Source organism: Phascolarctos cinereus, unplaced genomic scaffold (assembly GCF_003287225.1).
Source record: "Phascolarctos cinereus isolate Bilbo 61053 unplaced genomic scaffold, phaCin_HiC Scaffold_5;HRSCAF=322, whole genome shotgun sequence".
Lineage (NCBI taxonomy): Eukaryota > Metazoa > Chordata > Mammalia > Diprotodontia > Phascolarctidae > Phascolarctos > Phascolarctos cinereus.
The window spans coordinates 76,581,634-76,792,633 of NW_027555958.1; the positions used below are offsets into that span (position 1 = coordinate 76,581,634).

At 39.8% G+C, this 211,000-nt stretch overlaps 3 protein-coding genes and 2 long non-coding RNA genes across 6 annotated transcripts in view; all 5 read left to right on the forward strand.

Annotated features, from left to right (window-relative positions):
- Nucleotides 1-5,877, forward strand: part of LOC144457900 (uncharacterized) — a 24,144-nt gene extending 18,267 nt beyond the window's left edge. Inside the window, exons 2-3 of the long non-coding RNA XR_013487498.1 lie at nucleotides 1,761-1,888; nucleotides 5,686-5,877. This is a non-coding gene — a long non-coding RNA (uncharacterized LOC144457900). The remainder of the gene's footprint in view (nucleotides 1-1,760; nucleotides 1,889-5,685) is intronic.
- Nucleotides 5,878-20,327: 14,450 nt separating this feature from the next.
- On the forward strand, nucleotides 20,328-29,715 carry LOC110203737 (retinal-specific phospholipid-transporting ATPase ABCA4-like). The gene is made up of 4 exons (XM_020980202.2): nucleotides 20,328-20,420; nucleotides 26,575-26,815; nucleotides 28,044-28,183; nucleotides 28,915-29,715. The coding sequence occupies exons 1-4, from the start codon at nucleotides 20,400-20,402 to the stop codon at nucleotides 29,074-29,076; spliced, it is 564 nt and encodes a 187-aa protein (XP_020835861.2). The 5' UTR covers nucleotides 20,328-20,399; the 3' UTR covers nucleotides 29,077-29,715.
- Nucleotides 29,716-58,593: 28,878 nt separating this feature from the next.
- LOC144457528 (uncharacterized) lies at nucleotides 58,594-109,658 on the forward strand. 2 transcript variants are annotated; one of them, XR_013486895.1, is made up of 5 exons: nucleotides 58,626-59,538; nucleotides 64,474-64,803; nucleotides 86,473-86,620; nucleotides 86,806-86,875; nucleotides 109,574-109,658. It is a non-coding gene; the product is annotated as an uncharacterized LOC144457528 (long non-coding RNA). The 2 variants fall into 2 exon arrangements; XR_013486894.1 differs by lacking the exons at nucleotides 86,473-86,620; nucleotides 86,806-86,875; nucleotides 109,574-109,658 and having other exon boundaries at nucleotides 58,594-59,538; nucleotides 64,474-71,414.
- Nucleotides 109,659-118,207: 8,549 nt separating this feature from the next.
- On the forward strand, nucleotides 118,208-165,295 carry LOC110203739 (rho GTPase-activating protein 29-like). Its single transcript, XM_020980204.2, is given in 20 exon segments — nucleotides 118,208-118,276; nucleotides 126,101-126,161; nucleotides 126,573-126,710; nucleotides 130,272-130,336; nucleotides 131,090-131,200; nucleotides 131,310-131,390; nucleotides 131,595-131,783; nucleotides 132,120-132,257; nucleotides 137,378-137,568; nucleotides 138,620-138,783; nucleotides 139,367-139,498; nucleotides 147,120-147,218; nucleotides 149,357-149,520; nucleotides 154,231-154,419; nucleotides 154,689-154,826; nucleotides 156,480-156,691; nucleotides 157,073-157,343; nucleotides 157,480-157,588; nucleotides 161,464-162,107; nucleotides 162,109-165,295. Coding segments are annotated over 20 exon segments (3,351 nt in total). The 5' UTR covers nucleotides 118,208-118,219; the 3' UTR covers nucleotides 162,307-165,295.
- Nucleotides 165,296-198,039: 32,744 nt separating this feature from the next.
- Nucleotides 198,040-211,000, forward strand: part of LOC110197949 (retinal-specific phospholipid-transporting ATPase ABCA4) — a 135,265-nt gene continuing 122,304 nt past the window's right edge. The window contains 4 exon segments of the mRNA XM_078155530.1: nucleotides 198,040-198,153; nucleotides 202,637-202,730; nucleotides 204,157-204,298; nucleotides 206,898-206,913. Of these exon segments, the coding sequence (XP_078011656.1) occupies nucleotides 198,088-198,153; nucleotides 202,637-202,730; nucleotides 204,157-204,298; nucleotides 206,898-206,913 (318 nt within the window). The 5' untranslated portion in view covers nucleotides 198,040-198,087.

A 211,000-nucleotide genomic window follows, 5' to 3' on the forward strand; every position in this document is an offset into this window, starting at 1 on the left:
AGTACTAGTAGTGTTTGAGGTCTAGAGAGTCCTACTAGCAGCAGCGAGATGGGGTGATGATGGATAGAGTGCTTAGATTCAGGAAGCCCTGAGTTTGAATCCTATCCTCAACCCTTACTGTCTGTGTGACCCTGGGCAAGTCACTCATTCTCTTAGACTCAGTTTCCTCTACTGTAAAATGAGGATAATTTAACAGCTATTTCATAGGGGATGTTGTGAGAATTGAAAGACAATGCATGTAAAGTGGTTTTCAAACCTTAAAGAGCTATCTAAATTTTAGCTATTATCATTATTACCAAGTTGTAAAGGCTTCAGGTGGAACATGCCAGTTATCTAAGGACAATTCTAGCTTAACTAAATTCCCAGAGGGTCCTCAACAAATTGGCATCGGGGTGATGTTTCCTTATTGATAATCCACGTAGTTGAGGAGCATCAAGGTCATAGGATAAGTTACTAGTAAATACTTTGCCTGGGACAAATCGAAAAGGGTGGAAGTAGAATGAGGTTCATCTAGAGTTGAGCCACCGAGTTGAGGCTACCACATGAGTGGGGCTGGATAAAGTAAAAGAAACACTGGGTTGGGGAAGCCCATCTCTAGACAGTGCCCTGGATACCCTCTAAATTTTATGCTCAGAGACAAAACTCATATGGCCTTGCCCTAGTTATGTATCTGGGCAAAGCCATGAAAGTCACATATCCTTGAGGTGAGAGTCATTTATACTTCATATTGAATTTCTTTTGGATGCTTTCCTAAGAACAGATTGTGATGGGTCCTAGAAGAAGGTGGGGCCAGTGTGGCCACCAAGGGAAGAAAAAGCAGAGGAGATTGGCAGCTTCTGAAGACAAACTTCTCTGATTTTGCTGTGTTGCCTAGGGCTGACCTTGCTGGGGTCTGTCAGCAGCTTGAAGACATACTGTAGTGCTTTTCCATCTTATTCAAATCTTCTGATAGCTCTTGGTGTAGGTATCCAGAAAGAAATTCCAGAGAAGAGATGCTCAGCCTGTGTAAATGAGCATTTTAGAACCTATTTCTGAAACACAGAGAATGCCTGGACACTAGTCATACCTTTCCTAGGGCCAGAGGATCACAGATTTGGAGCCGGCAGGGTCCTTAGAAGTGACTGAGTCCAACCCCCTGATTTTACAGATGAGGAGTTCACTAAGAAGTGACTTGCCCAGGGACACACAGCAAGTGCCTCAGATGGATTCAAACCCAGATCTTCCTGACTCCAAGTCCAGCACTCTATCCAACACACTACACTGCCTCTCACTACTATTTTCACTCTTGTGGACCCCTTCTAGTTTTCATGCCTACTTCGGGGGGTCAGATAATCAGTAAAAAGTGTAGAGATTCAATTGTAGAACCCCAAGTTTGGAAAATCTTAAATGAATTTTTCTAACTTCTCTTAATTTGCTTAGCCTTGGAATTGATTGATTAATCAAGAAGCACGTGTTTATTCATTTATTGATCACTTGCTGCATTCCAAACTGGCTGATATGTAACAACTGAGTGAGATGAGGAGATGGAGTCAGTTAAGTGTGTCTTCTGCAATGTCTACTTCTTTTTCTTTCCTTAGGGGGTTGCTTTCTCCCATTGCCCTCCCCACAGGGCTTCTGAAAATCTGTTTTCAGGAAAGAATCTCAAACTCATTCACACTCAGGTGTAAATGCTGCTGTGGACACTACAAAAGTGAGATTGACTCAGCCCTCAAGGAGCTGATATTCTATTTGTACCCTTCTTTTCTCTCCTTGATATGCAGGAAGAGGCATCAGAATCAAGGACATTCTGAGAGAAGAGGAGACATTGACACACTTCCTGGTGCACACATTTGGCTTGCCTGACTCCGTGGTCTATCTTCTGATGAACTCCCAAGTCCGTCCTGAGCAGGTAGGGGGACTTGAGTGTAATGAGGACAGTAGAAATGGGCATGTGCCTTTGCCCTTTGCTTACAGGCATATGAGTATTTGCAGCCCCATCACCCATGACATGAATGATGGTGGGAGTGGAGGGGGGGTGTCTTTGGAGGAAGAGGAGAGAGATGAGAACAGAACGGCTATGATTTCACCTACCAGTTTGGACCAAGGTGCCAAGAGAGAAACCCAAGGGGGGGAACATCTGGGAGAGGCAGAAAGGACTTTTCAGGGGTGAGGATTAGTGCTTTACCTTCAGAAAACCACAAAGGGGACAAGAAGAGGATGCAAAGTTTGGCTGTGGATACCAAATGATGCATCCTTTCCTCTATGTGTTTCTGTAGGCTCCTTCTGATAGTTCTTTGTTCTGATGGGTTCTAATTTATTGTTCAGTTGTTTCAGTAGTGGCTAAGTTTTTGTGACACTGTGACTTTTCTTGGTGGAGATGCTGAAGTGGTTTGCCATTTCCTTCTCCAGCTCATTTTACACATGAGGAAACTGAGACAAACGGGGTTGGTGACTTGCCCAGGGTCACACAGCTAGGAAGTGTCTGAGGCTGTATTTGAACTCAGGAAGATGAGTGTTCCTGACTTCAGGCCCTGTTTCCATCGACTGTGGCGCCTGGATCCCAGTTCATACAAAAAGGCACTCCCCTTCTTCAAGCAGACTGTAATTCCTCTATAGCTCCTAAGCCTACACAATTCTTGTTTACATTTCTCTATAACTTATTCATAGGAGATCTGGCCCTCTCTCCATCTTCTGAGATAGCAGTGAATCATTTGTTATTTGGGTCCAAATCGCCTTGACTAAAATCCAACCCCTTTTTGTTGTTTCCTGTTGGGTCATATGCTCACTGAAGGCAGGGCCTGGGCCTGTAGCATAATTGTGCACAGTGCCTAGCCAAGCATTATGTGTGTATATGTTATTTATATAATGAGTTCTAAACTTGTGGTATTTATATTATGAGTGAGAAGAAGGATGGTAGAATGGATAGGGTAGTGGACTTGGAGTGAGAAAGACTTGAATTCCAGTCCCACCTCAGACGCTTACTGGCCACGTATCCCTACTCTCTTACCTCAGTTTCCTTATCTGTGAACTGAGGGGGATGGTCAAGATGTCCAGCTCTAGACCTATAATCTGATGATCACAAGACCTCTGGTATCTTCTGTTTCTTGGTCAATTGTCTGCTATGCTTCTGTGTCTGAAAAACTTGTTCAGTTGCAGGCAACAGCCAACCTAGTATTAAAGCTCACCAAAGTGGGCTTGGTGAACCTCTTGGGACAAGCCTACATCTGTGCCCTGGGCTTGACTGGAAGCCTTTTGAAGTTGGTAGGACTTGCATAAGCTTTTGCTATCCAGGCATAGCTCTCCAGAGCCCGTGGTCACCTCCATGTCACAGTGATACATTGGAGAAAGATTGTAAAGAAAAACAAAATAGAAAATGGCAGGGCAAATGAGGAATGATGAGACTGCATATGAGATCTGTGAGGCCCCCTTAGCTAATGCCTTGGCCAGCTCAGCCTTGTACAGGTCTTCCACTGTACAGCCCTCCTATTCATTTTTCTGTCTCTAAGGACTGTGGCTGGAAAGTTCCTAACCCATTCCTCCCAGCGTCTGCTCAGGGGTGGTAAGAACTTTCAGGCTGGTTTCATGGTAAGAACACTGGCTTGGGCTCAGAGGACCTGGGTTCAAATTCCACCTCTTCTGTTTGCTACTCATATGACCTAGGGTGAGTCACTAGCTGGGTCTCAGATTCCTAGGAGCATAGACTTAAGGGCTGTCTGGAAGAGACCTCAGAGACCATCTAATGCAACTCCCTCATTTTAAGGAAGAAGAAACTGAGGCTGAAGTGACATGACTTGCCCGGAGTCACATAGGTAGTGAGTGTCCAAGGAGGGATTTAAGCCCTTGAAGTCAGGTCTTCCTGACTCCAACTCTGCCTTCTGTCCATTAGTCCATGCTTTCCCTCACATTTCCTGATCTGTAAAGTGAGGGGATGGGATTCTGTGGCCTCTGAGGTTCCTTCTACCTCTAGACTCATGATCTTATGAGCTAAAAAAACTTTGAGAAAAATCCAGGCCTCTGTCTCTCTCTAGCTGTCTCTGAGTCAGGTGTTCTCAGAAACAGAACAAAGGGTGCTACAGGTCAGGCCATTCTTGAGTCAGCCCATCAGTCCAGGGCACCCTGGTGCCAGCTGCCCCCTGAATGTACTGTCCTTCTTGGGCTGCCCCTGCAGCTGGAATGTAGCCCTGTTCCATGGGAGGCTCAGTGTGAGGCCTGAGGCCCCCTGCTGCTTTGGGGTGGGGGTAGGGAGGAAGAATGTGTCAGCACCGATTGCTCATTTTCCTCTTTGCTGTCCTGATGGCTCATAAAGCCGAACTCCTGGAAGTGTACATGCTGGTTTCCAGTTGGTAAGAAAAGGCAGATAGAGACAACAAGAGGAATTTTGGGGAAATTTCTTTCCGGTTCCCCTCCAACAAACCAGTTACATTTGGAGCCCCAGTCCCTGCAGGCTTTAACGCCTGAAAACCTTTCATGAGGAAAGAACAAGCAGTCCAGGTCCCAGTACCCTGGGCTGCAGCTCACCTGACAAATAAACCCCGGAGCTTAAGCAAAGCTTATGGTCAACCAGACACATACAAGGGCTCTTATTCACATGTGTCCCACACGGTTGGGGGGAGGCTGGGGTTGGGTACAATCTAAGAGGCAGCTTAGGGTCATGGAGAGAGGGCCAGCTTTGGTGTCAAGACTACCCCAGTTCAAGTCCAGCCTTGGGCACATCCCAGCTGTGTGGCCCCAGGACAAATCACTTAACCTCTTAGTGTCCTAGGGCAGCTCTCTAAAACCCTCACTTACCTGGGAGTTGTTGATCTGCCTTGGTGGAAGGTATGTCCACACTGGGAGTTCTAAACAGAAATTAAGCCCAAGTGGCTCCAAACTAGGATTTCTTCTTCCCCTACACCCCCACCATACTTACCTTATGTGCATATGTCCCTGGGCCACTTACCTGTGTCTTAATTTCTCTGTCTCAGTCTCTCTTCTTTAATCTCATCTTCAGTCATTTCTTTCTCATCCTTGAGATCTGTAAGGATACGTCTTACTCTAGCTCTAGCTCTGTTACCTCCTTGACCATCTCAGCCTATTTGATTCATCATCAAACACAGGGCTTTGATCCCTTAATACTGTGTATTAGATTCCACTCCCAAGGTCCTTTTTAAAGGGCTCCTATATCCATTCTCTCAGCTGGAAGATCATCTGAGGATTAGAGCACAGAGGAAAAACAAAACAAACCTAGTCACAATCCCTTGGGATAGTAAGCAGCCCAGACTGATACAAAATCCTGTCCATGCCCTTGTGGCCTCACTTAAAAGTGACCTGGTTTCCCAGTTTGGCCAGGATGATTCTGGTTGTTGACTGCTTGCACTGGGTGGGCAGGTTTCCTAGGTAAAGTCCAGGAGAGACTCTGTCCTGGAGCCAGGGGGTCCCTGCAGTATGTGACCATGGGCCAACTGTGAAGTACACGAGTGGCTAAGCAGATGGGAATTACCTGAAATTCACCAAGTCATTCATCTGCTTGGGAGCTTGTTTGCAACTTGCTTCGCTGGAGGCCAGCAGTCCTGGTCTCAAAAGGTGCCATCCCCACTGCTGTGCTAAGGTAACCCCTGGCCCAGATTGGTCCCTATCCCTTGCTTCAAGTGCCTATAGGGTTCTCTCACTTAGGATAAGGAGAGAAGCCTTTGAGTCATTAAGGGGATTTGGTATTATTCCCCACAGTTTGCTTATGGTGTCCCAGACCTGATGCTGAAAGACATTGCCTGCAGTGAAGCCCTACTAAACCGGTTCATCATCTTCAGCCAGCGACGAGGGGCCCAAACTGTCCAGAGAGCCATGTGTCCCCTGTCCCAAGGCAGTCTGCAGTGGGTGGAAGATGCCCTGTATTCCAGTGTGGACTTCTTTAAGCTCTTTCAGCTGGTAAGTGAATGACTTGCTGGTGCCCCCATGGGAGGAGTCATCCCCAGGGCTGGAGGGCATGGAGCCAACTTGTTGAATGAATACTCATGGAATGTCTTCTCCAGGGTAGTGAGTCAACACTGAATCGTGTACAAGAATAAGCCTTGAGACGTCATTATCATATTCATTCTTTAGCTACATTCTACAGAAGGCCAAAGTTACAGGAGTGGTTATATCTATGACATACACACAGGCACAGACACAGACACACACATATACTTTTCAGAGGTCAGGATTAGTGCTTTACTTTCAGAAAAGCACAAAGGGGACAAGATGAAGATGATATAAATTTTGGCTCTGGATACCAAATGATGTATCCTTTCCTCTATGTGTTTCTGTAGGCTCCTGCTGGTAGTTCTTTGCTCTGATGGATTCTTTTTATTGTTGTTCAGTTGTTGCAGCTGTGGCTAACTTTTTCTGACTTTGTGACTTTTCTTGGCAGAGATGCTGGAGTAGTGTGCCATTTCCTTCTCCAGCTCTGGGTTCAAATTCTGGCCCTGCCACTCACTACCTGTATGACTTGAAAGTCTTTTAATTTCTCCAGGCCTCAGTTTTGTCCTATGTAAATTAAGGGGGTTGGCCTAGGTGATCTCTGAGGTCCCTTCCAACTCTAAATCCATGATTATATGAATAATAATACATAGATTTTTGTTTGTTTCTAGACCTTTGATTTTTATCTGTGTAGGGAATTCTTTCTTAGAAGCTCCCTCACCTGATGGAAGTCAGCAACTTGTCTGCAATTTGTAATCTTAGAGGGTTGCCTAGTTCCCTTAGAGGTTAAATGACCCAGTGGTCACAGAGTGTGTGTCACAAGCATAACTTGAACCCAAGTCTTCCTGGTTCTGAGGCCAGCTGCCTATCCACTGTGCCATGTTGCCTTTTGATCATAAAAGTGATTAGGATAATAACCATGTCCTCATTTACATAGTATTTTAGAATTTATAAGAAAGGAATGCTTTGCAATGGAGCTGCCCTCTGAACCAGGAAGACCTGAATTCAGTTCTTTGCTGCTGAGATTAACATTATTCTTGCCTGGTAGGCCCTGGTGAGGTTCCTGAGGCCAAAGGGCCTGAGACCTTCACCAGTCCCTCTTCTTGTCCTGCCCTTCCGCTCTTTCCTAAGTTCAATACTCTGGGGTTGCCTGTCTCCTCAATAGTGGCAACTGTGCTCCTGGTCCATCAATTCTACCTCCACTTGGGATTTCTGAGGAACAATCTTCTTTTTGGCCCTAGTCTATGGGGTCCTGCCAAGCAAGGGTGGGAGAAAAGGCATCCAGAATACAAACATGAATCAAGTATTGAACAGAGTTTTATTCCTACACAGAAAGAGAATGCTATGCAATAAAGAATCTTAGAATGTTTACCATCTATTGCTAGGTTAATATTCAAGGCTCACTGGGATGTTTATAAGTAGCTCTTGTCTTTGCAAGAACTTTTCCTCACCTCCCCTCACCACAGCTTGATTATACCAAGAGGGCCCTGATACTTTCTCTCTGTGGGCTGCAGGGATGAGGATGGGGATGGGGGAAGGTAATGTCCTGCTGCTGTCTCCACTGTGGCTGGTCCAGAACAGCTGCTGCCTTTCAAGATCAAAGCCCTTCATCAGTGGAAAGGAAGCATAGACAGGAGATGGTCCCATCCCAGGCATAGGCCTGTGAGTTCACTGATTGGGCCAGCTGTGGGGATGGTGTCAGGAAATCATCCTTCAACCTCAAGACAAGAGGGAAGAAGAGGCCTGAGAAGTGGCCATTGTCTCTTTAGTAGATCCTCAGAGTTTTAGCTCAGCAGTCAATAAAAAGAGTCCTGTGGGTGGCAGGGAGTAATCAGAGGTTGTCTACACTAGCTCTGGGGTGTGTGTGTGTGTGTGTGTGTGTGTGTGTGTGTGTGTGTGTGTATGTATGTGTGTGGAGGGCCCACCCCATCACATATTTCTAAGTGGTGCCACAATATTAACTAAAGTTTTACTGTGTTTTATGTTGTAAAAATGGAAATTCCTTGAGGGTACAGATTATGTCCCAACCCAGCGCCTAGAACTGAGCAGACACTTTAGAAAATGTTCAGTTGAATTGAATTGGATTGATTATGATGGAATCTTTCCTGGAGGAGCTCAAGTGTCTGCATCTTTTGCCCTCCCCCCCTTTCTTTTTAGTAAGAGATCTCTGCTGTCTGAGTTCCCTGAAATTTTCTCCTGTCCAGCCTTAAAAAGCAAGATTAACATTCTTTTAAAAAGTCCAGTAGAATATGAGGTCCTGAGAGCAGGGGCTGTTTCACTTTTGGTTTGGGGCCCCCACCCCCACCCCAGCCTGACCGAGTGCCTGGCACATAGTATGCCCTTAATAAACACTGATTTGAGTTCCACTACAACCCTGTAGCTCCAGCTCTTCTCTCTCAGTTACAAGCATTTAGCTCATTTCAACAAACGTGTTTGAAGCACCCATTATGAACCACGTACTGTGCAAAGCAGGGACCCAAAGAGGAGAACCAAGCAGAAGTGTCTGCTCTCAGAGAGGTTATATTCAGCAAAGTTTGTATCCAGAAGGATCTGGGAAGGGGGCTGGATCAGGACATAATCACACACACTCCCTGTGGGCAGAAAAGGGGTTTTTCCTTGGCTCCAAATGGTAGATGGCACTGTGGGAGACAGCTTTTCTTTCCCTCCGGTGGCATAGTGGATAGAGTATGAAGTCAGGAAGACTTGAGTTTTCACCCTACCTCAGACAGTCACTAGCTGTGTGACCCTGAGCAGATCATTGGACCTTTCTCAGCCTCAGTTTCCTCATCTGTTAAATGAGGATAACAATAGTACTTGCCTGCCAGGGTTGTTGTGAAGGTCAAGTGAGATAGTGTATGTGGCATGCTTTGGCAAGCTGAGTGTGCTATAGTAATTCCAGGTATAATAACAATAACAACAACAACAATAATCTTCATTATTATTATGACTACTACTCCTCACTTTTCCTGGCTCCTGGATTGTGCAAACCCACTTCCCAAGATACCCAGCTCCTAGAAGAAGGTGCGAACAGCCCCTTTACACTCCTGGTGCCTCCAAAATGAATGTTTCCATTGCATGAATCTGGGGGTGGCAGCTTCGTACATTCTGAGCCACAAACGAGGCTCTTTCTATGCCTTCTCAATTGAGTGTGATGACCAAGTACACAAATACACATACCCCAAACAAACAAACGAAGGCATGGGAGAGGAGAGAAAAGGCTGGCAAGCCCCAGCAGCAGCCAGAGCCTCAGTGGAGGCTGGGCCAGCAGGGGCCCTCGTGGGCCCAGCCGGGTGCTCCCATCAGGGAAAGGAAATCTCTTTCTGGAGCACGGCTGTTATTGCAGCTGGTTGGCAGGCTGCCATGTTTATCTGACCACAGAGTCACTCAAGCTTGGGAAGCCTCCAGTTCAGAGATAGCTGGGTCTTCTGTTTACATATGCTATTTCTCACACAAAACAGAAATAGTTTTATTAAATGCCAAGTTAGTGCTTGTTCTAAAAAAATTATTTTAAAGAAAGAAAATCTGGTTAAACAACTAAGTGCACCTGCCAGATAGAGCTCTGAGCCCAGTGCCAGCATGTGAATTCCAAAGTATTAGGGTTAGATAAGAGGAAAGGGGCAACCTGGAGTTGGGACATAGTGAAACCAGCTTTCCTGTTCTTCAGCTCTCATCTGGAATGGCCCTTCCCTTCAGTATCAATGAGAGTGTCCTTAAAACATTCTCCCCATGACCCGCAAGGAATCATGAGACCTTAAAGGTTATTTTGTCCAACCCCTTCACTCTATAGATGGGGAAATGAGGCACACAATGACATGAGGGAACATGGAATTGTAAGGTCCTGTAGGCAGCCTACAGACAGAAGTATAAAGTGAATGGGACTGGTTTGTGTCTGAGGATTTCTTATGCCATCTGGCTTGGCTTAGGTCAACATAATTTATTATTATTATTACTAATATTATTATTATTATTGCTGTTGTTGTTAGCTAGCATTCATATAGCACTTTAAGACTTGCAAGGCACATTAAATATGTTATCTCATGGGATCACAAAAGCCCTTGGAGGTAGGTACTCTAATTATCTCCATTTTACACATGAGAAAACTGAGAGAAAGGTTAAGTGACTTACTCAGGAACACATAGCTAGTAAGAATGTGAGGCAAGATTTGAATTCAGGTCTTTTCTCATGCCTAGGCCACCTAGGATTCCCCACTTGCTTGCATCTCATCCCCCCAATTACTTTGTGTTTGCTCATTCCTATTTTCATTTTGTCTTTGTTTCTCCAGTGCCTCCAGGGACTTGCCCAGGGTCACATGGCTAGTAAGTGACTGAGGCAAGATGTGAATCCAGGTATTCCTGGCTCCCAGTCCAGTGCTCTGTCTCCTTTCCTACCTAGATTGGGGGAGAAAGTCAGTCATCTGTGTTGGAGGACTTTCACTTCTAGCTGAAAGCAGCAGCTCCAGAGTTGGGCAAGATATATGCTTCTTGCCAAAGCTAACTGAGTTGTTTTCACACCTCATAAAATTGTTTTAAAACGAAGTTTTTCTTCAGTTTTGGGTGAGAGATTTGGGATGATTCCTATCTGATTGGGCCCAGGGTCTATTCCTCCTCCTCCTCTTCCTCACTCCCTGGCTCCTTCCTTCCCTCCTCCTCCTTCCTCCACCTTCTGACTATTCATCCTGTTTTCTCTTGGGCTCTGGCTGAACAGCTTTGAAATCTTGCTGAGAAGCAAATCAGTCCCTTCTGTGTTGAATGTTTATTTGTGGAAGTTCAGCAGGGGAACTGAGCTTGGTGCCAAGACCTGCCACACTGCTGGGAAACCTGAATTTCCCCTCCCCTCCCCCCAGTCACTAGGAGCTGATAGAGGGAATCTGGCCTCCCCAGAGAGTTGGCTCATGGTTTCTCTTCCCTCCCCTCCCCCATACCCCTTTTGAGAAAGCTTCTAGTAGAATATGGTTCAGCTTCCATTCCTTTCCCTAAACCACTCCATGGTTCTAGCTTTGGGCTTTTCTGACTTAATTTTTGCCCTTCTTTGCTGACTCCTGGGAAGGCCACATGTTGTTCTCCAAGGAGTAAAGGCCTGAGGAGTGGGAACCCTAAGGGGTTGCCCCTTTAAATGCTCAGCAGTGTCAGTAAATCCCCACCCTCTCCACTCTCCCGCACCCAATTCTTGGACCTTCTGTTCACCAAAAAGAAGGCTTTGTGGATTATCCACCAAGAGCTAGTCTCTGCCCTCTGGGAGGTCACTGGAGCTGGTTAAATTTCAACTACCCATTTGAAGTCCCTGTTAGGAAATGCATTTGTCAAGGGGAAAAGGAGAGCAGAAGTCCACTGGAAAAGCCCCAAATCATCAGCATTTAGAAACGAGGTTCCATTTGGTTTGGCTTTCTTATCTTTTAGCTTCTCCCATTCCTGAACCTTTTGCCATTTAATATAGTTACAGGTTGAAGGAGGGTACAGAGCTCCAGCTGAGGCTCCTGGCATCTTGGGGATAAGCAGAGGAAAGACCCAATAACCTTTCCTGAGAAACAAAACATTCCCCATCCCCCCACCCTTTTTATCCCTCTATGTCAAGTTTAGACAGTGGCCACCTCTGGTCTAGAAATGAGGCAGTAGGGTGGTCATTCTACAGATTATGATCCTGTTCAGCCAAGAGTTTTCAAAAATCAACAAGGCCCCACCAAGTCTCTCCCTCCTCAAATTAGCTTTCATTTACTTCTTTAAAAAATTGTTGGCTTTCCACGTGGCATCTCCCAGAATAATGTTAGCTCTTTGAGGGTTTATTCCCCATCAGACCAAAGTGGCTTACTTTCTGGTCTCTGTCTGTTCAACATCCCATCTCCTCCTCTGAGACTTTCCAAGGGCTTTCTCCTTTCTGCTTGGAATGCTCTCCCTCCTCTACTTGGCCTCTTGGAATCCCTAGTTTCAGGGCAGCTAGGTGGTGCACCAGCCCTGGAGTCAGGAGAACCTGAGTTCAAATGTGACTTTAGACATTTACTAGCTATGTGACCCTGGGCAAGTCACTTAACCCCAATTGCCTCCCCCCACAAAAAAAAAAAAAGGATTCGATTAGCTCCAGTGCCACTTCAAATATTCAACAGTATCTACCTCCCAGGGTTGTTATGAGGATCAAATGAAGTAGCCCCAGTGTGCCAGGCATGGAGCTGGATGCTGGGGAGACAAGTGTCTCTTGTTTGCTCATAAATTCTTCCCTTCTCTATGGGTCTGACAAGTGAACTATTCCTTGCTCTCATCATTTGCTTATGGGATCACCTTTATGTTTAAATCATGTACCCGTTTTCATCTTATCTTGGTATATGGTATAAGATGATGGTCTGCACCTAGTTTCTGCCATACTGTTTTCCCAGCAGTTCTTGTCCCCAAAGCTGGGATCTTTGGGTTTATCAAACACTCGACCACTCTGGTCATTTGCTACTAAGTCCTGCATGCCTAATCTTTTCCACTGCTCCACCACTCTATTTCTCAGTCAGAACCAGATAGTTTTTGTTATCACTGCCTTACAATATGGTTTGAGATCTGGTACAGCTAGGCCACCTTCATTCACACTTGCTTTCATTAATTCCCTTGATATTCTTGACCTTTTCTTCTGCCAGTTGAATTGTGTTGTGATTGTTTTCTGTCTCTGTAAAATAATGTTTTGGTAGTTTGATGGGTAAGGCACTGAATAAATAAATTGGTTAAGGAAGAATTGTCATTTTTATTATATTGGCTCGGCCTACCCATGAACAATTATGGGAGACAAGTATAAAGAATGAAACAAACTCTGCTTGCAAAGAGTTTAAATTCTAATGGGGGATACAGCAAGTGCACACACACACACACATACACGGACACATGTCCTGATATACACACACACACATGTACATATACCTATATGCATACATATACACAGCATTTATGTAGAGCTTTCAAGTTCTCGAGAACACTTTACCTGTTATCTCACTTGATCCTCATAACAGCCCTGTGAGGTAGGTGCTGTTGTTATTCCCATTTTACAGAAGATGAAACTGAGGCTTGGAAGAGTTAAGTGACTTGCCCACAGTCACAGCTGGTGTGTGAGGCCAGGTCTGAACAAATGTCTTCTTGACTGCAAGTTGTGCATCCTATCTACTACACCGTCTAGTTGCCTTTCATGTATAGCGCACGTGCATGTACACACATGTATGTCTGTGTAGATACACATATATGAAACATGTGTGCATATGTGCATATCTGTGTGTAATATAATAATATAAATATGATATAAATAAATGTGTGCATATATATGCATACACACACATTTTTGAAATGACTCAGGTAGGAGGTGCCATTGGAGCTGAGCTTTGCAGGAAGCCAGAGATGCCCCCTGAGAGCCTCTCAGACTTGGAAGGGACCTCTGAGGCCATCTAGTCCAGCTCCTACCTGGAGAAGAATTTCCTCTGCTGTCCCCAGCGAGTGATGATCCAGCGTTTGCCCAAAGACCTCCTGTGAGTGGGAAGCCCCAACGTCCCAAAGGAGTTCATTCCATGGCTAGAAAGTTTTTGCCCACGCTGCACCTCAATTTTGTAGATGTAGAGGAGATCCCTGCAAGCTCCCAAGACTTAGCTTAGGAGCAATGGTGGCAATCAGTGAAAAGAGCAATAGAAAAGGAGTCCGAGGATCTGGCTTAGAATACTGGCTCTGTTACTGAGCTCTCTGGGTGACTTTGGGTAAAGCTCCCTGGGTCTCAGTTTCCTCAACTGTAAAAGAAAGGGGCTGTATGAGATGATCTCTGAAGCCTTTCTAGCTCTCCTATGATCCTGTGACCTCCTGACAGCACCCAAAATTGGACCCCCAGGCTGGTTCTCACAAGCCACACATACCAGAACTCAAGTCCTCCCAAAGAGTCATAGACCCCTTTGGCCATTTTCACTGGAGGGTGAGGGCATCATATGACCAGTCTGTTCACATGCCCACCCTGGTGAGTCAAAGAGACTCTGTTCCCCCAGGCCTTTGGGAAACAGCTCAGCTCTGTGGCCTCTCCTGGAAGGACAGAGTGGCCTTTTTGTTGTTGTTACCCCTGAGTGAAATGACTTAGTCTAAATTCTCTCCTCGTGACGCATTTCCCAGTCTCACATTGTCCCTGTCTGTTGCCGCCTCACCACTGCAGCCAGTTTCCTCTCTTGTCATCTGACACTTGACTGCTGTCAGGTCCTAATAAACATTCCTCAAATCCACAGTCCCCCTGGTTACCCAGCAACCCACTTCCCTCCCGGATAAAGCTGGCTTCCCTGGAACAACAGGCCCAAGCCAGAATACAGTTGTCCACACACACACAAGTAGTAGAAAATGACTTGATCTCAGTTTCTTTTTAGAGGTGGGAGAGGCAGAGAATGACATCTTATAAAAATTAGCTTATTTCCATCACTTTTGAACTCTTCCATCAGCACAGAAGAGACCACATCCCTCAGAGTAATGGGCTGTTTGACATGGGGTTGCCATGCCCAAGAGCCAACAAATATGTCTCCTTCAGAAATTCAGCTCCAAAAGCTCAGAACCTCCTCATAGGCAAGGAGAGCTTGTGGTGGTGGGTGTTTTTTAACCTAATTGCTTTACCTTTAGGTTTGTTTGCTTGAGTGAGATTTATGGGAGAGCATATTAGAATATACTCTCCAATAGTGAAGAGTATGTTAGAAAGAGTGCTGGACTTGGGGGTCAGGCAGTTTCTGTTGAGATCTGAAGAGGGATCTAGGGCAGCTAGATGAGGTAGTAGTTAGAGCATTGGGCCTACTCAGGAATGCTCATTTTCCTGAATTCAAATCTGGCCTTAAATTCTTGCTAGCTGTGTGACTCTGGACAAGTCACTTAACCCTGTTTGCCTTGGTTTCCTTATCTATAAAATGAGCTAGAGAAGGCAAAGGCAAACCATTCTAATATCTGAAGCCCCAAACGGGGTCACGAAGCGTCAGAATAATGATGAAAACTACTAAATAACAACAAATCCTAAGGAGGAAATTTAAGTAGTATGTGACTGGGCAAAGTGTTTTGGTTCTGTAAGCCTCTGTTTTCTCATCAGTTAAATGGGGTTAATGAAAATGAATAATTGGAATGTCTGATCTTAGCCCCAGAGAAGAATGAGACAATGTACTTCCTTTCTTTCCTTGGAGAGATGGTTTGGGGGGGGGGGGCAGCTAGGTGGCACAGTAGATAGAGGACTGGCCCTGAAGTCAGGAGGACCTGAGTTCAAATCTGGCCTCAGACCAAACACTTGATACTTACTAGCTGTGTGACCCCGGGCAAGTCACTTAATCCCAATTGCTAAAAAAGAGAGAGAAAGAGAGAGAGAGAGAGAGAGAGAGAGAGAGAGAGAGAGAGAGAGAGAGAGAGAGAGAGAGAGAGAGAGAGAGGGAGAGAGAGAATCCCTGCAAAGAGATTGGTGAATAGGGTGAATAAATTTCATATATAGAGAGATTTCTTTTTTGTTTTTTTAAATTTTAGGAGATGCTAAAAAATTTGTGGGACAATATTTTATAGCAGATGCCACTAGGAAAGTGTACAGTGAAGGAGTACAGGGAACGGATCACAAGACTAACGCAGAGGCATCACATAGTAATATTGGCAGCAATGAACAGGAAGATGAATTCAGATTCTCTCTCAGATACTCATTATTCTGTGTAACCCTGGGCAAGTCACTAAATCTCTCTCAGTCTCAGTTTCCTCTATATAAAATAATAATAGCCCCTGTCTCACAGGGTGTTATGTGGGTCAAATGAGATAATAGATGTCAAGCACACTTTGCACACAGTAGTGTATAAAGCTCACGCTTTAAGGAGCTATATAAATGGTAGCTATTAGTGGTAGTCATAATGATCTCCACTTAGAGAGATAGCATTGAGTGTGGGTTAGAGGAAAGTACCCACACTTAGCTATAGGAAGGCTGTCCCCTAATTAGACAGCCACTGGGACTGCCCCTCTCTGGTTTTCAGTCTTTTATTCAGTTGTATATTTTGTTGTTGCAGGCTTCAATGGCAGTGTCAACCATTTGAGTTCACAGGACAGGGTTTGAGTGAAAAGGAAATCTTTCAGAATCTTTTATTCGGGGTATAGGGGGTAAGTTCAGGACCAAGACACCAAGCAGTAGGATACACAGCTGGCAGAGGGGAAGAGATGCAGAGGTTTCCTTGGCAGCAAAATGGGAAGAAAAGCCTTTTTAATCCATGGAGCTTGTGCCTCGTCTCGGACAACTCTTTGTGCTTTGTGAAATGAAAAAAAAAACTTGTTTGGAATAGAAGGAGGCCATGGACATGAGGAACTCTGAAACACACACATGCACACACGCACACACACACACACGCACACACACACACACACACACCTCTCAACCTAGACACTGAACTGATTTCAAACTACTGTGATATTTCCTCTTCTCCATTAATCTGTTCTCTCATTGTCTACTTCATTTTCTTGGCCTTCATGCTGGATGGATAGTGGGTCAGGTACTATATCTGGAGTGAGGAAGTCCTAGATTCAAATCCTGTTATTAGCTGTGTGACCATGGATAACTCCCTTAGCCTTTCTGAAACTCAGTTTCCATATCTATAAAATGGGGATCATAATACCTTTGGACCCAACTTACAGGTTTATTGTAGGATTCAAATAAGATAATGTAAAAGTGTTGTTCATCATTAATTCTGACAAAATTCTTTTAAAAACAGGGCAATTAACCAATCAGTTAACAAGCATTTATATTAAGTAACTAGTCTGTACGAAGAGCTGTGCTGGGTATTGGAAATGGAAGAAAGGAAGGAAAGGAAAGAAGGAAGGGAAGGAAAGAAGGAAGGAGGAAAGAAAGAAAGAAAGAAAGAAAGAAAGAAAGAAAGAAAGAAAGAAAGAAGAAAGAAAGAAAGAAAGAAAGAAAGAAAGAAAGAAAGAAAGAAAGAAGGAGCAAAAAGGGAAGAATGGAAGAAAGGAAGGAGGGAGGAAAAGGGGAGGAAGGAAAGAAAAGAGGAAAGAAATAAAAAGAAAGAAAAGGAGGGAGGAAAGGAAGAAGGAAAGGAAAAAGGGAAGAAAAAAGGGATAAAAGGAAGGAAGGAAGAAAAGAAGGAAGGAAGAGTCCCTGTAGAGAGACTGGTGAATAGGGTAGATAGACTTCATATACAGAGATTTCTTTTTTTTTTAAATTTTTGGAGAAGCTAAAAAGATTTCTGTAACAGTATTTTACACCAGATGCTACTATTTAATCCATGGATTCTTGACCCTTTTTTGTGTCAGGGACCCCTCTAGAAGTCTGGTAAAAACTGTGGATCATCGCTCAGAATGATTTTTTCACGTGCATAAAACAAAATGTAAAGAATTACAAAAGAAACCGATTATATTGAAATATAATTATTTTTAAAAATTTTTTAAGTTCATGGACCCTAGATGAGGAATCCATTATGGTCAATGACCACTGAGGTGGCTGAGCATGAAGACCTGTGAAACTATGTGAGGGTGATAAAATCAGAGAAAAGAGGATCAGGAATTCAGTGCTATCCCTCTCATTTAGAACTCCTTGGGCAAGCAAGTGACTTGATTTAAATGAAATGAATGAGGCAGCAGGGTGTTATGAAAAGAGCACTTGAGTTGGAGTCAGCAAACCTGGGCTTGAGCTCCGTGTTTCTGCCATTTAACTAGTTGTGTGAGTGCTTCTCTTAACCTCTCCAAGCCTCAGTTTCCTCAGCTGTAAAATGGAGAGAATAAGCTTGGCTTTCCATTGTGCTGTAGGCCTCACAATGTGAGGGTCAAATATATGACCAGAGCCTTCTAAAGATAAAAAGCTCTATGGATGGATGGATGGATGAAATAACATTTATTCAGTACTTACTATGTGCCAGGTACCATGCTAAGCACTGTGGGAATGCAGAATGCAAAAGAATAAGATTGTCCCAGCTCTTGAGGAACTTACATTCTAATAGGAAAAGACAAGAGAAACAGGGGAGTGGTAGCCAGGGATATCAAAGGAGGGGTGGCCATCGATTGACCTGTACTTCCCAGGAATGGTGACATAGATTTGAATCCTGCTCCCAAAGGTAGAAGTAGAAATCAGCAGGGGGCTGGGGACAGATGCCTAGAAGGCCCAGAGTTCAGGATGGTCATAGAGGTAGAAGCTAGAGAGCAGAGTAGGAAGGCATGAACATGGCCAGAGAACAGCAACAGGCTGGTGGGCCTTGGCTGGGCTAGTTAGGATGAAGAGTCAGCCACAGAAACCTGGGGCTACAAGCTGTTATAGGGTAGCCAGGTAGCACAGGGGACAGCATGTCAGGCCTGGAGTCAGGAAGACTCATCTTCCTGAGCTCGGATCTGGCCTCAGACACTAACTAGCTGTGTGACCCTGGGCAAGTCACTTAACCTTGTTTGCCTAGGTTTCCTCGTCTGTAAAATGAGGAGGAGAAGGAAATTGCAAACCATTCCAGTATCTTGGCCAAGAAAACCCCAAATAGGGTCAGGAACAGTCAGACAGAACTAAAAAATGACTGAAACATACACAATGAGCATTTTTTGTTATGAAATGGATTGTCATATTTTTCAGAGAAATTGAGCATCCTCAGGACAAATCTGCTTCTCTCTTACCTAAGATTTCCTAACGAGACTTTGAGAGAAGAGATGGAAATCAATTTTATCTTGAAACCAGAATTGTCTCTCTGGGCATCCCTTTGTTAGAGAGTGATGTGTGTATCTTGACCTTTAAGACAGCCTCATAAATGAGTACCAAGAATTTACTAGTGACACTGCTTATTTGTTCCAACCTTTTCAGCCCACATAGTAATAAGGATTCAAGGATATTCTTTTCTTCTCACCTGATGGAAGGGAGATCCTTCAGGGCCAGTGGTCTGAGAGGTAAAAAGAAAATGTGATGTCATCTTAGATGGAAAAAATCCCAGACCTTCTCCCAAACCACCAAAGAAAATGCTGTTCACAACATTACTATGTTATTGAATGGAAGAAAAAAAACGTATTTCATTCTATTGGTATTCACTCATTTCAGTTGTATCTAACTCTTTGTGACCTCATTTGGGATTTTCTTGGCAAAGATACTGGAATGGTTTGCAATTTCCTTCTCTGGCTCACTTTACAGTTGTAGAAACTGAGGTAAACAAGGTTAAGTGACTTGCCCAGAGTCACACAGGTAGTAAGTGTCTGAGGCCAGATTGAACTCAGGTCTTCCTGACTGCAGGCCTGATGCTCTATCCACTGCTCCACCTAGCTGTGCCAAAGGCACCAGCTCCACTTTTTTGCTGAGGTACGGATCTGTGGATGCGGAAGACTGTGTGATACTAGGCTTTTTTGATGTGTTGGTTAGTTTTGCTCAACTATGGGGGGAGTGGTTTCCTTCTTTTTCTTCTTATTATATGGGATGGCTGTACGGGAGGGAGAAGGGGAGGGAAATGTGGGCAGTGGAAAGCAAAGATGTCCATAAATATTTGTTTTAAAAACCCCACAAAGATGAGCAGGCCAAAATGCACTGGCAAAAGGTCCCGTTGTACTTTGTATATCTAGTCCCCTCAAAGATTGGAGTTTAGCTTTCATCAACTGAAAAGTGCACGTGAGGTAGGGAATTTTGTTGGTCATAATCATGACATTAAGGAGACTTGAGTTTGTACAGTCAGGTTTGGCTCTTGGCCTTCCTGGGAATCCTTGGAGGTTCCTGGAGCCAGGACGGCAGCTTATCAACCACTGAAGTGGAGACTGCTTGCCCCGCTGGCCATTGTGGCACCAGGGCTAAGGGAGCGTTGCTGGCATTTGGGGAATCTGTAGGAGTGCTCCTTCTCCTTGAGAATCACCAGCGGCGGCAGCTTGGACAGATCACGTAACTGGAGAACTCCCAGGACAAAACAGAGCCCGTGTCAAACAGAGGAAGAGGGGTCGACCTGAATGCAGAGAGCACAATGAAGAAAAGATGGGAACCATCTGTGGGGAAGTCAGGGAGGATGGAGAGAGCCACTGAGGTGACCACATTGGCAACTCTGCACTCACATTCTTCCTCTCACTCACACAGCTGCTCTCTGTTTGCTTTCCTCCAGGAATCTTGCTTGGTGTCTCTAAACCAGCAGTCAGGATTACTTTGGTATATTTAATGTCACCATCAAACTATTTGTGATTGACTTGCTCGTTGGGGTGGCCTAGAACAACATCCTTTGATTTTCTAAACTAGATTAATAATAATAATAAAAAAAAAGAGCTGTGTTTCTGGAAACGATCTCATAGAAATAGGCTCTGTGATCAGAAAGCAGAGAGGAAATGGTTTTTTTATGGGCTTAGGAGAGTGAAGTGACTATTGGAGTGTGTGTGTGTGTGTGTGTGTGTGTGTGTGTGTGTGGGTGTGGGTGTGGGTGTGGGTGTGTGTATGCACAGATGGACATCTGAACTTCTTATCCCCTCTTTCTTTCTTGTTATCACTCATAGCTTCCCACGCTCTTAGACAGCAGCTCTCAAGGTATCAATCTGAGATCCTGGGGAAGGGCTTTATCTACTATGTCTCCAAGAGTACAAGAGGTAAGTGCTCTGATGACGGTAATTATAGTACAGACCAAGGAAACGTCATTATGGCCTTCCCAGATTTTCCCACACTTAGTCCACTAAGCAGTTGATCTCTGGGAGAACATGACTTCCCTGGCCTTCCAATTTGTAGTGTGGCAATTGATGGCCGCATCTAAGGGTTTCAGGGGCTCTTTACCTCTCTTTAATTTTCTGAGTCCCTCTCATTTTCCACATTGAGCAAGGCCACCAGAACCCTGTGGCTTTTGAGTGTGCTACAAGTGAGCAGTGGCCCCATGACCTGACTTGAGGGATCTCTAGTTGGTGAAGGAGCTATTATTCCAGCCTGCTATAAATTAACCTGCTAATTTATCTATGATCCTTCAGTCCTGTTTTATGTTTTTGTTTTTTGAAGACTGGTTGATTCTCTCACCCAGGCTGGAAGTTCAGGGACTGTTTATAGGCCAGTTGGCTCTGAAATTTTGACCTGCTCTATTTCTGCCCAGGGCTGGTTTATCCTTCTTTGGGCAAACTTGGTGACTCCTTGCTCCCCTATAGAGGCTCACTATATTGATGCCAGACTTAATGTGGACACCCTATTGGGATAGCCCACTACAACCCAGAACTCCTAAGCACAAGAGATCCAGCAGCCTCGGCCTCCCATATATCTGGGAGTATAGGCATGTACCACTAGGCTTAGTTTACTCCTGTTTTGTTGTCAGAGGATTCCCATATAATTTGTTTTTAATGGGAAAAAAAGCTTTATTAACGTACAAACCAACCTTTAATATAACATCAAAATAATTGCAACATAGATGTATACTTATAATTTCTAAAAAAGACCCTATTCATAATACTAATGTGTTGGGTGGACTTGATGTAGTCCTCTTATTTAAAACCTCCTCAACCATTGTAAAGAATTGCTTCCAATCTTCAAAGGGCTGTAGTATCCCCAGGAGTGAGATCGCTTACAAATATGTTCCAGAAGGACATGGCTCTTTGGCCCAGGGCATTCCTGATTCCTAATTCACTGGATTCCATGGGGGAAGTCACATAACTTCCTTGAGCCTCACTTTTCTCCCGTGTAAAATGAAGTCCTATAGTTTTATGATGCTGTCATATCACCATGAAGTCTCTTGATCTCCAGGCTAGACATCCCAAGTTATCCATAGCAATCATCCTTATTTGACCTGGTCTCCAGTCCTCACTAACACTGTTCATCCAGTCCTCTGTATTTAGCATATACTTCATCCTCCCCTTCTCCCCCTCGGCCAACAATTGTTGAAGCCCACTTTATCTAGGGGTTTATTCATGAGCAAAAGAATTCATCTTCTGTTATTTCTTCAAAAGATCCATGAATGGGTGTGAGAACTCCTTCTGCTGATGAAGCTCATGAGCTTTTCACACTTTTTTGGAGGATATGAGAATTGCTTTGGTCAAAAAATGAATTGTTTTGGCCGAAAAAGAAAAAAAAAGCCACCTTTCATTGGCCAACCTTCTAGAGATGAACTTCTTCAAACTTTGCTAGTCTGGTCCTCTTGCCTACAAAATCCATCCCTGAACATATATTTGAAGCCTGACTTTAAATATGGTCCTGCTAGAACTTCTACTGAGACAGCTTTCTAGAGCTCAGGGGTATTTTGAATGTTGTGCTAAAGCATGAGAGTAGGAGTACAGTGTAGAATTTATAAAGGACAAAAATATATAATTTCAGTAATTATATATAAGGTCAAGGTCAATCAGAAATCTACCTATCTAGGTCTGGGTAGCTTCCAAGATTACTAATCTGTCTTCTCTAACTAAAAGCTGACTCTACTGGACCCACGTCTCCTCCATTGTTTTGATGTCTTTTCAGAGGGATAACTAGCATTTTTCCTGTTTAGGGCCAATTTCACAAAGGACCCAGAACAAGCATCAAAAAAAAAATTATACACAACTGTGAGCATACTCACAGTTAGTTGTGTGTAGAGACAGAGACTCATACAGTGAGGCCACTCTAGAGCTGGGGACCTAACGTGGGTCTATGTAGCTGAAAGAAAGGCTGAAGAAAGAAAAGGAGAAGGAAGCATATGCTACTTGGTGGCTTTCTATTTCAGCAAGTTGTTTTTATTAACTAGATATCAAGCTCAGTTGTTTCTAGCACCTAAGTGAATGTGGGTGCTTTTGGAGCTCACTGAATTTGGTGCCTTGAGTCAATACCTTGGTCTTCTAGTCATAACTCTACCTGTTCTGTTATTGTTCAGTTGTTCAGTCATGTCCTACTCTTTGTGACCCCATGAACCAGAGCAGGCCAGGACCCTCTATCCTCCACTCTCTGAAAGTCTGTGCAAGTTCATGTTCATTGTTTCCAAGATACTGTGTCAGACCAAGAATGACCCTTTTTCTGGTCATGTTTGATTTTGTAAAATATGCCAGGCAAGCTGGCTAATCTCTGGTCCTTCCCCTATTCCCTCTCACCTCTCAGCCTTCTCAGCCCTAAATAGATCAGTTGGGCTCCCCAAGGAAGACCAGAAGGACTCCCAGTTGGACTTTGCCTTTGCATAATCAACTTCAAATTTAGCCAAGTCATTCTTCCACAGGCAAAATGAGCAAAGGCCAGACACAACTGCTATGCAGGTGGGATGTGGAGATTGAGCACACATTGCATCTGACCCATTACCAGGTCTGGGGAGTATTTTGGCTTCACAGCCTTGGCTTTATCAGTGTTCAAGAATTCTGAACTGGTGCCTATCAACACAAGAAGGGTGGAGCTGATAGTATGTAAAGGAATTTAAGGCATATCAACCTTTCTGGTTTCTTATGTGGTTATTAGGGGGTTGTTTCTGTTGCTTTAGAATGCAAGACAAATCTTTGTGAAATGAATCCATGCAGAGTACCCAACACATATTAACCAATGCTGATGACTATTTGACCTTATATGAGTCACGGATTTGAATAATCACAGTGGAACTCAGAGGGCATCTAGTCTAAGCTGTGCCTGAACCATGGTCAAGTAGCCTTTTCTTAAAGATTTAATATATTGAATAATTCACGTAGCTGCTCTGGGCCTCAGTTTCCTCATCTATAAAGTGAAGAGGTTTGTGTAGGTGGCTTCATTATGTCCCTTCCATCTCTCTAATTGTGAGCCCGTGACTATGAGCCTCTTCTCCTTTTGGAAAGCACTAACTGTTAGGTAGGGGCAGCTAGATGGCTCAGTGGATAGAGCACTGGGCCTGGAGTCAGGAAGACCTGAGTTCAGATTCACAATCAGATACTTGTTAGCTGTATGACCCTTGGCAAGCCACTTAACTGCTGTTTGCCTTAATCCACTGAGAAGAAAATGGCAAACCACTCCAGTGTTTGCCAAGAAAATGATGGTTCATGTGTCACAAAGGGTTAGACCCTAATGAACAACAATAAGCTATTTAGAAAATCTTCCTTAAGATGAGGCTCAGTTTATTGCTTTGAAGCTTCCAGGCATTTGTCCTCGTTATGCCCCCGGGGCTAGGCAGACCAAGTTTAGTTCATCTTCCCTGGTGACAATGCTTTCAGTATTTAAATCCTGTCCTTCCAACTCTTTTTATCACCTGAAAGGGCACATGATCCTCCACAGGTGGTCTGCTCAGGGTAGAATTCATGGGATGACCACTAACTTATTCCTGGAACCTAAGCCTCTCTGTATGAACCCTTCAATCTTACTTGGTGTCTTGCCTGCCATATTGCTCTGTGGACTGAGACTGGGTTTTCAGTCCCACTAGAACCCCCAGATGTTTTGTAGATCTCTCCATCGCCTCCTCCTCTAGCTTGTACTTTTGATATTGTTTTTCAACCCAAGTGTACACTTGCTATTTACCCCTGTTGGATTTATTCCAATTCAGTTTGGCCCGTGCTGAAACCTAGAAAAGTCCATTTTAGCTCCACATCCCAGCTTTGTGATAGCTGCCAATTTGATAAGCACACCGGCTCTTCCCTTTGCTTTGTTGTAGCCGGGACCCCAGTATTCCGGCAGACCAATGTTCCCCTCCATCACAGGGCTGTCCTTGATTAAGGGAAACTACATTCTTTGCAAGTTGCCCATCCTGTGTGGTTTTGGCCAGATGGGCCAAACGTGATAATGATCATGAGGATAATCCCTCCCAGAGGCACGATGAGATTCACAGTGATAGAAACACCCCGGCATCTTTGCTTTAGTGATGTGCACCCTGTCATCACAGGTGTGACTCACTTGTCAGTTTGCAGAGGCGAGTGTTAGCATGCAGACAAAGAAGGGGCCGACAAGTAAACCTCCCTGAATGTCTCTGGGAGGATTGGCCACAGACTCACCCCACTGAATTCTGTTGGTGGTCTTAAATCTCCAAACGCTTCTTAGGAGAAATTAGGAGGTGTGTTTGCAAGAAGAGTGGCTTTTCCTCCCTCCTTTCCCAAAGGCTAAGCAAATAGGAATCACGGAGCCTCTTAGATAAGCCCTGGACATTCTTCTTACTACTGTAGATTTCTCTTCTTCAGATTGTGGGGCTTGTTTTCCTGAAGGAGAAAGGAGAGGGAGAGAGAGGAGGGAGTGGATGAGAAAAGGTGGGAGGGAAAGAGAGAAGGAGAGAGGGAGAGGGAGGGAAGAGATGATAAGAGAGAGAGGAGGGAGGAAGTAGGAGGAAGAGAGGAGAGGGAAACAGAAGGAGAGGGAGGGAAAGAGAGAAGAGGAGAGAAGGGGAGAGAGAAGGGGGGAGAGAGAGGGAGGAAGAGGGAAAAAGCAGAGAAGGAAAAAAAGAGGGAGAGAGAGAAACAACCAATTTTCTGTGAGTCTTTTGCTAAATTTAATCCTAGATTCTCAGAGAAAGGAATCTCTCAGCAGGCCTGAGAGCTTTCTCCCTTCAGTTAATTTCTTCACTTATTGGAACCTTAAGAAGAGCACAACAAAAGAAAATGGAAACAGCAAAAAGAGCATAATGCAAACTTGTGAGATTGGTTCTCATCGTGCAAGGAGGAAGTTTTCCAGCGATCTGATTGGATTCTGCTCTGTCCAGCCTGAGAGATTTGTGCTTAGGTTGTCTGGGCTGGTCAGTACTAGCCTTTTCTTTCCACAGCTCTCCGCCTTTCCAGAGAAGGTATAAACTTCTGCCTACATTGAGTAGGCTAGGAGTTCACATCAGCCCCCAGTTCTCCCACCCCTCACCAGATGTATTTCCAGGAAGGCAAACAAGGGTAATTGAAAGAGGAGGAGACTATTAAACTCTTTAGGCCACTAGTGGGATACCACCCCTCTCTCCCACAGCCCCCACCCTGATTCCCCTGTGCACACCAGTCTGTCTGTATTTTTGCAGCTGCATGAAGGTTTCCTTGCCACCATGACTATCCTCTGTGTGAGCATGGAGATCCTGCTCACAGTCAAGGCTTTGCTTCCTTGTTAGCTCTGGCTCTGCTTGCTAATAAAGCAACATGCTATAAAGGACCCACTCAGCTGAATGCAGGGGAATGAACCTGGGATCTGGAGTCGGAAGACTTGGGTTCAAATCCATTCCCCGTGGTCCTGAGCAGGTCGCTCACCTTTCCCAGGCTCAGTTTCCTCATCTGTGCAACTAGGCTATTGGACTAGATGGCCTACAAGACTTCCAGCTTCAGATCTGTGGTGCTTTTACACAGGAAGGAATACTGGGTTTAAGAGTCAGGAAAGACCTGTGTTCAGTTCCTACCTCTGGTCTTACTGGCTGTGTGACTCTGTGCAAGTCACTTAACCTCTGCCTGTCTGTTTCCTCAACAGTACCTACCTCCTAGAGTGGTTATAAGGATCAAATGAGAAAATATTTTGAAAGAGCCCAACACATAGTAGGCACTTATTAAATACTTTCTTGATATAATACATAGAGAGAGTAACTGAAAATTGTCTGAATTCATTAAAAATTTTACAGTTACTAAGCAAATTTAGTTGGTGATATTGATATATTCATTTCTAGCTTTTAAATATACCATATTAAATCTCAATGTATATAAACTATATAATTATAATAATTATATGATTATATCATAATATATTTGTATGATATATTTATATCATAATATATTATATAATTATGTATTATATGATAATGGTATAAATGTTATTAAATACATACATACCAAAAGTACATTTCAGAACTTAAAATACTGGGTGAATGTCACCTCTTATTCTTACTAACCCTGAGCCATTGTTTTTCCCCAGCTAGCCCATCGGCCAAGTGTCCAGGACCTGCTGTGGGTAACAGGGCCCCTTCTGCAGAATGGAGGGCCAGAGTCATTTAGCCAATTGATGAGTATCCTTTCTGAGCTCTTGTGTGGTTACCCAGAGGGGGGTGGCTCCAGAGTGTTTTCCTATAACTGGTATGAAGACAACAACTACAAAGCCTTCCTAGGCATCGATCCTTCCAGAAAAGATCCTGTCTATTCTTATGATAAAAGAACAAGTAAGTTTTCTTTTAAGTTCCTGAGTCATTCCTCATCTACCATGTTGGTCAGGTTAGTTAGATGCTCCTAGGCTGTGGTTGGAAATCCTGTGTTGGCTTTAACATATTGACTTCTTTGCGTGACATCAGGCAGTTTAGGGGGGGACAGGTGAGGGCAAGAAGGAGAGCCCTCTGTTTTCCCACTGATGAAAGAATAGAAATTGTAAAGTAATTTGGGCATGAGCCATGGATTGGGCCAAGACTTGGTTGGAAAAAACAAAGGGGGCATTGGTCATTGATTTAATTGAACAGGATTAAATTCTAGAGGAAAAGTTGGAGGAAAGGTGAATTGGGAGGCAGAACAGAATTTCAATCAAAGCTCAGGTTAGAAGGGCCCTGGCAAGTCAACATGACTGTGGTTGTTTTGACAAACACAATGCAAGGGAGAGCTGGGTATGCAGCCCTGTCTAACTTTCTAGATGCCAAGGCCCTGCCAGGGAACTTCCCCCACCCTTCATTCTTTCTTCCTGTCTCTTATAACAACAGGGCAAATGAAATAAGGAAGTGGGGAGGTGCCAGCTGTAAGCCAGCCTTGTGACACTAACAGCAGCATCAAGTTAAACCAAGTAGACAAGCACTTATTAAGCACCTACTGTATGCCAAGCATTATATAAAATCCTGTGTTTGTAAAGAAAGGTGAAAAATACCCTCAAATATCCTTTCCCTCAAGGAGCTTACATTGTAATGGAGGAGACAACCTTGTCTATACAACTAGGTCCGTAGAAGATACATAGGGAATAGGTGGAAGGTAGCTCAGGGCACCTCGGAAGTCAGGCATAGAACTCATGGAAAAATCAATGATGGCTTAAACTGTCAATGTCTTTATGTTGCCCCTGCCTGTTTGGCTCTGCACCTCCTTTTCTTTGGGGGGATAATGTCCTTTATCTCTTGGCCTAATCACCAGCAATCTTTCAAAATTTTCTCTTCCAAATAAACACAGCAGGGTAAGCTCCAGCTTTCATTTCCAGTGACAAGGCCTTGACTGAGCTGTACTGGGGCATTTGGCTACTTGCTGATAATGACCTCGTTATTGTATGAAAGCAGCCTATGAGCTTAGTCTGTTTGTCAGTCCTTCAGTTCTGAATGAATGGGGCCTCAGATTTGGACACCATGACGACAATGCTTAGTGATGAGCTCTTCAGCAGAGTGGATGTGGTTCCATCAACCCTCTCTTCCTCTCTCCTGGCAGCACCTTTTTGTAATTCCTTGATCCAGAACTTGGAAGCAAACCCTTTAACTAAAATAGCCTGGAGGGCAGCAAAGCCCTTGCTGATGGGGAAAATCCTCTTTACTCCAGATTCCCCTGCTGTTCGACGGATATTAAAACATGTAAGCTTCCTCTCTCCTCACCCCTCATGCCTCTTTGCCTTTGGCCCCTCAAGAAAATGTGTACTTTTATTTCTCCTATTTTACTTACCCTGGTGATCCTCATGTTTATTTTGGGCTGGTGGGTTGCTGAGGTTTCTATCCTCCTCTCTATGTCACTCGTGCCTTGGCGTGATCCACTCCAGTGCCCATGCTATGGTCTTCACCTCAGCATATCAGCCTCAGAATCTCAGTGATGAGGTCTCCCAACCAGACACCTGTGCTCTATCTCTGTTGGAAATGTGTGCCATTTCCACTATGAGCGAGTTCAAATAGCCGATGAGTCTGTGTCCAGCCTGCATGAGAAGGTATCAGTATAGATTGGAGAAGAGAGAGGGAGGAACCAGCTCACTAACAGAATGAAACCAGAAGGTTTCATGGAGTTCAGGGAGCCAATAACACTATCGATATCCCATGGACCATTGAGGGTAACAAGAAAGCATTAGTTTCAGCCAATCAAGGATCCTGAGAAATGATAGATTCTTCTGGGAAATCTCAGCAGACTGAGGAATCCTCAGATCGATGTAGAAAAAGAAAAACACTTCCATGAGCAGCCTTTCCCAAACACAGTGACCACTTTGACAGGGTATGTTAGAAAACCATAAAAGCATTTTCATGTGCACTCTTTCTTTTTTCTCCCTGCTCTCTCCTTACTCCTCTGTCTGTCTGTCTGTCTGTCTGTCTTTGTTTCTCAGGCCAACTCGACTTTTGAAGAATTGGAGCGTGTTAAAAACTTTCTCAAGGCTTGGGAAGAAGTGGGGCCTCAGATCTGGCATTTCTTTGACAACAGCACACAGATTACCATGATCCGAGTATGGGAAGCTCTTGTGTGGTGGGTCTGGGAGGGGAGCAGATAAGAGAATGAGATTGAGTCCCCTTCTGGATTTCATCAGGTTTTGAAATGAAGGTAAAAATAGAACAAGCATGGCCCCCATCTCTAAATCTGTGCTCTGTGATGCCATCCACAATCCAAGGATCATGGAGAGGAAGCATGATGTAGAGACTAGATTCAAGTCAAGTCAACAAGCATTTGTGAAGCACCTACTATGTGCCAGGCACTGTACTAGGTGGTGGGGTTACAAAGAAAGGCAAAAGATAGTCACTACCTTTGCTATCAAGGAGCTCACAATCTAATGAGGGAGACAACAAGGAAACAACTATGTAGAAACAAGATAAAGATGGGATAAATTGGAGATAATCTGAGAGAGAAAGCACTAAATTAAGTAAGACCAGGAAAGGCGTCTACTTTAAATGAGCCTTGTAGGAAGTGGGGGAGCCAGGAGGCAGGGATAAGGAGGGAGAGCACTCTGGGCATGAGCCTTAGATTCAGGAAGACCTGTGTTTGAATCTTGTTTCAGATACTTAGTACCTGTGTGACCCTAGGCAAGTCACCTAACTTCTCTGGCTCTCAGTTTCCTCATTTGGAAAATGAGGAGATTGGTCTCTAAGGTCCCTTCCAGGTCTAAATCTGTGGACTTTTGATCTATGAAACTTCAGAGCATACCATACCATTTCCAAAACATAGTTTGGAAAGAAAATATGTGAGTTGAATGCCAAGGGAATATCCAAACATAATGTTCAAACCAAGAGGGAATCCCAGGGTCTTTGCCACTTATGAAGACTCAAGAGGGCCTCAATCATCCTAGAAAGGTTTCCTATTCAAACTGGACACCCTTATGGGGGTCCAAGTGGGCTGCACCTGCACAGTGGCTGATTTTTGTAAGTTTCCAACTCTGCCAAGAAAGGAGTATTAAGTCTCTTATAATTGGACTAGTTGAGAAAGAAAATATCCCAAAGAAAATGTTGTTGCTTTTCTCCTTTCCTTAGAAGACTATTACATTATAGGGAATACCTGGGTTTTGGTGGGTCTGCTTAGGGAAAGCTTGTTCTGTTGTCAGGTTCTCTCTCGGGGGCCCACAGTGACTTAAGTCTACCTGCTAGAGTCTAGAGTAAAACCTGCCTACTTGGTAAAGCATCTTGGGTACCTCTTCCCCAAATACCACGACCTGGGGAGAGCCTTAAGAACTGGGACAAAGGTAGCATGGATACAGAAGAAAGAAAGAAAGAAAGAAAAAAAGGAAGGAAGGAAAGGTGAGAGAGAGTGAAAGAAAGGAAGGAAGAAAGAAGAAAAGAAAGATGGAAAGAAGGAAAGGACAGAAGGAAGGGAGAAAGAAAAAGGGAGTCGAAGGAAGAAAACAAGCCCTAAATCTGGCATCAGAGGATCTTGATTTATATCCTGACTGACAATTTCTACGTGCATGACTTTGGACAAGTCATTCAATTTCTCTGGGCCTCAGTTTCATCATCTATAAAATGAGAGGATCAAATTAGGGGATCTCTAACGTCCCTTCCAGAGCTAAATCTAGGATCTTGGAAAAAATGATTGTTACTGAAATGCCCAATGTAATTTTCTTGTTGCTTGCTAAGGATACTTTGGAGAATCCAACAGTGAAAAACTTTGTGAACAGACGGCTTTATAGGGAAGAAATCACAACTGAAGCCATACTCAACTTTCTCTATAATGGACCTGAGGAGGGCCGGCCTAAAGACATGGTCCAGTTTAGCTGGAGGAATGTCTTCAACTTCACAGACCACACCCTGCATCTGTTTAATCAGTACATGGAGGTAAGAGTGAACAAGTCCTTGCAGCTCTGAATAACATACATAAAGGAACACCCTGGAAAGTAGATGCAAGAGATCCCCTCAGCCAGCCAGAGGGGCTTCCAACTTAGGGATCCATTTTCACCATGGAAGGAAGGCATACGCTGTTCAATAAAAAAAGAACCAAAACAGACAGGGTTCTGTATTTCAAGAACAGAATCCTGGACTTATGATCATGTAGACCTGGGTCATGATCCCGCTTCTGATACTTTCTCTCTTAATGATAATGGGCAAACTACTTCATACTCAGTGCCTCAGTTTTCTTCATCTGTAAAATAGGGGTAATATGTGTAGAACATCCTTCACAGGCTTGTTGCAGGACTTTTAAAACTGCATATATATGTATGTATATGTGTATATGTGTCTATATAATACACATACATACATATGCAGCTAGGTATTGCAGTGGGTAGAGTGCCAAGCCTGAAGTCAGGAAGACTCATCTTTGTGAGTCTTACTAGTTGTGTGACCCTGGGCAAGTCACTTAACTCTGTTTGCCTTAGTTGATCATCTGTCCAATGGAAAAGGAAATGGCAAACCACTTCAGTATCTTTACCAAGAAAACCCCAAATATGGTCACAAAGAGTTGGACACAACTGAAACAACTCAGCGACTACATACACACACACACACACACGTGCACACACACACATTCATACACTCACACATGTGTGAGAGTGTATATGTGCGTACAAGCTAACAAAGCCAGTCCATGGTAGAAAGATAGCATGTGCTTTAAAGATATGTAAGACACCCTTCCAAAAGTGGTGGGGAAAGTGGCTTCTTTACAGATCTCCTCCCCACCTCTCCCCTGCTATCCCCCTCCGATACCCAACACATATTAATCTAATAACAAGAAAAGAGTCCAAAAATAGATTTAGAGAAGGTTGGAGAGAGAACATTTTAAATAACAAACATGTCTACTCAAAACCATATTGGGGGACAAATTACCCTAGCATTGGCTCTGAAGTAACTGGGAACCATCCTACTGCAATACATGGTTCAGGAGATCAATTTAAACTGTAAGTTAGCCTTTTGACAGCCTCACAGGTTGAGGCCAAACAAAAGGTTCTCTTTCTTCTCAGCATAGAGACTAAAGGCCCATTGACATTCTGTGTATTAAACATCCCATTGTGTGACTTGAAGTTAAATGTCTTCCCTCAGCCCTGTTTTGTAGAAATGTAGATTCTTTGGCCTCATAGGACAGAGTGTAGCCCAGCAGATAGAAAGTTGGCCTCAGATCCAGCAAAACCTGGGTTCGAGTCCTAGTATTGACACATGCTGGCTGCATGATTGGGGATGAGTCACTTAACCTTTCAGTGTTCTGGACAACTAAGAAATTAAGCGGCAGAGAAGCTAATGGCTTGCACTCGTGGAAGGAATTTCCTTACTTTGTGCCAATGACATATTTGGTCAAGACCCTGTCTCCTGTCCCTATAGGACTGAGAACTGGAAGGCACTTTCTAAGTCATCTAGTCCAACTCCTTCCTTTTAGGGATGAGAAAACTGAGGTGAAAGTGCTTAATAAAGGTCCCATGGAGCAAAAACAAAAAACCTTTATTGGTACATTTTGTTTCTATATCATCTTCATTTCTGAATATATACATGTAATATATATGTAGGTATGTATTTGTGTGTTTATATGTGTGTGTGTATATACGTATGTGTGTATATATGTATGTGTGTATGTATGTATGTACATCTTCCTATTCCCTCCCAATGAGCCAATCCCTCATTACAAAGAATAAAAAATAAAGAGGGGAAAAAACAGTACTGTAAGACTAATGAACACATTAACTTTGACTAATACATTTTCACTAATCAGGACCTAGCTGTATGTGCAATATTGTAGACCCATAGCTGTCCATCCTTGGTAAAGGAGTGGAGGTGGCATTTCTCACCTTTTCTTTCGACCCAGTACACTTTGTTACATCTGTGTGAGATGCATTGCTCGCCTTGGAAAGGCTATGTTCAGTTTGTCCCCTGCCAGTAGATGATCTGAGAACCTATGCTTCTGGTCTTGAGACCAAGTGGAAAGTGGGCATTTTTCTCTCTGGGATTAACCAGCTTTATAGAAAGAAAGAGAGAGAGAGAGAGAGGGAAAGAGAGGGAGGGAGGGAAGGAGGAAAGAAAAAAAGAAGGAAAGAGAAAGAAAAAACCTATCTTGGTTATTTCATCCACAGAAATGACTTGGTTATCTGGAAAGGGGTTAGGATTTGATAATGGACAGGTGACTGCCTTAGCCCCCAGCCAGGGATTGGACTAGCAGAGACCATCAAGTCTAACCCTGTCATTTTATAAGAGGTCTGGGGAAGTTAATTGAATATCCTAAGGTCACAAATGTCACATCAAAGGTAGGATTTGAACCCAAGTCCTTTGGTCCTAGAACCCAGTGCTCTTTTTATTGTGCCATCTTAATATTTTCATTATGTAATCATTGGACCAATGATATATGTAAAATGCTTTTCAAACCTCAAAGTGCTATACAAATGCTAGCCATATTCTTATTATTTGTATTGTATTTTACCATCTGCCTAAGATAGAAATTATAGAGATACAGGAGGTACATACTCCTCCAGAGGGGTAGAGAGGAAAGGGAACTTAAAGGCTACTGAGTCCAACTGCCCTGATTTTACAGATGAGGAAATTGAGGCAGGCAGAAGTTAAGTGAAATACCCAGGATCACCCAAATACTAAGGGTGAGGCTCCTGGTGCAAGTCTTCAAGCCTGAAGGCTGAGTAACCACTTAGGAAGAATGCTGGAGAAGGGATTCTCCAGCTGCAATATATAGCCTCTGAGTACCCTTTCAAATGAGATTCTGGGACTCTGGGACTGCCTGGAGACACACAAGCACCTTCATCCTTAGATGGCTGTTTTGTGGTTCTCAGATATTTTATTTGCTTTACGTTCTCCCTACCAAAAGTCTTCTGAAACACTGAATCCTCAGGGGCATGCTGGTAAATGTTTAATAATTGGCTCTCCAAAAAAAAAAATGTACACGGGACACACTTTTACGTGTAGTCTACGTTAGTGACATTTTCTCCATGACTCTTAAGCCAATACAATGAATGAAACAATAAATGTGTGCCCTGATGTGTAGTATTTGCTGATTTCTTAGGGGTAAATGCTCACACTGAAAATTGGACAATTTGTTCTCAGGAGGTTAGAGCTGGCTCCAGCATGCTCCTGTGTATGCCTCACACAACCCGTCTGTCTTTGCCCACTTACTTTTTCCCTCCAGGAAATAAAAAATACTCTGAGCCACTGTTGGGCAGAGAAGTTCGGGCTCAAGACTATCCAGAAATAGCTGCAGTCTGGGAGTCCTTCATTAGTTTATCCGTGTGCATATGGATCAGTTTCTAGGATCCTCCCCACCCCCAATAAGTTCTCTCTCCAATTAGAGACACTGATCAAGGAAGAGTTGAATAGTCAGATCTTCAATAAATAGATACCTTAACCAGGTATAAAATAAACTTATACATGTCACCAGTGAATGTGGTGGTGGTAGTGTGTGTGTGTGTGTGTGTGTGTGTGTGTGTATGTGTGTGTGTGGGTGTGTGTGCATGTGTGTGTGTATAAATATATGTTTTCTGGGCAGCTAGGTGGCGAAGTGAGTAGAGCAGCAACCCTGGAGTCAGGAGGTCTTGAGTTCAAATCCGACCTCAGACACCAAACAGTTACTAGCTGTGTGACCCTGGGCAGGTCACTTAACCCCAATTGCCTTACCAAAATAAATAAATAAATATATGTTTACATATTCATCTCTTAATTCAGTTTAATTATTAATTCAGTAAACATATCATGTTCTTCTTCTAGATCATTTGCAAGCTAAACATGTTCAAGCTCCTTCAACACACACACACACACACACACACACACACACACACACACAGATACACAATTTAAGCAAGGAAGGAGAGTTAGAAAATTCATTAGGTGCCCTTCTGATTATCTTTGTTTAGTTTACAGGTTGTTCCTGCAACATTATGAAACCTTGTCTGGAGTTCACAGTATTTTAAAAATTTCACAGAATATTCAGATTACAAAAATCTTGAATTTCATGCCAAGAAGCCAAGATCAAACAAAACTGTCATATGAAAATATCCATGAGCAAGGCATAAAAGTTTACTTTAACCAACTTTCATCCCCTCTGCCCCCCCTTTATGACGGAGGGATAAATAGAACATTTGTTCACTAGTTGTTTTTGCCTGCTGTGGACTCTGTCAATATAGAAACATTGTGAACGTTGGCTTCAACCTTTCATAAACCTGCATACCTGTTCCTTTTATTATCTACCCAGCATGCTCAGCTTAATTATGATTTAGAGCCACAAAGTTGGGCTTTGCAGTGTTGTGTTTTGGGACTAGCCTCTCTCTCCAACCTAACAAAAACTCTGTGCTATATACCCACCACCACCCAATTGGAATGTGCTTAGGGAATGTAAACTATTTTTAATGTGAGCCTAAGCAAACTTTAATCAGGAAGATAAATCTACTGGGGTGGAAAGACCATGCCTTGTACCATGAAACCAAATACGAGGCATTTAGGGGTTATACATTGTTGTCACTTATCTATGTGACTGCTACTTCTGTTAATGTGGATCAAGAGCTGGCTGGAGGGCCAGATGAGGAAGAAGTAGAGGAGCAATACAGAAGTCTGACTCCAATAATAATAATAGCTAACATTTATATAGGTTTTTAAGGTGAGGAAGCACTTTACAAATACTAACCTCACTTTATCCGTGCAACAACCTTTTGAGGTAGGTGCCACTATTATCCCAATTTCATATAATAGAAAACTGAGGCTGAGAGTTTAAGTACTTGCCTAGAGTCACACAGCTAGTAAGTGTCTAAAGCAGTATTTGAACTCAAATATTCTGAGTTAGGCACTCCATCCACTGTGCTACCTACCACTCCTCATTTCCAGCACCTTCTATCCCAAATTGCTTATTACTGTTTTCATTTTTGTTTTTGTCTTTGTCTTTGCATAGCATAGTGCCTGGCACATAAAGGTCTTTAATAAATGCTTGTTGTGTGTGTGTGTGTGTGGGGGGGGCAGCTAGATGGCATAGTGGATAAAGGTCCGGCTTTGGAATCGGGAGGACCTGAGTTTAAATCCAGCCTCAGACGCTTGACATTTACTAGCTGTGTGACTTTGGGCAAGTCACTTAACCCAGATTGCCTCACCAAAAAAAAAAAAAAAGAAAGAAAGAAAGAAAAAGAAAAAGAAAAGAAAAGAAATGCTTCTTGGATTGAATTGAAATAAATATGATGGACTAGTGGGGAACCTCTGGCCTCTAGGCCACATGTGACCTTCTAGGTCTTTAAGTGCAGCCCTTTGACTGAATCTAAACTTCATAGGACAAATCCCCATAATAAAAGGATTTGTTCTATAAAACTTGGACTGAAAAGGCTACACCCAAGGACCTAGAGGGCAACATGTGGCCTTGAGGCCACAGGGTCCTCACTCCTGACCAGACCAGCAATGTTGTAATGAAGATGTCATGACTTCACAATGGAGTTTGAATATAACATCTTGACAGTGGCATTGTATATCTCTTGCGAGTCAGCATGAGATAGTCAATAGGATACTGGATTGAATTCAGGAAGACCTGGGGCTCAAGTCCCATCTCAGAGACTTAATGGCATGTGACTTGAGGCAAATTTCCTAACCCCTCTTAGCTGTAAAATGAGGGGTTTGGGAATGATGGCCTTCCTAAAGCATAGGTCTGACCAAGTCACACACAGCCCTCTATTCAGTAAACTCCAGGGGCATCCTCTCACCCCCAGGATCAAATATAAAACCTTCTGACATGCAAAGCCCTTCATAACTTGTCCTCCCCTCCCCCACATTTCCAGTAACATCTTACACCCACCTCCCACACCCAATGTATTCTGTGATCCAGTGACATCTGCTAACTTTGGGCACTTTCTCTGACTTTCCCCCAGGCCTCAAATTCTCTCCCTCCTCACCTCTGCCTCCTGGCCTCCCCAGCCTCCTTCAAGTGCCAGCTAAAATCACACCTTCTACAGGAAGCCTTTCCCAGTGCCCCTCAATTCTAGTGCCTTCCCTTTGTTGGTCATTTCCAATTTATCCTGTACACAGCTCATTTGAACATGGTTGTTTCCATGTTGTCTCCCTCACTATATAATGTGAGCTCCTCAAGAGCAGAGACTGTCTTTTGCCTTTCTTTATGTCCCCAGAACTTAGCACTGTGCCTGGCACATAGCAGATACTTCATAAATACTTATTGACTAACCTCTCAGGTCCCTTCTAGCTGTCCATCTATGATCTATGGAATGTTTTTACAAAATCACAGTATCTGGGGGAATCTGATACCCAGTCTACATTATCATGTCATTACCTTTGCATTTGTCACTGATGCTAAATTACAAATTGATTTATAGACAGGAACCTTATCGTGTACTTTTCTCGTATTGTTAATAGTGCCCCATGAATGCAGAGCTCGGCTCATCATGGACTTGCAATACCTGCTTGTTGATTGAGCTTTAATGGATACCAGGTTTTCCGGTGACAAATGGCTATTATTCTGTGACAGCAACTTTCAGCATGATGTGCATGAGCCCTTCCTTTGACCAAACAATCTCCTGGGCAGCATTGGATGTCTTCTTTCAGTCAGAATCTTTGCTTTTTCCTTTGACCTTTTTTTTCTTTTCTTTTTCCCTTTCTGAAAATGGACAGAACCTATTTCTTGAGAATTCTGGCATAATTTGTATTTCATGACCAGACACTTCAGATGTCTAGTCACAATGCCTAATGGGGGAAATTTTATTTATTATTCAATTTAATTCAACAAGCATAGCATGTTCCCCTAAGTCTTCTCTTCTCCAGATTAAATATGCCCAGTTCTTTCAGTTAAGACATGTGTGACATGATCTTGAAACTTTTCAGCAACCTATTGGTCTTCCTCTGAAAACTTGAATTTATCGGTGTCCTTCCTCAAATATGGCACTGAAAAATTAATAATGTACTCCAAATTTGCTCTGACCAGGGAAGAGTACAGAGGGTTATCCCCGATTTACTCAGTATACATCATTTTTGTACATAATTGTTTTGTTGTTGTCTTTCCCATTAGACTGTGAGTTCCTGAAGAGCAGGGACTGGTTGTTTTGTTTTGTTTGGCTTTCTCTATGTCCTCAGCTTTTAGTACAGTTCCTGGCATACAGTAGGTGTTTAATAAATTCTTGTTGACTGACTCATTCACTCTCTAGTCCTGAACACTATGTCTCTCTTATTATCGTGTAAAATTCTATTAGCTTCCTTGGCCACCATATTGCTTCACCTTGAGCTTGTAGCCCATTGAAATCTCCACATTAAAAAAAACAAAACAACACACGCTTCTTTCTATCTATACCTTTCAGAGTTCTATTTTTTTTAAACTCAAGTTTAAGACTTCATATTCATTCCTGTTACATGTCATTTAATTCAGATTGGTCCAAAGGCTAGTCTGTCAAGGCTTTTTTGAATTCTGAACCTGAGTAGTATGTTAGCTCTCCCTTCCATCTTTGTGACATCTTGAAATTGGATGATTATGCTACACCTGGGTCCAAATCACTGAAAAAAATGTTAAACAGCAGGCCCAGGCACATATCCCTGGGATATCTGTTGGAGTGCTCCTTCCAAATTGTCATTGACTCATTAATGGCTACTCTTTGGGTCTGACAAATTAATTAGCTCTCAATCACCTAACTCTATTGTGATCCAGCTCATATCTCTCCACCATTTTCCCAAGTAGTATGAGATACTTATTCATATACTTTGCTAAAATCTAGCTGAAATATATATGTATATATTTCATATATGTGTGTATATGTGTATCCATATATACACACATATATATGGATATAGCAACATATACATGTATATACACATTTATATTACCTTGTTGTGTATATACATATAGACATTTAGGTATATGTCTCTCTCTCTCTCTCTCTCTCCATATATATATATATATATATATATATATATATATATATATATATGTATGTATGTATGTATATATATATATGTATGTATGTATGTATGTATGTATGTATGTATGTATGTATATGTATGTATGTATATATATGTATGTATGTATGTATATATATATACACACATATACACACACATATATGTATGTAAGTGTACGTATATGTATATATGTATGTATGTGTATGTATATATGTATGCATGTGTGTGTATATGTATGTGTATGTATATATGTATGTATATGTATGTATGTATATGTATATATGTATGTATGTATATGTATATATATATATGAACACTACACATTAAGAGTAACCTCAACTAACCTCATTTCCTTTTTTCTTTACAGTGTTACTAGACTACTGAATCAGGAAAAAAATACGTGTGTGTTACATGTCCATACATATACTTGCACATACATATATCTACATGCATACTCACACAGAATTTTTTTTACCTAGTAGTCTAGTAATGAGGTTAGTAGCTGAGGTTAGTCTGGCATGACCCATTCTTGATGAAGCTAATGCTGACTCCTTTAACCCAATTGAGTTAAATTCTGCAAGCATTTACTAAATGCCAGTTCTATACAAGGCACTCTGTTAAATACTGGGGATACAAAATCAAAATAAAAAATAGTCCTTGCCCTTGAGGTACTTACATTGTCCTGAGGGTGGGGGTGGGGAGGGGAAGGAGAGCAGCCTGGAAGAGGAAGAGAACATTATGTTCACAGTCAAGTGAGTCCAAGATAGTTTAAGGAGGAGGACATTAAGGACCCCGGGGCACAGGGAGGGGGTACTTGATCTAAGCCTTGAATGAAGCAAAGGACTCTAAGAAGTGGACAAGAGGACAAAATTCATGCCAGGTATGGGGCACACCTGTGCCAATAACTGGAGGCAAAAGATTGAGGGTCAGTTTAGAGACCAGCAAATAGGGAAGTCTGACTACAATATAGAGTGAGTGGTGAGCACTGCTTCATTTTCTAGAAGTTCACCAATCCTTTTCATAATATACTGTAGAATTATAGAAGGAATTCAAGTCAAGGTCTCTAGTTCATCATTTGCAGAATCTTTTCTCTACCCTTTTTTGAAAATCTGGAAAACAGTTATCTTTTTCCAGTCCTCCTTATTGTATCCATTGCTTTCCCTATGATCTTTCAGATATCACTAACAGGTGGCACGTGAGGAATCAGACACAAGTGAACAACATCCACAACAACCACAACCACAACAAAAACAACAATGACTCCTCAGTCACATCTGCCAGTTGTTTCTTTGCCTGAGGAGGTAGTTCATCTGGGTCTGGTGGCTTAACTTACCAAGCACAGCTGTGTGATTTCTTACCATCTCCCTACTTCCTTTGTGTATCAAATCACTATTTGCCTTTTCCCCCAAGATTAGTCTTCTTAGCAGGAAAAAGAGAAACACTTTTAGCCTCGAACAACTCTGCCTTCTCTCTGTCATACATTGTCATCCCATCTCCTTGAGTAGTGGTCCTGTTCCTTCTTTGATCCTCCTCAGCTCATTATGAACTTGGACATTAAAGACTCTATTTTTATGGGATGTTTCTGAAGACCAATACTTAAATAATCAAATAAAGCTATGATCATATGGATGTGAATGTTCCCTCCAGTCGTGAGATTGTAATCTATCCATGCTTGCCCATCCTGTGTGACTTCTGTAACTTGCAGTTGTTTTTCCAGTAGAGGTAATGATTTTATGTTGAGTTTTTCACACTGTTTGGTCTTCCCATGTCTATCTACATTCTTTTCTAGCATCCAAGATTCAGGGGATTTTTCTCTGTGTAAGACTAAGTAACCTATACAGAGAGATCTGTGACCCAGGCATCATCAGCACTATAATCTAACTGAATGAAGAAGGCTAGACTAAATAATTTTTTAACAAGAAATTTAACTGAGGGTTTAACTACTCACATTTGCTTAAAGACACACACACACACACACACACACATCTAGAAGAAACCATTAAGTTATATTTCTGTTGTTTTTTCTTTGTTTTTTTTTTTAGGCAATTGGGGTTAAGTGACTTGCCCAGGGTCACACAGCTAGTAAGGGTCAAGTGTTTTGTCTGAGGCCGGATTTGAACTCAGGTCCTCCTGACTTCAGGGCTGGTGCTCCATCCACTGTGCCACCCAGCTACCCCCATTAGGTTATATTTCTAAGAGACCATAGTGACTTCTGGTAAGAGCTAGCATTTATTTATCACTTTAAGTTTTGCAAAACATTGTACATATGTTATCCAATTTGATCCTTACAACAACCAGGAAGGTAGATAATTATTCCCATTTATGTATGGGGAAACCAAGATTGATAGAATGCAATGCCTTGCCCAGAGTCAGTAAATGTTTGAGATGAGATGATAAATTCAGGTCTTTTTGACTTGAGGTCAGTTGGCCAATAGGTGTGTGACAATGGGCAAGTCAATTAACCCTATTTACCTCAGTTTCCTCATCTATAACATGAGCTGGAGAAGGAAATGGCTGAGCACTCCAGTATCTTTGCCAAGAAATCCCTAATGGGGTCATGAGGAATCAGACACAATTCAACAACAACAACAACAACAACAACAACAACAATAATAATGACTCCAATACTCTATCCACTGTGCCACCTGAGCACCAGTTTCTTTTTTTTTAGTATAAATTTATTTATTTTTAGTTTTCAACTTTTACTTCCACAAGATTTTGAGTTCCAAATTTTTCACCCCATCTTGCCCCTCCCTCACCCCAAGATGGCATGCATTCTGAATACCCCTTCCCCTAGTCTGCCCTCTCTTCTATCTCCCCCCGCTTCTCTCATCTCTTTCCCCTTCTATTTTCCTGTAGGGCAGGATAGACTTCTGTACCCCATTTCCTGTATTGCTTATTTCCCAGTTGCATGTGGAAACATTTTTTTTAAACATGTATTTTTAAAACTTTGGGTTCCAAATTTTATCCCTTCCTCCCTCCCCACCCACCCTCATTGAAAAGGCAAGCAATTCAATATAGGTTATACATGTGCAGTTATGCAAAACACTTGCATAGTAGACATGTTGTGAAAAACTAACTCTATTTCCCTTAATCCTATCCTGCCCCCCCCATTTAATCTATTCTTTCTTTTGACCCTGTTCCTCCTCAGAAGTATTTGCTTCTAATTAACCCCTTTCCCAATCTGCCCTCCTCTATCATTCCCCTGCTCTCTTGTCCCCTTCTCACCTATTTTCCTGTAGGGTAACACAGATTTCCATATCCAATTGGGTGTGTATATTATTCCCTCTGTAAGCCAAATCCTATGAGAATAAGATTCACTCCTTCCCTCTCACCTTGCCCCATTTCCCCTCCACTGTAAGAGCCTTTTCTTTTCTGTTTTTTTATGAGATAATTTGCCCCCATTCTACCTCTCCTTTTATTTTTCTCCTAGAATAATCCTCTTCCATCCCTTAATTTTATTCTCCAGATATGACCCCTTAATCTTCAACTCACCCTGTGCCCTCTATCTGTCCGTCTGTCTGTCTGTCTGTCTATCTATCTATCTATCTATCTATCTATCTATATACATACATACAAATTTTTCCCTCCAACTACCCTGATACTGACAAAGGTCTCATGAGTTATAAATATCATCTTTCCATGCAGGAATGTAAACAGTTCAACCTTAATAAGTCTCTTATGATTTCTCTTTCCTGTTTACTTCTTCATGTTCCACTTGAAAGTCAAATTTTCTATTCAGCTGAGCACTAGTTTCACATAGGACAGTTGCTATTAGGAACCTGAAATAATTTCCTGGTTTTCTTTCTCTGAGGATATCCTGAAAAAACAGTGGACTTGGATCAATTATTTCATCTCCGTAAGTCACAGTTTCCTCATTTGAAAAATGACTAGATGAGCGCTGAGTTCCCTTTCATATTTAGATCTTAGATCCTATCTAGAATCCTATGAAATGCGTGAATTATCTCTTCAGCACAACTACTGTTGACTTTTTGGGAAACACAGCCTGAGTCTGCCATGAAAGTAATGCTTCTAGCTAGAGATCATGGAATGCTCCTTAAACATGTATCAAAGGTAACCTGGCTCAGGGCTGAAGCTAACATGGGGTAAATGAGGCTTTGCCCAAGGAGCCCACATCCAAGGGGAATGCTTTCTCCTTCTTTTAAGTGATTTCTGTCCCCACATCTCATAGTCCTCTCTCAGTCTGTTCTGTTGTATAACTTCAAGGTTTTCTCCTCAACCCTCATGGGGTAAGGGTGAGAGAGACTGCTGTCTCTTCTGTTGCCATTGCTTCCATAGTTGGACTGTCTTCTTGGGCTGCTGTTACCAACCTCAATTCGACAGTTTTTGCTCTAGATAAAAATATTGATGATTAGAGTACCAGCCCATCCCTTAAGGGGTGTGTGTGTGTGTGTGTAGCTCTGCCCTCTACCCACTGAGCTATTCAAAACCCGAGAAAGTAAATGAGGGACAGATAAAGACAGGATACATTCTGAACCATTTGATTTGAATGGAGGAAGAAGAAAAATGGTTATTTTCTATAAATAACATCTATCTGGAATGGTAACATGGTAAATGTGTGGAAATTACCAGCCCCTATTGATAAATCAGAAGTTTTTGTAGCCAATAGGAGGAAATATCAAAATCAATTAGTCCAGTATGGCACTAGGGGAGATGGATAGAATTTTTTAATCTTGCTAGGAAGAAGTTAAATGTCTATGATGTGCTTTCAATGAATATACTTGTAGAAACATGAGATTTAGAGCTTGGAGGGATGACCTAGGCAGAATGGAGGGATGTTAGACATCACTGTGATGACAAATCTTTACTTTACAGATAAATAAACTGAAGTCCAGAGTATTTAAATGACATCCCATGGGGGCCAGAGAAAAGAATATGCCTTTGGCATTAAAAAATGAATTATCCTAATCATCAACCTTTTGCCTAGGGAATAGTTTACTTTCATGGCAGACTCAGGCTGTGTTTCCCAAAAAGTCAACAGTAGTTGTGCTGAAGAGATAATTCACGCATTTCATAGGATTCTAGATAGGATCTAAGATCGAGATATGAAAGGGAACTCAGCGCTCATCTAGTCATTTTTCAAATGAGGAAACTGTGACTTAGGGAGATGAAATAATTGATCCAAGTCCATGTTGTTAGTAAGTGATAAAGTTAGGATTCACACCCAGTGTTCAAAGCACTTACAAAATGATTCTTCTCCCTAATGCCCAATCAGGATTTACATAGATATTTTTTAAAAATCACCAGATGTATGGGTCTTCATACTTTTACTATTCTGAAAATGTAATAAAAATATTATAAGTTAAATATGTATGTACATACATATGTGACATATAACTTGCTGACATTAGATTGTGAGATGCTTGAGGGCAAGGACTATCTTTTGCCTTTCTTTGTATCTCCAGCACTTAGCACAGTGCCTGCACATAGTAAGTGCTTCATAAATACTTGTTGACTGACTAGCTGACAGATGGACATTTGTAAAATGCCAAACTGGTCAGCTCAGCTGACCAGATCCTATTCTGTTCTAGCCTATTGCCGTTTCTAATAGAACTAACTTTCAAAAAATAAAACATCTCTCTAGATTGTATGGTATATAGGGATGATATTCAGATTTTTTAAAAGAGAAACAATTTAGTTTCCCTTGATGACAATTATGTTCTTAGCCCAGTGTCATTTCAGCCTCAGGCCCTTCAATTTTCTCATATACCTGTGTTCTCTTTTCCTTATCATTTGGCCAGTTGACAAAGCTTGCTTTGTTTTCTTTCTTTTTATCTCTCAGACTGAGAAAATGGCATGTGGCTGTCTCCCAGGCTGGTGAACTCAGGAGTGGGACAGGAGCCCCAGGGGTGGAGGGTGGTGGCTGGGGTGGGAGCCCTAGCTGCAGTCAGAGTCTCGTAGTTTGCCACTGGCTGGTTGGGTGGCCCTGACACCTGGGCAGACCAGGCTGAGGGTGTGGTGATTGGTGAGGAGGTAAAGGAGAAGGAAAAGCTGTTTCCAGTGGTGCACCATGGTTTCATTCATGTGGTTATATTGTCCCCTCCCACCCTCCCTGCCATCTCCCCCAAATCCAATTCTTGTCTGTGTCTTCCTGTACATCCCACTTGGCAGATCAACTCAGTGTTGAAAGCCTTCCTTAAGATCTTGTGAGACCTTTGTTCTGGATAATAGTCCCATCGTAATCTTGCTCTGGTCAGATCACATCTGGAAGACTATATACGGTTCAAGACACCACATTTTATGAGGAATGATAAAAAATTAGAGAGTATTGAGGGAAGGATAACCAGGAGGGTGAGGAGCATAAAAACAATGTCACATGAAGAATATTTAAAGGAGCTAAGGAGAAGAAAAGACTTAATGGGCAGATGCCCACCTGTTTCAAATATCTGAGACGCTCTCCTGTAAAAACAAAATTAGATTGACTCTAGAGGCTGAAACTAAAGCTGATGGATTGGAGCTATGAGAGGATGACTTAGGCAGAATGGAAGAACTTTCCACCAACTAGAGCCTTTCAACAATTAAATGGATTCCCATGTAAGACAGTGAGCTTTCCATCATTTGAAATGTTCAAGTACAGAGAGGCTAGATGACTTCCAGTCAGGAGAGTAATAAAGGAGACTCCTAATAGGAGGTTAGACCATATGACCCGTAAGGATCCTTTTTCACTCTAAAATCCATGTGACATAGCGTGAAAGCACACTGGCTCACAAGTCAGAAGACCTAGGTTAAAATCTCACTACTGATGCCACCTGTGTGACCCTGGGGAAGTCCCTTCATGTGCCTGGGACTCTGTTTCTTTATGGATAAAATAAGACGGGCAGATTAGATGGTCTCTGAGGTCCCTTCCAGTTCTAAATCTATGATTCTAATATACCATAGATACCAGTAGAACATCAGACTCTCTGACCATTATCTCATTTCCTTTTGTGATCATCCCTGTTCTTGGTAATTGCCTTTTAGGCTATTTCTCAAACACATGCCATCACTGGTGACATTACATAAGTTTTCTTACTCACATATTTTCTGATAGAATCATAGATCTATAGCAAAAAGGGACATCGAGTTTACCCTCCTCATTTTACAGATAAGGAAACTGAGGCCCAGGGAAATGACTTACCCAACCTCACAGAGGTAGTCAGCATCAGAAGTAGAATCTGAACCCAGATCCTTTTATTCTAGAGTCAGCTCTCTTTCTGCTGTACTAAATTGCCCTTTGGGTCACCACAATTTGGATTCTTCAGAAATTGTCACAATCTCTCTGGTAGTCCTACTTTTCTTAGTATCATCTCCAAGTATGTTTTTTTTTTTTCTCATGGCTGCTAAGAAATACCAGATCTCCCCAGATACTACATCTATTTGCCCTTTCAATTTTTCCAAGTTCATTTTCCTGACCAAGCTCTCATCCTGGCATAGTTTTCCACGTATTCTGGTGTCCCAACCTTTTTCAATGATCAGTAGGTCTCCTTATTTCATAAATTGTGAATTTGAAACTACACTACAGGGCTTTTCTCTATCCCAGGAAAATATTTGTGATCCTTGCAAGTGCAGCTATATCCACAGGTCATGTCATGATGTCACATCAATATTAAGCATATAGCATAACCACAGGTAATTATCCCAACTATCCATACAGATATAATGTACATAACATTCACATTAGAGCTACATGTTGATGTTATATGCAAAGTACATGATAATATAATCCATTAAAGATTATAATTTGGCTACACTTGTAACCTGTTTGAACCCATCCATTATCGTTAGGTCATCATATACCAGCCTGGTCCTGACACTTCTTTTGTGACCTTTTGTCCAATTTATACCTGAGAATGTTTAGACTCAGTGGTGTGCAAAAGATATCACCTAACTTATTTGAAAAAGTTATCCATTTTGCTGTTGAGAAGGATTGTGTGTGTGGGAAGAACTAGACTTACTGGGCAATTCCAGGTTTCTTCCTTTGCCTGCAATACCTGCCTTGAGTTGGAATGGGAATTCATTTCTGGAGCTATTGTTTAGTTCTCCTGTTAGGTTTTTCTTCTTCCTCCCAGTTCATTTCCCAGCTGGGCATCTTCTGTATATTTGTGATAAGATAAGAAGTAGCTACCTCTAGGAATCTTTTTTTTTTAATGGAATAATGACAACATTGCTAAATCAGTCCACAAAGTACAATAAAATTCTAACTAAATTCATGATATAATTAGGTGAGATCTAACTGGGGTCTAAGTCTGAATTTTTTCTAATCTTCAAAGCCCTGTATCCAATGTGACCCCAGTCTCTCTCTTCTCCATGCTGGGTAGGGAGAGGCCTTACAACCCTGTCACTCACAGCAACTACTTATTTGTACAGCTATGAACAGCTGGATAAACATAGCCCTCCCTGAATCTGCTGGGACCAGAGAGCCATTCAGCATTTCCAAACACCTTTCCCACCCATTTCCAGATGACTCTTACAGCTCATACACTGACACTGGACATGGTGCTAAGCAAACCCTAACTTTGTAGCTCTTCTTGTATCCTGGTCGGTCCCTCCAGGGCAGCAGCTCATCCCTCCAGCTGTTTAGGTTGGGGAAGAAGGGAAGGAGATGAGTCCTTGCCACTTGGAGTTCTTCCAACTCTCTTAATCTTTTTCTTATCTGCAGTGCTTGACCCTGGATAAATTTGAAAGCTGTGATGATGAAATCCAAGTCACCCACTGAGCCCTGGAGCAGAATCTAATCTGGGCTGGAGTGATGTTCTCTGATTTCTACCCCTGGAACAGCGTGCCACTGCACCATGTGAAGTACAAGATTTGCATGGACATAGCTGCAGTGGAAAAAAAAAATAAGATGAAAGACAGGTGATTGCATCATCTACCTCCCATATGTGGTGGTGGTGCCTGCCAGAAGAGATCATGACTATTTCCTGCCCAAATTAGCTATGTCTGTGACCTTCATTGCCCTCTCCTCTTACGTCAGCTGCAGTGGATGTATCAAGCACAGAGAGACTCAGGGTTTGCTGTAACCAAAAGGCTCATTTTATTGTGAGTTGATATCCAGAAACAGTAAAGAGGCCCAATACTTTTAGCCTTCCTTCATCCTTAGCACTTGTACCAATTATTTCATTATCTGTTGAATCTTTCTTTAAAATGAGGATGATGATATTCCTGAATGAATGAAAAGACATTAATTAAGATTTGCTATGTGCCAACACTGTGCCAAGCCCCTGAGATAAAAGTTGAAAAAACCAGGTAATCCCTGTCTCAGGGAACCCTCCCTATCACTGAGAGAGACAATACTTATATGAGAAGACCTGGAAGTCCTAAGGATGTAGCAGTTGGATAGATGGCAAGACCTAGGGGTCCTTGGGTCAGATGACTGTGCTTGGGGTCTGGAGGGCATAGCAGCATGGCAGATGGTTAAGGGCCAGGGGACCTTAGCAAACAGTGGCAGAGCAGATGGTAAGTCATAGTGGTCCTCCATCTTACCAGAAGGATTACATTTAGTGACTCCCAGTTGGCTGGACGGAAAGAAGGTGTGGAATAATGACAGCATTGCCAAATCAGTCCACAAAGTACAATAAATTCTTCCTAAATTTATTATATAATTAGGTGAGATCTAAGCTGTTCCCATTTCAGAAAAGAATTTGGAGTCTTAGCACAGTCCATTCCACTGAATCTCGGTCTTTTCCACCTTTGTTTGTCTTTCTCAGATGCTGGGATCCTGGTCCAAGAGCTGATCCAGTGGAAGACTTCCGTTACATTTGGGGTGGGTTTGCGTATCTACAGGACATGATTGAACAAGGGATTATAAGGAGTCAGACCAAGGCAGAAGTCCCCATTGGAGTCTATCTGCAGTAAATGCCATACCCCTGCTTTGTAGATGATGTGTGAGTCAGAGCAGTGCCTTGATCTTCTTCCTTGATAAGCTAGTTGGAGCAGCTGGAAGGTGCCTCTGGTGTCAGGAAGGCTCAAGCCCTTTCAATCTTTGATCTCAACCTGGGACCAGAGAAGGAATTCCTGGGGGGAGAAGGGAAGGACAGGAGAGAGCTGGCCACATGGCCAAGATGGGGGAAATGTTCCATGCAGCCATTGTTTCCCTGCTCTGATGGGAAGAACATCAAAGAAAGTAAGGTGGAAGAAAGAGTAAAAGCATTTTTGTCCATTTGATAAAGGATTGTGGAATCATAGAATTCTAAAACTGGAATAGATCTTAGAAGGGGAGGTAAAAGAAGGAAGAAGGGAAACATTCTGAAAATAGAACAACAGAAGTCAGGTTTGTGAAGTACATATGTGGAAAGTCACAAAGGGTGACCTTGGGGGAGAAGGGCCAAGGCACATCAATTTCATACTGTATAGTGCATTTGGTATTTTTAAGGACACCAGTCAGAGTCCCTTTCTCCACCATATCAAGGCTTTGCATTTGAAATTCAGTCTGGTTTCTAGGAGCTACTGAGTAATGCAGCTCCTTCACTGATTAGCATTCTCATGATGGATGTTTGATGAAAAAATAAAGGAATGTGAGAAAGGCAGCAGGCCACAGTGGAGGAGGAGAGCCTGTCCTACAGTCAAGAAGACTGGGTTCAAATCTAGCCTCTAACGTCTCCTGGAGATGTGGCCCTGGGCAAGACATTTAACCTCTCTATGACCCAGGCAACACTGAGACTCTTTGTGGTCCAGTACATACTGATCAACATGGGTTGAGAGTTTCCTCAGTGGAATTTTCTACACCAGTGAAATCACAATCTGGGCCAAGGACAAAATGAATGTATGCCTTTATCTCCTAAGGCATTCCTTCCCCTGCTAACACATACTCACTATTAAAACCATATCCTTGATGGCCAGCAGCCACCTAAGCAGCTGGTCCTATGGTTTCATTTATGGGGATAAGAGTGCCTTCCTTGTATCCATGGCAAGCTCATTTACCAAAGGTGGATGGAGCTAGCAGAGTCAACTGAGGTTGGCCAGGGTGGTGATAGCTAGAAAGCAAGCATAGATATGTGAACGGTAGAGTGGAAAGAGGACTGGTTCAGGAGTCAGCGGACCTGAATTCAAGTTCATTTCTGCCACTTACTACCTGTGTGACCTTGGGAAAGACATGACCTCTTTGGGCTTTGGTTTCCTTATCTGTAAAACAAAGAATGTTGGACTAGAAGGCCTAGCCCTGCTCTAGCCCTGCAATCCTATTAAAGTTTCCCAAGATATGCCTGTGCACGTGTTATAGCAGGGTTCAGGGCAGGGAGCAGAGGTAGACAGGAGAGAACCAAACCCAGGCTGGCCCATGCGTTCCCCCCTCTTTCATGCCCAGTGATTCTTCCTACAAAGGGAGAGCTTACAACCCCCAACACTAGCTGCCTCTGGTCACATCTTCTGTCCTTCCTGAAGTTTACTTTGGGTTTGGAGATAGGGAGGAGATGGGAAGGAATTCAAGGGAGGGACACACAACTAGACATTTCAGAACCGTATTGGGGGGACAGCAGTGTGGAGGAGTGGCAAGGAGAAACTAACTATTAGGATAATCATTGTAAGAGACCTCTGGTGGCCAAGTCCCAGGATTGCAGGCTTTGAGAGCTTTTTGAAAAACAAGCTCCTTTTCCCTAGGCAGTCAGTCAACAAACATTTATTGTGTGTTTACTATATGCTGGGCACTGTAGTGATGAAATTTTCCCATGTAGGCGTAGGGTCCTTCCTGTTGCAATATACAACTACTTTTAATGATTAATAACATCAGTTGAGTGTTCTATTAGTAAATTGAATGCATGTGTTTTCACACATGGAAAACCCATATTGTCTTTAGACTAGAACGCTAAATACTAAATGTATTCTGGACCAAAAAATGTAACCTTATTCGTTGAAGATGTCTAATAAATAGTTAAAAGTGGAAGCAACCCTGAATTCATAGTCAGTTACTGTCTTAAATAAGTCTGTTCTAATTATGCATTTAACATCCATTCCCCCAAAGAAGTAGGATTTGGCCACCATAGGATCTCACTTGTGGCTCCAAGAAGCTGTGGTATACATAGTGGCCACACTCTGTTAAACAGTTTCAGCAGACAGCTTAAACTCGATTGAGGGTAGCCAAGGGTTCTCAAACTTGTCAGTGAGTTGGGAGGGGTGCCTACCCCAAGCATGTGAAGACTTCTTCTAGTGGAATGTGTAGATGGGAATAATTTGTTCCATTGGCAATGAAGGTGGCTGAAGCAGGTGCTGTGGAGCACTTCGAGCTTGGTTAGACATCAAAGATGCCAAGGTAATCCACAACATCCTGAACCATAACCAGTCATGTTGACTTTTGTTTTCATTTTGGGCTACATGTTCAAATTGTCTTCATCTACTCTAAGTACCCTAACTGGTACATAATATATACTACCTTTTTTTTCTGATCTTGTCCTCTGAGTTTATTTATATAGACATCTTTCAATATGGAAACACCCTCCACTGATATGGATTGTAACTTTCTGTTATTTTACAACCTTAGAGACTTAGAAGTTAAGTGATTCAACAAATCTGTAAATGTTGAAACAAGACTTTAAAACCACCTCTTCCCAGTACTGAGGTCAGCCATTACAGTATATTGGCTGTCAGATAATTAGCTTATCTTGCAATACATTTTGTCTTCAAGGTCCAGTGAAACTGGGTGGATGATATGGTACTTTTAACGCCTCCTTTGCTGTTCTTGCCTATGTTACATTATATACACTGGGCAGATGGTTTCAGTGACTTCCATAGTAAGTATTCCATTCTCATTCTGACTTGAACGATGAATGGTGATGTCAGTATTTTCTATGCTTTAGCAGGGTACCTTGCTCCCAGATTAAATTAAATCATATTCAAACACATTCTGAACTGAATTTGTCATGGAGCCCAATTACTTCAAGAATTTCAAGCCTTCAGCCCCCAGCCAGAATCACAATCAAAGAGTCAGAATTAACAGGGACCTCAGACGCCATCTAGTCCAACCTGTACCTGAACAACAATCCCTTCTATGGATTTATTCATTTTAGAAGCATTTGTTAAACCTTACTATACCTGATAAGCAGTTATCTGACCTCTACTTGAACACCTCAAGGGAAGGAGAGAACCCACTTCTTTCTGAGGCAGCCAATTCCACTTTTTGATGGAACTAATCGTTAGCTTTTCCTGACGTTAACCCTAATTTTTCTTCTTTCTAGCATCTATCCCATTGCTCCTAGTTCTGCCTGTTAAGGCCAAGCAGAAAAAGAGGGGATAGATACCAGGATGGTGAATGGCCTTGAACCATGTCATAGGAGGATCAGTTGTTGGAATTGGACATTTTTAGCCTGAAGAAGAGAAGATTCAGGGGAGACATGGGAGCTGTCTTCAAATATCTAGAGGCTTGCCATACAGAGGGAGGATTTGTCTTTTCCTCTTTGGCCCTAGAGGGCAGAACCAGGAGCATTGTGTGGAAGTGACAAAGAGGCCAGTCTGATTGGGCTTGATATGAGGTCAAATGTCCAAAAGGGGAATGGGCTGCCTTCAGAGGTGGTGAGGTCCCTCTCACTGGAGGGCTTCAAGGAGAGAGGTTGGAGGACAGCTTGTCTGTGGTGGAGATTCCTTTCCTGTATGTGCAGGATTAGATGGCTGCTGGACTTCCTTCCAGCTCTTCAGTGCTGTGATTCTGTGAACTTGAATGACTCTTCCACAATTCAGTTCTTCAAACACTTGATGACAGTTATCAGGTCTCCAGGGGTCTTCTCTCCTGTGAGCTAAACTATTAGTATTAGTAAAGTTCTCTGAAGCCAGAGAAGTGGATCATAAGCCTCAACATCATGGTGCTCTCTCAGTGTACTGCTGCTGTTCTCTTTTGTCCTTTCTTAATTTAGGTTACATACTATTGACCACTGAGAAAAATGTTCATTTAATTACCTCATTTAATTTGACATTCAGACATCTGAGGAACTAAAGATTAGCAGTTCTGTCTGTTCCTTTCTTGAGTGGCTGATAAGGGGATTAAGGAGCATTTATTGTACCAGGTTTAGAAATGGACTTTTTTCTTCAGCTTTGGCAAACAGTTATACATCTGTCCTCACAGGGAGGCAGTGAAGTCTTTCCAGGTACTGTAACATAGGCAGCCATCCTTATATAAGTAGAGTCAGGTAGAAAAACACTCATTAAAGTCCCTAGAAATAGCATTGTTCCCAGAAGGTTCAGCAATATTTGTGCTAGGGAGTGGATGAAGAAAGAGATTAATAATGTTGTCATTAGGCTCCATGTCTTTCCTACAGCTCTGCCAACCTTCCCAGGAAAACTCTAAGAGAGAAGCAGGACACTGTCTACGTGGGAGCTGTGGAATGCCTCAGGATAGTTGTGACTTTATGAGGAAACCAAACTGCTGACTAGTCCCTACCCCATGCTGACCATTTTCCTGAATCAACTTTTTTAACTTTACTTAAGTCACAAGACTATAGATAAAGTAAATGGGAGAAATTTACTGACCTAAACAGACATTTCAAAGTATTAGTTAAGGATCTGATCATTTAAGAGCCTCACTAAAATGATATTGATTCACATTGGTCTACTCATCAAACAATAACTTTTCAGAGAAAGAAAATCTTTAAGGATTGACATAAAAATCCTTGTGCTGTCATTGTGGGGTTATGGAAAGGGAATTTGGAATCTGAATCCCACTTGTGCCACTGACTAGTTGTGTGACCTTGGGCAAATCACTTAACCTTTAATAATAATAGCTAGTATTTATATAGCACTTTAAGGTTTGCCAAGCATCTTACCTATGTAATCTCATTTGATCCTCACAATGACCCTGTGAGATAGTTGCTATGACAGGTGAGGAAATGTTAGGTGGCACAGAGATGTTAGGTGACTTGCCCCCAAGGTCTGAGTCACCTAAAGGTCTGAGTCAGAATTTGAACTCGGGTCTTCCTGACTTCAAGTCCAACACTCTATGTACTGTGCCTCCTTAGCTGAGTTTGAGGAATCTTCATCTATCAAATGAAGGGGGGTGGCTGAGTTCCCATCCAGCTCTAAAAATTCCATGACATTCTCATTTGCTTTCTTGCTTCTTCAGTATTTTATGTAGAAAAGAGGAAAGAAAATCACTGACAGAAAGTGTTTAACCTACCACCTTAAGGAGGGAGGTAAACAGTTTAAGAGATTCCATAAGGATTCCAAGTTCTTGTAAGTGAAGTTTTTTTAAATAGTATCTTATTTTTTCCCCCAATTACATGCCAAAATTAAGTAGTGTTTTGATGAAACAATTGAACTTGGCATGATAATAGCTAGTTGGATATAAGAAGTATTAATGAATGAGAGCCATTTTGTCATACAGCTTAATTTTGATCATGAAGCAGTAGATGATAAACTTTCCTTTTCAAATCTTCCAGAGCTGATTCTGTGGTTCATGTGCAATAGTTTGTTTGGTTTTTGTTTGTTTGTTTGTTTGTTTAGCAGCATTTTAGCTCTAGTGCTTTTCTTAGGACAAATACTGTCAGGTTTATTTCAATATTCAAGTTTCACAGAGCACAATGGAAGACTCCATTACTGAAACTCTTTGATTCTTTCTCCTGTGTACTTAGGTGGCTGAACAGAGATCATCTTTTTTTACAGCCTGATGCTGTTTTTTGCATAAATCTTTTAACAGCATGCCATCAGAATGGCTTTCCCTGCTCTGAGGTGGTATCATAATGAACTGTGGATTTGGAAGTTAGCTTGGCAACCATGTTTCAGGCAAACTTAACCAAAAAAACAAAAACAAAAGCAAAAACAACTCTAACACCTTTGGGTTTAGAAATGGATACCTTGAAGTAAGCCCAGTTTTATTAGTAGTACGAATAACAGATATTTATATAAAATCTTAAAGTTTGCAAACAGCCCTTCAAAGGAGACACTATGGGTATTATAATCTGCTTTTTACACATAAGCAAATGTTATTCTGAACTTTGAAAACACTAACAAATATGCATAGTTACCTTTACAAAGAATAGTGCAAAGTACGGGAGACTATGAATGTCCATTATGAACAGGTTTTTTTTAAAAAATATGACATTCAGTATATTAGTTCCAAAGCTTTTCCACTTAAGTTTCTTTCTGAATTTACTTCTGTTTTGTGCACTTTAAAAAAATGCTTCACTAATGCTCTTATTTTTATGCACTATCATTTACCCTCATCTCTCCTGGCACTCACAATTGTTTGGGGGTTTTTTTTGGCTCCTTTTGGTGAGGCAGTCAGGGTTAAGTGACTTGCCCAGGGTCACACAGCTAGTGTCTGACGCTATATTTGAACTTAGGTCCTCCTGACTCCAAGACCAGAGCTCTATCCACAGTGCCACTTAGCTGCCCCTTAAAATTGGCTACCACTTACAAATTGAAAAAAAAACAAAAAGAAAACAATCCTCCCTTGCAACCAAGCAAAATAACCCCCTGTATTGGCTATGTCTGAAAATGTGTGTCTTACTAGAGGCAAGATTTGAATCCAGTTCTTTCTGACTCCAGATTCAATAAACTATCAACTATTTAAAAATGCCTCCCATTAGAAATATAGTAATGTCACATCTTGGTAATTATTTTAGGGATCTTTTGCTTCTGTTGTATTTTTCCCCCATGTTCTCTCGTCAGGACAACACAGAGTTCCTGGGTACATGAAATGTCTTTCATATTAAGTTCCAGCATTTGGTCTGAATTGACTCCTTGTCTCTCAATTGCATCCATTTTGTCTGCCCTGGAAGCTGGAGTTTTTGTTTTGATTATGCCCTGTCATTCTTTTCATCAGTTTTCTCTAAATGCTCCAGTGGTGAGGTCAGGGGTGGCTGTAATGAGAGGGAGAAATATGGGGGGGGAGATCTGCCTTTGACCTCTTTTTCATTTTCTACCCTTCTTTTTCAGGAATTTCCCTTCTCGAGAAAGGGACTCTTGGTTCTGGGTCAAGTTGAGCAAAGCTGTCACCAGCTGAGAGGTAAGATAAAGTGTCTTATAGCGCAGACACTGACAGGAAAGACACAATTTCCAGTTGTGGTACCTGTCAGTGGCCTGGGGGCACCTTGGAAAGTCAACCCACTTCTGCTGCTGCAGCATTCCCTATAACTGGGCTGTTAGTAAGCTGCTTGACTAGGCGCCCCTAGGGCTCTGTCCCTGTGGTGACTGTGATTCAAGCCAGTAACATAGCAGTCTTCTAAATCTACAGGACTCTCTCACAATCATTTAGTCAGTCAATAAGAAATTATTAAATGTTAACTGTGTCCAAGGCACTGTGGTAAGGTCTGGGGATATAAAGTAAAAAACACAGTCCCTTCTCCCTTGGAAATCAATCTAAGGTGGGAGGGGCACAATATACAACCAGCTAGGGTGTGACTGGTCAAGTCATTTAATTTTTCTTGGCCTCAGTTTCTAATCTGTAAAATGTAGGGGTTGGACTAGCTGGCCTCCCTGGTCTCTTTGAACTCTGAATGGATGATCCTGTGATCTGTGTGTGACCTTAAGCAAATCATCTAGCCTCCCTGGGCCTCAGTCTCCTTATTTTTAAAATGAAGAGGTGAGGTCTCTCCCAGCTCTGTACTGCTGTTGCTATGATCTTTCCTACCCTAGAAGAACTTCTCAGTAGATCAACATGTATTTATTCAATCAATCAATAATAACCAATGACTTTTTATCAAACACCTCCTATGTGCTAGGCATACAAGTACAAAGAATGAAGCAACTTCTACTCATGAGGAGCCTACATTCTAATAAGGGAAACCAGTGCATGTAAAAACAATATACAGAATAAGTGTCAAGTTAATACAAACTTTATCTATGCCAGTGGTTGTATATCTATATCAGTATTAGGGTTCTTACCTTTTTTATGGCATGGACCCCATTGGTGATTGGGTGAAGCCAATAGACTGCTTCCCAGAATATGTTTTTAAATGCAACATACAAGGAATTATAAAAGAAAACCAATTATGTTGAAATTGTTGTTGTTCAGTCATTTTCATTTGTGTCCAGGTCTTCATGACCTCATCTGGGGTTTTCTCGGCCAAGATACTTGAGTGGTTTGCCACTTCTCTAGCTCATTTGAAACTGAAGCAAACATGGTTAAGTGACTTTCCCAAGTCACATAACCAATAAGTATCCAAGGGGAGAACAGGGTATATTTGGGGAAGACTAGTACCTCTTGTGTGAGGGCTGTTAAGCCTTTTTCAGGGCTACATTCCATCTTTGGTGACCACCTGATTCACTCTGGCTCTAAGAAGCTGTAGCATGCACAGTGGTCACACTGTGGTAAACCATTTCAGCAGACAGGCTAAACCAGGTTAAAGGTAACAACACAGGGGTCTCAAATCCTTCAGTGAGATAGAGGAATGTATACCTCAAGCATGTGAGGATTTCCCCCAGCAAAATGGGTGGATGAAAACAGGATTCAGCAGCCCCCAGGGAGTCTGAGCAGCTTTTTTGAAGGACCACACTGTTCATCTCCTGGTGTGAAGAAGGGGCTAGAAAAGGTGCCCTAAAAATTGTCTGTTTCACCCAACACTGGCCTACTTACCACAGCAGGTGGGAATCCCACTGTGCACTCAAGACTAAAAAAATGTGCAAAAAGTTTTTTGAAGATGATTATACTCAGTATTAGTATGTGGGATGTGCACATACTTATAGACAACTAGAAATCTAGTAGACCTGAAAGATGAACAGCTCTTGGTTGCAACAGAACTCAGCAGATATTGCATCCAAATAGTAGCCCTCCATGAAACAAGGCTGGCAAATGAAGGCCAGATTACCAACCTTGGAGCTAGATAGACATTTATCCTAGAGTAGATGAAGTGATGGGGAGAGACGTGAAGCTGGCATAGATTTTACTATCAAAACTAACCTAACCAACAAACTTGCATGCCTACCAAAAGGAGTGAATAGCAGACTCATGACAATGTGATTTCCACTTGTAAAGCGCTATGCCACCATCATCAGTGCCTATGTTTCCACCATGACAAACCCTGATGATGTCAAAGAAAAATGTTATGAAGACCTGGAGACCCTCATCAAAAGAGGACAAGCTTATAATTCTTAGTGACTTTAATGCAAGAGTAGACATGTCAGGGAGTCCTTGGAAAGAATAGGGTTCAAAATAGCAATAGCAATGGTCAATTATATAAGATGTGTGCATCTCATGACCTCATCACCAACACTGTCTTCTGTTATTTAAATGCAATACAACTTTATGGATGCTGACCTCATTGTTGTATATCTATGAAACTTTTGAGAGTATACCAGGCCATGCTAGGAAAGCTTCCATTTGAATTGTCTTAGGAAGATTCTGAAGATCACCTGGCAAGAAAAGATACTGGACACTGAGGTCCCTTCTCAAGCTAAATTGCCACACATTCAAACTCTACTGCAGAGAGTGCAATTCCAATGGGTTGGCCATGATGGCTAAATGCCAAATTTATGTTTGCTTAAAAGACTACTTTATGGAGAATTCATACAAGTCAGGTGCTCACATGATGGTCAGAAGAAGCTATATACAAGGGTACTCTCTAGGTCTCTCTGAAGAACTTTGGAATGGCTTGCATGCCATAGGAGACACTGGCAAACAACTACCTAGCATGGCGTATCTACATCAAAGAAGGTACTGTGATCTATGAGTTAAGCAGAATTTTAGTAGCTCAAAAGAACATTAAATATAAAAATTTGGACATATCTCCGCTCTAGATGTTCATATGAATTATTTGTGCCCTATGGTAGAGCTTTCCCACCTCCTATTGGTCTGATCAGCCATAGCCGGTCACACTGTATCTTGACTCCAACATAGTGATGTCATTTTGTTCTTCTTCCAGAGTGAAGAAAAACCAACCAGAGTGTTTGGGGCTAAATTTAAACTCACGAAGATGAGTCTTCCTGGCATCAGGACCGGCAGTCTATCCACTTTGCCCCCTATATACTGAAATAGTTATCAAAATGTTTAAAAATAAACTTCGGGGACTAGTGGTTAAGAACCCCTGATTGATATCCATTTCTACACAGAGAGTAGTTAAATGCAAGGGAGTTTGAGGAGTCACACTAGAAGATGGGAGTACGGACCAAGGAGGACCAGCAAAGGCTTCCTCCAGTGCAGAGGCACAGTGAAGGCTAACACAGTCCTTCCAATGACCTAGCTGGTTCTCCCCAACATTTTGACTAATCAATAACTGGTGGGAAACATTTTTACCAGGAAGTACTCAGCCCCAGGACCATAACAGCAGAAGGCCACTTAAGGAGTCCAGGCTGAGATCTGGCTGTAGGCTGGTTGGTTCCCCTGTCTGCTACAAACCACAGGCTCTGCTAGGACGCTCCTGCAGACCATACGGAATACTTCACAACCAGATACATTAAGTCCATTTCTAAACCTGTTCAAAGTCTTCAGCATGGGCTTCCTCCCGGGCTCTAAGTGAACTTGCTGAGAAGCTGGAGTTCCCAACACTCAAGCTGCCCCTCCCTCCACCTGTTACTGTGGGAAGTCCAAATCCCGCCCCTTTCTGGGTCCAGCCAATCGGCAGGCCCTACGGGCGGACCACGTGCCAAGCGGGAGGCTCGATGGGGGCGGGGAGCCAGGACAGCCTCCTCAGTCGGTTGTGGAGGCGGCGGTAACGGCTACAGATGCTCAGGGAGAGCGGACTCTCCTCCGTGGGCGGTGGGCTACCGGACACATCCACGACCCCAGAGGATCTCGATGTTCGCCTGGCGAACACGCCGCTCCAGCGGTGAGTGTCGCCGGGTCGACCTTCCCCCGCTGCGGCTGTGGGGGAGGTGGAGGCGCGCCGGGAGCGGGCCCCATCCAGCCCCTTCTTCTCAGCTCCTATCCCCCAGGCTCGGGGTCCCTGGCTGAGCGAGGGTCTCGGCCGGGGGGTTAGCTGTGCGTACCTCCGCGGAATCCTTTGGGAGCTCGTCCCGGGGTGGTCGTCCTCGGCTCGGCCCCGTGCGGAGCTTCCCGGGACGGGACGGGGCAGCCGGTGCGGGACACCGCGGAGGCGACATCGGCCGCCGCTCCGGGCACAGCCGCCCGCCCTCTCCTCCCTCAGCCTCAACCTTCTGGGCCCGAGGCTGGGCGGTCTCCCTACCCCGGGAGTCTCCGGGACCCTAGGCCGGGAGTGTCTCCTGCCCGCCGCTTCTCCGGCCCTCTTTGGTCCGGGACGAGAAGTCGGGGCCCCGGCGCCCGTTGCGGGATTTGGGGTGGGGGGGATGGGGAAAAGGGACTGAGGGGCTTTGGCAGGACTCCGTCGGACAAACCTAACGGATGACTGCGGAGCCTCGTGCGCCCCTGCTTATCTTTCCTCGTGCGTTTTCTGGATGTGGAAGTGACCTGGAACCCCTGCTCCAGCCCCGGGGGCCGTCCTGTTACCTGTCCAGCCTGGGGCGGGAGCGGCTTCTGCAGCACCCCTTTCCTTCCTCCCTTTCTCTCCCTTCTCCCTCCTTTCCTCCCCTTTCTCTCCTTTCCTTACTTTTTCTTTTCTCTCCTTCCCTCCCTTTTCCTTTTTTCCCCTCCTTCCTTTCTTCCTCCTTTCTCTCTTTTACCCTTTCCTTTCTTCCTTCCTCCTCACGTCCCTTTCTTCCCATCCTTTCCTTCCCCTTTCTTTTCTCCTTGCTTCTCCCCCTCCTTTCCTCCTTTCTTCCGCTCCCCCTTCTTCCTTTCTTCTTTCCCTTTTCCGTCTCTTCCTTCCTCCTTCCTTCCTTCCTTCTCCCTTACACACCTTCCTTCCTACTTTCCTCTTTCTTCCGTTTCTCTCTCCCTCCCTTCTCCTTTCTTTCCTTCCTCTGCCCCTTCCTTTCCAACTTCTTCCCTGTCCCCCTCTTTCTGCCCACCCCCCCACCCCCGGGTCCTCCTGTTTGTGTTTCCTGAAGCCCGTTTGCTGCTCTCCCAGCTCCGCTTCCTTTCTGGGCTGCACAATGAGTTCTTTCGCAGCTTGGCGGCGGTTGTGAGTGAGGCGGGAGCCCCTGGCCGCCCACCCACCCACCGGCCCGCTTGTTAGAAATTAGAGAGATTCCGAATTAGGGGGAGTCGTGGGGCGGGGCCCAGAAACTTCCTCCCGGGAAAAACGTGAGCAGCTCCCGGGGCCCTGCCGGGAGTGGTGGGTGGCGGGGCACGGGAGAGCCCTAGTCTGCTTTGAAAATCGTTTTCGAAGAGCCGGTTTGGTCATGGTGAACTGAAAAGTCACTTTGGCGTGCCTCCTACCCTGGACCTCAACGTTCTGGGGCTGTGCATTTTGGATTATTTTATGTTTGGGAGGAAGTGGGGGGGGGAGAAAGACAGCTAGAGATGGGCCTTCCCCAAAAAGACTTTTAAGACTATCTTGCGTATCTCATGTAGTAAGAATCCCCTACCTCGTCGCAAAAATGTGCTGAAAGAGATTTCTGAAATAACAGGCACATTGTTTTCCTTGTTTTTTTTCCTGAGGAAGAAATATTGAGATGGAAGTGTAGAGATGTCGATATAGGGCCATTTTACAACTTCGGTTAAACAGTGCATTTCTTAAATTGGAAATAATTCCATCCTAAAGTGCCTGGGGTTAGGTGGGTTTTTTTTTGGGGGGGGTTGAAGGGTAGAAATACTGTGACCCAAGCCATAGCTAGACAGCTGTAGGAAAGGATCAGAGCTGAAAAGGACTTGAGACTGTCTACTTAGTTTTACTGGGGGGTGAAGGTGGGGCACTGAGGGGTTTAAGTGATTTACATAAACTGTTATACTGTTAGTATCAAAATTGGGATTTGGATCATTGGATCATAGAGCCTAGTGTAGTGTCCAGAGCACTGGATTTGGACTCTGAGGGCCTAGGTTCAAACCTTGGCTTTCTGCAACTACTCTCTGTTTGAGTGACCTTGGTTAAGTCGGTCTCTCCTGGCCCCACCATAGTTTTCTCCTCTGAGAGAGTGAGTAGGCTGGGCTGAAGTCTCTTGTAGCTTAAAATCCTACGATTGCAGTTCTATAATAAGGCATTTTTGCATCTGTACTACATTCAATCAATCAACAAACATTTAGGAAGCACTTAATTCTGTGCCCAGGTACTTTGCTAAACTGGGGCTACCAAGAAAGGCAAAAACAGTCTCAGCTCTCTAGGAGCATGAGTTCTAATGAGGGAGACAGCATGTAAATAGAGAAGTAACAGATGTTTGATTTAGAAGTTAAAATATTACAGAAAAGGCAGTAGTAATATTTTGGTTAGCTATGGGGGATAGGGGTTGAAAAGGGTTCCATTCAAATTTGGGGAGAGTTGCACAAATATTTTTTGTTATCTGCACAGTTCAAGCTGTGAAAGTGCTGGCTACCATTTCTGTATTTTTTTTTAGGCAATTGGGGTTAAGTGACTTGCCCAGGGTCACACAGCTAGTAAGTGTCAAGTGTTTGGTCTGAGGCTGGATTTGAACTCAGGTCCTCCTGACTTCAGGGCCGGTGCTCTATCCACTGCGCCACCTACCTGCCCCCATTTCTGTATTTTTTAATAGAATTTTATGTAATTTATATAATTTACAAATACTTTGAAGTGATAGAAGAGTCAGAATAAAATTATGTACCGGTTTAACGTGGAAATATTTTTATAATTGTAATTTCCTGTGGAAACTCAATTTTCAGTTAAGAAACTGCACCGGTATGAATATTCATATAGAAAAGTATATCAAGTCCCAAGTTTTTCAGTCTTCATCTTAGTTTGCTGTTAAGGCCAGGTGCCAGGAGAAAGCTGGATTGAAGACCATATCTGACATTAGTAACAGTGACCCTAGTGAGTAAGTCCTGCTCTGCGCCAGGTGTTATCCTAAGCCCAAGGGATAGAAAGAGAAAAATGAAATGGTCCCTGCCCTCAAGGAGATTCTATTCTAATGGGGGAGACAACCTATACATATATGAGTATTTATAGGATATGGACAGAATGAATCCAAGGTAGTTTAGGGAAGGAGGGCACTACCATTGAGGGCATCAGAAAAGACCTCATGTCGAAGGTGGCACTTGAGCAGAGCTTTGAAGGAAGGCAGGGCTTTCAAGAGGTGGAGGTAAGGTGGGAGCATATTTCAGGCCTGGGGAACAGGCAGTGCAAAAGCACCAGAAATGGAGGGCTGTTTGAGCAACAATCAGAAGGTCATCTTGGCTTGGAGTAGAGGAGTGACATGGTAGACCTGAGCTTTAGGAAAATCACTTTGGTGGCTGTGTGGAAGATGGATTAGAGTGAGGAGAGAGTTGAGGCAGAAGGACCAAAGAGGAGGTGAGAGGTGATGAGAACTTGACCTAGAGTGGTGAGAAGGGGAGGTTAGGCCATAGAGATGTGATAGGAACAAGATTTGGCAACTGATGGAGTTACATAGGGTGGAGGAAAGAGGATTAGGTCCAATTCCCTTTTCAGTTTGGGGTCTGTGTTGTATTATCTACATCAGAGTGAGAAATAGCTTTCATGAGCATATCTCTCCCAGTTTTATTCCTTGCCCAATGTTTATTATCTGGGAGCCTTTAAATAGCATTATTTTCTTTCAAGGAACTTTCAGTCATTTTGATGAATGAATGGTAAAACTTCCTTACTTAGAACTGTGCTAAATGCTGGAGATAAAAATACAGACAAGGCAGGCAATCCTGTACTCGAGGAGTTTACCTTTTAATGGAGGGAAGCCAACCCATAAAGAGAGCCTAAAAGCTGAGAGTAGGATTTGAGTATTCCTAGTTTAGAAATGGCTAGCAAGTGACTGAACTGGTAAACAGCCCAGCATCATAGCTCTAGAATGAGAATGAGGATGATGGCCAATGCTACAATGGCCTTGGTTCAGGTAGAGATCAATAGAAAGATGTTGTACACAAAAGGAAAGTTTGCGTAGAGATCCATTGTTATTACTGTGCTCTCAGTTGCCTTTTTTGGATATTAATAAAGCGTGAGATTTTTCTCATGTTTTTGGTACCTTCTTTTTCAGCCACTTTGTATATATCAGTCCCTCAACACCCTCAAACTTGTGTTGCCTCTAGCATGAATCTCTTGTCTGTTTACTGGTCCAACTCTGGTTGCTTTTCTCATTTTTGTTCTCTTTAGGGGCATTTCTGTTTCCCAGTAAGCATATCCGAGATTGTTATCCTGTGGTCTAAGTGTGAGAGTTAATAATGATTTTGATGGAGAAAACTATTTTAAGCAAATTAATGCTCCCATAAAATTTAGATAAATTTCATTGGAACAATTTTGCATGATTTTCATTTTATAATATAGATCCAAAATAAAGACTCTTCATTTTGGAAAGATGAAATCTGAAGGGAGGAATGTGATATATTTTTTATTTGGGCAACATGGGGTGAACATGGATACACTCACCAATTTAGGCAATAGCAGATTTAAGGGCATTCCTTGGCTCTAAAGGGGGTAAACTTTGGGATAAACACATTTTACTGTAGATAAACTTAGAAAACTTTCTATCCCCCCGAAGTTGTATAGGCTAAAGATAAAAATGTTTAAGAGCAATTTAAACAAATTGATTACTTACAGATAGATATTATGGAAAAAATAGGGTCACTTTAAAGGTCATCATTGAGGCTTGAGGTGATGCCCTGAAAGGCAACCATTCCTTCTCCCAAAATATTTTCTTGTTTTCAGAAATAAAATGCTGAAACTTAAATAGCATTTATTATGTTTCCATGTACACATTATACCTAGTAATTGTCTTCTTTTCTCTTTAAGGATTTCCGGTTTTCTGTTACCAGACGGACATTAGCTGAAAGGATTTCAGAAGCACTGCAACAATTGGGATTATGCAGCAGAATGATGGAAACAACAAACACTGTTTATCATTTGCCTGATTCTCTCTATGAAATCTTGTTGCTCTTCCTTATCCTGGAAACTGGGGAATGGGGCACTGTACCAAGAGCAACTCTTTGAGCAGCACAAATTCCAACCCAAATTGCTGTAACAGCCCCATTATTGATCTGGAATACATCAAGCAGTTGGTCAGTGATGTCAGGAGGTTAGCAGAGTTGTTGCTCCGTTTGAAAGCAGCTATCCTCTCAGAAGGTGTGTAGCAGCTAGTTTTATTCTGTCTTAGCATCCCAGGAATAGAAAACCAAATCTGTGTGACTAGTTAGGCTTATGTGTATCTAGGGCTGTTAGTAACAGAATTTCACTTCAGTTACTGACTGGTGTATTGCTATTTTTTTTAATATGATTGATGTTTGTTTATATGAAGTGACAGTTGTGACTTTTAGGTGCTGTCCTGCCTGATGCAAGCACAGTGTGATGTCTTTCCCAACTGTACCTAGTCTAACACATCACTGATAGCTGGTGAATCTAAGCAAGGTGAAAGAGAACAGTACTCAGCCTTCAGATTTGCCAGTTTGAGACAAAAAATTTGATGGCTTTGCAGTTTAACCTTTTCAAGTTAATCTTAACTCTATTCCTTGGTATTTAATAGAATACTGTTTTTATAATTCAGAAGTGCATTATTGACATTTTAGCTTAGATTCAGTTTCCTGTAGTGTTAAAAGTTCTCCAAGACCATCAAATTTGAATTACTTTCTTCTTACCAAATTAGGCTTATTTCAGTTAAATTCTTACATCGTCTATTATATTATATCAAGGTTTCAGTCTTTGACACAGAAGAATAGAAATGAGTCTTAAGGTTCAACCCAGGAAATTTGTCTTGGGGGAATATTAATATCTTCCTCTGTTAAGGATTTTGCAAGGAAAATATACTCCTATAAGTAATCAGCAAGCATTTATCAGGTCCCTAGAATGTGCTAGGCATTGCTGTGGAGTAAAATACAAAGATAAAAATGAAACCACTGCAGCTCGCAAAGGGGCTTACTCATTGGCAAAGGCACATAGCATAAGAAGTTTACAAGTATAGATGACATAATTTTGAAGAAACAGCACTGTGAACTGGGGAATCGGGAAAAGCTTCAAGCAGAACATGTTGTTTAGCAGAGCACTGAAAGAAACAAAAGGTTCTAAAAGCCAGAGGTGAGGAGAGTGATCCTTCCAGGCATGGGGAGAGCCAGTTGAATGGCATGTTGTATGTGAGGAACAGTGGGAAGGCCAGTTTGAGTGGATTGTAGAGTGTAGTAATGGGAGGCTAGGAGGGAAAGGCAGGAGCTCGGTTGTACACAGGACTTTCAAAGACAAGTGGGCATTTTCATCTCCTCCTACAGGCAATAGGGAGCCACTGAAGTCAGAGAATAGAGGAGTGACATAGTTAGATGTGTACTTTAAGAAAATCATCTCAGCAGCTATGTAGAGGATGGATTGGAGCAAAAAAAAAGACTTGATGAAGGAGGTCATTTAGAAGGTCCTTTGAGACAGACCAGGTGAGAAATGTTGAGGACCTGAATTAGGGAGATGGGCAGGAGAGAAGAGAGAAGAGGATGACTATGAGAGATCATGGGATGACAATGGACAAGATTTGGCAAATGATTGGATGTATGGGATGAGAAGAGTAAGGAGTCAAGGACAGTGCCCATGGTACCTTTTGAATTTGAGATATCGGTGGATCATCTGGTTTAGAATGTGCAGTGGGCAGTTGGAGATGGGTGACTGGAACTTAGGAAATACTAGGACAGGATATAGAGATTTGGGAGTTGCCTACATTTATTATTGTTGTTTCAGTTGTTTCTGAGACTTCATGACTTAACTCTATTTGGGATTTTCTTGGCCGGGATACTGGAGTGGTTTGCCATTTCCTTCTCTAGCTGATTTAATAGATGAGGCAAACAAGGTTAAATGACTTGCCCAGGGTTACACAACTAGGAAGTGGTTTAGGTTTGTTTTGAACTCGGGTCCTCCTGAGTCTAGGCCTGGCACTCTTTCTGGTGCACCACCTAGCTGCCCAGTTATCTACACAGGGATGATAATTGAACCCTTAAGAATTAATCAGGTCAACCGGTGAAAGATTGTAAAGAGAGAATAGATGGCCCTGAATAGGGCCATGGGGTCACAGCCACACTTAGGGGTCATATGTTGGTGACTGTGAAGGTACATTCAGAGAGGCAGGAGGATAACCAGGGCATGGCAGTGTCACTAAAATGAGGAGGAAAAGGGTGGTCAACAGCCTCAGATGCCACAGAAGAGTCAGTAAGTATGAAGATGGAGGAAAGGTGGTCAGATGTGACAGTTAAGGCTGGATCTCTAGCTGATAAATTACTCTTAGATTCCTGATTGGGTGAGAAATCAGGGGAAGATGAGCCTCAGAGGAGGAAGCCTTGCTGAGTGTTGGGGGCAAAGGGAAAATCTTGAAGGCACAAGAAGTGTTCCTCTGTCCAGAACCAGTGTGCCATGGAATTAAGACAACAGTGGCCATGGATGCTGTGTTTTATGAGGCGAGCCAGGATCTCTGAGAGTGCTGGAAAGAGAGAGGGATAGATGAAGAAAGTGGGACTTATGTCTGTTGTCTTTTTTTATGTGTAGGTAGTAAATTCTCCTGAAATGAGGGACTAAATCTGAACCATGTGATTGGCTAGTGACTATTATCTTGCTGCTTAACTCATCCTTTCACTTTAATTCTTCTTTTGCCCCAAGTTTAATGGTAATGAAAATTAAAACTAAATGACATAAACTTGATAACTGAAAACAAAAGCAGAGGGCTTAGCTTTTAGCTAATTTATTTCTTCAGTTTGTATTGGAAGGGATCTTTAAAGAGCATGTCAGCCAACTCTCTCATTTTATATAGTAGTTGTTGTTTGTCCTTCATTCTGGAAGAGGACCATGACATATATTAGTAACTGAGGCCCAGTTAGAGTGAATTGTCCAGAGTCACACAGTAAACAGCAGAGATGGAATTTGAACCCAGGTCCTCTGACTCCAAATCCAGTGCCTCTTCTGCTCCACCACACTTTTAGAATGTTCACCAAAAATGATAAAAACCAAACTACCTGAGGTAGTAAAATGTTAAAAGGTTCTTTATGGATATGAGTTGTTGATATAGACATTTGTTTTTTTGGAATAAACCAGGGGTGGGGAACCTGTAGCCTTGAGGCCTCATGTGGCCCTCTAGATTTTCAAGTTCAGCCCTTTGACTGAATCCAAACGTCACAGAACAAAATGATTTGTTCTGTGATGTATGGTTTCAAGGGGCTGCACTTGAGGATCTAGAGGTTCCCAACCCATGGAATAAACCATCTGCAGAGAAGTTTATCTTCTGTTGATGCTTTTTGCAAAAGGAGTACAAGATAGATGTTAACTTTCTCATTTTTTTATTTTTAAGCTTTTATTTAGTATATTAGTTTTCCGAAGTTACGTGTAAAAACAGTTTTTAACATTAGTGTTTAAAACTTTGAGTTTCAAATTCTCTTCCTTCCTCTCTCCCTCTCCCTCCCTTACCCCATTGAGAAGGCAAGCAGTTTGATATAGGTTATACATGTGTGTTCATGCAAATATTCATGCAAAAATGTTAGTCATGTTGTGAAAAAAACATAGAGAAGGAAAAATCTCAAGAAAAATAAAGTTTAAAAAAAATATGCTTCAATCTGTATTTAGACACCATCAGTTCTTTCTCTAGGGATGGATAGCATTTTTTATCCTAAGTTCTTCAGAGTTGTCTTGGATCATTGTATTGCTGAGTCATTCATGGCTGATCATCTTACAATATTGCTGTTACTTCGTACACAATACACTTCCCTTTGCATCAGCCCATGCAAGTCTTTCCAGCTTTTTCTGAGAGCATCCTGCTCCATTATTTGGCATAGTACAATAGTATTCCATCATAATCACATACCACAACTTGTTCAGCCATTCCTCAATTGATGGGCATCCCCCTCAACTTCTAATTCTTTACGCCCAGAAAAAGAGATGCTATAAATATTTTTGTACATATATGTCCTTTTTCTTTTTGTTTTTTACCTCTTTTGGAATACAGACCTAGTAGTGGTATTGTTGATTCAAAGGGTATGCATGGTTTTATAGCTCTTTGGGTATAGTTCCAGATTATTCTGCAGAATGGTTGAATCAGTTCACAGCTCCACCAACAGTACATTAAAGTTTTATTTTTCTCATGTTCTTTCCCATTGTTTTTAATAGCTTAACTTGGAAATATCATTGTGATTGGCCAAATGGCAACGTTGTCCATCATTTATTGTGCCTTGGAATATGCTTGACCCAGATGACAGGAAATGTCGATTGGCAGAATCTCTGAAGTTAGAGTTGAAAGAGACTTTGAAAGGCTTTTTGTCTAAGTCTCTTTGAAAATCAAGAGACTTGAGGTGCAGAGGGTACTACTAAGGGACACTCTTTTGATTCCTAAGCTCAAGGCTTTGTCCTGTACCAGTAGGACACTTTGTCAGATTACTTTCCGTCATTCTGTTTTGTTTTTTTTTTAAAGCAATTGGGCTTAAGTGACTTGCCCAGGGTCACACAGCTAGTAAGTGTCAAGTGTTTGGTCTGAGGCTGGATTTGAACTCAGGCCCTTCTGACGTCAGGGCCAGTACTCTATCCACTGAGCCACCTAGCTGCCCCTCTGACCTTCTTTCTGCAGGAGACAGGTTAGCACAAGAATTATTCTTAGATGTATTTGTTGTGTTGGGATTTTAATACTTTATTAACTTTCATATGAAGTAAAACTTACTTGAATCTAAGGTCTTAAATTTTAGTTAATATTCATCAGATGTAAGAGAAGAGGGTATGTGTAAGCTTGTTAATTTTTCATTGAGGACATATTTGTTCTGTTCTTTGTTTCCTGCCTGCATCCTTTACCCTCAGTGGCTCATTTTACAAATAAAAAATGCTGGTAATTTGAAACTAGTTGATGCACTTTTAATCACTAAAAGTTTTTTTTAAAGTGGTTTTAATTCTTTGATAGTCCAGAAAATAGGATGGGAAAAGATAGGTGGTTCTAATGGAAGTGGAGATAAAAATGTAATAAATAGAAGCTAGCAAGAGGAGACCATTCCAGGAGATAAAAGTATTAGAGTTTAGAAATATGTTTAGTGCCTGAAATTTGATTAAAAACTCCTAAGGGTACTGTGCAATATACAAGGAGGCCTTTTCTCTAAATCTTAATGCTTGGTTGCATTTCTGAGAAGTAGGACTCACTGATAGATTCCCTGAAATTTGTGACAGGTAAGTTTAGAAGAAATAAAAACTTGGTAACCCATTATCAGTGAAGCTGTTGGTTGGAGTTTATCAACATAAAAACTATTAGCTATTCCTGTTACTTTTGACTATTAAAAGTTTTGTTTTTGTTTTTTAGTGCCTTTCCAATGAAAATATGAGATGTGTGTACCATTAATGAATAATTTTCTTGGCAAAAACTGAATTATCTTCAAGGCCATGGGGTTCAGGACATCTTGTGATGAGATCCCATGGGGCTTTTACTTGATAGGGCATTTCATTTAATACAGTATGTATTTTATACTCAGAATAGACAGTATCACCTTCTGAATGATGAGAAAAAAATTTTTTTGAATGTGAATTTAGGATTCGCCTTGATGTTTTTCAATTTACAGTGTCCTTCAGAACCCTTCCCTACCTCACAGTATTATTGTGAGCATCAGATGAGATGATGACTGAAGTGCTTTGAAAATTAAAAGTAATATGTAAATATCAGGTGGTATGTTTGATTTCTAGCCCCATCAACCTAGCATATGTACCATTTGAGTTTGGGGATATCATCTAATAATAATCTGTGGTTTCAGATCCGATCTTAATAGTGATGTGGCTATCTCTGAATTAGGGCCAAAAAATAATCATGAAAGGGTACTTTAATGTTTTGTTCTCCTGTCAGGGAGTAGAGAGCAGTAGAGTGTCACCTCCTTATGTTTTATCTTTTTCCTCCACCCTTTATAGAAAAGATGCCCTCATTTTCACAGTGTTAGTTACTTTTCCATTTTGTTTGAAATCTTTTAATCATTTAGTCTGAAGATGATCAGATAATTGTCAATTTATAATGTCATCAAAATAGTCTCTTGAATATATTCTTTAAGGTATTTGCCTTTATTACTCATCATAATTTTAGGTATTTAGGGTTTAGTTTAGAGTTAATGTTGACTCATGTTGATAAGGGTCTCCATATAGATTAATATGCCAGAGACTTGATTTGCATTCAGATTTTCTTTGTACTGAGCCAGGCTCCCAGAGATAACAGGGGTTCTTGTGTTTTGTTTAAAAACATTGCTTAAGGATGACTTCAGAGAAACCTGGAGAGACTCCCATGAACTGATACAGAGTAAAGTTAGTAGAAGCAGGAGAACATTGTACAAAGTAACAGTATTATTGTAAGGCGAACTGTTTAGGTATTCAGAGTGAATGACAACTATTCTTAGGAATATAATAATCTAAGAAAATTCTAAATGTCTCATGACGAAAGATGCTATGCACCTCCAGAGAGAGAACTGATTGTGTCTGAATACAAACCCAAGCATATTTTTCACTTTTTTTTTTGTTCGAGGTTTCTTCCACAAAACAATATGGAAATCTTTTAATGATTGGATGTGTGTGTGTGTGTGTGTGTGTGTGTGTGTGTGTGTCTGTCTGTCTGTCTGTCTGTCTTAGTCTTAGATTGCTTACCATTTCAGGCAGGGGAGAGAGGAGGGAAGGAAAGATAGCATTTCGAACTCAAAACTTAAAAAAAGACAACTAATGTTAAAAAAAATTTTATACGTAATTGGGGGGTGTAAATAAAACATTTTTAAAAATTAAAATATTGCTTATAGACTCTATTTCTCCATAAACTGACTCCACATTTGATGGAAATCATCTTCTGCCATTTGGAAAAATATATTGCTTTCATTGGGGAGCCTGAGAGAAACCCAGGGGACCAGACTTAGCAATTGTACTTCTGTAACATCTAGCATGGAAGCAAATTCAAGAGAATTGAACTTTAGAACTATGGATTTGCAGTTTAGTTAGATAGTCCTTCCGTTATACACACACACACCCCATACCTATATCTGCTTAAAATATATGGATCAAACACCCTTCTTGGGTCTGAGTGAATTAGATTTCACTCATGTAAGAAATCATAATGTAGTGGAAAGAGTGCTTGTAGACTGGAGTCAGACCTGGCTTCTAGTCCCTGTTTTTTATTCACAAACAATATGACTTTGAGGAAATTATCCAACTGCTATTTGGGGCCTCAGTTTTCTCATCTGTGAAACAAGGGTGTTGGACTAGGTGTAACATATTCTGTGATAATTCATATTTTTGTTCAGATTGTGAAATTAGACATTTTAGTGAATATTTCATATTCAGCAGGTAAAATTATTGCTCTTAGTAAAGATTTATTTGCCAAATACACATAATAAATATTGAATATTTGATATAGCTTAGGAAATTTTTCTGTTTTTTAGCTAGCACGTTTTTTGATACATATTTTTATGGTGGTAGCTTTTGTCAACAGTGTTGGTAGAACCCTGACATGGAATATGTTTCTTAGGATTAAAAAGTGTTGGTAAACTTATTTCTAAATATTTAGGTGTTCTTTTGTGCTGATTTCTTTCAAGGATATGTTGCACATGTTAACTGTAGTAGACTATTTTAGTTGACTCCAATTTTTAAAATTTATAAACTAAAGGTAGATGAATTATTGTGGTAGGTTAGAGTATAGACCCTGTTCCTTGTTAGGAAATGGTTATATAGAAATTCTTACTTTCTTATCCTTCTCATTGTTGCCAGGCTTATTTCCCTTTTGAGTGGGTAAAGTGCTTTTGTAAATATCAAAATGGACTGTAAGTATGAGCTATTCCTTGCATTTATCTACTTCTCCCTTCTACTTCTGGGAGCAAAGATGGCAGAGTAAGAAGTAAGTCACTCTCACCTTCCCTCATTGACCTCTGAAAAGCCCAGAAAATATCGACCCAGGAGAAACTCTGAGCCAGCAAAAAGACAGGGCACAGTAGTCTTGTGCCCCAGAAAGCTTGGGGGGTTAACAAGAAAGGCCTTTCTTGCTCTGGAGAAAGGGGAGGTGTACAGGATTGGAGACGTCCCAGCAAGTTCCACCTCAGCATACCAGGGGGAGATCTTGAGACCCACGTTGGTGAAACAGGCAAGTGCCAACATCAGGACCCCCAAGAGCCTCAATACATGAAGAGGAACTGGAACACCAGCTCGGAAAACGACCATGGGTAATGTCATTCTCCAGCAGTGAAATCACCTGGTACCTTAACCAAAACTCTGGGAAGCACAACTCCAGAAGGAAATCTCCAGGCTGATGGAAACTCACCAGCAGCAAAACGTCCCCTGTGCAAGGCCCTGGGGACCACTCGCCAAACATTCAAGTGCAAGGCCTTGGTGAGCAGGAAAAGAAGCTTGGGTGAGTGCCCCCTTTGCTCTAGCAGGAGAACTCAGCAGTTTTGTTTGGTTTTGTTTGTTTGCTTTTTGTAAAAAGTCAGAAAACAGGCAAACACCATAAACAAAAAGCAGAAATGGAAAATGACCATAAATTCTTATTTTTGGGGAAAGGAAGATCAAGGCACAAATTCAGAAGAGGACAACATTGTTAATACACCCACATATGAAACCTCAGAGGGGAATATGAACTGTTCTCAAGTCTAAAAAGCCTTCTTGGAAGAGCTCAAGAAGGATTTTAAAAGTCAAATAAGAGAGGAGAAAAGTTTCAAAAAAAATGAGAAGTATGCAAGAGAGTCAATAGCTTGGAAAAGGAAGGACACAAATTAACTGTAGAAAACAGGTGCTTAAAAAGTAGAATTAGCCAAATGGAAAAGGAGGCACAAAAACTCAATGAAGAGAAGAACTCCTTAAAAAGTAAAATGGGCCAAATGGAAAAGGAATATAGTAACTAAATTCCAAAAGTACCAGATCACAGAGAAAATACTGCAAGCAGCCAGAAAGAAAACCACAATCAGGATTATGCAGGACCTTGCAGCTTCTTCATTAAAAGATGGGAGGGGTGTGGAATACAATATTCCATAAGGCAAAGGAGCTTGGATTACAACCAAGGAACAACTACCCAGCAAAACTGAGCATAATCTTTCAGGGGAGGAGATGGATATTCAATGAAATAGGGGACGTCCAAACCTTCCTGATGAAAAGACCAGAAAGCAACAGAAAATTTGACCTTCAAATACAAGACTCAAGAGAAGTATAAAAAGGTAAACAGGAAAGAAAAAAACAACAACATCATCATATTATCAATAAGGGCAAACTGTTTACATCCTTACAAGGGAAGATGATACTTGTAACTCTTCCTTTTTCCTCTTTCTTTTTTTTTTTGGTGAGGCAATTGGGGTTAAGTGACTTACCCAGGGTCAGACAGCTAGTAAGTGTCAACTGTCTGGTCTCAGACCAGATTTGAACTCAGGTCCTCCTAACTCCAGGGCCGGTGCTCTATCCACCTTGCCACCTAGCTGCCCCCTTTTTTTTCTTTTTAAAAAAAAGATTGGGTTTCCCCATCTTGCCCTGGCTGCCGTTGCTTGAGCAGCCGCAAGGGCTGTGCCCTTTCTCATGAGAAAGAATAAAGACCTTTTCTGATCTCTGATTCAGACTCCAAACTCTTAATTTTGGTGGTCACTGTCCCACACAAAGCCTAAGTTAGTAATTGGATGGGAAAGTACCTAGGAATAGTGGGTGACATAGGTTGGGTTCCCCCCCCCCAGAGGAAGCAAGAAATAGTGGTGGATACAGGGGTGGATTTGTAATCAGGAAGACCTGGGTTCAAATCTCATCTCTGACACTGGCCCAGTCACTTAGGCAAATGACTTAAACTTCTCTGATCACAATCTATTGGCTTTTCACCTATCCCTCTCACATGGGATAGGGTGGGACATAGACTGGTCCTGTGTCTTTGAGATTGAGTTCCCTCCAAGAGCATCTGGAGCAAGGCACCAGGGGCTCCTTTCGAGCATGCTTGGTTGAGTTTGCTAGATTGAAGAGGGTCCAAGACATCTCAGTCAAGAAGTAGGGAGTCTCCTACCATGGGAAAGTAAAAGGGTAGGGCATAGGCTAGTCCTGTTGAGTCTGTGGAGTTGAAGGTTCTAAGTGATCTGAGGCAGGAAACTAGCTGTTCCTGACACTTGTAACTCTTAAGAACTGTAATGTCATTATGACATTTAAAAGGAAGTATACTTAGACAGAGGGTGTGGGTTTAAGTTAACTTTGATGTGATGGTAAAAAAAAAGTGGAGAAAAGGGATTGTACTGGGAGAAGAAGAAAGGGGGAGGCAGACAAGGATAAATTGCATCGCGTGAAAAGGCACAAAAACCAAATACAGTAGAGGGAAGGAAGGAAGAGAGATGAGCATTGTTTGAACCTTACTCTCATCACATTTGGTTCAAAGAGGGAATAACATAATCAAGTATAGAAGTCTATAGGAAGTAGAAAAGGTAAACAGAAAAGAAAAGGGAGGGGGCTAATAGAAGGGAGGGCAGAGTGAAGGAGACTGGTTGAAACCAACTGCTGAGGAGGGAAAGGGGAAAAAGGACAGAAAAATTCATAAACGAGGGGGGAGGGTAATAGGATAGAGAGGAAGATGCAGATAGTAATCACAACTGTGAATGTGAATGGGATAAACACTCCCATAAAACGAGAAACAGCAGAGTGGATTAAGAACCATAAACCTACAATATGTTGTTTACAGGAAACACATTTGATGCAGAGGGTTACACATAGAGTAAAGGTAAAAGGCTGGAACAGAATATGTTATGCTTCACCTGAAGTAAAAAAACAGGGGTAGCAATCCTGATCTCAGACAATGCAAAAGCAAAAATCTAATTAAAAGAGATAAGGAAGGAAACTACATCCTGCTAAAAGGTAGCATAGATAATGAAGTAATATCATTGCTAAACATATATGCACCAAATGGTATAACAGCCAGATTCTTAAAGGAGAAGTTAAGAGCGATACAGGAAGAAATAGACAGCAAAACTATAGTAGTGAGGGACTTCAACCTCCTCCTCTCTGAACTAGGTAAAACTAACCACCAAATAAACCAAGAAGTTAAGGAGATCAGTAGAATCTTAGAAAAGTTAAGTATGGTTGACCTCTGGAGAAAACTGAATGGGGACAGAAAGGAATATACCTTTTTCTATGTGATATGTGGCACCTACACAAAAACTGACCATGTGATAGGGCATAAAAACTTCACAATCTAGTGCAGAAAGGCAGAAGTATTAAATGCATCCTTTTCAGATCATGATGCAATAAAAATTACATGTAATAAAGGGCCGTGGAAAGATAGACTAAAAATTAATTGGAAACTTAATAATCTAATCCTAAAGAATGAGTGGGTCAAACAACAAATCATAGAAACAATAACTTCATCCAAGAGAATGACAATAATGTGACAACATACCAAAACTTATGGGATGCAGCGAAAGCAGTGCTTAGGGGAAGTTTTATATCTCTAAATGCTTATATGATAAAATAGAGAAAGAAGAAATCAATGAATTGGGTAGGCAACTAACAAAGCTAGAAAAAGAACAAATTGAAAATCCCCAATTAAATACCAAATTAGAAATTCTGAAAACCAAAAGAGAGATTAATACATTTGAAATTAAGAAAACTATTGAACTAATAAAACTAAGAGCTGGTTTTATGAAAAAAATAATAAAATAGATAAACCTTTGTTTAATTTGATTTAAAAAAAAGAAGAAAACCAAATTACCAGCATCAAAAATGAAAAGGGTGAATTCACCACCAATGAAGAGGAAATCAGAACAATAATCAGGAGCTATTTTGCCCAACTGTATGCCAATAAATATGACAATCTTAATGAAAATGGATGAATATTTACGAAAATATAAGTTGCCCAGATTATCAGAAGAGGAAATTAAAATACTTAACCCCATTTCAGAAAAAGAGATTGAACCAGCCATCAATGAACTCCCTAAAACAAAATCTCCGGGGTGAGATGGATTTACAAGTGAATTCTATCAAACATTTAAAGAACAACTAATTCCAATACTACATAAACTATTCAGGAAAGTAGATGAAGAAGGAGTCCTACCAAATTTTTTCTGAATAGGACCTGCCTTCCAGGGTTGTTGTAAGGATAATCTGTCATATCTGTAAAGCATTTTAGGGACCATAAAGGGTTCTATACAAACTAGTTAGCTCTTATTAAGGACAGGAGGGAGTGCATTCCAGTCACAGGGGATGAGCAGCGACTTGAGAGTCACAGAAAGAGGAATTAGTGTGCTGGGCATGAGGATTATAGCTCTGAAGGTGGAAGGAAGTTCAGAGGCCATCTAATACAACATCCTCTTTGTTTAGATGAGGAAAGTAAGGCCTTCAGATGTTAAGTGACTTGCACAGCAGAAACCTGAGTCCATTAAGAATATACCTGTTACCTTTCCCCTTTCCTCAGTGTCCAGTTCTTCCAAAGCCAAAGTCATATCTGCCTCAGGAAGCCCATTCCTGTCTCCAAATGATGGCCAGGATGTCACTGGGGTGAGGCCTTCCTTGATGGAACTCACACCCTAAAACAGCAAAGGACACAAAAATGTTGCTCTTTGCAGGCTGGCCAGGTGTTGGTGCTTTCCCACAATGACCCCGGGGGGGAGAAATGCCTATTTCTCTCTTCAGAGGAAGAGTTCTTCACCTAGGTTCCTTGTGCCCCTTCGAAATCTGAAGGGATCTATGAACTTGCATGGGGGGAAAATTCTACTGTATCTTTGTTTTCATAATCCTTAATTTAAATTTAGAATTTCTGTCATTTTTAAAATATATGTATATATTTTTAAATAATAATTATGATTATGATAATAATAGTAACAATAATAATAGCTAACATTTTTGCAAGGGTAAGGAACCTGTGGCCTCGAGGCCACATGTGGCCCACTAAGTCCTCACATGAGGCCGTTTGACTGAATCCAAACTTTGTTGTGTGAAGTTTGAATTCAGTCAAAGGGCTGCATGTGAGGATCTAGTGGGGCACATGTGGCATCGAGGCTGCAGGTTCCCCACCCCTGGTAGAGCTTACTATGTGCCAGGCCCTATGCTATGTGTGTTACGATTATGATCTCATTTGATACTCATAACAAACTGAAGAGGCAGGTACTATAATTATTCCCATTTTACAGATCAGGAAACTGAAGCAGACAGAAGTTACATAACTTGCTCAGGGTCAAACAGCTAGAAAGGAGGGAGGTGTTATTATTTTCCCCATTTTACAGATGAGGAAACTGAGGCAAACAGAGGGGAAGGGTCTTGCCCAGGGTCACAAACCTAATAAGTTTCTGTGGTTGGATTTGAAGTCAGGTCTTTCTGACTCCAGTCCCAGCTCTCTGTTCAGCCTAACTGCAGTGTCATAAGTCAAGTGGAATTCCCTTGTCCTAGGAGAGAAGTAGCAGGCGTGGTATTGGTTACTTCTTTGGGAGAATCCCAGTATTATATCTTCCCTTAGAAGGTAAGAGATTTTTGGATGTTTTCAGTAAAACAGAGATACTTCATTTTCTCTTTCTCCAACAACGGAATTTAGTGTTAGAAGGGATTTTCAAGATGATTACATATGGGCATACATGAAACAGATACCAGGTGATTTGGGAAGGGGAGGGCACAGGCAGTGAGGAGGCTCCTGAGAGCCTTCGTGTAGAAGAAGATGCTCCAGTTGAGCCTGAAAAGGAACAAAGGATTCTAAGAGGGGAAGGAGAGCTTGGTGGCCCAGTGGATAGACCATGGGCATGGAGTCAGGAAGAACTGAGTTCGATTCTCTCTGAGACACTTACTAGGTGTGTGGCTCTTGGCAAGTCTCTACCACGTTTTTTTTTTTCCAGATGGGACCTACCTTGCAGGGTTGTTGTGAGGATAATCTATCATATCTGTAAAGCATTTTAGGAATCATAAAGGGTTCTATACAAGCTAGTTAGCTATTATTAAGGACAGGAGGGAGTGCATTCCAGGCACAGGGGATGAGCAGCAGCTTGAAAGTCACAGAAAGAGGAATTAGTGTGCTGGGCATGAGGATTATAGCTCTGAAGGTGGAAGGAAGTTCAGAGGCCATCTAATGCAACATCCTCTTTGTTTAGATGAGGAAAGTAAGGCCTCTACATGTTAAGTGGCTTACACAAGATTATCCAGGTTAGTGTCAGAGTGGGAATTTAAACCCAGGTCTTCTGACTTTAGAATTAGCCACTTTGGACCCTAGAGGAGTATATGGAAAAGATTGAAGGCAAAAGGAGGAAGGGGTCAGGAGAGGATATAGGAAAATAGTGTCACAGAAGCATGGAACATGAACTTGTACAGACTTTGGGAGGAGAGAAGGGCCTGGCGTGTTGTGGTCCATGGGGTCATGAAGAATCGAATACAATTGAACGATTAAACAACAACAGTAAAGGAGTGTCTGAAAAGATCTGGGCTCTGTTCTGCTCTGTCCCAAAACCACTGTCCAAGAGACCAGAGGTTTCTTTTCTTTGGGCTTCTTCACTCTTGGAACAGTGGGACCCCTGTTTCTCTCTCTAGGGGAATTTGAGTCCATGCTATTCTAGCATCAGCTGAAGGGATTGGGAATGTTTAGCCCAAGGAAGAGAAGACTTGACCCTAATTTTCAAGTATTGGAAAGGCTGTCATGTGAAAGAGGGTCAGATTTGCTTTACTTGGTCCAGAGGCAGAAAAAGGAGTAATAAGTAGAAGTCATAGAAGTGTGAATTTGGGTTCTTAATGCAAGGCAGTATCACATCAAGCCTTCATGTCAGGAAATCTTGAGTTCAAGCCAGAGGTCAACTGGTAAAAATTTAGCATCTGGCTCCTCTCTCTTGTCTTCTTCCCTCAAAAAAAAATTTAAGTTTAATCTGCAGTATTAACATTTTCTCCATCACTTTCTTAAGTCTCTAGACATTCAATAAAACCATATCTCAAGCCCTGATTTATTGCTGATTTCCTAAATGTTAATGCTCTTGGGAGAGTGCTGGCTCTAGCACACTTTGGTTCAAGTCCCTCCTTTAATACATCCTATCTAGGGAATTGTAGGCAAATCCCTTAAACTCCCAAGCAGTTAAGACTATAAATTACAGAATTCCTCATCTGTCAGGTGAGGAACTGGCCTAGGTGACAGTTCTCAAGCTAGAGTTCAGTAAGTTGCCAATCTACATTGTTGGAAGGAATTTCCACACAGAGTATTCCCCATACCAGTGAAATCACAGAACTGGTCTCACCCACAAGGCTTTTCTCAAATCAGATCCTAACAAACAGAATTATTTTCAAGCTAAAAAGACTGCTTTGAGAAGTAGCAATGTCCCCAGCACCTGAGGTCTTCAGTAGAAGCTAGATGTTTTAGAAAGGAGTTTCATTCAAGCATCATGGAGCATATCAGGCTCCACAGCAAACAAGAACACTTAGTCTTTATTTAGTCAAGTTTTTAAAGGCAATTTAATAGAAATAATAAAATACCTTTTAATATGAAATCAGAAGTCGGTGTGGCCTAAAAGAAAAAGGGGCCAAATGTCTTAGGGCAAGGATGATTTGGATTTCAATTCCATTCTGACACACAATAGCAGCATGACCATGGGGTAGGTCATTTAGCTCCTTAGTTTCTAAGTCACAAATAAATTGCTGATCTATATCTCTGTTAGGAACTTCTATCTAGAACTTCCCAGCATAGATAAAAAATCAAATCCTAATCAACAAAAATTTTTATACACATGATCTCCCTCATCCCTTTTCCTTGTTATATTCCAGAAAGGCATAGATCCAAGTACATACTTGGATATATTTACAAAACTTAAGGTAAAACTTAAGCCCCCAAATCCCTAAGTTAAAAGGCTTCAGGTTTTTGAAACGTTAATAAACACCATGAATCCTTTAAATAGGTTAAAAAGTTAATATATTTAATATTACAATACATATGTATATACAAATATATGTATGAGAACATTTATATAATTGATATCATGCTTAACATGGTATACATATTGAACATATCAAATATGTCACTTTATATACTTTCTGTGAAAAACAGGAAAGACAGGAGAAAGGAAAGGAGTAACAATTAAGTACAGGAATTGGAGAAAAATGAGGCTGTCACCCTAGCAGAAGAAATCTCAGCCTAGGTTATCCTGGCTCATTTACCTGTTCCCTCAGGGGCTCTGATGTAGGGAGTATGGCAGGCAAGGGAGGCAAGGGAAGAGATAAAGGGATCAATGAAGGCATTGACAGAAGCCACTGGGGGCAGTCCATTTTGCTAGCAGGCCCTCCAAAGTAGCTTAAAAGAAATGTGAGCTGGGCAAATTTAGAGACATATCCACTCCAAGTGTTCACGTGGACCGTTTGTGCCTGACCTGTAGTATAGAACCTTCTAAGCTCATATTAGTTTGACCACACCAGACACACTGTGCCCCCCTGGACATTGCAGTGTTATTTTCTTCCTCTTTGAGAAGCACAACCACCAACCAACCAGTCTTATAATTATAATTCAACTAAAAGCAATATAATCCTCAACACATAGATATTATCAATACATAATTCTTAATTCTATTACACTTATGCAATAACTGATACCCATTAATCATAATGAACTGAGTAAATACTGGTTAATTTAGTAGGGGTATCAAAATTGTCACGTATGGAAATTCTTCTCCTAGAGGTTTAAACAGCCAAGCACTGAAAGAATTAGGCTGATTCATTGATAAGTGATATAGAGCACCAGCATCTTCACAGCTCTATTTTCTTATCGCTTCTGGAAAAGCCCCATTGTCTTTTCCTCTTTGGCCCTAGAGGGCAGAACCAGGAGCAATGTATGGAAGTGACAAAGAGGCCAGTCTGATTGGGCTTGATATGAGGTCAAATGTCCAAAAGGGGAATGGGCTGCCTTCAGAGGTGGTGAGGTCCCTCTCACTGGAGGGCTTCAAGGAGAGAGGTTGGAGGACAGCTTGTCTGTGGTGGAGATTCCTTTCCTGTATGTGCAGGATTAGATGGCTGCTGGACTTCCTTCCAGCTCTTCAGTGCTGTGATTCTGTGAACTTGAATGACTCTTCCACAATTCAGTTCTTCAAACACTTGATGACAGTTATCAGGTCTCCAGGGGTCTTCTCTCCTGTGAGCTAAACTATTAGTATTAGTAAAGTTCTCTGAAGCCAGAGAAGTGGATCATAAGCCTCAACATCATGGTGCTCTCTCAGTGTACTGCTGCTGTTCTCTTTTGTCCTTTCTTAATTTAGGTTACATACTATTGACCACTGAGAAAAATGTTCATTTAATTACCTCATTTAATTTGACATTCAGACATCTGAGGAACTAAAGATTAGCAGTTCTGTCTGTTCCTTTCTTGAGTGGCTGATAAGGGGATTAAGGAGCATTTATTGTACCAGGTTTAGAAATGGACTTTTTTCTTCAGCTTTGGCAAACAGTTATACATCTGTCCTCACAGGGAGGCAGTGAAGTCTTTCCAGGTACTGTAACATAGGCAGCCATCCTTATATAAGTAGAGTCAGGTAGAAAAACACTCATTAAAGTCCCTAGAAATAGCATTGTTCCCAGAAGGTTCAGCAATATTTGTGCTAGGGAGTGGATGAAGAAAGAGATTAATAATGTTGTCATTAGGCTCCATGTCTTTCCTACAGCTCTGCCAACCTTCCCAGGAAAACTCTAAGAGAGAAGCAGGACACTGTCTACGTGGGAGCTGTGGAATGCCTCAGGATAGTTGTGACTTTATGAGGAAACCAAACTGCTGACTAGTCCCTACCCCATGCTGACCATTTTCCTGAATCAACTTTTTTAACTTTACTTAAGTCACAAGACTATAGATAAAGTAAATGGGAGAAATTTACTGACCTAAACAGACATTTCAAAGTATTAGTTAAGGATCTGATCATTTAAGAGCCTCACTAAAATGATATTGATTCACATTGGTCTACTCATCAAACAATAACTTTTCAGAGAAAGAAAATCTTTAAGGATTGACATAAAAATCCTTGTGCTGTCATTGTGGGGTTATGGAAAGGGAATTTGGAATCTGAATCCCACTTGTGCCACTGACTAGTTGTGTGACCTTGGGCAAATCACTTAACCTTTAATAATAATAGCTAGTATTTATATAGCACTTTAAGGTTTGCCAGGCATCTTACCTATGTAATCTCATTTGATCCTCACAATGACCCTGTGAGATAGTTGCTATGACAGGTGAGGAAATGTTAGGTGGCACAGAGATGTTAGGTGACTTGCCCCCAAGGTCTGAGTCACCTAAAGGTCTGAGTCAGAATTTGAACTCGGGTCTTCCTGACTTCAAGTCCAACACTCTATGTACTGTGCCTCCTTAGCTGAGTTTGAGGAATCTTCATCTATCAAATGAAGGGGAGTGGCTGAGTTCCCATCCAGCTCTGAAAATTCCATGACATTCTCATTTGCTTTCTTGCTTCTTCAGTATTTTATATAGAAGAGAGGAAAGAAAATCACTGACAGAAAGTGTTTAACCTACCACCTTAAGGAGGGAGGTAAACAGTTTAAGAGATTCCATAAGGATTCCAGCTTCTTTTAAGTGAAGTTAGTATTTTATTTTTCCCCCAATTACATATCAACATTAAGGAGTGTTTTTTTAGTCTTTTTTTCATTTTTAAAATTAATTTATTTTGATTTATCAATAATCACTTCCATATGCTTTTGAGTTTAAAATTTTTCTCCCCATTCCTCCCCACCACCCTCCCCAAGACGGCACACAGTCTGATATAGGCTATATATATATACATTCTTATTAAGCATATTTTCAGATTAGTGATGTTGTAAGTAAAAATTAGAACCAATAGGAAGACCCACCAGAAAGAGGAAACAAAACTCAACAGAAGAGAAAAAAAATAATAATAAATAGTATGCTTCAACCTGTATTCAAATTCCATAGTTCTTTCTTTGGATGTGGATAGCATTTTCCATCACGAGGCCTTTGGAGATGTCTTAGATCCTTGTACTGCTGAGAAAGGTTAAGTTTATCAATATTAGCTATAGCACAGTATAGTTGTTACTATGTACAGTGTTCTTTTGGTTCTGCTCACTTCACTCAGCATCAGACCATATAGGTCTTTCCAGGTTTTTCTGAAGTCAACTTGTTCATCATTTCTCATAGCACAATAGTATTCCATTATATTCATATACCACAACTTATTCAGCCATTCCCCAATTGACAAGCATCCTCTCAATTTCTAATTCTTTGCCACCACAAAAAGAATTGCTATGAATATTTTTGTACATGTGGGTCCTTTTCCCATTTCTATGATCTCTTTGGGATACAGCCCTAGAAGTGTTATTTCTGGGTCAAAGGGTGTGCACATTTTTATAGCCCTTTGGGCATAGTTCCAAATTGCTTTCCAAAATGGTTGGATCAGTTCACAACTCCACCAACAATGAATTAGTGTTCCAATTTTCCCACATCTTCTCCAACATTTATCATTTTCCTGTTTTGGCATCTTGGCCAATCTGATAGGTGTGATGTGGTACCTCAGAGTTGTTTGGATTTGCGTTTCGTTAATCAATAGTGATTTAGAGCATTTTTTCATATGACTACAGATGGCTTTAATTTCTTCATCTGAGAACTGCCTGTTCATATCCCTTGACCATTTATCAGTTGGGGAATGGCTTGTATTTTTATAAATTTGACTTAATTTATATATTTTAGAAATGAGGCAGGCCCTTATCAGAGAGACTGGTTGTAAAAATTCTTTCCCAGTTTTCTACCTTCCTTCTAATCTTAGTTGTGTTGGCTTTGTGCAAAAACTTTTCAATATAACATAATCACAGTTATCCATTTTGCTTTTCATAATGTTCTCTCCTGTTTGGTCATGAATTCTGTTCTCCACAGATCTGATAGGTAAATTATTCCTTGCTCTCCCAGTTTGCTTACAGTATCAGCCTTTATATCTAAATCTTGAACCCATTTTGACTTTATTTTGATATATGGTTTGAGATTTTGGTCTATGTCTAGTTTCTGCCATACTATTTTACGGTTTTCCCAGCAGTTTTTGTGAAAGAGTGGGTTCTTATCCCGGAAGCTGGGGTCTTTGGGTTTGTCAAATAGTATATTACTATAGTCATTGACCACTCTTACTCATATTTAACCTATTCCACTGATCCACCACTCTATTTCTTAGCCAGTACCAAGCAGTTTTGATGATTGTTGCTTTATAATACAATTTAAGATCTGAAATGGCTAGGTCACGTTCCCCTGCATTTCTTTTCATTAGTTCCCTTGATATTCTGGGCATTTTGTTCTTCCAAATGAATCTTCTTATTATTTTTTCAAACTCTATAAAATAATTTTTGGTAGTTTGATTGGTATGGCACTGAATAAGTAAATTAGCTTAGGTAGGATTGTAATTTTTATTATATTAGCTGGGCCTACCCATGAGCACCTGATGTTTTTTCGATTATTTAGATCTATTTGTGTGAAAAGTGTTTTGTAATTGTGTTCATATAGTTCCTGGGTTTGTTTTGGTAGGTAGACTCCTAAATATTTTATAATGTCTACAGTAAGTTTAAATGGGATTTCTCTTTCTATCTCTTGCTGTTGGGCTTTGTTGGCAATATATAGAAATGCAGGTGACTTATGTGGGTCAAGATTAAGTAGTGTTTTGGTGAAGCAATTGAACTTGGTGTGATAATAGCTAGTTGGATGTAGGAAGCATTAATGAATGAAAGAGCCATTTTGTCATACAGTCTAATTTTGATCATGAAGCTGTAGATGATAAACTTTCCTTTTCAAATCTTCCAGAGCTGATTCTATGGTTCATATACAATAGATTTTTTTTTAGCAGCATTTTAGCTCTAGTGCTTTTCTTAGGACAAATACTGTCAGGTTTATTTTAATATTCAAGTTTCACAGAGTACAGTGGAAGACTCCATTACTGAAACTCTTTGATTCTTTCTCCTGCGTATTGAGGTGGCTGGACAGAGATAATCTTTATTTATAGCCTGATGCTGTTTTTTGCATAAATATTTTAACAGCATGCCATCAGAATGGCTTTCCCTGCTCTGAGGTGGTGTCACAATGGACTGGATTTGGCAGTTAGGCTGGCAGCTATGTTTCAGGCAAACCAAAGAAAAAAAAAAAAGCAAAAACAACCCCAACACCTTTGGATTTAGAAATGGATACCTTGAAGTAAGCCCAGTTTTGTTAGGAGTCCATTATTATAGTCTCTAGTCTCTATTATAAGAATAATAGACATTTATATAAAATCTTAAAGTTTGTAAACAGTTCTTCAAAGGAGAGACCATGAGTGTCATAATCTCCATTTTACACATAAGGAAACTGAGCCCAAATGAGGTTAAGCAATTTTGCTCAGGGATAACAAGTGACAGAGGTAATTTTTTTTGTTTTATTTTGTTTTTGCTTAGGCAACTGGGGTTAAGTGACTTGCCCAAGGTCACAGAGCTAGTAAGTATTATGTGTCTGAGGCCCTATTCAAACTCAGATCCTCCTGACTCCAGGGCTGGTGCTCTATCCAGTGCGCCACCTAGCTGCCACTATTCTGGGCACTTCAAAAAAAAAAAAGCTTCACCGATGTTTTTATGTATGTATGTATGTATGTATTTGTTTGTACTATCATTATTTAACCTTATCTCTCCTCCCACTCACAAATTTAAAAAACAAAACCAGAAACAAAACAACCCTCCTTTGCAACCAAACAAAATAAACTGCTGCATTGGCTGTGTTTGAAAATGTATGTCTTATCCTTCACTAGAGGCAAGATTTGAATCCAGGTCTTTATGACTCCAGGCTCAACAATCTATCCACTACTTAAAAATGCCTCCCATTAGAAATATAACAATGTCACATCCTGGTAATAATTCAAGAATCTTTTGTTTCTGTTGTATTTTTTTTTCTAGATTATGCTCTCCATGTTCTCTGGTCAGGACAACACAGAATTTCTGGGTACATGAAATGTCTTTCATATTCAGTTCCAGCATTTGGTCTGAATTGACTCCTTGTCTCTCAATTGCATCCATTTTGGAATCAAGATTAATAACCTGCTAGGTGAGTTTTGTCTGCCCTGGAAGCTGGAGTTTTTGTTTTGATTGTGCCCTGTCATTCTTTTCATCAGTTTTCTCTAAATGCTCCAGAGGTGTGGCCAGAGGTGGCTCTAGTGACAGGGAGAAATACGGAAGGGAGATCTGCCTTTGACCTCTTTTTCATTTTCATTTTTTCCCCTTCTTTTTTAGGAATTTCCTTTCTCAAGAAAGGGGCCCTTGGTTGTGGGGCAAGTTGGGCAAAGCTGTCACCAGCTCAGAGGTAAGACAGTGTCTTATGGCAAACACGCTGACAGGAAGGACACAGTTTCTTTTATTTTATTTTATTTTTTTTTCATAAATGACTTACACAGGATCACACAGCTCTAGCAAGTGTCTGCAGCCAGATTTGAACTCAGGTTGTCCTGATTCCAGGGCAGGTTGCTCTACCCACTGGGTCACCTAGCTGCCCCAAGGACACAATTTCAAGTTGTGGTACCTGTCAGTGGCCTGGGGGCACCTTGGCCTTCGGAAAGTCAACCCACTTCTGCTGCTGCAGCATTCCCTATAACTGGGCTGTTAGTAAGCTGCTTGACTAGGTGCCCCTAGGGCTCTGTCCCTGTGGTGACTGTGATTCAAGCAGATAACACAGCAGGCTTCTAAATCTACAGGACTCTCTCACAGTCATTTAGTCAGTCAATAAGAAATTATTAAATGTTAACTGTGTCCAAGGCACTGTGGTAAGGTCTGGGGATATAAAGTAAAAAACACAGTCCCTTCTCCCTTGGAAGTCAATCTAAGGTGGGAGGGGCACAATATACAAACAGCTAGGGTGTGACTGGTCAAGTCATTTAATTTTTCTTGGCCTCAGTTTCTAATCTGTAAAATGTAGGGGTTGGACTAGCTGGCCTCCCTGGTCTCTTTGAACTCTGAATGGATGATCCTGTGATCTGTGTGTGACCTTAAGCAAATCATCTAGCCTCCCTGGGCCTCAGTCTCCTTATTTTTAAAATGAAGAGGTGAGGTCTGTCCCAGCTCTGTACTGCTGTTGCTATGATCTTTCCTACCGTAGGGGAACCTCTCAGTAGATCACCATGTATTTATTCAATCAGTCAATTAACAATCAATTCATAAGTCTTTATCAAATGCCTACTTTGTGCTAGGCACATAAGTACAGAGATCAAAGTAATCTCTGCTCTTGATGAGCTAACATTCTAATAGGGAGACCAGTGCACATAAGTCATATACAGCAGAAATGTAAAGTTCATACAGACTTTATCTGTGCCATTGGTTTTACATCTGTTATCTTCATGAAGGACTTTTAACGTTTTTTGTTTCATGGATCTCACTGGCAATCTGGTGAAACCAACAGACTACTTCTCAGAATCATGTTTTTATATGCAGTACACATAGAATTACAAAAGAAAAGTAATTATATTACAATTGTAGTTGTTAGGTCAATTTCAGTTGTATCCAAATCTTCATGACCTCCATTTGGAGTTTTCTTGCCCAAGACACTGGAGCGGTTTGTCATTTCCTTCTCCAGTTGATTTTACAGATGAGGAAAGTGAGGCAAACAGGGATAAGAGACTTGTCCAGGGTCACACAGCTAGTAAGTGTTTGAAACCTGACTTCAACTCTGACAGATAAGTCTTCCTTACTTCAGGTCCAGCACTCTATCCACTGTACCACCTTGTTGCCCCGTATATTGAAATTGTTATAAAAAAATTTTTAAAAACAATTTCAGGGACTTGTGGTTAAGAACTCCTAATTGATACTATATGTATACAAAAGTAATTAAATGCAAGGGAGTTTGAGGAGTCAGTAGGAGTTGGGGGTGGAGGTAGAGGAGGACCAGCAAAGGTTTCCTGCAGAAGATGAGTCTGAATTGCATTTTATTTTTTTCCCCACTTAATAGTATTTTATTTTTCCCAATTCCATGTAAAGATAGTTTTCAACATTCACTTTTATAAGATTTTGAGTTCCAAATTATTTTCTCCCTTCCTCTCTCTTTCCCCACCTGCCCAAGAAGGAAAGCAATCTGATATAGGCTCTACTTAGGTTCTGCATGTACAATCATATTACACATTTCCACATTATTCATGTTGTTAAAGAAGAGTAAGAAAAAAAGGGGAAACAAGAAAGAAAAAAAAGGGAATACAGTATGCTTTGATCTGGATTCAGACTCCATAGTTCTTTCTCTGGATGTGGATAGCACTTTTCCATCATGAGTCTTTTGGAATTGTCCTAGATAGTTGTGTTGCTGAGAAGAGCTAAGTCTATCAGTGTTGCTCGTCACACAATGTTGCTGTCACTGTGTACAGTGTTCTCTTGGTTCAGCTCACTTCACTCAGCATCAGTATATTTCTATCTAGGTTTTTCTGAAGTTCATCATTTCTTATGGCACAATAGTACTCTATTACATTCATATACCACAACTTGTTCAGCCATTTCCTGATTGATGGCATCCCCTCAATTTCCAATTCTTTGCCACCACAAAAAGAGCTGCTACAAATATTTTTTTGTACATGTGGGTCGTTTTCCTTTTTTTATGATGTCCTTGGGATACAGCTCTAGAAGTGGTATTGCTGGGTCAAAGGGTATTCACAGTTATTTTTTTCCCCTTGTTGGTGAGGCAATCAGGGTTAAGTGACTTGCCCAAGGTAACACAGCTAGTACATGTCATGTGTCTGAGGCTACATTTGAACTCAGTTCCTCCTGACTCTGAGGCTGGAGCTTATCTACAGCGCCCCCTAGCGCCTCCACAGTTTTATAGCCCTTTGGGCATAGCTGAACTGCATTTTACAGTAAGAGACGGACTGGCAGGTAAGCAGAGAGCACATTCCAGGCATGGGGAACTGCCAGTTCAAAGGCACATTGAGGGGTAACGGAGTCTTTCCAGTGACCTAGCTGGTTCTCACCAACATCTTGACTAATCAGCATCTGGTGGAAAACATTTTACCACGAAGTACTCAGCCCCAGGACCACAGCAGCAGAGGGCCACTTAAGGAGTCTAGGCTGCCCTCTGGCTGCAGGTTAGTTGGTTCGCGTGTCCGCTACAAACTGCTTTGCTAGCAAGCTCCCTGGTCAGCCGCCAGGCAGTACGGAGCACCTCACAACCGGCATTAAGGCCAGTTTTAAACCTCCTTAAAGCCTTCAGCCTAGGCCTCACTGCACGCAAAGGTTGCGGGAGAAGCTGGAGGGCTGGGACGACCAAGAGGCCCCTCTCCCGCCGCCCCTCCCTCCACCTGTTACTCAGGGGAGTCCAAATCCCGCCCCTTTTTGGGTCCAACCAATCGGCAGGCCCCGGGGGCGGACCACGTGCCCAGCGGGGGTCTCGATGGGGGCGAGGCGGCCGAGCCGGGGCAGCCTCCTCAGTCGGTTGTGGAGGCGGTGGTAACGGCCACGGCTGCTCTGGGAGAGCGGGCTCTCCTCCGTGGGCGGTGGGCTACCGGACACATCCACGACCCCCGAGGATCTCGATGTTCGCCTTGCGAACACACCGCTCCAGCGGTGAGTGTCGCCAGGTCGACCTTCCCCCGCTGCGGCTGTGGGGGCGGTGGAGGCGAGCCGGGAGCGGGCCCCATTCAGCCCCTTCTTCTCAGCTCCCATCCCCCAGGCTCGGGGTCCCTGGCTGAGTGAGAGTCGCGGCCGCGGGGTGAGCTGTGCGGACCTCCGCGGAGTCCTTTGGGAGCTCGTCCCGGGGTGGTCGTCCTCGGCTCGGCCCCGTGCGGAGCTTCCCGGGACGGGACGGGGCAGCCGGTGCGGGACCGGGTGGCCGCGGAGGCGACATCGGCCGCCGCTCCGGGCACGGCCGCCGCTCCGGGCACAGCCGCCCGCTCTCTCCTCCCTCAGCCTCAACCTTCTGGGCCCGAGGCTGGGCGGTCTCCCTACCCCGGGAGTCTCCGGGACCCTCGGCCGGGAGTGTCTCCTGCCCGCCGCTTCTCCGGCCCTCTTTGGTCCGGGACGAGAAGTCGGGGCCCCGGCGCCCGTTGCGGGATTTGGGGTGGGGGGGATGGGGAAAAGGGACTGAGGGGCTTTGGCAGGACTCCGTCGGGCAAACCTAACGGATGACTGCGGAGCCTCGTGCGCCCCTGCTTATCTTTCCTCGTGCGTTTTCTGGATGTGGAAGTGACCTGGAACCCCTGCTCCAGCCCCGGGGGCCGTCCTGTTACCTGTCCAGCCTGGGGCGGGAGCGGCTTCTGCAGCACCCCTTTCCTTCCTCCCTTTCTCTCCCTTCTCCCTCCTTTCCTCCCCTTTCTCTCCTTTCCTTACTTTTTCTTTTCTCTCCTTCCCTCCCTTTTCCTTTTTTCCCCTCCTTCCTTTCTTCCTCCTTTCTCTCTTTTACCCTTTCCTTTCTTCCTTCCTCCTCACGTCCCTTTCTTCCCATCCTTTCCTTCCCCTTTCTTTTCTCCTTGCTTCTCCCCCTCCTTTCCTCCTTTCTTCCGCTCCCCCTTCTTCCTTTCTTCTTTCCCTTTTCCGTCTCTTCCTTCCCTCCTTCCTTCCTTCCTTCTCCCTTACACACCTTCCTTCCTACTTTCCTCTTTCTTCCGTTTCTCTCTCCCTCCCTTCTCCTTTCTTTCCTTCCTCTGCCCCTTCCTTTCCAACTTCTTCCCTGTCCCCTCTTTCTGCCCACCCCCCCCCCCCCGGGTCCTCCTGTTTGTGTTTCCTGAAGCCCGTTTGCTGCTCTCCCAGCTCCGCTTCCTTTCTGGGCTGCACAATGAGTTCTTTCGCAGCTTGGCGGCGGTTGTGAGTGAGGCGGGAGCCCCTGGCCGCCCACCCACCCACCGGCCCGCTTGTTAGAAATTAGAGAGATTCCGAATTAGGGGGAGTCGTGGGGCGGGGCCCAGAAACTTCCTCCCGGGAAAAACGTGAGCAGCTCCCGGGGCCCTGCCGGGAGTGGTGGGTGGCGGGGCACGGGAGAGCCCTAGTCTGCTTTGAAAATCGTTTTCGAAGAGCCGGTTTGGTCATGGTGAACTGAAAAGTCACTTTGGCGTGCCTCCTACCCTGGACCTCAACGTTCTGGGGCTGTGCATTTTGGATTATTTTATGTTTGGGAGGAAGTGGGGGGGGGGGAGAAAGACAGCTAGAGATGGGCCTTCCCCCAAAAAGACTTTTAAGACTATCTTGCGTATCTCATGTAGTAAGAATCCCCTACCTCGTCGCAAAAATGTGCTGAAAGAGATTTCTGAAATAACAGGCACATTGTTTTCCTTGTTTTTTTTCCTGAGGAAGAAATATTGAGATGGAAGTGTAGAGATGTCGATATAGGGCCATTTTACAACTTCGGTTAAACAGTGCATTTCTTAAATTGGAAATAATTCCATCCTAAAGTGCCTGGGGTTAGGTGGGTTTTTTTTTGGGGGGGGGGGTTGAAGGGTAGAAATACTGTGACCCAAGCCATAGCTAGACAGCTGTAGGAAAGGATCAGAGCTGAAAAGGACTTGAGACTGTCTACTTAGTTTTACTGGGGGGTGAAGGTGGGGCACTGAGGGGTTTAAGTGATTTACATAAACTGTTATACTGTTAGTATCAAAATTGGGATTTGGATCATTGGATCATAGAGCCTAGTGTAGTGTCCAGAGCACTGGATTTGGACTCTGAGGGCCTAGGTTCAAACCTTGGCTTTCTGCAACTACTCTCTGTTTGAGTGACCTTGGTTAAGTCGGTCTCTCCTGGCCCCACCATAGTTTTCTCCTCTGAGAGAGTGAGTAGGCTGGGCTGAAGTCTCTTGTAGCTTAAAATCCTACGATTGCAGTTCTATAATAAGGCATTTTTGCATCTGTACTACATTCAATCAATCAACAAACATTTAGGAAGCACTTAATTCTGTGCCCAGGTACTTTGCTAAACTGGGGCTACCAAGAAAGGCAAAAACAGTCTCAGCTCTCTAGGAGCATGAGTTCTAATGAGGGAGACAGCATGTAAATAGAGAAGTAACAGATGTTTGATTTAGAAGTTAAAATATTACAGAAAAGGCAGTAGTAATATTTTGGTTAGCTATGGGGGATAGGGGTTGAAAAGGGTTCCATTCAAATTTGGGGAGAGTTGCACAAATATTTTTTGTTATCTGCACAGTTCAAGCTGTGAAAGTGCTGGCTACCATTTCTGTATTTTTTTTTAGGCAATTGGGGTTAAGTGACTTGCCCAGGGTCACACAGCTAGTAAGTGTCAAGTGTTTGGTCTGAGGCTGGATTTGAACTCAGGTCCTCCTGACTTCAGGGCCGGTGCTCTATCCACTGCGCCACCTACCTGCCCCCATTTCTGTATTTTTTAATAGAATTTTATGTAATTTATATAATTTACAAATACTTTGAAGTGATAGAAGAGTCAGAATAAAATTATGTACCGGTTTAACGTGGAAATATTTTTATAATTGTAATTTCCTGTGGAAACTCAATTTTCAGTTAAGAAACTGCACCGGTATGAATATTCATATAGAAAAGTATATCAAGTCCCAAGTTTTTCAGTCTTCATCTTAGTTTGCTGTTAAGGCCAGGTGCCAGGAGAAAGCTGGATTGAAGACCATATCTGACATTAGTAACAGTGACCCTAGTGAGTAAGTCCTGCTCTGCGCCAGGTGTTATCCTAAGCCCAAGGGATAGAAAGAGAAAAATGAAATGGTCCCTGCCCTCAAGGAGATTCTATTCTAATGGGGGAGACAACCTATACATATATGAGTATTTATAGGATATGGACAGAATGAATCCAAGGTAGTTTAGGGAAGGAGGGCACTACCATTGAGGGCATCAGAAAAGACCTCATGTCGAAGGTGGCACTTGAGCAGAGCTTTGAAGGAAGGCAGGGCTTTCAAGAGGTGGAGGTAAGGTGGGAGCATATTTCAGGCCTGGGGAAAAAGCACCAGAAATGGAGGGCTGTTTGAGCAACAATCAGAAGGTCATCTTGGCTTGGAGTAGAGGAGTGACATGGTTAGACCTGAGCTTTAGGAAAATCACTTTGGTGGCTGTGTGGAAGATGGATTAGAGTGAGGAGAGAGTTGAGGCAGAAGGACCAAAGAGGAGGTGAGAGGTGATGAGAACTTGACCTAGAGTGGTGAGAAGGGGAGGTTAGGCCATAGAGATGTGATAGGAACAAGATTTGGCAACTGATGGAGTTACATAGGGTGGAGGAAAGAGGATTAGGTCCAATTCCCTTTTCAGTTTGGGGTCTGTGTTGTATTTTCTTCATCAGAGTGAGAAATAGCTTTCATGAGCATATCTCTCCCAGTTTTATTCCTTGCCCACTGTTTATTGTCCGGGAGTCTTTAAATAGGATTATTTTCTTTAAAGGAATGATTTTGATGAAGGAGTGAATGGTAAAATTCCTTACTTGGAACTGTGCTAAATGCTGGATATAAAAATACAGACAAGGGAGACAATCTTGTACTCGAGGAGTTTACCTTCTAATGGAGGGAAGCCAACCCATAAAGAGAGCTGAGAGTGGGGTTTGAGTATTCCTAGTTTAGAAATGGCTGAACCGATGTAGAGCCCAGTATTACAGCTCTAGAATACAAGGCTCTAGAATGAGAATGAGGATGATGGCCAGTGCTACAATGTCCTGGACTCAGGTAGAGATAACTAGAACGATTTTGTACACAGAGTTATTACTGTGCTCTTTTTTGGATATTAATGAGATTTTTCTCATGTTTTTGGTATCTTTTTCAGACACCTTGTATATATCAGTCCCTCAGCAGCCTCAAACTTGAGTCCTTTAGCATGAATCCTTGTCTATTTACTGGTCCAACTCTGGTTGCTCTTCTCATCTTGGGGGTATGTCTGTCTCCCAGTAAGCATATCACAGGTTGTCATCCTTGGGTCTAAGTGTGGGAGTTAACAGTGATCTTGATGGAGAAAACTATTTTAATGATTTTTACCAATGTAGACAAATTGTATTGGAACAAATTTGCATGATTTTTATTTTATAATATAGATCCCAAATAAAGACTCTTCATTTTGGAAAGATGAAATCTAAAGGAAGGAATGTGATATATTTATCATTTGAACAATATAGAATGAACAAGGATACACTCACCAATTTAGGCAGTAGTAGATTTAAGGGCATACCTCAGCTTGAAACGGGGTAAGCTTTAAGACAAAAGAGACACATTTTACTGTGGATAAACTTAGAGAACTTTCTACCCCAGGAAGTTGTGTAGGCTAAAGTTAAAATGTTCAAGAGCAATTTAAATAAATTGATTACTTACAAATAGCTGTTATGGAAAAAAGAGGGTTCTTTAAAGGTCATCATTGAGGCTTGAGGTGATGCTCTGAAAGGCAACCATGCCTTCTCCCAAAATTTTTTCTCATTCTTAGAAATAAAGTAATGGGAACTTAATAGCATGTATTATGATCCCATGTACTTAATAATTGTCTTTTTTTTTTTTTTGGTGAGGGCAATTAGGGTTAAGTGACTTGCACAGAGTCACACAGCTAGGAAGTATTATGTGTCTGAGGGCGGATTTGAACTCAGGTCCTCCTGAGTCCAGGGCCAGTGCTCTATCCACTGAGCAACCTAGCTGCCCCATGTCTTTTTTCTTAAAGGATTTTTGTTTTCTGTTACCATACAGAGCTTTACTAAATAGATTCCAGAAGCACTGCAACAATTGGGATGCTGCAGCAGAATGATGGAAACAACAAGCACTGTTTATCATTTGCCTGATTCTCTCTATGAAATCTTGTTGCTCTTCCTTATCCTGGAAACTGGGGAATGGGGCACTGTACCAAGAGCAACTCTTTGAGCAGCACAAATTCCAACCCAAATTGCTGTAACAGCCCTATTATTGATCTGGAATACATCAAGCAGTTGGTCAATGATGTCAGGAGGCTCTGTTTGAAAGAAGCTGTCCTCTCAGAAGGTGTGTACCATCTATTTTGTCTCAGAAGCATCCAGGAATAGAAAACCAGATCTGTGTAGCTAGTTATGCTTTTGTGTTAGTAACAGAATTTCTTTTCTGTTATTCTGACTCTGGTTTATTACTGTTTTTTTTTTTTAACATAATCAGTGTTTATGTGAAGTGGGCGATGTGACTTTTGATTGCTTTGCTTCCTCACTCAAGCACAGTGCCTGTTTGGGATAGAGAGTATTTGAGGACTTTATAGTTTAACATTTCAACCTTAACTTTAACTCAATTAATTGGTTTTTAATAGACTAGTGGCTTTACAATTCAAAAGCACATTGTTTACATTTTAGCCTAGATTTAGTTTCTTGTAGTCTTAAATATTGTCCAAGATAATCAGATTTGATTTACTTTCTTCTTCCCAAATTAGGTTTATTTCAGTTAAGCTCTTAAGTCGTCCATTATATTGTATCAAAGAATGGTCTTAGGTGTCAGTCTTTTACACAGAAGGAGTCTTAAGATTTAACCCAGGAAGTTTGTCTTGGGGGGAAATTAATATTTTCCTGTTAAGGATTTTGCAGGGAAAATATATTCCTATAAGCAATCAGCCCACATTTATCAGGTCCCTATAATGTGATAGTCACTGCTATGCAGTAGAAATACAAAGATAAAAAGAAAACCATTGCAGCTCTCCAAGGGCTTACTCTTTATTGGCAGAGGCACATAACATAAAAACTTTAAAAATATAGATAACATAATTTTGTTGTTGTTCTTTGTGAGGCAGTTGGAGTTAAGTAACTTGCCTAGGGTCACATAGCTAGTAATTTCAAGTGTCTGAGACTGTATTTGAAGTCATGTCCTCCTGACTCCAGAGCTCGTGCCCTATCCATTGCCCCACTTGCTGACCCATAGATGACAGTTTTCAAGAGACGGCACTGCCAACTGGGGAATCAGGAAAAGCTTCAAGCAGAATCTGTTGTTTAGCAGAGCATTGAAAGAAACAAGAGGTTTTAAAAACCAGAGATGAGGAGGATGTGCTTTCCAGGCACGGGGAGAGCCAGTTAAAGGCATGGGGATGGAATGTTGTGTGTGAGGAACAGCACGAAGGCCAATTTGAATGGATTGTAGAGTGTAGTCGGGAGGCTGGAAGGGAAGGCAGGAGCCGCAGGCATTGCCATCTCCTCCTACAAGCAGTAGGGAGCCACTGAAGTTGGAGAGTAGAGGAATGACATGGTCAGAGGTATGCTTTAAGAAAATCACCTCAGCAGCTATGTAGAGGGTGGATTAGAGTAAAAAATGACTTGAGGAAGGAGGCCATGTAGAAAGCCCTTAGGACAGACCAGGTGAGAGATGTTGAGGATCTGAATTAGGGAGGTGGGCATGAGAGAAGATAGAAGAGGATGGCTATGATTGATTGTGGGATGAGAATGGATGAGATTTGACAAATTATTGGATATGTGGGATGAGAAGGGTAAGGAGTCAAGGACAGTGCTCAGTTGGGGACCACTTTAAGAATCACTCTAAGAATGATGGTAGCCTCAGCAGAAAGAAGGATGGTTTTGTGAGGAAACATAATATGATATAGTGGATAGGATGGTGGACTTGAATTCAGGAGGACTTGAGTTCAGATCCAACCTCATATTCTTACTACCTACGTGACCCTGAGCATGCCACTTACCTTCCATAGAATAGTTTCTTCATCTGTAAAATCAGATTTAAAAAATTAACTTCTAAGCTTTCTTTCAGCTTTAAATGTATGATCCTGTGTTTCTTTGAATTCTGTTTTGTGCCTTTTGAATTTGAGATGTCGATGGGACACCTGGTTTAGAGTGTTCAGTGGGCCGTTGGAGATGGGTGACTAGAACTTAGGAAATACTGGGACAGGATATAGAGATTTGGGAGTTGCCTACATTTATTGTTGTTGTTTCTGAGACTTCATGATGGACTCTGTTTGGGGTTTTCTTGGCCAAGATACTGGAGTGGTTTGCCTTTTCCTTCTCCAGCTGATTTAACAGATGAGGAAACTGAGGCAAACAAGGTTAAGTGACTTGCCCAGGGTCACATAAGTAGGAAGTGGTTTGGGTTTGTTTTGAACCCAGGTCCTCCTGACTCTAGGCCTGACTTTAGACTCTGGTATACCACCTAGCTGCCCAGTTATCTACACAGTGACGATAATTGAACCCTTAAGAACTAATGAAGTCACCAAGTGAGAGATTGTAAAGAGAGAAGAGTAGATGGTCCTGAATAGGGCCATGGGGTCACAGCCACACTTGGGGGTCATAAGATGGGGCATTGAATCATTGTTGGTGACTGTGAGGGTACATTCAGAGAGGTAGGAAGATAACCAGAGCATGGCAGTGTCACTAAAATGAGGAGGAAAAGGGTGGTCAACAGCCTCAGATGCCACAGAAGAGTCAGTAAGGATGAAGATGGAGGAAAGGTGGTCAGATGTGACAGTTAAGGCTGGATCTCTAGCTGATAAATTACTCTTAGATTCCTGATTGGGTGAGAAATCAGGGGAAGATGAGCCTCAGAGGAGGAAGCCTTGTTGAGTGATGGGGGCAAAGGGAAAACCTTGAAGGCACAAGAAGTGTTCCTCTGTCCAGAACCAGTGTGCCATGGAATTAGGACAAGGGTGGCCATGGATTCCGTGTTTTATGAGGCAAGCAGGATCTTTGAGAGTGCTGGAAAGAGGGAGGGGGAGGGATGGAGGAAATGGGACCTTTGTCTGTTGTCTCATTTTATGTGTAGATAGTTTTTGTTGTTGTTTTGTCCTACACTCTCAAGAGGACCACTACATCAGGGAAATTATGCCATGACATGCAAGTAAATTGGATTTAAGTAAGGGAGGGTTGTGCAGAGTCACTAGCTTCACTTTCTTCTCAATGAAGCATTTGGTTGTAGTTTATCAACATAAAAAGTATTAGCTATTCCTGTTACTTTTGGCTATTAAGGGCTGAGTAGTTTTTTTTTTAATGCCTCTCCAAGGGAAAACATGAAATGTGTACCTTTGAGGTATACTAATAATTCTCTTGGTAAAAACTGTGAATTAGTTTCAGGGCCTTGGGGTTCAGGACATCTTGTGATGAGATCCTGTTGGGCTTTTACTTGATAGGGCATTTCTTTTAATACCATATTTATTTTATAGTGAGAGTTGACAACATTACCATCTGAGTGATGAGAAGTTTTTTAAAAATGCGTGTTAAGTTTTAACTTTGATAATTGTTTTCTATTCATGATGTCCTTCTGAATCTTCCCTATCTCACAGTATTATTGTGAGCATCAAATGAGATGATGACTGAAGTGCTTTGAAAATTAAAATTAATAGGTTAATATCAAGTGGTGTATTTAATTTCTAGCCCCATCAACCTAGCATATATACCTTTTGATTTTGGGGACATCATGTAATAATCTGTGGGTTTCAGCTTAGATCTAATAGTGAAGTGGCTATCTCAGAACTGGGGCCAAAAAAGTCGTGAAAGGGCACTTTAATGCTTTGTTCTGTCAGGGAGTCTCTGAGAGCAGTGGAGTGTCCATCTCCTTATATTTTATCCTTTTTCTCCACCCTTTACAGAAAGGATGCCTCATTTTCACAGTGTTAGTTGCTTATCCATTTTGTTTGAAATATTTTAATCATTTAGTGTAGAGATGAGCAAATAGTTATCAATTTGAAAATCCTGAAATACTCATGATGAAAAATGCTATCCACCTTCAGAGAAAGAGCTGATGACATCTGAATACAGACTGAAGCATACTGTTCTTCTCTTTCTATTTTTCTTTTTTTGTTTTATTCAAGTTTTCTTCCACAAAATGACTAATATGGAAATGTTTCACATGATTGCGTATACGTATACATTCATATATACAGTCACACATCTATATACAAAAAATAGACATACGCATATTCTATGTCAGATTGCTTACCATTTCAGGCAGTGTAGAGGGGAGGGAAAGAGGGGTAGAATTTGAAACTGAAAGTCTAAAAAAACCCAAAACAATGAATGTTAATTATTTTTCCTTGTAATTAGGGGGGAAATAAAACAATATTTAAAAAAACACAAAAGTATGCTTGTAGAGTCATATTTCTTCATTAACTGATTTCATATTTGATGGAAATCATCTTCTCTCATTTGGAAGAATACATTGCTTTCACTGGGCAGCCTGAGAGAAACCCAGGAACCAGACTTAGTAATTGTTACTACTGCAACATTAAAGGGAAGAAGTTGGAGGGAGAGCTAGCATGGAAGCAAATTCAGGAGAATTGGCCTTTGGAAATATGAATTTGTTTACAGCTTAGTTAGAAAGTCTTTACATTACACACACACACACACACACACACACGTACACCCCTATATTTATATTTAAAACAAATATATGGATCAGACTGTCATCTTGACTCTGAATGAATTAAATTTCACATGTAATAAAGCATAATGTAGTGGAAAGAGTGCTCGTAATCTGGAATCACACTTGGAAGTCTTCGTTTTTTATTAACCGTGTAACTTTGGGGAAATCACACAACTGCTATTCGGGATGTCGGTTTTCTCATCTCTAAACAAAAGTGGTTGGACTAGATATAATTTATATTCTTTGATTATTCAATTCATATTTTTGTTCAGATTGTGAAATTAGACATTTTAGTGAGTATTTCAGTCAGCAGGTAAAATTATTGCTGTAGAAATAAAGATTTGCCAAATAAACACAATAAATATTGAATCTTTGATACAATTTAGGAAATTATTCTGTTTTCTAGCTAGGATCTTTTTTAATGTGTGTTTTTATGGTGGTGGTTTTTGTCAATAGTGTTGCTAGGACCCTGACATCTGCAATAAGTTTCATAGGATAAAAAGTGTTGGTAAACTTATTTCTAAATACTTAGGTGTTCTTTTGTGCTGACTTCTTTCAAGGATACATTGTACATGTTACTCTAGTAGACTGTATTTTAGTTGAGTCCAGTTTTTAAAATTTATAACTAAATGTGGACAAATTGATATGGGAGATTAAAGTATAGGCTCTCTGTTCCTTGTTAGGAAATGGTTATATAGAAATTCTTCTTGACTTATTTTCAGCGAAAGGTTGCTAATGTAGACTTTTTATACTTGTAGCAGATGTGGAGTCTGCAGTTTTAGATCTCTATCCAGTGTCATTAAAGCACATTATGAATAATTACAGGGTAAATTTTGCATCTTATATTAAAATGCTGAAGCATTCAATTATGTATGTGCTTAAAGTTTAATTACAACACAGTAGATGAATACATTTGCAGTATAACTACTAATTCAAGTTTGTGGTTAGTGACTACCTTTGGTGTATATTATTGCATGTTTCAGTGGTTCTGTCTAGTTAATTTTAATTAATAAAAAGTTTTTTAGGTAGTATCTGGTTTCCCAAATAAATTTTATATAAGCTGATAATGCTTTACATATGTATGACTCTTGTTTTCAAAATATACTTGAACTTATAATTATAAAGCTCATATTTTTCAGTATGTGTTCTCTAACGGATTTGTACTGATTAAGTACTAGTGTGGAAATCCTCACTTTTGGAAATGAATTATATATAACAGGAGTGTTCGTTTCACCAAACACTGAATTTGAAGTGGGATGTTATAAGACAAAATTGGTCTCTTAAAAACATTCCCCAGTATCTTCTCTCCAAATCTATTCATTCTTCTGACTTTTTTTTTATTCAGTAAACTGACTTCATTATTGCAAACAGTGGAATCTTATTCAAAACCTTAATTTATTTTTTACTTCATCTTTTCTTGCCTCTCTGATCTGTTCAGCTATTATCTCCCTCCTAAACCCTTTTCCTCTTCTCAGTACCATCAACCTAAAGAATCTCATTTTTCTCTCCTTTTTATATTCCCAGTTATTACAGTAATTCTCTGACTAGTCTTTTCAGGGTCAGCCACTCCTTTACTTTATCATTGTTGTGAGGCTTATTTCCCTGCTGAGTGGGTAAAGTGCTTCTGTAAATATCACAGTGCATTGTGAATGTAAGCTATTCCATCTTGCCTTCATCTACTTCTCCCCTTTTAATTATATGATTGGCACTTAAACAATTAGGAGACCAAATCAAGTGGGGTTGACTGCCAATGTATATTGTTTGTCCTTGTTGAGGATTAGTCAGTAGAGGGTCCTATAAACAGAAGATTGTCTGAGAGGTTGTAAATTCTTTGGCCATGTCAACTGAAGCAAAAGGGAAAAAAATATTCCTTCTAGGTTACTTCTGCCAGAAATTCTTTAGTGGTTAGCCTGGCATTCAAGGCCTACAAGTGCCATCCAAATTTACCAGCTTTATCTCGTGTTACTTCTGTATACTCTAGTTCTCTCTATCCCCAGAACAAACCCTGCTCTTTCACTGTTTCCCCAACTTTATTTTTGCTCAGATTGTTTCCTGTGTTGGAGTAGACTCCCTTGAATTCCTCTTTTTCCATTAAAACCCAACATACAAGCCTGAAGACTTCCCTGATTCCTCTCTAGTCATTAATGACTTTTCTCCCTTCCCTAGTGTTCATGTTATACTTTATATATCTTTAATGCATATCTTTAACACTTGCATTATTATTTTATGTCATAAGTTTGTATATTTGTATACTCCATAAGTAGAGTGATATTTTTTCTATGCTTAGGATGAGGAAACTGAGGCCCTTAGAAGTTCAGTGACTTGGCTAATGTCAGACATCATAGCAAGGAGCACAACTGAGATGTGAACTCAGGTCCTTAGACCACAGATCCAAGGTTCTTGTCATTGTATCCTGCCCACATTATCCACAGTGACCAAAGGCCCCCTCACATGGTGTTCTGCACATAGAATATAATTAATAACCATTGTTGGAACTGAATTCAGGGCAGTTATGATTTGGAGAAATTGTAGCTCTTTCATATAAAAAGGGATACATATAATGGAAGTAAAGATGCTGGCAATCTTAAACTTGGAATACTTTACCTACCAATAGTCTAGAGATACCAGTAACTACTGCTTTCCTGTCTGGAGAGCTTTCAATTACTGTGGATACCTTTGTGGGCCAGAATTAGCCTATTGTTCTTTCCTCCTCCTCCTCCTTCTTCTTTTTTTTGTAATTGGGGTTAAGTGACTTGCCTAGGGTCACACAGCTAGTAAGTGTCAGCTGTTTGGTCTGAGGGCAGATTTGAACTCAGGTCCTCCTGACTTCAGGGCCAGTACTCTATCCACTGTGCCACCCTGTTCTTTCCTTCTTAACTGCCTTCCCTCCTCTGCCATTGCTCTGTGTGTTGGAATCCCCTCAGGCAGGCCCCTTCCTACTGTGCTGCTGTGGCAGCTGCTAGAGCTTCCATGCAGACTCATCAGTGTACTCTTCTCCTCTCTCAACCCCATCAAAGGCCCAAGGCTCTAAGAAGCTCAGAGGTGAGCAGTCCTAACAGGGTTTCCCCAGGGCAGCTATTAGTGCTGTTTTAGCTTTGTTTGGGCTTTTGGGTGCTATTGTGAGAACACCCCCACTATTTATAACATTGTTTTAATGGGAAAAGCATTCTGAGTTTCAAGTAAACGATTTGTACAAATGGACTTTTGGAGCAGAAGCCATTCATAAGTTAGGAACTGCTTGCTCTGTACTAGTAGGTAGAACTTATTTGATATTTTTGAGGAAAGGAGTACAACTTATCTCTGGCTTTAAGTTCACCTAAGAACAAAACCCATTCCAGAAAGATTTGCTTTTTACTCTTAAGGGAGTTTTAATGAGCTAGTTCTTAAAGGAATACTTTAAATTCTTTAAATGGGAATTGAACAGCATATGTTGCTTCACAGTGGCTAAAAGAAAGGTACCATTACAAAGTTAATCAAATTTCTGCACTGAAATTGAGTAAACTTTTTGTACATAAAATTTTGTTATTTGATGTTTAGAGGTATCCACTGACTTCATGGAGATAGTTTTAATGAAAAGTAGGAGATAATCTATATCTTATTGTTGCAGCCTTTCAGTAACTTAACAAGGATGAACAATGAATTTTAAAACGATTTTTGACCACAGTTTTGCTTTATCTCTTTTTTCTTATCCAGTTGTCTAATGCCCTCTAAACTGAGAGTTTGGTTTTGTCTACTCCAAATAAACCTAAATGCTAAATAGTTTGATAACACTGAAGACTTGTGAATAAAATAGCATTTAAAAGAACATCCTTTTTTTTGGTAAGATAATAATTTTTGTCATACATAAACATTGTCTGCTGATTTACTCCCAAGTCCCATTTTTATTGTATCCTGGGGAAAAGACAGAACATTTGTAGTCAAGAATTGTATGTTGACTTTATAGTAAATCATGTAGCAAGCATGGAACCAGGAATTAACTTGTTTGATATCATTAAATCATATTAAATCCTTTTCCAAATGGAACAACCTGCTTGAATTTTGCATTATCTCTTGACTGGAATTTGGCATCGTCATCTAGCCCTGGTGTTTTTTAACATCTCTTTGTGCAGGAAATAGGTCTGATTCCACAAATTCATTTTATTTTTATTTTAAGAACAGAAAAAGAGCGTCATAGATGAAACTGCAAGTCTACCAAGTATAGTTGGTTTTTAAAAAGCACATGATCAATTCAGCCTTATGCTTTCAAAGCTGCCCTGTTTGTGTTTCCTTTTGATCTTCCTTCTCTTTTCCCCCCTGTGCATTTCAAAAAAATGTTTCCAATTATTCTTTTCCAGTAACACTATTACTACCTTCATTCTTTTCTTCACTCCCCACTCATAAAATAAAGAAAAAAATAGTCCCCGTAAAAATAAGCCTAGTCAAGGAAAACAAATTCATGCAGTTGCCATGTCCAAAAGCAAAATGATTGATTTTGTACATTGAGTCTATCATCTTTCTTTCAGGAAGTGAGTACCATGCTTTATCATTAGTCCTATGGGGCCATGGTTGATCAATGCATTTATAAGAATTCTTAAATCTTTAAATAGTGTTTCTTTACAGTACTTTAACTGTATAATTGTTTGCCTGGGTCTGCTCACTTCCCCCTCTCTCAGTTCATACAAGTCATTCCAGGTTTTTATGCAACCATCACTTTGATCATTTTTTTTTGCTTTTTTAATTTTTTAAATTATTTTTTATAGCACTATGATACTCCTCTTATTCATATGCCATAATTTGTTCAACCATCCCTCCAATAGTGGGCATCTCCTTTGCTTCCTGCTTCCAGTTTTTTGTTAGAAGAAAAAGCTGTTATAAATAATTTTGCATAAGTGAGTTTGTTTTCTCTTTCTTTTATCTCTTGGGAGTGGGGTAGGGGAGGGGGCCATAGGCTTGGTGGTAGTATTTCTAGGTATCTACAAGTGATGGACAGTTTAACCATATCTAATGTTAATACAGCTTTTGGTGAGTCTTACTTAATTTTTAGCCTCTTCCTATGTCTTTAAAGAGCCATTGAAGGACCCCCAGCATGCAAAAGAGTTAGAAGACAATTTATAACGTACATTTTTGGTAGCTGAAGAGATGGACTAACCTGGGAGCTTGCTGCTCCATTTTTTTCCTTCAAAGCTGAATATAAAATTGGCTGAGATACAAAGGGATGCTTTGTAACTAATATAATGAAGGCATGTAGGCTTAAAGAGTTTTAAAATCTTCTAAGTAATTTATACTTATTTCTTCTGCTGAGCCATACAGTTTACCTTTTGGATAAAGAAAGTTCTGGACAATAGATAAAAGCTGAGAAGTCAGAAGATGTTAAGAAAACGTTAGAGGGATCCCTAAAGAATATCCTAATAGCATTAACTGTCTTTTTAAATGGGTGGGGTTAGGTGTGAGTGCAAAGTGCTGGGCTTGGCACTCAGGAGGACTTGAGTTCAAATCCAGCCTCAGATACTCCCTAGCTGTGTGACTCTGGGTAAGTCACTTCACTTCTGCCAGCCTCAGTTTCCTTATCTGTAAAATATGGAAAATAATAGCACCTATCCTCTAGAGTTATAGTGAGAATTAAATGAGGTAATAATATTTGTGAAGCCTTTAGCACAGTATCTGACACATAGTAGCTACTACATAAGTGGTAGTTATTAAGGTGGTAGTAGTAGGGGTGGTACCCATAGAAGTAAAGTGACTTGATCTAGGCCATTAATTGAGTGCCTAACCTGGTCTAGAACTTCTAGGCTACTCAGCTCATTGGGTATCCAGCCTGGTCTAGTACCCCTAGACTCCGTAGCTAATTTAGTGTCAAGCCTGATCTATAACCAGGTTTGTTCCTACCTGGTCTAGTTCAGTTCTTCTGCCACCTGTGTAATTAATATAGTTAAGTTACTCCCTTATATATCTTCTCTAGTTTTAAAGTTCTTTCTTCATTCTGTCACATTTTTGTGAAGATTGATAGCATCTTCCCATTTCAGAGTGTCTAAGCTGAATTAAAAGTCAGTGTAAGTATTGTCATTTTGAAAAGTCAAGGAAAATGCCATGGCTTTCTTATTTATTTAAACATATCCATGAAGTGTTTATAGTCTAAACACTGGGGCATTGTGTATTAGCTCCTGAGAACCAGAAAATAGAACTGACTAATGTGTTTTTGCTTGATAAGCTGAATGAAACAAAAAAATGAATCGCTTCAGTAGTGAAATAAAAAAAATGTTTGAATCTTAGATTTCCATCTTTCAAGGAAATTAAATACACAAAGAACTTTGAAAAAATGAGATTTTCATTTTTCTTGATTAAAAACAACTGAATTATAATTCAAATGGTAAAGGACTTTTTAGTAAAACTCAATCTTTTAATATACTATTCTGTAGATTTTGTAGTGGATAGCCAAATGGGGTCACCAAGAGTTGGACCCTAGTGAAACAACTGAACATCAGATTTTGTAGTATGAAGATTTGTTTGTGTGTAGAAATGAAATTGAAACTCAATTGAATTTTAATGCGTCAATGCATCTTTTAAATTTATTCTACAGTGGACTTTGTTGTAGGAAAGTCTAACTTGAGGATTGTCACCTCATGCATATCTTTTAAAAATATATGTGCATATATATAGTTCTTTATTTGAAACTCAGAACAACCCTGTGAGGTTTGCAGTACAAATATTGTCCCCATTGTACAGATAAAGAAATAGCCTCAGAGACGTTAAATGATTTTTTTCTTTGGATATCTTCCAAGAGAAATTTATTACTGAAAAATTTCATTTTAGTGATATCACTTGTGCACAGACTCCGACATGGACTCTGAGGATAATTTTATAATTCAGTAGATGCTTAATAAATATTTACTTGAATTGAGAATATGAGTGAGTTTTGACTATTAAGAGGTATTTTACCCGTTAGTATTTTCTGAGTGACTAACACTATAATTATATATACTTATAGTTTTATGAAAAAGGGCTTGTGTTATATTTTATATAGATAATCATTCAGCTCTGAATAGCTTATGAATTTATACATTTCTACAGTTTATTAGTAGGTTAGGATTATTGTCTCTTTTGACAAACACTTTTGTTCATGTTTTCTAATGAGCTTTTAAAATATTTGAGAAAAGGTTACATTTTTAGATCTATTTTCAAATCTGTAAACTCTTCAAATTTCTATCAGTGAATAGTTCCATAGCTTATTTCATTTCATTTTTGAGAGTATATCTGTAACAAACATTTATGAAGCACCTAATGTATGCCAGGCACTTTGCTTGGTACTCTGTGTACAAAGGCAAAAACCAAGTAGTCCCTGCCCTCAAGGAGCAAAATTGCAATGTATTGGTGCTGCTGGTGGGAAGGGTTTAGGAGGGAATTAAAACAGGCTAAGGAATGATGAATCAAGGCTTCTGAGGCAGGATAATTTTGGCTCTTCATATATATAGGTCCTTTATATACCTGTTCATAAATGTAAGACCACTAGATATATATCCCTCCCCATGAAATAATTACATCTTTTTTGATACAGAACTACTCTGAAATCAGTTCAGTAAATATTATGTAATGATTATGGGTAGAATACCATGCTAAATCTTTAATCACTGTAGGTGTTGTATATTGTAATGGGATTAGAGGTAGATATATAGATCTGGAAGTAAACAGCATAAAAATAATTAAACTCATCTGAGTTGATGGCATTGCTAAGAGAATATAGAATGAGAAGAAGCCCCAAGAAAGATCCTTAGGGAATACCCAAAGTTATTAGGCATAATGTGGATGAGGACCCAGCAATGGAGATTGAGAAGGAGTGGTCAGATAGGCAGGAAGAAGACCAGAGGAGCTTGTCACCAAAACCCCAGAGGAAAGTATTTTAGGAGGAAATGGTAGTCAACACAGTGCCATACTACAAGCAAATCAAGAGGCAGAAGGATTGAGAAAAGGCTGTTAGATTTGGCAATTTAAAAATAGTTGGGTTTTTTTTTAAGGCAATTGGGGTTAAATGACTTGCCCAGGGTCACACAGCTAATAAGTGTCAAGTGTTTGGTCTGAGGCCAGATTTGAACTCAGGTCCTCCTGACTTCAGGGGTGGTGCTCTAGCCACTGCTCCACCTATAAAAGATAGTTTTTAACTCTATAGAGAACAGTTTCATTTGAGTGATGTGATTGGAATCCAGACTTCAGTGAATTGAGAAGTAAACAAGAGGAGAGGCAATGGAGGCAGTGAATATGATGAACTTTTCCTAAACAGTTTGACAGTGATAAACAAGAGCAATATAGGATGACAGCATGAGGTTATGGTAGGGTGCAAGGGTTTGTTTTTTCATGTTGGAGAAGATGTTTACATATGTGTAGACCCCAAGGAAGGACCCAGTAGTTGATAAAATATTCTTTATCCTAGTGATTCTACTGCTAGGTATATACCCCAAGGAGGTCATTGATAAGAAAAGCTATCATATATACGAATACATTTGTATATTTGGCTGTGTTGTAGCCAAAATATCTAGAGCAGCACATTTTGTGACATTAAAGTACTGGAGATGAAGTTGATGTTCATAGATTTGGGAATGGCTAAATAGTATGGTGCTTGAATGTAATGGAATATTACTGTGCAGTAAGAAAGGACAAATAAGATAAATCTAAAGAAGTAAGGAAAGACATGAATTGATAGAAATGAATTTAAAAGCCAAGAAAAACTATCTATACAGTAACTACAACAATGCAAATGGAAAGAATATAATCACAAAACAGTCAAAATTTATTGTTTCAAAATGACAAAAAAATAAGCATGACCCCAAAGAAAATGTATGAGAAGACCCCACCCCCAGTCTAATTTTTTTTTTAATCTGGTCCTGTACCATTTAACATACCTGTCCAATGAATCAATCAGTTAACATTTATTGAGTGCCTAAAGTGTGCTACTCACTGAGAAAATACTTGGATTGCTATGAAGATGACATATTTATCAGATCTGCAGATGATATAAAACAGGGAAAGATAGGTAATGTGCTGGAATATAAAAGCAGTATTTAGCTAGACTAGACAGGTTAGAATGATCAGCCAAACGGTATGGGATATGAAACCAGGAAAAACATAGACCAGAGAAAGCATATACTAACTGCTTCCACGTATTTGAGGGGCTGTCATTTGGAAGCATTGCTTCTTGACCTGATAGAGCAGAACTAAGAACAGGGAGTGGATGTTAAAAGAGCACAACGGAGTTTTTCTTTTGTTTAAATAATGAAAAACTTCCTAACAATGGGCTTTTCTTGGAGTGGAAAGGGGGCTCTCTAGAAGTAATGGATTTACTTTAATTAGAGGGCTTTAAAAAACAAAACCAAAAAAACCAAGATAGATTACTGCTTACTTCGATTTAGGAGTTTTTATTTACATGAGTAGGGCTAGATGTCCATTAAGATCCCTTTAGTGATTCTATAGACTTTTCTCTTGGGCCCCTACTTTTCCAAGACTTTCCATCTCCTCGGATATCCACGAGAGCTTGTGCTTCATTGTACTGGATACCCCTATTAAAACTGCACTGAGGTTTTTGGATGGTCTATGTAGTATACCTCCATGCTGCATCGAGGCATTGGATTTGTATTTTAGTAGAGGATAGATTATACTTAATTGCAGTAGTAAATTAAAATGGAAATTATTTTTCAAGAGACCAAAGTTTCATCTTTAATATGCATCCAAATAGTTTTCCTCATTTCATGTATGTAGTTTAAACTTCAGAAAAAAATACCATGTTTTTACTCAATTTTTTTCCTTCATATAGCAAATATATTTCTTTTTCAGAAAGTCAAGCTTGTCTGCATAATGTAGTTCACGAACGTCTTGGAGAGCTGCTGAGAATTCTTCAGGCCATAATAAACAAACACCAAATCCTCAACTCAGCAAATATTAGTGCTGCAGGAGTGGTTATTGCAAAAGGGAAAGGTAAGAGACTCATTATGGTCTGGGAAAACTGAAAATATGTACACTTTTGTTTTTGCTTCATGATACAGTTAATAATAATTTTCTCAGAAGACTATATGCCTTATAAGAAAACTGCCAGTAATACTAAATGTCTAAATAACATAATCCTTGATGTTCTTAAATACTAAAAGTATCTACCTGAAATGAGGTAAAATGGAGGACTTTGCTCTTATAATTTAAGCTTCTTTGCATGGAAACAAACAATAAAAATCAACTCACAAACAATCAGAGCATATTTGTTAAAGCCCCTACAGTGTGCTAGTAGGAATACAAATAAAAAAATAAAATGGTCCCATCTTTCAAGGAGCTCACATTCTAATAGGACATACATGCTCCAAGAACATTTGCAGCCTAAGTAGAAAATGAATAAATGCAAATGTACACCAGATATTTTCGAAGGGAGGGTAGTGGCAGTTGGGTGGAATCAGGAAAAGCTTCCTGCAGAAGATGGGGCTTGAACAGCCTCTTAAAGAAAGAGGCAGAAGTAAAGAAAGCTCATTCCAGCCATGGAGTATGGCCAGTGAGGAGGCACAGAGCCTGCAGGTGGATGTCATGTGTGTACCTTAGAGTGAAGGGAGAAGAGTTGATATTTGATTCTAGAGGCAAAAGGAAGCCCCTGGGGGATCTGAACCATTACACTTAAAAATTACTTTGTCAACAGAATTTAGGATGGATTAGAGTGGTGAAAAACTTGGGGCAGGGATACATTAAGCTTTTTTAAATTGTATGTGATTTTTTTTTTGGCTATACAATATTTTTCATTGGAAAAGATATTTTTTTGATGAAAATGCATTAAATGCTTTGGAATTTTTTAATTATATATTATGCATCACATGTTATTAATGAAGCAAGAAGCCACTGTATATAGTAGTATGTGTCAGCTAGGGAATTGACTGGATATTTAAGACAGATAAAATGGGAGATGGGGGAAGTAGAATCTTGAAACATTTGTTTAATGCTCATGCAATGTTCAACATTTATTGAGGTTACCTTATATGGTTTGAAAGAGCATTATTAGGGCATTGGTAATGTCAGCTTTGTGTTATCCTACTTTGCAACTACTCTAGGTTAAATAGAATATGTATAATGAATAATTTAACTTTGTTGTTGGCTGACATTATTAGTGACTTCCTGGCATCAGAAATATAGACTATTTTTAAGAGCTCTCATGCACATATGTGAAGCTAATATCTGTGGCTAAGAAGAAAAATGAGTACACTTTCACTATTTGGAATTCTGTTTTTCTTTTACCACTTTATAAATGCTTGTTTGATTGCAATGTATGCATTAGTTGAATTAGATCCTATTCCTTGAATTCAGATCTCAATAAATAAAAGTATTAACTGGGTTTAGATGTTTTCCTAGACACTAGGTGAGTGGAATTGAGACCAGCTACCCAAATAAAAATTCAGAGGTTTCTCTCAGCAGAAACAGAAGTTTTATTCTAGCAAGTCTCGCTTGAGAATTGGGCATCACCTACCCAAGGCGGACTGGAGTAGGGAGGCAGGATACAAGCGGCAAGCAAGCGGTTATATACCCCTAAATAAAACAATTCCAAGAAAACCCCACCCTCCCACCTTTTAACCTGAATCTCTTTATCCCCATTGGTTGAGGTAAGAGACCTTACATTCTACCCAGAAACTAAGAGATACATTTTACTGGAAACAAGCTTGGGAGCTAGAAGATTGCCTTATTTGGCAAAGATAAAGCTGGGGTGGTGGTTACAAAACAAGGGAGGGGGTGGGCAACAGATGTATGACCCTATCACATGATTTACAGGAAAGCAAAACTTAGACCCGGCTAATGCTAAAGCCTTAACTAAATTTTGGGGCATAGCTTCCATTTCATATGAGAAACTTTCACTTGTCCCACACATAGGGGTACAAAAACAAAAGAGAAATCATCCCCACCCTTAAAGAGCTTATTAAGCCCTTAAGGAGATGTGTAGGTATAGGTAGATGTCTGGAAAATCAATACAAGATAATATTTGGAGAGTAAGTGTTGGTCACTATAATATAAGGCATAAGATCATTTTAAATACTGTCCTTGTGAATAGAAATATAAATCAGAAGCTAATGAATTTGCTTTTTTTTTTTTATCTTATGAACTTTAGGCATGTATTTATATAGTTATCTGATATATTGGTCTGGAACATGGAAAAACCAAGCTGGTTTGTGATAGGAAAAAATAATAGCTACTATATTGCTGGTGTAGATTTAAAAATTTTACCTAACCACTATATATATTTTTCAGTAGGTTGTTTACAATTGCCATTAAACTTCATTTTGATAGGACAGTTTTTGTCTATAGATAACAAAATTTCCATGCTTGGAAATAGTGACTGTGGTTCATTCTTATTAGTAGCTATTGTGTTTAGTCAGGATGTCCTGGGGAAAGTGTGCGAGTTTAGAGTTGATGCCCGTATTCCAGAAAGCAAGATGTGAGGAAGCTGTTTTTCCAGGCTGCTTTGTAGATAGATTTGTATCTTTGGGTATAACAGCCTTTTACATTTCTTGTTTGCCCCTATGGATGTTTTCTTTGGGGTCATTATTTCTGTTCTTTTGCCTCACTGTATGGGTTTGAAAGGCAAAGATTTTCTCTAGCCTACTGAAATTTTTAAAGGCCTCGCAAAGTATATTATATTTGTCAGATTTCTATTTGTCTCGGATTTAATCTTCTTAATAGTAAGCTAAGAAGGTTAAGTAAAATGTTAGAGAAATGAATTTATGAACTTCGACACGTTTCTGATTATATGCTTAGGAGTTCATACCTTGATACATATGTGCATATCAGTAGTAAGTAAATATATTATAACACTTATAGCTGATGCTTAACTATATTTAAGAGTTTAATTGCATAATTTAATTGTATGCAGTGAATCTAAGTAGTGAGTGAAAGGGGAAAGTGTTGTTAAAAATGTTAAAAATACTGCTACATTTGCTTATTTACTTATTTTTTTCTTTTTTAATTTCTTTTGATTTATCAATAATCACTTCCATATGCTTTTGAGTTTACAATTTTTCTCCCCCTTCCTTCTCACCCGCCTCCCCAAGATAGCGCACAGTCTGATATAGGCTATACATTTACATTCCTATTAAACATATTTTCACATTAGTGTTGATGTAAGTAAGAATTAGAACCAATAGGAGGAACCACCAGAAACAGGAAACAAAATTCAGCAGAAGAAAAAAAAATAGCAAATAGTATGCTTCGTTCTGCATTCAAACTCCAAGTTCTTTCTTTGGATGTGGATAGCATTTTCCATTACGAGGCCTTTGGAGATGTCCTTGTATTGCTGGAAGGGTTAAGTTTATCAATATTAGTTATAGCACAATGTAGCTGTTATTGTATACAATGTTGTTTTGGTTCTGCTCAACTTCACTCAGCATCAGACCATACATGTCTTTCCAGGTTTTTCTGAAGTCAACTTGTTCATCATTTCTTATAGCACAATAGTATTCCATTATAGTCATATACCACAACTTATTCAGCCATTTCCCAATTTATGGGCATCCTCTCAATTTCCAATTCTTTGCCACCGCAAAAAGAGCTGCTATGAATATTTTTGTACATGTGGGTCCTTTTCCCATTTATATGATCTCTTTGGGATATAGCCCTAGAAGTGATATTGTTGGGACAAAGGGTATGCACATTTTCATAGCCCTTTGGGCATAGTTCCAAATTGCTCTCCAGAATGGCTGGATCAGTTCACTACTCCACCAATAATGCATTAGTGTTCTAATTTTCCCTTATCTTCTCCAGCATTTATCAGAAAATGTAGCTTTTTCACATGGAAGATACTTGATTTACATATTTGTTTTTCTTGTGTTAATTTACTGATGAAAAATTTTCGTATCACAAAGGAATTCTAATTTGGCCTCTGACCAGTAATCTCTTTTCTTTTAGTTACCCACTAACAACTTTTGTTTAGGTGCCCAACAAAAATGTTAAGCAAAATCAAAATGAGGGGAACTCATTAGTAAAATGTATGTCACTTGAATGAAAATTTCTTTATTTCATTTCACTTAACAGTTTAATTTAATACTTAACAAATTATTAGTTAATAGTTAATAAATTAATACCAGCTCAAAAACTCCATATGATATTGTTTTGGTTGTTTTCTTTCTTAAATAATTACAAGATCTAAAGGCAAAATTCTTTTTGTTTGTAGTGATTTCTTAAAAATATCTATTGACATTTAGAAACATGAAGGAAAAGCCTTTGTCATAATTACTGAAGCATCCATGAATATGAAGAAGAATGAAGTAAAAGACAAGGGTTAATTCTTTTTCGTAGAACTACAGCTTTGTTTCTAGTATTCATAAAGGAGGTGGGAGAAAAATTCTGATGTGAAGCAACCATAGTGTATAGTGGAAGTGGAAGTAGTGGTTGAAGATACTTAAGAAATCATTTTGTTTGGTTGCGTTTATAGATGAGGAAACCAATCCCAAAGTGGTTAAGTTATAAAGTTACTCAGCTAGTGGCAGAGCTGTTACTAGAGTACAGGTTTTCTGACTTTTAAGTATTCTTGTTGACCTTCCTTCAAACAGTATTGTGATGTAACAAAAAGAACATTAGATTTGGGTTTGGAGGACCTATGGCCTGGATTTGAATACTTACTCTGCTACTTATCTTTATGATCTTGGCAGATTGTAACTTTTTTAGGCTACAGCTTCCCCATCAGTCAAGTGGCTTGTTAGAATCAATGACTTTCATGGTCTCTTCTTCTTTTTAATAATGTGTGAGCCCGTCAATGGATTTCTGAAAGCAGTGGGACAAGATATTATGATTTCTACTTTGGCTGTATTTTTGTAAGTTTTTGAAATAAGCTAAAAGCTATGTATAATCAGTGTTGAATGCAGAAAAAAAATCTCTGGATAATGGCAGCAAAATTGGAATTTTTCAAAATTTTTGAGTTGTTATATTTTATTTTAAAATATAATTTTCCTATAATTCTTTTTTTCTTTTTTAATGGTATTTTATTTTTCTCCCAATTATGTGTAAAGATGGTTTTTAGCATCATTTTTATAAGATTTTGAGTTCCAGATTTTTCTCCCTCCCTCTTTTCCCATTTTTTTAATATGGTAAGCAATTTGATATAAATTATATGTGTGCAATTATTTCCATATTAGTTAGTCACTGTTGTGAAAGAAGAAACAGACCAAAAGGAAAAAAAATATGAAAAAAAATTGAAAAAAGTTTGCTTTAATCTACATTCAGAGTCCATCAGTTCTTTTTTTTTAAGGGGGGGGGTTGAGGCAGTTGGGGGTAAGTGACTTTCCCAGGGTCACACAACTGGTAAGAGTCAAGTGTCTCATCAGTTCTTTATTTAGATGTGGATCACGTTTTCTGTCATGAGTCATTTGTAATTGTCTTAGATCATTGTGTTGCTGAGAAGTCTGTCATCATGCAGTGTTGCTGTTACTGTGTACAGTGTTTTCTTGGTTCTGCTCATTTCACTTTGTATCCATTCATACAAGTTTTAACAGGTTTTTCTGAAATCTGTGTGCTCATCATTTTTTATTGCACAGTAGTATTCCATTACATTCATATACCACAACTTGTTCAGTTATTATCCACTTGCTGGGCATCCCTTCAGTTTGCAGTATTTTGCTACCATGAAAAGAGCTGCTATAAATATTTTTGCACATGTAGGCCCTTTCTGCTTTTTTATGCTCTCTTTGGGATACAGACCTAGTAGTGGTATTGCTGGATGAAAGGGTATGCACAGTTTTATAGCCCTTTGGGCATAGTTCCAAATTACTCTCCAGAATGCTTGGATCAGTTCATAACTCCACCAGCAGTATATTACTATCCCAATTTTCCTGTATCCTCTTCAGCATTGATCATTTTCCTTTTTTGTCATATTAGCCAATCTGATAGGTGTGAGGTGGTATGTCAGGCTTGTTTTAATTTGCATTTCTCTAATCAAAAGTGATTTAGAGCACTTCTTCATATGACTATAGATAGCTTGTATTTCTTCATCTGAAAACTGTATCCTTTGACCATTTATCAATTGGGGTATGACTTGTATTCTTATAAATTTGACTCAGTTCTCTATATATTTAAGAAATGAGTCATTTATCAGAGACACTTGCTGTAAAGATTATTTCCCAGTTTTCTGCTTTCCTTGTAATCTTGGTTGCATTGGTTTTATTTGTGCAAAGGTTTTTTAATTTGATATAATAAAAATTACATATTTTACATTTTGTAATGCTCTGTGTCTCTTGTTTGGTCATGAATTCTTCCCTTCTCCTTAGATTTAACAAGTAGACTATTCCTTTCTCTTCTAATTTGTTTATGGTATCACTCTTTATGTCTAAATCATGTGCCCATTTTGACCCTATCTTGGTATACAGTGTGAGATGCTCGTCTATACCTAGTTTGTGCCATATTGTTTTGTAGCTTTCCCAGAAGTTTTTGTCATATAATGAGTTCTTATCCCAGAGGTTTGGGGTTTATCAAACAGTAGGTTGCTATGGTTTTTTACTGTTGTGTCTTGTGTACCTAATCTATTCCACTGATACACTACTCTGTTTCTTAGCTAGTAGCAGATAGTTTTGATGATCACTGCTTCATAATGTAGTTTCAGATCTGGTATATCTTGTAATTCTTAAAAAGTGAATTTTCCATTTGTTCTACTGATGATACTTCCCTGTGTCTCTCTTATCTTCCAAGTGAATAAGTTATGAAATCTTTCGTTCAGATCCTCATTTTGTAGTTGAGCAGCTGAAACTTAAGGAGGTTGTAGGACCTAGCCAAAGTTACATAGATACTTAGTGGCAAACTGGAATTTGAACTTTGTTCTCATTAGTTTTTTTTCCATTGTACCATTGTGCTTCAAGTTTATTACCACAAAATTTTTCAGAATGGTATGACAGATATTTTAAACTTAGAAAATTTTCATGTATTCTCTTAGCCAAGACACTATTTATTTTGTGAGTAAGGACAACTACTGGACTACCTGTCTCATTGGTATAAAAAATGTCCAAGTGAGGGAACCTCCTTTGCCTTGAATTCTATAGTTTTCTTAAACTGAGAGGTGATTTGCCCAGACTAATATTGGCCGTGTGTCAAAGGTAGGACTTGAATCCAAGTCTTCTTGGCTTCAAGGCCAGCTATGATGCCTAATTATTTAAATTATAGATAATTGTCTTTGTCTTAATAAAATTTAAAGAACTAAATCACTGTGCATATGCATGTGTGTGTATTTAGTGTATATGCACAGAAATGTGCATATGTATTTCTTTAATACAGAAATAATCATTAGTCATTTGAAAAAATTGAACATCTAGGGGCAGTTAGGTAGCCCAGTGGATAGAGCACCGACCTTGGAGTCAGGAGAACCTGAGTTCACATGTGGCCTCAGATGCATAACACTCACTAGCTGTGTGACTCTGAGCAAGTCACTTAACCCCAATTGCTTCACCCCCCCCAAAAAAAATTTAATATCTGCACACATATGTGTGCATAGGTACATATACATATACACGTATATACACATATACATGTGTAGGAATTCAGTATGGCATATTACACTCCACATTATGATCTGGCTGTTTGAAGAACATGTCTTGAAAAGAGAGCAGTGAATAAGAAGAAATAGCACAAAGCAGGTCCTGTGTTAGTGACAGAATTCTAGTGTGACCTCTGCTCTGTGTTTCCAGGAATGGATTGTTCTTACATGGCAGAATTATCCATGAGATCTGTCAGTCCATGGCTCAATGTGTCCCACAAATATTTTCTTAATGAAGAAGTGATAAGCATTTTGCATGCCAAGTTCTTCTTATATCTGCATCTATCATCTTCATGTTTCATGAAGTCATTTGGTGACCAGTTAACAAGTAAATAAGCTATTTCTATATGTGAAACGAATAAGAATTGTCCCCTTATTTAATGTATCCTCCATAACTGGACTTTAATGACGTTAATGAAGAAAATAAGAGACATTTTTTCTTACTGAAATATTTTCTTATTGAAAAATTGGCATTCACCTTTGGTAATAATATCTAAGTAAAAATTTGTCATTTAAGGAAATTTAAGCCCAGGGCAGAGTGAAAATATTGTTTGTTTCAGTGCCCAAAAAATTGTATACCTAAGCTAAGGATTAAATAACATTATAGATTTTGTCCAGCTATATCCTGTACTACTTCACCTTCATTTGAGACAAATGTGTTCTCCCAAGTTGTGGTATGTATACTCCAATACTTTATATGATGTTGGACAATTTTAGTAAAGAGGAAGACATCAAGTTTGAAGCCAGGCCCACTGATTCTAGGTCCAGTGTTGTTTCCACCATGTTGTGCTGCTTTTCCTCTCTTGGAGGAGATGGGGATGGGGAATCACTAATAATATTTTATTAATTTGTTTTAAAAGTAAACACTTTTGAATAATTTTTTTTACAAGAACTAACCTCTGTCATAACTTTTGTCTTTTTCTTCCCATGGCAGTGTTTTGATTTCCCTTATGGGAGATGTAGGCAGTGATTCGTCTTTGGAACTTACTGTGTCTTTGAAAAATCAGGTAAGCTGAGTTTAATTGTGGACAGAGTTTTATGTTTAGCAAGCTCTTCAGTATAATAATTTCTTGACTTTTTAATCTGGCCTGTTTTACCATAATTCAGCATTTTTACTGAAGTCACTAAGATGTTGACAGTTAAAGCAAGTATACACAGGATTAAGTTTGGTGATTTGCTTTATAGTTAGTTTCAGGAACTGTGATTTTGTGGTTTTTTTTAAGAGCCATTTAAAAAAAATTTTTATTAATTTATTTTGATTTATCAACAATCACTTCCATATGCTTTTGAGTTGAAAATTTTTCTCCCCCTTCCTCCCCCCCACCCTCCCCAAGACGGCGCATAATCTGATATAGGCTTTACATTTACATACCCCATTAAACATATTTTCACATTAGTGAAATTGTAAGTAAAAATTAAAACCAATAGGAGGAACCATCAGAAAGATGAAACAGAACTCAACAGAAGGTAAAAATAAGTGATAGCAATTCGACTTCCATAGTTCTTTCTTTGGATGTGGACAGCATTTTCCATCCCGAGGCCTCTGGAGATGCCTTAGATCCTTGTAATGCTGATATTAGTCATTGCATAATATGGCTGTTATTGTGTACAGAGTCCTCTTGGTTCTGCTCACTTCACTCAGCATCAGACCATATAAGTCTTTCCAGGTTTTTCTGAAGTCAGCCTGTTCATCATTTCTTATAGCACAATAGTATTCCATTACATTCATATACCACAACTTGCTGAGCCATTCCCCAGTTGATGGGCATCCTCTCAATTTCCAATTCTTTGCCACCACAAAAAGAGCTGCTATGAATATTTTTGTACATGTGGATCCTTTTTCCATTTGTTTAATCTCTTTGGGATATAGCCCTAGAAGTGCTATTGCTGGATCAAAGGGGAACTGTGATTTTAATTAGAATGTGTATGCAATGCATCCTTTTCATGGGCTGTCATATAAACGTTACTGTATTATCAGCAATTTCAGACATCTTTTCATACTTTTAAAGTAGTAATTCTCACATGTGCTCATACCAAACTTGATCACCCTTCCATCAAAAGAAATTTTTGGCGTTACAGATGATCCTAGAGACTTAGAGATTTATAAGATGTAGAATGCGTCTTAAATATTTCTCAACTTTGTTTCCTTAGTGTCTGACACTCTGCCTTAAATTTAGTAGCTGTTTGACCTCTTCAGTTCAATTCAAAAGGCATAGCTAAGAATGTCTCAGTTCAGATGCTGTACAGGCTGTCTCTGCCATCACCAAACAATTCTTAAGAGCTCTTCAGCTGCTATCAGTGGGATTCTTCCCTAAAACTCCACTTTAACCATGCCTTGGGATAGGGGGAGGGGAAGTCCTATTCCCCAGTTTGCTAAAAAAAAAAAATTGCTGTAGATTAATCATTGTCTCCCAACTGACACTTGTGCAAATACAGAAATTTGTAAAATATTTCTTGTGTGTAATTTTAAAAGGAAACTAATAAGTAAATTTTAAAAATAGAAACTTGAGGTCTGAAATAGATTCTGAAGTGTGACATGAATTTGACTAGTTTAACAGTTAAAAGCATTTTTATAGCTGCTCTGTTGGTAAATTTGATTTTTTCATTTGATCACTATGTAACTACATACAAAACTCAAAATAAGGTAATACAGCTTATTTATAGTGAGAAGTCTACAGAATTCTGTGTATTTTAGAGCATATTTAAATATTGTTGTTGTTGTTCAGTCTTTTCAATCGAATGATTCTTTGTGACCCCATTTGGAGTTTTCTTGGCAAAGATGCTAGAGTGGTTTGCTATTTCCAGCTCATTTTACAGATGAGGAAACTGAATTATCAGGGTTAGAAGACTTGCCCAGGGTCACACAGCTTAAGTAAGTATCTGAGGCCAGATTTGAACTCAAGAAGATATGTCTTCCTGACTCCTAGCCCTGCACTCTATCCTGCACCACCTACCTGCCCTATATTTGAATATAGCAATGATCTAAAATGAAATGAGGACTAACTTTCACCAATTTGTGACTTGGCCTTACCAATTCTGAGCCAGAGTTGTTCCAAGTTTGTGAGCTATGTCCAAGGACAGTGTGCATTTATCATAGTTTATGGCCCATGGGACCTCTTTTGTACAGCTGCCAAGATAAGAAGGGTCTCTTTTAAAAAACTAACTAAAAATATCATCTGGGCCTTAACTTGCTTCAGAATCTCTACGTGTGTATTTTATAAGAGACTGTGTGGTACAGTGGATAGAGAGCTGACTTCAGAGTCTGGAAGATTTGGGTTCAGGTGCTTCCTCTGTCATAGACTGGCTTTGTGATCTCAGCAAATCACTGAATCTTTCAGTGCCCTAGCAGACTCACTCTCCTAGTTAGTACTGTGTTGCAGAACTGTTGCAAGATCTGCATTGGTAGAGTAGTTTCTTCACCTGGACCTCTTTACATAGATGAAATCACCAGTGCAGACCCCAAAACACTTGTAAATTCTAATATCAGAAAAACTCTATGGTGCTTACCAGAGCTTCTGTGTCCAAAAATAGAAATTTTGGTGCTAGTTTTAAATTAAGGATATGTTCATGGGTGCTTTTTCTTTTCTTGTTGTCAAGTCAAGCCATAGCTTGGCCTTGTTGAAGCTTAGTTTACGGGAGATGTTATCTCCTAGTTATGCCTTTCATCTTTCTGTTTCTGATTTCTGTTTGAGAGATGAAGGAAAATCTGTGCTGGCAAGTGTGGAAAATATGCATTAATTCACTCACATAAATGTAAGTAGGAGAAAAGCTAGCTCATTGATCACTTTTATGTAATACTTTAAGGTTTCAGGATCTTAGGTCTCTTCCAACTCTGCAGTAAATTTGTGCTTCTGGGAAAGAGAGAGAGTGTCAACTCAGCATTTAAGTTAGCACTAAATTAATACTGTTTCCACCTTGAATTATGTGTGAGAGTGGCCTGTTGTTGTTTGCCTAGGTTGGGGAGGTCAGGATGTGTTTTAGGCAACTAGGCCAATTTGAAGTGACACCTTTCAATTAACAATAACCATGGCTTATGTTTTATGCAGAAGAATCAGCATAACTAAAACAAGTTAAAATGTCCTTGTAGGAAGACATCATTCAGTCATCCACAGATTAAGATTTGAGATTTTGACCTCCTTTTGCTAATGATGGGGATGAGTTGAGAATAAAGAAACAAAACTGAAAAGATTATTACTTTGGAGTCTAGGGTATATCATGAAAGACCTCCTTGCCTTAGTTGTACAGATGATATTCAGTCTTGATCGTATGGAGAATTATTTTCCATATGTATTGAATTTTGAGAAAATATTTTTGTATAATAAGTGGTATTATTCAACTACATTAAGGAATATGACTTATTTATTGAGAATTAGTGTGAAATTAAATGGACCAGTATGTTTTAAACATCCTCATTTGTTCTTATATAAAAAGTTACATCCTTTAAAAAGTTAAAAACATTCACTGCTTTTCTTCCTTTCTTGGGACTCATTCCTCTGCCTTTTGGAATCTGGCCTCTGACCTCATCCCTCAACTGAACCTGTTCTCTCCAGATTTACTATTTGCCAAATCAAATAATTTTTTTCTCCATCCTGCTTCATGTGGCACTACTGACCACTCTCTCTTTTCTGGGTTTTTATTACCCTGTTCTCTTGGGTTTTTTCTCCATTGTCTAGTGGTTCATTCTCAGTCTCCTTTACTGACTCATCATCCATATCACATAGTGTCACTGTGAGTGTTCCCTAGGGTTCTGCCCAAGGTCCTTTTCTCTGTCCTTTCTCCTCTCTGTCCTCCTCACCTTCCTTGTTCTTTTCGTGCCCTTTCCCTCTCAACCTCCCCCCCCCCATAACTTTATCAGCTCCCTTGTGTCTGTGAAGATGATTCCCATGTGTATACATACAGTTCCTGGCTTTACCCTGAGCTGCAGTCTCACGTCACCAGTTGCCAACTGAGTATTTCAGACTGGATGTCCCCAGGACGTCTCAGACTTAACTTTACCAGAATGGGATTAATCCTCTTTCCCTAGCCCTTTCTTCTTCCAAACTTTATTATTTCTCTTAAAGACACTGGCATTCATCCAGAGTCCAGTTTTCTCATAATGTTGGCATTCTGTGCAACTCCTTACTACCACCCTCCCCCTCCCCATTTAGTCCATTACCTGATCTTTCAAATCTGCCTTTACAACATTTCTCCCATCCTCGAGTGCCTTCTTTTTACTCAGGTGGGCACCCTAGTTCAGGCCCTTAGCACCTCTTACCTAGCTTACTGAAAACACCTCCTGATTGGTTTTCCAGCCTCAAGTATCTTCCCACTAAAGCCCATCCTACACATTATTACCAAAGTAATTTTCCTTAAGTGTAAATCTGACCATGTAACACCCTTGCTCCACCAACTCTAGTAGCTTCCTGTTGCCTCTAGGATCAAAAATTTACTCCTTTGTTTAGTATTTAAAGCCCTTTCATCTCTGTTCAATCTCAATGGATATTACATGTCCTCCTGAGCTCTGTGACCCAGCCAAAGGGCTTTCTCTCTGTTTTCTCCCATCCCTACGCTACTTCCCCCCCCCCCCCAAGCTTTCCGGCACTGCATGAATCACAAGAATCCCTCTAAGGCTCACCTCACATTATTACTGCCTTTTACTTGAAGCTTTCCTGATGGCCCAAACAGCTACTTTCCTCGGCTACCTTCAATTTAACTAATTTGTGTCTATTCTGTATATACTTACATGTATTCTTTTTGAAATTCACCCTCCCACCCTCTGAATAGAAGCTTCTTGTGAGTATGAATTATTTTAACTTTTTGTATCCCCAGTGCCTAACATGGTGTCTAGCACATAGTAGGTACTTAATAAATACTTGATTGGTTATTCCCTGGCCAGTATCTAGCATTTAATAACTATTGTTACATTCTTATTCAGTTGCATTGTTTGGTGGGGAGAACACTTTTTTTTCCTTCTGTCATTATTCTGCCTACAATGTAAATAAATCTATTAAAAAATTTTTTAAAAGTAAATTACTAATGAATTCCTTAAGTCTTTTTTGAAATTGTACAAAATATGAATGAAACTTTGGTGCATTTGTTATGCAACCTAGTTGCCATACAAGATCATGTAGCCATTTTTGTGAGGATTGATTGGTGATAAAAGCAAGAAAGTTAATCAGTTTTAAGATCTTCAGTTAATTTGCAGTTTATCAATAACAGTATTTTCACTTAGAATTGTTGCTCTTAACTCTAGAAAATGAGAAATTAAATAAGTTTATTTTCTTAGGAATATCCAAATCTCACAGAGGTTTAGAAAATGAAAACAAAATCATCTTAGATTTGGGTAAAATAAATTTTTTGAGTGCGTCTTTCCTTATCACCTAGTGTCCCTGCCGATGTTTATCTACAGTTTTTCAGCTAGTCGTTATTTTTATTTTTTTAATTAGTTTTTTTTTAAATTCTGAACTTAAGAAATAAAACAAGTATTTCCATAACAAAGTGGAATGAAAAAAAGAGGCTTGCACCTGAAACTGCACATCTTTTATGTACAACTTGTTGTTCCTTTTAAATATGCAACAAATTTATCGTGTTACTTTCTTTCCCTCTACCCACCCTAGAGGTGGCTACCGTTAGAGGTGTGTGTGTGTGTGTGTGTGTGTGTGTGTGTGTGTGTGTGTGTGAGAGAGAGAGAGAGAGAGAGAGAGAGAGATTTATTTTTCTGGATGCAAACAGTGTCTTTCTTCATTGGAAAGGAAGAACCTTTGTAGTTAATTTGGGCATTTATAATAGTCAGAATGACCTGGTGGCTCAAAGTTGTTCTTAAAACAATATTATTGTGATTGTATACAACATTCTTTTGGTTCTGCTCATTTTGCTCTTCATTATTTTGTGCTAGTCTTTCCATGTTTTTCTAAAATCATTGAGCTCATCATTTCTTATAGCAGAGTAATATTTCATCACAAACATTTACCACTATTTGTTTAGCCATTTCCCAATTGACGAGCATCTCTGCAATTTCCAGTTCTTTGCTGCCACAAAGAGAGCTGCTACAAATATTTTAGAACATATAGATTCTTTTCCTTTTACCTTAATTATCTTGGGAAACAAACCTAATAGTGGTATTCCTGGGTCAAAGGGTATAGGCAGTTTAATAACACGTGGGGTATAATTCACTTTCCAAAATGGTTGCATCAGCTCCAACATTTGTCACTTTCCCCTTCTATATAATTTTAGCCAATCCTGATAGGTATAAAATGATATCTCCAGATTGTTTTAATATCTAATCAGTTATGACTTAGAGCATTTTTTCATATAACTATAAATTGTTATGATTTCTTCATTGGAAAACTGCCATTGATATCCTTTGATTATCAATTGGGGAATGACTCATATTACAGATTTGACATAGTTCTTTATATATTTGAGATACGAGACCTTTATCTGAGGAATTGTCTATAAATTTTTTCCCCCAGTTTTCTGCTTTCCTTCTGATTTTGGCTATATTGGTTTTATTTATACAAAAACTTTTTTTAATTTAGTGTAATTAGAATTATCTATTTTACATTTCAAAATGGCCATTTGTTCATAAATTGTTCATCTCTCCATAAGTCTGATAGATAACATGTTCCATGTTCTTATTTTCTTGTAATATCTCCTTTTATATCTAGGTCATGTGTCCATTTTGACCTTATTTTGGTAAATGGTGTAAAATATTGGTCTATATTCAACTTCTGCATGACTGCTTTTCAGCTTTCCCAACAATTTTTACCAAATAATTCTTGTCTTGAAAACTTAAGTCTTTAAACTTATTAAACACTAAGTTTACTGTATTCATTTGCTGCAGTAACTTTTATGTCTACTCTGTTCCATTGGTCTGTCTTTCTATTTCTTAGCCAGTACCAGATAGTCTTGATAATTACTGTCTTACAGTGTAGTTTTAAGATTTGGTACTGTTAAACCACCTTCTTTTGTATCTTTTTTCCATTAGTACCTTTAATATTCTTTACCATTAGTTCTTTCAAATGAATTTTGTAATTTTTTCTAGCACAGAAAAATAATTTTTTGGTAATTTAATTGGGATGGCATTGAATATATGCATTTTGATAAAGTAGTCATTTTTATTGGCCCTGCCTACTCATGAACAATTAATATGTTTCTCTGTTTATTTAAATTAATTTTATTTGTATACCAAGTTTTTTTATGATTTTGTTCATACAGTTGCAGTGGTTATTTTTCTTAAAAGTATTTTTTTCCTTTTTACAATTCTGTTTTCCTTTAAAAAGTGTCATTTTTCAATTTATACTGACAGAATTTGTGTCAGGAAGATCATTAGATGGTTAGGAGAAAATCCCAAAACATTGATCTGTGTGCTAATTAATCAAATAAGTTTCAGTTCAGGGGAAAGTATAAAAATGAGTTGCTGTTACATATTTAATCCTGGCTGAAAATATTAAGTTTTTAGGGAAATATTGCTCATATGTCTATGAAGACAAAGATAAAAGATGTAGGGAAGAAGTTGCTTTTTCTTGGTATGTATGCATTATTTCCTGTTTCCTAATTTATTAATTTTCAGGTTTGTATGAAGAGCTCTGGGTAACTAGATGGCTCAGTAGGTAGAGGACTGGGCCTGAAGTCAGGAATACTCATCTTTCGGAGTTCAAGTCTGGCCTCAGACACTTACTAGCTGTATGAGCCTAGGCAAGTCACTTAACCCTGTGGTTCCTTATCTGTAATATGAGCTGGAGAAGGAAATGTTAGGCATAAAAAAATCTTCTAAATGGTTAGACTAAATTCTTTTGTGTAATTTTTAATCTGTAAGCTTTGTTTTATTTTTTTGTTTGTTTACATTGCAGTCCTTGGAAAAGATTTCTCTGGAATCAGTGGGATTGCTTCGTGAAAAAGACAATCTTCAAGGTACTTAATAATATGTGTTACATTATACTTTTGGCATTTGTCCTTTTCAGTTAGTGTACTTGCTAAAAAAGTACGTCTACTTGCTAACATTGTAGTCATTCTCCAACTGTGTTGAGTTTCCATATTACTCACATTTGGAAATGGACAAAGCTAAAGCTGGGTCTGGTCTGGACTGATGTAGTTTTTATGACTTGAAAGCTTTTTTTGAGAGGAAAGAAAAAACAAATATAGAAAGACAGAAATATAATTCTAACTGTTTTGGTGTTTTAAGTTGTCCTAAAATCCTTTCAGCTGTATTAGCATCAGTTTTCTTTAGAGATCATCTGAGCTGCTCTTCTTGATTTAGAGAACTGATACCACCTTTCCTGGTAGTATTTAAATATATTCTACATTTAATATTTTCTTTTTCAGGACCTCTGTGGCCTAAAGAACTGGATAGCATGCTTCTGAGAAATGATGATGGAGTTGAATTGGCTTTGTCATATGCTAAAATGTGGTCAAAATATACCAAAGATATAGTTACATGGGTTGAAAAAAAAATTAGTCTGGGTAAGTAACTCTGAAGCATTTTAATTAGCTTTGTTATTGTAAAATTACACTATTCATGAATTGTCTGACAGAATCATCACTAAAGTGATTTACATATTAGTTGAAATTTCATTGAAGAAAGTAAAAATAATTATGTTTCATATTGTTGAAATAATGAAATGGTCTTAATATGTCCTTGGGTAACTAGGTGCTGCAGTAGATGGAGCACTGGGCTTGGAATCAGGAATACTTATCTTAATGAGTTCAAATCTAGCCTCAGATACTTAACTGTATGCCCCTGGGCAAGTCACTTAACTCTGCCTTAGTTTCCTCATCTGTAAAATGAGCTGGAGAAGGAAATGGCAAACTACTCCAGTATCTTTGCCAAGAAAACCCCAGTGGTGTCAGACATGTGGAGTCAGACATGACTGAACAGTAACATACATTTTATTGATTGGTTTACTTTATCTGGTGGCATGATTGCACTCCTGCTTTTTTTTTTTGATTCACCTGATTCCAGTAGCTTTTTTCTAGCCTTCATTTTTGTTCTGTATGTGTCTCTTTGTTTTTTAAATGTATTTCTTATAAGCAACAGATTGAGAGGTTTTGTTTTCTTATCTATTCTGTCATTCTTTTTCATTTTATTATGTTGCTTAACATATTCACATTTAAAGTTCTGAGAATTTAGGAAAATTATATTTTCCTCCATTTGTTTCAAATACTGTTTTATGTTTCCAAATTTGGATTTTTCCCTCTCTTTCTCTGTAAACACAATACTATGTCTTTTATTTATTTTAGCCTTAATCAATTTTAAGGCAACCCTGTTCCTGCTGGCTTTCTTTCCATTATCCTTAAACCTCTCTCCCTCTACATCATTTATTATCCCTTTTCCTAGTATTGGGAGTTTTGCCTAACTTATTAATTCTATTTTCTTTTTTCTAGTTATTCCTCTTTTTTTTTGCCTCTCAGTTAAGTACTCAAGTAAAATCTTCATCTCTTACCCTTTAATTTGTTTTGTTCGTTTTATTTTCTTTTTTCGTACTTTTTTCTAGAAAAGGATTTCTTTCCCTTGTTCTCTTCATTATTTATCTTCCCTTTCTGCTTATTTTAGACTTTTATTCTTTGATTCATGGGCCTTATACTTATTCCTTTGTTAGTCTCTTTTTCCCTTATAGAATTAAAGGTTTTTTTCTGAACAGTTTCTATATTATTGTCTTACAGATCTTATTTCCTGGCCCTGTTTTATTGTTATGCCTCATTTTTAGAAATACCAATTTCAGCAGGTGATAAGAATATTGCACTAGTGTAGGAATTTTCCTATGTCCTTGATTTTGCAGTTTATTATTAACCTTTGCCTCTCTTTTCATGGTCATTTTTGGCCCATTTCACTTGAACTTTCTTCTTTGGTTCCTTGCCCTCCCACTGTTGTCAGTTGCTTCTAGGAACTCTGATTCCCCTTCTCCTGAGGCAGAATGAGTGATTTCTTTAAGTACTAAACCTTTCAGGTTATACCTTTTGTAAGATCCTCATTCTCCTTTATAGAATCTGTGTTCTCAGGGAACGTGCATTACCCTCTCCCACTACTTAAGTAAGATTTCCTTCTTCAGTCCTTCACTTTGCTTCCTCGTTCATTCTCCTGCAGGCTCTCATCTTCCAGAGATAGGAGTTATTTTTCCTGTTGTTATTAACCTTTGATTTGATAACAGTACATCACTTATTCCCCATTTTTTCTTCCCTCTCCCATTTTGTGTACCCTCCAATTCTGTAATTTAGTCCCATAAACCTCTCCCTCCCCCCCAAAAGCATTGATTCACCTGTAAGCAAGGTGTTATGAGATTTATTAGTCCATGATGTTTTAGCGCTTTTTTTCAGCCATTGCTTCTGTTTGATTTGTTTTTACCCTTGTCTCCTGTGTGCATTTAGAAGGAAATTTCTTAATTGTCTCTTTGTTGTTATGTTTTGTTGTTGTTTTTGGTAACTTTATCTTTTTTGTATATCTGAGGATTTTGAAAGGCAAATAATTTCTTCAGATCTGATCTTTCTCGAAATATTTTTAAAAGCCTCTTTCAATGGAGCATACGTCTTTTTTGACTAATGTCAGGCTCAGATTTTCAGGGTAGCTCCTTTGTTCTTCAGAGCACTATTCCATTCGCTTCTGTGGTTTCTGGTAGATACAGAATGGTCTCGTGTTATTTGTATGTTCTTTCTTTTGTATTTGAAGGTCTTTCTCCTGGTCACTTGCAGAATTTGTTGTTTATCAGTGGAGTTATGAAATTTAGTTACTGTGGAGTTTTTTGGGAAGAATTTATAGTATAGGTGTTCTTTTATTTTTTCTCTAGAGGTGATCTGTGGATTCTTTCAATTGGCAGTTTGTTTTCTGTGTTAAGAATTTCTGGGCACTTTTCTTATATTATTTTTTGCATTATTGTGTTCTGGTTTTTTGATTTGTTGTGTTCTTTTGAGAGACCCAGAATCCTTAAGTTGAGTCTTTGAGATTGATATTTTCTCTTATTTAGATACAATGTTTTCTTCTAATGTTACTGATTTTTGCTTTTCTTCTTCCCAGTTGTCTTCTGTGTATTTGCATTTATACTTAGTTATTGTTGCTTTTCTTTCTTTGTTTATACTTGTCATTGTACATTTATGTTTTCCTAGCCTGTCAATTATTTCTGTAGTGTAGGCCATGTATTCTGCTTGTATTATTCTTATTTCTTTTTTTAAAAATCTATTCAGAAATATCCTTCTGTGGTTTTATGTTATATTGAGAATCCATAGATCATCCGCTTCATCAAGTGGTTGATTCATTTTTCTTTGTCTTACAATATTTATTCATTGATGCCTGTTCTATTTTAGGTGATTTGAAGTTCTTAGTCTCCTTTTTTATTAATATCTTCTCATGCTCAAGATCGTAAATTGAGCTTACCTTCTAACTCTCTCCCTGTTTGAGTATGGTTTCCTAGGAACTGGATCTCAAAACTGTCTCAGTCTCTTGCCATGCTAGACAGTTCGTGGTTTATTGGTTTCAGTCTCTGCTTCAAATAACTTTAGGAGGAATGCTGGGCTTTTTACTCAGGCTTAGTGGAATGCCTCACAGCACATACATGTAACCTACCCCAGTTCCTAGTTTTCTGATTGAGGTCTGTCACTGTACAGCTCTCCTGGCTAAGCAATCTTTTCCGTTTTGGTTTTCTGTGGCATTGGTAGGAAAGTGAGTGTAGTTGAGCTCTGTTGCTAACCCATGGATTAGCTTTCATGGCTCTACTTTTAGAGCTGGGGGATGGTGGGGGAAAGGAGTGCTGAGTGAGCACTTTAAGAGCTAGAGATTAGCCTTCTTTGCTGTTAGTTCACTTATTTGTTACCTTGTTTGGACCCTGGCATCCTAGACTTGGAGATGGCTGAAATAACTTTATCTCTTGAGCATATTTCCTATTTTGTAGATGTTCGAGAGTTGTAAAGATCAAAGAAAATATCTAGTCTTTCATCTTGTTGGTCGTGTGATCCATTTAATTTTTTATTATGAAATAGAAATATCTATGGTTTTTGTTTTAAAGATGACAATTAATTAGAACTTTTCCCTTCCAGAGTTGGAATGTGCTAGAAACATTGCAAAGATGGCAGAGACAACTAAAAGCATTATTGGATTCCAGGTAATTACCTTATGAGCTTCTGAGGTTTGAAAACAAGTTGGTAACTGAAGAGTTTTGTTAATTACCTATCCTTAATTGAATGAAATATTTAATTGTGAAGCATAAAATCTAAAATGCAAATCAGAAAAGACAGTAATAGTTGTTAGCTTTTAAAATACAAACAAGCATAACCTAAGTGAAGAAAATGCATACTGTGCTGGCCTGTCCTGCTAGGAGTAGTACATGAAACTTCTAATCTTATAAAATTGTTGAAGTAGGGAATTTATATCATTAACTCAAAATTAAGATTTTAGGCAGGAGGTGTCTAGCTGGGTGAGTAGAGTGCTGGAGGACACCCTTCCGTGTTATGTTGAGTCATTTGGAAAGAATAAGTGTGTCTTCTGACAGGTTCCTTTTAAAGTAGGAAAAGTAGGAGCTAACTTCATTGGTCAAAGACAGTAGTGTTTTAGTGTACATTCTTTTTAAAATGGGATACTCTTTTCTCTGCCAAGACAAATTTTAATCCTTAGCTTTAGAATTAGTTTTTTGCAAGGATCATTGTCATAATCATTATTAACCCTGATTTCAGTCATTAGAAAGTATACTCTGAATGAAGCTTAAATAAGTTGTCTTTACAACATGGAATTCAGTTTGTTGCTGGCTAGAGGTATGGGCCCAGTGTTTCTCATGGCACTTCTTTGGCTCACAGAGCTCCTTCTTCATGACCTAGCCACATTTCTACTTTGGAACTGACTTTCCTATTTTAAATCTTAGGAGTTTATGCCATTCCGAGCTTTATTCTTAAATGCTTTTGATAATGATATTGAGAGCAGTCAGCTTTCACAACAAACAGCAGCAGCTCTTCAAGCCAACAAATTTGTTCAGGTAAAAAGTTAAATGCGTTTGTAATTTCTATTGCTTTTAAATTAAAAAATAACTTACTTGTAAATGTTCACTTGTAAAAAAAAAACCTAGCAATTTTTATTTTTGATAGCCTCTCCTTGGGAGAAAAAGTGAATTGGATAAACAGAGGAAAGCAATTAAAGAGCTCTGGCAACGAGAACAGAAGAAAATGGTTTGTATCGCAATGAAATATGATAGTAACCATTCCTTCTTTCTTACTGCTGTTCTTCCCTTGCCTCACATTTGCAAATGCCTGCCAAGTATTTAAGTATTTTTCCATATGCAATACTTTTCAGTGCTTTCTCGTAGCTATGGTACCTGATGTGCAGAAAGAATGTATAATGCAGTGCTTCAATGTCTTTTTTTCCCCACATAGCAAGAGACAGAGGCAGCTCTCAAAAAGGCAAGACTCTTCTGTATACAACAGCAGACTGAATATGAAAAAGCCAAGTCTTCCACAGAGCGTGCTGAAGAGGAGCATCAGAGCTCAAGTGGAGGTGTTGGGAGAGAAGCTAGCAAGCAGTTAGAGAAAAAGCGGAGGCTGGAAGAAGAGGCACTGCAAAAAGTGAGTCCTCCTTCTGGTCATTGGAAGTTGGAGCATTGGCAACAAACAAATTCATGATTTCATTTTACTGTATTTTGCCAGAAGCAGAACAGCTAGAAACGGTGGAGTATATATGTGAAATAAAATAAGTCCAGTTCACGTAGTTTACCTGTTGGGCAGTTTATATATGCTATTGTTCAACTCTTAAGATGATGACAGTTGAGGTCAAGAATGGTCACTTTGCATTTTTTTTAACAAATATTCTGTAATTAGAACTATCGAGGCCATATTAAGACATTTCAAATGCTATTGCTTATTATTAACTTTGTTATTCTTTAATATTCTGACTCCCTGCAGGTTGAAGAAGCAAATGAACACTACAAAGTTGTTATGATAGATATGGAAGAAAGGCAAAATGATTTAGACCATACTAAAAGTGAAATTTTAACACAGCTACGTGAACTTGTTTTCCAGTGTGATCTAACTCTTAAAGCTGTAAGTAATTTAAGGAAACAGAAGACTTGAATGTTGAATATGTTTTTGAACCTGTGTGGAAGGAGGGAGGAAAAAGCTATCAGAATTTTTATAACTAAAGAAATCTTTTGAAGACTAACAGGAAATTTTATCTGTGGTACCCTTTATGTTTAGTTTTTGAGCCGGCAGATTATCTGTAGAATTGTAAAATATACTTGCCATCTTTATATAATTAGTGATGAATGTTGAGTTTCCTCTTCCTTTTATAAAATATGAAATGCACTATGCACATGTAAGTTATTGTCATCATTTATGTCTCAACTGTATTGTGAAGTTTTTCCATTGAAGGTAATTATTTCTCTGGTTTGGATAGAAATACTAGGTTGCTTGTGTTTCTTAGAATTCAGTCTGTCTTAGATTGGGATATATAATTTATTTGACTACCTAACCAGCCCTTTAACAACACTACAGACCTATTAGTTGCTGTTCTTGAACACTGTTAAACCATTTACAAAATGGAGCAGAAGATAATTTGGGAACAGAGAATAATGTTCTTGATTGTTTTCATTTTTTCAATTGTTTCCAGCCAAGAATTCCATGTTTAATTTATCTCAGATTGAGAATTGAGAAGGAGTTGGAGTCTTAACAGTGTTGAGGTTTCCTTTTTATCTGCTTATTACTATTTCTTTTTTGATTTGATTGCCTTGAAATAGTTTGACATGTAAAAAAAAAAGACCTAAGTTTATGTAAGTTGTTTTGGTTCATAGAAAAGTATAAGGCTAGCTACTTGTCTTCAAGAAGCTTAAAATCTATTTAGTGATCCAGGAGCAACAAACATGAAATGATTAGCAAGTAATAAACCGCAGCATGAAATAAAATACCCAGTGGTATGGTACAAGTTATTGACATAGGAGATTGGAGATGAGAAACAGTGCTTGTGACCAAAGGAAGATAATTTTGGAAGGTGAATATAGAGTTCTTGGTACTCTGCCCTTTACCTTAGAGGGTGAGTAGGATTTGGACAAGAGGAGAGAAAAGCAGTTTTAGAAATTTAGTATGACGAGAGTATACACAATGGACATCAGTGGTAGGAGCAGTATCTGTTTTATCTTGACTATGTTGGTTTCCTTTTTTTTTTAAATTTTATTAATTTATTTTGATTTATGAATAATCACTTCCATATGCTTTTAAGTTTAAAATTTTTCTCCCCCTTCCTCCCCACCACCCTCCCCAAGACAGCGCACAATCTGATATAGGCTATACATTTACATTCCTATTAAACATGTTTTCACATTAGTGGTGTTATAAGTAAAAATTAAAACCAATAGGAGGAACCATCAGAAAGAGGAAACAAAACTCAACAGAAGAGAAAAAAAATAGCAATTCAACTTCCATAGTTCTTTCTTTGGGTGTGGATAGCATTTTCCATCACGAGGCCTGTAGAGATGTCTTAGATCCTTGTATTGCTGGGAAGGGTTAAGTTGATCAATATTACTCATTGCACAACGGGGCTGTTATGTTCTCTTGCTCATCATTCTGATGCTCATTTCACTCAGCATCAGACCATACAAGTCTTTCCAGGTTTATCTGAAGTCAGCCTGTTCATCATTTCTTATAGCACAATAGTATTCCATTACATTCATATACCACAACTTGCTCAGCCATTCCCCAATTGATGGGCATCCTCTCAATTTCCAATTCTTTGGCACCACAAAAAGAGCTGCTATGAATATTTTTGTACATATGGGTCCTTTTCCCATTTGTATGATCTCTTTGGGATATAGCCCTAGAAGTGCTATTACTATTGCTGGGTCAAAAGGTATGCACATTTTTATCGCCCTTTGGGCATACTTCCAAATTGTTCTCCAAAATGGTTGGATCATTTCACAACTCCACCATATGTTGGTTTCCTTTGAAGGGAGTTGAGCAGGTCCTTCTTGGCATCACCATTGATTGGCTTCTCTGCCATCTAAGGCATAAAAGGCCTAGGCAGAGTTAGTATCTAAGGCTTTGGTGGAATTCCAGCTGCTGCATACTCATTGACCACCTTTGTGACCTACTGTGGCCAAATATGCTGAATGCTGAGGTGGAATAGAATAGTGTTTATCTGAGTAGGTAGCTTTTTTAACTTTAAGAATTGTAGGGGTTTTTTTGTTTTTTAATTCTAATTCAAGTTGTATTCATTGCATTCTAACTACTGTTAGAATCATTGAACTGATCATGTCACCTCCATGCTCAGTAAATTCCGGTGGCCTCTCCTATTACCTCCAGGAACAATATAAATCATTTTGTGCCTTGTCCTGCCCTTCTTCCTGGGCTCTGATCTCAAGAAATAAACAATTTAAGTATTGTAGAGCCACAGTCAGGATAACATAAGATAACACAAGATCTACATTAAAGGATTGGAGGGTTTGGAATAAGATATTCCAGAGGGCAAAGGATCTAGGATTGCAATCAAGAATTACTTGCCCAGCAAAACTGAGTATAATCCTTCAGGGGAAAAAATGGTTGTTTAATGAGATTAGAGGACTTTCAAACATTCTTGATGAAAAGACCAGAGCTGAACAGAAAATTTGCCTTTCAAATGTAAGACTAAGGTTAAACTGTTTACATTCCTACATGAGAAGATGAGATTTGTAACTCATAAGACCTTTCTCATTATTAGGGTAGTTAGAAAAGAGTATGTATAGACAGAGGGCATAGTTGTGAATTGAATATGAAGGGATGATATCTAAAAAATAAAATTAAGGGGTGAGAGAGGAGTGTACTGGGAGAAAGAGAAAGGAAGAGGTAGAATGGGGTAAGTTATCTGACATAAAAAAAAGCAAGAAAAAGCTTTTACAGTGGAGGGGATAGAAAGGGGAGGTGAAAGGGAGTGAATGAACTTTACACTCATCAGAACTGGGTCAAAGAAGAAATAACATACCTACTCAATTGGGCATAGAAATCTGTCTTACCTTACAGGAAAGTAAGAGGGGAAAGGGATAAGAGAAGGGTGGGGGGGGTAATAGAGGGGAGGGCAAGTAGGGATGAGTCAGAAGCAAAGCACTTTTGAGGAGGAACAGGGTGAAAGGAGAGAGAGAATAGAATAAATGGGGGAGGGGACAGGATGGAGGGAAATCCAGTTAGCAAGTAGTAACTGAAAAAAATTGTGAAGCAAGTTTCTCTGATAAAAGCCTCATTTCTCAAATATATAGAGAAATGAGTCAAATGTATAAAAATAAGAGCCATTCCCCAATTGATAAACGATCAAATGTTATGATCAGTTTTCAGATGAAGTAATCAAAGCTATCTATAGCCATATGAAAAAATACTCTAACTCAGTATTGATTGGAGAAATGCAAATTAAAACAAATGTGAGGTACTACCTGCTACCTATTAGATTGGCTAATAGAATAGAAAAAGGAAAATGATATGTTGGAGGGGATGTGGGGAAAATGAGATATTAATACACTGTTGGTGGAGTTGTGAACTGATTCAACCATTCTGTAGAGCAATTTGGAACTATGTCCAAAGGACTGTTAAAACCAGGCATACCCTTTGACCTAGCAATGCTATTGTTACTACTACTACTCGGTCTGTATCTCAAAAGAGATAAAAAACTAAAAAATAGAAGTACCTATATGTACAAAATTATTTATAGCAGCTCATTTCTGAGGTCTGAGAATTGTCACTGGAGGGGATGGCCATCAGTTGGGGAATGACTGAACAAAATGTGGCATGTGATTGTGATGGAAAACTATTGTACTGTAAGAAATGATGAGCAAGATGCTCTCAGAAAAACCTGGAAAGACTTGCATGGGCTGATGCAAAGTGAAATGTACTGTGTACAAATTAAAAGCAATATTGTAAGATATTGCTGTGAATGACTTGGCTATTCTCAGCACTACAATGATCCAAGACAACTCTGAAGCACTTAGGATGAAAAATGCTATCCATCCCCAGAGAAAGAACTGACAGTGTCTGAATATAGATTGAAGCATAGTTTGTTTGTTTTAACTTTATTTTTCTTGAGGTTTGGGTTTGGGTTTTTTTTTTTTGGTATATGTTTTCTTTCATAACATGACTATTATGGATATGTTTTGCATGACTACACATGTATAACCTATATTGAACTGCTTGCCTTCTCAGTGAGGGTGGTGGGATGGAGAGGGAGGGAAAGAATTTGAACTCAAAGTTTTAAAAAAACAGTGTTAAAAATTGTTTTTACGTGTAACTGGGGAAAAATAAAAAAAAAATACTAGAAAAAAATGGCCCTTTGCTTTTGTTAGAATTGGAGTGATTAAAAGAGCTTTGCGGTTTCTCACATAATCCAATAGATAATGCATAAATGAACAAAACAGTGAGTGAAAGACCTTCTAGATTGACTCTGTGGCATTACAAATATATGTTCATGTTGTAAGCATGAGTTATTTTCAGAATTTATGTTTACATAATGAGTAAAGTCAGTCTTTTAAAAAATGTATTGGTATAGATGAGTAAAAATTTTAGCTGTGAATTTTCCTTTGTTGCGCAAATCTGCACAGTAAGTGTGTGTGCTGTACCTTCTTCTTTGCTAAAAATTCTTCACCTTCTACTTCCATCTTTTAAAATCTAAAATGCAAATCAGAAAAGACAGCAATAATTGTTAGCTTTTAAAATACAAACAAGCATAACCTAAGTGAAGAAAATGCATACTATGCTGGCCTGTCCTGCTAGGAGTAGTACGTGAAATTTCTAATGTTATAAAATTGTTGAAGTAGAGAATTTATGTCATTAACTCAAAGGTAAGATTTTAGGCAGGAGGTGTCTAGCTGGGTGCGTAGAGTGCTGGGGGACACCTCTCCATGTTGAGTCATTTGGGGAGAATTAGGGTGTCTTCTGACAGGTTCCTTTTAAAGTAGGAAAAAGCTTGCCCCCTTCTCCACCCTACCCCCCTTATTAAAAGTTTCTTTTAAAGTAAATTTTGCAGGGAGTCATCAACTCTGTATATCAGATGTCTATATGAATAAATCCTAGCAAGTTTTAGTGAGCTCTAAGAGGTGAGAGTTTAGATGTTGTAAATACTATCATGCGATGTTACTTTTAACTAAATGCATTTAAAGACCTGTTTGTTAAAAGTTTCTGATTATTCTTATGCTTTATCTTTATTTGACAAATAGGCAGTGGTAAACCTCTTCCAGATGCAACATGAGCAGGTTGTGTCTCTTCCAGTTAACTACCAGTCTCTCTCTGAGAATGCCAAGTTATGTGACCCCGGGCGAAAGTTTGCAGAATTTGTGAAGGCAAAAACTTCACCCAAGGATGATGTTCACATTAAATCTAGTTCTTTTGAAAATTCCAAAAGTGATGGGTAAGAATTAATGTGTTACTGAAATTTAGTGAAGGGAGTTCATTTATTGCCAAATTCAAGTCTAATTTGAGTAGATTTATTCCCTCTGACAAGAGCTTCATAATTTTATTGATCTTTTTTGTCTCTCCTTTTTGAAAGTAATACATGTGTTGAAAGTGATAGATTATGTGTTGATGGGGATTTATTTCCCTCAATTCAGATAAAAATAAAGACTGCTATTTTAAGCTGATTTTGTTTAATTCAAAAACATTTCTAGACATTCACTTTTGAATTTCTGGAAAATTTAATAGAATAATTTGGATATAGTTTAGCTCATTGTACTTGTTAACTATTAAATTAGTCCATACGTGTTTAACCAGTCGTAATTGTATATACTTTAAAATTTTTATATGGTACTTCTCTTGATTCAGTAAATACTCTTTGAGTACTTTCTGCTTTACCTAGAGTACTGTGCTATCTAGATATTTTGGGATATTCATAGTTAAGATAAGACATGCCTCCTGCCCTAATGAGTTGAATAAGCTAGTAAGACATATGACTGTGGTACACACTGTTACATAGAAAGTACATTAAGGAATTGCAGCAACATGTGTGTCGGGTCTAAGAAGGGTTTAGGGAGTTTTCATCAAGAAGGTGGCATTGAAGGTGAACCCTTAAGGATGGGATTAGTACTGTTCAATAGGGGAAGAGGAGGAGGAAGGCCATTCCAGGAGAAGTCAGAGACTGCTTAGGAACAGAGGGAAGAGGACAGAAAGTGGTTTAGATTGACTGGATTGTAGACAGTGTAGAGGGAAAGGAGTAATATGAGATAAATTAAAAGATGTAGTGGTATCAGATTGTAATGGTGTTGAAATATTTTTGGATTTCTGTAGCACTTAAGCCATATTGTATTCTTAAAGTGAGTTCACATTCGAAGTCATTCTCTGAAATTCAACAATATAAATACTGCATTATGAAACTAATGTGCTTTTGAAATATTGAGTATAAAATAAATAATAGATTTTCCCTCTTATTGATAGGCTGTGTTTGTTGTTGAATTTTTTTCCCTTAGATTTTTAAGTAAGGGGTCAACAAATAATCAACATGAGTCACGTGGAAATGTATCTCAGAATTCCGGAGACTGTACATTTCATTTATTAGAAGATATTGGCAATCCTATTTACCATTCCAAAAAAATTGGAGATAAGAGGTCCTGTAGCAGCCTAGATATCCCAGGTAATTTTTTATATTTTAAGGTGCACTGACTTATATCAAGTGAAGTTATTTTTTATTTAATTTTAGTCATGTCCCTGAAAATGTATAAATCAGATAAAAGGAGTGATCATGAGTTTTGCAAATGTTTACCAGTATACATAAAAGTGAGAGGCAACATGGCTGGTCTTGAAATCAGAAATATCCTCCCTCCGATATATTCTTGCTGTGTGACCTTGGGAAAGTCACACCGCTTCTCAGTGCTCTAGGCAATCCCTCAGACTATCAGTTGTAGAGAAGGTGCCAACCTGCATTGGTACTGGGGGTTTCCTCCTCTTGGCATTCCCTCTACCAATGAAATCATAGGTCCTAGTCCTTAACCCTTTATGTAATAAAAGTATTAATGCCTTAAATAAAATATTTTTACATTTAAAGCTGATTGTGCTTTAAATAATTTTAATTTGCTTGAAACATTAGGAAGTAACTACATTTAAATATGGCATTTGCAGACTGATATATTTTCATTAAACTTTTGCTTTATGTTTTAGCCTCTAGCTAAGTCATAGCTTTATTTTGTAGAAATCTTCAAGTATCTTATTTTTTAAAGCTGTCAGAGGGCGACCACCTCCTGTCAGATCATGGTCAGTTGGTCATCAAGGTGGTGGAATGTGCAGTGATTCAGAGAGTGCTGGAGGAAGCAGTGAATCAAGGTCCATGGATTCTCCTTCTGCTAGTCCAGGTACATAAACATTTGTTTTTAACTCTGGTAATGTTGTTGGAGAGTTATAAATACCGATAAAATTTAAAAGATTTTAAAATGATTTTTATTGAGTTCTGTTGATATTTTTTATCCCAAACCATAGCTTTAGTCCCGTGCTCTTATTCCTTTGTCTGAAATGTTCCTAAAATATCCTTTCTACCTTTTCTCTGATGTCACAGTTTGTATATGTACGACTTTTCTAAGGAGCTCCCAGATGGAAATCTGTACCCAGGAGAACTGAGGTGACGTCTGGTCCACATTGGTGTTCTTCCACTTTTCCCCTGCCGTTCCTTCCTTCCTTCCTGAGCCATCCCTGTCCTTTTAGATTGGTTTTTGTGTTTGCCTCTGTCAGTTATCATTGGGTCTTTCCCTTTCCCTTTTTAGCCACTCTAAACTCTGGAGGAATGCTAGACTGTGAGTCCTCTTCCAGTCAGGAAGTGCTGAAAGCACAGCTTATGTTCTCTGAGCAAATACTTTTATAATTGAACTTCATAAGACATACATGAAAAATTTCCAGGAGGTAATTTACCTTCTACATGCTTCTGATAAAGCTGCTTCAGCCTCTTTTAGTAAGGAACCTCAGTGCTTTTCACATTTCCATGATATACCCAATGAAGTAAAAAAGGAGTTAGAATTGCATCCAAGCATAACCTACCCCACAAAAAATGTAACTTACCCAACAGGGAAATAGGATAAGAAAGGGATAAGAGAATGGAGGGTAGGAAAGATAAAATGGAGAACTGATTAAGAGCAGGCAGTGGTTAGGAGCAAAATAGACTTTAGAGGAGGGATGGGCAAAAGAGAAGAAAATGGAATGGAGGGAAATATACAGGAATCATAGCTGTTGATGTGAATGGGATGAGCTCACCCGTGAAACAGAAGCAGATAGCAGAATGGATTAGAAACAAGAATCTAACAATATGTTGTTTAGAAGAGACACACTTGAAACAGAAAGGCTCATGGAAAATTAAAATAATGAGCAGGGGCAGCCGATTCTAATATGAACTAAAAAGGCAGTGGGTAGTAATCAGACAATACAAAAGTAAAAATAAACCTAATTAAAAGAGATAGTCAGGGAAAGGACATTATGCTAAAAGGTACCTTAGAGAATGAAATAATGTCAAAATTTTTTACAGCAAGTTTCTCTGATAAAGACCTCATTTCTTAAATATTTACTGAGTATAGAACAGAGTCAAAATTTTGGAAATAAGAGCCATTCTAGTTGATAAATATTAAAAAGATGTGACTAGGCAGTTTTCAGAAGAAATCAAAGCTATCTATGGTAATATGAAAAAATGTTCCAAATCTCTATTGATTTTTCTAGAAAAGAGAAATTAAAATAATTCTGACATACCACCTCATACCTATCAGAAATGACAAATGCTGGAGAGGTAAACTATTGGTGAAGTAGTGAATTGGTCCAAGCTTTCTGGAGAATAATTTGGCAAGAGGCTCAGAGGACTATAAACCTGTACATACCCTTTGACCCAGCAATACCACTACTATATCTATAACCCAATCAGATCAAAGAAAAAGAAAATGGACCTGTATGTACAAAAGTATCTATAGCGGCTCTTTTTGTGGTGGTAAAGAATTGGAAATCCAACAGATGCTCTTCAATTAGGGAACAACTGAAAAAGTTGTGGCGTATGATTGTGATGGAGTACTATTTTGCTGTGAGAACATGACAAGACCTATATGAAATGATGCAAAATGCATTGAAAAGAACTGAGAGGACATTGTGCATAATAACAGCATTGTCGTAATGATGATCAAGTGTGAAAGACTTGGCTACTCTGATCAATACAATGATCCAAGACAATTCCAAAGGATTCATGATGAAAACATGCTATCTGCCTCTAGAGAGAGAACTGATAAACTGAATGCAAATTAAAGTATCATTTATTCATTTTATTTTTCTTGCTTTTTAAAAAAATGTAACTCATATGGAAATGTATTTTGTACAATTTCACATATATTTTTGATATATCGCTTGCCTTCTCAGTGGGTGGGGGAAGGGGGTAGCAGAGAGGGAGAGAATTTGGATCTCGAAATTTCAAAAGAAAAGAATGCTAAAAATAAATAATAAATTGAAAGATAGTTAAAAAAAAATAAAATTGCTACACTAGAGAAAGGATTGTTTGTCCTGGTATTAAACATCTTTGAATTTATGGTGAGGAAAAATTTATGTCTGTCTGAAAATCAAGCAGTGGGGGAAAAAAAGACAAGATAACAATGTGAGTAAATATTTTCTTCTTTTCTAGAAACTGGGTCTAATACTAGGGGTACCTTAGAGAGGTGAACCCAGGGGAGTATTAACTTCACCTTTGCTATCAGTAGACCTTAGGGAAAGTAAGTTGATTCTAGCTTAGACCCAGAAATTGCCTCCATTCTCAACCAAACTGTTGATGGATCAGTCAGGCTGGACTTCCTGGGGCCAGGTCCAAAGCTCCAGCTTTGTCAAGGAAGAAGACCAGATCTCATTAAGGGGGTGGTGGAAGAGTTGCTGTGAAGCTAGTGATTAAATATTTATCAAGTTACAGATTCATGTCCATGTCATTCTGCAAGTGCCCTCCATACTCTACCTCACTCCAAACTCCTTTTCAAAATCAGACATTTTTGTATTTGAAATGGGTTTCTTAAAAACAAAACACTTCATTATTAGGGCAGCTAGATGGCATAGTGGATAAAGCTCCGGCCTTGGAGTCAGGAGGACCTCAGTTCAAATCTGGCCTCAGACACTTGACACTTACTATCTGTATGACCCTGGGCAAGTCACTTAACCCTGATTGCCTCACAAAAAAAAAGAAAAGAAAAAGAAATTTTAAAAGGGGGTGAGGCAGCTAGGTGGCACAGTGGATAGAGCACTGACCTTGAGGTCAGGAGGACCTGAGTTCAAATGTGGCCTCAGACTTGACACTTACTAGCTGTGTGACCCTGGGCAAGTCACTTAACCCCAATTGCCTAAAAAAAATCACCTCATTATTTAATTATAATAATTATGATTTATATACTACTTTAAGATTTACAAAAGTACTTTATATCATTTATCTCAGTTGTTCCTCACAACCAGCCATGGGATATAGGTAGATGCTATTATTATCCACATCTTACAGATAAAGGAAACCAAGAAAGTTTACATGATTTGTTCAAAGTAACACAACCAGTAAGTGAGGTGGTATTGCAACTCAGGTCTTCCTGATTCCCATCTAACAAAGAAGTACAGTTAAGGAAAACAGACTTTTACTGAACGATGTATTCCTCTTTTTACACCTGTAGTATACTGCCTCACACCTTACAGAAGGAAGGTATATCTCATCATCTTTCTTTTGGAATGGTGAATTGACCAGAATTTCAATGTCTTTTAGTACTGAAATTGCCAGATTTCTCTGAGGTTTTCATGGCAGTCTGTTCTTCTGATATAATAGTAATTCATTGCGTTCACATACCGTGGTATGTTTGTTTAGCCAATGTTGTGATTGATGGACACTCACCTTGGTTCTAATTTAATTACAGCACTTTTTTTTTCTAACAACATAACCTACTATTTAAGAACTGTCTGTGTTAAACTCTGGAAGTGGAAGCAAATCTTTTATATTGAAACTAGTAGAATATTGTAACCCGAGAGAGAGAGAGCGAGTGTTGTGTGTATGTTGTGCTTATGTATATTTCAAAGGCTTGTTTTATCAGAGTGAGTACTATTCTCTTCACTGATGTAGATTGTAATCTTTCTAACTTAGTGTTTGTTTTCTAGAGGATTTGGGGTTTTTTCTTATTAAAATTTAATATTTTTTCCCCTAATTACATGTAAAAACCATTTTTAACATTTTGTTTTTTAAAATTTTTGAGTTCCAAATTCTGTCCCTCCCCCCATCCAGAATGCAAGCACTTTGATATAGGTTATATCTGTGCAGTCATGCAACTCAATTTCCATGTTATTCAAGTTGTTAAAGAAAACACAGAACAAAAAAACCCAAACAAATGAGAAATAAAGGAAGCAAAGAAAAAAAGTAGGCCTCAGAATGCATTCAGACTCCATCGGTTGTTTCTCGGGAGGTAGATTGCACTTTTCATCTTAAGTTCTTCAGAATTGTCTGAATCATTGTATTGCTGAGAATAGCTAAGTCATTCAGAGTTGATTATTGTGCAGTATTGCTGTTACAATATACAACATTCTCCTGCTTATGTTCATTTTACTTTGCATCAGTTCATGTAAGTCCAGGTTTTTCTGAGATCATCCTGCTTGTCATTTCTTATACCACAGTAGTATTCCATCACAATCATAACACCACAACTTGTTCAGCTATTCCCCAATTGATGGCCATCCCCTCAACTGACAATTCTTTGCCACCACTGAAAGAACTACTTTAGATGGTTTTGTACATATAGGATGTTTTCCTTTTTGTTTTTTATTTCTTTAGGATACAGACCTAGTATTGCTTGGTCAAAGATGTGCATGATTTTATTGCCCTTTGGGTATAGCTCCAAATTGCTGTACAGAATGGTTGAATCAGTATACCACTTCTCTAACAGTGCATTAGTTTCTCAATTTTCTCATATCCTCTCCAACATTTGTCATTTTCCTTTTCTGTCATGTTAGCCAATGTGATAGATGTGGAGTAGTAGCTCAGAGTTGTTTTAATTTGTGTTTCTCTATTCATTAGTGATTTAGAGCATTTTTCATATGTCTCTAGATAGCTTTGATTACTTAGTTTGAAAACTGCCTGTTCATATCTTTTGACTGTTTATCAATTGAGGAACGGCTCTTATTTATATAAATTTGACTCAGTTCTCTGTGTATTTGAGAAATGAGGTCTTTAGCAAAGAAACTTGCTGTACATTTTTTTCATAGTTATGATTACTAACTATATATTTACCTTCATCCTGTTTTCTCCCTGTTTATCCTACTGTCTCTTTCCTTTCACCTTGTATGTCTTCAAAAGTGTTTTGCTTCTGACTTTTACCTCCCCCAATCTAACCCTCCTCTTCTGTCATCCTCCCCCTTCCACCAACTCTCTTATCCACCTTCCCATTCTTCTTTCTTGTGTGGTAAGGTGTATTTCTGTACCCAGCAGAATATGTATATTATTCCCTCTTTGAACCAGTTCCAGTGAGAGTGTGGTATATTTACTTCCTCCCAACCTCTCCCATCTTCCCCTCCATGGTAAAAGCTTTTTCACACCTCTTTTATGTCAGATAATTTACCCCATCCTACCTCTCCCTTTCACCTCCCAGTGCATTCCTCTTTCCTCTCCCTTTTATTTTTTTAGATAATTATCCCATCATATTAAGTTTATACCCATGCCCTTGTCTATGTATAGTCCTTCTGACTGCCCTAATAATGAGAAAAGTTTTTAGGAGTAACAAATATCATTTTCCCATGCAGGAATGTAAACAGTTTAACCTCATTGAATCACTTAAGATTCCTTTTTCTTGTTTATCTTTTTATGTTTCTTGTGATTCTTGTACTTGAAAGTCAGATTTTCAGTTCAGCTCTGGTCTTTTCATCAGGAATGCTTGAAAGTCCTGTATTTCATTGAATGTCTATTTTTTCCCCCTGGAAGATTATACTCAGTTTTTCTGCATAGGTGATTCGTGATTGTAATCCTAACTCTTTTGCCCTCCTGAGTATCATATTCCAAGCTCTCTGATCCTTTAATGTAGAAACTGCTAAATCTTGTGTTATCTTCACTGTGGCTCCTCAGTATTTGAATTGTTTCTTTATGGCTATTTTGCAATATTTTCTTCTTGAACTGGGAACTCTGGAATTTGGGTGTGATATTCTAGGGAATTTTTCTTTTGGGATCTCTTTTAGGAGATGATTGGTGTATTCTTTCAATTTCTATTTTACCCTCTGGTTCTAAAATATCAGGGTGGTTTTCCTTGATAATTTCTTGAAAGATGATGTCTAGGCTTTTTTTTAATCATGGTATTTATATAGTCCAATAATTCTTAAATTATCTCTCTTCAGTCTGTTTTCAATGTCAGTTGTTTTTCTGATGAAGTATTTCACATTTTTTTTTAATTCTTTGGATTTTGTTTATTTCTTCTTGGTATCTCATAAAGTCATTAGCTTCCACTTGTTCAGTCTAATTTTTAAGGAATTCTTTTCTTCAGTGAACCTTTGTGCCTCCTTTTCCATCTGGCCAATTCTACTTTTTAAGACAGTCTTCTCTGTATTGGATTTTTTTGTGCCTCTTTTCCATTTGGCCTGTTCTGTCTTTTAAGGTGTTATTTTCTTCAGTATTTTTTCGTGTGTCCTTTGCTAAGTTGTTGACTATTTTTTCATGATTTTCTTATATCACTCTCGTTTCTTTTCCCAATTTTTCCTTGACTTCTCTAACTTGATTTTTAAAATCTGTTTTGAGTTCTTCCATGGCCCGAGACCAAGTCACATTTTTCTTTTAGGCTTTGGACGTAGCAGTTTTGTTTCTGTTGTCTTCTTCTGAGTTTGAGTTTTAATCTTCCCTGTCACCATAGTAACTTTCTATAGTTAGGACCTTTTTCTGCTGTCTGTTCATTTTCCCAATCTTTTTCTTGTCTTTTAACTCTGTGCTAAAGTGGGACTCTGCGTGGAGAGAGCAATGTCCAAAGCTTCAGATTTTTTGTACATCTATTTTCAGAGATAATTCTGGGGCCCTGTAAGTTTTCATTTCTTCCAGGGTGGTATGATCTAGGGAGAGGTGTATTTACCACTCTCCTGGCCTGTGCTGTGGTCCGTGATAGGCCACAAGCACTCTTTTCCACTTGAACTGTGACGAAGGTCCCAGCTGTCCTGCAGCTGCAAGCCCTGGTGTGTTAGTTAGTGCTGCTCCTTGCCCTGCGACTGAGAGCCAGGACTGCAACCCAGATGGTTGTGCAATGCAACAAGGTCCTCCCATTGCCACCTAAAGGATTCCTGTAATCTCCTTCTGATGAGGTGTCTGACCCCCTGTCTCTGGGCTGAGTGATCCGGAAACTACCAGTGCAACTTCTGATTCAGTTGCCCCCAAGGCCTGCTGCTCATTTGCTGGTACAAGGCCTTTTGTGCTGCATTTTCATCCTGGTGCAACAGACCTTTTCTGCCAACCTTCTATGTTGTCTTGGGCTAGAAACTGTTTCATCCCATCTTTTTTGTGGGTTCTGCTGCTCCAGAATTTGTTTTGAGTCATTATTTAAAGTTGGGAGGAAAACTCTGGTGAGTCTCCCTGTAGAGATTCTTTGGCTAAAAAATTTCATCATTATGCAGCTAATCTAGTGATTCAGCCCCTGGTCCCTGGGCAGCTGACATGAGTCTATCCCCAAGCCTGCTTAATTTGAAACACTGGCTTGGCCTGCAAGACCGTTATCATGATGAGGCACCAGAAGAGTAGGGCTATCTTAATGGCACACACGCGCGCGCGCGCGCGCACACACACACACACACACACACACACACACACACTCACACTCTCTCTCTCTCTCTCTCACACACACACACACACACACACACATGCACACACACCCCTATCTCTAAAATTCAACAAAAATTGCCCTTTATAAAATGAAGTCCTTATTGTTCAAATGAAAAATTTCTGTAATTGCATATACAAGTAGTTTTACTAGGTCTGTCTTCCTCCAGGGGATTTTAAACGTCACCTTCCTCGGACACCATCAATGGGGACTATGTCTTCTGCCGATGAGCTAGATGAAAGAGAGCCGCCTTCTCCTTCTGAGATTGGTATTGTACATTGTACTTTATTTGACCCAGTTTTAGTTAGATGAATTTATAGCCTTAGTGTCTAATGATGAATAAGACCTGAAATCTTAATATGAAAGTTGTATTTCTTTGGCAATTTGTGCCAAATAATAATATCTACAGCTCACATTTGCAAAGGTGTATTTTACACTTTACAGAAAGTTTTCCTCAGAGCGTCCCTATTAGGCAGAGATAGTGTATAGAACATTGTCCACATTTTAGAGGTGAGGAAACTTAAGGCTCAGTGAAACTGTTACTTGCCCAAGGTCACACCTTAGGTAAGTGACAGAGCTAGGTTTATTTATCCCAGGTTTTAAGGGGCTTTTCATTACCCCTCACATACTGCCCTTCACCAGGCATGATGATTTGAAAATAATGCAATAAGTAAACCTAAAATGTGATTTGACAAATATGTTAGCCAAGTGAACCCTAAGAATATTTTTCTGAAATGATTATTGCATGATGTGTGGGTTAGAGACATAATGATAGATCAGAAATTCTGTTTTCATCAGACTAGTAATGCATAGCACTTAACAGTTGAAGCAGTCCTATTCAGTAGAAACAATTGAGAACTCTGCATCAATTAAGTATGATTCTTGGTAGAAAAGCTAGTACAGTAATGAAAATTAAATAACATTGAAGGAAAGTAGTCATCTTGTTAACCAAATTTATTTCACATCTCTTCATTTGATTAAACATATTACATTGCAAACCTGAGGACCAAACCTGCTTTGACATCATTTCTAGAGCATTCAGAGTTAGTAGACATGGAAAGAACCTTAAACATCATCTAATCAAATGGTAAGGAAACTAAGGCCTGTAGAGAGGTAAAGGGTCTTACACAATACCACACAGTATTAACAGAAGTAGGATTTGGCCCTAGGTACTCTGACTCCAAAATAATTTCTATTTCTAGTTTCATATATTTCATGTCAGTAGGAAGTTTCCTATCAAAAAATAAGTTAATGAGCCTGCCTAATTGGGACTATTAGATCTTGGGTTTAATGATGATGAAGATGTTGACAACATGACCTTTGCTTGAAGAGCTCAGCTTGCTTTTTCTAGGGATAAGAATAAACGCATGATTTAAACCAGGTGTGAAGAACCTACAGCCATGAGGTCACATGTGGCCCTCTAGGTCCTTAAGTGTGGCCGTTGGCTGAATCCAAAGTTCACAGAACAAATCCCCTTAATAAAAGGATATGTTCTGTAAAACTGGGACTCAGTCAACAGGCCACACCTAAGGATCTAGAAGGTCACATGTGGCCCTCTGGGTCCTTAAGTGTGGCCTTTGGCTGAATCCAAAGTTCACAGAACAAATCCACTTAATAAAAGGATATGTTCTGTAAAACTGGGACTCAATCAACAGGCCACACCTAAGGATCTAGAAGGCCACATGTGGCCTCAAAGGCCACAGGTTCTCCACTCCTACTTAAACCATGAAGTAGAGAAGGAAAAGATATTACCACCATATTATAATTAAACTGAGAAGTGATGATTAATATCTTCTTGGAAGGCCTGTGTTAATTAAGAGTAGGACTCAATGTGCAAATGAGGAAATTGATGCACATGTTGATCTGAAGAGCATGAGGTGAATTGGTAAGACTTAAGTTCTTGATAAAAATATTTAGTCCTTTAGTTGATTTTATCTTGAAATTCTTAGGTGAGTGTGGTGATTTTTTTTAAAAAAATTCTTTTTGGTGCAAGTCCATGAGATAATGTTATAAACATGCTTATGATAGTGCTATTTTGTTAGAAGTATTGCAAATTGCCAAGAAATTAATATCATCAAAAAGTTCCTTAAGCCTTATCATATGCTTTCTGAATAGTATTTTAATAAATGCTGCTTTATAATCAATATAATTATAGTTTAATGAATTATTTTAAAAAATAGGCAGCTGGACTCACATTATAAAAATTAGAAATATCTTTGCAAATGTACTTGTAAGGAAAATAATTTTGTTGCTTGCTTTAATATCTTCTATTGCCAGTCTAAGTTAATGTCATGTTGTGATATTACCATCATTTTTTTAATGATCAGTTTTGGTCAACAAGTATATTTTGAAGTCAAATGATATCTCCCTAGAAATATTAAATAATCACCGAATTTTGTTTTCAAGGCTTAAATGAGCATGTGCCTGATATTACCAGTTTCCCTGGACCATTTAGAAATGCCCTCAAGTCAAAAGCTGCTCTCAGCCATAAGCTTCGGAAACTGAGGACTCCATCTAAATGTAGAGAATGTGACAGCTTAGTCATATTCCATGGGGCAGAGTGTGTGGAGGTAAGAAGTATCAGAAAATAGTACAATTTCTGATTTTTTAAAAAATGTTTGTAAAGATGTACTATAATAATTGCTTGCTATTTTTCATATTCAGTACTCCATTAATAATTGGATAGTTCAGTGGGTTGGGTCCATGATCTCATTACTGTGGGTTCTCTCTCTAGTGGTTTGGATTATAATCCTTTCCCCTTCTCATTCTATGTGATTATTGTCTCTCTTCTCACGTGTATCCCTCCTTCCGATTTCTTGATAGGTAGCACAGTGGCTTTTGCCTCTTCTCTCCACTCTTGCTTACTCACCTCCTTTTCTGTCCCTGATGAGATCCTTTACTCACTAAGTGCACGTAATTCATTGAAGTAGTGTTAGTGCTCCTCGATGCCTTCTGTACATCTCTCCGTTGCCCTTTGCATGATCACTCAGAGAACGGGTTGTTATTTTGTTTTGTTTTGGTTTGGTTTTTGTTTGTTTTTTTTTTTTTTGGTGAGGCAGTTGAGGTTAAGTGACTTGCCCAGAGTCACACAGCTACTGAGTATTATATGTCTGAGGCCAGATTTAAACTCAGGTCCTACTGACTCTAGAGCTGGTGCTCTATCCACTGTGCCACCTAGCTGCATGGGTTGTTATTTTTATGTTGGTAGCTCTGTAGTATTAATACAAGAACTCTGGTGTTAGGAGAATGAGCCTTTGTTTTAGGAAGATGTTTGGAATCTTTGAAAGTAATGCATTGTTTCCCAAATCATTGCAAACCACTCGTTTCCTTATATTCATTTCTGTTGTTTAGTCGCCCCAGTCATGTTTGACTCTTCATGAACTCCTTTTGGGGTTTTCTTGGCAAAAATACTAGAAGAGTTGGTCATTGCTTTCTCTAGCTCATTTTATGGATGAGGAAACTGAGGCAAACAGGATTAAGTGATTTGCCTAGGGTCACACAGCTGTTTAAGTGTCTGAGGCCAGATTTGAACTCAGAAAGGTGAGTCTTCCTGACTCCAGGCCTGGCACTCCATTCACTGTGCCACAGAAGTCAGGGGACTTCAGTAGGGGGAAGAGGAGGCAAACTCAGATTTCCAAAATTCTTCCCATTAGACTTCCAGTTTATTCAGTCAGTCAGCAAGAATGTATTAAGCTTGTGCTCCATGCCAGGCACTGCGCTAAATGTTAGCGATGCAGAGAAAGGCAAAGGACAGTCCTTGTGCTCAAGGAGCTTACAGTCTAATGGAGAGATGGGGGAGAGGTGAGTCACCACATAAACAACACAGGTAAGATCTATACAGGCAAGTGAGGGTTGTCTCACAGGGAAGATGCTGAGATTGAGGAGGGCTGGGAAAAACTTCTTGGCAGAAGGTGCATCTTTAGCTGAGATTTGAAGGAAGTCAGAGGACCAGGAAGGGAGAGAGTTGGTTGATGGAGTGTCATGTGTAAGGAACATGAAAGAGGCCAGAGTCATAGGATGGCAGAGTAGGTGAAGGGAGTAAGGTGAGAGAAGACTGGAAAGACAAAAGGGGGGAGCAGGTTATGAAGTCCTTTAAAAGGACTGAGGATTTTATATTTGATTCTGGAGGTAACAAGGAGATGACATGGTCAGACCTGGGCTTTAAGATCATTTTGATAGCTGAGTGGAAGATGGACTGGATTGGGGAGAGATGAGTCAGGAGAACCAACCAGAAGGCTATTGCAGTAGTCCAAGCATTAGGTGACGAGGATCCGCACCAAGGTGGGGAAAGTGTCAGCATAGGAGAGGAGACATGTAGGGGAAATGTTATGAAGGCAGAAAATGACAAGGCGTCACAACTGATTGGATATGAGAGTGAGAATGTGAGTAAATGCCTAAGTTGTGATCCTGGGTGACTAGGAAGTTAATAATAGGGAAGTTAGGAAAATGGTGAGGATGAGGAGAAGGAGAATAAGTTCTGTTTCAGACATGTTTTAAATTTTTACAGGCCATCCAATTTGAGATTGTTTCTCCCACACATTCAGTTTAAAATATCCAACCAGTATTTGGTGCTGTGAGACTAAAGTTCAGGAGAGACTCAGGCTAGGTACATAGATTTGGAAGTCATCTTCATGGATGGTTAAACCCATGGGGCACAATAAGGTTACCAAGAAAGTATAGGAGGAAGAGAAGAGGATCCAGGATGTAACCTTGGGAGCACTCACAATTATGGGATGTAATATGAACAGTGATCTGTCAAAGGAGGTTGAGAAGGAATGGTCAGATAGGTGGAGAGAGAACTGGGAGAGAGCAGTGTCACAGAGAGGAGAGAGTACCCAGGAATGAGAAGAAGGTTAAGTGTGAAATGTAGCAGAAAAGTCAAGACATATTAGAACTGAGAAAAGACCACCAGGCTTGGCAGGAAAGAGATCAGTGCTAAATTTGGAGAGAAGAATTTTCAGTCAAGTGATAAGTTCAGAAGCTAGATGGCAAAGGATTAGGTAAATGACAGGATGAGGAAAAGAAAGCAATGAGTGGTAGATAACTTTGTTCGGGGAGTTTGGCCAAGAAGAGATTGAATGATAACTTCAAGGGATAGCAGGGTCAAGTGTGTATTTTTTTAAGGCTGAAGGGTGTGTTCAAAGGCAGTAGGAAAGGATAGAGATAGTCCATAGAAAGAGGTTGAAGGTAGGGAAATGTGAGGAATGATTGACAAGGCGATCTGCTAGAGTATACGGGATAAACTGGATCATGGGCATATGTAGAGGGGTCAGCATTGTCAAGGAGAAGAGCCTGGCTCAGCAGAGACTGGGGAATGTTGTGTAAAAGAGCTTTGAGCTGAAGAGAAAGGGGAGTTAATGGCCTGTAACCTTAGTTTTCTCAGTAAAAGAAGAGGCAAGATATTTAACCTGAGATAACAAGGTGGTGTATAGGAGAGTTGAAGAGAGAAGAGTATGTTTGGAATAGCATCTTTGGGGAGTGAGATAAGGAACCAGTTTAGGCAGGTTAAAAGAATTTGCCTTGCCTGAAGTAAGGCCCAAGTTGAAATTGGATAATATGAATTTATAGTGTACTTGGTTAGCATGTCTTCCTTCATGGCCCATGAAGGATCCTTCAGTTTGTTAATACCTTGGGAGTATAAGTGGGAATGGATGGCCAGAGTAATCTAGGATTGGTGTTTAGCAGGGGAGGAGCAGCAGTAGGACCAAAGCGGTGAGAAATTCAAGAATAGATGATGGTATAGTGTGGAATTGATTGTGATAAGTAATTATGTAAGAAAATGCTCAGAAGTAGAGGGATTTGGAGTTCTTCATGGATATGAAGAATAAGCTTAGGAGAGGTAAGTCACAGGGAGAGATAGAATGATAGGAAGCTTTGGTCAGACTGTAGAATGTCTGAGTTTGGGGTTAAGGAATTAGGACCCTGATGAGTAACAGTAAGATCTGGTGAGTAGTCATCCTTAGGTGTAGCTAGAATGGAGTAAATGAGTAGCTGATCAGGAAATTTAGGCATTGAGAGGCTAGAAAGTTTGAGAGCATCAAGATGGACATTGAAGTGCCCTAGCTTAAGGGCAGGAATTAGGGGAACAGAAGATTCAGGCATTGAGCACCTTGAGAACATGTATAGAATAGCCATTGTGATTTGAAAAGGGTAGATAGAACATATTAATGCAGTGAATTTCAAAAGAGCAGAGGTTACTTTAGTGATGGTAGCAGTAAGAAAGTCTAAAAGCGTCAGTGGGGAGCATGAAGTATTCTAATGTCCTCTCAAGAACCAGTGGGTCAGGAAAGTAACAGCCGGTGCTGGAGAGGGTGGCCAAGGATACAGTATCTTCTGGAGGGAGCTAGGTTTTGGAGCCAGTAGATAGAAGGAGTGTGGGAAGAGGGATGAAAATAAAGTGAAGTTTATTCTCTATGGAACAGAAAGTGTCCCTAGAGTCAGGAAGACCTGAGTTCAAATCCGGTCACAGACATTCGACACTTATTACCTGTGTCACCCTGGGCAAGTCACTTAATCCCAATTGACGAAAAAAAGAAAGCCTGCAGGAAAGAGGCAGAGGGAGACTGGGACATGGGGCGGCGGGATAGATTAAAGGAGGTTGGGCATCATGAGTTATTAGTACAGGGATAGAAAGAATAACTTGGAACTGGTTAGCCTTCGGAGTCGTGGTGGGTGACAGATGAGTTATACTGTCACAGGTTTGGCAGTGTGTCATCACTAGACAAAATTGAGGGACACAGAGTCTTAGTGAATCAGCATGGTCCTAGAGGCTGGCCCATTCCTCCCTACTCTCCTCTCTCCAAAACCTGCTATTTGTGTGGCTTCCTCCATTGAGCCCTTTGCAGCTATCTTTCCATTTGTGGAAAAATCATTTTGTCCTAGGTAGGATAAAGTGAAGTCTAACCAAATGGCTTCAACTTGCCTTGCGACACTCCTACACCTCCACCTTCACCCCTAACCTGTGCATCACTGATGTTGGCTATGTGACCCTGAATATGTTACTTAGCCTTTCAGTAAGTACTTGGAAAAAGCTCTTTCTGAGAAGGTGCTGGCCTGCTTAGGCAGAGGGGGGTTTCCTCATCCCTTCATCCATTTCTGTTCCCTACGTAAGCATGTCAAATTTATATGATTAAGTACCTGCACCATATCTGCTCTTTGGTTATTGAACAGAGACCCCACAGGTAATTCGATGTTTGTAGACAATTTAGCTTTCATTTCTGCATTTGTCAATATTTTATATGACTCTAACAAATCCCTCTACAAAATCTTCTTTCTTGTAGTGCTCCCTTGCTTGTCACAAAGCATGTTTGGAAACCCTAACCATTCAATGTGGGCACAAGAAACTTCATGCAAAGTTACATTTATTTGGTGTGGAATTTGCTCAAGCTGCTAAAAATGCCCCTGATGGCATCCCCTTCATTATTAAAAAATGTACTTCAGAAATTGAAAGCCGAGCCTTGAATGTGAAGGTATATTTTAACTTTGTTTATTTAAAATTTCAAACCATAACAGATTTTTTTTTAGTTTGCATCAAAAAAACTTTGTTAAAGAAAACTGTCATCAAATATTATGGAACCAATATTCAGTTTTCTAAGATATGGTATCTTATGTAGGTTTAAATCACTTAATATTTTCTGAAATGTCAGCTTGAAGTATTTATTTCTTGGTGAAATCATCGTATTGAAGTTTTTGTACCAAAGGAAATTTTTTTTTGCTTACTCTTTCCTTCTTTTTTAAGGGCATCTACCGTGTGAATGGAGCTAAAAATAGAGTCGAAAAACTCTGCCAGTCCTTTGAAAATGGAACGGATTTAGTGGAACTTTCAGAATTCTCTGCACATGATATTAGCAATGTTCTCAAGTTATATCTTCGTAAGGTAAAGACTCTACTTGAAGTTTATTTTAAATTGAAGCAAGACTCTGGCTACCTTTATGTTATGAGGGAATCTATTCTTTTATCATTCCTTAAAATAGCTAGTAAGCACTGGAATCACTTTTTGCTGGAAAAAGTTTATTTTTTATAGTATATGAAGTTCCTTTGAGCACTTAAAAGTCACTAGCCCCGCTCACTAACTCTAGTTAAAAGTAACCGGGAATTACAAAAACCTCCAGCAACTAGGAGTAAACGATATCAGATTTCCTTGCAAACTTGAAAAAGACCCCAGAGGACATAGAATCGATTTTACCTCTACTTCTTTCTCTGGCTGGGACCATAGCCGAAATCGTTTTACCTTTATTGGCTTCATTTTACTCTTTAGCAGACTGAGAGGCTTGGACTAAATAATTTATAAGTTCCTTATAAAGTGCTCAGATGCAGCTGGCAGTGCAGTGGATAGAAGGCTTGGGCCTGCTGTCAGAAAGATCTAATTTGAATCTGGCCTCAGACGCTTAGTTGTGTGACCCTGGGCTTACCACTTAATCTCTTCCTGCCTCAGTTTCCTCAACTGTAAGATGGGAATAATAATGATAGCACCTACTGCCCAGAGTTGTTGTGAGGATCAAATGAGATCTATTTGTAAAAAGACTTTAGAACAGTTCCTGGCATATAGTACTCTGTAAAAGCAGATCCTTTGATGTCTAAAAATAGCTACCAGTTCAGTGAGGAAGCTATACTGAATATTTAAAAGCTACATTATCTCCAATACTCAGAGTATCAGAGAGCTTTGGCATTTCACTGTAATTCTTACTATTGAGCCAGAGAATCCACAGTGCTCAAAATGCCTGTAGGTCAATAGGTGGAAGAAAATTTCATTCACGAGATAAATAATGATGTTTTAAGGGGAGTTTTTCTTTTGACTGGCTCCTATGGAATTGGAGTTTTGTTTCTCAGTTGCCTGAATAAAATGTGTCCCAGAGCTAGTTAGTTGCAGGGCCAGGATGTGTACCCTGATCTTCTCCCTCCGAGTATATTCCATTAATATTCCCTTTGGAAAGACTGGTCTCTCACCCTCATTTTTCAGCTTATACACTATAGGGCTCTGTAGTCTTCTTTTCCCCTCCTTATACACTAGTAAGATAAGGTTATGTCATAAACCAAAATCAGTCAATGAGGCTGTAGTGGCTTTATCCAGATCCTGACTGTCTTTCAAGGCAGGTCACTTGGGTGACACCCAAGATTCCTCCAAGTGCAAGTACCTTCAGTTTCCCACTGCCAGCCTCCCTGTCATAGCCCTTTGCCTTTTTCAGAAGGCACTTAGCACATTCTCCCATATATTATGGTCCTTTGTGAAGCCATATTGGTTATTCTCTTGCCCCTCCCTGAATACCCTGAGTAGAGGAGAAGCATTGAGAGATCAAAACTTTATTTTTTATCCCCACAGTATCTAACGCAATGCTTTGCCAATTACTTAGGTGTTTATTAAATGCTTGTTGAATGAATTAGGGTTGAAGCAGAAGCTGGTCTAGTGTTCTAAGGCTTTAATCTCTTTAAAGAAAAATGCTAGACTAAACAGGATGTGATGATGATCAGGAAAAAAATAGATAGTGTAATGTGCAGGCTGGCATTCCTAATATGTTTTTATTCCTTCTAGTTACCAGAACCCTTATTTTTGTTTCGTCTTTATGATGAGCTTATTGGTCTTGCCAAAGAGAGCCAGAATGTAAATGAAGACTCAAAACCGACAAGCCCTGAAGCCGAGGGTGCTGAACTAAATAAAGTCCTGAAGAAAATCAAAGCTCTTCTGAAAAAACTTCCAGGACCAAATTATAATACTATTGAGTACCTTATTGGCCATCTTAATAGGTAAGAGCTTCACCTTAAAGAATATCTCCTTTCTTGTCTGTAGTAATGGGCAAATGGGAGTGGAGTGTGGTGGTTTGTTTTGTTTTGTTTTCTAGTGGGTAGCCTGGAGCAGTAGAAGGAATCTTCATGAATGTGCATTTAGGGTCACCTTTTTTCATGTAATAACTTAAAAACACTATTGCTTCCCCTTCACCATAATGCTGCTATGTATGCCTTGTGCTGGTGTCGTAGTTGATAGTGTGGAATCCTGCTGACACCTGGAGAGGTGGTGAAGGAGGATATCTGAATCCAGCTTCCTCACTGCAAATCTTTCACAACTTCCGAAGCCAGAAAGGAAGCCTAGCAGACGTGACAGCCCATCTTCCCTGTTTTCCTTTCCAGGGTGGTCCAAAAGGCTGAAGAAAACAAGATGCCAGCCAGTAATCTGGGGATCATATTTGGACCAACTCTGATCAGGCCTTGGCGGACAGATGCCAAGGTTTCCCCTTCCTCATTGGTGGACTATCCTTACCAGACTCGAATTGTGGAGCTTCTTATAGCTTATTTTGTGAAGATCTTTGATGTGTCCTTGCAACCACTCTCAACTTCTTCTACCAATGAAAGCTTCACCCTCAGACCTAGAAAGCCTCACTTGCATCTTGCTTCAGAGGAAGTGAGTGGTGCCGAATATTAAATTATGCCTGTGGAGTTTGTGGAGCTTGGGTGAATGAATATCAGCTCTTTGACCCATTTCATAGACAGTGTGTTTACTTTTATAACCTATTTGTTTTATCCTGTTCCATCAATAGGGCATCTCACTTTCTCATAACGAGAGTGTAATTTTAGAAAAAGCTACATCATTTGAAGGATCACATGACCATAAAAATGCACTAGAAGGAGCTGATGCATCTGTGATCGGTGAGTAGCTATTTGCAAAACTCACTATGACTGGGTGGTAGTGTTCATGGTGGGGAGTAATGTATAAGAAGACTGGAAAGGTAGAAAGGGAGAGGGCAGGTTATAAGGAGCCCCTGCTGCCAGAAAAGGGATTCTAGATCTGTTCCTAGAAGTAATAGGGAGCCAGTAGAGTTTTTTGAGTAGAGGAGCAGACATAGTCAGACCATCTTGTGGAAAATCATCTTTTTCCTGGTAGGATAAAGTGGAGTGGGCAGAGCTGAGATAGACCAGTAGGCTGCCCGAACTCATCCGGGGAAGGGACAATGACCAGTGTAACCACAGGGGCGAGCTGTATGTGATGGAAGAAGAGGCTGCCTGTATGGAAGAGATGTGGCTGCGGGAACAGGAAGGTTTTGGAGAGTGAGTGGCAGATCAGGGTCTTCTCTTCTCGCAGCTCAGCATCTCCAGGCACATCTACTGATCCTTTGTTGAACAGGCCCCAGACACTTCACCATTCTGGTCTCTCTGCTCTAGGTGCACTTGAGTTTCAGTCTGTCTGAGTCCTTCCTACACTGGGCTGGCCAGGGCATGGCTAGAACAGCCTTTCTTTTTCACCTCCACACAGAGTGATACACTTGGAGTCAGGAAGTCGTGAGTTCAAATCCTGCTTGATACACAAACTGTGTGACCCCCTGGGCAAGTAACTTCATTTCTCTGTGCCTCAGTTACCTCTTTGGGAAAATGGAGCTAAGCCTAGCACCCATCTCTCCAGGGCATTGTAAATCACCTGCCTCTCAGGGTTATTGTACGCCTCAGATGAGATAGTTGTAAAGTGCTTTGCAAACCTGAAAGCAGTATAAATGATAACTGTACTCTTACTGTTATCTTTGTATCTTATAAAACTATGTTATTCATCCACCAATCAACAAGTACTTACTGAGCACTTATGTGCGAGACACTGAAGATACAAGTACAAAGAATAGATTCTTGCATGCATGGAGTTTGCATTCTGATGGGGACAGATAGCAAGTACCTATACAGAGAGGTGCAGCAGAAATACCGCGTTAAATACTATGTAGACCAAGTACCTAAGTACCAGGAAGTTTGGGAGTTAGAGCAAGATCACTGACAGCTGGGCTCAGGAAATGTTTCTCGTAGAGGGTGGCGCCTGAGCCAGATGTGAAAAGAAGAGAATGTCTCTGAGGTGGAATCTGAAAGGAGTTTGGGGGGCCTTCTAGTTGTGAGGGACAGCCACTGGGAAGTCCCAGAGCTAGGTGTCCCATGTGAGAAACAGGCCAGTTTGGCTGAAGCAGAGGAATAAGAATAAGAATAGCTGGCATTGACGTAGCACCTACTGTGTGCCAGGTGCTGCGCTGGTGCTTCACAATTATTCTTTGATTTGACCCTCACCACAACTCGGGCGGGTAGGCACTGTTATTATCGCCATTTTACAGGCAAGGAAACTGTAACAGAGAGAGGTGAAGTGACTTGCCCAGGCCAAGTAACTCTGGCCCCTAGTTGCCTCATGAATGTGAGAGGGAGAGTCACGTCCAGTGAGGCTGGGAAGCTAAGTGGAGGCCAGGTTCCAAAAGGGTTTAATAGCTAAATACTGGAGTCTGTATTTGATCCTCCAGGCAAAGGAGAATCCCTGCAGTCGACTGGGTAAGGGAAATCACATGATCAGATCTGTCATGAATTAAGGAAAATCACTTCGGCAACAGTTCAGGAGAGAGATTGGAGTGGGGAAAATCAGGGAGACTAATGAGAAGGCTATTGCAGTAGTCCAGGTGAAAGGTGTTCAGGGTCTGCTCTAAGGTGGTAGCTGCAAATAGAAGGTGTCAGACTCAAGAGATGTTTGGAAGCAGAAGCCCAGGTTTGGCAGCTCACCATATGGGGAGGAAGAGGAGCCCAGATAATGCTGAGATTACACACTGGAGACACGGGAAGGATGGTGGGGCCTTTGACAGAAATAGGGATGTTTTGGAAGAAAGGAGGGCTTAATGCAAAAGACGAGCAGCTTAGTTTGGGATTTGTTGAGTGTGAGATTTTGCCAGGACATCCCGCTTAAAATGTCCAATAGGCATCTGATGATAATGGAGAAAGGTAGAACAGTGATAGATTATGGCCACTTAGGGAAAGCCAGAGGGTCTAATAAGAGAAGTGGACAGTTGCTATTTGTGGCTGAGGTGTGAAGGAAAGGAACAGAGGTGGGACAGAGATGAAGGGAAGAAGTGAGGATAAAAGGAAGATGATGACAAGCTAGGTGAGCACTAAACCAATTTTTAGAGTTTCCTCTTATTAAGAAATGTATGTCCAGATGAGAAATTCCTTAAGAGCAGCCAAGCAAAAGTAGTAACAGTCGTAGTAGTAGCTGCAGCAATGGTAGTGGTAGCAGTAGAAGTAGTAGTACTACTAGTAGTAGTAGTTAGTAGTACTGGTGGGTGGTCGTGATAGTAGTAGTAGTAGTAGTAGTAGTAATGAGTAGTGTTATTGGTGCTTGTGGTAGTAGTAGCAGCTATAATGACAGTAATGGCTGTGGTGGTAAGTAGTTGGTTGTAACAGTAGTAGTAATAGTTGGAAGTAGTAGTTAGTAAAGTAGTAGTTGTTAGTCATAGTAGTCATTGTTGGTGGTGGTAGTGGTGGTAATGGTTGTTTGTAGTAGTAGTTAGTAATAGTAGTAGTTGGGAGGAAGTGGAAGGTAGCCTGGAATCTTCTTAAGCTCAGTGGGTTAAATTCCGTTTTTGTTTGGAATAAATGGGGAATGTTACTTTGGGGGAGAATTCATTGTTTTTGATGTCACTGTTGTTGCCAGTATCTCTGTTGGCCTTTATGTCTTGCATTCCAGTATATGTTGTAGGGAGTTTGATGCTTCTCTACCTTATGACCTTCCTTTCCTATCTCTTCTTCCCTTTCTCCTAGAAGCTGTGACTCCTACTTGTAGAAATTCTTCTCTTAGAGGTTTAAACAGCCAGGCACTTAAAGAATTAGGCTGATTCATTAATAAAGTGATGTAGTGCACCAGCATCTTCACAGTTCTATTCTTAATACTTCTGAAAAAGCCCCACATTGTTGCTAGGTGCTGGAGCTCGTAAACATTTTTACTGTTGCCATGCTTGGTTGTTTTCTCTTCCTAGTACATATTTGTGATTGAAAATCTTCACTTCTGGCCAGAAATTGATCATTTATATTATTCCATCGCATCGTTTCTCTTTTAAGCAAAAGTAAGGGGAAAAAAGCTAAATAAATGTTAGAATTCAGTACAGCTGACAAGCGTGTTCAGTAAGTCACAGTCTCAGGGAAGGACTTGTGTCGCTGTTGCTGTTGAGTCTTGAATTTCAGTCACGTCTGACCCTTCATGATACCGTCTGGGGTTTTCTTGGCAGATACTGAAGTGGTTTGCCATTTTCTTCTTCAGCTCATTTTACAGATGAGCAACTGAGCGAACAGGATTAAGTGACTTGCCCAGAGTCACACAGGTAATAAGTATCTGAGGGTGGATTTGATCTCAGGTCTTCCTGATTTCAGGCCTGGCACTCTATCCACTGTGCCACTTAGGTGCCCCAAGGACATGTAGCGTGTCACTAAAGTGTATTCTGCATCAAGTTTTTTATTGGAACAGAATGGGAGTGTCAGAGCCTACAGTTTTTTTTTTCAAGGAAATGAAACCTTACAAATATTCATTTTTCCAGAAAAAAAAAAGTAAATTTTGTCAGGTGAGTAGTAAAGAGAGTAAGAAGTTCATTCTTCTATGTCTTCTCTATAGGGATAAGCATATGAGATCTTTGTGAATCTGTCTTCTTTCTGTGAACATAACTAGATTATCTCTGTAATTTATTATGTTCATATTTAGTGTGTGTAGAAATTGAAAAGTAACATCCAATTATTACTTCTTTCAGAAAATGCTATGTCTTTGGTTTTTGATGAGACTGAAACCTACCCCTTCAAGAACAAAGATAAATTTAAAGCTAGTAGTCGTTCAAATGTAAAAGATAATCAAATAACCTTGAGATCGCCAAGGATAAAGTCACCAGTTAGACCTGTGAGTCTGCCTGTGGATCAGTTCCTTCCTCCAAACTTTTTCAGTGAGAACAATTCCAAAAATGTGGGAACTTTAAATTCAGACAAATTTGTCAGGAGTTCAACCATTGAAGAAATATCTGAAACAAAATCTTTTCCTAACTCATCCTCTAGACTTTCTTGTTATGACCCCAAAACTTGGGACAAGCAATTCAGACAATGTGATACAAGTACAAGGACTACAGTGATTATACCCAGTGCACTCCAGGAAAACAGAGAACCAGAGAGTGGTGCTACTTCTGTTTTATCTCTCAACTCCGATAGACCTCTATCCAGTGCCATGCAGCTCAACCAGGCAGACATGGTACCAGTCAGGACGGCTAGAATAATAGCAGAAGGATGCTCTTCGGATTCTAATCCTCTTCCTGCTTTCAGGCCACGGAGAACTTTGCAGCCCCCACCAGGGACATTTTATAAGCCACCTCCCAACAGTAAGGTAAAGGGAAATGAGGAAAGTTTTCCAAGAAACTTATACATCAGCACCTGTTAGTCAAGAAAATACTGTGGATTTTGTTGTGAACTCAGATTCACCTGGACAGTGGGTAAATCAGCCCAAAGCTAGCCTTCAGGAACTTCATTCATCTGATGTGAAACCAACGTGCCAGAGACTAAGACCGAAACGGATTCAAGACTTAGAGCAAAGAGAAGCACAGTTTGTATAGGATTGCCAAATTTTGTGTTTTATTTTTATTTTTGGTTGAGAGAAAGGGTACTAGGAGTAGATTGGATATCTTCACTGGGACCAGTTTTGTTCTATATTTGAATTTTTAAAGGCATTATTTTAAAAGTTGGGCTGGGAGGGTACTATGAACTAAAATGAAGTTTGTTTTTTCATATGAGAGTTTATTTAAATGTATCTCCAATAAAATGCAGTTCTTGAGCTAATAAGTGCAGCTGGCAAGGCTTAAAGCTTCAGTTTCCAAAGTGGATCTAAATGCTTATTTATAGGGGGAAAAATAGTATTTCTTTATGCAAAGCTTAAAACTTTTTTCTTTAAATTATGTGGTTTTTAAAATAATCTGACAGTTTAAAAACACTTGTCCTTTGTTGCATAAAAGCTTCAGTTTTTCAATTTGTGCGGTTTCATGTTTTTGTTCCTTAATAGATTACCTAATGGCCAAACTTGACCTATCACTGTATTATATGTGTTTTTATGCTTGTGTTTTGATTTTTAACAGTTTTTATGTGTTGTCATTTTAATTGTACCAAGAAGATGCACTTACTAACTTTTTAAAAATCAGACTGAAGATCTCCTGATCCCTAAAATGACATATGATTTAGAATATGATTGTTGTTATTTGTCCTTAATGCTGGAGGAAGACCAAAATGACTTCATGAAATTGGGGTCAGTTTGCAGTGTGTCGAGGTGTAGCTGTTCGTACCATTGTGAGAATGCTTTATCATAAGTTGAACACAAATAGTCTGTATCACCATTTGGGTTGGAGAGGTGTCCCTAAATTTGTGCATCTCGCATTTCTTTTAAGCTACCACAATTCTGCTTTGCTGATAGAGCAGAGCATCTTCTTTGACACTGGCACACGATACTGGATGATCCTATGCTGTTGTCTCCAGTGTCTCAGAATCAACACCAACGTTCTTCAGAGAAACCTTGGGAGTGTCCTTGTATTGCTTCTTCTGACCACCATGGAGAGCAAAATAGTCTTTTAGGCAAATGTACATTTGGCATAAGGACATTGTGGCCAGTCCATTGGAAGTGTTCTCTCTGCTGTAGATTTTGAATGCATGGCAGTTCAGCTTGAGAAAGGATCTCGGTGTCTAGTACTTTACCTTGCCAAGTGATCTTCAGAATCTTTTAAAGACAATTCAAATGGAAGCAATTCAGTTTCCTGGCATGGTGCTGGTATACTGTCCAGTTTTCACAGGCATACAGCAATGAGGTCAGCATAACAGCTCTGTAGACCTTCAGTTTGGTAGTCAGTTTAATACCTCTTCTCTCCCACACTTTCCTTCAGAGCCTCCCAAACACTGAGCTAGCTCTGGCAATGCATGTATCAACCTCACTATCTATGTGTACATCCCTGGAAAGTGTACTGCCAAGGTAAGTTAACTTATCCACAGCATTCAAAATTTCTCCATTTGCTGTAACTGATGGTTTACTGTATGGATTTTATGGTGCTGGTTGATGGAGAAGCCTCTCTTTTCTTGGTGTTAATGATCAGACCAAAATTAACAGAAGCAGCAGAGAATTGATCCGTACTTCATTGCATCTTGGCCTCAAGGGCTACACTGAGTGCACAATCATCCGTGAACAAAAAAGTCACTCAACAGCTCTCCATCCACTTTAGTTTTGACTTGTGGCTTTTTCAAGTTAAGTAATTTATCCTCAGTTTGATAGTTGACCTTGATGCCATTTTCTTCCTCATTGAAGGTCATCTGACACCATCGCTGAAAACATCATGCTAAAACAAGCATACATCCCTGCTTCATTCTATTGGTGACAGGGAAAGTGCAAGAGTATCATCCATTACCCAGAAAAAGTGCAGGGGTGCTGTCATGAAACTGGTATACAATACTGATTAACTTTTCTGGGCAACCACATTTCACCATGGGTTTACGAGGTGTTCAGAGAAGACTAGCATCTCTGGTGTGTGAAGGCTTGCCAAGCCCTTTTCAGGGTTGCTTATCCACCTTGGGTATCCACCTGCTACCCAGCTCTCACCTGTGGCTCCAAGAAACTGTAGCAACACTCTGGTAAACCATCTTGACAGATGGGCTAACTCAGTTTGAGGGTAACTGATGAGAAACCCATAGGTGAGTTAGGGGGTTGCCTGCCTCAAGTATGTGAAGCCTTCCGTGGTACAGTAGGCAGATGTGAACATTTTTCTAAATGGGCCATGAAGGTGGCAGAAGCAGGTGCTGTGGAGCACTGAGAGCTTGATCAGACACCAAAGATGCCAAGGGCATCCACTTCATCTTGGGCTATCACCAGTCATCTTGACTTTTGTCTTGCCATGGCTTAGATTACTGGGTTTCTAATAGGGGCAGACAACACATAGAGAGGAAAGTGATTATCATGGAAAAGGTCTTTTTGTTCTGAAAGTTTCAGGAATTGTGAGTATGAGTAGACTGACGGGGCAGTTGATTGTAACTTCTTTTCTAGAGCAATGATAGCATTGTGTCAACAGTGACAGTTGTCAGAAAGAGTGGTAGTATATGTGTTCAGTAGAGGACAGAAAATTACCAAGATAAAGAAGCATGGTCTCATATAACTGAGAGGTATAGCTTCTCCCACCCATGGTTTTAGGAGGCTCTTTTTGAGGGTAGCCTGGCAGAGTGAGAAAAGGCCACCAAGATGAAGAAGCATGATCTCTAGGAATTGAAGCTAAGTGTAATATCTCCTCTGTGGCATATTCTCTTTAGTCTCCTTAGATTTTGGAGCAGCAGCATTGACCTTTTGTGATTAGGAGTGGTACTAGAATTCCTAGTTTGAAAGTCGGTGAATCTCCAGTTTATGTCTGCTGTGTTTTGTTCAGTTTATCTAAAACTGAGTACACAGTATGGGTCAAATGAATAGAATGTCTTCCTTTAGTATATGTATCTGATACTCACTTAATATTCGATGTTTTTATGTATTCGATATTTTTATGTGATCACATTAAAATTGTTAAAATATACTTACTTTTTAACCTACTTAAAGGACTCATGGTTTTTTATTAAACCGTTTCAAGGACTTGTTGCCTTTTAACTTAGAGATTTGGGGGCTCTTTAAGTTTTCACCATGTGTTTTGTGTTAAATATTTGGATTCATGTCTTTCTGGAATATAACATGGGAGAGAGATGAGGGAAATTATGTTTATAAAAATTATTGTTAACTTGGATCTGATAATTCATCTATGTTGGGATGTTCCAGATAGAAACTCCTACCAGGCATATAGGTCAGCAACTTATTTGTAGTTACACTAAGAAGCTAAATGACCTGCCCCATGGTTGTGCTACTCTGGTATGTATCTGAAAAGAACTGAAATACAACCATCATTGCTCTGAGACACTGGTCTCCTTATCTTTTAGACCACACCAATTTCTGATTTTGTATTAAAAGGTATTTTATTATTCCTATTACATGACCTTTAAAAACTAGACTAAATGAAGTCTGTTTTTCTGTGCTATCGAGCCTAATATTCCCCATGATGCAGAAAAATAGAAAATACCATATCACATCTGGACCCTGAAAAATGAAGACATCTGCCTCTGGAACTGCCTTCATAATTTAAAAATGTATTTAGTTAATGTACATTGCTTGAAACTGCTATGAAAGTCAGGTAGAGTTTTATAGGGAGCTAGCCTATAGGAAACTATTGTTCAGCAGCCACCAGAAGCTGTTGCAGACCACAAATTGCACTTTGTGAGAGGAATTTCATCCTTGGTACTGTTGCTTCAGTGTCTTCATCCCCATCCTCTGTCCTCACATGCGAACTACACCAGCAGAATAGTCTCTGCCAAGGGTTTGTTATTGGTGTTGTGGTTAAGGTTAGCTAGCCCTCTGCTTTCTATAAACACTTTCTGCCTCCTAAGGCACAAGTGAGGGGTTGTTGCTATTTATCACGTATACAATAGTGTACACAAGATTGACTATCTTGGCACCATATCACATCATGAGGGCAATTAGCTTGGAAGCTGGTTTATTACTAATAGGCCAGGACCACATGTAGCATTTACTAGAATGTAGTAGTGATGAAGTCTCATAAAGAGAGAGATCAAGAGCTACCAGAAAGCCTCATAGGAAATGTATATATAGTTAATAAGTACTATACTAGGGTTGAGTCATAGTTAAGTGACTATTCTTGCTTTCTTTGTTGAAGAAATTAAGGTGAATGAATTTACAGGTATTTGAAACTGTTTCATCATGGGGAATAGATAGCAGATTGCAGGATATCTTGAAAATCAGTCTCTCCACGTCTTCAAAATTGTCTCCTGACACTAAACTCTTCTGGGTACAGGTACTTTGATGTGCTCTAGTTCTCTCTATTGCCATTTCTGTTTCCTTATGAGAAACTTGGAGGAAAGGACCCAAATGTGGTAGTGAATTGATGGTCTCAGAGAAAAAGGTTTGCTACAGAAATTTGTCATCCTTATGTCTGCCTTTGCACTGGGGTCTCCAGATATTTAAAGTTATCTGGGGTTGATTGAATCTAGGTAGTTCTTTGCAGAATTTCTCTGCCTCCTCATTTTCTGAAATAGCAGTGAATGAATTGCTGTTATCTTCATGGTGATCATGGGCTAATGCTCTTCAATAGCCCTGTAATGCAAAACAATCATAGTATTAACTTAGGATCATTGATTTAGTGCTGGAAGGTATATTAAAGGTTATTGAGTGTTTCCCAACCTCCAGTTTTACCAACGACCAAGTGTCTCATGAAACAATCTTTTTTGTTGCCCACACAACAGAACATACTTGGCTAACTTCTTTTATTTGTCTGCCCCTTCGAAAAGAACCTATGAGCTATCCTTCCATTTTCCTGCAAGTTCTCTTTTGTCTCAAGTTTCATTTATATCAAAGAATGGTAGAGTTATGTAACATAGTAGATAGAGAATCATGACTTGGAGCCCTGCCAGCATCAAATCCAGGTTCAAATACCACTTCTGACAATGTTTTGAACCCCCTCTCCTTCTCCCTACTGCTAAGAAAACAATCTACCTCAAAATGCCTTTACACAGCCTTTGGAACAAAGGAAGAATCATTTATAATAAGAATACCAGTATTGATATGTTCACTGTCATTATGTCAACTTGCTGATTATTACACTGGGATCTTAACAGTTCATTCAGTGTTTATAGACCAAATAAAAAACTGATTTCTTAGGGACCGTTGCCTTTTCAGTTATTGCCACCATCACTTTAGAAGAAGTGCCACCAAGAGTAAGGACCATATTGTGTTTTACTTTGCCTTCATGAATTGCCTTGTGTAAAGCATTCATTACCCAATGGCCAGCCAGTGGCAAAGCCTGGCCTTTGGAAAGGAGACACAGTCTGTCCCTGGAATCAAGCCTTTCCAACATGATAGGACTGAGCACACTGCCAGAATGCCAGTGAGCTCTCACAGAACTTTGGAGAAGCCAGGGTCAGCCCTGTGACAGGTTGAGAAATGAGAGTGGGACTTGAAGGGAGAGTATATGAAAATATATCATGGAGTTCATCCTTTTCCTTGATACCGTTTAATTTTTCTCCCTCCATTTATTAATGTTTTAAGTGACCCACCCACTCTAAGAATCTTTCGATAGTGCTCTCTTGCTTGCCACAATGAGTGTTTAGAAATCTTAGCCATTGAGTGTGGGCTTAGTACACTTCATGGCAAGTTATTTATTCAGTGTGGAATTGACTCCAGTTGCTGCTAAAAATGCCCTTGATTGCATCCACTTTATTACAGGAAAGGGAACTTCAGATTGAAAGCAGGTAGGTAGTCTTAGTGCAGGTCTAAGCTTTGTCTTAAGACCTTTGGAATACCCTGTAGTTTAACTCTGCTTATTAAAACTTTAAAAAATTGAATGAACCATTATGTTTTTGTTTTTACATCACCTAGGTTTCCCCTTGTACTTCCTCTTACCTCCTCCCTGAGAGCCATCCTTTATAACAATTTTTTGAAATGAAAAATTAAAATTGAGCAAAACCAATCAACTACATTGAAAAAAGCCTGACATGATATGCCATGTTTCACACCCATGGACCCTAAACTTTACAAAGAGATGAGGAGAGGTGTCTTCTCATTTCTTCCTTAGGTCGAAGCTTCTTGTTTCTAATTTCACAACATGTAGTTTTGGTTTGTGTTTGGTGGTTCTTTTAATTTATGTTGCTGTAGTCACTGTAGTGTTTTTCTGTCTCTGCTTCCTTTCCCTTACTTTGAATTCATGTAAATCTTTCCACACTTGAACTCTATGATGAACTCTATGTTCATCATGTTCATTGGAGGTTTTTTCCCCCAGCATAGTAGTAGTTGATTACATTCTTTTTTGTGGGGTGGGGGAGTTGTTACCCTAATGCTTGGCACAGTGCCTGGCACATAGTGGGTCCTTAATAAGTGATTCTTAACTTAACTTGATATGTTCTGTAATTTGACCATTTCCCAATCAATAGGCATCTCTTGTTTCTTCTGGGTTATTGTAATTGTTTTTGAGAAGCCACAAACTGTGCCCCTATATGACAAGGAACTTAATCTGTAAACGTTGTGTGTGTTCTGAGTGTTTTATTTACCTGCCTTCCCCTGACTCTTTCCCTCTCTTCTTTGGGTCTCCGTATTTCTAAGAGACAACAATATTGAAATTAGGCCAACTAATAGCCCTGCAGTGGCCTCTAAGTTTTCAAGTGAAAGGAAGTCAGTCAAAGCAGCAAACTTTATCTTTGTCTTATTTTGATAAATTGCCGCAACCACCACCATGATCAGTCAGCAGCCATCATCATCAAGGCAAGACACCCCACCAGCAAAAAGATTAACAACTCACTGAAGGCTCAGATGATTAGCATTTTTTAGCCATAAAGTGTTTTTAAATTAAGGTATGCACATTTTTTTATACATAATACTACTGAATACTTAATAGACTAAAGTATAGTATATACATAACTTTTATATGCACTGGAAAACAAAAAAAATCGTGTGACTTGCTTTATTGCAGTAGTCTGGAATTGAACTGGCAATATCTCCAAGGTATGCCTGCATTCAGAATTTCCTTTCAGAATGGTTTGAACAATTCACAGCTCCACCAACAATGAATGCTTTGGTGTGCCTGTCTTTCCACAAACCCTCCAATACTGACTGTTCCCGTTTTTTCCCCTCATCTTTGCCAATTTGCTAGATGTGAGCATTAAAGTTTCTAAAAGATAGTGATAGACAAATTTTGTCTTGGTTGTCATAGCCAAAGTTTTGTTAGAGAAAGCTGCCTTCAACTATTTTATATGACTATTCAGTTTTCTAAGAAACCCTACTTTATCTAGTCTTGCATTGCTTAATATTTTCTGCAATGTCAGTTACCTAATTGCTACAGTCATATTGAAGTCCTTTCTCAAAAGAAGTGTTTGCCTACTCTTTTCTTTGAGTAGGCTATGTTGATACCCATTTACCATTCAAATCAATTTGAACTTTTTTTTCCTCTTTATTATTATGAATGTGCCAAACACAAGCAAATTTGAACCTTTTCCCTATGCAAAGAACAGAAAAAGAGGATTTCATGTGAAACCATGGGTCTCTACTTTGTATAGCTTGGTGTTTTAAATAATATATTCCAAATTTAGCATGGCTTTTCCAGTATTGCCCTGCTTATCTGTGTCTCCTTCTGAACTTATGTTTCTTCCTTTTTTTTTTGTTAAGTGTCATTGCACCACCTTGCACCCAATATTTTATTTCATTTTTTACTTAAATACCTATTTTGTTTTTCTCCTTCCCTCCCCCATTAGAAAAATAGAAGAGTGTGTGTGTGTGTGTGTGTGTGTGTGTGTGTGTGTTGGGAGGGGGTAGAGCCTGGTAACAAATACACGTCGTGAAACAAATTCCTACATTAACCATGTCCAAAAAATATGTTCCTATCTGTACTTTGAGTCTGTCCACCTCTGCCAGGAGGTGAATAACATGCTTTATCATGGTTTGTCATTATGTTGGTCAGAGTTCATAAGTCTTTCGGAGTTGTTTGTGTCTGCAGTAACTGTATAGTGCATATGGATTCTTTTCCTTATTATTTGATCTCCTTGGAATATGGGCCCAATTTTAGTTTTACTAGATCAGAGTTTGAGTGCAGTTTAGCAACTGGTAGCATTGTTCCAGATTTCCAAAATGGCTCAACTAATTCATTAAACTTTTCTCATAACCCCTCCAACATCTCTTATTTTCCATTTTTGTCAGCTTTGCCAATCTTAGGAGTGTGAGGTGGAAACTCAAAAATTGTTTTAATTTGCATAGTTCTCTAATAGTGATTTGGAAGATTTTTTTCATATTGCTATAGATAATTTGGATTTTTTCTTTTGAGAACTGCCTTTTCATATCCTTTGACCATTTAATGATTGAAAAATAGCTCTTATTCTTATAAATTGGAATACATACCGTGTGTGTGTGTGTGTGTGTGTATCTCAGACCTTTTTCAGAGAAATTTACTGCTAAGACTCCCCCCCTCCATGTAACTGTCTCCCTTCTAATCTTTGTGCAAAAACTTTTAAATTTTGTCTCATCAAACTTGCCCATTTTATCTTCCATGATCTTCTCTATACCTTGTTTGGTTATGAACTCTTTTCTTATCCATAGATTTGCTGCTCAGATTTGTTCACCATGTGAATCTTTATATCTAGGTCATATTTCTGTTTGGGACTTATTTTGCTATTTTCTTATCGAAAAATATTGTAATTTGTGTAAAAAATGAGTAGTATAAGAAGGTAAGTACAGTAGAAGACAGGTATAGGTATTCAGCAACCTCTTAGAATCAGAGGATGAATCAATCTAAGTCATGTCTGTTGCATTTTTTGCCTGTGAGTAGGAGTAATATTCCTTGTTACAAGTGCTTTGGTATCTGTACCCCCACCTTCTTCAACACTCCTAAACTGCAGCAAATATATACAGAGGCTCTGGTAAGGTTTGACATAGAGTGTTGGGTCTGGAGTTAATTTTCTGCCTTCTCTGAATGCTTTCTAGTTTACTCCTAAGGAATAGAGACATTCCTTTAAGGTGATGTTGCTATTTAATATTCAGCCATAGTATATAAGGTACAAGAAGGGTCTTAAAATTTAAGATGTCCTGGAACTATATCAAGTTATGAGAGCAATTAGCTTGGAAATTGGCTTATTACTAATAGGTGAGGAGGTGGTGTAGATGAGAGAAGGTAGTAGAGATGAAGTTAATATGGTGCCTGGCTCGATAGATGCTTATTGTTGACTTGACTACGTGACGCATTTGAAGGGAAAACAAATTTCTGGTACAAGGATTGTACCAGAACCCTTTTAATCTTGCCATCTTGAATTTGATAGAGGCACAGGGTCTTTAATGATAATTTAAGTATTAAAAATTGAAAGGATTGGCTAGGCTGCTCTTGTTGACTGGTCACAGTTAAGTTATTATTCATTCTCTGTTGAGAACATTAAGGTGAATTAATTTAAGGATATTTGAAATTTTCCTAGGATGAAATAGACCCAAATGAGATATTGAAGAATATCTTGAGAATCATTCCCTCCATTTCCTCAAAATTTCATCTCCAGACATATAAGATCTCCCCTCTATATACTTAGTCTGCCTGTTCTTCCCATTTTTGTTTTAAGTGCCATTTCCAGGCAGAAGAACATCAGGAACTTTGATGAAAAATCTAGATGTAGTGGCTCCAATCGATAGATGGAGAAGTAGTTTGTTATAGATATCTTGATACAGCTTTTCCATTTTTTCATCTGTTGTCCTTCCAGTTTCAGCCTCAGTGATTTGCGCTCTCTCCCTGAGCTGTCTGTAAATGTGAACATTTTTCCTTTCACTTTATGGGATGCTTTACGGGATGATGCTCCTCAGATCTTCCTTTTTTTTTTCTCTACAAGATGGTACAAACAACTTTATGTTCTAAACTGATATTGTCCATGGCTGCTATATTTCACTGTTTGACAAGAAGGACAAGTATTCTAGGGCTGTATCTGGAAGAGATCATAAAAATAGGAAAAGGACCCACATGTACAGAAATATTTATAGCAGCTCTTTCTGTTGTGGCAAAGAATTGGAAATTGATGGGATACCCATTAATTGGGGAATAGCTGAACAAGTTGTAGTATGTGAATGTGATGGAATACCATTGTGCTAGAAGAAATGATGAGCAGGCAGACTTCAGAAAAACCTGGAAAGACTTGTATCCAGTGACGCTGAGTGAAGTGAGTAGAACCAGGAGAACGTTATGCACAGTAACAGCTATGTTGGGTGATGAGTCACTAGCTTTTCTTAGCAAAGCAAGGATCTAAGACGTCTCTGAAAGTCTCATCATGGAAAGCGCTATCCACATCCAGAGAAAGAATTGTGGAGTGTGAATGCAGATCAAAGCATACTATTTTCTCTTTTTTTTTCTGTTTTATTTTGTTTCTTCTTTCTTGTGGTTCCTCCTATTGGTTCTGATTGTTCTTTACAACATGACTAATGTGAAAATATGTTTAATAGAAATGTATATGTAGAGCCTATATCAGATTGCATGCTGTCATGGAGAGGGAGGGAGGGGGAGAAAATTTAAAACTCAAAAGCTTATGGAAGTGAATGTTGAAAACTAAAAATAAATAAATTAATTATTTTTTAAAAAGGACAAGTGTTTGCTGATGGAGGCAGCCCCTAGGTTCTTTTGGCCTTCTCAGTGGTGGCCAGTGATTTCTACCTGTTAACTTTCCTAGGGAAATGGTGATAGTTTTTTCTTTAATTGATTTCTCATTGCTTGTTGTCACCTTTTAAATAGGTCAGTAGATGTTAGGTCGCAACTGAGTGCCCTATATCTCTTCACTTTAATTCTTACAATTTAGTATGGATTTTGACTTTGCTCTGATGATTATTGCTTACTTAAATACATCACTAGGACCCAGTTGTCATTCTGTAGTCTACCATTGTTTGGCCTATGAGTTTTATCTCTTCTGAGAAAAAAAATATTATGAACTGCAAAATGAACAGCCTGGTAGAAAATTTAATGTAGGTTCTTTGTTCCTACTTCTGCATACTGTCTAATTAAGATAATATTTTCCTTGCCTTGCGTAGAAGTATCCATCTTTTAAGGTTTTAATACAGAGACTAGTGGATAGAAGGCGATCCTGGTTCTCTGTTGCATCCTACTTCCTGATGCCAAGAAATGACAGTAATTAAGTGCTGTCACCAGGAGCCTATTAGTCAGGGCCAAAGGAGTTTTTGTGTATTGTTTAGTTAAGTCTCATTAGAATTACTGCCAGTGGTGCTGGTGGTATTGTCCAATGTGCTTTCTAATTTTTATTGCTTTAAAAGACTTCAGAAGCAGTTGAGGGAAAAGCCAGTGTCCACATTATCTCTATTAGAATGTGTCTATCACATACTTATGTGGCAGTGCTTAATCAGAGAGCTGACACAGTAAAAGCTTAGCGATTAAAGAAATCTACTTAGAATTGAGCTGCCCTACAGAAACTGTTTTCTCAGTAGCTGTTCAGAAACCTCATTAGTCAAAAAGGCTATAGAATTTGATTTTACATGAGGTAAGATTGAGGTTTATTTTTACATACATGTAGATGTAGATGTGCCTGTATATGTGTGTAAATGTGTATATGTGTATATGTATGCATGGCATACTATGGTCTCACTTTTACTAGGTGATATTGTTGCCCTTTGTCAGGTTCTGCTTATTTGTACTTCTGTTATGTAACCAAGACTGGCTGTGACTGACCTCAGAGCCTCCCTAAATCAATGTTCTCTATGGCAGACCTGGAGAGAGAACAGATTTTTGGTGCAAGGATTGTACCAGAATCCTTTTGATCTTACCTTCTTGAGTTTGAGAGAGGCACAGGGTCTTTAATGGTAATGTAAGTATTAAAAATTCAAATAATTAGTTAGAATGCTCATGTATCCTTTGTCTTGGTGTCCCTCTCAAAAAAAAAAGTTCTGTAGGATAAGTTGAGAAGTTCCAAGGGAAGTGTATTTTGTATAACTTTCTTTTTATTTTTAATGTAGTAGTAATCATGTCAAAACCAGGTAGAATCAGAGAATTGAGGTATTTTCTCTGAAAACAAATACCCATTTTTACATATATACATATATATATATACATATATATATACACACACATATATATACATATATACACATATATATACATATATACATATATGTATATATATATTGTTTTTAGGGGCTAACCTTTATTTTGAAAATTTGCAGGAATCCTTAATGTTTGCCCAAAAAATAGTTGATAGAGTATTCCCCACCAGCAGTATCTAGAACATCCACAGTTATTTTTCCTAATTTTTGTCCAAATTAAATAGTTACCCTTGCACCCTTTTGATTCCTAAATGACATCTACTTTTATCTCTTAATTGATCTTCTATATTCATGTCTTGTATTATGGTTTTTATTCTGAATTACATCTATGCCACTGTTATCTGTAGTATGTTATAAACTTCCCGGAGGGCATTATGTTTATGTAGTTTTTCATGGGCCACCTAACTCACCACAAACATTACTAGATACTTAATGAAGTATGTTCAAATGAATGTGAGAAAACTTAACCTTGTTGCAAAAAAGCAATTTGAAAATAGGCTACATAAAATTGAAGGGGGAAACCATGGCCAAGTGAAAGGTTATTAAATTTTATTTTGCATATTTGATACTCAGATAATTTTTGTGAAATTCCAATAGCCAACTTTCTAACAATGGTAATTCACTGCTGGGAAAATATTAGAAACCTTAGTGACTAAATTTTAAAAAATAAGGAAAATATTCATTTGGTATTGCACTTGCTTATTATTTGGAAATAAAGATAAAGGATTGTGCCTAAGTACAGTTTATTGCTAAACTTGGAAAAGGTTTGGATTTCATTTTTTTAAAAGCACTCGAAAGATACAGTACAATTCATAAATTTGGATTGTATGTGAGTCCCGTGGACTAGCAACTCTCATTAAAAAAAACCAAAAACAACCTTAAAGGATATGCCATGCTGGGCTAGGGTAGACAGCTGTTTGTTATTGTTATTGTCTGTATACAGAGATGAGTAAGACAAAATTGTTTGTTAAATGAATAAAAAAAAATCGAGGTCTCCTCCTAAATGTGTTTTATTATAGGAAGAGTGGTGAAAATTGACCTCCAGCAAGATTCCAGAAAAATTGTCTGCCTTTTTTGGCTCTAGACATTTAAAGAGCTCTTTGTAAAAATCTGATGGTTGAAATAGACAACTCATTTGGATAAGTACTTGATCTTTGCACTAGGGGAAGGCAAAGAATCACCCTTTCTGGCTGATAGCCTCATGGATCTTAATGTAGAAGGAAAAGCAGAGACCTTGAAGATGAACTTTCTCATTATACATATGAGGACACTGAGGCACAGAAGAGTTAAGTGACTTGCCTAGAGACCATAAATTTAGAGCTGGTAAGAATCTCAGAAGCCACTTAATCCAACTCTCTAATTTTACAGTTGAGAAACTAAGATCCAGAGAGGGCAAATGATTTGCCCAGGGTCAGAAACTTAGTAAGTATTTGAGGCAGGATTTTAACTAAGATCTTTCTGACTCCCAAGTTTTTGCTTTAAAAGCAATATTGGTAAGCACTTAAGCCCCCTTAACAGCCTCACACTTTGTCTTAGGATTGCATTAGTGGTTTCTTTAATTTTTTCCTAAAGAACCATTTTTTTTAGAGGGGAACCAAGGCAAGGGAATACACGAGAATCCTAGTCAATTGTTCGAAATTTTCATACTTAAGTTATCATTAAAGACCTTGTGCTTCTCTCAAACTCAGGGTGGTAAGATGAAAAGGGCGCTTAGCCTGTTAATCCTCAGAAGTATGAGTTCCTCCACCTTAAGCCCTGAGCACCTGCATGAGTCCATTAAGTATGAAAAAAAGGTCAAGTAAAAGTCTTCCCCCTTGGTTATGGGGTAAAAATGTAGATCACTTACTGTAGCAATTCAGAAGTCTGGCAGGTATGACTTGATGAGATGAAGCTAATGTTCAAGATTGAGGCTTGGCATGTTTTTTCACTAAGGGGAGTAGGTAAAGGGAAGTGGTTGGGGGAACACGGGAGATAGTTGGCAATTTTTTTTTTGTTTTTTGGTGAGGCATTTGGGGTTAAGTGACTTGTCCAGGGTCACACAGCTAGTATCAAGTGTCTGAGGTTGGATTTGAACTCAGGACCTCCTGACTCCAGGGATGATGTTGTTCTATCCACTGCACCAATTTTTCAAAAATAGCCTGCATGTCTCACCACAGGGAAGGTTTTGCTTTTATCATGTCTGTACTTTCTTTCTGTGATGATCCAGCTGTCTGAGTATCAAATTACATTAATTGAGCAGCTTGCTGGTTGGTGTCCCTGCCTCAAATCTCTCCCCATTCCAATCCATCATCCACTCAGATGTCACATTGATCTTCCTGCAGCAGAGATCTGACCATGTCACCTCATCTATTCAGTAAACTCCAGTGGTTCCCTATCACCCCCAGGGTTTTGCTACTGTTGCTCTTCAGTCATTTTAGTTGCATCCAACTCTTTGTGACTCCATCAGGGTTTTCTTGGCAGAGATACTGAGTGGTGTGTCACTTCCTTTTCCAGCTTCTTTTACAGGTAAGGAAACAGGCAAAGGGTGAAGTGACTTGCCCAAGATTACACAGCTAGTAAGTGAGGCCACATTTCAACTCAGCTGCCCATCACCTCCAGGATCAAATAGAAAATGCTCTGTTTGGAATTCAAAACCTGGGCCCCGCCTACCTTCTCAGCCTTCTTGTACCTTACTCCCACATGCTCTGCTCTCCAGTGATGCTGGCCTCTTTGCTGTTCTATGCAGAAGATACTCCATCTTGATTCTAGGCATCTTCACTGGCTGTCTCCCATGACTGACACTCTTTCCTTAAATCCATTTCCTTAAAGTTCCCCCTAAAATCCTGTCTTCCACAAGAAGCCTTTCCTAAGCCTCTTAATCAGTATGCCTTCTCTCTATTGGGCAGCTAGGTGGTGCAGTGGATATAGTTCAAATGCAGCTTTATACACTTCCTAGCTGTGTGATCCTGGGCAAGTGACTTAACCCTGTTTGCCTCCGTTTCCTTATCTGTAAAAATGAGCTGGAGAAGAAAATGATAATCCACTCCAGTATCTCTGCCAAGAAAACCCCAAGTGGGGTCATGAAGACTTGGACACAACTGAGCAATAAAGCCCTCAAGGAGCTCACAATCTAATAGGAGAAGCCAACACATAAAGAAGCTGGAATAGGGTATACATCAATGTGCCAAGATGAGGTCTAGCAGCTGGGTGGGGAATGATGATACAATGCCTGGGCACCCTCCTTAAATGGAGGATCTGGCAGGCACTCTTCCAATGTCTGCCTTTCCATCCTCTCCAGTCTAAGGGAAGGAGGAATTTCTGGGGCAGAGAGTACTGAGAAGGAGTGAGTTTCTGGGTTGATGTGATCTTGCCAGAAGATGAGTTTCTGGACACAGTAATGAAGGCCAGGAGAGTAGTGCAGTGGTAAATGATGAGGTGGCTGCCCTGGGTGCCCTCCTTAAATGAAGTATCCGAAAGGAGATCTCAGATGTTTGCTCTCCAACCTCTCCAGTCAGAGAACTCCTGGCTTAACAGTCTAGCCATAACTCAGCTCCTTTGGTAAAGTCCTGGGCTCTTTAGGTCAGGAATGGTGACTCATCTAGCCTCTAACCTCCTCAATCTTTTTTTGGGGGGACGGAGGGATGACTAGGCAATGGGTTTAAGTGATTTGCCATTTGAACTGAGGTTCTCCTGACTCCAGGGCTGGTGCTCTATCCACTGTGCCACTTAGTTGCCTGCCCCCCCTTGACCTTTTCTGCTTTAGCTTCCTGAAAATGAAGGGGGAAATCATTGCCAAAGGCATACTGACTTTCATCATCTGGCAATTGCCTTCCTCCAAGCTTAGGATGAATATTTATTAAAAATAAAATTTGTTTGTAATCTTTTAACTAAGTCAGTTATGGTCTCTTCAAAAAATATTGCCTTGTTTATTTGGAAATAGGCATTCTTGGTTTTAAAACCAGTTATCCTGCCATTCCAGAATGAATTAAAATGCCTTATCAAAGCTTATTGGGAATGTTTTCACAAATCCCACCCTCTAATCTGAATGAAAGTAGGTCAGACTCAGCTAAAAGAAGTGCTTGAGTAAAACATTCACTTGGCTTCAAATGTAATTCATAATCTAATTAAAGAGATTACTGCTGTACAATCTGGCACCAGCTTGGTCCCAATTTACAGGTGGTATTCTAAAAGTGGCTCTTGGAAAGATATTTCAAATTTTTATGTGTGTGTGGCTTGTCCTTCATTCTGGAAGAGGACTGTGACTTCAGGAAGGTGACACTATGACTTGGAAGTAGATTGGATGTAAGTGAGGGAAGGCTGTGCAAAGTCACCAGCCTCACTTTCTCCTCCAGAGCTATCTGGGTCCAGTGGTCAGATAGACATCAGAACAACTCGAAATGGCCCAGCTTCAAATTTTTAACGGAGCTTGTGAAATTGTGTACGAGGGAAGGGAACAAAAGCCAAACATTCTGAGAGTAAAATTAGACGTTTGGTGGTGTAGACCCCCATACCTCCAGTTGGGGCCCCAGCCATACTGCTTGAGGCATGGGTAGCCTATTTCTGTTCTTCCTTTCTCCTTTCCCTTGCCTGTTCAGTTTTATAACATAGTATGTACTGGAACATGGGTATGGAATCTGTGGCCTTGAGGCCACATGTGGCCTTCTACGTACTTGGGTGTGGCCTTTTGACTGAATCCAAGTTTTACAGAGCAAATCCTATTAGGAAGGTGATTTGTTCTGTGAAGTTTGGATTCAGGCAAAAGGCTGCACTTGAGGACCTAGAGGGCCACATGTGTCCTCGAGGCTGCAGGTTCCCCACCCCTGTAGTAGGAAAACCAACTATGGCTGAAACATGGACTCTGCCCCCAAAAGAACTTGACAGTGGGCGAAGGGGGAGGTGAGAAAGGAGGGCTTCAAAATTCCTTCATTCAACAAATCAACAAGCATCAGGTATTTATTATGTGAGGGGCAGCTAGGTGGCACAGTGGCTCTGGAGTCAGGAGGACCTGTGTTCACATCTGGCCTCAGACACTTGACACTTACTAACAGTGTGACCCTGGGCAAGTCACTTAACGCCATTGCCTAGCAAAAGGGGGGAAAAAAGTGTTATCTGCCTGCGTCTATTCTAGAAGGGGAGGGGGTGATACAAAGAAATAGCAAAACCAGTCCCTGCTTTTCAAGGAGCTTGCATTTTAATGGGGAGTTCAACAGATACACATCGGTACACACAAACATGTAATAGGCTCTGATTACGTGCCAGGCACTGCACTAGTTGTTGGGTATACAGATTGAAGGAATTAAGCAATCTCTTTCTCAAGGAGGTAATATTCCAAGAAGGGCTGCAGCACATTGACAAAAAATAATATAAAGTGGAATATTTCCATTCGATTGGAGAGACACAGAGAGGGGTCACTTGTAGCTGAGATCAAGGAGAACTTCATAGAGGAGGCAGCCGTGAGTCTGATTTCAACTGGCAGAGATATAGGGTAATCCAGGAATAGGGAATAACGCAAATAAGGGCACACATGAAATTACAGAATGTGTTCTGGGAAACAAGGAGTAATCCAATTTGCATGAGACGTGAGCATTTGGAACGTGCCTACTGTGTGTCAGGCACCATGCTAGGTGCTGAGGATACAAATAGAATGAAAGAATTCCTACTCCCATAGAGTCTATGAGTATAAAAGGAGGGATTCAAAATCAGGCTGGAAAGATAGGTCAGAATTGGTTTGTGGAGGTCCTTAAGTGGCACAGTCTTTTCAGTTGTTCCTAGGAACTCCTAAAGATACAGGCCGTCTTGATAGCATTTGCAAGGTGCCAGGGACTGGGTTGGGAAGGAGACTCATCTTTGGGAGAGAAAGGGCATAATTCATTTTTTAAAGCCTGTCCCATTTTCATTCCCTATGCTGTTATGATTGTGAAGTTTGGAACAGGGAATCAATCCAAATGAACTAGGAATGTGTCCTTCAAGATGTTTTGCAGCCATGAACTGATAACCAGGTGATCTGATGGCAACAGCATCCCCCTGGCCTCCACCTCTGCCATCTTCATGACTGAAGACAGACTAGAATCAATCACCATTTCGTTGCTTAGATTATTCTGAACAGTCTAGGGTGGTCCACAGATTTCACTTTTTTTAAAAAAACACAGGCAAGTTTTGGTGGAAAAGAAGAAAGACTCCTAAGGCTCTTTATCCTTCTAGGGTGCCTTCTGGGAAAAGCTCAGGTGATGTACCTAGAAAGGATGCAGACCTAAAAGACCTATTCAAGAGCAGCTTAGAGCTGTTTCCAGCTTTGTCATTGAAACCTGTTGCCCTCTTCTCCATACCAGGACCACAAATACTTTCTCACTGGTGACTGCTGAGTCAGGGGGTGATTCACAGATAAATTCATGATAGATATTCATAAATGTGTGCTGAACATGGAGAAGCCATGTACAAATCTTGATTCAGACACAAAAGCTTTGTGACCTTGAGCAAAACATGTAAATCATGGTGAACTTCAGATTCCTTATCTGTAAAATGGGGATCATAATAGCACAAGGTTGTTGTAAGGATTAAATGAAATATTTGCCAAGCACTCTGATAAAGTATAGTATAGATGTTAGCTAATGTGTTTTTGTTATGTTATTAGAGGGGTTTATATCCCACAACTCCAGGTTTTAGCATTGACTTTTACAACTCTTTAACATAAACCTGGATTTACAAAACTATCCATTGATTTCCTTTGTTTCAAGACATAAAGTAAACAACAAGTGCATTGAAAGTGAATCACTTTGGATTGGGTTTCAATGAAAATATTGAGTTCCACTTTGAAAAGCAGCCAGTGTTTGTCAATTTTTTCAGTATTTTTGGTCAGGGCAATAAATCTTGATTGTCACAGTCCCTTAGAGTGGTTTGAAGCCTTTCCAAATAGATCTGCTAAAAACTCCAGATTTAGGGAAAATGGAATTCTTTTGAAGTTTTGATTTTTGTTTCTTCTTGCTTCAAATAATCCTTAAATTCTGCAGTTGCTGGACACACCACAAAATCTACTCCTCTGAAGACCTGGCACCAAGACCTGCCAAAATGTATTAATCTTCACCCTATGGTATTCAGCAATGTCTGAGAAATTATAGAATTTCATAGCTCTCCACCCCCCACTTTCCCCACACACAGAATGGTCTTTGCAGCTAACGTTCTTTCTGGGAACAAGAAGAAAAGCTCAAAGATATAGTTGGAGGGAGGCTGATCATATGTAGCCCTCACATTCATGTAGCATTTTTTTTATTCATTCATTCATTCATTCATTCATTTATGGCAGAGCACTTGGGGTTAAGTGACTTGCCCAGGGTCACACGGCTAGTTAGTGTTATGCGTCTGAGGCTAGATTTGAACTCAGGTCCTCCTGACTCCAGGGGTGGTGCTCTTTCCATTGTGCCACCGAGCTGCCCCCATGTAGTACTTTAAGATTTACAAAGTTCTTTTTTCATAATGACCCTGTGAAGGAGGCAGAACAAATAGTACTCCTGTTTTACAGATTTGGAAACTGAGTCTCAAGGAGGTTTAGTGATTTCCCTACATTCACCCAGTTATAGAATTTAAACTGTAGTATCTTCCTAATTCCAAATCCAGTAAACTTTCAACATACCATGCAGAGGGGCCATGAAAAGTAAGAAGGATATGAGAGGTGGAGCCAAGATGACAGGGACTCGCCCAACCTCTCCCAAATTCCTCTCTAAACAACTTTAAAATAACACCTCAAAATTAGAATGGCACAACTAATAAAAGGATGCAATGAAAAAATATTCCAGCCCAAGACAACTTAGGAGGTTGGCAGGAAAGGTCTGTATGAGGCACAGTCCAACCCGTGCTATGCATGGTAAGCCAGCATTGTGGCTCCAGCCTCCCAGAGTAAGCCAACAGTGAGGCCCAAGCCCCATATAAATTATCAGTGAGACCCCAGGCCCCTGCACAAAACAGCCAGCAGAAGTCCTTAGAGGCAATTTAATTTGCAGCACTGATTTCCAGAGCTCCCAACCCACAGATGGTAAGTGGGTCAGACAACTGATCAGAAGATTACAGAAGGCCCTTAATTCATGGTGCAAGGCTCTGTTGCATTGCCCATATAAGGATCCTGTTCACAGTCCCAGGGCAAGAAGAAGTACCAGTATACAAGAATTCTCAGCCACAAGAGAGCAGGAACCATGGTCACAGTTCTAGGGCTGAAAATAGTGTGGTTGCTCACAGACCAAAGCACAGGGCAGGTAAACAGTGACCACACCTTTCCTTGGATCATGCCACCTCAGAAGAACTGAAAACTTACCCCAAGAACTAGCTCTGAAAACAATAGAACAAAAAAAAACCCTGAAGCTTTAGACAGTGACCCCTCCACCCCAGTAGTAAAGCCCAACTTTACCACAAAGTTGGAGTTCAAGAAATAGGTTGGAAAAATGAGCAAAAAACAAATCTGATCATACACAAACTCAGAAGAAGATGACATTGTCAAAATAGCTACATGTGAAGCCTCAAAGAAAAATGTGAATTTGTGTCAGACCACAAAGAACTCCTAGAAAACCTCAAAAAGGATTTTAAAAAATAAGAGAGATAGAAGAAAAATTGGAAAAAGAACAGAGTGATGCAAGAGAATAATTTTTAAAAAAGGAAATGATATAAAATAATTCACTGAAGAAAACAACTCCTCAAAAAGTAAAATTTGGCAAATGGGAAAAGAGGTACAAAAATTCACTGATAAAAATAACTCCTTAGGGGCAGCTAGGTCATGCAGTGGATAGAGCACTGGCCCTGTATTCAGGAGGAGCTGAGTTCAAATCCGGCCTTAGACGCATAACACTTACTAGCTGTGTGACCCTGGACAAGTCACTTAACCCCACTGCCTAGCCCCCACAAAAACCCAAAAACCAAAAAACAAAAAACAAAAGAAAAACTCCTTAAAAAGTAGAATTGGCCAAATGAAAGAGGAGGTACAAAAGCTCACTGAAGAAAATAATTCCTTAAAAATTAGAATTGGGGCAAGTGAAAACTAATGACTTTACAGAACATCAAGAATCAATCAAACAAAATCAAGAGAATTTTAAAAATATGAAATATCACATTAGAGAAACAACTAGAAAATAGATTAAGGAGAGATAATTTAAGAGTGATTGGATGACCTGAAAGCCATAACAAAAAAAGAGCTTAGACATCATATTATAAGAAATTATCAAGGAATCCTGTCCTGATAACATAAAATCATAGGATAAAATAGAAATTGAAAGAATCTCCCAATCACCTCCTGAAATCCAACATGAAAACTCCCAGGAACATTATAGCCAAATTCCAGAGCTCCCAGGTCAAGGTGAAAATACTGGTAGTGGCGAGAAAGAAACAATTCAGATATCATGGAGTCAGCGTAACAAGATTTAGCAACTTCTATATTAAAGTATTGGGATATGATGCTTCAGAGGTCTAAGGTGCTAGGATTACAACCAAGAATTACCTACCCAGAAACACTAAGTATAGTCCTTCAGGGGGAAAATGGGTATTTAATGAAAGAGAGGACTTTCAAACATTCCTTATGGAAAGACCAGAGCTGAATAGAAAAATTCGATTTTCAAATACAAAACTCAAGAAAAATATAAAAAAGTAAACATCAAAGAGTAATCATAAGGGAGTCAATTGAGTTAAATTGTTTCTATTCCTATATGGGAAGATGATATGTGTAACTCCTAAGAACTTTACCATTACTAGGGCAGTTAGAAGGAGTATACACAGAGGACCCAAATGTATGCTATCCAAAAAAAAAAAAAAAAGGAAAAGAAAGAAAAAATTATCTCAGTAAAAGAGGTGTGAGCAAGTTTTTCCAATGGATGGCAAGATTGGTGTTGGGGGTGGCAGGCAATGTTTAAACCTTACTCTCATTTGAATTGTCTGAAAGAGGGACTAACATCCACACTGAGTTGGGCATAGAAATCTGTCTTACTGTTTAGGGAAGTAAGAGACAAGGGGAATAAAAAAGGGGGAGAACTCACAAAAGGAAGGGTAGGTTGGGAGAGGCAGTGGTTACAAGTAAAATTAAGGAAAATATAGGATTGTGGGAAAGATATGGTAATCATAATTGTGAATGGGATGAACTCACCCTTAAAATGAAGCATATAGCAGAGTGGATTAAAAAGATGGTGTTTACAAGAAACACACTTGAAGCTAAGAGGCATACACAGATTAAAGATGAGGGGCTGAAGCAGAATGTATTACGTTTCAGCTGAAGTAAAAAAAAATAGGGGTAGCAATCATGATCTCAAACAAAACAAAGCAAAAATAGATCTAATTAAAAGAGATAATCAGGGAAACTTCTTGCTAAAATGTACCATAGCCAGTGAAGTAATATCAATACTAAACATATATGCACCAAATGGTGTAGCATCCGAATTCTTCGAGGAAAAGTTAAATGAGTTACAGAAAGAAATAGACCATAAAACTAGTAGTGGGAGACTTCAACTTTCCCCTCTCAGAACTTGATGAATCTAATAAAAAAGTAAACAAGGAAGAAGTTAAGGAGGTGAATAGAATCTTAGAAAAGTTAGGTATGCTAGTCTTCTGGAGAAAATTAAGTGGGAATAGAAAGGACTATACTTTGTTATCGATAGTACAAAATTAACTCTGTATCAGGGCATCAAAACCTCCCAACCAAGAAAAGCAGAAATATTAAATTCATCCTTTTTAGATTATAATGCAGTAAAAATTACATTCAATAAAGGGCCATGGAAACAGATTGAAAATTAATTGGAAACTAAATAATACAACCCTAAAGAATGAATAGGTCAAAGAACAAATCATAATGACAATAAATTCATTAAAGAGGACAACAATGAGACAACATACCAATTTATGGGCCAAAGCAGTACTTAGGGGAAATTTTATATATCTAGATGTTTATCAATAAAAAAGAGAAATAACATCAATGAATTTGGCATGCAACTAAAACTAGAAAGGGAAGAACTTAAAATCTCCAATTAAACATCAGATTGAAAATCCTGAAAATCAAAAGAGAGATTAATAAAATTGAAAGTAAGAAAACCATTGAACTAATAGATAAAACTAGGAGATGGTTTTATAGAAAAAAATAAAATAGATAAACTATTGGTCAATTTGATTTAAAGAAAAAAGAAAACCAAGTTTTCAGTATAAAAAATGAAAAGAGTGAGTTCACCACCAATGAAGAAGAAATTAAAGCAATTACTAGGACCCATTTTGCCTGATTATATGCCAACAATTCTGACAGTCTAATTGAAATGGATGAATATTTACAAGAATATAAATGGCCCAGATTAACAAAAGAGGAAGTAGAATACTTAACCCTATTTAAAAAGAAATTGAGCAAGCCATCAATGAGCTCCCTAAGAAATAATCCTCAGGACCAGATGAATTCACAATTTAATCCTACCAAACATTTAAAAAACAATTATTTCAAATACTATACAAACTATTTGGAAAAATAGGCGATGAAGTAATCCAGCCAAGTTCTTTTTATGACGCAAATATGGTGTTGATACCTAAGCCAGGAAGAGCTAAAACAGAGAAAAAAAACCCCTATAGACCCATTTCCCTAATGACTGTTGATGCAAAATTCCTAAATAAGATGCTAGCAAGGAGATTATAGCAATATATGACAAAGATCACATACTATGAGTAAGTAGGGTTTACAATAGGAATGCAGGGCTGGTTCAATATTAGGAAAAGTATCAGCATAATTGACCTTATCAAATAACAAAACCAACACAGATCATGATTATCTCAATAGATGCAGAAAAAGCATTTGACAAAATAACACTCATTCACATTAAAAACTCTAGAAAGCATAGGAATAAATATAACTTTCCTTAAAATGTTTCTTTAAAAGTTGTATTTATTTAAAATCAACAGCAGAGATAAGCTAGAAACCTTCCCACTAAGATCAGTAATGAAGCAAAGATGCTCATTATCACCATTATTTATTTATAGTTTTTAGTTTTAGTTTTCAACATTTGCTTTTATAAAATTTTGAGCTCTAAATTTTCCTCCCTTGCCCCTCGCCAAGGCAGCATACAGTCTGATATAGGCTATACGTGTATGATCATATTAGTCATATTTCCACATTAGTCATGTTGTGAAAGAAGAACCTGAACAAAAGGCAAAAACCATAAGAAAAAAACAAAAGAAAGAGAAAATAGTCTGCTTCGATCTGCATTCAAAGTCCATAGTTCTTTCCCTGGATGTGAATAGTATTTTCCATCATAAGTCTTTTAGAATTGTCTTAGATCATTACATTGCTCAGAAGAGCTAAGTCTAACAAAGTCAGTCACTACGCAGTGTTGCTGTTACTGTGTACAATGTTGTCCTGGTTCTGCTCACTTCACTCAACATCAGTTCATGCGAGTCTTTCCAGGTTTTCCTGAAGTCTGCCTACTCACCATTTCTTATGGAACAATAGCATGCCATTACATTAATATACCACAACTTGTTCAGCCATTTCCCAATTGATGGGCATCCCCTCAATTTCCGATTCTTTGCCACAAAAAGAGCTGCTATAAATATTTTTGTACATGTGAGTCCTTTTCCCTTTTTTAATGATCTCTTTGGGATACAGACCTAGTAGTGGTATTGCTGGCTCAAAGGGTATGTCCTTTGGGCATAGTTCCAAATTGTTCTCCAGAATGGTTGGATCAGTTTACATCTCCAACAGCAATGCATTAGTATTCCAATATCACCACTATTTATTATTCAACATTGTATTAGAAATGCTAGCTATAGTAATAAGAGAAGAAAAAGAAATTGAAGGAATTAGAATAGACAGTGAGAAGACAAAAGCATTATTCTTTGCAGATGATTTGATGGTATATCTGGAGAATACCAGAGAATCATCTAAACAACTAGTTGAAATAATTAACAGCTTCAGCAAAGTCAGAGGATATAAAATAAACCCACATAAGTCATCAGCATTTCTATATATTACCAACAAAGTGCAGCAGCAAGAGACAGAGAATCCATTTAAAATAACTTTAGACAATATAAAATATTTGTCAAGACAAACCCAGAAAATATATGAACATGATTATAAAATACTTCACCCAAATAAAGTCAGATTTAAACAAATAGAAAAATATTAATTTTTCATGGGTAGGCTGAGCCACTATAATAAAAATGACAGTTCTACCTAACTTAACATTCTTATTCAGTGCCATACTAAACTACCAAAAAATATCTTATAGAGCTTCAAAAAATAATAACAAAATTCATTTGGAAGATCAAAAATGACAAATATCAAGGGAATTAGTGGGGGGGAAATGTGAAGGAAGGTGACCTAGCTGTACCAGATTTCATTACAAAGTGGTAACCATCAAAGCAATCTAGTACTGGCTAAGAAATAGAGCAGTGGATCAGTGCAATAGGTTAGGTTTACAATACACAGTAGGAAATGACCATAGGAATCTTGTATTTGATAAACACAAGTGGGACAAGAACTCACTATTTGACAAAAAGTGCTGGGAAATTGGAAGGCAGATTGGCAGAAACTAGGTATAGATCAATACTTCACAACATATACCATAAGCAAATTAGGGGAGTGTGGAATAGTTTACCTGTCAGATCTATGAATAAATGAAGAATCTGTTACTGCTCATGGGACAGCATTATGGGATATAAAATAGATAATTTTGATTACATCAAATTTTAAAGGTTTTGCACAAACAAAACTAATAGAGCCAAGATTAAAAGGAAAGCAGAAAACTGGGGAAAAAATTTTTTGCAGCAAGTTTCTCAGATAAAGGCCTCATCTCTCAAATATATAGAAAATGGAGTCAAATTTATAAAAATATGAGTTATTCTCCAGCCTGATAAATGATCAGAGCATATGAACAGGCCATTTTCAGATGAAGAAATCAAAACTATAGTCACATAAAAATGCTCTAAATCACTATCGAGTAGTTAAAACAACACCAACGTTATTACCTCATACTTATCAGATTGGCTAATATGACAGAAAAGGAAAATGACAAATGTTGGAGGGAATATGGGAAATTGGGATACTAATGTATTGTTGATGGAGTAGTGAACTGATCCAACCATTCTGGAGAGCAATTTGGAACTATGCCCAAAAGGCTATGAAACTGCATATCCTGTGACCCAGCAATGCCCCTCCAAGATCTGTATACCAAAGAGTGTTTAAAAAAAAGGAAAAGAACCTATATGTATAAAAGTATTTATAGTAGCTCTTTTGTGATGGCAAAGAATTAGAAACTGAGAGAATGCCCATCAATTGGGGAATGGCTGAACAAGTTGTGGTGTATGATTGTGATGGAATAGTGTTGTGCAATAAGAAATGATGAACAGGCAGTTTTCAGAAAAACCTGGAAAGATATCAAGTGATACAAAGTGAAGTGAGCAGAACCAGGAGAACATTATACACAGTAACAGAAATATTGTACAGTAATCAATTGAGAATGACTTGGCTATTCTCAGTCATACAAAGATCAAAGCCGATTCTGAAGAATCTATGATGAAAAGTATTATCCACCTCTAGAAAAATGGAATTTTGAATGTAGATCCAAGCATATTGCTGTTTGTTTTTTACTTTTTATTTTTTTTTACAACATGACTAATATGGAAATGTGTTTTGCATGACTGCACATATATAACCTTTATTAAATTGCCTACCTTCTCAACAAGGATGGAGTGGAGGGTGGGAGGGAGAGAATTTGGAACTCAAAATTATAAAAAAAATGAAGGTTAAAATTGTTTTATATATAATTAAAAAATAAAATATTGAAATAAAATTAAGAAGGATCTGAAAAGATTCTAGAATCATGAAAACATTGCAAACAGAGAATACTGCCTCTGAAGTCCTGTCTGAAAACACCCTGGTAGTTCCAGGCCTTTGAATCCAAGTGACAGAGCCCTTCATATTGATGAATATGGTCTAATCAGATCTTCCATTCATAGCTCGAACATACGTGTAAATTGGTGGAAGAGTGGGGCTTCAGTTTAGTGGCATTGGAAGGAATAGCGAGGTATACAGAAAAATATACTGAATGGGGAACTTTGGTTGACCTTTAACAAATCACTTGCTATAGGATCATACATCTAGAACTGGAAGGGAACTCAGATGGTCCATCCCCCACCTCCTTAAGTTTTACAGGTGAGAAAACAGAGTCCCAGGGAGGTTAAGACATTTGTACAACATTAGGGAGCATTAGAGGGTGGGTTTTGACTCAATGTCCTTTGACTCTGGAGCCAAAATCTGTATCACAATGCATTTCCCTTCCTATTCCTACTCTCTGCCAATTTTCATCCCGTATCTACTTATTCCAGCCTTCATCTTTGATCTGGCACTCTGGTGCCTGCCCTGGGGTCTTGAGCTCCTGACTGGGGAGAGTTCTCCATATCTTGCCCATCCTCAGACCTACCATTCTGCTCTCTATTCCTCTTTATCCCATTTCATCTCATTCATACCTTTCCCATGTAGCCTCCTGCCCCCACCCATAGACCCAGAGACCACCCCCCTCACACACATTTTCTACCTCTAGAAGCTATCATAAAATCAACACATCATTCATGCAAAGGAGGAATCAATCAATTAGGCTGTGTACCCACTCACCATTCCCTGGGTCTTCCCAGACTGAAACATCCCTCCCTGGCCACCACTCTCCTAAATGTGTCATCTTTCTCTATTAGAGTATATGCTTCTTGAGAGCAGGGACTGACTTGCTCTTATATCCCCAGTACTTAGCACAGTGCTTGACACATAGTAAGGACTTAATAATTTTTTCATTCATTTATTCATCTACAAAATAGGAGTAGAAGATCTCCAAGCTCCATTCAAGTATAAATTCTATGATAGAAATTTCTGCATCTGATAAAAAGACTGAGTTGGACTGTTGTCATTGTTGGGGGTGGGAGAGTATGATTTATAGTCAATTAACTAGCATTTATTAAGCCTCTGCTAAGTTCCAGGCACTGTGTTAAGCACAGAGGATACTAAAAGAAGCAAAAGACAGTCCCTGACTTCATGAGGCTTACAATCTATTGGGAGAGACATGTAAATATCTGTGTACCAACAAGCCAAATACAGGATAACTTGGTAACAGTTAGTAAAGGGAAGACACTAGAATTAAGGTCAGTTGGGGAAGGCATTCTATAGAAGGTAGCCTATAAAGAATGATTTCTCTATTCAGGAAATAGTGTTTAAAGCTTCTTGTCTGTGACAATGTAGACTTGTTCCAGAGGAGACTTACAGGGATATCTCTGAGCAAATGTGGATTCACTCAGTAGCTACTTAACCCTAGCAGCCTTGGAAGTGTCCAAAAAGCAATTTGGCAGAAATTTGATTTAGACTAACATTTTATACCACAATAAGCTCAAAATTGATACATGACCTGAACATTAAAAGTCACACCATAAAAAAAAAATTAGAAGAGAACTAAATTAAGTAGATACCTTTTACGTTTAGTTTGGCTCATAATCAACAATCATTTAAAAATGTCTTCTAGGTACTAGACACTGTACAAAGTGCTAGGGATATAAATACCAAAATGAAGTGGTCCCTGCCCTCAAGGACCTTGCATTCTTTTGGAGGAGACAGCATGCATATATGTAGTTACAACAATATACGCGCAAACACTGACAGGCAAAGGATTGGGAAAGGCCTGGAATGCCAGAAGGTGATAACAGGTAGGTATTGAAGTGGATGGAGTGATGGCACTGAAGTCAGGAAAACCAGAGCTCAGACGCTTCCTAGCTGTGTGACCCTGAACAAGTACCTTAACTTACTCAGACCTCAGTTTCCTCACTTGCTAAATAGGGTTCATAATAGGACCAACCTTCCAGAGTTGTTAGGATAAAATGAGATCATATTTGTAAAGCTCCTTGCTAACTTTAAAGTTCCATATAAATGCTAGCTATTATTGTTCTTACTGTAACTTTTGGCTCAAACCTCCCACCACTCCAAGCCCCCTGCCCCTTGCTATATTATCTTGGGAAAAAAAACCCCACAAACAACAGAGATTACAAGAGGAAAAGTCAGTCAACTAGCATTTATTATGCATCTCCTATGTGCCAGGCACTCTGCTGACTTCTGAGGATAAAAAAAAAAAGGCAAAAAATAGTCCAGGCCCTCAAGGAGCTTACAGTCTAATAACATGCAAACAACTATGTATAAACAAGATATATACCAGAAAATTGGAGATAATCTCAGATGGAAGGCACCAAGATTAAAGGACTGCGGAAGGCTTTTTACAGAAGGTGGGACTTTCATTGACACTTGAAGAAAACCAGGCAAGCTAGGAGGTAGAGATAAGGAAGGAGAGCATTCCAGACATAGGAGACAGGCAGTACAAACATGGAATGTCATGTATGTGTGAGGAACAGCAAGGAACCTCATGTCACTGGCTTTCAGAATACATAAGGGGAGTAGGTTATAAGAAGACTGGAGATGTAAGAAGGTGAGGAAGAAAACATTACAATAGTGGGGTTCAGCCTATGCAGAGGCATAGATTTGGGAGATAAATGGGCATGTGTGAAGAATGGCAAGTAGGCCTATTGGCCTGGATGGTACAGTGTGTTTAAGGGAGTGGCATGTAAGAAGACTGGAGAAGCAAGATAGGGCTAGGTTATGAAGAAGTCTAAATGCTACAGGAATTTATACCTTATCTTAGAGGGAGTAATAGTCTAGAATTTACCAAATAACATGGGTAATACGGAGAGAGCTTCCTTTTAGGACAGTTACTAGTGGCTGTGTGCATAATGGATTAGAGAGGGCAAAGACTTGATGTAGGAGGACCAGGTAGAAAACCATTGCAGTAGTCCTACCAGGAGGTGATAAGGCCCTGAAAAGGATGGTGGGTGTATGAGTAAGAGAGAAGGAGCCATATAACAAGAGATAACAAGAGATAACAAGATTGGGAAACAGGTTGGATATGTAGGATGAGTAAGAGTGAGAATAAGGTGATGAGAAGGTTGATGTAATAAGGATGATCAAGGCTGTGAACCTGGGAGACCCGGGTGATGGCAGAGTCAGCAATAGTAATAGAGAAGGGTTTTTTTTTTTTAGTTTTTATCAATGTGTTTTGTTTTTACGCAGATTACCCCCCCTCTTGTGAAAAGTGTCTTATAACAAAAAAAACAAGTAAAAATAACAATACAGTTAACAATGTAATTAAGTAAAATTAACAATACAATGACATCACATTAAATCATCTACAACATTCCAAACCTTTAGCACATCCATTCATCTCTATTTTAATTAGTTTAATTAAAAGAAATCTATTTCTCTCACTCCATTGAAAAAGAAAAAAGGATAAACAGAATCATTGTTTCAAATATTCATGCATAATCAAACAAAACAAATCTCGTTGAGGGTATACAAATATACTATTTTTGAATCCTAAATCTATCACCTTGCTGTCAGAATTTGGATAACATTGTTTCATCATTGGTCCTCTGAAATAATGAGTGGTAATTGTGTTTCACAGAGTCCTTTGTTCTTTCAATGTTGTTACAGTATAATTGTTAGTTTCTGCTCGCTTCGCTCTACATCAAATTAAAAGTCTTAAAAAGTATTAATTTTTAGGGGCAGCTAGGTAGTGCAGTGGCTAGAGCTCTAGCTTTGGAGTCAGGAGGACCTCAGTTCAAATCCAGCCTCAGACACTTGACGCTTACTAGTTGTGTGACCTTGGGCAAGTCATTTAACCCCAATTGCCTCACCAAAAAGCAAAAAAAAAATTAATATTGATATATACATACATACATCAATATATTCATAACAACTATTGTATGTTCTGATTCTATAAGTTTTCCATATCTCATTGAAATCATCTCTTTCCTCATATCTTATAATGTAATAGTTCCTCACCTTCATATACCACAATTTATTCAGCCATTCACCACTGATGAGCATTCCTTTAATTTCCACGTTTTTGGACACCACAAAAAGAGCTGTTATAAATATTGTTGTACACTTAGGATCTTTTCATATTTCTCTGATTTTTTTTTCCATGTAAAGGCTTATCAGTGGAATAGCTAGAAAGAAGGAAGTGTACTGTTTGGTAACTTTTTGTGTATAATTCATAATTAGTTATAGGGAAATTCAGGAAAAGGCTTATGTTTTGAGGGGGAAATAGTGACTTCTGCTTTAGACCTGTTAAATTTGAGATGCCTGCAGGACATCTAGTTCAAACTGTCCAATAAATAACTGGTGATATGAGACTGGATCTTAGAAAAGAGACTAGGGCTGGATATATGGATTTGGAAGTCATCTGCTAGAATGATCACTGAACCCTTGAAAGTTGGTAAAGATCACTAAGTGAGCAAATGTAGAGATAAAAGAGGGCCCAGGACAATTTCATAGGGTACATTTACAGTTAAGCCTGGAAAGGATAAAGATAGAGTGAAGGAGACTAAGGGAAGGTTAGGTGAGAACCAAAAGAGAAAAGCATTATGGAAATCCACATAGAAGAGAGTATCCAGGAGGAGAGGATGGTCAACAAAGTCAAATGTTTCTGAGTAGTCAAGGAAGATGAGGATTGAAAAAAGGTTGTTAGATTTGACAGTTAGACTGGCAGAAATCATTAGTAATTTTGGAGAGAGCAGTTTCAATTGAGTTAATGATAAAATTGAAAACCAGATTGCAGAGGGTTTAGAAGTGAGTGAAAGGAGAGAGAAGGAAGGCACCAAATATAGATAGCTTTTTCAGTTAGTTTGCCTGAGTAAGGGGAAAGAAATAGAGACTGATAGTTAGTGGAGAGAGGTAGGATCTGGTGAAGGTTTATTAAGGATGGAGGTGACTTGACTCTGTAGGCAGCAAAAGAACCAGTAGATGGGGAGACACTGAAAATTTAAAAGGGAGGGGTTGGCAGTGGGGACAGTCTGCTGGAGAAGACAGAAGGTAATGGGATCAAGGATAAAGGAAGATGAGAGGGGCTATCTTTTCATCAGGGATTGGAATAAAGAGACAGTGGGGGTGGAGGGTGTTTGGGTGTTACAAGATAAGGAAAAAGGGAGAAGGAACTTGAGGTGGATAGCCTTAATTTTCTCAGTAAATTATCAGATAAGGTCCTCAGAGAGATGAGGAAGGGGGCTGAGGGAAACCTGTAGAGAAAAGAAAATGTTTGAAATAGCATCTATGGTGAGTAGGATAGTGAATCATTAAGGGGGGAATAAAAGGATAGCTTTGCTGCTGAGGGCTCAGTTGAGATTTGTTGTTTATGTTCAGTTCTTTTTAGTCATGTCTGACTCTTTGTGACCCTATTTGAGGTTTTCTTGGCAAAGATAACTGGAGTGGTTTGCCATTTCTTTCTTCAGCTCATTTTATAGATGAGTAAACTGAGGCAAACAAGGTTTAGTGATTTGCACAGGGTCCTATAGCTAGTAGGTGTCTGAGGCCAGATTTGAACTCACAAAGATGAATCTTAGTGACTCCAGGCAGTGAATCTTCCACCTATTCATTCTATCCACCTAGCTTCTCTTCAGTTGAGATTAAGTAACAAATTTATGGTGATTGTGTGGCTTCCTCCAGTACCATTCAGCAGCAAGTGAATCAGAGCAAAGAAGTAAGATAGCAGCTCTATGCCTTCTTAAAAAAGTATAGACCTGATCACAAAAGATAGAATAGATAATTTTAAATGCAATAAGTATAAGAAGGGAAGCTGCCAACAGAGAAAAAATATTGGCATAAATTATCTCCAATATCCAAGTTATATAGGTATCTGAAACAATATAAGACGAAGATGCATTCTGCATTAGATAAATAATCAAGTTATAAGCAAACAGTTCTTAAAAGAATTGCAAACTTTTACCAATATATACAGATCAATCCACATCACTAATAATACACTATAAGAAAACACAAATCAAAACAGTTTTGAAGTTTTACCTCACATCTGGAAAATTTGCAAAGATAATGAAAGAAGGGCTTTTAAAAAATGAATAAAATACATAATGTTAAGTGTATACCCCCAAAGTAGTAAAAAAACATTGAATATTTTCCAAAACACCCATAGCAGTGCTCTTATTGATAGTAAAGAAATGAAAACAAAGTAAATGCCCGTTGACTGGGGAATCGCTAAACAAATTGTCATACATGAATAGAAAGGGGATATGACTGTACTGTAAGCAACAATGAATATGAAGAATTCAGAAAAGCATGGGAAGACACGAACTGATGCAAAGCAAGCAAAATTAGGAAATCATTCTATACCTTTATAACAATGTAAGTGAAAAGAACAAAAAAAGAAAGAAAATGAAAATGAATACTGTGTATCAAAGAAGAGATGGGAAATTGCACCTACAATAATCGATCTAGAGGCAGAAGGGACCCTAGAATCCATAAAGTCCAATCCCCTCATTTTGCAGATGTGGAAATGAAGGCACTTTTCCAGGGTCACAAAAAAAGCTAGTAAGTGTCTGGAGCAAGATTCAAACTCAAGTCTGCCTCACTCTTAAGTCCAGTGTCATCCAGCACAGGTGAGAGATTATGAGCATGAAATGTCACCAAATACTGTCAGACCCGATTGATGCATTGGTTAACTTTGCTGAACTGCATTCCCTTCCTCTCCCCATTTTTCTTTTTTCTCTTTTTTTTTATTCTTTGTTAGATGAGTCCCAGTTTGTAGAGAGGGAAGGGTTATATTGGAAAATAAGATGATATGAAAACAAACAAATTAAGAAAACCTTTCCAGAGCTTATATCAATAACTATATGTATGTATGTATGTATATATATATGTGTGTGTGTATATATATATGTGTATGTATATATATATATATATATATATATATATATATATATATGTGTGTGTGTGTATTTATGTGTGTTTGTGTATGTATGTGTGTGTATATCTCAGTTTTCTCCTTCAATGGAATTACTTGGAACTGGTGGACTGGTGTTAGCTTATTAACATATGCCTTTGCATATGTGATGTGACACACTCCCCCCACCTCCCCTTCTGCCAAATTCAAGAAGGCTCTATGTATCTGCATGAATGTGTATAAGTACCTTTTGACCAAAGAATAAGTCTGGGCCCCAGAGCCTGAGCCTGTCGCTATCTGCAGGAAGTTGCTCCAAATTGACCTAGTATCTCGGATTAAAATCAGCTTTTATACCTCATGGGCCCCCAAAGGCCGAGGGAGGAAGGAAGATTTATCCTTGGTGTCTTAAAACCCCTAATATTCCAGGCCTTTCAGGATTAACTCCTCAGCCTGGGGGCTTTGGTGTCTACCATTCCCCAGCTTGACCTCTTCTGTGAAGTCTGAACACCTGGATTCCTGATAACCATCTCAGAGCAGAGTTTGTTTTGTTATTTGGGTCAGGGCTTTCACCTAAAAAGGCCTCCAATTTCACCTCTAATAAAAAAGGTGTCTCCTTCATCCCTTTTTTGGAAGCAATCTCCCAGTGCAGAGCTAGCAGCAAAACAGGAGGGAAGAGATAACTAGAGAAATATCAGTAAGAGCCAATCCTTGGGCTACCATGTTTTTATCAAAGAATCTCCCACAGCAAAGATTGCCCTGGCTTCCTTCAAGACTCAGTTCATCTGTGGTCCTTCCAGCTCCTATGCCATCCCCTCCAAGGTCATCTTATATCTGTTCTGGATTCTACTTCTAAGTTCTGTATCCAACTTTCACGCAGTCAATAGGTAAAACAAAGATTAAAATACGACCTCTAATAGAAGAGGAGATGTTCAGAGCACATGACTAAAAGGATATACAGCTCACTTTTTCCAGTACTCTTTAGGAAACACATCGACCTCCTTTGGATGTTCTTTGGCTTATGAACCAAACCTTCAGTGAAGAGCTTTGAGATCATGTCATATAGCAGCCAGATGGTCCAATGGATAGAGTCAGGAAGATCCAAGTTCAAAGCCAGCCTTAGACACTTAACCTGTTGGGTGACCCTGGGCAAGTCACTTAACCTCTGTTTACCTCAGTTTCATCTATAAAATAGGGATAATAGCACCCTACCTCGAAGGTGATCTGTAAAATGGAGATAATTACAGTAACCTGCCTCCCCAGTTTGTTATGAGGATCAAATGAGGTCATAATTATAACAGGGCCTGATACATAGTAAGCTCTACCAGAGGTAAAGAACCTGTGGCCTCGAGGCCACATGTGGCCCCCCAGGTCCTCAAGTGTGGCCAAACTTCAGAGAACAAGGTTTGGATTCAGTCAAAGAGCCACACTTCAGGACCTAGAGGGCCACATGTGCCCTCAAGGCCACAGGTTCCTCAACCCTGCAAAAAATATTAGCTATTATTATTGTTATTGTTATTATTATAATCATAATTACTGTTTAAAAGGGCTAAGCCTCTAAAGTAGGGGTCCTTAATCTTTTTGATGGACCCCTGTGGTCATTTGGTGAAGCCGATGGACCCCTTCTCAGAAAAATATTTTAAATAATTGAAAGAAATTTTTTAAAAATAAAAATACATACATATATTTTAAAAATAATGGAAAGAAATTCTAAATTTAAGTTAAGGATTGTGAAAATAAAGATACATTAGAATTTCCCCCCCATGAAAGTCCATAAATCCCTTGAGATTTCGAAGGGGCCCAAGGAGCCCAGGTGAAGAACCCTTCCTCTGAAGAGAGAAGTGGGCTTTGCTCCCCCTCCGGGGTCGTTGTGGGAAAGCACCAACACCTGGCCAGGCTCCAATGAGCAGAATTTTTGTGTCCTTTGCTATTCTAGGGTGTGAGTTCCATCAAGGAAGGTCTCACCCCAGTGACATCCTGGCCATCATTTGAAGACAGGCATGAGCTTCCTGAGGCAGATACGACTTTTGCTTTGGAAGAATTGGACACTGAGAAAAAGGCAAAAGGTAACAGGTGTACTCTTAATGGACCCAGGTTTCTGCTGCCCCTATAGCCCTGAGAGTGATGATGCAGTGGGAAAGCTAGCTCCATGTGCTGGTAGAGGCCATGGGTTCCAATCCTGACTTGACCCCTTGCTACCCACCTGACCTTGGGCCCTCAGTTTGCTCCTCTGTGGAATGAAAGGGTTGAGCAAGAAGACCCTGTCAGGTGCCTTGTGGCTCCACGTGCAGCCCTTCAGGACCCCTGTTTTGGGGGAATCCAAATCTGAGCAGCTGGGGGTCAGGAGAACATGGCAGGCCCTGGGGATGGGCCCCTGGGAATGGCTCTGTTTGTGCTTAGGAAGAGCTGTGGTTTCACTTAATGAATCAAAAAACCAGGGTCGTGGTGCTGTGAACCCATCTGACAGGTGTCCCATATGCAGAGATGTTCCCATGCCCTGCAGCACTGACATTTGCCCAGAACTGCAGGTGCCCTCATGGAATCACTCCACTTTTGTCCACCAGCAAGATGGTTTTATTATTATTATCATCATTATTATTTATTATGTCTGCAAAGTAAGCAAGTTCTCTTTGAGTATCCCCTGTGCAGAATGCTTTAGGTGGAGGGGGGAGTAAATGCTAACAATGTGTAGGGCACAGTCCCTGCCCTCAGGAACACCCCATTTATCATAGTCCTGAACAACACAACATGTATACATTGAGAACATAGTTAGCTGAGGATACTGCTTGACACAAAGGTATGGGACAACATCCCTACCCTCAAGTGGCTTGCAGTCTGGTCAGGGAGAAACGTGCTGTGATATTTCATATTGTCTCTCTGACTCTCCTGAAAACTTTACATACATCTGTGATAGATAATAATAGAATGCAAAATACTTCAATAGCTCCATGATTTCATTAATTAATTGATGGGGCATGGCAAATAGAGTGCTGGACCTGGAGTCAGGAAGACCTGGGTTCAGACCCTTCCTTCAACATTCATTACCTTTGTTACCTTGGGTGCGGCATTGAACCTTCTTGGACCTCAGTTTCCCCATCTGTAAAATGAGGGGGTTGGATTAGATGCTTTCTGAGGTCTGTGATCCTCAGGTCACCTCTAGGTCTGTGATCATGGAATCCTATGAACTACTAGCTATATGCCTCAGTTTCCAAATCTGTTCAATGGGGATGATGATAGCACATACCTCACAGGGTGTTATGAGGATCAGATAAGATGATTTTGTGAAGTGCTTTGTAAACCTTAAAGTGCTGTGGAGATGACAGCTCATATCACGATTCATGTGAATACTCCATCTAGTCAGTTTAAACACAGGCTGCACTCACCTTCTTATGCAGTGCATATCTTGCCATGAATATTCCACACAGAGTCTACCTGTTGGTCTTTCCACTCTGTTGATTCCATCTGGCATCCCTTCATTTCACTAAATGACCATCCCACTTCCTTTTTTGATCCTCTGCTTCCTGGACCATTCCCTTTAGGACACTTGAGCCCCAGTTATCTTGGCTGCAGCTACCTTCAGCCCACTGGGTGTCTCCCCCTTCCTCCCGGGGTTATCCACCATTTTGATTCTTTGTGGATAGCGCCATTCCATGATCCAGAGCCACACAGCATCACAGGAAGAATATTCCTAGGAGAAAGGTTGGGTTTTGTGTCAGGAATCAGATGGACATCTACAAACTAAGCAGTAAATGAGGAGCCTGGATTTCAGGGGAAGGAGGGGTGCATTGGGCATGTGCACATCGCTAACTGGGCCCTCAGAGGCCATCAAGATCAACCCCTTCATCTTACAGGTAAGGAAACCGAGGTGCAGAGAGGGCACCTGATTTACACAGAGTCACGTAAATAGCTCATGACAGAGCAGCTGACTTCAAATCCAGAACTGTCTGTAACGTATATGTGTGTATATATATATACATATATATATGTATGTGTATATGTATTATATCTTTTAATGATTATAGACTAACGAATATCACCCAACACAAACATTTCAATATAAAGCAAAAAGAAAAGCAGGATAGTACATGAAACTGTGAGCTTCTATTAAATCCAGTTTTGTTTTTTTAAGTGTAAATAAAATTGAATGCGTTAGCAACAAAATTGCGCTGCCTGCCCAGACTTCTTTCTTTTCTCTTCTGTGCACCTTGCCCATTGGTGTTCTTTTCTTTTATCTTTTTTTTTCACCATTCTCATTACTCACTGTAGAGGTTCTAAACTCTGCCTGAACTCTTCCTTCTTAGGTGATCCTGACCTCTCTGACCAACTTCATCTGTAAAATGAAGATGATAATACATAATGCAGGACTGCTGTGAGGAAAGCATTTTGCAATAGAAATGTGACCTCTGGTCATTGTTTTGTTACTTTTTAGGAAAGTGTGGAAAGGGAAAAATTCTTAGAAGCCAGGCTGGTAGACTGACTACTGCTTGCCCTCTCTGTTTCTTTTACTTTCCGCCCCATCCTTCCCATTCTTTTCTAGATACACTTTGAATTTTTTATAAATTTTCAAAAAGTTCCACATAATCTACTGCATAAGTTTTTATGTTTTTTAAAACTTTTGCACATCATCTGTCTGCATGCCCTGTTTTCTCTTTTGAAATAGAATCAGACAGTCAGTAGAGACTCTCCTAAGCAGATGCTATTTCTTCTTGCTAGGACAATGAGTTGAACTGGAAAAACTTCAAGGAGGGTCTGAGTACTTTCCCCTAGAGGAAATAATGAGAAAGGAGAGAGGGTTAATCTGCACCCATTGCACTACTCTCAGCTTTGTTCATCTGTTTTCAAAGAGGGCCAGTGACATCTTGGTGTGATGGATTTAAGTGAGGCAGAGTTGCACAAAGTTGGCAGCCTTACTCTCTTTTCCAGTCATCCAAGTCCAGTGGCAAGACAGAAGTCAAGATGACTGGTGATGGCTGGGGATGCAGTGGATGACCTGGGTGTCTTTGATGTCTGACCCAGCTCTAAGTGGTCCGTAGTGCCTGCTTCATCCACCTTCGTGGCCATTGGAATAAATTGTTCTCATTCACTCATTATACTGGGTGAAGTCTTCCCATGCTTGGAGTAGACTCCCTTCTAACTCACAGATGGGTTTGAGGCCTGTCAGTTACCCTCAACCTGGTTTATCCTGTTTGTCCAGATGGTTTTATTGGGGGTGTCTGCTTCTTAATTCCTTTTTTTACTTATTTGCTTCCTTCTTCCTTCCCTTGGGTCAGAAAAATCTCACTGTGCATTTTGGGGAAGATGCCAGTGAGCTCAGTCTTCATTAGCAGACTGGTCCTTCTTCCCTCAGCATCAAGGGTTCTATAGTGCCAGAGCTATCCTATATATAAACACTAATGTTCAATTATTTTGTAAGACATCTCCTTTTCACTTTCTGTGTTTTACAAACATGTTGGCTACTGGGAGCCGTCTCCAGGCAGGAGTGAATTGTTGAAGACAAGAAGGATTATTAGGAGATCTTAAATGTAACCAACGTTGCTACAAATTGCTGTTACTTGAGTTGATTTCTAAGGTTCCTGCCAGCTCTAAAATACTAATTCTAATACAGTTTTTGACCTGAAAGATCTCATCTTCTATCACCTTTCTCCTATTTTAGAGTAGAAAGAAAGTAAAAATAGGGGAGTTATTAATAAAAGACCACATTTATATTATACTTATAAAGTGTTTTAAAGGGTGCTTTCTCAACCTAGAGAAAAGGCATGATTTTAAGGCAAGTCACTAGAAAAGATTAGAAAAGTCTCAAAGTGGCAAAGCTGGGAAGTGAACCCAAGTCCTCTGATGCTGAACTCAGTGTTTTTTCCGTACCGTGCTGACTCTCTGATGAAGAACTACAGCAATACTCCCCAAATACTTGCACACACACACACACACACACACACACACACACACACACACACATACACACGGAAAATGAAAATTGTTGGGAAGCATTTTATAGGATGAGCTGTCATATTTTTCCAAATTATGAGGTATTTATTGGGAGTGAACAATCATATCCTTTCACTAACAGAGCTATTCATAATGGTGTTAGTTGCAGAATAAAATTTATCTGAAGATATAGCTTTATGCAAAAGAAAAGAAAAAAAAAGAAAAGTGCTTTCTCTTCAGCAGCTCTGGTAGAGATGAGTATCAGAACTATTATTATACCCATTTGACAGATGAGGAAATAGATGCTCAAAGAGGATTGCCAAGTGAATTGCCCGGGGTCCCACCGTAGGTGAAGGTCAGAGCTGGGATTCCAACCTAGATCTCTTGACCCTTACTCCAGTACTCCTTTGGTTACACCATGGTGGTCAGCACACTTGCCAAGGTTCTAGACAGAAATCACGTTGTTTCTTGTGACAGTTTCACGTTGGTTTCATTCTTTTAACCTGTCTCCTAGTACAGAAACATCATACTTGGTGGGCTGATCCTAAGTGGATTTTTTTATAATCTTGTGTGTGGTCCCATTCTCAGTTTGATTTTTTTCCTCTATTTTTGCTTTGTTACCAGATTCGTTTTGTTGTAGAACTGGTGTGGCCTTTGTCTTTATTCGTTGTCCTGATCTGGTTAAGGAATGCCAATCCTCTCTACAGCCAGCATGAATGTAAGGATTTGGGTTCGACTTTGGGCAGTAATTAAGAATACTCATTCATTAATAGACGGTATGCGTTGTTTCTCTCTATCAGAATGTCCTTCAAAGCAGGCAGTTTTTAACTTTTGTATTGGTATCTTCAGTGGTACAGGACTTGGCACCTAGTAAGTGCTCATTCCACTCATTCATTTGTTCATCTATCCTGAGCTTGAAATCAAAATTAGAAAACCCATGTGGGGGCCTTCTTCTGTCCTCATTTATTTTTGCTGTCTTTATGTTCATGCATATAGTGTAAGCTACCTGAACTGTAGTGTTTTTTCATCTTTGTGCATTTTATGTACATAAACTAATTGAAGGATTTGGGGGCTCTTTGTCTCTAGATTCACAGATTTTTTTAAAAAAAGATACAAATTATGAGTGAAGTCTCTGAATATTTTGGGAACAAACTTAGGAGATTTTTATTATGTGGAACTAGGGAAATGGAATATGCTATAGACACAGTTTATCAATACTGTTTAAAAATAAAATATTTATCAGGGGATCAGTGGCTTTCTGCTGAACATTTTAAAGTGTCTCCTCTGTTGCCTGGGCAATGTTATATGGTGCTACTCTATGAAGATCTTAATTAACGCAGCCTCTCAGTTTCTAGCCTGGAAGATTGCTTTACTCCAGACACTTACTAGCTGTGTGACCCTGGGCAAGTCACATAACAGCTATCTGACTCAGTTTCTCCCATCTGTAACATGGGGATATTAGCATCTACCTTCTAGGGTTGTTGTGGTGTGATATTTATAAATCACTTTTCAAACCTTGAAGCACTATAGAAATACTAACTGCTATGACTATTATTATTATTCGTTATAATATTAAGAATACTCATAATAGCTAATATTTATATAATGCCAGGTACTGTGCTAAGCACTTTACAATTATTATCTCATTTGATCCTTATAACAACCCTGGGAGGTAAGTGTTATTATTATCCCCATTTTACAGTCGAGGAAACCAAGGCAAACAGAAGTAAAGTGATTTGCCCAAGGTCTCACAGCATCCAAGGCTAGATTTAAACTCAAGTCTTCTTGACTCTAGGCCCAGTGCTCCATCCACTGTACCCACCAAGCTGCATTAGTAGTAATATTATTATTATATCTTGAAAACCTGGTATGTGTGTTTGGAAGACACAAGAATGTTGGGAGGTATGCTTGACTCCTTGATCAGTACCTTTTTGATCATAGGTTTTGAGTTTCTATTTCTTCACTCAATGCTTTGGGTAAATATGGATTCCAAATCTTGTCTCTTCAGCTCAACATCATAGGGCCCCATATCTTATAAGACGCAGAGGGGTGGCGTTTTAGCTCTTATGCTCAAATGGCCATGGCTCTGTCTACCTAAGTCTCAATGGCTAATTTTCTGTTTGTCTGGGTTTTCAATCTTGAAGGCCATTTCCCCAACAAGGCAATGCCCTCAGCTGGACTGCTGCCATGGCTCCAAGGGATTTTTTGCAATGTGAACAATCCTTGTTTCCGGAACCCCACCCAGGGAGAATCTCCTGGCATTGTGTCAAACTACAACAACTCCATGTAAGTACCATGAGACCTCAGTCTCCACTCTGTTCAGATTTGGGATGAAGATCAGTAAGGAAATATACCCAGGGTCAGAGCAGGCCTTTTTCAGCTTGATATGAACCAACCAGACAAAATCTCTAGCTATCACCACTCTGGGCCTCAGTTTCCTCATCTGTAAATTTAAAAGGATTTTTGTCTAGATGAAATCTGAATTTATGGCCTTATTAACACTTTTATTAGTCAGGTGCTCACTCCCAAGATCTTCTAGGAGAAGTAAATGGCAAACCACTCGAGTATGGTTGCCAAGAAAACCCATGGACAAAATTGATGTGCTATGGTCCACAGGGTGATGAAGAATCACACATGACTGAACAGCAAAGGGCCTATTGAATATAGAACCAGAGCCAAAAGGACCTTCAGAGGTCCTCTAGACAGCAGTTCTTAACCTTATTTTGTATCATGGGGCTCTTTTGACTGTCTGGTGAAGTCTATGGACCCCTTTTTAAGAATAATGTTTTTAGGGGCAGCTAGGTGGCGCATTGGATAGAGCACTGGCCCTGAAGTCGGGAGTACCTGAGTCCAAATCTGGCCTCAGACCAAAACACTTGGCACTTACTAGCTGTGTGACCCTGGACAAGTCACTTAACCCCAATTGCCTTAAAAAAAAAAAAGAAGAATGTTTTAAAATGCATCAAAGTACATAGGATTACAAAGGAAACCAATGACATTGAAGTTGTTATCAAAAACCTTAAAAAGAAAAATTCACACACATTTGATTAAGAACCCCCATTTCTAGACTAATACTGCCTTGTGAAACATGGATTCCTGGCAGGTGAATGTATCTAGAGGAAGAAGAAAACTAATTGATTTATATTATCACCTGGGGTGGGGAGTGAAGGTGTGGAGCCTTTTCTTCTCAAACTTGCTCTGACATCCTGAGTTAAGCCTCCTTTTGTAGAGGAGATAGTGAAAAGTGAGAATGAACTGCTCTTTTGCCCAACGGTGTTTATACTTGAAATGTTAAGATCTATAATCAGCTGCCAGTCCCTTCATACATGACTAGGACAAGTGCCCCACTGAGAAGGGAATGGCACAAATGTTTCACAAGATGTTCAAAGCTTCAGTGGAATTCTTAGCAGGAACCTTTGTCAAATAAAATTAAAACAGACCTTTCTGGATGGAAGTGGTTCTCATTTACAAATATACATATATATTACTCAAGTTAGGACTACATCTACATGGATCCTTAAATAGTCCAGATGACTCTGGCTCCCTAACAAAAGGCCCATCTGGAAGCATGTGGGCCACAAATCCCCAGTTATTCATTCCTCCGCATGGACGGAACAGCTAGACTAGAAGATCTCTCTGCAGCTGTTCCTAGATGGGAATACCAAGAATAAGAATGATAATATTAATGATGATGGTGGTGAATGCTGCTCCCAGGATGTTTCCAGGACAAATAAGGGCGGAGCTGTTTCAAGCACAAGCTATTGTTGTCATTTTGGAAATAATTAATATAAAAGGAAATCTTTATTAACACAGCTTTCTCCTTTATCTCTAGCTTGGCAAGGGTCTACCAAGATGTTCAAGAGCTCCTGATAAATGCACCAGAAAGCAAAGTCCTTGACCAGATTTGGAATGAGCTACGTTTGTTATCCCAGCTCATGGAAACTCTCAGGACTCACCCAGAGAGAATTGCAGGCACGTTGGGGTTGAGTATATTTGGTAGGCTCATGCAGTTAGTTGCCACTCTCCTTCCTTAAGCCAGAATTCTAAAACTGTTATGGAGAAGCCACAGGCCTATGTCATCTTAGGCTAGAACGTGGGGAGCATAAGTGGAATGGTGTCCCAGTTCTGCTTGGGCAAGCTTTTTATTTCATTTGACTTCTTCCAACCTGGTGAAAATCACTGCGCAGAGTACCTATGTTCTTCTGTCTTGTTTTATTTTTTCAATTTCTCCTATTTTTCCTCTTCTCTGAACTACCAAAGGACCACACTGGGTTCTATATAATTTATATTAAGAATTTTTAGCTTCAAGGAATTAGAATTTCATTTGGGTAGTCATTTTGTTCACTTATATAGATGGCAAGTCTATAAACTTTTTTTAAATATATTGATAACTATATTGTGACATCATTAGTTTCCCTTCTAATCCAATGTATTTTATTTTATACATTTAGAAACATTATTCTGAGAGGGGTCTACAGGCTTCATCAGATTGCCATGACATAAACATGGCTAAGAATCATTGCTGTGCGCTTTAGGAGGGAGTCTCCATGAGTTATTGTTGCTGAAAATTAATGCTCTGCAGCCAAACTACTGACGAGCCTTTGAGAGCTTACTTAGCGAGGCTCATTCTTGAACAGATCCTGCTAGAGCTGGCATGACATTGGAGAACCCAGAGCCATCCTCCATCCCTAATGAGGCAGGATGTTTTATGGTATTTTAATCAAAATACTCTAGCACTGGTCCTGGAGCCAGAGGACCTGGGTATCTGATGGTTACTGCCTGTGTAACATTGAGCTAATCCCATAACTTCTCTGGGCCTCAGCTTCTTCATTTATAAAATGAGAGGTTTGGACTAGATGACCTCTGAAGTCCCCCACACCTCTAGGACGATGCTGCTACGAGTATGTGAATGTTTCATGTCAACTCTATGACAGTAGGCAGAAAGTCAATAGTACAAATGGATTAAAACCCAGTCCTCCAACTCCCAATCTAGTGGGATCCATAAAGTACCATTCTGTTCAATTCTATCCCATTCTATTCCATCCCATCTCTTCCCATTCCTTCCCATCCCGTCCCACCAACATTTTTTAAAGTATTCACCATGTGCCAGGTGCTATGCTAGGTACTGAAGATACAAAGACTAAAATAATGATGGTACAGACATTTGTTCAAATATCTATCAGATTTAGGCTGCATCAGGCAGGAAGCTCAAAGTAACATATTTTTTGCTATTTTGTATTCTTTAAATTGGCCAAATGAGGATTTTTTAAAAAATTATCAGTATCTTTGGTTTTCATATCATCTCTACTCCTTAATATACCCCCTCCCCTCTTCCCTATACATTGATCCTTGTTTCAAAAAATAAAAGAAGAAGTGGGAGAGGGAGAGAGAGAAGGAGAGGGAGAAAGAGAGCACTTCTGCAAAGCTAATCACAACATCAGCTTGTGAGTCTGACAGTACATACAATATTTCATACTCACAGTCTCCTCTACCTGCAAAGAAGAGAGGGATGTGAAGCTTCTCTTCTCTAGGGCAAAAATTGGTCCAAGTGAGAATTGTTAAAGACTACTGACTAAATGGGTGGGAGACAAAGAGAGATTGATTTTGAGTTGGGGAACAGATAGTTCCTTCTGCCAGTCACTGCGGTATAAAACAAATTACCGTTAAGGTTAATGGTGCCATGGTCATAGAAAGAGCACTGAATTTGGAATCAGAGTACTTGAGCTCATGTCCCAGCACTGCCTAATGCAATCTCTCTGACCTTGGGCAAATCACCCTCAATTTGTTCACCCAGAAAATAGGAGATTGGACTAGATTATCTCTAAGTTCACTCAGCTCTAATTATTTGGGTATCCTAGAAAAGAGGAGTCCACTTGGACTAGCTGGGGCTTCCTAGCACTCATCTGTGTGTATCCCCCAGATCTGCATATCCCCAAATCTCAAGGCTACAGGGGGCAGGAGACGGGAAGGAGAGGACAAGTGAGGACATTCCCAGAATTGCTCAGATCCATGCTTGGCACCCTGAAGACAGAGCCCTGTTGCTCATAACCTTTGGAAGGGTCACCCATGAACCCTGGACTATGTGATGTGAGGGGAGAAGAGTTAGTCCTTCAAAAGTATAGCCTTTTCTTTTGTCGGTTTCCCCTGGGAAAGCCAGTTTCTGGTTGGAACCAGGGAGCATGTTGCTTTCATAGTAAACCTGCCTTGCTGCATTCTCTGCAGGAGAGGATTAAGGCTAAAAGTGCACAACCATGAACTCCCCCTCTTCCTCTTCCCACCCCCTCCTCACCATACCACCAAGCAAGCTCTGTGGTCTCTCAGTCTTCTGCAGGAGACCCATCCTCCCACCTAAGTTTGGAAGCATCCCCTCCTCAACCCAGAGCATTCTGCTCTCAATGACCTTCCTCCCCTCTTCCCTGCCATTTCACCACCCCTACCCCACCCCCTGGCCCCTCTGACCTTCAGCAGGGAAGGAAACAAGAAGAACGACATTTTAAACCGAATTTATTTTGTTTTCGCTGCAGGCCCTCCAGTTCATGTTTCTCCCTCAGGACTCTGGTTAAGTCTGTCTGGTATCGGCTCCCTCTCATACTCTCGGGGGGCCCCAGACTCTCAGCTTGGGGAGGGCGAGAGGACTCTTCCCTCATTTACGCAGATGGATGACTGTTGATGGATCTAAGTCCTGCCCCTTTTCCCCAGGGCTTATGGAAAGCAGGTGCCAAAATCAGCAGCCCAGCTGTCTGGGTGGTAGCAAAGGTGGGGAAGGCTCTAGCAAAGCTGAGTTCCAGGGGCCTGCCCAACTCCCATCCTTTCCATCTCCCTCAGCCTGGAAGGGTTCCTCTTCATCCAGTCTCATCAGTTTGCATTAAGAGAAGCATAGCTTCTGGGAATAAGGAGTCTTTGTAGCTGCTCTGGTCAGAACAAATTCTGAAGCTTTGGGTTTGCTTCTAGGCATCTCAGCTCGAGAAGGACAGGGATAAGCTGTAGAGTGTCCAGAGGAGGGCAACCAGTATAGTGAAGGGCTTTGATGTCATAATCAGATCAGTTGGAGGAACTGGGAAAGAGCTATTATGTATGTAAGAGGGATTAGCCTAGGGGTTCTTTCTCTTTTCTTTTCTTTCTTTTTTTTTAACCTGTGTCATGGGAGATCCCTTTGGCAGTCTGGTGAAGTCTATGGACCTCTTTTTTAGAATAATATGGTGTGTTTTTTTTTTTAAATCACGATTGGAGGAAATGCTAAGTTTCAATTAGTGGTTACTGAAAATAAAGATACATTTTTTTTCCCATCCAAATTCACAGAAGTTTTATCTACAGACCATGGGGGTTTGGGGGATAAAGGGCTCTGTGGATCTCAGTTGAGAACCGCTGGATTAAATTTATTCTACTTGTCTCTAGAGGGCAGAACCAGAAACATTTCACCTGATGTCAGGGAAAACTTCTCACTAATGACACCTATCCAAAAATGGAATATACTGCTTTGGGAGGTGGTAGGTTGCCCCTTACAAGTTGGATGACCATTTTGGGGGAAAGATGGAGTATGTTACAATGGGGATTCTTGTTCAGGTATATATTGGACTACCTCCCAGGGTTGTTTTGAGGGCCAAATGAGGTAATATTTGTAAAGTGCTTAACACAGTGCATGGCATGTATTAGACACTTAATAATGTTTATTTTCCTCCCTTCCTCTATTCTTTCCTTTGTTCCTTTCTTTTCCTTCCTTCCTTCCTTCCTTTGTTTTCCTCTCTTCTCTCCCTCCCTCCTCTTCCTCTGTCCACATAAGGAATCATACCCTCACCAGCTCTGCCCAAAGGAATATAAATTTTGAGCACTGAAACCTCGAAAGATATCTGGGGTTTATGGGCTACATTTCTTTTTTTAAGCACCTTGCCTTAAAATTAAATCACTGTGACTCTCACTGATTGGCCAACAGTAGGTCCCAGCCTAATCCTACCTTTATCATTGGGTTCTGATGGCTCAGAGTGAATGTAAATTGTTTCTGTTTTGGCCAGAAACCCTGAGGGTCTTCCTCTCCCACACTGATTTTTTTTTTGACTAGGCCATTTTTTTCCCTCATTTCTTACCTAGCCTTAATTACCAAATGGGTATTGCTTCAGACAAACTGAGACCTGGAAAAGAGCTTAAAAAGGTCAAGGTCTCCAACTGCATCCAAGTCCGTCTCCAGTCATCCTGATCTGTATCTTGCCACTGGGCCCAGATGGTTGTGAAGGAGAGAGTGAGGCTGCTAACTTTCCAAAGCCCTGCTTCACTTAAATCCAATTCACTTGCAAGTCATGATATCACTTTCCCAATGTCATGGTCCTCTTTGAGAACAGAGGACAAGCAGCAACCTTTCTCCCTCCCTTTGATTCTTCTTTCCTCCATTTATTCTTTCCTTTGTTCCTTCCTTCCTTCCTTCCTTTCTTCCTTCCTTCCTTTCTTCCTTCCTTCCTTTCTTCCTTCCTTCCTTCTTTCCTTCCTTCCTTCTTCCCTTCCTCTGAGCTGTCTAGAAGAAGGGAAGTATTCAGATTGGATATTCTGGAGTGGCTTTGAAGGGGGGTGGTCCTAGGCTGAATGGGGCATTTGATAGACTAGTCAGTAGCTTAGAGTTCTGCCCAAAAGAGCAGATGTACACTAACCACCCAACCCAAAGCCTCCCTGTATTGCCACTGCCTTCTCAGACCACTTCACAGCCTTAGAAAACCTCAGGCCACAAACTGCTTCCCAAGCCAACCTGACATTGATGAGCGGTTGGGAGGAGGGAGTAAAGAGGCTTTGTGTTAGGACTTTGAGGACCTGGGAGGCCCTATTGCCCCCCATCCCATAAAAGAAACATCCTACCCTTGGCTGTTGACTGAATAAAATCTTTGATCCCTGGTGGATGCCAATACCCTTAAGAGGGGTAACTCTTTAAGCTGTTATGAATCATTGTCCTCCACTAAAGCTTTCCTTCATGATTCCTTATGGCATGGAGGGTAGTTAGCCTGGCTT

Coding starts and splice junctions, on each gene's coding strand:
- LOC110203737 (XM_020980202.2), top strand. CDS start 20,400: ATGTCTCCAAGAGTACAAGAG. Junction 26,816..28,043: donor TTCTTATGATAAAAGAACAA/GTAAGTTTTCTT, acceptor CTCTCCTGGCAG/CACCTTTTTGTAATTCCTTG. Junction 28,184..28,914: donor TTCGACGGATATTAAAACAT/GTAAGCTTCCTC, acceptor TTTGTTTCTCAG/GCCAACTCGACTTTTGAAGA.